The sequence below is a fragment of the Melopsittacus undulatus genome, chromosome 4, assembly GCF_012275295.1.
Source record: "Melopsittacus undulatus isolate bMelUnd1 chromosome 4, bMelUnd1.mat.Z, whole genome shotgun sequence".
In the NCBI taxonomy this organism is placed as follows: Eukaryota; Metazoa; Chordata; class Aves; order Psittaciformes; family Psittaculidae; genus Melopsittacus; species Melopsittacus undulatus.
In genome coordinates, this window is record NC_047530.1 from 91,591,980 (window position 1) to 91,835,772 (window position 243,793).

Genomic DNA, 243,793 nt, shown 5'->3' on the forward strand with positions numbered 1-243,793 from the left:
TCTCCTATGAAGACAGGACAGCTGGGCTTGTTCAGCCTGTAGAGAAGATTCCAGGGAGACCTTAGAACAACCTTTCAGTACCTAAGGGGGGCCTACAAGAAATCTGGAGAGGGACTTTCTACAAGGGCATGTAGTGATAGGGCAAGTGAGAATGGTTTTAAAGTGAAAGAGGGTGGATTTAGATTAGGCATTAGGAAGAAATTCTTTACTGTGGGGATGGTTAAGCACTGGCACAGGTTGCCCAGAGAAGCCATGGCTGCTCCATCGCTGGCAGTGTTCAAGGTCAGGTTGGATGGGGCTTTGAGCAACCTGATCTAGTAGAAGGTGTCCCTGCCCGTGGCAGGGGGTTCAACCAGATGAGCTTTAAAGTCATTTCTGACCCAAACCATTCTGTGATTCTATGATTTTGTGAGGTGAGATGAAATACAGCACACCAGGTGATGAGTTCTCTTGGGCATACTCAGAGGATTGTATAATAATCTGGGTTGGAAGAGGCCTCACAAGATATCTAATTCAACTTCCCTCTTAAAGCAAGTACAATTAGATCAGATTGCTCAAGGTCTTGGTCAGTTAAGTTAATATTTCTAAGGTTGGAAACACCACAGCGTCTCTGGGCAAACAAAGTTAATGATAAAAGCAACAGTGAGAACCCACTGCTGCATGTTCCCAGACTCCTCTTTCCATGGTCTGATCTCATAAGGAAAGAAGGGAAGGCCGACAGCATTGTGTTCTGCTAACTGCTCATGGCTTGGGTGGGGGGAAAGACACCAATTTTGTCACAGCAGCACTATGTGATTCAAAGTCCTGAGTGCACACAACAGGTAGGACCCTTACAGATCTCACTGGGACTGTTGATGATTTAAAATAGGCTTTCCCCACTAACTGTATTGGTTGGATTTCATTTCTGAAGATCTTATACATTTCTCTTTGAAAACTCCCAGGCCTGAGGTAAACTCTTTAAGACCTCTGCTGTGTTCCCTTCAATGTTACCACTGATCACTGGATATAAAATGTCCACTGACAGACAGTTTTCTGCTGTTAAAAAAATGTCCCATCACTGACCAAACACAAGGAAGCAACCATAACTACTCCACACTGGAGAAGAGGCACTGAAGCCATTAGTGGTCACTAGCCTGGAAGCCCAAAGACAGTTCAGACCCTCAACACATGAGCACAGGCCTGCAGAAAACAAGACAGATCAGTGAGTCCAGCTACCAAGAATGGCCACCACTGTTCCAGCAAGTGCTTGCTTCCTCTTGTTCAACAACACTGCTTAGCACCATCAGCACAGAATCAATATTCCCTTGAAAGAAATGCTAGTTTGGAGGAACTCAGCAGTGACCTTGGCAGAGGTCACTCTCAAGACATAGGGCAGCATGACATGACAGCTCCCTCTGTCAGAAGGAGCACACTGCCTTTTCATCTGCTAGAAAGTCCCTGTTAGCTCCTTTTTTCTTTGAGTATTCCTACCTTCCAGAGTCTGATGCAGTTGCACACAAGGGGCAAAGATGTTTATTCCAGATACCCTCCCTTTTGACTTAGGAGCTGCATCAGCCTTTAGGTCTGCACCTGAAGGGCAACCTTTTCACAAGGAGAAAACAAGCAAATGGGAAGTGTAGGAGAGAGGTCGTTCTTCCCTAGCATCTTCACTGAACCCATTCAAGCCTGCTGCTAAAACCGACTCTTGCGCCTTTCATGCAGGGAAAGAACTTGAGCTCATGTGGTGAATAGTGAGCAGTGATGTTTCATAACAAGGTGTGAGCTTCTCAGAGTCAGTTAGGGGCTATCACCTGCCTGGCTGCTACTCCCAGAGGCATAGCTGCATTGAGATAGGGGGTTTGGCCTTGGGCTGCTGCTTCGTCCCATCTCAAGAGGTGGTGAATTTGAAGCACAGACACCTCATTCCATCTGCCCTGCTTTTTGGTCTACTTGAAGAGCTGTGAAGTCTCTAGGGCCTTTTTCCTGGATGAGTCTGTTCACTGTCTTCCAGACTCAACTCAGGGCTTATTTACCTGTTTAATACCGACACAAGACTAGAGAGGATCCTTTGGGTCACCAAATCCAGTCTCCTGCCTGAGAATACCTGACCACTTTATGCAAGATCTTTACATCACATTCCAACTGAATTCTAGTGCATCTTCAACAACTTCTTTTCCTTCACTACCTCCTCCACTCCTGTAAATGTTAGTTGCAACCCACTGGTCTGTACAAACAGTTTCTAGACAACCCCAGAGGTCATATGGTTATCCCTGGGCCTCTCCTTCCCACTGTGGAGGATATCTGCTTTCACAGTACAATGAAAAAGAGTAACTCTAGAAGTAAGGCATTCCTTGGTTCCATGCTGAGGGGACAGAGGATGCTGTAAAGCCTGATTAGAGTAGTTAAAAAGTCCTTTTTGGAACATCATGCACCCTGATCTACCCAATTGTCATTCTAGTTAGGTGGCAGAGCCTTTGCAATAGCATGTACCATGGCCCAAGAGCTTCCTTGGTGGAGGTGAGTGGAAGGCATCCTCAAAACAACATAATGAGTCCATGTGAACCATGACAGAGACTCAAAGGCAACTTCCTTCCTGTACAAGACAAAGGGGATTTTAAGATGAAGGCTTCCACATCCATGTGAAAAATCATCCCCATTCTTTTTCCCCTGATGATCCTAGACTGCTCTTCCTTCTCCTGCGACAGCTTTTCCCTCAAGCCACTCTGTTGGAGGCTGATATTTTTCTGAGCAGCCTGATTTCTTCCCAACTGCCTTTGCACTGAAACCAAGATTTGAAGGGGAGCCTGGGGAGAGGGAAGGAGCGAAGTATGACACATACAAGCTATAGTGAAATGACATATTCATCACAGCTAATGGGGTCCCACATGGCACCCCAACTGGATGCTGCCCCACTGCCCATTTCCCAGCTGGCTCTGCTGGAGTTTCCCCCCTGCTCCCCTCCCCACATTTCTGGTGGTGTCACTCCAAGCGAAGTGGCTGATCTGATTGGTGAGAGAACACGAGGGGTGTCAGAGAAGGTGCTCACAGACATTTCTTGGCCGCCTCAAGGAAATAAAGGCCATCGCTGAGCCTGTCAAAATGATTAATCGCTTACAGGGAATGAGGGGGAGGAGGAAGAGGGAGGGAAAAGGAAGGGGAGTAAGGAGGAGAGAAAGACAGATGGGATGGGGAGAGCTATAAACAAACAGCAAAAGCAGGAGACACAGGATTGCCTCTCTGCTGGGGAGGAGGTAGAGGCCAGGGGCCAGTGAACCGGTGGCAGATGAGTGGGTCCTTCCTAGCCCCAGGCTCTACTTGGAGATTCCCATCACTGCTCACATCCCAGGTTTGCACCACCCCCAAATACAGGCTCAAAGAGCACTAAGGTCTGCCCTGCCAGAGCCGTGTCAGACCTGACAGCACAAGTAACATGACCCTGCGACTCGCCAGCTCTACAAATCCCTGCAGTTCACGTGAGCTGACAGACCAGAACCTTATTACCTCAAATGCCAAGCAAGGCCTTACTGCCCCTTACCTTCCAGCTCCAGTGTCTGGCATGTGACCTCAATACCCACTAGCACCAGTAATTCTTTGCTGCCAGAAGCATTTTATCCCAGTGAAACACAGATGGATAGGAGCAGCTTCTGAGAGACTGGCAGAGGTTCTGGCAGAGGAACTTGGAGCAGAATCAGTCCATCGCTTGCAGTACTAAGCTCTCCCACAGAAAGTGCCTCCTTGGCTGCTATTATAACACAATGTGCCCTCTCCATGGGCACAGGGACTGTCCTTTTATAGAAGCAAATGGTTTGACCTCACCCCTTTAGCTGCTTTCAGCTCAGCCAGAGCCCTCACACAGTTCACTGCATGAGGCCAGCAGTATTTAAGCAGCTCAGGGAGCGCAGAGCGTGCAGCAGATCTCATAACACAGATTACCTACATACACTCTCCCCCCTTCCTGCCTCCCCAAGGGATTTCAAGTCACATCCAAAGGTCCTCCCTGTCAAGGTGTTCAGTGGTGAATCCTGACTATTCAAGAAAAAAGCACAACTGAAAATCTGAGATGGAAGGAACACCTGTGGCTCCTGCCATCCAGCACAGTGACATTTCCTGCAGCAACAGCAATACCCTGTTGTGTCCAAGTCTGGGCTTTCTCAGTGTTTACTGCAAGTTTGTGAGGTGAATTCTGACAGCAAGTCCACAACATCACAAGTTGACTTTCACAAAATACATGAGCTACACTCCTCCAAATGTAAATGTGCTTCAAATGTTGCTGTGAAAGAAGAGCATCCCTCTCCTCACATGTTTAAGAGGGAAAAAAGTCACTACCTAAGACATCTCCCCACCCTGAGCAATGTGATCAGTGATGCTCCTAACTTCTCTCATGATGAGCACTGGATGAAAAGCCTTGCTAGATCCTGTCCTGAGATCCACTGTTTTCTCTTTCATTTTGAGTTCCTATGGTGAGCAACACTAGCCATGGGAAGAGGCTGAAAATCCAAGCTGCTATCATTTGTCTGAGGTCAGAGACATCTGGGAACAAGACAACATGGCTTCAGCCCTCCCCTTTGGAGGCACCCACTTTGATTTCCAGTCACAGAAAGAATAATCACCCTGATGGAGACCTCTGCCTCAAGTGAATGACGCAGCCTTACAAAGACAGGAATTGGCATCGAAATCAATGAATCCAGTAAGCTTAAGTCTTGAGATGAACCAACTAGCATTACATGCCCCACAAGTCATCTTCTCTCCCAAGCTATAGCTGTTGATCTAACCAGAGGCAGTGCTTCTTCATGTAAGCGATACACAAATGTTTAATCTGTCAAGACTTTGAATGACAGCTGTAGGAACAACAGGTAACAAATTTCATGTGCATTGATAATTTGATCAAAACCCACAAAAACCAAATAAATGCATATAATGGATTGTACATGGCTGGATGAGGAGCTAAGCGAGCAAATGACAGACACAGAAAATTCACAACTGCCTTCTTTTTTTTACCTGTTGTGCAGCCTATCAGGTGCTTCCTTGCTCTTGCAGGAAATGACATTATCAGGGAAAGAGCGTGGAATTGCTTTCGCACTGCTCATCCTAATCTTTCTGCATGCCAGTCAATGCCCACAGCTGCCCTCGTTTGCACCAGAAACTGCAAGGCTGCATGCTAGGTGTGAGAAAAGGAGACCAAACCAATTTAAGAAGTTGTTTCTACGCTTTTTGCTGGCAGTTTGTGGCCAGGCACTGAGAAGGAAACTCAATGTGCTGATGGGACAGATAGATGTGATCACTGAAGAGCATGGGACGGATTTTGCCTAGCTGCCTTCCTCCGCAAGCTTTCTAACACAGCCAAGACCCTTGCTGCTGCTCCGTACCTAGGCAGTGGGGGCTCTGTAGAGCAACAGTAGTACTCAGAGTTACACATCTCATGGACTTCGCTGTGGCTCTAGTGCCTGCCTCCATTGTTTGTGGGATATTCTCCCCCCGCTTCCCTGCTTCTAACAAAGATTCTGATTAATGATCGCTCATTCCTAATTGTCAAATTTCTTTTCCTTCATCCTGTGTCTAATCACCAGTGACAGAAGCCATTACGCAAATGAGAGCAGACGACTTCCCACAACTGTTCTCGTTGGTAAAAGCCTTGTAATTTAAAGCTCTGATTTGTAGAGGAAAGCTGCGTTTCCCCAAGGCGTCCGGGCATCTGTTCCACTTACACTCCAAGAGCCTCCACTTCCGTTCCCTCCCCCCACAATTAGTTCTCTGCTTGCAACAAATATTTGACTTTGCAAGGCAGTAATTAGAACTTACTTTGCGTGTGTTTGTCACAGTAGCAGCATCTTTTTCCCTTCTCTTCTAGGCAGCATCAATGAAGAAAAGCGCTCAGATGGTGACTTTAGGACTTCCCAGGACAACAGTGACAGAGGTGCCGTCTCCAAAACAGGAACTGAAGACTGTAAACCAGAGCGCAAAGAGCTCTTCACACACAGAGAGGCTTAGGGAAAAGCACTTTGAAAAAACTACACACACAAAGGCAGTACCCCCTGCGGCAGTTGCTGCTCTGCTTCCAGGGCTGGGGTGGCAGCATGGGTTGCACATGTATCAGTCTAAGGGCCTGCCAAAAGACTGTCATGACCATGAGTGCACCATCCCCATCCTAGAATTTTAAAGAGCAGTTGGCTGTGTTCAAGTTTGGCTAATTCATTGATAAGAGTTACTGCAAAAAAAGAAGCAGCAGTCTTGGCCCAGGCCTGTCTCTCTATCCCTCAAGAGCTGCTCTGATGCTGAGGGTCTCCCCCCTTACCTGCACCTGTTGGGTTGCCTCAGCAGTGCACTGTGTCTCATACCTCCTCAACCCTGGCCTGCTGGCTTCATCCTGAATCTGTTTTATCACTCCAAATTTCCTGGGTGATCACTGCACTGCACTTGGTCACCAAGTGCATCAGCCTAAATACTGAGGCTCTTCTCTTTCCAAGGGATCATGACTCTTCAACAGCCATGATCTAAAAGGATTAAGAGAAAGATTATTTATCCTTAGAAAAAAATACCACTTCTCAAGGAATAGAGAAATGGGGGGAACAAGAGAGGAAAGGTATTCTAGGACCTAAGGTAATAAAACCAAACAAGAGTGAAAGAGAAAAATCTTGGAGTCTGATCTGGTTTTCAAATGACAGTTCTCATTCATGTTTCTTGTTTCTCAGCACAGACTGAGACACTTCTGGGCTCTGTGGCGCTAGCCATGCATATTACCCAAGAGGCATGTGCGCAACAGAAAGACTACAGGATCAGACTAATAACCACTAAGGTCAGTGGAACAGAAGCAAGTGTGCATTCAGAGACAATGATCCCAGCAGCTACAGCAGGGAAGGGTGAATACCCATGGTTACAGAAGACTCTATCCACCTGTCTTTCCTACTACTTCCACAAGTCCCTGTCCCCCAAGAGTGTGAGGGGACAATGCCAGTTGGGGTAGCCCAGGTTCAGACAGTTGTCTCTCCCCCACACCACACCAACATCCCTAATCTCTATTCAGGTCTTCTCCACTTTACTATATGTTAGAAATTTGTTCAGATTTAGCCAACATTTCACTGATGGTGAGATGTCAAGATTGCTGTAGAGTTAATATTACTGTAAGATAATGTGTGCTTTTATTAGGTAGAGAGGACTCCACCACCCAAGGCTGCTAACATACAGCAGAGGTACACAAAGCTTCCTGCCCAAAATCTCCTTGACCAATGTCTGAATTGGATAAAGGACAACATGGAGAACAAGGTAACCAAAAGCATAAGCAACTGACAGAATACATTAGACAGGATTGTGTAGTTTGCTCCATCATTCTGTCAATGACCAGAGCATGGTCACTCCATTCAGGTCAGCAGGGAGGGAAATGTGTTCCCTCCTCACACACACTTTTTGGTGACAGCGGTCAAGGATACCATCTTATTCCCAGCTTTCGTTTCAGGCTTAGAGAAGTAGTATGGGGAAAGTTGTGAAGACCTATGATAATGCAATTGGTATTGCTGTTTTGAAGGCATAGCTGGAGACCAGCAGCTTTCACCAGTGAAGAACATCAGTGGAGTTACTAGAAACTACTGAAAGGCTTTCACCAGTGAAGAACATCAGTGGAGTTACTAGAAACTACTGAAAGGTAGCTTTATACACACATCTCTTATATAGTTCTCGTATACAGCCACTCACAAAATAAAAGCCACACAATTTGTTGTTCAACATTGGTTGTATTTAAGAACTACACTTCAGAAGGTACCGTGTGTTTGTCACACCCCACCCCCTGCACACACACCCCCAGCAGAGAACACACAGCTTCCGAATACCATGGCAAGGGGCATTGAAAGCACAAGGTGAAAAGGGAAGGGGCAGGGAGTCAGTCCATCAGTGCATTGTAAATGAGCTTTCACAAAGTCAAGCGCAGCAAAACCTGCTCAGACACTTTAAGAGTTAGACCTTTGGCAAATAAAGAAAAAAAATGCATCCTGAAGTACCATTCTCTCTCCACATGGGATATGAACTCCCACCCTGAACTTCAAGAGCTGATGGTGTCTAACAAGTAGTACTGGTGACTACTGTGTGTTAACAGCACAGAGATGGGATTTCATTTGAGCATCTTTCAGCCAAGGGCACGTGCCCAGGATTCCTGGGAAGATCTGGCTTTTGGCAAGAGTCAGCAGCTTAGCCTTCTTTCTCACCTGCCCAAAGGCTGAACACTGATAAGCATCCAGCTGAGTGACCTTCATCTGGGTCTAACCACAGCTCTGGAGAGTCTGCAACAAATAACATGGCAGTCAGACTACTCAGTGACATAGATATATTTCTTAAACAAGAACCCTGCACATGCCAATTACACTTCATTTGTTCTGACCTGTAAAGCAGCCAGAAAACTAGCCCTTGGGACCTCCTGCTTAAGAAGCCTTTCACCTTTGTGCAAGACAAGCTCACTGCAAGTGGTGCATGAGCTGTCGCACCAAAGGATGGAACATGAGGCCAAAGACAGAACACTTCTTGAGTGCCATGTTCTCAATGCTTTTATCAGAATAATGTCAGAACAAACCCCAAAGAACAACAGGAAAAATGCTGGGATATCTCAACAGAATGAATTCCCCACTGTTCCCTGGGATGAGATATATGGGCTATGAAAGTTTCTTTCACCTCTGGTTCTTGGGACCCATTACAACCACATCAAACATACAAGACCTTTGCACCATCCCCTAAACCAGGGACAGCAGCACAGCACACCTCAGGGAATAAAAAGCCAGTCTCCGTAAGAGTCTAAGGCTTTTGTCTGCAAGAGGAGGAAGAAAGCAAAATAATTTTTGAGGGTCATTGCTAAGGATTCTTAAACAGAGGCTTGTCTGGTTCTCTTGTCACTTCCCAGTCTGCCATGTCAAGTCCCAGAACCCAAAAAGGATCAAGATAAACTTAACCACATTTAAACAGAAAGCCCTGACTTCTTCCACATGACTGTACAAGAGAACCACACACTGGCATGGAATAACTGATGGACAGGAGCCACACATCATCACATAAGCACGCACACCTGTGCGCAGCCACACATTTTGAGTTCTTGCAGTTTCAGTAAAAAGGGCACTTTCCCATGTTACTCCAAGGAGCCAGCACCCCTGGTGAGGAGAGAAGAGAGGCTCTGTACCTATATGACGCTGCGTTTTGACTGTCTAGCTCAGCACCCCTGGGGAATTTCATTTGAAAATGTGGCTTAACCATTCAAGACTTGGAGAGTGCCCCAGCATTAATGCATCCCTCTTCACAATGTATATCCCCCTTCAACCACACTGCAGCTTCAGAAGAATGGGAAAGAAGCCTTCACTCCCCAGAAAAAGCTGTTGGAAAGGAGGTTTATCTAGACTCCTACAACACAGATGTTATTTGGAGAGCATTGGATTTGGTGCTCACACACTAGATGAATTCACTCTGATCTCTACCCTGTACTAAGTCCAAAGCATGGATGTCCTAAGTTGAAGAAATCAAATCATTTGTCCAGTTGACCATCACACACAGGCTATGTTTGTTTCCGTTTACAAAAAGGTGCCAAGAGTTGAGCATGGACAGGTCCTCTAACAACAGAGGACTTTTAAACCTATCACTTCCCATCTTACATTCATCCCAGGCACCAATCCATAAACCCAGCCAGGAGGTCCAAACCCTGTGAGGCTGAGGAAACAAGATCACACCTGGTTCCCCTCCAAGCTCTTCTTCAAATGCCTGAAAATCCTGAAGCAACGCATCCAAATGCCAGAAATCATGCTCCTTGTTGTGGCAAACAGGGCAGAGGGAGAAAAAACAAGTTAGTGAGCATGAATCCAGCTTCCAGCAAGTGCAGACGCTTTCTTGGGAGGTTCGGTTAAATGAGAATGGAGGATGAATGGGGTACTAACAGTTCTGCAGTTCCAGTAGCCCCCTTTATTGTACTGGGGCAGGGACAGGTCAGGAAACCCATCAGTCTGTTAAGTGCTGCGTGCAATACTAGCGCTCAGTATCTTCCATTGCTTGTGAACAAAGCAGCTCCAACATCAGTCACCCAGCAGCCAGGCATTAGTCATATCGTCCCTTAATCATCATGTTCAACAAGGGACCCACCTGTTCAAAGCAAAACCAAATCGTTAGCTGGGACAGATACACTGCAATGGCAGCTGCAGAGCCTGCTCCCTCTGCAACCTTATGAGCTGAGCAGCCCAGGACAGAGGATATTAATGCACAAACTGAACCTAAGATACACCAAATCAATTTTGAAATATCTTCCGCATAAAACACTGGGGCACCCCTGAGCACATCCACAAATACCCTACCAAAATTGCAGGGTTCTCTGCCAACACCCAACTTTTTCCACCAAAATACTGCATCACCAGTATTTGTTTGAAACTTTTTCACTTCCCACCCTAGATTTGCAATTTCTCAGTAGATGCTATTTAAAGGAGTCAGTAGTCATCAGGGTTTGCTTTTTGCAGGGCAGAGAAGGAACATTCTTACTCACTGAATCCTCTCTGGTCCTTGGGGTCACTTGGAAGGAAGGCTAGGACTGACGATTTTGCTAAGGTTTTGTTTTCAGTCACTCCCATTTCTCAGCACTGCCTGATCACTGAGGGAAGTTCAGCATGCTATGGCAGTAAGATAATCTCAGGGGAGAGGCACGATGAGTGCGCCAAAGAGGAGTTCCTGAACAGTGGTAAGGGTTACAGACCGTGAAAACATTTCTATTCACATCCAGAATTTCCACTTTCAGGTGAGCAGGACATCTTCAAAAGCATACTCATACAACTTCAATCTGTTTTTCTGAAATACCAGTTGGTTAAAATTGCAAAGAATTCACAGATGACTGAAGCACATGGCTTAACAGAAGAGACTTCTCTTAGTCAAAGAGACTTGGATTCAACAGGTAAAACAGTTTTGATAAACATGGGGCATTGTTGCTGCACATAAGGCTAAGCAGCGTTTGGGAGCAACACTTTCCTGGCAGGACTCAAAGCCAAAGTACACCTTCCCCCACATATACAAGAACAATTACACCATTGTAGAGGTCCTCTCCAGAATTATAATTTAAAGAGCTTGCCTTTTTGCAGCCAAAGGACCTTCTGAAGACAGCAGGAAGAACCATTCACAGCAACAGAGCAACCCTGCTTTCTCCTACCCTCACTGTGTCACCTGCAGAGCCAAATAGTTGGCATCTCGAGTTCTGCAATAAGCCATAATGATTTCAACAGCAGTAACTGTATGTTGGTTTTTTTTTGTACCTCTTGTGGATTTCCTAAGGCTTCTCCCAACATCTTCTCAATGTTCCTCATTATCGCCACTTTCTGATGAGCCTTTAACGGATACTCAATTCTCTTTGGGGTTGGTGCACCCTGAAATATCAAAAATAGCTCACTGCATCTTTCTGAATTGGCAGATTACTCCACCTTCTCCCAGCCACCTAGTTCTTCACATGAAACTCAAAAGGGAGAAAGCAGCTTTCAGCTTTAAAGCAAAGGATTTGGTGCAACTAAGTTCTCATACTGACAACACATGCCAATAAATCTCTACCTGAAAAAAATCCCCTGGGACAGAGCTATCCAGGCTGCGCAGGAAGGTGCTTGTACTCACCTTGTACCAGAAGTTCACAGTGATGGTAATCCCCCCATTCAGGAGAGACTCAATGTGGTGCCACCTGCATGGAAACCACACAGAAAGGAAAAGAAACTATTGCTGTAACTTATAGTGAAATACCTTGGATGGATGAGTTCAGACAGCACTAGACAAGCCTTGCCCTATCAAGACCTTGGAACTTCTGGAAAGCTCTCTTTATTTAAATACAGATCCTTTTCTTGTACATGTCAGTGGGAGTATTCGCACAATAACGTGGTGTCAGGAAGAAAATACCACTCCCATTTGACAGATAGGAAGCAGAAACACATTGGCCCAAGATATCACGGAAAATATCATACTTACTGAAGAAGTCAAATCAAAATTATCTAAGAGCAACCCCAACACTTTAAGCAGAAGGCATTTTAAACCTGTTTGCTGGTCACCGCATTCCACTAGCCTTCTTACCAGTACATAGGTATGTATAGCACATCCCCTGGACCAACCACCGTCTCATAACCAACCACACTCCGGAAATTCGGGAACTTCTCATAGTCAGGATTGTCAAAGTCCACCTAATAGAAGAAAACATTAAGAAACTCAGAACAACTTCCTGCAGTGACAGTCCTCATCATTGGCTTTCAGCATCAAACCATCCTGATCTTCCCTATATAGCTTTTACGTTCCCACTGATGTCTGAACTCCACTCCTCAAAATACCATCAACTTAGACAGGAGTCATGCAATTTGTCTGAGCAAAACTGTATTTGACCAAGTGACTGGTGAAACAGAAGAAAGTAGTAACTGCAGTCCAGTTGGACTATCAGTAAGGAGATGTTTACAGCCCTAGCACTTGCAAGTCAGGACCAGACACATACAGAAACAGCACTAGTTCTTCCAATTATCCTCAGTGTATTCACCCGTTAACAGATCTGTACACAGGTTTTGCAAAAGCTCAGCCAGTGGTGTGTGGCTTTAATTTCAGTGCAGTTTCCTCCCATCCAACATCTTCACAAATGCCCTTTTTTGGCATAGAGAACAGATCTGCTACTCTCACCTGGCTCTGTCTGTCGCAGGGATGGTGCACAGGATAAGGGTAGAGGCATTCAAACTGATCAGGAGGGAACAGGATACACCTCTTATAACCCTTAATCTGAGCAAAGAAGTTCTGCTGCTCATCATAGTGAGCTGGTGTCACATTCCCTATAGAGAAAAGATGATAAACAAGACACTCAATGTACAGGTATGAAAGATAGAAGCAAATTATATTCCTTGCTAAAGACAGCAAATACACTCCCACATATTCTGAAAACTAAACAAGGAAAATGACCACAGGAACATAGCAAACTGATAACTGTATCAGTCAGCCTTTATTGAGCAGTTGCTATACCACTTAATTTCCATTCTAAATCCATATTCAGCAACTTCTGCTCTACCATATTAGAATTTCCAGCTTGTTACCATGAACAGCAGATGCTGAATCTTGACTGGAAACTTTTTCAGAAAACACTGTTTAGATAACAAGTTGTAGAACAGACTCCCAAAAATTATTAGTTTAGAGAAAAGGAGTCCAGCAGCCTGATTTTAGAAAAAGTCACAGTAGTTTTGCAAGAAAACAAGTAAACAAATTTCTTTGTCACTGAGCTCCCAATAGCAGCACCTCCTCAGTATGATTAACAGTTCTGAAGCTGTCACTACCAGATCTTGAATTTAATCAAACCTTTAAATAGTGGTGGATTTTGTTCCCATCACAACTACATTTTTCAGCGTGTCTGCCAATTCAAATATTATTCTTTGAGCTTGCTCTTCATATGTACTTTCACTAAAGAGAATTAAGATAACATTTAACTCCGTAACTTCCCTAAAGAGATCACACAATTGCATGCTCATGTAAAGACACCCCTTTTTCTAGCACACACTGGTTCAAGATTCCTTTGCTCTTGTGCATAAGCTGTTGATAACAGGACTTTAGTGATCATGTTATAACCTTTGAGGAAGTGCTGGTGCAGCACTTTCATAGAATCATAGAATAGTTAGGGTTGGAAAGGACTTCAAGATCATCTAGTTCCAACCCCCCTGCCAAGGGCAGAGACACCTCACACTAAACCATGTCACCCAAGGCTCTGTCCAACCTGGCCTTGAACAGTGCCAGCGATGGAGCATTCACACCTTCCCTGGGCAACCCATTCCAGTACCTCACCACCCTTACAGTAAAGAACTCTTTCCTTATAACCAATCTAAACTTCCCCTGTTTAAGTTTTAACTTGTTACCCCTTGTCCTATCAGTACAGTCCCTAATGAAGAGTCCCTCCCCAGCATCCTTATAAGCCTCCTTCAGATACTGGAAGACTGCTGTGCTAACTTCTTTTCTCTCAGCTAGTAAAAGAAGTGGCAAAGAAAGTACCATAAGATGAAAATGACTTGTTGCAAAGGGAAAAAACATCTGCTTTAAGAACTGAACAGTCAAGAACGGCTAAGTAATTACAACTGGAAAATTGTAACTGGATGTGACCGCCATGTGATTATAGGCCATCCCACTTCACAAAACTGTGTATACTCCTTACCCAGGTACTGCGATTACTTTCTACTGGAATGCTCTCCTTGACAACAGTGTAGTGGTACCTCTGAATTCTAATATGCCTATGAGTCAGTCTTCACATGGATTTAGAACTCCACTCTATCCAACCATTTTTAGGATTTACCCATCTTCAAGCTCCTCAGTGCCTTCTAACCTTCTTAGAAGAAACTCAGCTCTTAACTGACAGAATTCCTTCCCACAGTGTACCAGCTCAAATAAGAACAAATGCTTCACAGAATAATCAATACTTCCTCCTGGGTAGACAATGGACACACTAATAAGAAACCCAGGATAAATTACCAAAACCACAGCTTTACCAGCATCACACGGAACTTTTCCATATGCAGACAATCCATGCATTCACAGTACATCCCTAGGGAAACATGGCCTATTTCTTTGGTTATTTCCTCTCTGTAATCCAAGTTTAGTTGTGACAGCCCAAAGCTTTAAATCATCTGCTCTGAAGGAACATCTCTGAACTAATGAAAATTCCATCTGAAAGACCTTCTGGAACAGAAATATGTAACTGCTGACCAACTCTGCGCCCCTTTCTCCTCAGCCTAGAGGAAAATGCTTACCTTCCATGCCAATAAGAAGCAAGTTGGAAGTCAGTTGACCCCAACCACGTTTCCCTTGCTGCTTGTTAATCCAATTCCAGTTGAAACCAAGGAAATCCACCACAATCTTCCTTCCAACTGTGTCATTGAGGGTTTGCTGCAGATATAGCCTGTGTTTTCCCAGATAAGCAGAAATCAAGTATTAAGTTTTGTAATGAATATAAAGACCTATCTCTGCATCTCTTTAGACAGATCTCCAAGCAAAGGGACATAATTCTCAAGATTCTGTTCTATCACCACATATCATAAACACCTGTGGAAGGAAAGAGCTTCAAAAAGTCAGCAAACTTTGCTGAAAGACTATTTGGTACAGAAGGGAACAGAACTCGGTTCTGCTTGAACAGTAACAAGGGGAAAAGGTCATTTTAGAGCAAGAGCCACTCCTTTGCAGTGCAAGAGCTGGAAACTATAAATGGACTGGCCACCCTCAAATATCAAACACACTCATGAATAACCCCCAGATAAATGCTACCACTTTAACTCACCAGTAATAACAGTTACCTCTTCTGCTAGGAGTGTGAAAGCAAAATAGGGCTCAGGAAACTCAGCACATTTCAATATTGAGTTACTTTAAAACCATGTTTATGTTTAGACATAGAGAATCAGCGGAATCAAACATCTGTATCAGCAACTGCACTGTTACAGACTCTTGAAGAGAAATGCATTTTTAAGCACACCCAAAGCTAAGAAAGAAGAGAAAAGCACAGGTAACAAGTGGACATAGGCATTGAGCTGCTTCCAATTAAGTGTCACCAAGTCCTTTTAAAGGTCTGATAAAGTTAACTGAAGATTTAAGTACAGTTGTCAGTAGTTATATTCTGTGTAAATGTGAAGGTCCTCTCGTTATCTTACAGCTCTGTTGGTAGCGCAGGCCATCACCATCACCACCACCACCAAACAGAGAGCACATACGCAACCTTTCTCATGTTTCTGAAAAAGGCTTGGCACCAGCTGCCTTGGTATTCTGTAAAACAGGCTGAGTGCCATAGCCTGTATCTTTTATCAGATACTATACTCTGTCAAAAGCAAGTGAAGCTCAAGCCTTTCTCTAGGCAAACCCTGTCTTGGACAAAAAGGAAAGAGAAGGAAAAAAAATAATGTCTGCAGGTAATGTGAAGAGTTTACTTCATTAGAGGAATGACTTTTTTAATCAGGTAACAAGGTTGCTGCCAACTAGCAGCCCTGCAGGATCAACACTCACTAAAGAGAAACTTAACCGCTACTCAAGCCTGCAGAAACAAAGAAACCTCCAGACATCACCTACCTCTCAGCACTCCCTTTCTGTTGAATTTCTTTGAGTCTGTCCACAAACTCAGCAAACTTCATCTCTTCCCTGCTTGATTTGGGCTTGAAGTTCTTAAAATTGGCCATCTTCTTCTCATCGTAGTACAAGAACTTGTGTGTGCTGGCACTATACACTGAGAAGTCCCCATTGCCAATGTTTTCCTGGAGGTAGTCCAGGTCCCATTTCAGAGCAGGATAAACCAGATTCGTATCTGTCAACACCACCGGCTCCTGGAGAGGAACAGGAAGTTTATTGATTCAAGTACCTCTTGAACTTGAGAATGATCACATTCATTACTGCAATCACATAAATGCTCTTTGAAAACAAGGAATGGGAAAAGGTGTTTAGAATAATTAGATACCTTGGTCTGGGGAGTAAAATCAAGCAAAACATGACTGGAAGCTTTAAGGAAATGGTAGCCTGCTCCCACAGAAAACTCCTGGTAGCAATGGGACAGATTCCACTATCTACTTAGTTAATCTCTGACACATGGGGTTAGACAAACACTAGCTGGGAACAGTTTCTGCTCTTGCCACGTAGCAAGAATATGCGGTATATTCTGTCTGTTTGTTTCCAGCCTCAGTTATGAAGGTGTAAATATTGACAGAAAAGCATCTCTGAATCCAAAATCAGCACAAATTTCTTTTTTTCTCCGTGGATCACAGCCAACCTTTGGCCACCAAAACCCTGAAATTACTCCATCTCTTCTACACCAAAAAAAAAAAAAAATCAGAAACAAACCAAACCCCACAATGCTACAAAAGGAAGAGAAAGAACATCACCTATCTCCTCACCTATACACAGTTAACAACCTAATGCAGAAGACAGCTGCTGTGTTTCCAAGGCGTGTGTGCACAGCTTGTTTTCTTGCAGGCTTTCTTTAAAAACAAAATCATACACCAACGTTACCAGAATGAGACTGAGCTTATCCAGAACCAATGCAAGACCTACTATTGCCAGGCAACCCTCACACCTGTGTCCACTCGCACAGAACATAACAAACATGTGCCCACTCGCATAAAACATAACAAATATGTGCCCATACACAACATTTCCAGAGTTTCCAACCCGACAACTAAGCACTTAAAGCAAACGTTTCCTGTAAATTTCAGAACTCAACTCTGCAACACCACGAAGAAACGTCCACTAAGAGGACCGTGCCAGCGGCAACAACCAAGCCGCGACAGTGCATCAACCCAGAACGACCGGGCCGGGCCGGGAAGGTACCTCCGGGACGGCATCCAGAGCCAGGAGCCTTGACCGGCAGGGATAGCAGCCCCCACGCCGCCAAGCACAAGCCGCTGGCCCAAAGCCGGGCCGGGCACCGCTGCTCACCGCACCTCGTTCTCGATGAGCTCCTCGGCGCGGGGATCACTGTGGCTGAGCCGCGGGATGGGCCGCGTCTCGAAGGAGTAACGACGGAACTGGGAGTCGCTCCAGCCAGGCCCTGCCGCTACCGCCGGGCCCTCCCGGCAGCTCGGGGCCGCCGCCGAGGAGGAGGAGGCCGCCGCCATCGCCGCCTCCACCGGAGAACCCGGAACTAGAAAGCCGGAAACGGAAGTTGGCCGACAATAGCAACTCCGGAAACGAGAGGAGAGGGCGGGAGGCTGTGGGGCACCATAGAGAGGGGAGGAGGGAGCGGCTTCTGCGGCGAGCAGCGCCCCCGTGAGGGTAGAGATTGGTGGCGGCCTCTGCTCCCGTCCTCCAGTTGGACCGTCCCGGGTTTTTTGGGCATCCGTGGATCTGGGAGCACAAGCGGGAAAAACCCGCTGTAGGAATCAGACCGGATCGCTGTGGTCCTCGTATCCTGTGGCTCTGCCGCCCTGCACGCCTTCAGCTGGCAGCCCCGGCCTCGCGACGGGCACTAGTGCAGCTCCTTGAAGCTGCTCCACCACCCCATCCCTAGGGAAAAAGGCAAGTGTTGTATGAGTACATCAGTTTAGTAAAATTTCATGAGCCGTGTGCCCAGCGCAGGAGCTATTGAATTTGTGTGCGTTTATTATGTGAGGCAAAGTCTACATTTTGCTTGTAAGCTGCAAGCAGCAAGAACAATGATAGCTCTTTCCCAAGAACGAGTGCCATGTTGGCCATCAGGTCTTGAGAACATTTCAGGCATTCAATGGTTTTCCTCTTACAGTAAGTAAGTGGATTTGGTGTTCTGGCTGTGTAGAACTTTACTTTCATGAGAATAATGCGATCTATTTTCTTCTACCCTTCCAAAATTAGTGTTAGTTTGCTTAGTTTATATGAAAATGCATGCCCTTTGCTCTTTAAATCTACATGACTGCTCCTGTACAGATGAAGAAAAATCTTTACAACACATTTGCAAATATATTTGGGCGCTTAAGAAGCTTGAGCCACACCTGTGAAAGACTCAGACATAAGCTATAAAGCAAAACCCAGAGGTGAAGAGCCAGTGCAAGGAGCAGATGACCACGATCCAAACCTGCAGCAAGCTATTGAGCCCAGATTGACAGTGCAGCTGGGAACCGAGAGTCCTCACTTCCAGCACGACACTACTGTCCCCAGTATGTTGCATGCTGCAGAGGTGGGACAAGCATGGAAATTGCCAGCAGCCTCTGCAATGGAGGGTTGGGCTCCAGTTATTAGGTAACTAACTGACATACTAACTTCACTGCAAACTCGATTGCAAGAGAGTTGGCTGAATTAAGATACCATCCCTAAAACAATGTGATGAGGCCTTTCTTTGGGATAAGTGGAAGAATCCTGTTCTAGCCTGTGACAATGCCCCCACCTCAGGCACACCGCATCTCAGATATATTATTGTGGTTCATCGTTCTCTTCATTCAATTAGTAGGTGTACAATTAATGTTGTTATTAGAAGGAATGGCTTTAGTGACAAATTGTCACTGATAGTTTTTGAGCTGCAAAAGTTTATAATGTAGATCATTATAGAGACATTACCCATTATGGCTGATGTGAATAACTGAAGGAAAATGAGTTCAACTACCACAGAGTTTACATAATGAAGTAAACTGCAAAAGCCTTTAATGCTTGTATCGATTTTATCTGCAATAATGTATTACTTGTTTGAAGAATAGCATCACTAAATTAACGCACCATTTCAGCTGTTCTCATTTCCCTGGCTGCACAGGGATAAGACGATTACATTTGGGTATTAACTTTAATAATATTGATACTGATACAAAGCAGGCAATTTGCATAACGCCGCCAGCCACATCATCGATCCGGCTGAGCATCGACCTGGCTCTCCGCAGGAGGCTGTCCTGCATCTGCAAAGTAATACCTGACATAAATTCCCATTATCCCGCTCCAGACGATGACAGAGCGAAATATCGCACCGATGCCCTTTCCGTCCATTAGCTATTATGTCGATATTATAACAGCAGCGGCTGATTAATTAATTAATGCCCTGAACTGGAGGTGGGGGTGTTCTACATAGCGCTAGCCCCGCCTCCCTCTGGCTAGCCCCGCCCATCGCCGAGCTCCTATGTCCCTACCGGCCGTCATCGGTCGCGCGTGCGCGGTGTTGGCGATGGCGGCTGCCGGGCTCCGGGGTGTCCTCTGGCAGCGGGCAGCCGCCCGGCTGCAGTCGGCGCGGGCTGCCGTGGAGGTGCCCCCGGGGGTGCGTGCGGGTGAGTGAGCGAGCGGGGAAAAGGCAGCGGAGCACCTTGACAGGTGGTGGGACGAGTGTCCTTGAGCCGGTGGGCTGGTGGCGCAGGGTTGTGGTGCGACCTCCAGCCCGGGCCCGCGTCCATCCGGCCTTGTTGCTCTCCCGGCAGCCTCGCAGATGACCCAGGACATGTTGCCCGGGCCGTATCCTCGCACGCCGGAGGAGCGGGCAGCCGCCGCGAAGAAGTACAACATGCGGGTGGAGGATTATGAGCCCTACCCTGACGACGGCTTCGGGTGAGCTGGGGTGGTCCGGTGCCCCGTAGCACCTCTGGCTCTGTGCGGAGGGGCTGTGGGCTTGTGGCTTCTGCTGAGCACCCGCAGGTGCTGTGATCTTAGAGCTTGAAGGCACTTTTAATACAGGAACAAGTGGAATGAGTTAGAGATCCGCATGAATAAAATGCTGTATGATGGGCTTTGTATGCTGATGTGATGCAGGGCTAACAGGGATAAACTAAAAGCCATCTCTAGAATAAAAATTTCAGGAAGCGTTTAAATGTTAGGGAATGCTGTGGCATGGGCAAGCCAACTGCAGTCCTGTTCTTCACTGTAGCTTGCATTTTCTTCCAGCTAGCATAGCCCAAAAGGCCACATTGGGGGAATGCTATTTGCTACAGTGACATCAATATGATAATGGTTGTGCTAGTTGCATGTATGCATTTAAAAATTCATATTCATGGACGCTATAAATCAAAGAAATGCTTCCATTTTTATTAGCCTATCCTATAGTGTCTCCTATAAAATATGTCTAAATTAATACAAATTTTTTATATGTTTGCATTTTTTTGTCTGTTTCTCACAGTTATGGTGATTATCCCAAGCTCCCTGATAAGTCTCAGCATGAGAGAGACCCCTGGTACAAGTGGGACCAGCCAGACATGAGGCATAACTGGGGAGAGCCGGTAGGAATGCTAGTAACACTTTTCAAGCTGCTAATCCATTAAATGCTAGCATGCACATCTTTGTTAGTGCTTTCTGTTTAATTCTTTGTGTAATTGCATTGCCAAGTTCAGATGTGTGTTCCCTATGCAAGCATGGACAATTGGTCATTTGGAGGGAGGCTATAGCCCTCAGGGTAGATATTTTGAAAGCACTGAGGACTCTTAATGTCTTATTACATATGAGGAGGGAGACTAAAAAAGTTTATCCATAGGAAAATTCTCATCCATTTTCTGTGCCTGATCTGACTCAGTATGAGAGTTGAGTTCAAAATCATTTAGCAAAGAAGCCATTGTTTAAGTCCTTTTAGTACAATGATAGTAGCTATTGCTGCTTTATTACCCCAGGGTTTGTTTGGTGGGGTTTTCTTCTGTTTTTTTGTGGGATAGAATACAAATAAGATGACTTTCTCTGAAGCAATTTTGCAAGATACCGTTTAGACTTTGAAAGTTAACATAGGTACTCTATTAGTTTCTCTTAAGTTCTTGAAACTCCTTGTCAGGACTAACTTTTCAGTTGGTGCTGGATCTTTCTGTGAATGACTGCCATCTGTGATTACTGAACTTTGTGATTGACTTGACCTCTTCATACTAACAGTAGAGTTTATGTGAACTTGTGTATGCAATATATCATAGTATATATATGCCAGAGCATTGTAGCATGTGTGCCACAGTAAATTGCCCGTTATAGAACCACATGAAAAAAAAAACATGGCAATTCTGAGTTGTGGTGGTGTTGGTGCAGAGAGGTAAGTACAGGTACCCTTTCACATGGGGTTGTCAGTAAGGGACCAAGTGGAATATACTGGTGCATTCCAGCTGTCAGCACATGCCTCTGTTTAGGAAACAGAGTTCTGTTTAGACTGGCTATCTGAGCTTGATAGCAAATGGCTCTGTGTGCATAGGGGAAAGCTGGGGAGCTAGAGACAGTGCTTAAGCTGCAAATTAAGGAGTTCTTTGCTTTTAGTAATGTGAAAGGAGACTATAAGCAGAACATGCTTGGGACTTCCCTGTGTGTACTTAAAGGCAGAAGCTTAAATGCCCATCTACTTAAATCAGAAGGGCATTAGCTTACTACCAGTCCTGCTGTGGTCATGGGGTAACAGCAGCAGCAGGTATCCTACTTGTTTTGAGGAACCAGCCTCCAAGTGACAGGTAGTTGCTTCATTGTTTGAAATTACACTGCTACTTCTGTTTGTGTATGTTCCATAAGTGAGGGTACGAGTTTATACCATGCCTTTTCAACGGTGTTGGGAAACAAATATTATACAGTGATTATGTATGCAAATAAAAGCTGCTGCTACCCTGTGATTAAGCATATTACCTGGTGTTAAGTATAGGATGGAATTTAAAGTCTTGAGTTTTACTGTAACTGCCAGCTTGCTATGACTGTAGGTAAATTGCTTGCTTCGGTGGCTTTAACTCCATTTTCAAGGGGGAGATGAAACAGCTTCTGTCAGTTTTGTGAATGCTGTAAAACACTTCTTACCTTGATAAAAGCAGCTTGAGCATGGTTGGTAAATGTCTGGTGGTTTTCTTCTGTTCTTTAGATGCATTGGGACTTTGACATGTATATTCGGAACCGTGTTGATACATCCCCCACTGTAGTACCCTGGCACATCATGCGCAGACACTTCTTTATCTTTGTGGGTACCATGCTGGTCATGTTTGTTATTGGAGGGGTGTATCCATCTTACATGCCTGTGGTGAGTGATGTCTTTGGGTAAAGGGAGGAAAAGTAGATGTGTTTCTCGTCACTGCTGGTACCCAGAAGAGTGGTTTTGCTGAAGCAGAATGATTGGATGCAAAATGCTGTTGCTGACAGGAGCTGGGCCAAAGGGTGTCCTGTAGCCTTGTCCAGCCTGAGTTATTTTGACTGGCTTGGCTCAGTTCACAGGCTCTCTTTCGTAGTCAGCAGTTTCTGTTCCCAGGGAACTTATTTTAAGCTATGTTTCTTACAGTACCCCTTCTTTGATCTAGATATTCTGCTTTACTGTGCTCATCTGCTGGAGGGTGATGCTTTATTTCTTCTTTTGCCCTCTTTTTAGTTGTATCTCATGACCTGTATCAGTTGGAATGTACTTCTGAAAAATACATCTGAATAATGCACAAATAGCTTTTGCTATATATTATCCTCCTGCTGTGGGATGAACTTTTGGTTAAGTTTAAATGCAAGACCACTTTGATGTTTCTGTTAAAAGTTCTGTTTATACAAAGAACTCTGTCACTGAATTTACTTCCCTTATACTCTAATATTCCTACTGAAGCACTTAAGAAATGGAAATTTATATTGGAAATAACAAGCCTTGATTTGGGTGGTGGTGTGATGGGATACCCCTTTGTTTGCTTGGTGAATTAATTTGCGTCTTTCTTGTAGGGACCGAAGCAATATCCCTTCAATGACCTGTATCTGGAGAGAGGAGGAGACCCGAATAAAGAGCCACCAGTGGTGACACACTATGAAATCTGAAAGTTGTTGGAGTGCTATGCTTTTCTCTGACACTGATGCTGGGGTTGGCATCTTCTCTAGCATTCACTGTGTTAACACTTGTCCTTCAAGGTTCAACCACTAACTGCAGTGAAATAAACCAATGACATCTGCTATCCTAGTTGTCTGCTGTTGGTTTGAGAGAGCTGAACAGTGGCCAGTGAAATTGAATGACCTTTGCCATTTTTTCTAGATGGCATTGTATTGTTGGGCGAACTTCTGAGAGCAGTCATAGAACTGCTGCTAGTTTATGTACCTTGTGCACAAACATTCCTCAACTAAGCCTGTCTGTGAAGGAGATACTGCCTGTTACCCAGTGGCTTACAGCAGGTGCTGCTTGATGTTGAATTCAAATGTCATAATTTAATGTGAAATGATAGGCAGAACCAGAGGGGCAAGTGGTGGTGCTTGGGAGTTTCATACTGTGTGAATAACTTCATCCTTACTGCCATTGTTCTCTTCCTGGTTTAGATGCCCTCTTGAGTGAAGCTTTACACAACCAGTAGGGAGCACCAGTGAGGCACAGAGCCTTGCTTGTGTATAGCTTGAAGTGTGCTGCCCAGCTGTGGGTAGCAGTGGTATGGAAAGGCTAATGAGCAAGTCCAGTTCTGGCTAGGCCTCTTCTGCTCTGCCTGGGCTTTGGTCCAAGAACACAGATGCTCAAGTTGCTCCTGTGTGGCCCGAGGTCATCCACCATTGTTGGTATTACATCTGACCCATGAAGTGTGCCTGTCTTGCTGCAGACCACTGGTCTAGGGCCTCCTAATGCATTCATTGATAGTTTGCTTGGAAAGGTTATATATGCAAATTGATTAAGGTCCTAGATGTGTTCAGCTCCATTCTTTCTTACCATAATTTTTTCCTCTTGCTACTGAAGGAGGCAGTACTCTCAGTACTGATTTACAGTGAAAGTTCTCTCAAATCCCTCGTGCTGTAGGCCCTGCTGTTTGGCTGCAGGAGTGAATAATCACAGAAGGCTTGTACTATTCTGGATGCCTTCGATAAACTGTGTGCTCTGCTCTCCTCCCAACACCCTGTCATGACTCACAGTTCCTTGCTTTAAGAGGCATGTATTTGGGGACAGTGATTCATGATTTTTTGATCTATAAAGATTTTTAACCCCAGATTGTAAAGGACAGTTAGCTTGATCTTTGTGGAGGGGTTTCTGTAAGCCTGTAAGTTCAAGGGGATTGCATGATAAAATGCTAGGACATACAAATATTTATGCATAATTAAAACTAACCTTTTTTGAAGGTGCTGAACAATCATCATTCACCCTGGTGTCTGTAAACTGTCACCTTCTTTTCTAGTTACAGAAATGCTTTATTCTGAATCATGGACAATGCCGTTTTAACCCCGTAAGGGTTTTTAAAGTATTTTTTTGAGCTGTGGGGACCTTGAAACTGAACTATTTGGAAACAAAGTATTTATGCAGGGTAAAAACAGTTTTTAGGAGTACTTTAGTAAGAATTATCATTCCATAGCAGTTATGTGACAGCACTATATACAATGTGAGAGTTGTAAAGAGTCTTCTAGTAAAATGGAAATGATCAGAGCAGTAATGGTATGGGAGCTTCATCTTGCTGTATGCAAAATGATAATGCACCAGTGGCACAGGGGCAGGTTGAGGCCTGTCTGCCTTATTTCATAGCATACCACAAGGCTGCCCTGCCCCAGTACTGTGTGCTGCCTCCTCTTTTGGAGTTTCACACCCAGTCTGTATGTGTTTTCTTGTTTTTATGGGTAAGGCATGTGGATAGGGCAAAGTATGGCTCAGAAATCCTTAAAAATTGGGTTTATGGTGTGGGCAAATTTTCTCAAAACAGGAGGGTGGTGGAGGAAGGAGGACTGGCTCCTTCTGGCTTTTATGTTTTATTTTTCTCCCTGGCAACTAGAATGCTTTCAAGAAACCCGATTTCTAAGACTTTATTTCTAAACCTTTCCCTTCTGCATTCCTTCTCGAGAAGGCTTGAATCTGTATTGAGGCAACATTCTGAGAGATTGGCTTCAGAGGCAGCAGACATATGCTCCAGTTTTGGTGTTCCTTGGCCTACAGCGTGAATCATTTTGGACTCGTGGATGGAGCATATTTTAGGTATCGTTACAAAGGTGTTTGGGAGCCCTTTGCTGAGCTCGGCTGATGCTGAGGTCCCCAGTTGTGGTGCCATGGCAGAGGAAGGGACACCCCGAACCTGGGCAGGACAGACCGAGTCAGCCCCCGTCACACATACACTTTCATGTCACACCGAAGAGCAGCAGTAGCCCAAGCAGGGCGCGACTCCCGCGCCCTTGCCGGGGTTGCAGTGTCAGCTCCCTCCCTGAGCAGCGATGCCGGTCATACCACAGCTGCCGGCGCTCGCCTTGGCGCCTGCGCGGGCGCTCCGGGGGCGGGGTGTCGGGCGATGCTTCGCGGACGGCGGCTTTTGGGCTCCCGGCGGCCACCGTTGGCAGAGCCGTTGGGTGTGGGAGCCGCTCGGTCTTGGGTCGGTGGCGCGGCAGGGACGGCCAGCGAGCCGGTAAGCGCCGCCGCCCGTCTCCCTCCCTTCTTCCCTGGCGCCTCCGCTCAGCTCGGTCTGATGCGAGCGGCTGCTCCTGCTCTCGCACCCTTCAGCCCTGCCACCAGGGGTAAGGGCCCGGGAACGTTCACCGGCCGGGCCAGCTCCGCCTGCGGCGCCCCTGCCGACCCCTTCGCCTCTGTGTACCCCCAGCCCTGGCCTGCTTTGCCACCTGCCGCCCCTGGTGTCGGTGTGCCGGCTCTGTCCCCAGGTTCTGTGGTTCTGTTCCTAGCGCTCTGTCCCCTGAGCCCCGGCAGATTGTTTTCCCTCTGCCGCAGGGCCGGCTCCTGGGCAGCGTCGGGCGAGGAGCGCCCTTGGGGGGAGCTGACATGGGCCGCGGAGGGGCCTCTGGCGTAGCCGGGAGCCTGTTTGTGACACCCGGTGTTTTCCATCAATGTTTTCTTCCTGGACTTTCCCTCTTTTTCACTATCACACAGTGCAGTGTTGTTGAGCAGAGCAGGCTGACTCGGTAGGTGTATATGCGCTGCCATCTGTACAGCGCTGTGGCGCTTTAGCAATAGCTTTTCAAAGTGCTCAGAGCAGAAGAAGTTTTTTTATGTACCATGGGAGCTGTCATGGAGGAATGTGCTGAGCCCTGCCCTGCAAGAGCCTTGCCTTGCAAACACCGATTAGCTGAGATTAGTGTCTCTCTGCCTTCTGTGATCAGGGTTTATAATAAGCAGTTATGACAGCAGCCTGGTTTTAGGGTACTGGGGAGCTGCAAAAGGAGAGTGTCAGCACAATGCAAAGGGAAGGGGCAGTACACAGATTTCATATTGATGCTGGGATGTGGAGACAGTAGGGTGGTTTGTGTTTTAACCATTCTGTCGCGGCTGAGAGGCCTTTTGCAATTCTTAGGGTGGCTGTTTGTCACCTGGGTGACCTTGGACAAACCTTTTCTGTTCTGCCCAAGTTCCTCCTTTAGCTAAGTGGGTTCAGGCTGTCAGCTCCTTTGGGTGCCGCATGGGAAGTCCAGTGTCAGCAGGACTGTTCAAAGAGAAATGATTGGGTGCTCGGTGGCAGGAGGAAGATTAGGAAAGTCGGTAGGAGTGGATTTCTGATTGACAGTGTTTGGGTGGAGTCACTAGAGTGATACCAGTGATGGTTATCATGGCAACTTCGAGGGTCAATTAGCTGGTACAACACCCACATAGTCCTTTAGAATATACTCTAAAGCTGCAAGTATTTCAAGTCAACATACATTAACTTAAGAAGAATTTTTGCCCCTGTCAGCCCTGTTTGCATGGTCCACCATGGTCTGAGAACATGTGCTTTTACTTTTCACTGTTTATCTGCATTCACTCTTGTTTCCCACTGGTGGGAGTGCTCTGATCTGCTGGGTTTTGCTGTGCAGACACTGTTGCCTTTTGAGGACCCTGTATAGGGGAGGGTGCAGGGAAATAATATCGTTCCCTTTGGGGCTCAGATTTGTTAATACGTTAGAGCTGTAATCGGATGTCTGTAGAAGGAGGGATAGTCGTGATTAATTAATCAGAGGTCCACGAGCTTTCTCAGAAGTCTTACATGCTGGTTTGGGCGGTATCAGCAGGTGGCAACATCTCCCTAACAATTCTCATGTGGAGGAGTTGAATGCTTCTGAATTTTTCGCAGGCAGCCGCAAGAGGTTGCTAAAGAGGGGCTTTTTCGTGCTTTTAAGTTTTGCGAGTCCTGCGCTGGATACATGGATACAGACATGAACAGTGTGTAGGATCACTTACCTGAGAGTTAAATCAGGATTTTTATATTTTTTCTTTTTCCTTCCAAACTGATGCTTGTAGCCCTGCATCTGAACAAAGGGCCATGTGATTCAGACCATGGTTTAGCTGTCAGCACAGCTAATAAAAACAGTGTCAGGTAACCAAGGAGAAATTAATCACAGCAAGCTGGCAAGATGCAGAGTGTTGTGCTGTGCTCCCTGCTGACAGCTTGAATTTATTCAGCATGATACCATGATTGGATAGTTAGCAGCTCTGTTTAGCTAGAGTTATGAGACCACACTGCAGCCAAGCTCAAAAGGTTTTGAAACTGCACATGAGAATGACCCTGCTAGTCTGTGAATGACTACAGACGTGCATCATTTATGTTGCTGACATGCCCAGAAGGCCTGGGCACAGTCTGGGATGGAGAGATGCTGGATGCTTTCTCCTCAGCAAGAATTAGATCCTGCGTGGAACAATAATTTGCATTTATTCTCAGTTTTACAGCCCCCTGGCTGCCTGCTGTTGATGTTTGAATTCCAGTTATCCTGCTACATTATTGCCCAACTAATCTCTCTCTAGTGACATGGGGAAATTGTGCTCCCCTTTTACAGGTGTCAGTTGATCCATTCAGAGTAAATAAAAAGAATTGTTTTCAGAGCTGAGATTGAAACCCAGCAGTTACTCCTGGATAGTTTCTTCTCGCCTCCTACCATTTACAAACTCAAGCAGAAGGTCAAATGATTTTTTTCCATTTGCTTCTCAGAGGAGTGAGAACAAAGTACATTAACTGAATTGGCACATGCTAGTATTGCACTTTGTTTTCTGTTGCCACGTCACTTTTCTGCTTGGAATTTAGCCTTCCCTGAAATTCCTTTTGCTCTCCTTTGCATATGTATATACTGACATCAGCTTGTTCAGTGAGATCAACTAGTGCTTTGCAGATACATTTGTTTAAATTAGTTTCTGCAGCTCATTTAAACCAGCCTAGATTGAAGACCTGAGTATGTTGTTTAGTTTAGATCCCATTCCTCTTCCTGAAACTCTTCTGTAATTGGAGTATATGAAAGAGAGAGCTATATATGAAACAAAATCTGGGGTCAGACAGCTGGGATTGTTTTGTGGTGGGTTTTTGTGGGTTTTTTTAATTAATTCCAAAAATACCCTAATTCACTCCTGTAAAACTTTATTCACTACCTCAGGAAGTAGCAAGTAACTTCTTTCTAATAAGAGCAAATTGTTCTCACGTTATCCTGGTAAGGGGGCTATTTTGTTACTGGTGGGATTATTTTTGTGTTGATTTTATCTGCCTGTTCTAACCACTGTGTGAATTTTTTTCTAGAGCCTAGAAGATGAAGTTAAAGGAAATTGAGCGAACAGCTGTCCAAGCATGGAGTCCAGCAAACCACCACCCCATTTACCTAGCAACAGGTAAAGTTCTTCACAGTTCATGACTATTAAAATGTGAGTCACAGAGAGATTGTATGTACAGTTTGTTTGAACTCTCAGCAGCTCCCACTTTAACAATCTCTGGAAAACCTACTAGCAATATACTGAGAATATTACAGCCTTATGTTTTTTAAAGTGCCTGGTAAAGGATTACTTCTATGCCAAACTTTGACATCTTAAAGGCAAGTGATTTTTCAAGGAGTGAATACATGGGGGTTTTTATATAACTTCCAGTTAAGTCTGCATGAGCTCCATCACCTGCTTGCCTTGAAAAATACTTGGTATGTCCGTGGGGGGAAAAAAAGTTCATTCTGGTCATGTTCGTTCAAGCTCACTTTTACTTTTTCATCTGCAGTCATTATCACTGGCTTGACAATCAAATAATAGAAACATCTTCTCCCTAAAGTTGCCTGTTTTGGTTAACATTCAATTTTCAATACTTCTGTAAAACCTTACATTTGGATTTTGTTGATATTATTCATCAGTGTTAATTTTATTTCCTGAAGCGCAAAGTCAGTCTCTTTACTGAGTTGGCAACAGGTGAGTTTAGTATCTGTGTGGAACTGACAGTTTACATTGTTGTACTGGGTTTGCATGGCAAGGTTTTGGTAGTGGGGGCCTACAGGGGTATAGCTTCAGTGAGAAGCTGCTAGAAGCTTCCCCTGTGTCCGATAGAGCAAATACCAGCCATTTCCAAGACAGACCTGCTATTGGCCAAGCCCATCAGTGATGGTGGTAGTGCCTCTGGGATAATGTGTTTAAGAAGGGGAAAAGTTACTGTGTAGGAACAAATGCAGCTGGAGAGAAGTGTGGGAAGAAGCCATTCTGCAGACACCATGGTCAGTGAAGAAGCAGGGGGAGGAGGTGCTCCAGGCACCAGAGCAGAGATTCCCCTGCAGCCCATAATGCAGACCATGGTGAGGCAGGCTGTGCCCTGCAGCCCATGGAAGTTCCTGGTGGAGCAGATCACCTGCAGCCCCTGGAGGACCCCACGCTGGCATAGAGGGATGCCCAAAGGAGGCTGTGACCCTGTGGGAAGCCTGCTGGAGAGAAGAGTGTGTGCTGGGACAGGTTTGCTGCAGGACTTGTGACCCTATGGGGGACCCAAGCTGGAGCAGTCTGTCCCTGAAGGACTGCACCCTCTGGAAGGGACCCACACTGGAGCAGTTCATGAAGAACTGTAGCCCATGGGAAGGACTTATCTTGGAGAAGTTTGTTGAGGACTGTCTCCTGTGGGAGAGACCCCAGGCTGGAGCAGAGGAAGAGTGTGAGGGGTCCTCTTTCTGAGCAGAAAGGAGCAGCAGAGGCAACATATGCTGAACTGACCATGACCCCCATTCCCCCTCTCCCTGTGCTGCTGGGGAAGGAGGAGGTAAAAAATTTGGGAGTAAAGCTGAGCCCAAGAAGAAGAGAAGGTGGGGAGAAGGTATTTTAAGATTTAGTTTTTATTTTCTCATTTAGTTTTTATTTACTCTGATTTTGGTTATAAATAATAAATTCTAAACTGATTTCCCCAAGTCAAGTCTGTTTTGCCCATGACAGTGGTTGGTGAATGATCTCTCCCTGTTCTCATCTAGACCCATGGCATTAATTATATTCTCATGGGTCTTTCATTATATTCTCTCTCCCCTGTCCAGCTGAAGAGGGCAGTAATAGAGCAGCTTTAGTGGGCACATGGTGTTCAGCCAGGGTCAACCCACCACAGTTGTGTGCCCAGCACTGCTATTTTGGTCTGATTTTTTTTTCTGGGGGAGGAATGTCAAAAGAATGTGACGAAATTTCAACTGTTGCCTTAAAATCAACAGCACCATTTTGGGGGTAGGTGGTCTATTTTGTGTTTCTGTAATGAGGCCAGAGGTTTGATTGGACCAACAGTCTCACCTTTCATCTGCTTTAGGTCAGAAACTGCATAGTTTCATAATTTGTGCTGCTTTTTAATAGTCTCTTGGGCACTTTCTGTGCCGTAGACAGTTACAAAGCATCCCTGTGGTAACTGAGTGACTGTTTGCCTGGTAGCATCCTATTACACAATGACAATTCAATTTTTAGCTTTTATTCTGTAAGCTGGGAGAAGGGAGGAAGCCACCACTGGGTGACTGCTCTCTGTGGGTCTTTGGGGTATGTTTAGCTGGCTAAGGTCGAAGAACTTTAGCTGTAGACTAGGTTTAAAAGTTCTGATTAAGACTTCATGGTCATAGTTGAGGAGCAATATACAGAAATATTTAGGATCATATTTGTATCTGGCTTTCATAATGTGACTGTACTTATCAGTTAGATAAGGACTTAATATCAGAAGCTTGGAAAAGGGTATATGAACTTTATCTATCCCAAGAGAGAAAGCTATTCATGCAACAGTGACCCTCGTGCCCAAAATTTATTGAAGAAGTTCTAATTTCTTTCAAAGTCTTTGCTATAATTACTGGTCTCTCTTTGTGAGGTGTTCAGACATGTTCTGTCTTTGAACAGGTACACCAAAGTTGTGTTGATTATGAAGAAATAAGTTTCCAGTGCCTTGCTCTTTCTGTAGCCTGTGCTCTTGAAAAAAGTGCCCACTTGTGTTGTCCTTGTACTTCTACTAGGAACATCTGCCCAGCAACTGGATGCATCCTTCAGTACAAATGCCACATTGGAGATATTTGAGGTTGACTTCAGGGATCCCTCCCTGGACATGAAGCGGAGAGGAACACTTCCTGCCTCAAACAGGTACTAGAGGCTCATACTGATACATCAATCAATGGAACTGAAAAGGGCTTTTCTGGTACAAGGAAGGAGGGGAGGAGAAAACATGTTGAACATGTTTTCAGGGTATAAAATGATCTTTTGGATCAGTTGATCTCAGTCCTCAAAAACGGAACATTTTTGTTGACACAGATTGTGTTGGGTTTAAAAGTAGAGCAGTTGGACCATTGGAGAAACCTCAAAGGACTTACACATGGTAGTCAGTCAGTAGAGTGTTTCTGTATTATGTCAGTTTGCTAATGATTTCCAGTAAAGACACCAGAGGCAGATTGAACTTACTTTCCAGATTTTTTAGACAAGGTGGTTTCTTAGGCTCATCATTGTGGGTGATGCTTACACTCAGCATAGAAAACAAGTCTTGATTTCTGACTAGCATATTCGTAAAAGGGGTAAACACAATTTTCAGACAATAGCTCTGGAAAGAAAGGCACATAGTCCTTTTGTCTAATTTTCTATATAGTGTAGGTTAGAGGATATCACCCATCATATGAGGGCCTAAACATTTTAAAAAAACAAAACTAGCTCCTTCTCTGTAAGTTCTCTTTAAAGTCTCTGGAAGGAAGCTCATTTCTCTTCTTGCATGTAAAAGCCACAGATCTCTTAAAAAGGGAAATGGTTACTTAAGGTGCAAACTGATGTTTATGTTTGATGGGTTGGAACATGGATGTGTTTTTTGGTAATGCAGAGGACATCTTGATTTCCACCAAATACTGTGGCCTATGCCAGCTTTTTTTTCTTATTTTTTAGATTCCATAAGCTGATCTGGGGTAACTTTGGAAATGGGTCTCCAGAGTCCTCCGGAGTGATCATTGGTGGAGGGGATAATGGTGTACTGACAATGTACAGTGTGCACCACATCTTAGCTTCAAAGGGTGAGCCTGTAATTGGGCAGACAGAAAAACATTCAGGTCCTGTTCGAGCTCTTGACTTCAACCCTTTCCAGGTAGGCAACATTAACATAACCAAGGGAAGGTTAACCTCCATGTTAAGAAATATGTTTTTCCCTTGAGTATAGTGATTTATAAACCGAAGAAACAGTTCTTAACTTGAAAAGGGCATGGTAGTTGTGCCACAAGGCTGGTTTGGGACTCAGATTTGGGTTCTGTTCACAGCTTTGCCACTGAATTCCCCAGTGACCTTGATTAAGTCTCTTACATCCCTGTAAAATCGTGTCTTGTAATACTGTAACATGTTAGACAATTACACATTTGAAATCAGAACTTCTTTTTTTAAATTTGTTCAGTTGGTGTTTAATTCAGTGGGGCTCTGATCACACTTGAAAGGACTGCAACATGAGCAAGTAGTGAACAGAACACGATTCTTGTGGTAACACAAAGGCAGATTGAAAGCTGTCTGCAGACCCTTGTGGAAAGCCTGCATCTTCTCAGAAGAAATACCCTTGGTGCTGGGATGCAGGGAAAAGGCTCAGCTGGCCAGAGGCTTCCACCCCTGTGCCAGAGTTTCATGATCACTAGCAGCAGCTATAAAATGCAGTTCTTATCTGACACTTATTTGTAAGAAATCTGTCCTTTTTCCTTGTGAGCAGAAACTCAGCTTTGTTTTCTTTCTTCTACAGAGTAACCTCTTGGCTTCTGGAGCCAGTGATTCTGAAATTTTCATCTGGGACTTGAATAACTTCAGTGTGCCTATGACTCCAGGGGCTAAATCACAGGTAAATAAGTTTTCCTCTGGATAGTTTTACTGCTGCAGTTTTAAATCTTACTAGGCAAGGCAAAAAGATGTGAGTGCGTGGAGTCATCCTGATGTACTCAGGCTGTGAAGGGAGAATGACCTTGGTGTCTGTCAGGAGAAAGATGAATCAGAAGTGACTGATTAGCTTCATTCTGGGGAGGTGGAAAGAGTGTTGTGAAGGGAGGGGGGAGGTAGGCTGACAAGTGCTGGAGTGATGCACTTTGCATGGATGGGTAAGCTCTTTGTGGATTTGAATCAAGTAACTGACCAGTTTATCTTGTGATCCAGCTGGGGCATGTGTGATGGATTAAGAAGGTTTATTGGACCTTCTCTGAGGGATGAATTTATTTCAGGCTTCAGCTGAAGCTTTTCATATCTTATGAAAGTAATATCTATAGCAGAGTCATTGAGCCATTTAATGCATCTTGGCTATTACTCCCAGATAACATTTCCCAAGTTTGAAGAGGAAGAACCTTCTGATATTCTGGTGCTGACAGTGCTATTCAGGGCAATTGACTCCTGAAAGCAGAAAAAAATCATAGTAAACTTGCCTAAAAACAGGCCATGTTTTGCCTCCAGTAAGCCTCTTGTTTGTTTCCTTGCCTGTCTCCTTGCACTGCACTAGATACTGTAACAACAATTAGCCTTGAATGTTTCATCATTTTCCATCTCACTGCACTCCTGAAATGTTGCACACATTAAGTTCATCCCAGGAGTCAGGGTAGAAGCATCTATGTTCTCTCAGCTACAGTTCTCTATGGACTGATTTGTAACAGGTATGGTCAAGTGTGGAATCCAGCACCTGCCCCCCAAATGCAAAGCTGCTTTTCCAGGTGATGTTTCCCCATAGAATTTGACTGTCCACTGTACTTTCTGAGTAAAGGACTTCCTGTGCTTCCAAGTCTTTCTAGTCAGTGCTGCTGATACTTGAGTTGATCAGTGATTGAAGAGAGAAGTCTATATATATCAAATCTCTTAGGCTAGTGACAGAATCCTGTGATTAGTGTTCCCTCAACATGGGGGATAATGGATGTGTGGCCTTTCCTGTCTTGGCAGCCTCATGAAGACATTAGTGTGGTGTCCTGGAATCGGCAGGTGCAGCATATCCTGTCCTCTGCTCACCCAAGTGGCAAGGCTGTGGTTTGGGACCTCAGGAAGAATGAGCCTATCATCAAAGTCAGTGACCACAGTAACAGAGTGAGTGGAGGAGAGGCTGTGATTCTAACCAGCTTACAACATGCTGCATGTGACTATGAAACAGTGGCACAGGCTCTTGGGATCAAGTATTTTTACTGTGGGAGCTGTAGGTTTCCGTAATATACGTCTTTTTTCCCCTAATGAAATGGCGAAACAAGACCTCTCACTGTTCTTAAAATTAGGGCACCCTTGCATTCAGTTTCTGTGTTCACAGTTCATTTATGAGAAGCCTCCTGTGATTTAATTCCAGCTGTCTTCCTAGGTCAACTTTCAACTTCAACTTCTGTGTGGTTAGTGGGTTGGTTTTTTTTTTTGCTGTGTAGTGAAGGTAGAAATACTTCCCACAGCAAGGTATTTCTCAGTTTGCTTTGTCTTAAGCATTCTAGTCAAGTGCAGAATGATATGGCTCTGGGCTATTTGTGCTGTTGCCAGCTTGTTTTGCTGAATTTTCAGCCTATGCTATTTTTGTCCCTAGATGCACTGCTCAGGAATGGCCTGGCATCCAGAAGTTGCAACCCAGTTAGTCCTTTCTTCTGAGGATGACCGCTTGCCAGTGATCCAAATATGGGACTTACGTTTTGCTACCTCTCCTTTGAGCCAGCTGGAAGGGCATACAAGGTGAGGGTTTGCTTGTTGTGTGCCTCTTCAAGAATCTCCATCTTTAAAAGGTAGACAACTGGGAGACTGGACTGAGGAGACCTATGATTTTTTACTAGGTCTGCTTTGTTTCACAGATGAATGCTTAATGGTAGAGATGAGAACTAGTATTTCTGAGCTTAAGTACTGGTGCATGCTATTTTCTTGGTAACAGGGTGGGAGAGTGGACTGTGTACGAAATATAACTGTTTTCTTTCTGCTCTATTTCAGGGGAGTTCTCTCTGTCTCTTGGTGCCAGGCTGACCCTGAACTGCTGCTGAGTAGCGCCAAAGACAACCGGATCTTGTGCTGGAACCCAAGTGTGGGGGAGGTACATAACCACAGCTCTAAGTACACGTGGTTTGCTTTATAGAGTTGTGTGCTGTTCTATGTGTGTGTCTTTTCTCTGTATCCTTATGGAGTGCCAATGAATTTCTTCTAGTATGTCTTCTACATTCTTCCTGTCTGATGTGAATGTGAGAGCGTTGTCCTTATCCAAACAGAAAACAACAGAGACAGGCAGAGATTTTCTTTGCTATGTCTGTGTCAGAGATCACAGAGGGAAGAAAGCTTTAGTTAAGACTTGGTTTCAGCTAATTATGATTACTCTGGTTATGTTCACACTGGAGTGTTCTGTGTGTCCTTTGATTCTTCTTCTTACCTCTCCCTTAGGAGTAAGTTTTTGGGGAGAAAGTTGAATGAGAACCAGGAGCATTTGTTAGGGTCATTGAGAGGGGAACAACGTAATCAAATGTGTGAACTTTATTCATAGTGCAGTGGTTTCACGTGTATGTGCTTAACTAGTCATATATCTCAAAATTACTCTCTTTGAAATGTTTATGTATCACCTGAATTAAAATAGGACTGTGTAAAAATTTTTTTGCACACCTTCTCTTTCAATGCAGAGTTTCTGGATACAACTGAATTTTGAACTTTGAACAAAATTCACTCAGTTGGTCTTGATGATAGCATAGGGAAAGTACTCTCACGGTACCAGAAAAGTTCAGCAGGAGCCCCAGGCTCGATTTGTTTTGCACACAATTTCACTTAGCCTTGGAGGCATGGAAAAAAAATAACAAACCCATTTTCATAAAATGCATGAAATGCTGCTCTTGTGGTTTGATGGGATTTGATGTCTGTTCTGCACACTTTCAGTGGTTAGAAGAGGCTCAGACTCTGAAGCATTCCTGATGTCTAATTTTACAAAAGTCTTTTTGCTGTGTTATAGCAGAAAAATCTAAAAAAAGAAAAACAGTTTTAGTGCAGCTGGCTTATCTTTATGCATGCTGCTGTACATTTGCACTCCAAATTCAAGTTAGACATATATGCATGAACTATTGTTAAGAGACTCCTCCTGATTTGGTACTAATGAACAGAAGATTTTCAGTTGATACAAAAATTGGGAAGGTTTTCAGTAGTAAGGACAGTGCAGTTATAGAATGGCTGATCTGGTAAGTTTGGGGAAGGGTTGATTTCTTTGTGTATTGGTGATTTGTGGTTTTGTTTGTTGTTTGTGTTTGCTTGGCTTATAGGGTTTTTTGTGTAACTTTTTTTCTTGTTAAATAGCAATCTGGATTTTAATATAAGCAAATGCAAAGTTTTATACCTGGAACAGACAACACTGATCATGTTCCTACAGAAAAAGAAGCTGCGATTCTCTGTGCTTTGTGCATGTGAGGCATAAAGAAAATCTCTTCATTTTGCAGACTGGAGGTTCAAAGTCAAGGTTGTGTTAGTGGGTTGCCCAACATCAGGCAGGAAGTCTGTTACTGAGTCACAAATTGAACTTTGGTTTTTTGAGTACTAGACCAGAAACTTATTGGCTGCAATGCCCTTCATAGTTCATCTGCAGCTGTTACAGTCCTCTTTTGTTGTTCTACTTTTTTTCTATAGACTTATGTTTTCCTTGTAAATTTTTATTCCAGACTATTCTTTCGGTTTATATGTTCTTGCTGATGACACCTTTTCCCCTTCTGGCTTCTGTTTTTCTTGTGTTTTTTTTTATGTGTGTATCCCTTGGTTAACAGCAGGTGTGACAGTATTATACCACTCTGATACTGTGGTACCTAGGAAGCAGAGCAAAACTGACTTGTTGCTTTTGGATTTTGTTATATATACAACAATCAGAATCCTGTTGTATATCAGCTTTCTGTGTCTTTCTGCTTTTTGGGCTGAATGTGCTATAACTCTGTTGCAGATGTGTCCTTCAAGAGCAAAAGTAAAAGATTCATATACAGTGGTGATATGTAAATAAGGTGTGACACACTTGCTGTGTCACACTAATTTGGGAAAAGTGCAGGCCTAATGTTGTGCATCTGCCTTTTCTCTTTCTGTGATAGCTGGTTTACGAGTTGCCTGTTCGGAGTCAGTGGTGCTTTGATGTCCAGTGGTGTCCTAGGAATCCTTCAGTCTTCTCTGCTGCCACTTTTGATGGGTGGATCAACATTTATTCTGTTATGGGTGGGAACTTAGAAGCTCAGCAGAAGACGCAGGCTGACAAGGTAAAGTCCTGTGAACATGTTACGGCTTGACAGATTGGCAGTTATTCACCTGACTTCTGAGAGCACTAGAAGCACACACGTAACAGTCTGAATTTTATGTGATGCAGTCTGTTACATCCACCAGGTTGGATAGTTGCGTGGTGTGGGAACCACTGTGGGGTTCTTAATATCCACCAAGTCCCAAAGGGACTACAGTGCTCTGGACAAAGGTGTTTCAGTATTTCTTTTAAAATTCATTAGTGTGTAAAGACAACCAAGGCCAAGTCTAGTTTTACTGTTACATATATTTTATGGTTATTGCTACTAGACTAAAAATAAACAGCACACCTGTTAGCAACAAGTTTGTTTTGTCATTGTGTTAAATGCATTGATATTAGTTGATACAATATGTGATTCTTTATTAGTTTAGAAGATAATTTTAAGAAGTAGCTTATAAGCCACTATTAGCAATTTTTCTCAAGTCAATTTACTATAATTTGAAGTATATTAATATTTTGATACCAAAACCCATTACTTGGCCAATGAATAGATGGGCAACCTCTGAACAGATTAAATATGAGTACTGTCTAAAATTTTAGTTTTAATCTGCTGTCTAGTCTTTTAATTCCCTTCCTTTCTCCCAGCCAACAATTCAGGTTTTAAGTGAATACATATGAGCTGGCTTAAGTATTATTTATATAGTAGTTTACAGCTGACTGAGTTCAGTTTCATAGGATTTGCAAGAGATAGAAAATACTTTATCAAGCAACAGCTGTAGGAGATTAAGGATTTACTTAACCCATGGAGAATTTCTTTTCTGTCCATTATTCATTATCATGTACCACACTTCCGCTGTTCTAAATTTGAAAACAGGATTGTCGAATAGCTCCTAGATAAATAGAATAACAAGTAAGAACACAAATAGGAGAGGTCTTTTCTCCAGATTTCGTGGTATCAGAACAGAAAGTCTGTTGAAGGCCTGGTGATTGATGTTACTGCTGTCCTGGTAGTGTGTATTTTATTCTTCGAAGATTTAGGCTGATTAATCTGTTAGGTATAGCTGTTCCTTCAGGAAATGGTCTTTCTTTGAAACTGGTTTCCCCTCAAGAAAGACTTGAAAGGCAAAATATGTAGGGCTTGTCTGTGATTCTTTGGCAGCCTTAGCTTGATCAGCCTTCCTTTCATGTATGGTGCTTGGCTCTATTTTGGAGCTATGCCCTGTGGTCCAGTCAAACTTGAAGAGAGATATCTTTAGCAAACAACAAATCTTGAACAGGATTATCTTTAGCAAACAACAAATCGATACCAACAATGTTAAAAATTAAGAATGCTTTTGAACAGCACTGTATGTATGCTCCCTGACTTCCTAAGTGTCAGAAAACCAGATCAGGTTCCACTTTTGACATTCTTTTGTGTAGACAAGAAAGTCTGGAGAGATTATTTCACTAGCTTCATCTAAGCTATAAAAGCTTGAGATGATCCTTAAAACTAACCCATTTGAAAGACCCCAGCAACAGAAAGGGAAACGGCATTCCTGTCTGAGCAAAAAGAAATAAATTGGACAAATTTTGATCGTGTGTTGTCACTATTTTGCATGAAACAGTAATTTTGTAACTCCTGTGTTTTAGCTGGATGCTAGGCCTAGCAGCGTTTGTTAGGGAATTTGCATCTTGCAAGGGAAGAATTACTTAAAACTCTCTGAAGGTGAAGGTCTCTTGAGAAATTATGTCTGGAACTGTTTGGAAATAGAATTCACCTCACAGAGGGGCTTGGTGGTACTCCAGTAAGAGATGCTGTAATAGCCTAATAGCCTCTTTCTTTATCAGCAGGGAAAGCAACTAATTACTAAGCAATAGGTTTTTTTTAGTGCTTACTCTGTGCTGAGAGAAATTGAATTATATCTTATTTCTTTCTCCATCTGATTGTAGATTTCTTCCTCCTTCAACAATTTGGATCCCTTTGGGACAGGACAGATCCTCCCTCCTCTGCAGGTGCCAGAGCAAGTAGCTCAGACCACCTTGATTCCACCATTAAAAAAGCCACCCAAGTGGATTCGCAGACCTGTGGGGGTTTCATTTGCAGTAAGTGAATGGAGCATCCTTTACTTAAAATGCAGTAGATGTGTCGTCTTGCAACACAGTCCTTTTCTTTCCCTAGGGAAACTTTTATCTTCCCATTACTAGTTGTTTTAATGCCTGTTTAAGGTGCAGTATGGGGTCCCACACAGCTCAACATTCAGCCTTCAGATGTATTTCCAGCAAGAGAGTCCTGTAGCAGAGAATGGGATGTTATAAGTAGAATTTAACAAAGCTAAGGAAGATTCATAAAAACTGTTCTTGTAGGCTATGACGTGCATTTCTATTCTTCTCTGTCTTTCTCCTTCCTATCCAGGTATTTAATTTTCTTCACTTCTTTGTTCCTAAATCAAAAGGCTGAATTGTTCTTTTGGCTTGTGGCTTGACTTGTCTCCTCTATCGGTTTAGTATGTGACATTTGCATGATAGTTTTTATCACTGCAGCCTTCCTCTCCATGTCAGAAAATAAAAAACAGTTCCAAAGGTTACATTTCCGCTATGCCTCTCACACATTTGCCGTTGGCTGGGCCTGATAGCACATACACAAGTGTCATGATTTTCAGTTTTTAGCTGAAGGGCTTGTGATGAGAGCTCTCCCTGTGTCCCTACCATCCATAAACATTAAACTGTTTGGGTTCCTTGTGATCACAGCTTGAGCTTGAGTCTGCCTTGCTAAATGAAAAGCTGAGTGAATTGTGTTTACCTTCATTTGTAAGACTGCTTACTGTGTCTGCCTCTTGTCTTTCTCAGTTTGGAGGAAAATTAGTTACCTTTGGTCTTACCAAAGCTCCTGGACAGCAAATGCAGCAGACTTACCCACACCAGGTATTCATCAGTCAAGTCACTACTGAAACTGAATTCCTGCTCCGATCCAGAGAACTGCAGATGGCCTTGCAGTCAGGAAACCTTCTTGATTACTGCCAGGGCAAGATCCAGACAGCCAAGTTTCCATTTGATGAGAATCTTTGGAATTTTTTGAAGGTAGGATGACTGTGGTGAAACACAGAGATCAGTTCTTCTACAGTCCTGAGTTGGAATGTGTTCATTATGGTCCTTTATAGCCCTTTATATTCCTGTTCTCTAAGACATAAAATGGAACTGAATAGGCTGGTTACTTACTCATCCAAAGAAAAGTGTTTGCTTTTGAGGATGTCTTATTTTTCAGTAGGAATGGGCTTTTCAGTGGACTCATCTGAGCTTCTTGTCAAGGTACTAAACTAGATTTTCTCATCTCAGTCCACTACCAAGCTATATCTGCTTGCTGCCTGTGGAGCTCTTATTTCTCAAGGCGAAGTTCAAATAGGCAATGACATTCCCCAGTAATAAGGAAGAGAGCTGTGGTGCCATGAGGACTGACTGTAGCCCTACATAGGACGATGGTTTCATTGACAATTTGGTAATATGAAAGAGTTTGGTAATGAGGAGTGGCCACTTTTCTGGAAAGGCAGGGCTTAGCCTTGGAAGAGCCTTACAGACATTTATTGGCAGACTGTGTGTTTGGCACAATATTGGTATCTTTTACACAGTGTTACATTTGCATGGGGAATCACATCTCTTGCATAGGGTGGCCAGGTGTTACCTAGGTGGTGACAGTAGTCTTCATTGCAAGGGTCATTGCAACAATGTTTTCAGCTGCTTTGGATGAGATAGTTGAGCAGTCGTTCTAGTGAACTTTTATAATCCAGCTGGCTTATGGTCCTGTGAGTCCACTCTAGAACATACAAGATTTATTACTATTTATTGTCTTAAACAACAAACCAAGCTTCTGTACAAAAGACTGCCTGGCATGACCATTTTTATATCTTCAAGAACAGTTTATCAGTTCTGTAGTAGGAACAGCCTGGGACTTAACTGAGACAAATTCTCCTTGCCGAATGTTAGCCATGCATTAAAGCATACAAATAGAACATATCAATTAGGCTGCGTGCAGCATGTGGGGATCTCTAGGACTGTCTGAAGTCCCCACCCAGGGAGCTTCTGTGCAGTTAACTAATTTTTGTGAGGCTGTCTAGGAGTTCAGGCAAGCACCTTGTCTCAGTTTCATCCAGACTCAAATCAGTCCACTGTTTCTATGCAGAGATTAGCTTGGTAATTCCTAGACCATCCAAGGAATTAATGTCTAACTACACTAGGTATGCATACAGTTATAGCCCTGATTTGCAGTTTAAAGTATGTGACAAATTTGAATTTCATCCTTTTCTCATGATTATAACTTAAATTACATAGATTTTCCCAAACTAATCGTTAGGTGGACTTGTCATAATTGAGTTCCTTATGTATGAACTAAGCTCTAAACTTTGATGCTGACAAATATTGGCAGTGAGCAGATGTCTAAGATTTCACATATTTTCTTGTCTTTTTGATATCCTTTGGGACTCAGGTGAATCTGGAGCAGGAATCCAGGACTAAACTCCTCAAGCTGCTGGGCTACAGTAAAGAGGATCTGGAAAAAAAGGTATGGGATCTTTACAATAGAAGGAAATCTTTACAGGACTGAAGCTGCTGCAGGAGAGTTGTAGGGTTCATACTGGAAATGCGTGAGTGATCTTACAGCACACAAAAGAAATTTCAGATACTTGAGATACCTCAGGTATCTCTTAATTAAAAAGGAAATGTGGGCACTTACAAGGGTGTAACTGTATCTGTACTGGATCAAATCAAAGGGGTCTTGAGCCCAGGTATCTTGGTTCCAGTTGCTGGAGCTCTGGGAAGTGTATAACAATAGTGGAGTTGACAGCTGTGTCTAGCATCCAGCTCTCTGTGTCTTAGGGGAATCCTTAGGCAGGAAGAAGGTGGCAGGTGAGGACAGTCTGGCATAGCACTGATGAAACTGCAGGAGAGGAAACTCCCTTGTGTGAACAGTGCTCTGAAAAGGATAAATAACCTCTGATAGGCAGCCAGCCAAGAACAGAGAGAGGTAGAGCTTTTCAGACAGCTTCAGGAATTGTGTCTGGGGCTTTCCAGTCACTTTATGGCTTTGTCACCCGGGTGTGTAACTTAAGATAGGGGCTTCAATCTGTGCATGTCTGTTACTTTTCTAGATCACCTCGTGTTTGAGTAATGGAATCCCAGATACACAATCCCTTCCTGAGGCAGATGTGAGAAATGCTGCACAGCCAGATCAGGTATGTCCTGTACATCTTGCCAGCCTGGGAGAGCAGTGGAGGGCAGAATGAATGGGAAAGTTTAATTCCAATCAAAAATCGTTTGGTTCAGTGAGAGCATTGCAGAAGGCAGTTCATAGGCCCTCACAGGGTCAGACTAAACAATCGTAGTGGTCCCTGCTGGCTTGAAAATAAATCAGTGAATGATGAAGACGGACTCCTGGCTTTTAGCACTGCAAGAAGGCTTGCTTGACCAGTGTTGATTTCTTCAGTGATAGAATTAACCTCACTCCAGCTTAATTTCATGCTTCAACTCTGGATTTCCTCTGTGAAGCTTCTGCTGTGGTATTCCTTTTGCATTCCTTTCTTTTTACCTCTGTCCTTTAAATGTATTCTCACATGATTTTGGGATGTCCATCTTCAGATGCCTTCCAAGGCCTGGTTCACCATGCACTGTAAATTTTGCTCCTCTAAGGTACCTAAAACTGCTGTCCTCAAATTAGTAATCTTCACAAGCCTTAAACACTGGCTGAGATATTCTAGGGGTAGCAATTGTGTCCTGCATTTCAATGGAGCATGAAGCATGGCTGTAATCGTACCTGTGAGTTACAGGTATCACTCGCTTGGCTTGTTCCTGTTCTGTCCAAAATTGTTTAGCTTGTTGAGGAGCTGGAAGTTGAGTTGAATGCTGGCCAGCAATACTGTTGGCACTGCATGTCTTATAACTGCTCTTTGTTGCTTCCCTGGTGAAACTGTGTAGGTTGATAGAGCAGTGACAGGAGGCATGATGGGTTTCCAAGTTGAAATCAGATTTATATGAGCATGCTCAACCAAATGGAGAGCAGCCCCACCCCACTCCGTAATCCACAAAACTGTTTTGGACAAGATCTGTGTGTTTAATAAATTAATTAACCTCTTGTGCTCTTTGCACAGCTTTTGATAAATACCAGTGATGATGTAGCTGCTGTTTCCTCCTCTTCAGCCTTTTTTGACAACCTCATCCCACAGAATATGAGCACATTGGAGATTCCTGTCACAGAAGGTATATAAAGTGTGTTTCTTCCCTTAAAAGAAAAGAGGAGAGGAATTAAAACCAGAAAAATAGAGACCCAAAGAACCTGGTCCTCTCCAGCAGATGGGTACTTTTAAAACACATGATCCTTCCCAGTGTCACACAGTATCTCAGCATTGTGCAGGGAAATGCCCTTTCTAGATAAGGGACCCATTTAAAATATAGGAGAATCTTCTAGATTATGGACTAGCAGTCAAGTCAGTGTTTTTTTTTTTTTTTTTGAAGTGCAAGGTCTGGTTTGGGCTTCCAAATCATTATTTTACTTTATTTTTAGCTGGGCTTCTCTATGTTACTTTTTTTTTTACTGCTGGCTCCTTAAAGCAAGCATCCTCAGCACATCTGGTTGACACTTCTGTGGGTTGACTCTGCTTCACACCTCTGTAGATACAGATGGACTCATCAGCCAGGCCCTTTTGTTGGGAAATTTTGAGAGTGCAGTGGAGCTGTGCATGCGAGCAGAGCGCTTTGCTGATGCCATCATCTTAGCGATTGCTGGTGGGGAGAACCTCCTGAAGGAGACCCAGAAACGCTACTTTGCCAAGCAGAAGACAAAACTCTCCCTGGTAAGTGGTGGTTTTGTGCACCCACTGAGCTGGGGAAGGTGTGTGATATCTTGGCAGATGTTTGTCTGAATGGATGTGGAAATACTTTGGCAGGAAGTAGAATGTCAGCAGAGTCTGTGCATCTCCTCTTGACTCAACATTTACTTTTGGTAGTTTTATGACAATTTCGTGTTGCCCACATAGAATATCTCTATTCTCTGATCCTTTTTTTATTTAATGGTTTGTGCCTCAGCTCCCCATGCTTGTAACCTGTGGAGCATACTGCCCATCTACAGTTCAGCTGGGAAGGTCCTAGCTTATTAATTTACAAATTGGGAAGTGCAACAGGGGTTGGGATATCCTAGCACTATATTCCCCATCATTGATACTAGCTGCTCTGAAACAAGACTTGTTAAACAGATCTTTAGTCTTGCCTAGTGAAGCTATTTCTGTATTCTCATAATTTCTTTGTCTTTTTTTACTTTCTTTAGAGACGTTGGGTTTTGTATGCTGTTAAGATTGGGATGCTGGGATTGGTGGAACTTGATGGAATGGTGAACTAGTTGCTCGCTGTAATAGTGTGAGAAGTGTGTCTGAAAGTAAGCTGTCACTGTAGGTCTTAAGCAGTCAGTTTATCTTTGTCTTCAGAGATTGACAGGCCTTCTGCTTCCCTTACAGCTGCTTTCCTCCATTGTGCAACAGAACTGGCAAGATATTGTTTGTACATGTGATCTGCAGAGCTGGAAGGAGGCACTGGCCATCTTGTTAACATACTCAAAGCATGAAGACTATACCCAGCTCTGTGGTATGTAGTGTACTGTTTTGATATGGTTTCCCTAGGTGAGGGCACCTCTGAATACTTACAGAAAGAACTGGATACAGTTGAGGAAGGAAAGCACTCCTTACTTATTACAGCTACCTGGAACTTAAGTGTGGACTGTTGTGTTAGGAGAAAAATAAATGCACCCTGTAGCTGAGAATCGTGGTATGAAGTTATATATGCTGATATATCCTGTCACCTCTACCAACAGCATGTTTAAAAACAGCATGGGCACTAGGCTGAAACACTAAAAGGGTGATATTTATGATTTCATTCTAAGGAGAAATGGATTCTCTGACAGCAAATGGTCAGGTAGCTTCACTCCATCTGAAAGAGATTTACCCTTCTAGCACATTCCCCTTCCTTTTAAGCTCAGAAATAGGGGTTAATGAACATTTGATGACTTCAGTGGTTTTGTCAGTTCTGTTAATAGTTCAGCATGCTCAGCAACTGGTTGTTCTGAGAGTCAGAGTTAGGGGGCAGTCTAGTGACTGCATCTGATGAAGTTACTCATGTTGCTTAGCTGGGAACTTGCTCCTGGCTGATGGAAATAGCTAAGTGCTGTTGCAGAAATGCCAGCAGTTTATACAAGTAAGATGACACAACTTGAAATGCAAGAAAACATGACATTTCTTACAGACCAAATTGTAGGAGTGGACCATGGCTGTTGTGGTGATAGTGAGATAGCTCCAGTTCATCTTTATCTCCTGGCATTTGCTAAACACTGACAACTGCCAGATTGCCAGTTGTCCCTGGTACTGGACACTAGTGATGGAGATTCTCACCCCTCTTTGGGAAAAAAAATGTGTTGGATTCTTTTTCACTGAATTAGTCTCTCATTTTCCCCTGTTTAAGTTTTAACCTGTTACCCCTTGTCCTGTCCCTACAGACCCTAATGAAGAGTCCCTCCCCAGCATCCTTACATGCCCCCTTCAGATACTAGAAGGCTGCTATGAGGTCTCCATGCAGCCTTCTATTCTCCAGGCTGAACAGCCCCAACTTTCTCAGCCTGTCTTCATACGGGAGGTGCTCCAGTCCCCTGATCATCCTCATGGCCCTCCTCTGGACTTGTTCCAGCAGTTCCATGTCCTTTTGATGTTGAGGACACGAGAACTGCACACAATACTCCAAGTGAGGTCTCATGAGAGCAGAGTAGAGGGGCAGGATCACCTCCTTTGACGTGCTGGTCACGCTGCTTTTGATGCAACCCAGGATGCAGTTGGCTTTCTGGGCTGTGAGTGCAGATTGAAGCCAGCTCATGTTCATTTTCTCATCAAACAAGACCCCCAGGTCCTCCGCAGGGCTACTCTGAATCTCTTCTCTGCCTAACCTGTAGCTGTGCCTGGGATTGCTCCGTCCCAGCTGTAGGACCTTGCACTTGGCATAATTAAACTTCATGAGGCTGGCATCAGCACAGGTCCAGGTAGATGACATCAACTGCTCTACCCCTGTCCATCAGTTCCGTAGCCCCATCATAGAAGGCCACCAAATTGGTCAGGCAGGATTTTCCCCTAGTAAAGCCATGCTGGCTGTCACCAAGCACCTTGTTGTTTTTCATGTGCCCTAGCATGCCTTCCAGGAGAATCTGCTCCAAAATATTTCCAGGCACAGAGGTGAGACTGACTGGTCTGTAATTCCCCAGGTCATCCATTTTCCCCTTCTTGAAAATGGGGGTTATATTTCCCTTTTTCCAGTCATTGGGAACTTCACCTGACTGCCGTGATTTTTCAAATATGATGGACAGTGGCTTAGCAACTTCATTTGCCAGCTCCTTCAGGACCCACGGATGGATTTCATCGGGTCCCATGGACTTGTGCACGTTCAGGTTCTTAAGATGGTCTCGAACCAGATCCTCATGTACAGTGGGCCCAAGGTCTTCATTCTCACAGTCCCTGCGTCTGCCTTCCAAGACTTGGGTGGTGTGGTCAGAGCCTTTGCCAGTGAAGACTGAGACAAAGAAATCACTAAGAACCTCAGCCTTCTCCAAATCCAGGGTAGCCTGTTCTCCTGATAGCTTCCGGAGGGGGCCCACATTGTCCTTATTGTGTCTTTTATCCGCAGTGTACCTATAGAATCCCTTCTTGTTCTCTTTAACATCCCTAGCCAAGTTTAATTCTAACTGGACCTTATCTTTCCTAACCTGGTCCCTGGCTTTCTGGCCAACATCCTTGTGTTCTTCCCAGGCCACCTGTCCTTGCTTCCACCTTTTATAAGCCTCTTTTGTCCTTCCAATTTTCCTCAGCAGCTCCTTATCCCTCTAAGGAGGCTTCCTGGCCCTTCTGCTGCACTTCCTTCTGGTCGGGATGCAACACTCCTGAGCTTGTAGCAGGTGATCTTTGAATATCAACCAAGAGTCTTGGGCCCCCCTGCCCTCTAGGACTATATCCCATGGAACCTTGCTAAGCAGGTTCCTGAAGAGTCTGCTCTCTTGAAGTCCAGGGCAGTGAACGTTCTGCGTGCCCTTCTCACTATCCTGAGGATCTCAAACTTGACCATCTCATGATCGCTGCACCCAAGGCTGCCCTGGAGTTTTACATTTCCAAAGAGCCCTTCCCTGCTGGTGAGCACAAGGTCAAGCAGGGCACCTCTCCTCGTCAGCTCCTCTGTTACTTGCAGAAGAAAGTTGTCTTCCACACAATTGAGGAACCTCCTGGATTACTTGTGCCGGACTGTACTGTCGCTCCAACAGGTGTCAGGGTGGTTGAAGTCTCCCATGAGAAAAAGGGCCTGTGAGCGTGAGGCTGTTCCTATATGTCTGTAGAGTGCTTCATCCAGAGTCCTCTTGATCAGGTGGTCTGTAACAGATCCCCACAATAATGGCTCCCATGTGGAAAGACCCATAAAAATTGGCAGAAAAAAAAAATACTTTTTTTCAACCAAGTTGGCTTTGGGATTCCTTAATGATGTCCGTTTTTCCGTGTTATCCAAGAATTATACAGCAATTATATATTATATAAAATACAGAATTATACAGCTGAAGGGTCTAGAACATAAGTCTTATGAGGAGCAGCTGAGGGAATTAGGGTTGTTTAGTCTGTAAAAAACGAGGCTGAGGGAAGACCTTATCACTCTACAACTGCCTGAAAGGAGGTTCTGGTGAGGTGTGGGTCAGTCTGTTCTCCTAAGTAACAAGCAATAGGACAAGAGGAAATGGCCTCAAGGTGCATCAGAGGAGGTTTAGACTGGATATTAGGAATTTTTTCCCCTAAAAAGGGTTATCAAGTATTGGAACAGGCTGCCCAGAGAAGTGATTGAGTAACCATCCCTGGAAGTATTTAAAAGACATGTAGATGTGGCACTTAAAGACATGGTTTAGTGGGACTTGGCAGTGTTAGGTTTTTGGCTAGGCTCAATCTTCAAGGTCTTTTCCAACCTAAATGATTTTATGATTTTAATTAGGTGCAGATCCAAAACTGTCAACACCTTTTCATGTCAAGCCACAGTAAGATAGTTAAGATATGAGCACTGGGGTTAAGGAGCTCTTCAGAAGGAGTGTGTTAAATGTTGGCTGTATTTCTTCCCCTCTAGACATGCTGGGTTCCCGCCTAGAGTCAGAGGGAGATGCAGCCCTGTCCAATGATGCCTGTCTCTGCTATATCTCGTCAGGCAATGTGGAGAGGTTGGTGGAATGCTGGGTAAAAAACCATGAGACTTCGTCACCCCTTGCCCTGCAGGTACAGGTGCTATAATGTTGATTTGACTCCTCCTTAGGCTAGTCTGGTAGCCTTGATCTGTTTGCATTACCCCATCAAACAGTATCTGGCTTCCAGCAGACAGTGAAGACCTGTTCGTAGTCACCAAGGTATCTCATTCTAGCTTGGGTTACGGGCTTACATCTAAAGGAGGCTTTCACTTTCAAACATTAACAGTTTGTATGTTTAGGGAGTAGTGATTAGATTGCACATAAATCCAGCCACGGACGGGATTTACAGTTCACCTTCCTGTCTTTCTATGCTGATGTAATCTCTGAGCTTCCTTTTAGTAAGTGAAGTTTAGACAGTGCCTGTTTTCTTACTGTAAGTTGCCTGAGATTGCAGTTGCAGTGCTTGTCATGTCTAACTGTAATGATCCAGTTACCTGACTGTACCTTCAGAACAGCCTCTGGCAAAATAAAGTCTAGACTGCATTACTCCTGCAAGTAGAACGATCATGTATGGGAAATCACAGCTTGCAGATGAATCAGGGCTTCAGTCAGTGTTGTTACTTACCTATTACACTTAAACCAGTCCTGACTAAGTCACTAACCCAGGTTGTGTCCATCAGTTCCTAGAATGGTCTAGAAAAGTCTTCCACTCAGGTATCTGCAGATAATGCCCTCTGATACAGAGTTTCTTGGGTTTGCAACCTGGCTAGTAAGTAACAGCACAAAAAGGCATCTCCAGCATTCCTAGTTATGTCTGAAACTGGCCTCCTCCCAGTTACCAGCCAGTGACCTTTGTCAACAATAGTAGTTTTTCATAGTGAATTTCTTCTGGTATGGTTTTAATCCTTCCTGTTCCAAGCTCATAGCTTGTAACTTCTGGAGCTACAGTAGTAACCTCCTATTGAAAAGGTTACAGTTGATTTGAATGTCCTTGTGGCTTCTGATTATCTTTTTTCTCCCCTACCATAGAAGTAGTAGTGTCAGGGTTTGTTTACTGATTCCTGTTTTTCTCCGCAAAGCGCACCTCAAGAAATGGTGATCAATGATAGTATCTGGGGTAACTTCTAGTCACATTGGACCTGATGTCAGCTGAAAATAGAGAGAGCCATCTGGTATTGTCTCAGCATAAGATGGACCAGTAAAGCAAATCAGACTGAGTGGTCTATCTTTTCTCTCCTCCTGACTTATTCAGGATCTCATAGAGAAAGTGATGGTGCTGACCAGGTCCATTGAGATGCTCCGAGGCACAGCAGTACCAGCACCAGGCCCTGTCTTGGCAGAACAAATGACCCGATATGCCAGTCTTCTGGCATCGCAAGGATGTGTGGCAGCTGCAATGAATTACCTGCCCAGCAGCTCTAAAGAGGTGAGTGAGAAACAGGTTGTTGTGGGAAGAAGTAGTATAGGGACGAAAATGATACTTTGTATGAGAGATCTTCAGTTTTGACATGCGTCAGGACTTAAGGTTTCACCTTAGTTATGGTAACTTGAGAGTAGAGTTGTTTTTGGGTTTGGATTTTTTCTAGCTTTTGTCTTCACTTGCGTTTTCTTTGTAGTGCCTTTGATCCAGGGAAAAGGAAGGGAGCCGTAGAATTGTAAAACGTTTCCTGTAGAACGGTGCGGGGAAGCAGCTCTCCAGAGAAGCTGCATGTATTCCTGAAACTAGCTGGTAGAAGAAAGGAATGGGAGAAGGTCACTTTTTAGTTTGAAACAAATCTGTCTAGTGCCCAAATGTAGGTAGGAGTTGGGGAGGGAATGCTCTAAAGACTCGGGGAAGGATTGGTGAGTCTTCATCTGCCTGGGAATATGGCAGGTGATGTCCCAGAGTGTTTGGCCTTTTGTTTTGGTTGGTTTGTTTTTATTTTTGTTTCTTGGGGGTTTTTACCTCTTTGTTTGTTGGGGAGGGGTTCTGTTGGTTTGCTTTTGGGTTTGATTTTTGTTTTTTTTTTTTAAATTCCCTGGTGGCTGCTGGAGAAATGGTTAGTTTTTCAGGTTGATGCTCAGTACTTTGGGCCAGGGTCTGCTTTGAATGCCTCCCCAGCACCTTCCATTTGAGGCTTTCAAGGCACTTCTAAAGCATAGTTTGTTTCAGATCCTGATTGAACAGCTCCGAGACCGGCTTTTCCATGCTCAAGGAGAGAATGTGGGTGATCAGCAGCCACCCCCTTTTCCCTACACTCGTGTCAATGTAGGTGTCATTAAACACACATCTCCAGCAGCCAAAGGTGATTCCATTGCTGACAGAGCAGCCCACAAAACAAGCTCCAGACATCCAGAGAAGGTAGGCATTAAACTCAGGTGTTCATGGCTTGGGGAGAGGGATGAAGGTTACTGAGTTGTGGAAGGTATATGAGGTAATATGAGATGACACAGACTGCAGGCATGGAGTTCATCGTTGTACCCTTCACTGGAGCAGACATGAGCTCTCTGATAATGCAAAAACAGGCTGTCTGGCAGCTTTTCACAAAGCTCTGCCCCACATGCAGTCACTGAAGGAGACTGTTACATGTGTAGTGGTCTGCTGAGATCTCACATACTGAGGAAGAATGGGGCTGTGGTTTACACTCCTACACCCATCTCACTCACATGTCAGTAAAATTAGTCTCAGTTCTTGCGAAGAAGACTGTTTGGGAAGTTTTGTTTCAGCCTCTATTACTTCATTATTGTTCCTTTGTTATTTCCTCTGGTTGTGCTTCCACAGAAAATCACTGTATGGGAACTGGCTAACCCAAAAGGACTAACCCTTTTGGGAGCTGGAGAATGTGTTGCCTAGCTTGTTAAGCAAGTTGTGGTGGGAAAGGCCTTTGATGCAGTCCATCCAGGGCAGCAGCAGTACCTTCTCATGCCTCAGAAGTGACAGGGATATAAAGTGTGTCTGCTTCTGTGTGTATGTGTGTGACTGTTTCATCCATTTACAAGTTCTTTGTTTTTTAATTGCAGCCCAACTATCAGTCATCGTTTGCCCCTTCAGCACCTTCTCAGCCTTCAGTGCCTTCCCTCTTCACACCTCAGCCAGTGCCAGCAATGTCTGTGACACCTCACCATGTTGCACATCCCCAGGTCAGCACAGGTCCACAGACAAATGTCTATTCCAGAGGGCCACCATACCCACAGTACAACTTGGGCTTCATTCCAGCAACTGCTTCAGGGCCAGGTAAGCATTGTCTCATGTTCACATCTGTTCTCCAGCTTTTCTTAGACTAAAGCCTTCAACATGGATGGCTCTGCTTTCTTCCTCACAGGCCTATTGTACTTGTGAAGAAGTCAGCTGTCTGAGAGGCTTCTCAGTGCTTCTGACACATCTTGTTTTAGCAACGGTTGCTGCACTTTCACTGATATTAAGCATATATGGGGTGGAAAAGCCACAGCTAAGTTTGTGACTGAATTTGACTGATGCAGCATTGGTTATGGGGGATACGCCTGAGGTGGATATTCTAGGGTATGGCTTGGAGAAGGGAAGACTTCATAGCATGAAGGAGAGCATCAGGAGTAGTTAATATATTAAATAAGTGATGCTGATACCCTCTCTTTCTCATTTGTAGCTGTATCACAGTCTCAATCATTTGGACCAGCAGGAGTCAGACCTGTTGGTCCAGCTTCCTTCCCCAGCGAGCCTTCTCTGACAGGGCAGCCCATGCCCATGACATCTCCTGGTGTTCCACCACCTGGACCTACCCTCCTCACTCCAGCCTCAGTCCCATCATCTCAGCTTCCTGCAGCTTGTCCTCTCCCTGTGGCAAGCCAGCCTCCTCTAGGTTTCTCTTCAGCACCTTTTAACTGCCCCATGAATATGGGTTACCCTCAGGGAGGTCCTGGAGCTCCATCTACTAAGCCCCTGCCAGCAGCCAGCATTCCTCCTCCTCCTACAGGTAAGTACTACTTGTGTGATTTGTGTGATCAGGATACTCCTGGATGGAATTTGGAGTACGTAATGGACGTGGGCCTTCTGAGGTCTGATCTGTCACCATAAAGGCTGGATGTGATGCTGAGGATAACCTCACAGATACACTGTGCTGAGTCTTGCCGTGGTGGTGGTAAAACACAGCAGTGATGAGAGTTTCATTCAAGACTGGTCAGCTGCTCTGACCCCCAGGTGGTTACAAGATGCTGTCTTTTCAGGTCCTCAGTGCACCATGAGTAGTCATCAACTCCAGAGGTACCTGTTCTGACTGAAAGGGTGGTGGTTCCCGGGGAACGACTGCTGATCTAGCCCCTGCTTATGTAACTGGAATCCCTTGCTGAGCTGTGTTTAACCAAGGATAGGAAATCCCACAGTGTGAAACCTGTGGGGACTATGCGCAAAGGCTCTGAGCTACAGCTGGACAAGTTCCTTCTGGAAATCTGTTAGGGATAGTAGTCCAGCGACATTACTTGCTGAGTAAAAGCTATTGATGATGATGACTCTTCCACCCTGCCTTGATTTTCAGGTTTCTTCCCTTGGCTAGATCCTCATGTGGATCATGCAGGTAGTACCTAGAGAAGCCTCCAGACCTGTTGGGGAGATGATGTTGCTTCCAATGAAATGTGGAGGGGTGTGCACGTTTTACTGTGTGTGCATGCGTGCATGCTTATTGTGGTTTGTTGTATCCTTGCATGCCTGGGGAGTTATACAGCTGGGGCAGTGGACCTAATTGTCTTGAGGACTAGTAAGTGACAGCTGGAAGCGAGAATGAAAGCACTGTGCTCTTACAGAGGTTCTAGCTCCTTCCTTCTTTCCCCCAGTCCTGAAGAAATTAGAATATTCTCAGTGTCTGTGCCCATTCAGGCAGTTGCTGGGCCAACAGTTTAGAGAAGCAGCCTCTTTTCCTTTTTTGATTCTCTAGGAAAAGAACAGGCCAGTGGCTGTAACTCATTTCTTGTTTTCTCCCTGTTGCACTCCCAGCTTTATGCATGGCTTTACTTGAGCTCATGCTTTCCCCAGGTAGTTTGAAAAAAGTGGGTCCCAGCATGGACAGTGGTGGAATAGAGCTTCCCAAGCAGAATCTGGGGACTTTTCCAAGGGGATAAAAGGCCCTTTTAACTTTAGTTACAGGGCAAGGTTTGGCTTTGAATCAGTCCATCTGTGAGGAAGAATCTGGTCTGCAGAACTTTTCTGACTGATACTTTGTACTGATTTCTCTCCTTTGACTCATTGATGATGGAGAGTAGGTATGTTACAGTCTATGTTGTCAGTGGGGTAAGGCTCTTAGTGGGCTCTCTCTGCACAGTGACTGCTGCTTGTGCCAAAGACCATCTGCCAGGCACAAAAGATTATTTAGAGAGTCTCAGCTTTACTGAGGAAATCTGAGTAGCCACTTACACCACCAAGCAAGCCTTGCTGAATGGAGTGGGACACTAGAAAGGGAGTTTCCCTTCAGCAGAGAAACTAAAGACCCCAATGTTTCCCTGTTAAAGGAAAGATGATTCCATGGGTTGTGGTTTAAACCCAGTCAGCCACACAGTTTCTAGTCCATCCGTCCCGTCCTGTCCCCCCCCCCGCCTCTTTCTTTCCTTCCCGGAGGGATGGGGAGGAGAATTGAAAGAATGTAACTCCCACAGGTTGAGATAAAAACAGTCCAGTAACTAAGGTATGACACAAAACCACTACTGTTACCACCAATAATAATAATAATAATGATAAGAGAAATAACAAGGGAAGAGAATACGATACCACCTGCTGAAACAAGCCCAGTCGAGAAGAGAGTGCCCTTGCGGGTAACTCCCAGTACCTCCCCAGGCATGATGTGCTGTGGTATGGAATACCTCTTTGGTTGGTTTGGGTCAGGTGTCCTGTCTCTGCTTCTTCCTGGCTTCCCCTCCTCCCTGGCAGAGCATGAGACTCATGGAGTCCTATGGCCAGTCTAAACATTTGAGCAGTAACTGAAAACATCAGTGTTATCAGCTCTGTTCCCAGGCTGAAAGTCAAAACCACAGCACTGCACCAGCTACTAAGAAGGAGAAAAAATGACTGCTACTGCTAAACCCAGGACACCATGCCAGGGATTTCAAGCAGTTGCTCAGGTTGAAGATGCCCTGTGGGAATGCACTGCTGGGAAGCTCCCTTCTGGCAGCATTTACCCCTAGTTTTAATGGCAGCATATGGCATGCCTAGATCAGCAGTGCAAAGTGCCTTCCGTCAGAGTGCTTTCTTGCCTGCTATTATTGTTATGGTTTTGATGGGTACTTTAGCCTGGAAAGAGACTGTAAGATCACTCAGCCTGACTGGCCAAACTTGCTTGCTTAGGAAATTCCTGAACATGATCTGAACAGCTCACAAGCACATTCTCACTAGTGCAATGAAGAGAGATCTCCACCTTTAGAAATCCCACGCTCCTGGGAAGCATCAGAGAAAGGGTGAAGGGCAGCAACATGTTGGCTTTTCTCCTTTCTGGCCAGGGTAATCCCTGACTCAAGTCTGTGACAGTCTTGGTCTTTCTAGGACCAGCATTTCTGGGGACTGCTGCCATGGGGCATTCCTTTCAGGGTTGGTGAGAAATCCTTTTTCACAAGTAGTATAGGCAAGATAGAGTTTCATCCCAGCAAAATGAAGCAGGGTCCTCTTGTCTTGTGTCTGATGATTAAGTTCCTGGCTTAAAGACTAAAATTTAAATAGCTGTTTCCTGTGAGGATTCAAAGTGTCACTGGGTTGGAATAGTGCCAAGGATTGCTAGACCACAGGCTCAGTGGGGGCCAGCAGAGTTCTAGGGCACAGAATCCCCAAGCTAGAAATAAGTGCCAACTTAATTAAACTACTGATCCAAACCCATCAGAGAGAGAGTCTTGAAATCATGGGAAAAGGGAGGGCAAAAAGAGGCTGCCAGAATTTTAATAATAAAGGTAATTAAAGTAATGAAGCACCTCTTGCGTCTTTCCCCTGTGATTTTTAAAGCTCAGTTCAGGATCACTGGCTCATTAAGTGTGCCACTGAGCTCCAGCAATTTTGATATTGCCCCTTAGAATTGTGCCACTTTCTCACAGATGTGCTTATCATTACTAATACTGGGGTTTTGTCCAGAGGTGCAGATACCCTTACAGGACAGCAGCAGACAAGGTAGCTGGAATTTGACCTTTGCACAATGAAGCGTGGTCACAATTCTTTTGATGTCATGTTGTCTGATGGATTCTTAATTCCCTAGAGTAAGGTTAGAGGCTAGGTACCACAGAGGGGTCTGCCCCAAAGCATTTACTCGTGAAGTCTGTTTTATTCTAGTTGGGAAGCCAGCAAATTTTGCTAAACTTTATTCTGAACATGATTTTGGAAGAGGAAAATTTTAACCCACCCTAACTTTTAGCCCCTCACAGCAATTTGCATTGCTGTAGGCTGCTACCGTGAGGCACTCCTTTCAGTGTTGGTGAAAAGCCCTCTCTCACCCATAACACTGTGGTACTATAGTCCCAGATTCTCTGTCTTCCGCAGCTTGTGCAGGATGCAGAAAGCATCAGATAGTTGTGAAACAGCTTTCTGTGTGGCAGTGGCTATGTGCCTGTTCAGTATGATCAGACATCACCTCATGATACCTCTGCACATACTGTAATGCCAAGAATATAATTAAAAAAGAGAAAGGGAAGCAAGAGCAGGTCTTATGCCCATGAGCTGGGCCTCAGTTGAAATGATCCAAAGGCCAATGATGGGGGAATTGGAACCATGGGCCTTTTTCTGAGGGAAGTTCCAAACCATGCAAGCAACTATGAATTGTTGCTGTGGCCACATCCTCTAAGTCTGACATTGGTGTCTTGTTCTGTTTCCTGGCAGCTCAGGAATCTTGGACTGATCCTACTGCTGGAAAAGGAGGCCTTCAAAAGAAAAAGGTGAGCTTTTTCTGGTTGTCTTTTAGCGATGGAGCTCCATGCAACAGGCACACTCCTATAAATGTTCCCTGTTACACTCAGCAGGTCTCATTCTACACGGGTCTGTCTACTTCTGCATTACATGGGTAGCCAGGACTGGAGTCTTTATGTCATCTTGATACTTGCCATCCAAACCTGCATGCTCTTCTCTATCATGGCTATTTTGTAACATGGTTATCATCTGTGATGCTGCATCATCTGTCAGTTCTTCCCGGGCTGACTATTTCCCAGTAATTTCTTTCTAGAGATACGGATTTAATCTTGTCCCCTTGCCCACACATTTTTGATCATGGCTGGGGAGATCACACTTACTTCACACCTGACAGCTGGGGGCAGTATTTCTTCTCGGCACAGTGAGAGCCATAGTGATATTCCTCAGATGTTGATGCTGACTGATAAGGCACTTCTGCTGGAAGAAGCTGGGACAGATGTAGCTGTGAGCTGCCTGCCATGTTGTTCCTGCTGCTCTCTGCCTCGTAGTGTTTGCACTGGAGGACCTGTGAGCTGAGCGTTTTGCCGCAATGCTCTCAGTAACCCATTTCGATCGCTGCTGGCAGGTGTGATAAGAAGCTTCTTTGGCACCATTCCCACCCCCCACTCCTCTTCTTTATCTAGGAACAGACTTCTCGCCCTTTTTCTGGCAGCATAGCTGGGAACCTGCTTCAGGCTGTGCTCACTACAACAGGATTAGCCTCTTGTTAAAGCCATCTCCTTTTGATCTAGCCCTGTCAGAGTGAATCTATCCTGACTCTGGCTTAGCGGGGGCATGATGAAGTGTTTGCAAGAGGATTCTCCCCCCATGTTGTGGGATTTTCCCCAACACTTGCTCTGCTGGACACTTTACTGCTGCTAATCTCTACATTCAGGACTCGTGCCGTCGCAGAGCCAAGGCGGCTTTCTGAGGACCAGTGCTTTCAGGGGCAACGGATCTGTTTGATTGAACAATTCCAGAAGAGTTTTCTTGCTGTCGCTTTGACTGTTCATCTAGGATGCAAGAGGAAGGGCCCCACACTCTCAGGGGACTAAAAGAACAGGGATGTGTTACACATCATCTTGAGAACTGGGCACTCTGCAAATTAGAAAGGAAGTTGGATTTGACTGTGGAGAGTGTAACCGACCCTCCTGCATGGACTTGGTTTTCTTGATCTTTTCTTTTTTATTTTCTTTCTTTCTGCTGGCAGTTGCCTGAGAAATTTACTCCTCCAGCCCCCATCACAGCTCCAGTAATGAGCCTGCCAGCCGAGCCCCAAGGGATCCATCCTCAGCTGTCCAGGTTGCAAGAATCTGGCCAGTCACCCCCAGGAGCACCAAAGGAAGGCAGCCTGCAGGTACCCAGGGGAAGTGGCGCAATCCCCAGCCACCAGCTCCCTGTCAAGTGCAAAGCAACTCAGCTTTTGAGATTCTTATTACTTGGCAGCTGCAGGGCTTATTTTGCTCCCCAGCCCTTACAAGACACCTCTGCCTGTGTGTTAGATGAATTGCCAGGGTGGAAAATGACACCTGGGTATAGTTGGGAGAGAGGGAGGGAGTCCTGGTTGGCTGTCAGCCTGCTGAGTGTTGGGAATCCAGAAGCCTGAAGCTATAACCAGTCTGAAGATGATAATTTAACTCCGTGCTTCCAGGTATTCTCTGGATTTGCGAAGGGGTGAGATTATTTCTGTCCATAGTTGCAGGAGGGGAATCAACCTGCTCCAGCCTTTCATGCTCCTGTTGCATTTATTCAGCTGCTTCTCTCTCTGTCAGTATCACCAGCTACCCGTGGAGAGGGTTGAGAGGAAGGAGGTGCCCCCTGAGCACAAGGTTCTGAAGACCACATTTGAAGGGTTGGTGCAGCGCTGCTCTGCTGTCGCCACTGATCCAGTAAGTCCTCCCTTCTCTGATCTCTAACTTTTTTGCCCTCGCAGATGTTTCAGTTTTGTCTGGGGCACGAGAGGAAGAGTCTTATCCTTATGACCAAGTTAATCTCCATCTTTCTCCTTTCTTTAGGCTGTAAGCTTGTCCATCTCTTGGGAACTGAGATGCATTCTCTAGCATTTATCCACTGCTTCTCATTGCCTCACTGGAGCAATGATTCTGTTCTCTCTCTTCTTTGAGGAAAGATGAAGAAACAGCCCAGCTATTCAGCTTCCTTTTTCACTAGTTTGATCTAGAGATAGTTCCTGCAGAGCTGATATTGCCAGTCATCCTCAGAGCTTAGAGGGAAAAGCTGAGATATCCTGACTGGAATAGAAAGCCAGATGATCTTTGTGTCCAAGTCACTGTAATTTCTCCACTCTGGTTCCTGGAAGGCTGTTGGCATACACATCATGTTGCATGAATGTATCAAGCCAGGCTGTCTGGAAACAGAGAAGCGGTGTTGACAGCATGGTGTTAGGTTCCTAGGTGTTCCCACAGTTTGGGGGCACCTTGAAGCCTTCCAGAATACCTCTGCTTAGTGGATGCTGGGATGAGCACCAAGCCCAAACTGCTGTCCCAGAGTCAGACAATATATATCTAGCAGCAGCTTCATCATGTTTGCTCTGTGCTTTGGAGTATAGTGTAGCAACTTCTGAGAAATAACCTAAAGGTTCCCTTTATGGACAGAAATGCCTGTTGGTTTGGGCTTAAGCACTTGGCTTATATGAAGGTTGAATAGCTGGGTTAGTACAGCAGTGCAATGCACCTGAGCTCCTAAGGCTGCCCAGAGCCAGACTGAGATGCAGTGAATTGTAAAGTGCTGTGGGAAGAATAGGGGAGGGGGAGGGACTGAATGAGAAAAACTTGGCTCTGGGAGAGATGGCTTTGAAGCTGTGGTGGGACTAGCAATACCTGTTTCACTTCAGAAAACCCGGCGGAAGCTGGAGGATGCATTGCAGCGGCTGGAGTGTTTGTATGAGAAGCTCCGCAACCAGGCAGTGAGTAGATGCCACTATTCCCTGTGGTCCAGTTGGGTTCCTGATCCCACCTTTGCACTGGGTAGTGGGCCTTGGTGTCTGTCCTACTGTTACCAGCTAGGGGAGTGCCAAACCTTACAACACACCTTGAATCCAGCCAAGCCTTATCTCTTCTTCCTTAACCTTGGCCCAGACATAGCATAAGGAAAAGCTGGAAAGGCATTTATAGGATGCTTTTACCCCCAGGAAGCACATAGGCATAGAGACAAGTTCTAGATGGAAAGAGGCAGCTGGGGGTAGATGTTAAGTGTGAACCTCTAGCTTGAAAATCTCTGAAGCTGCTGATGGCAATTGCTGGAGGGATAGCTGTCAGGGGAAGAATCCTTTTAACATACAGCCTTTCTCTGAGTTGTCCATATTAGGCCTGAACAGAGACAGGATTCCATACTATATAGACCTTTGACTTCTTTGGGTACATCAGATATTCAATTAATGCCTAAATGTCATTACTTAGGACCTGCATGCATTGTAACCCAACCTGGGTATTAGATTAATGTTTAGTTTATGAAACCAAGGAAGGAAGCAGGCTATCCTTCCTTGACTGTGTAGGTGCTGTTTGGTGAGGATGAGGTGGAGAACAGGAGGGAATGGTATGGAGAGGGGGGGGCCCTGTGTTACATGCTGAGCATGCTGATTCATTTCTGCTCTCTCCCTACAGCTTTCTCCAACCATCCTCATGGGTCTCCATGAAATTGCCCACTGCATTGAGGCTAGGAACTACCAACAGGGTCTCCTGGTTCACACCCAAGTGGTGAGCAGCAGCAGTTTCAGTGAGGTCTCTGGTTTCATGCCCATCCTGAAAGTCCTCATGACCATTGCTGGCAAGCTGAATGTGTAAAGTGTGGAGCATCTGGAACATTGCAGACTGAGAGCTGGTGGACTGCCTCACCTGTTGATATGCTGCAGGTTGTGGATTCTCCTGACTCTGGAGAATTAAGTCTGTGCTAGTGCCTGGAACCGTGCTGGGCCAGCATGCCTGGCCACATCCTCTCTCTGGACAGCCCACTGGTGCCTGGGACTCCTGGAGACTGTTCTTTCTTTCTTACTAGTCTGAGGCTGCTTCCCAGCTGAGGAATTTCAATTTCAGGCTGTCCAGGTTGCACAGAGATCCTCCCTCTTCCCTGTATCCCCAGCACAAAGAAGAAACACCTTCCCTTCCAGGCTGATGTGGCACCTTTAGGAAACAAACAGGGCTGGCACCAGCAGCACCACCAGAGAGAAGAGCCTCAGGCTGTATTCCCTGCTGCAGTGTAAACTGCCTGAGTGATAGCTGGGTGCCCTTGGGACCTAAGCTGGGGTGCCCCTGCTCTGTTGGGCTGCAGCAAGGATCTCTCCTCTAGTTCTTCTTTTCTCTTCATGCTTATCCTTGACTCACCCTCTCACCCCTCTGCAACAATACCCTGCAACATCTGGGGCTAACTACCAGCCTGCGCTGGGCTAGCTTTGGTGTACTCTTTATTCTTTACCCAGTCCTCTCTTTTCACAGTCGAGTCTCCTGTTTACCCCTGTATAATCTCTATCCCCCCTCCTTTGTATCTTTTCCCCCATAGGGAAGTGGCACCCCTGCCATCTCAAGCTGCAGGCTTGAGCCCTTATGTTTCAGGCCCAGGGTTGATTCCCCCTTCCAGCTCTTGCAACTCTCCCATTCAGGAATGCTAGCAGATTGGGCTGCTCTGTGCGCTCCTCCCCAGAGCCAGTCACATCCTGTTGTTGGGCTAAAAGCCATCCCCTCTGGCTCTTGGCCTTTTTCACTTCCTTTATGTTAGCACAGTTGTCATTTTGCCAACTGGTGTTATCTAAAGGCTTCCTACACTGGGCTTTTCAGGTAGTTTAGGGGCTTTAAAAGCAGCAGGGATTCTTCAGATCCCATAAGAATCCCCTCAAGTTACTCTGACTAGCCCAGACTTGAGCAGGAGACAGCTCATTGCTCCAAGAGTGGTTCATTCATTCTGCCTACAAGTAACAGATGCATGTAAAGGTGGTTCTCAACGGTGGTAGGAATATGCTGCAGGAGGTGGTGCTGTCAGGTCTCAAGGATATGGCTGTGCTGAAGCTTTTCATCACTGTGGCTTTTCCTTTTGGGGTAAAATAGATGAATGAAGCATATCAGTTGTGGGGAAGAAGTCTGGAAAGGCAGATGGGATTTTAGCGTGTATCTGTGTGTGTCTTTCCCTCTCTTCCTCTCTCCTTGTCTTCCTCTCTCTGACCCTCTTTCATGCTTACCAGGCAGCATAATCATTGGGCTTTAGCTGGGAGCAAGGCTTCTTCCCAACTTTTGGCTGCAGCCAGCTCCTGCTTCCTCTGCTTGCTGCTTGAGTGATAATGCCATCGTGGGCCTGTGGTTCAGTGACTTACACGAATCAGTCTGCTCTACCATGAGACTTAGGATGGAGGAGAATCAGAGAAGGGAGGGAGAGGACACACTCACTCTGTCCTTTCCAGGTCAAAGTGCCTCTTTGTTGCTGCTGTGTTGTTTCTATTGCTGTGGTTTGATGCACTGAGATTACAGAACAGTGAAATAAAAGCTGTGTTTTGTGATGCTGCTAGCTTTTTTTTTTTTTCACCTCTGGCTACAGGGCACTTCCCTCAGTGTACAGGGCCACCCACTGAGAGCTGAGTTCTCAGGTTTGGTGAGGCAGGCAGTTGAGAATGGTGTGGGGTGAGCCAGATTCTGGGCTCTGCTGAGGTGGGCAGCAACCATCCTGGTGTGGTGAGACCTCAGGCCTTACCTGCTCTTTGAGGCTGCAGGGTCAGAGAAATGATCTTCTCCAGATAACCTGCCTCAGCTGTGACTGTTTATCTCATTAGAAACAACAAGGTCCCTTTGATGGCTGAGGTTCCCTTGGGGAATTACAGCAGTGTTGGGGATTTTACACTTGATATTGGGAGTTAGAAGTATGTCAGTAAGTAAACAGCCCTGATGAGATCCTTTCCTGTTGCAAATCAGTGCTACACCACTGAAGCCATGCCACTTAAGCTAGGACAAGGATTTGACCTATGTGGAAATCAGGTTTATACCATTGAATTGTCCATTCTTATCATTAGTTAATAACTCCTGAATCTGTTGGTTGATTTTATGTATGCTTTCAAGCAGGTATGAAGGCTGAAGTTGATAGAACATCAGTACTAAGTTAGTTGGGGGGATCCAACTAGCTCTGCAAAAAGACTAATCTCAAAAAAAATTGTTTCCTTTTTGCTGTCAGCCAGCACTCATGAAACTGAAGTAAGCACAACTGTATTACTTGGCTTGTGGTTGGGGGATATAGGAGGAAGTAAAGGTTGAGGAAGCCTGTTTGGATGGGGAAGATTTGAAGGGCCATTGCTGGGAAGGAAGCAGAGTTCTGTGGTGTTATGGACCCAGCACATACGTTCAGGGAAAACCAGCCTTTGTTAGGTCTGCAGCTGGCAGAGGCAAACTCCAAATATAAGGAAGAGCTTTTGCAGCCTGGTCTGGGAGTAGTTAGCAACTGGTTCAGCTTCCTGGCTGTCCCCCACCAGGGAGATGGAAGCTGATTTTTCAAAGGCAGCACTTGCACAGCATCAGAAGGGGTCATAACACAAGTGAGCTGGTAGCCCTAGAGGTAACATTTGCTTAACAAGTATATAAGGGAAGTCCTAGCTTTCTGAGATCATTTAACAAGCCTGGTATTTCTTAGATTGTGCCTTTCTGGATCCACTTACAGTACCCTGTGCAGTCCAGCCCCTCCCTTTAACTCGGGCCACTTGTACTCTTGAGAAATAAGCCTGTGTTTTCCATGTATTTCTTAGATGCATTTGACTCTAGTTCCTTCCGGCACACACAGCTCCTGCTACCCATGGACTCATGCAGAGACTGGCTATTTATCCTGCCTTTGCTATGAGTCCTTCCTGCTTGCCCCTTTGTCCTACTGTTGCTCAGTTCTGCTTCAGGTTTACCCCAGCGAGCACTGTCCCTAAAACTCTTGGCAGGGGGAAGCAAGGTGACCCATTCGAGGACCTTTGAAATCCTTGTAGTGGAAGCTTGGTGGCCATGGTGAAGTATATGTCCTTGCAAACCCCACTGTAAAATGCTTCTCTGTTTATAGCACTATCTCAGTTGGCTGGTAACAGTGTCTGGTCTATGGACAGCATCTCCTCAGCATTGCCTCCTCCCATGTGGGCATATGCTACCACAGCATCCCCTTGCAGCTCGACAGAGAAACTATTTCTGTTGGGAGAGAAGGCCTTTGGGTCGACAAAGAACTGGGGGGGAAGGCAATAGGAAAGATCCCTGGGTGCAGAGAACAGAGCTCTAATCCTGTTGCTGATAACATCATGTCTGCGGGCTAGGCTTGTGTGTGTTTGGGGGAGCTGGAGGGGCAGAGATTGTTAGGCGGTATTTGTTTGTAAAGCCACTTGCTCTGAAGATAATGCTTGCACTAACTTCTATTGAGGGAGCAGTGTGAGTCCCCACAAAGTCCTTTCCCAAAGTGTCTTTGAAGCCAAGAACCCATTGAAAAGAAGAAAGGCCAAGAGAGGGGATTAGTTTGTTCAGCAGCTGTGAATTTCAGTGGGAGGCTGATGAACTCCAAAGTCTTTGTTGAGATGTTTTTTGTAAGGAGCCCTGCTGGAGGGAGAGACCCACACGGGGGCCGCGGCCTTAGACAAGAAGGAATCCGAAAGCGGCAGGGAGCTGTAAACGGGCCACAAGGACTTTTCCCAAACACTTTTCGGAAAAGGTGTTGTGAAGAGAGCGGAGGGGGATTAGCATGTGAAATGACACTTTCCATTGACTCCACAGAGGGGAGGGGAAAAGGGCTGGCTGGCTGATTTATTAGCATTTTGTTCCCTTCTCTATTCTGCTTCCCCCCAGCAGCCCCCCTCCCCTCCTCCCCGAGCCCTCTAAAGAGGTTTGGATTGGAAAAGGGAGCGGGGGGCTGCCTGTTTGTGTGTCATCTGGGCGAAGGTGACCACCTGGGAAGCTGAATGTAAATATTTCTCCTCTGAGGAATGCGCCTTCATTAAACCGAAATGAATACATGGAAGCATCCAATCCTGCCGCACAATGGCAGCAGGGCTTTTACCGCTCGGGGCTCCTTGCGCCGGGGAGGGGGGACCCTGCGGCCCCGACCTGCTGCTGAGGTCAGCACATTTTGCAGCTGCGGTGTCGCTGTGCTCGCCCAGGGAAAGGAGCGTGTGGCCGTGGGGCTTGTGTTTGCAGCGCTCCCCGCGCCGCCCCTGCGCCGACAGGAGGCACTGCGCCCAGCGGGCACGTCCTGGGCTCTGCCATGGCCTTCACAGGCAATCGTGTGGGGCAGTACTGTTGGCAGGGGAGGGATAGGGTGGCACTGTCCCTATGATGTGCTGAATGAGGAGGAAATGGGAAACGGCTTCCACATCTTCTCCTTTTCTTACCTTTCCAGCTGGCCATGGAATGGTGGGCACAGAGGGACATGGTATAAGCTGTCCTCTGCCTTGCAGTGGTCCTCAAGCCAGCCCATGCTGGAGCTTTCCCTGCTAAGTGACAGGCTCTCGCCATAGCTTTGCTTTCCTGTCCAAGGACGCATTCGCACCACAGGGACATAGAATCACAGAATCAAATAGGTTGGAAAAGACCTTTAAGACCATAAAGTCCAACTGTTACCCTAGGACTGCCAAGACCACCACTAAACCATGTCAATGGGTGAAGTAACTGCTGACAGAAATGCAAAAGAGACCAAGGGTGAAGTCACTGTATTAATAAGAACCTGTATTCAAACAGCTGATGATTTGTGTGTGAAGGGGAAGGCCCTGAGAATGGGCCAAGATTGTTTACTGCAATTTTTGAAGGGCCAGATTGACATGAATGCTCTTGCTCTGGTGAGACCCCAGCTTGCCTAGGTGCAAACTGCCACTCCCAATGAAGTAGTCCTATGATCAAGGGAGTATCTGGTAACTAAAAGAGACATACAGACTGCTAAGTGTCTTCAATGTAGCATCCCTGAAGTGGGCAACTGGGCCCCTGCCTGGCCACCTACCCACCCTCCTGGCAACTGCATTGCAGTTGGATGTAACCTCAAACGAGTTCAAGGAGAGAGCAGACCTGTTCTCCTCCTGGTGGGGCCTGAGGTTGTGCTGCGTGGAGAGAACTGGTCAGCTCTTCTGATGCTCAACAGATGAGTAAGCAGCTGGGTTTTACTCTCCAGCACTATAACTATGTACATCCATACACATACATCCACACAACTAGATGACAAGACACCCAACTACTTAGACACAATAACTTTTTGCAAGCACTTGGCTACTGATTTATTGCATTGGCTATTGGTTTACAAATACTGGCTACAAGACAGGTCTAATGGCGAGTAACTTAGCTCTGCTGGCTTCTCATCTGGCTAAAGGACACTTCAAACAGCAAAGCAGATGATGACCTCATAGGCCAGGGGAGATTGCTGTGATGGTGCAGTGAGCCTCCCCAGGTCCTGCAGCTGACAGCTTCTTCCCTCCCTACCCCAACCAAGGCAAGGGAACAGAGATGCTTCAACCAAATCTTCCTGCTTCTTGCTTAGCCTATAGAATATATACAATAAATGGTAGAGGAAAAACTGTTATGTATACATCACAGTAACTGTGCAATAAATTAAACTTCAAAGTGCTTCACTTTCCTATTTACACCATTAAATAGTAACTGACATTATTTTCTCAGACTAGGAGGAAGTATTTAGTTAGTTAGCTGATAGGGTAAGAGTGCTCGGCAAGTACACCAGGAGGTGGGGAATGGGTTCAGCTGGCAGCTCTTCTCTGGGAGAGATATGGGAGGAAAGAGGGACTGGAGAACTGTGAGGACATCTTTATGGCATCAGCCAAGGGCTTTGGCAGGGATGCTGGGGTGAAAAGGGAGACCAGACCCGGATGCTCCTAAGATATAGAGAAAACATTTTAAAAGCCCATGATGGGACTTCTCTTTAGGACGGCTGTTTAGTAGGCAGATCAAGCAGAAGTTTCAGTCTCGCTGCTGCCATCTCAAATTCAAAGTAAAGCACTGGAGAGCTTAGCAAAGCTGTCAAAGGATGGGAAGTGATGCTATGGGACTTGTGGAGGCTGGCGTACTGCAGGAACGAGTTGCACACCTTTTCTATTCCCTCATAATGTAGTATGTAATAAAAGGCAGTAACAACTTTATTTTAGTTCCTCTATTTTTTTAGGGTACTAAAAATATCTTCTGGTGTAGAGATTACCACTCTATGTTTCTCAACTCTGGTGGCGCCATCTCGCTTCCTTGAGCTTTCCTAAGTGTTGATCTCACTTAAAAGCCCAGAGTAGTTGGTTGTTGGGGAACAGACAAACTCAAAAGAGCAGGAGCCATTGAGGTTGCCTGTGTTTCCAACAAGAAAACCATAGTCATTGGATAGAGTGACTCTGAGTTGAATGGACCAAATCTCACCTTGCTTTGCTAGCACGTAAGGGTCTTCCCAGAAGTCATTCACCCACTACACTAATGGGAAATGCTGTGTATGGCTAAGGCCTGGGGTCTCATATAAGCTCTTTACCCAGCCCCTTGTGTGGCAGCACTGGGGATGAGACACAACTAAGCCAAAGGAAATGGTGCTGGGAGCTGATGGGGAGGGCAGGAGAGGAGAGGGGCAGACGGGACCACGGAGGAGCAGAAACAAGTTAGAGCTTTCTCTTGAGCTTGCGCCCGGCCCCGCCGCTGCTGCGCTCCCGCTTCTCCTTGCGGACACAGAAGTACTTGGTGACGCGCTTGCGGCACTGCTCGCACCGCACGGCGCAGCACCAGTGGAACTTGCAGTTGCAGCTGGACACCATCTCAGCTCGCCTCTCCTCCACTGCCAGCCCACAGTCCCCACACAGCCGCCGGCAGCTCCGCTTCTCCCACTTGCTGAGCGCTTTGCCCCGCTTCAGGCACTCCCTGCCCTCTGTGCCCAGCAGCCCCAGCGTCTTGTTCTCCAGGCAGTAGTCAGGAGAGTCTTCTAAATGGACCAACTCCTTCTTGGAAATGGAGCTGAAGGTCTCGGCGATGGCACCCCGGCTGGCAGCACTGTTCCCTGCGCCCTGCAGCAAGTCCACCTTCAGGGCTTTGTGGTACCTCTCCTTGAGGTAAGTGCCCACCTCCCGAAACTCAGGCAGCTGCAGCCAGCAGGTCTGGGTGGTGCAGCTCCCCGACACACCATGACACTTGCAAGTCCTCTTCATGGTCCCTTTCACAGCCTACAGGGTGAGGAGAGAGAGGGGATTCAGGAAAAAGCCTAGAGGGGTCATTTCATGCAGCGGTACGTGGAGAAACATGGCTCCAGGCCCTTCAGGAGAGGTTTGCCATTGACCCTCCCTGCACAGTGGTCCTGCCCAGGGGTTGTTGGCTTAAAGCTCACACATTTGTTTCTCCATGGTACACCTCTACTTGAACAAGGAGAAAGAGGGCAGCAAGAAGCCACTAACAGTGTAATCATGGAAGGTTTGCTACCTTACAACAAACACCACCCATCACGTCAGCACTGCTATCATTTCCTTCTCCTTGACAGGGTGGTTGTTTTTAATAGACATGTGCTTTCAGCCACAGCAAGTTGTGACTGTGCACAATGAACGGCCAGAGCCAATCTGGTATGCACTCTCAGGTCTGGGGGGAGAATGGGGCTCACCTTTCTACCTGCCTCATTGTTATGCAGGTTCATAGCAGCTCTGGCATCTTGTCCAGTTTCCAGGGCATCCACAAACTGCTTGGAAATGGCTTCCCCAAAGCCCACGTTATCGCTGCAGCCTCCCCACAGCCAGCCTTGCCCACCTGGGAAAGATGAGATGTGTGATGTTAGGGAGCCAGCCCCTCACCTACCTGGATTGTGGCTCTGGGAATGAGAAAGGGTCTCAGAAGTGAGGGGAGGGAATGGAGGCTGTGGGCAAATCCAGCCTTTTGCCTCTTGTACTCCCCAGTTCCCTCCCCTTCAGCGCATACATTTCTATTGAGGCCTGGATAGTAGGACAGGACATTGCCTCATGCAGGCAATGCCCTGTGTGACAAACTCAGGAATTTCTGGGCTTTCTATGGAGCAGGATTCAGAAGCTGTTCATTATCATGCATTAGCAGCTATATTGATAAAGCTTTGGGTCTTCATCAACTTCCCTCAAACCCTGACTTGAGCTGGTTCAGTCTGACTTGCAGGAACACCGTCTTGCTAACATGGATTAGCAAACTGGTGGAGGCATCCTGGTCAGAGACAACAGATTCCCCTCTGCTGGCAAACAACCCCTGCCTGGCACACACATATCGAGGAGGCCCTCTTTTTGGTACACCCAGAATCCTGATGATCAGGCCCCAGAAGGGTCTGTCTGATTTTCCAAATACCATAAAGAAACAAAGGAATCAACACAGAACTGGGAAACTGCATAGCAAGATGCGGAGGGTACTTTTCCTGAGTGGGAGCTTGGTAACAGCTTGGCTGACTGGAAACATGTCATGCGGTTTGCTTCTTTTCCTCCTAGAGAAGAAAGCCACATCCTTTATGAAGATTTGAGGTCTGGAACATTCTGACCCTAACACACCTTGGAAGTACATCTTGGGAGTTGTGGTTTAATGGCCTTGAGCCTCTCTTGAGAGGCCTGGGGCTTCACCAGAGCATGGCAGTCCCCTCTCTCAGGGAAAGGCAGGGGTGTCTCATGGGAGGCGGGTAATTACAGTGGATAATGAAGTCCAAATAAAGTGCTTGGGACCAAAGGGAGAATGCAAACCTTTCACCAGGTTGGATTCAGCACAATGGCATTTAGAATTGAATCACACTGTTTCAGACAAACCCAAGTGTTTTGCTTCCCAAGGTTTTCAGTTTATAGTGGAAAATTTTCATAAAAACAGCTGTTTTGGAGCAAGGAAGTGTAGCATGACTAACTCAGTTTTCCAGAAGAGATAGAATTTGGTGTGTCATTGCTGTGCTAGAGATGGGCTATCTCACATCTCAGACACCTAAGCACAGTGCCTGTTTTAAAACTATTCGCCAATAAAGCAACTTGTTAAATACTGGATATTCCAGGGGAGTTTGTCATAAATTGACACATATCAACTCTGGCGCTGCTGGGTGAGGCAAGGTTTTAAAAGATTTGGTAATTTGACATTAGACATCTTTCATTTCAAAACAAAAGACTTGAAATGTCAATGTTTTCCTTGAAAGCTGAGCCAAGAGCTGGAGCAGTGCAGCTGGGGGTTCTCTACACAGGATTCCTTAGTGGCTGCAGGCCTGGGTACCACTGTGATGGGAACGGGATGAAGGCTGTGTGCTACCACAGTGGCTCTCCTGGCTGTGCTGTCGTGTGCCTGCCATGCTGGCAAACACTGGAGGGCTTTATGAGTGCCACCCTGCTTTCCCTCCTGGTAAGTCTGCTCTGGGGCCACCCTGGTCTTGCTGACCCTGGGACTCCTGAGGTACCTGGTCAGCACTGCTCTAACCAGACCTGCCATTTAGATGCACGACATCAGATCCTCTCCTCTGCCTTATGGTACAGTCATTCCCTCCAGCAGCTTAAACAGAGTTTTTCTTAATTTGAGCCAGAAAAACTGCCACCCCATTCTGCTTTCATGCTCATTTAGAAAGTAATGGAAAACATCAAGGGCTTGGCCTCAGCTGGCGTAAACTGGAGGTGGCCCCATTATCTTCCACAGAGCTACTTTGGTTTGAGCCAGGCAAAGCTCTGCTCTGGGCACTACTTCTGGGTGCAGGGACCAGGAAGAGGAGCTGTTTGTTTCTGAAGGCCTCAGCAGAGGAGAGAAGAGCTGTCTCTGCTGCCAGGGATGTGAAGAGGGATGGCCGCTGGCCTCTCCTTACCCAGCTGTCCATTGCGGGAGTCGTCACAGCCACAGTTGTCAAAGTCCCCCAGGCTGCAGTTCCGGGTCAGTGTGTACATGACGCCTGCGGAGCTGATGGCATGGACAAAAGCGGTCTCCCGGTTTGCTGCCAAGTGGGAGTACAAGGAGAATGGATTCCACAGTGAGACCAGTGTTGGAAATGACTCCTGCCATGCAGGAGACAGTGTAGAAAGTGACCTGCAATGGGCAGGGCTTTGTGGAGTGGAGAGGAAGCCCTACGTGTCAGATCAGCTTTGTTTTGGCTTGAACTGCGCAAAGACAGAAATTCCCAAATCCAAATCAGACTGACTCGTGCCATTTCCAGGAGCGCAGATAAACTTAACACTTGGCTGTCCCTGTGGGTGGTGGGCAGTGGCAATAGAGCCAAATGTCCCCCTCTCTCACTAACACACCCCAGAGGGAAACCGGCCCTCTTCAAGGATCAAACAGCTCCTTCCCCACAGCCCTCTTGAGTCTTCCTTTCTGCTGGACACCGTGCAGGGCTCAGAGCAGTGACCATACACCTACCCACCAGATCAGTGTAGCAGTCATCTGACTTCACTGAGCCTTTGGCTCTCATTTAATACCTGCAAGGCCTGCATCTGAGCAGATAACTTTGATGGGACCTGATCCCAGTCCCTGAGCATTACCTTGTGCTGTAATTGCCTCCACGAGACCCCACTCTAAAACCTCTGTCCACCTCTGCCTGGGGCCCTGGTCCCCTTGTCTGCTGCCAGTCCCTCCACACGCAGGCCTGTCTCCTGTAAAGAACCCCTGGGCATTCCTGGGAGAGGCATACCCCAGGTGGGGACGGGGAAGAAAAGAGGAGGCACTTGAGAAGAGAGGGGTCCCCCCGGCCCTAACCTGCAGGGGGGGGGGGTGCCGGTAGTGGTATCCAATGCTTTCCTTACCGCTGCGCAGCCCGCCGTGGCTGGAGAGCTGCAGTGCCCTCTCGGGGCAGTTCCAGCGGTCCCAGGCGAACTGGAACTTGCACTCCTCGATGCCGCTCTGCGCCCCCGCCGCCACACTGCTGGAGTAGATGAGGTAGGCCTAGGAGCACAGCAGCAGGTCAGGAGGGGAATGGTGTGTGCCCTGCTCAGCCCCACTAACAATGGGGCAAACCCTCAGGTGTCTGGGTGGCAACATAGTCTGGGTGCAATGGCTAGCATGCAGAGACAAGCCCCGTGGGTGACAGGATGGGAATGTCCCCAGGCTCCTCCTAGGAGAGTCACTCAGCAGCTCTAGTTTCCATTACACACAGTGCAAAGCTGGTGTAGCACCAGCCCCAACAGCGGGGCTTATGCAGGAGTAGCTTTCCTGTCCTGTGCTGCATACTGTGGGCCCTGCTGCTTTGGGGTTTAGATGGATGGTGAAGCACAGTGTGAAACAACAGGCAGAACATGGCCCCAGGCTCCCCAGGAGGCTCGCTTTCAATCCAGAATGACTTGCATGCCATCTTGCCGAGATGAGATATTCAGAGCTGAGGTCTCCAGGCTTGGCTCCCTGGGGAGCACTAACAGCAGCCAATGTATTTTGTGTTATGCTGGGTCAGAGGCTCAGCCTCCCAGGGGAGAAGGCTGAGCTGCTGGCTGTTAGCCACCTTAGGAGGTGTGCCAGCCCTGCCATGGGGAACCCTTTATCTCCCCAGTGTGAGAGGAGGCAGAGCCTTCTCAGAGACCACTTAGCCCCAGGCCAGCAGCTGCCCCAGCCTGCCCTCTCCTTCACTGCAGACCCAGGGGGGCAGGAGTGCTCTGGGGCAGGGTCATTCTACCATAGCATTAAGACCTGTAGAAAGAATCAGACGGGCTTGGAGGTGTTCCTGGAGAACAGCCAGGACAAAAATGGGGTGAATTTTACAGTGTGTCCTGGCTAGGAAAAAAAGCCTCTGAAAGAGGGGTGCAAGGAGGCATGGGGTCAGAAATACTGAACAAGGTCCTGGCCATTCCAGTTGTGTTCCCCGGGGAGGTGTGTTCTGCAAGGGCTATGGAAAGTACCTTTCCAGCTTGATGAATGATGGTAACCTGATCATCAGGAGGCAATAGATGGCAAGTGACACCCTCAGCTGGTGCCAGCAGACAAATTCCAAAATCTGGCCCCAACCAGCTTAAAAGAACCTTTGGTTGGGGAGCCCAAGGAATTGCAGCTCATAGCAGGTCACTCCTGATGCTCCTGTCTTGCTGCTGGAAACACGGGGGTGAGGGGAGCTCTGGCTAAGGCTGGGTGGAGAGAAGTGGGAAGGAGCAGCCCCTCCCTCCTGGGTTTAGTGGAATCAGCGACAGAGATCAAAGGGATTTCTCTTACCTTGGGGCCCGTCATCAGGAAATTATTCACTGACCTGGAAGACAGAGACGGTGTCAGAGGGAGGGGGTGATGGTGGAGGGGCCTGGGGAATGCCTGGCATCCCAGGGCTTTCCTCTCGCCCCCACAGCCTGCCTGTCTCCTGGCTGCAGGCACCTTTTGGTCTCTCCCCTTGCTGCTCCCTTCGAGCCAGGATGCTGCTTTCTCCTTTCCGCACACCCTGCTTCTCCAACCAGGCTGCAACCCCCCGCTGCTCCCTCCTTTTGCTTTTCCCTGCACATTCACCCTTCATGCCAATCCCTCCATTTTTCTAGTGTTTTTCTATTCCACCAGCCTTGCTTTTTACCATACCATGCTCCTGCTTGGCTTAACTCAGGGTAATGTTGCCCCCAGTGCCAGGAGCTGGACTATGCCAGGGGAAGGAGGAGGTCACACCACTGTTCCTTCACAGTGTGTTTCCTGGCAGCATCCCTTCAGCTCACGGTCCCTTGTTTTCCTGTGGTGCCAACACTGGCTGCCCGCACTCTCCTCTTGGAGTGGTAGCTGAGGACAAATAGGCTTATCCTCCCCATCCTGCTGGGCACTGCATGGGGGCAGTGAAGGGTACAAGGGGAAGGTGTGAGGTTCTAGCCAGAACAACTTCCTGGAGTTCCCACTGAAGGTGTGAAGGGATCATCTCCAAGGGCAGCAAGGCTGGTCTTCATCACTCTCCTCAGGGTCCTGCAGAGCAGAGCCAGTGCTGGTCTGAGTCTCTTCCTCCAGCAAGAAAGCCTATTTCAGTGCAAATGTCAGTCAGCATTAGGACTCTATGGGGTTCAGTGACCACCACTGGGAATCCAGTACTCACCTTGTAGGGAGTGAGCGAGTGGGGAAAAAGCTAGAGCAGGCACTGAGAGGAACTGGGCTTCTTGAGATTATGGTCTGCTCCAAATGCTGAATGTCTCCCAGTGAAGGATGCCACTCCTTTTCAGCTAGCCCTTACAGAGCCTTAATCTACATCTGCCCCTTGAGTGGAGCAGCAAGTGCCAAGCTGCAGTTGGGGCTACCTGGTGTGTGGTGATGTTTGCTGCTTTTTCTAACTCCTCTCTATTCCCTGAAAATCCCAGTAGCTGGGTGACCATGGCTCGGTGTAGAGGAGAAAGGTGCAGGTTAGGGTAAGGCTTTTCTCCCTGTGTGTTTTCAAGTGATGCTATCTGGAGCCACAGGTACCCCTGGTAAAGGAGAGAAAGGCACTGTCCTGTTCTGCTACAAATCCAGCATGGAGAATGTGGATGCATCCCAGCGAGGGAAGGCAGGAGCAGGCGCTGCCATCTCTGACCAGGGGACAAAGTGTAGCCATGTTGCAGCCGTGCCATGCACATGGGGGCAAACAGGGTGGCAGGATTGGTGCTCAGACATCAGATGCATTAGAGACTTAGAGAGGGCGTTTCCCTGCCCTGGAAAACCACTCCTGTGGTTGGCGAGCCTGTTCACCTGCACTAGAACTGCCCTCAGAGGTCCTCTCTGAAGTACACCACGAAAAGGTGATATTATTTTAGCTTGGTAAAAATCACAAGAAACCCACCCTTTGCTATTGCTCAGTTTAGTCAGAACTGAGAGAACTGCTTTGCAAAGTTTTACTCTAGCAAGTCTACTTTTTTTTTGTGGAAATTCATCCGTATTGATGCAGTTTGCATTGGGAAAGATTCCCCTGCGCCAGAACAGGAGGGAGAGGGCTGTGCCAGAGCACTGCGAGAGCAGGAGATCCTTTCCCTTTGTTCCAGGCCTGGGATTCAGACCCAGCTGTGCTCCAGCTCCCGTGGATACTTTAGCACGAAGTCGATGGCTGTTTTGCAGAGGAATTTTCCTTTGGGAGCTGCTTCTGCATTGTACAGCTAATTAAATATTTCCTGGGACTTGGAGAGACGGCATCTGTAGCCGGGTGATTAGAGCATTGGGTGACCTGAATCACACAGGGCCATGAACCTGGGGCTATTCAGACTGTGTAAGCTCCATGGGTCCCCATCCTAACGCAACTGGAGAGCAGCATGAACAAGTCATTTTTCCATCTGGTTTCCCTCACGTCTTTTGCCTTGACCTTAAGCGCTTTGCTATGGGGACCACACTCAGGATGGTGTCAGTGTGAATCTGAGCCCCTGGTAGCAGCTGTGAGAATGCCCCAGCAAAATGCTTCTGTATAGGCGAGATCTAGAGAACTGCAAGTCCTTTCTTATCTTGCTGTTGTGGCCAAAACAAGAGATACATCCCATCTGCTTTGTTTCCTACCTGGGTAGGAAAAGCTGAATTCGCAGTGTGCAAGAAGGACTTGCTTCAAACCCTTGCTGGCCTCATCTTGGATTAGGAACATCTGAGCAGTTGGAAGGGTAGCTTTAGGAGGAGGACAGTAATCCACAAGTTCAGGGTTTACAGCAAACCAGCCTGTTAGCAGGTGTCAATTGACATAACTGCATTGAAGCAGAGGATTTGTTCCTCACAGGATAAACCTCAAGGTTCACAAAAAGGCCAAGTTCAGGATATGCTGGTTCATCACCTGCAGCTGAATAAATGGTACAGTAGCAATTTCCCAGCAGGATATTCTATTTTTATTAAGTCAGAGAGACAGAAGGCATTTTCCCTGAGCTCTCTGATCAACAGGCAAGCACACTGCTGGGTGGGTTTGTAGGACTTAGACAAGTAAAGGATTCATTTAGATTGGTACACTTGACCCCCCACATTTAACTCCTGCAGCTGCAAGTGGGTTTGGGAGAAGGGGAGACAGGACTGTTGTATGGCTGGAGGCTAGCTGAAATTCTTCATTTTTACACTGAGAGGGAAGGAAAGATAACAACAGAGACAAAGTCTGTGCTCTTTGTCTTTGCTCATATGATCTAGCTAAGCAAAATGCATCTCTCTTTTGAATACAGTCTCCAGCAAGGGCAGAGAGTAATTAAGCCACGAATGTGGTGCAAAACTGCTAATGCTACTAGAGTCATCCCTGTGCTATGAATAGGAGTCACTATGAAAATTAATCTCTCTTCATTTTTGTCTCTGTAGTGTGATTTTTATTTAGTTTATTTCTACTAATTTTCCATACCACTGTAAAGGAAAATGGAATGTAAAGCTAAAAACTAACCAGCTAGGTGCATCCACAGCAGGTGTAAACCAGCCCCCACGACTTCAGTGTCACCACACTGATTTAAAACTTTCTGAAATCACACACTCAAAGGAACCACTTGAAATCATTTCCCTTATCTAAGAAAGCTCACAGGGTTTTAGATATCTGAACCTCTTTCCCTCTACCTTCAAACTCCAGCACAGTGCTACAGGACTGAAGTGGAGCAGAGACAGACATCAGAAGGTAGAGAAAGGAGTCCCACCAAGTTCTTCAGCCCTATTCCCAGCCCATGCAGAACCCTGGGAAGGGCACGCTGCTTCCCTCACAGCAACTCCACACATCCTAATAAAAGACAAATCTAGTGCAAGTGTTCTTCTTTGCACCTGTTATTAGGAAATTGTCTCAAAGCTAATTAATATTTATAGCAGGAGTTCTCTATTGCAATCTTATTGAACCCGAAAAGAAATAACCTTGCCAAGCAGCCGTCCCATTATATTTTACACATATCAAATGCTAATAAGCCTCTGATCATTTCTGCTCAGTTGCAACTTTAAGCAATAACACCACCTCCCTCCTCAGTTTAATATGCCCCAAGAGCCTTACGAAACCTCCTGTTAAAGTATTTGATAACTTATCAGCTGCTCATGCCACTGTGCTACTGGCTCAGCTCTTCAGAAAATTATAAAGCTGTATTTACACTAATGACATTACTGCAAATACAGAAAATGGATACAATTTCGCTTTGGATCTGGGTTTCATTCTCAAGTACCGCTCCTCTAAGTTGTTAGAAAACCAGTGACACCAAAAACTAAAGGCAATGGCACAGATGAAATGTAAAGAACATTCAGAAATGAGCTGCTGTGTTAGAGACTGATACATTATTCCCACAGGACAGAAGAACAGGCAGCAACTCAGCAACATTTGGAACCTTACTTTTTTATCCTATTTCATCTCTCCTATTCTATTTCTTTGTAGGTTCCTAAATGCAACCCTGACATTTTGCTCATCTAGGAACACACTGACCATTCAACCTAGCTAATACGGCAGAATCTAATCCATGCTCACAGATGGGAAGTGGCCACATGTATACATATAAACCATTATTGTTGAACTATATTTGCTCCCACTCCCAATTCTCGCAATTGAATCATAGGAAGAAACTGTCTTCTTGTGTTTTAAGCTTTTGGATCAGATAAAGAAGACCAGCAAAAATTGCAAGCAGATGATTGTATTATTCCCACGAACCTTGCTTTTTTTTTCCTCAAGATTTAAGGGGCAGGATCTGTAATATGATAGTTTTGAATAAAGTTTGCAATTTCACTTTCTCTTAGGAAATCATGACCGATGAGCCCCATGCAGAGAGAAACAGCGCTTTCTTGATAGATATAAACTTTCCTCTTAGATAAAAACTTCTGAAAGGCAGACTGAATTTAGACATCAGATTTCCATTGAAAATGCCTGGGATTTCTGTATTTAAGTCTCCTTTGTGCTCTGAAATTTCTCCCCTTTGAACTGTTTCTTTAAAATGTTGATTTAAAAAAAAATAATGTATTCTAAACCTGTTTATATTGAGGAAAGCAAGATACAGACAGCAGAAAGATAAAATCAGAATGAGTTCTCACCTATCTCTGCATAAAGTACATATTCCTCTTTTTCCAGAAGGGAGATTTATCTGGAGTTTGGTGCTGTATAATATTTAGACATATACAAATTGACACATATTCTTTTAATGAAGGGAGTAGAAAATCTCTGCAAGAATATAAATTTCACTCCCAGCCTAACAGGAGCGAGTTCCCATTTACTCCTGAGTTTCTCTCTCTGTAAGTTTGGTTTCTCCATCCATGGTAATAACCCTGGAGATCTGCTATGGGGGAGGCAGGGGATTTTGGTAATTGAATGGGAGAAGACTTTCCCTGCTGTTAGTGATGACTCCGTTACCTGCGAAGCAGATTCCCCAGGGCATTACAGAAATGGAGAATAAATTCAGTAAAATTTACTACTTCTCAGTAAAAACACCAAAGGAAAAAACACCTGCAGAGGCAGATCACGTTAGTCCATCTGGGTATGGTATAAACACATCTTGTAAGGAATGAGATGAGATTTGATGAAGCTGTAATGCCTTTCTGCTTACCCTTATAAAACAAATCTAAAACCATCTTTGGGACAGAGCAGGATGCCCACAGGAGATGACTGCAGGTTTGCACACAGGGGAGCTGGTCTGGCGGGACTCAGGTGGATGGGAACCAAGCTATAGCAATCTCTACAGCAAAAGCTTCTCCCCAGGGAATCCTAATACGTGCATTTCAGACATGTGTAATCCTGACCCTGTGCCTGCCAAGGAGCCCGGGTCTCGGGCTGCTCATCCGGAGTGATGCTCCTGCAGATCTAACTCACCCCCGCTGGCGCTGAGCTCTTAATCAGGGACTGTCCTATTTGGGGAGCACAGGAGAAGCCCCACTTGATTTGATTAAGACCAGAGACAAGCTGTCGGTGAGTCTTTGGAGAAACAGAAATCCCTGGCTTTCCTGTTGGGTTATCTTCCCAGTTGGAAGTGAGGGACTAGATCCTCTGCTTCCACTCTCCCCTACTCTGTTCTACCCTGGCTCAGGATTTGGCCCATATAGTTACTGTTGGGAGGTGCAGGGGAAAACTAGATCTAACCTCTCTGCCAACGAGTGTGTTGGGACTTAGTTAAATATATGGTCCCATTAAAGGCTAGAACAGAGCTAAGTGGGAAAGGGGACATTTAGGAAGGTGAAGAAGAATTTTCTTAGGGTGTCCAGGAAGAGCACCTGCCTGTGACACAGACTGAGGTGCTCTCAATACTCACCAGGTACAGCAGGATTGGAAGAAGAGGGTGAGGAAGAAGATGCCCAGATAAGGGTCCATGTGAAATATAAAATCCAAATAACAAGAGAGAAAGATCCTAAAAAAAACTTGGGTACCACCAGAGGAAAAAGAAAATAAAAAAAAAGGAAACACAACAGAATTAGGGGAGGGATGGAGCTATTTTCCACCCGGCGGTCCTAGTGTGATGAAGAGGCGTATGCCTCCTGAATCCCAACTTCTGCGAAGGGTAACCAATCCTAAAGTAAGAGCTAAAGGGGGTTGGTGAAATGGAGCCGCAGAACTTCCTAAGAAGAGATTATCTACTTAATTAAAGATTTTTTTTTCCCTAAGTCCTTCAGCCAATCAGGACTCAAGTGCCAGAGAGAGATTGAACTGATGAAAAGAACACCCCAGGTTCCTCGAAGACAAATGCACCACGAAAGGGATAAGAGGGAGGGAAAAGGGGAAAACAAAAAAAATAAAGAAAGAAAGGGAAAAACAGAGAGAGAAGGATAACGAAAGAGACAGCAAATCCCTTAAATAATCACTAGATTCAATCTCCACCACACTGCCCTGCCTCTCCATCCCCTGCAATGGCAACTGGAAGGGCTGCTTTCAGCGTGCCCTCGCCTCCTCTTGAATTGGAGACATCGCTGAGTGTGCTGGGTGCTCTGGGGTGGTGGGCTTGGGTTTGGGCTGCCTATGCCCACTGCTTGGAGGCCATGCAGTGTCCCTCAGGGAGATGTCTGGGAAACAGATAAGTGAGCATCATCTCTGCCTCAGTCTCCCCAAGGAATTTAGGCAAAATCAGGACCAGTTCCTAGCTCCATCCGCTCCTCCTTCATGATGGTGACCTACTCTTTGTTCTCCACCTCCTGTTTGCAACATGTCACTCTCATTCCAGGTGAAAGACCTCTGATTAAACCTTCCCATTCCTCCTTATTTTTTGACTTTTGGGATTTCCTATGAAGTCCATGGGAGGTGGTCCTTGGTTTGGGACAGTCAGCAGTTTCTCAGTGACACCATATTCCAGGCCAATAGCTGCCGGAGCTACTTAGAAGTGCATCCAGCCTGTGCCCTTGGCCACATAGGACATCCTAGTTACTGTCACACTGCCCACCAAAGCCACTCTGACCAGCCCCAGCTCAAGAGAATCCCCTGTGCCACACTGTCCCAGTGTCATAGGAGCAACTTCTCCACACTACAGAGCTCATTTTTGTGCTATGAACATAATCAGCTAAACCATGGGCTAAGACCAGTCAAACTCATTTCAGCTGGGGTGCAGGTGCTGGGCAGAAGAGCTGGACCAGGGCAGGATTTGAAGGGGAATGAGGGTCTGCAGTGGAGTCATCAGGCAGGGCTGGTTGGAGCTCTTGGGGCCATCTCAGGTGGATGGAAATCCCTCCTGGATTGTGCAGCTTCAGGGAGGGAAACCTGCCCTGCTCTCAGCTAGACTTTGGCCATCCCCTGCCAGAGACCAGCTCTGCTCAAGCCATGGTGATCCAGCTGGGTACAAGCAGGGTACAGCACATAGAGCACTGCTGGCAAGATGCTACCTTTGCTCAGGGTGCTGACCCAGAGCTCTCACCCTAGGGGTGGCTGACCAGTTTTCAAGGACCTAGGTGAGGAGAAAATGTAATTACTGATCCCAGGGCCAGCTGTGCTTCCCAGCAAGGCTGAGGGTATTTGCAGTAAGTAAAGCTCTAGGTTGAGGAGCTGTGAGCACTTTAAAGACTAAGGTATTATGTACAATGAGAAAAAGCTTGAAGATTTATCTAGTAGAAAGTAAACCACCAGAAACTGGAAGGTGAAGGAAATAAGCTTTTTATTATTTATTTATTATATGGAAATAGAATTTCAATGCTGTGATGTTCAGCAGGGCTTAGTGATTTTGGTGGGTTAATTCAATGGTTTTAATGGCTGTGCTCTCCCTCCCACAAGAGACTGACCCTGACCCAGTGTAGAGAGCAACTGCAGAGGCTGATGCTGCCTCAGAGGAGCTGAAGGGCTGCTGAGGCTGCCTGCCCTGCAGGGGCTCAGCCCCACCAGGGCAGTGCTGGTGAGGTGCAGGGGATGCTGCCATCCTGCACTTGGCATTTATTTCCCAGGGCAGGGAGAAGAATTCTAGTTATTTCTTGTATGTCCCCAAATGCCTGCTTCAGGACTCCTGAACCAGAGTTCTTTAATTCCTCAGGTCCAGCAGCGATAGCATTTTGAAACATGCAACACTTGAGACATGTCTCAACCAACTGGAAAGGAAGAACACTATTAGGCTTATGGGGTGAGCTATTTTTGTTATGCCAAGACAAATTAAGTAACAGGATTGCAAAAATGAGGAAATAAATATTTGTAAGTGGGTCTAAATAAAGAGGAGGAATTTACTTTCTCTTATTAGCTGTTACCAGAGGCAACCAGGCCTTTCTCCAAGCTCAGAGCAGCCTCAGCAGCACCAGGGTGTTTCACAGCCAGCGGCCCCTCCAGTCAACTTCTAATTTCAGTTAAATGCAACAGCCATCTTCCTGGAAACAAGCACGTGTTTTCAAGTCAAAGGGGCTGGAGGCAAAGCCTGATACAAAACTGTCCCAGACGTATTTCAAAGGTTTAATTACAGCTCTCAAAGGCTGTTTAATAGGCTCTATGAGGTACTCTCTAAAGATGCAAAATTGTTTTATAGTGTTCCTCAAATTTTGTTATTGTTCCTGACAAGCTCTGTAAAGTTTCTAAAATGGCCCCAAAGAGCATTAAAATACACTTTATGGCCAGAAGGACTGGTATATTGTCACATCTGACCTCCTGGCCAATACAGATCTCTACTGACCTTTGCACTGAGTGCTGTAATGCAGTTTTGACTATTTGCTCAATCTCGCAGAACGCCAGACAGGGTTTAAGGACAACAGGAGGTAAAGAACCTGCTGCCATCTATGGTAATTTGTTAAAAAACCCAACCCAAAACATTAATATAAGATGTCCAAGTTTAATTTCCAGAGAACAGGGATATCTGAACTGTCCTTAAGGAGCTAGTACAAAGTAATCACAGAAAGAGTAACGCTCCTGCTGTCTTCCACGCTGGTACCAATGCTATTGATGGATATGAAAAATGTGGTTAAGGACTGGGGGTAAAAATTCCAAGTCTGGCTCACAGATAGCTCAAAAGTTTCCTGGTGTGCCCAAATGACAGATTTTTGGTAAGAAAAAGACAATTAGAAAGATTGAGAAAGAATTCAAAGTCTCTTATGTTAAAAGATATGTGAAAGGTATGTGATCAAATTATAGAAATGTATGTTGTCTAGGGCACACAGAATTCAACCCTGCAAGAGCTGAAAAAGACTCAGGAAGGTCTGGCTTCCCATTGCAGTAAGCAGATTTCCACTGACTTGACTGCAGCTTTGCCTTTAGCAAAAGCTAAGTACAGCTTCAATGGTGTCTAATGCCTGTCAAAACATCCCCAAAGTGTGTTGTTTGCAATCCTGTACTGAACATGCCCCGTGCTATTCTGGTCCTTCAGTCAAGCGGTTCCAGAAACAAAGGCAGACAAAGGCTGGGAAAGGTAATAGCTTTTATTAGATCAACTGATATACAGTGGAAGAAGCAAACATGTTTTTGAAGCATTTTGGCTCTGAAAGGACAGGAAAGGTGCCGGTGTGCCCAGAAGCTTGTCTGTTTATATTTTTTTTAGCTATATCAATCTGAGATTGTGCCACTAACGACAGCATAGACACACCCCGACACATAAACCTCTCCATGGCCTCTTTGCTGCAAACTTGACTTTGTAACCTTTATGTTTCCTAACGCTGCTCTCTGCATGGGTGACATATGCTGAGCAGCTTCCCTTGAGGTTTGCTGTGCTTTACCAGTATTGAATGTATTCCCACACTTGCAGGTTCCCCTTACAGTTCATGCAGAAACAGCTCAGTGGATCCTTGCCTCCTGCAGTGAACTGTATGACTGGACACGTCCACCACATATCCCATAGGAAGTGCCTTCCACCAGACTGTGGGGAAAGACTCAGATGTTTGGGCTGTTCTTCACTTGCTGCAGAAAGGCTTAAGGTATGCACAAGAAAATTATTTACATCAGCTTCAAAGGGAAAGTCAAAGGTGTCTAGAGAAACATCCTCTTTAGCCATGGTATGTAGAAGATGGCTGTGCTTTCGCGCAGGTGACCTTAAAGCACTTCAAAAGTTCCTGTTTGTCCTTAGCCTGGGCTACAACAATTCCTTTATCACATATTCTCAGTTACAGTACTAGAGGATATTCCTTCTGAACAGTCTTGACTTACCATGGTGGTGACTTGCATAGGCTCAAGCTGTGTTGGCCATAAGAGTATTTCTTTTGACAGTCCAGAAAGCAAGTATGAGCCCAGGACATCTTTTTCTAGCACTCACCAACCCGGCAGCTGAGGGCTGCAAGGGGGAAAGGGACACAAGTGCTGAGAGGTGGAATAGCTGGGGATGAGAATCAAAGGAAAAAGGTGTGCCATTAAAGGGCAAGCATGATCAGCTTGGAGAAGACCTGTGAGGGTGGGTGGGGATTTATGTCTAGCTCTCCAGGAAGGTATAATTAGGATGAGCAGGACTGAGCGAGTCAAAGCACATTCCTGGCTGGCTGGCAGGGGGTGAGATAACCCTGAAGGCAAGCAGGACCATACTGAGCTCCCAAGTCTAGCAACATATCCTGGCCGCTCGCCAGCCACACCTTGCTCCTGTCACTGTGCACCTCGAAGGAAAAACACACTCCCAATGGGAATAGCAGCTATAGCACTCCCCAGCACAGCCCAGGCCACACACTACTGCTCATCCTGGGCACTGCCACCATCCTTCAGAGAGCTCAGGACACCACAGACAAGCGCAGGGTCTTGGGAAGTGAATGTCACAGTCATCAGTGCAGGCAACTCTGCAAGAAGAGCCTCTCCTCAGTACCCCTGAGGGCTCTGCTTCTCAATGGGGGAACATGCTTGGCCCCTGCATATAAAGATTTGGGGCATGGAAAAAAGATAAAAATAAAACCAGGCAGAGATAGCCTTCTATACTGGCCAGAAGCATTAGTAGCTGGAGGAGTAAAAGGCTGTGGGTCTGAGGTGTGTGGAGCCCAGTGAACCAAAGGATGAGGCAGGTAAAGCAGGAAGATGTCTCAGCAGTGTGATGTAAATAATTGCTAGCTTGGGTCTTTGGCAGACCTGAGGAACCCAAGAAAAATCTATGTGGGAACTGCTTAAAATGGCCCACTGTTGCACCAGAGACATACATTTTTTTTTCCTTTCAGGCTCTCTGTGCTCTCCTAAATATTACTGTTATTAGGTATATTTGGAAACAAACCCACATTTCAAATTGAAGAAAATAAATCCTTTTTATTAAGAAAACTGCCCAGTGATATGCTTCGACCCTTTTCAGCTTAAACTGCCCACAAACTCTGCAGGAGCTGTAAATAGCTCCAGCTGACTTACAACTGGATATCCTTTACCCAAGCAATTTACCTCGGCTCTAGTGCAGAGAGACTGATTGGTTTGGAGTGCTTTTTGTAACACGGACAAGAAAAGGTTTAGCTCAGGGTTTTATGCAATCATGTGATCTTTCTCATCTCCAATTTGCTATGCGGTCTAATGACCGTGCAGCGGCATACGTAGCTCTGAATTACCCTGTAATTTGTCCTGTGGTGAGCCAGCTCGCTTTTTTGAAGCCGGCAGATGGTGCTCCCGGCTCAGCCTGCAGCCAGGCTGGGGCTCAGCGCTGCTGCTGCTGAAGAGCATCCTTGGATCACAGAGATGCAGGCAAATGCTCCTGTGCTGGGCATTGCCATGTACAGTGCAGACAACAGGTTCTGCAGGGAATCCGGGCTTATAATAGCTCCTTTCCTCCTTCCTGCTTCTCCAGACTGAGCATCCTGAGGCTTCTCCATGGGTTAAGTCAAAATATGATCATGAACAGTTCAGCATTCACAGCAGTGGTACAGAGCTGCTGGCGGCTCTAGCTGTGGCGGAGGGCAGCAGTGCCCTGATGTGAGCTGTCCTGGTGGACCTGGTTGTCCAGTGTGCCACAGTGCCACTGCTGTGCTGTGGCACGCTTACCCATGGGCCAGCTGCTGTGGCAGTCCATCAGTCTTCTGCTGACACCTGGCCTTAGCCTGGGAAGGATAAAGTGCTCATCAGCTCTCAGGAGGGAGATGGTTATGTAAAGCCATCAGCACTATGCACAGAACTGGATCCACACCTTTTCACTGGTGTGTCCTCTAGCACATCCTAGGACAAATCCCAGGGTCAGGGACCTGAAAATCTGGCTCAGTTCTGTGCCCTAAAACAGCAGTAAAAGTTGTGCTGGTGTAAGTCCAGTAAGGTCTTTCCTCTTTGCCTACAGATGACTAGTGTGAGTAACCTTCGGCATTTACCCGGAATGAGTCAGGCCTGCAAAATCATGAGACTGGCTTGAAAATAATACACAGTGGGAGCTATTTGTGTCCAAGCCTTTAAGGTACTCTTGGGGCTTGTTTCCTCTGGAATTGGCAGGGCTGGGAACATGCTGTTCTCTGGCATGAAAGGCAAGCTGAGACTCTTGGGCTCTGGGCAACCGGGCTTTCCAATGAACACCAAATGTCAAAAGGCTTGCCATAAATCATGGGAGGCTGAGAATGCATGTAGGAGCTCTCTACATTGCCCAAGCTTGTTGAGTGTGAGTCCTAGCTGTCTCCCTGAGAGATCTCACACATTCAGTGTTCATACATTAAAATACCAGATCTTTTCTGCTCTGTCTTTGGCCAACAACCTCTCTTGGCCTTCATTCAGTGTGTTGTTGCTCTTCACCTTGGGAGTGGTTGCATTTCAGTGGTGAGCAACAGATCACCCCACAAGGTGCTGTGGCCCCCAGCGAGCTGTAAGGAAAGCTGAACTGTTTCCCAATTAAAAACTGGGCTCAGGATTTGGCTCCAGCTCCAGCTTTTCCAGTGTCATCCATACTGACTGGGACCATCTCCTCTGCCAAAATAGTCAGTCCCAATAAATGGTGATGATGAGAAATGTGGAGGCTGAATCAGACAGCCAAGATGAAGAAACAGGTCCAAGATGGTCCGGATAAACTGGCACCACAAAATCTATCACCAATCCCTTGCAAATGTCACTGCTGACAGAGCCAGAATCCAGCTTCCTGTCAAAATCTCATGAGGCACTTTTACTGATGGCTGTTGGGAAAATGTTGCAGATACACTGTTGATGGACAACCTTGACCTCTTTTTTAAGTGCCCCAAGAAACAGGCCGCTGCATAAATAATATAGCAGCACTTTTGTTGACCTGTTGGGGAGCAGCCCCTTGGCTTTCATACTGTCAGACTGGATGAGATTTCACCACTGATGAAGGCCAACACAAAAGAGTGCTTTATTGAAACATAACACTCTTTTAAGAAGGTGTTTCTTTTCCTGTCTAAAGGGACCAGACATTTTGGTTTCAGGCTAAGAGCATGGCCTATGTCCTCTGACGACTTTCCACTAAGGTCTAAAAAAATAGAGACCAGAAAGTGAAGGAAAGAGAACTGTGGCTAGAAATAATAACTCTTTTCTGAGTGCCACTGCTGAAGCACAGCTGGGAAAGTGCTTCATGTTGGTCAGGTGGTGCTGGGGGAAGTCAGTGCCTGATGGCAAACTTTTTTCTGGCCAGTTCATTTGTCACAAGCGATGGCAAGCAAGCTTGCTTTGTATGAATGTTGTACGAGGTCATCCTTACCTGGCTTTCATCACTGCAGCACCCCAGGACCCAGTCTCTACTGCAACCTTGCAGTACACTTAGGAGCTGTTGGCTAGGGGCTGGTAACTGTGGGATGGCATAGATAGTGCCTTGCCCAGACCTAGGCAGTGGGATGGTGTATTGCATAATATATCTGAGCTGGAAACAGACCAGAGCATAGCCTGCTACTAGGGAGAGGAAGAGAAGGATGGGGGTACCCCTACAACATTATCAATGATGAGAAGGGGATACCCTACCAAAGAATGCAAGAACACCCTGTCTTCTGGACAGAGAATGCTGTGGGCAGAGAGCCCAGTACACTGGGATGGCACCATCTCAGGAGCAAAAGAGGGTGCTGTATAAAGTCAGCTCCTCCCAGACATCAGAGTTTATATGGGGACCTGTATCTGTTCTCAGAATGAAAACAAACTGCAACATTTGCACTGGTTTTACATTAACACATGCAAAGCAGGAATGAGCCCTATGTTTAGAGGACAAAGTGTTCATTACCCCATCAAAAGAGAAGAAGGAAAAAAAACCCCAACCATCACCACATTAGAAGAAAATAATGTTCATATGAATTCATCACTGCGTGTTATTTTCTGGAATGATATACTTTAGGCAGTTTTGCCCTTGCCCATTGACACTGCGAAAGAAAGAAGAATTCTGCTGTCAGATTTCATCCCAGTACCAGTTTGGAGGCAGAATCCCACCCTTCCTCTCCTCATTTTCAGAGACACAGCAACATGATTCAGACCTCATGGCATCGGGGTGAGCAATAAAGAATATGTTACCCACAGTGGCACTGAAGGCACCAACTTCCGGCACATTTTCCCTGTAGTTCCCTCTCCGACTCAGGGATGGCGATGCTGCCTCAGCTCTCAGTTCAGCTAAGAATGCACACTGCGCTCTGTGAAGGGGTTTCATCAGCACCACAGCGTGTGCTGATAGATGATCGCATATGACAGGAGTCATACGTACAGCCACGGTTCACGTGCTGTTGCTGTGTCCGAAGTCTTGCACACTGCTGCTGAGCAGCCCTTACCCGCCCATGGCTTGTAACCAGAGAAAGAACAAAATGTCCTCAGGAATTAAGCATGGCTTGTTTCTGGGAGGCTTTTCATCATGAGTGTTTACAGACTCTATCGGCCTTTGGTAGGTGGTGATGCTAAGAGGAGATAGCACATCCTGACCAGAACACAGGGGCTCCTCATTCCAGCTCAGCCTTTGACCATGCATAAATTAATCCTCTTTGACATGCCTCTGTCTCCCTCCCTATTCAAGCATCTACTCAGACTGTAAACTTCTGGAGACAGTGGGTATGTCCCAGCGTGTGTTTGTACAGCACTCAGCACAATGAGACCTTGATCTTGATGTCAGCCATCACTCATTATCTTAATAGAAGCATCAAAGTCTTTATATGAATTAATTTACCTGAACAATCTTTTGGTCATAGTTACTCTAGATCGCATGTATGGTAACAAGTGACAGCAGAGGAAAGTGTGTGTATGTAAATCCACTTTCCGGGTTTGGAGTGACTGAAGATGTAACATCTGGGTTGTGAGCGGAGGTGACTGCCCTCCAAGTGGCAGCACTGCACCTCAGACACGATGCGTACACTGTCTACACTGCCTACACTGCCTGAAGCTTTCTTCTGTGGGGGAAAAAGAAGTCAACTCCTGATCTTGGTCTTGGATTCCAAAGAGCGATTCTGTAGCAATTGTGCTGTTCTCTGCAGAAATCAGCTCCTTAGGGAGCAGGGCTCATAGCACACTGGCACCTTCATTACAAAGGTAACCTTGACTTTCCTTGAAGAAGAACTGAAAACCCAAAGGTTTAAGGAGACTGGACCCTCTGATCCCTTTTCCATCTATAGCCATTTTGTATGGTAGTTTTTTCCCTTTTTCCATAAATAATGTGAGGACCACCAATACTACTACACCTGTCATTAAGAGAGTGAACTTCCTGTCTTGCATGGCAGAAGAGTGGACCCCACTTTGCAACTCACCTCCAACAGCATGTCTTCCAGCTTTGCAGTGATACAAATCTTTGCTATGCTACTAATCTGTGTTCACTCTCTAACAAAGAGAGCCTATTTCATTGGCTTACAACCTCTCTTGATCAAGGCATTAGTCAGTCATCCAAAAGACCTGGTTTTGTTTTTCACTGTGCTTCCTCAGGCCAGTCTTGTGTTTTCTGTATCTCCTCTGCCCCAGCTCAGCAGACCCACATCAACACTGTGCAGGATCCTTCTGGCAACACCAGGCATCTTAAAGCAACAATGAACCTCTGTTCCTCATCTGCCAGCCAGTTTCTAATCCAAGACTTGCTATTTTTATCCAGTTAGTATTTCTTCACTCCCTTAATAAATATATAATGTGGCACTCTATCAAATGCCTGCCCAAAGGCAAAGCAGTTTGCAATCATTTCTGGCCATACTGACCCAGAAAACAGCTGACTAATCAAATAGCATCTTGTTTGCTAAGTTGAACCAGATAAGCTAAGTCCCCTCTTGGAGGAAGGGTCTGAACATCAAGACTCTGTCTCTATCTCCCCCTTCTCCCAAAGCAACTGTGTTAATGATGTAGTAGAGGAGAATTCAGCAGTGTCCTACAATGTCCACCATCTTGCCCATGCACTGAAGAAGCAAGTCATGTCACAGGGAAAGCTGTAGGACCTCCAATAAAACTCCTCAGTCCTCAGATTTCTGCACTCAATGTGCCAACAGCCGAGGACAGTGCCCACTGCCATGTCCACTGTTGACCTCAGCCCCACTGTGTCCTACAGGTGATACCGCTCTTGGAGAGCTGAGTGACCCTTCTCGCTTGGACCACCAGCAGACACTGCAGGAGCTTCATCTCAGCTGAGTCAAAGCACACACACTCAAAATGTGTTAAGCTCTATAAAACCAGGGTGAAGGTGGCCCCAGATATGTTCCTTTTATCATTAGCTAAATGGCAACTCATAGAATCATAGAATCATAGAATAGTTAGGGTTGGAAAGGATCAAAGATCATCCAGCTCCAACTCCCCTGCTATGGGCAGGGACACCTCACACTAAACTGTGTCACCCAAGGCTCTGTCCAACCTGGCCTTGAACACCGCCAGGGATGGAGCATTCACAACCTCCCTGGGCAACCCATTCCAGTGCCTCACCACCCTAACAGTAAAGAAATTTTTCCTTATATCCAATCTAAACTTCCCCTGTTTAAGTTTCAACCCATTACCCCTTGTCCTATCACTACAGTCACTAATGAAGACTCCCTCCCCACCATCCTTATAGGCCCTCTTCAGATACTGGAAGGCTGCTACAAGGTCTCCACACAGCCTTCTCTTCTCCAGGCTGAACAGCTCCAACTTTCTCAGTCTGTCTTCATACGGGAGGTGCTCCAGTCCCCTGATCATCCTCGTGGCCTCCTCTGGACTTGTTCCAACAGTTCCATGTCCTTTTTATGTTGACGACACCAGAACTGCACACAATACTCCAAGTGGGGTCTCACAACAGCAGAGCAGAGGGGCAGGATCACCTCCTTCAAACTGCTTTTGATGCAGCCCAGGATACAGTTGGCTTTCTGGACTGTGAGCACACACTGAAGCCGGCTCATGTTCATTTTCTCATTGACCAGCACCCCAAGTCCTACTCAGCAGGGCTGCTCTGAATCTCTTCTCTGCCCAACCTGTAGCTGTGCCTGTGATTTCCTGTAGGATTTCCTGTGAGATTTCGTGTACCTGTAGAATTGCCTGTGAATCTCTGGATTCAGAGCTGTTCCTTCCATCACCTTTCCTGGCCAAACAACTAGTGATTGCCAGCAAGTTCTCAAGAGCAGAGCTCAGAAAGATCTAAGAGAAAAAAACCCCAACCAACAGGCATAAAATCATCTCTGATCCTTATTTCCAGAAAAAAATAGAGACCATCCCCTCTGAGAGCTGGGTGCTTCACAGTACCTTTGGCAGGATTTCCAAAACCAGCTTCTGCTGGATTCTCTATGCAAGGCTACAGTGGTGGATCATTCTCTTAGGCTCACTCAAACATGTTAACAAACTTCTTTCAGGCATAGTTACAGGCTCAGCCTGGGCATTTTGGGGAGTTTGTACTGAAACCAGCACAAGCTTGTCATTTCTCTGCTGAGGAAACATAGACTGAGGCTGAGCCCCAGCCCCTTCCAGATAGGGATACGTAGGAGATAGAGGGCAGCTGGGCAGTGGGGCTCTCCTATAAAGGAGCCTACTGGGAGAGGAGCTTCTGGGAAGTTTTTTTTGGGGATGAGATTACACAGGGTGTTGCTGATATTATGTGCTAGGGAAATAATGGGCTGCAGCAAAACTCTAGTGTAGGTTTAGAGATTAAGCCTCAGAAATTCTGCTTGTGTCTTTGGCAGTTGTTTAAGGCTGGTAAAGCATCTGCTAGAGAAAAGGGGAAGCAGATATATTTGGAAACTAACTATTACAGCTGGTACTGTGTAGGGGAAGGGGAGCAAAGCAATGCATGGCCTGCTCTCAGGAAAGTAAGCATGCTTTTTGAGTAGGGAGTTATCTTTTTTTTTCTCCCTCGTTTCCATCTCTTTTCTGGGAATAGATGTGCGGGTAGTGAGAAAGAGGAACCTGAAGCAATCCTGAGGCTCCAGAGGTTGCAAGTGGTTTTGGCAGATGAAAAGTCCCCTGTCCTTGGGGAAAATGGTGCCCTTCTCCCTGGCCTTAAGTGCAATGAGGGCTCGTGAAAGTCTCTCTTCTGATGATGGTGTGGCAGTCTGACCTCCTATGTATCATTTCTCTGCTTGTTTATGAATTAGTTCTGGATACATAGGTGTTATTTGAAGTGCCTTTGTGCCCTCTTCTAGGGGCATAGGAGAGTTTACTTTCTTAGGTCTCTGAAGAACTTAATCAATCTGTAGGCTCTTCCCTAACGCCAGAGCAGGTCTGCTGTGGGGTCTTTTTGGCCAAGCCAGGAGTATCAGCTGATGACCTTGCAGATACTGCGATGGAGGGGCAGAGCTCAAGAAGTGTCTTCTGGGGAGCTGGGGGTTGAGTCCACTCTTGGATGATGTCTGTCCCTGAGCTGCTGTCTTGGTTGGGTGATTTCAGCCTTAGCAGTTGTTTGTGTGCTGGCAGTGCCTGCTCAGGACATGTCACTTAAGTAACCCCTTGCTCCTCCCATGTCAGAGATCATGGGGTGTGCATCAATCATCTGGTTTCCTCGTTGCCTGGCATCAGTCTTATCACCCATGAAGTTTACTGTTCTCCTGTTTCTGCCATCAGCCAAAGAGGCAGCAACTCTGTGGTGTTTGAAGGCAAACAGAGAATCTGGCACTTTTTTCAGCATGACTATGTCCCTGCAGTGGCTGGCAGGATGTCCTATCTGAGGGAAAATTGCAGATGTTTGATCTTTAAGCTTCTGGCCATCTAGGGAAGATCCATTTATTCCTTTAATTTGTGCATAAATATCACATAAGCTGCAGCAAGGGTATGTTGTATAAGGCTCAATGAGGTGGGGAGAAGGAACCAAAGGGCATGGCTGAGGTTGCTCAGGTGGGCAGTGGCAGACTGGAAATGAGCATCCAAACTTCTTGCTCCCCAGTCCAGTTCATGCTTCATGCACGAGGTGAAAAAAATAATGAACATTTTTATCCTCATGGGACTGACAGAGGGGAAGGGGAGCTGGGAATTTCTACCCTGCTGGTGGAGGACTTGGTACTTTCACCTTGTTGAAAATAGGCCCAGACTGGAGACACTTCTCTGAGGGGCGGGAGTCGATGTCACTTTGGTTTTAACTTAAGTAGGCGTATTGTTAATTACTTCATACATGTTCCCTCACCCACTCCATCTGCACCGTAATTAACTCCCAAAGTAATGGGATTTAATCTTAAGGTTCTTGCTGGCTCTTCTCTGGCAAGTCTGGTGATAGAGCCTTGGAGACCTCTTACTTCATACCCTATGGCTTTCTCCATGCCACCAGAGGTGGCATCTGCTTGGGTCACTGGCAGCAGTGGTTTGGAAAATTTAGAGGGCATGTGAGCCATGCCATCAGCTACCTTGCTTGCTGATGTGCAGGGGAGGTAGAGGGAAAGGTATGTTGCTTTCTCAAATAGGAACACTTCTGCTTGAAGTGTAGGGATTTGATACTGTTTTGACACTGGCAGAGAGGCTTGGAAAGGAGTCCCTTTAGCTTTTCAGGTGCTGACATCCCACAGGTTTTCCTTGAAGTCTGAGGTAGAGGCAAAAGTATCAAAGCTCAATGCAGTTTCTAGGATTGTCTCAGCAGAATAGACATCGCCTGTGTTTCACACAGATAAAAGATATAAGAGAGGAAAAAAAGGAAAGTAAGCTTTGAAGACTCTGAGTAAAATTCATGACTAATACAATTAAAGCAGTGCTGAGCCAGCTCACTTGCCCCCTGGTCTTTGATCTCACCCAATTTGGCTTCTTTTACTTGGGCATTAAATAAATCCAACAACTGTAGGCAATGCATGGGCTCAGGAGGTCCCACAGGCTGGAGGGCCTTCTTTTGCCCTCAGAGCCAGGTGCTAGGCACAAAAGCAAAGCACTTCATTGTCTGCCCCCAGCGGACAGATGACAGTGGGAAGTCAGCTGCTGATTGCAAATGTCTGCTGACCACAGCTCATTGGAGGTGCCTGCTCTTGCTGCCTGAACCCAGAAAGCTCTCAAAGCCAGGACCTCATCAGTGATAACAATGGAGCACGGTGGAACACTGGAAGAACTCTACTCCATGTCTTACTAAATCATGGTGTTGCTGATATTGCTGTGCTGGGACTGAAGGAGTTACTGGAGACAACAGGAAACATGCTCACCAAGCAGAAAGTTGTGCTTGAATGGCATTTCAGCTAGGCGTGTGTTGGCACTATGCTCGCAGAGGTCGGATGTGCATGTGAAGTTTCAGTGATCAAGGCTGGAACACCACCAGAAAATCTGGAAGGAAGTTTCACCTGTCAAAGCCTTTGTTGGTTTAGTTTAATCGTTTCCAGCAAGTTTTGGACAGATGGTTTTGAAAATATATAGTGTCAAGAGACTGCATCTGATTCTCAGCTCTGCCACAAATGCTTTGGGCTGCCTCTTGCAAGTCAGCTCTGTGCCTGCACCTGTATGTGGGGGTTTTGCCTCTTGGGTTATAAACTCTCTCTTGGGTAGGAGCTGCAAGATTCTGTGGTCTAGCTCGAGCCTTTCAGCACTTACATGCAAGGAGTGTTTCACAGTGGATGAAACTGTTGGTAGTTATTAAAAATAAAGGTCCAGATATAATCTGACTGTACTTCTAAAGGCCTCTAAGAGTGTGCTGCTGGCTGTGGTTAGTTAGAGGATGCTTTTGGTCTGACTCAAGAAAGCTAGTTTTGCTGCAATAGTTATTTAAGCAACCTCATATTCTTTTTCTAGATGGAGAAATCTGACTGTTCCTTAAGTGGAAGTACAAACAGAAATGCAGGTTACCTGGAGGCAGACTGAGCGGGAGGCTTACAAGATAAAACCTTGTGGGCCTTTTTTTTTATTCAGCAGTGTAACCTGCAACACCTGTTGGGTTTCTGCATTAGAAGTGCTGAGTCTGCATAATTTCTCTGGACATCAGTGGCAGGCACGAGGCATCACCTGTGGAGGTGCTTCACAAAAATAAGCAGGCTCAAGAATGACCCACGCCTGTAGAGTGACTAAGAGGCACAGTTGGGTCTGGCAGTTCATGGTCCCCAGCCAAGCATTGAAGCATGCAGGGAAAACAATGTATGGGTGATGGAGCAGACAGTTAGCTGGTTTTTACATGGGACCTTCTCCCTTTGAACAGATCTCGCCCTTACAAACATGCACATGGTTCCTGTCAAGTCCCTCCTCAGGTCTGGATTTAGCTGAATTTCGTACAGCACTTTTCAGGAGAAGGAATGTGTTCCCCACAGTCACCAACTGCCTCTGACAAGCAATGGCAAGGATTTCACTGGGAATTAAACAAATCATTTAACGGCTAGTGGCTTGTTTGGACAAAGAAGCTGTGCTGTGTTAACACCGTCTGTCCTAGCTGCAGGTCTTACCATGAAGAGTTATGAGTGTCACACTGTCTTTAGCATGTTTCTTCCAAATAGGTGGCACAAATTCCTTTTTCCTTGAGAAGGGATAGTATTAGGGGAAAACACAGACTTCAAACTGCTATTTTTTAAAATAGATTTTATACATTAGCTCTTGTTGTTAATAGAATCAACATGTTGTTAGTAATAGCAGGTAACTATTTACATATACTGCTCATTCACATTCACTTATTAGCTGGAGCAGTTATTTGGAGGACAACCTCAATGGGCACACTCAGAAGCAGAGGTCATCCTCATGCACCACTGCCTTCTAGGTATGCCTTTAGAAATTCCTTCAGAGGGCACTTTCTTTCACCAGGTGTATACATAACTCTGTATTCTTTATCTGTGTATAGCAGCCACTGCCCTACTGGGTGTGATCCAAGTTATACAACCTGTTGTAGATGCTGTTTGCTGGCAGCGTTGTATAGTATTAGTTCTCATAGTCTTATCAGTTCTTGCAAGTTCATTAGGATTAGTTGTTTCCAAAGCTTATCACTCCTTGGGAAACTTTCACATTAGTATCTTCTTGGGCAACTTCCACAAACTATCTTCTTAGCATCTATCTTTCTTGTCTTTGGCCTGTGATGTCTTCTGGTAACTATTTCTCCATCCAATCTATAGAAACATATAGTTTAAACACACAAACTTTCACAAAGCTGGTGTTTATGATACCAAGGGGAGCACTTTCCTGGGGTGGTGGAAGATATGTGTCCTTGGAAGAATATGTGATCCTGTGGCATGAGGTGGGCTCAGATTCACAGGGACTAAGCTGGGTGGATCAGTACTTGAGCACACTGTCACCATCATATTTACAGGGATGGAGTCAACATTTATCTACTCCAACTGGTCTAACAGCCTATGTGTGACACAAAGAAAGCCTCCCTGCCACAGCTCCCCTTTGTGTTTTGCAGGCTGTTAGAGACACCCCATCTGTTGCTGTTCCCTGGATCTCTCCATCCATGGAGATGTAATTTGCTTCAAATTTTAAAGCATGTACTTGGGCCTGTGACCAACTGTATGACCACTATTCCTATCTCCCCTTTTGACCAAAACTATTCAATTATAGACTTTAGAGATACATAAGCATGCAATAAATTCAGGTAGACAAACTGGTTCCTGATTTTTAATAGGATCCATGGAAGGCTGACCAATTCTTGTTCTTGGTCTTTAATGGTATCCATGGACTTTTGTCCTGTCCCAGTATTTCTGTCTTCAGGACATTCCTTCTAACACTCTTACACTACAGAACTGAATCTAGACATGCAGAGGTTTTTCCTGGTGGTCCAGCTGTCTCATATGTGAAGACATCCTCCAAAAGCTGTGTGGTAATGCCCGGCCTGCCTGCTGGTGAAGAAGAGTTTCTTGCAGACTCTAGAAGGATTGAAAGGAGCACCATAACTGAATGGCATCCAGCAGCTAACAAATTACATCTCTGCCATATACGGAACACAGCAGAGTGGGATGGCCCAAACTTTCAAACCAGGAGAGAGTTTTCTGGGATCTTAGCCATGTGGCATGCTGCACAGGTTGCTGATGAAAAGGTTTGCTTGGGGCTTTCCTATACATGTGGTTAATGAGATACTCTACTCCTTCAGCAGGTCTCAATTAGTCTGGCTCCTTTGGGAGCAGCACTGGCTCAGTCTGGCAGCTTTGCCAGTGGTCTTGGTTGGCTTTCCCTGGTTTCGCCCATATGAGTCTTGGTCTCCTGCTGCTGAAAGAGGAAACGCTTTTGCTGGCTGCACAGCTAGGGTCTCCAGAGAAGTCTGAGCTGTAGCTGGTGTGCAGCTGGCAAGCCTGAATTTAACGCCAGCTAGCAAGCCTGGAGAAAGGAGTGTTTATCATCTTGGGTGTCCACAATGGAGGAAAGGGGTGAGTGCTCTGAAACTTATTAATTCCAACCCTGCTGTCTTCCCTTCATGGAGTCTGACCTTCTAAAGAGGCTTCTGCCAAAGTGGCTGGGAATAAGGGTTGGGTAAGGGACACTGTAGTAGAGAAGTCTGTGGGCTCCTGATCACCATTATATGGACCCTCCTGTACTGCAGAATGCCCCAGGTCTTGTTCCCTGATTTACCAGGAGCGTTGGCTTTCAGTGCAACTAGAGAAGTCAGGAGGGACAAAGGACCCAGTCAGACTGATCTGCCAGTAGCCCGATGTACTTACCCACATGATGGTCAGATGCAGGGAAACCAGGAGACACAGGGGGGATCTGACTAGTATAAGCAAGAAAACAGGAAGAGCTGGCTTTTTAGAAGGAACCAAATGGAGAATAATTTCATTCACCACATAACATTGTGTGGAAAATTGAGAGGGTTGTGCCACTGTGCTTGACAACTGGCTGTGTAGCTATTATTACCTGTGATGGTGGAAGGGAGGTCGACAGGTGAGTAGCCTAGGATAGGTTAGATTTTAAAAATATTCAGAAGTCCCACACAGAACTTAAAACAGATGGTGGTTTGTGGTTCATATGATAAAGAATATATACCATCAGGAAAGCATCAAAAAGCCACGCTGACATGTTGATAAAGAAGGGTTAGTAGCTGTGGATTTAAATGCTAAGTGAAATGCTACAGGTTGTTTCACAAAGCCAAGTTTCTTATCCAGCTTATTAAAGAACTGCCATTTGGGAAATCAGAGGCACGTGCAGCTCTTATTGACTGATCATGCTCTGCATACACTTTGCTGGGGTTTTGCAGTGCCAAGTGCCTTCTCTCTTTATTTGTTTATGTCACTGTGATAGACAGCCTGCCAGCCATGGTAAGGGTGCCATTTGTTATCTGTTATGCCCTGTAAGTGGAATTAGCTCCCTGTTGCCTCAGTCAAACAGCTCTTCAGCAACCAAGTGATTTCTCAGCCTCTGCTGCCTGTTTCTCAGACATGATACCCTCATAATCCCTATTGTGCAGTCTGAACATTTTTGTATTGGTATCCCCACCTACTCCAAAAGGAAAAACTGCCTCACCCCATTCTCTCAACCATGGAAAAGCTATTTCCAAACACAAGAGGAAGGAAGCACTTTTTCAGGAGTTATAAACCTGAGCTTTTACTGGGAGACACTACCTATGCCAGCTAATCTAGAGTGTCTCTGTATTTTTAACTGAGAATGTGGGGAATCATCTCTAAGGGGGTGGATTATCTTTTAAGTAACTCACTTACAACAACTGCTCTCTTTTACTGCTGTACTGGCCCACCTCATGAGCAGAAATGGATTCTTTTCTCTCCAGTAGCCTTTTACAGAAGAGAAGTGAGTGCATTATTAAATAAAGAAGGCTAATGTGCTCTGAAGTGGAGTTTGCATGAAAGATGCAATGCCTGATCCCAGACTGACTTTATAAATATTTATATTTTATATGCCTTAAGCAGCCCTATGCATTTAAGCATGACAGTAAACAGCAAGCATGTTTGTAAGTTTGTGTGTGGTCTCACCCTTTGTGCTAGAGCTGATGCCAGGAGGCCAGGAAAGCTATCTGCTCTACCTCTTGGAGACCAGATAAGGTCAGAGGCCACTGGCATTGACACCACACACTATGACCAGACAAACATTTGGGTTATAGATATCTGTATGTGCTCCCTGTACAGAGGGGAGGTGTATTTTATTGTGCAACTGAAGGGCAAAGAGACTGTCTCTAGCATTCGCTGAGCTTAGAGTTCACCTGTGCCCCCAGGTCAGTAACTGTGCTGCTGGGTGGCAGAGGAGGGCTGGGCAATAGACAGAAAAAGGTTTTTCCAACTGAATGGACATCACAGCACAACATGATACTGGGGTTGAACAAAAGTAACTCAGGCAGACAGGAAAAATTCAGCTGAGCTGGTTACTGACAAAGACATGTCAGGGAATTAGTGATCCTTGCAGTATGTCTTGTACCTGTTCAGGTAGAAGAAGGAGCTGACAGTAACATGTTGCTAAGGAATTAAATGTGTCCAGTTCCCATGGCAAAAGCATTTATTATTAGTCTGTGCTGTTCTGTTAGCTCAAGACATCCAGATGATGCATAGAACAAACAAAATATGAAGAGAGCTGTACCTCAACCCATCAATCATTCAAAAGCATTAAGTATTTAAATGTACAGTTAGAACTGATTGAAGTCTCTTGAGAGAAAAAACCTGTGCGTGCATCTTCTAGGAGAGGGTCGTTTAGTTTTAGTGCTTCAATGACTCTCATTGTGTGTTTGGTTCTGCAAGGGTGCTGCAGCAGTAACAGATGGGATACTATTCTGCTCTGGTTCCCCACAAAAGACTGAGGGATGGCCTGAGGATCGGCCTTGTGAACCTCACAGGAATAAGAATGGCTGAACTCTTAACAATACAGGTAATATAGTATGTTTCTACTGCAACCATTTGGGTTATACCATTCCTAACCACACTCTGGCTCCTCTGTGCTGGATGTGGAATGTGAAGTCTCTCCTCCATACAGCACAGCAGAAAAGCAGGGAAGGAGGAAAGCAGCATCTGCACCAATTTCTGGAGGATTAGGAGACCTGCACAATACCATGTAAGAAGCCAATCACAGAGTTGTAACCAAACAAATGCATTAGTAGTGACTCAGACTCCAGGCTGGTCCAGCCAAAGAGGTATAAAAGTGCATCATCCTTCTGCCCAGCTAAATTCCACTGAGGGGACCTCTTGCCAGCAGAAAATGTGGTCATCATAATTGAAATGTTGCCTGAAACCAGAAATGTCATCTTAAGAGGGTAAAAAAAAATAAATAAATGTTCTGGCCATTTTGCAATGTTCTGGTTTGGGTATTTTCAAAATGAAATGCTTCTAGCTGTAGCTTAGAAAAGACATTTCAGCTGTATTTGTGTGCAGAAGTGCTGATTATAATGGAAGGAGTCAAAGAGAAAAGGAAGGAAAACACTGCCAAGTCTGAAAGAGAAAACTGCTTCACAAACAAGCAACCAGACAAGACAGCTGGGAGATCACAGCTTTTTGTCTGTCTTCAGATAAATACGAAAGGACTAGGAAGTTATTCCTCTTATTTTTCACCTTTCTGAATCCAAATAAAAGCTAGTAGTGATACTGATAATTTCTGTGAAACAAAAAAATCCATTTTTGATTCTCCTCTAGTACAACCCCTTTTGCTCTCCCCCTCCATATGACTCAGCTTAATTGGAATTGGAGAGATTAGAGACAAAGAAAAATCTCATAAACACAGAAAATAAATCCCACACGGATATTAAACCAAAGCTATTGCATTGTCAGTAGCGGTTCTAAAGAGCCTTGATACTTCCTGAAATCTCCCATGTGTCTGCAATATCTTCCACAACATCTATCCCAGCATGTTATGTGGTCATTAGTCCAAAGAACATATTCATTTATAAGTTTGAGATGGGCTCGTTAGCCAAGAGTAGCAAACTGAGTTATGAGCTTCATTCCCAAAGATTCAGTATTTATTGTGTGCCATCAGACATCTCTATAATTTGATGGCTTGACTTCTCAGAAGCTTGGAGTATTAAAAACAAAAGAGTGGGGGAAGTGAACTGGAATATCTGGGAGGAATGACACAGAGGAATAGGAGTGCTGCTTCCAAAGCCAGGTATGATCCTGGGGCTGTGATTGCAGCCCACTGTGTTGCAGTGCTGCGGCAGGGGCCCCTGTCACAAGAGCGGAATTTAAAGTAGGGTAACTATTGGCAACTACTCCTCACCTTGCTGTACCTGCCTGAGAATGGTGTGAAGGTCTCATACCAATGATCCACCCTGCCCCACTTCACGTTCTCCGTCAGTGGCAAACGGAGAGGCTTTTTAGGGAGAGCCTGCAAGCCTGGGGGCTGTTTGAGGTCTGCTCCTCTCAGACCTGTGTCCACAAACCTTCTGTGTTAGTGTGTGTCAGAAGGCACACCTCTGTTTTTACCAGATGGTTATGGACCATGTTTACTGTGAGTCTCTCTAAACCCCCTGTGAACCCATTGATGCTGTCTGCTGTCACAACATCCTATGGCAATAATTTCCAGAAGTTTATCATCCCCTGCATAAAAAAACAAAAGTTCTCTTATCTGTTAAGCACATCTAAAATTTTCCAGTTCCAAGTTTCCAGTAATTCCTGGGGCATTTTGCACCTCCTTAGCTCAGAACAAGGAAGCTGAGTCACAGCCCAAAGCCACCAAGAAGCCTCAGATGACATGTTTCTTGCTCTGAGCACTCCAAGCCTGCACTTTTGTGGGTTGCTGCTGGAGAGCTGAGGGCTCTCCTTATTAAAATCCAGGTGTGGAACTCATTGCACCAAACTCATAATCTAAAAGGCAGGCATCCAACAACTAATACAGGTATCTGTATATAGAAGTTATAGATGTAGCACCAGCAGATGATTCACCCTTTTCTAAAACAGGTATCTCAGATTGCTGTTGTGAGTCACTGTGCGAACACCTCCCTGTCTCTCTTGACTCTAGAGGAGCCTTATTTAACTGGAGTGGGTTTCATACTGAAGTTTAAAATTGCTGAAGTTAGCTGAAAGTGGCCCCCACCATCTTTGCCCTGTGAAAAGAGACACCAGAACTCTAAGTCGTCTCGGAAGAATTCTGGCTGCAGTGGCATATGGGGAGAGTGAGTGCAGAGTAGCCTGATACTGTCACCTGCTTGAGGTAGGAAAACATCCTGACTTCAGTCCCAGCTGCAGTATTGCAGGGCTTTTAAATTAATTTTCTTGGTTTTCTAATGATGCACTTCCCAGTGGTCACCCAAGAACCATGTATCTAAGCATAGTTTCTTTGGGATTCAGGGTCAGGCCAAATCTATTTTAGGTGATAAAATAACAGTCAAGTGCATGATATCTGGATCACCAGTTGGCAGCTCAAAAGGGCAAGGAAAAAGAGCAATATTATGACTGTGTAAGTCTCCTCCTGTTTCTGAACATTAAAAATCACATGGCAGAAATCTCTCCTTTAATCACACCCCAGAATGGGGTGATTAGCTTAGAAAACATTAATTTTAATGTGAAACATCTCTGGAAGCAAATGGACAAGTATTTACGATCAGTTTGTCAAAATGTCAGTTTTGCTCCGTCAGTTTATAGAGTCACTGAAGGTCACAGACATTTCAAAATGGGTAGGCATTTCTTCAGACTCAGTGCTGAAGACCAGGGGTTTTGTAAAAAGCTATTTTAGGAAAACTGAAAAAAAAGTAAAGCAAGCAGATGCGTGTTTGTTACAGAGCCAAACTGGCATGTAACAGCTGTCGTCACAATTGTCTCCATTATGAAATACTGTTTGTTCTGCAAAGCACTGTACCTTTCCATGCAGTTTAACAAGAAATGAAAAGCATAGCTTTACAGGTTGCTTTTTGTGTTAAGACTTCTGAGTAAGCAAGAATTTGATTGTTTTCATGTAATGCCAACTTTCAGTATAGACACAAAGTAACCAGATTGTAACACAACTAACATTTAATATTTTAAGCTTTTCTCCTAAATCTAAGTTATCCTACTTATAACTGATACTTGTGTTTATTTAAGTGTATTTGACTTATTGGTGTATTTGATTTATTGATATATTTGACTGAGGTTATGTCCGCCCACGTGTGTATTGGACTATGATCTTTTGTCCCCTCATTTTTTATACCATCTTTTTAATGCTAAAAACCAGAGATCTTTTATAAATGAAAACTGAAATGCCTGCACTTCCCACAACTCCAGGAACTGATGCTTTATGAGGAAGTGCTAACACAGGCAGCGTCTGGGAGCGATTGTGCTGAATTAAGAATGGGTGATGCTCACCAAGGGTGGCAGGAGAGCTGCTGCCCCGTTGGAAAAGTCATCTCACAGAATTACTAGGACTGGAAGGGATCTCTGGAGATCATCTAGTCCAATCCTTAGCCAAGGCAGGGGTACCCACAGCAGGTTACACAGGCACATAATCCGGATGGATTTTGAACATCTCCAAAGGGAGGATCCACAACCCCCCCGGGCAGTCTGTTCAACACTCTGCCACCTCCAATGTAAAGAAGTTCTTCCTCATGTTGAGGTGAAACTTGTGTTTTAGTTTATGGCCACTGCTCCTCATCCTGACACTGGGCACCACTTAAAAGTCTGGCACCATCCTCCTGGCACCCGCCCCTTTGGTATTTACATGCAGTATGAGATCCCCTCTCAGTCTCCTCGTCTCTCAGCTCTCACACGAGGGAGATGCTCCAGAGCACTGCCCTGCCTGCTCTGCTGCCTCCCTGCCTCCTCTTCCCCGCTGCGGCACGCGAGGACGGGGCGAGCCAGCACGCACCGCGCCTCAGGCAAACCCTGCGGGCCCACACACACCCCGCTGCTGCGCATGCGCCGTGTCCCGACTCGGGTGAGGCAGGCTGAGAGCGGGCGGCGCGCGCGGATTGGCCGGCGCAGGTCAGGCGCTGTGGGCGGTGGTAAACACGGGCGGGTGACCGGCAGTAACCCCGGGCCGCGGCCGCTGGCCTGTGCTGCCTCGGGCGCTTGCGGCAGGTTCTGCCGGCACCCGGGCAAGGGGCACCGCAAAATGCGGCCTCTCGGGCCAGAAGTGCTTGTGAGCACACCCTGGGGAACGGGCTGGCACCCACAGTCCTGCAGCCGGCCATGGCAGCCATGCATCAGAGCGCTGCCCACCAGGGCAAAGTGGCTGCTGAGCTCCCCAGGAGAGGAGGTCCGACTGCGGCAGGGCTCAGGCTACTTGGCTAGTTCTTAAACAGATGTCACCCATCCCATCCCTCTGGCACACAGGGTTGCTGTGGTGCCAACTCTGCACTCTCCTGGGGCTTTGTTCCTCCCCCTCAGCCTCGGGCCACTTTTGCCCCTGCTCCCCAGGAGGTCCCACAGCCTTCCTGGTGCCCTGTTCCTTCTTGGAGGGTCAGCAGCAGTTGTTCCCTCACAGTGGTGGGAATGCATGGCTAGGTGCAGAGCCGGCACCTAGCCTTACTGCTGGGCAGCTCCCTGTGGGACCACTGCCCTCCCTGGGGCACCCTTTTGTGTCCTGTTCCCAGGGTCCTGGGCTGGGTATGCAGGGCTCCACACAGCTGTGCTCACTGCATCCTGGCTTTGGGGAGGGGGTTGGAGCTAGAACCTGGTGTTCCCCCCAGACACCACACTAGCATCTCCTGTGTGCTATGCCTGGATTGAGAAGATGGAGCAAACCCTCGGCTTCACTGTTGACAGCCAGCAACCAAGGCCTGCAACCCTCCTTGAGCTCCCTCAGCTGGGTCTGAACAAGCAGGCACTTGTTTGCTTGTTCTCTCCTACCCAGCAGAGCTGGCTGGTGTGTTAACCCTTCCCTCCCCTTCCCTGGTGGGTGGGACATCTTCAGAGAACTAAAGTTGGGGTACATTGGAATTGCAACCCAAATTCATGGATTACATAGGCAACTGGGAGTAATACTCATGTGCAAAGCACTCAGGCAGCGAGCTCAAAATGCTGAGCTGGTACTGCTGAAGGGCTTGATAGTATAGGAGAACATATTTTGGGCAGGGGATTTAATAACAGTGTTTAACGAAGAGGGAGAGGCTGAGATCAGAGTTCCACTCTCATGAAGTCCAGACAGAGGGATCATTAGCTTTTATTTTTAGACTTGGCTGAATAATCAGGAGGTTTAAAGATTTGCCTTCTGTGTTTCACTTGTTTTAGGAGCCGCTGTGCCGGCGTAGCTGGGATCAAAAGTGCACTGGATTATCCGAAGCAGCAGCTCTCTGTCACTTCCATGGATGTACCTCTATGCCTCAGTGATGAGCCACAGCATTTCATTTGACTTTTTTCCAGAGCCCAGGGCAGTCACACATAACATTGCTTGGGCTGGTCACACACCTCCACCTGAGAGAACGTGGCTGCTGAGAGAGCCAACGTCTTCCTCCTCAAGATTTCTTCTCCTTCCCTTACTCCCTCCTTTCCTCCCTCCCTCCCTCCTTCCTTTGCTGTCCTTCGTGCTCTGTTTTGCAGCACGCTGCTCTGGCCTTCCCATCCAAAGGACTTTCCAGCAGCTGCAACTGGAAACAAAACCATGGACAAGTTTTGCTGAGGAATTCAGCATGCCAGCTGCAAGGATCGGGCAGCACCAGCAAACACAAGCTGCAGAAGGGGTCTCCAGCTGCTGCAGGTGGTACTATTGCTGCAGACAAGGCTGTCCCCTCTGCATGCTCCTTCATGGAGTGGGCTGGTGCCATGCAGCGATGGCCTTATTCTCCACTATGATCGGATGTTCATTAGGCAGTCAGGTGGGGGAAACGGGGAAGCTAACATCGATAACATGAGATTTGGTCCAGGGATTTCCCCTTTCTCCTTCTCCTTCCCTCCAGCTGAGCTCACTCCGGCAGGAGGAAAATTCCCCCTCATTGAGATTAATGAACCCGCCTTGCTGGCTGGGAGACAGGCTGCCGGTATTACGTGTTATGCTGCATGTATATCCATCAGCCACAAGGCTCTGGCAAGAGGCACTGGCTGGAATTAACCTGCAGTAACCCTGCTGTGCAGGGGCAGCCTTGGCGGGGTGTGCCTGCCCCGGCTGTGCTGGAGTATGAAAGCCATTATAATCCACTCATTCATGGCGCTTAAAGAGCCAGAGGAGTTTTTTCCTTGTTCTCCTAGAAGGGAGGATGGGTTGGAAACAATAATGCATAGCATTACCCATCCTGATGGGGCATTGTGTGCTTTACCCAGCCCAGCTCGCCATGGCATGAGCACAACAAGTTTTAAAGTAACATTTTTATTATGAACAAATAAAATTTCAGATCAGCACAACCAGATATCTGTTTCCATATTAGTAGAAATTATTTCAAAAAGTTGTTTTTCTTTTCCAGTACACAAAACAGAGATACTACTATGCAGAAATCCCTATGCTGTGAAAAACCGTATCCTACTCACATTTCAACAGTGACAGAGCTTAGACAATGTGCAGATTCAACTTTCCAATCCTTCCCTGAACACCCAACACTTGGACATCTGCGCTTTACAATACCAGCGGGGCTGGGAATGGTTTTGGAAAACAAACCAGTCCATGCTTCTGCCAGCAGCAGTGTGCGTGTGGTACATATGCCTCCCTCCTCTGCGCTCGGCCTCACTGCACTGCTGGGAGGTAGGGTGTAACCCTCTGCGACAGATAGGGAAACTGAGGCACCGAGAGCTTTCAAGTGACTTTGTCCCAAGTCATGCAGTGAGTGGGCAGCTAAACTGGAAACAAGTCCCAGGAGAACGGCTGCTCTAGCTACACTGCTGTCTTCTCTGCTTCCACCTCTTACAGACTCATTTAAGCTAAACATACAGACAACACATCCAGGATACAAACATGCCACCAAAAATATATATATATATTTATAGGTGTATATATATATATATCTCAAAGTTCTACTTAAAGTGTTGTATCTGTTTCTTAATCTAACAAAAACTCTAACTCAAATACATTCAAAATCACCTGCACCCACAGTTCAATGTAGGCAATTAAATAATCAAGAAACCCCTCGAATGTTCGTAATTCAGCAAAAAGAAAAAAAAAATTATGGCAAATAGCTGTCAATACTCCTATGTATATTAAAGAAAGATTTAAGGCACCCAGAGATATTTGCCAGTCTACTGTTAAAGTGACTGCGCAAACACCAGGACTGTTTGGTTATACTCCTCGGTGTCCACCCTAATTCCAGATTATGGACCCAAATCAGCACTTGAAATTTCAAAGGAACTCTTGATGTCAAGCCCTGCTTCTCTGCTGAGAGAATGTGAAATACTGCAGCATGTCACAGCATGCTTCCCTACCGTGGGGTATGTCACACAACACCTTAAGGGCACCAGGAGCAAGGCAGTCATTCTCCTCACCTTCTCCCCTCCCCATACCCATTTCAGATTACTGGCAGAAGCAAACTCATCCTCTCTGGAGACTTCTGTGAGTTCAGAGAGTTGTAGACTATGGCCAAGCCAGCCTGCAATTACAGAGCTAACAGTGTTTCTTCTTTTTTAGAGGGCATTTTATTCTTTTTCTGTGGTGAGATACAATATTAGCCACAACTCTCTTCGCTTCAGCTAGTCTCCAGGCAGTCACGAGCCCCAGACCAGTGACGATGCTATCTCCTAACTCTGGGAACTGAAGGGCTCCCTGCTCTGTTCCTCCCTGGTGTACCCTTGGCTGAACACCACATTGCTGCTAATGTCTCAAAACCTTGACAGGTCCCATTGCTGAGCAACAGCAAGGCCATGGTGGTAGTGGGGGGAGAAAAGGAGAGGAGAAGGACTTCTTTTCTGAGTAACAAGCGTGCTTTTGTTAAGGAGAACATCATAGGCTGTCCTAGCTCCTGCTGATCTTCACTGAAGCAAGAGAAAGCAAAGGTGCAGAGTTCTTGCTCCTGTGAAGCGTGCTTGGGTGGTACGTGTCAGAGCTGGGGTGAGGAAGTTGGCATCTGCTCTGTCTCTGCCCTCCCTGGCCTGCCTGAATAAGGGAGATGCTGCAAACCCCAGTCCAGTATCACCTCATTCCAGCCACCTCTTTTACTTTCCTCCAGATCCATTTGATGCATTTAAGCAACAAAACCAATACTATTACTACAACTAATAATAATAATAAAAATTAATAGTAATGGGGAGAGTTAAGGGGAAAAAAAAGAAGCACATTCAGCCAAGTCATGGGCTTAGGGGCCACAAGCCCAAAACCTAACCCACTGCCTGAACTCAGCTTGTGGTCTCTGCAACTTACAGGAAACAACACCCACAAGGATTTTTTTCCCAGCACCCTCCAGCTTCGTGCCCACATCATCTCAGTGATATAACTGACCTTTCTGCAGCCACCCTCGCTGCCTGTCTCGCCAGTGAAGGAGCGAGGTGGTGAGATGGCTCGCTGAGAGGGCTGGGAGGCAAGATAAAGGACTTAGGGGGGAACAGGGAATGGCAAACGACCCCAGTGGACCCTGGGCAGGAAATCCCGGAGTTGGCAGACACTGGCAGCAGTGTCTCACCTTGGAGGTCCTGACTCCCTTGAGCCCCTGTGCTGCCTTGCTCCATGTTGGTGCTTCTGAGGCACTTGTTTATTGACTGAGCGGAGCCCCTGATGATGGAGGGATGCTCTTGCAGATACTCTCAACTCCTCCCTATGCCTGCATGTGCTCCCTTACCCTGTCCCTGCACTCAGCATGGGATGTGGATGTGCAGGGCAGGCATGGACATCAGGACATCTGCCTGCCACCCAGCGGGGACCCTGTTTCTCCAGCACATAAAGCAGCTTAACTCAGCGATGGAGCTTTGGTTTACATCCTTCTCCCCTTATGTATTTTGGCAAAGTCCTGTTCGCCAGCAAAATTCTCAGTGGCGATGGTGAACAAAACACCCCAGGCTGATGCCATCCTATGGTACCAGTGGCACACCCCTCCAACTATTCCCCTCATCACCGTGGCTCTGCCTTCAGTCCCTGGTGGCACAGGGTACAGCAGGCAGTGCAGGAGGGAGGCTGTGACGCCAGGGGTAGAAGGTAATAAGGTCACCAAAGCTCCCCCTCCAGTGTATGCTGTGGCCACCACACATCGTGGCTACTGATGGACCTGGATGGAGCTCTGAGAGATTCTGGGGGCTCTCCCCTCCCCATTCAGACATGCTGTGCATAGGGATGTGTGGGAGAACACTTTGCAAGAGACATCTCTTTCCAACGGCAAGAGACGTGAATGGGGCTACTTTTCCCAGGTAGAGCAGTTTAGCCATGCCACATCTGTCAGCAGCCCCTGAGAAAGGAGGAGGGACAGAGGAAAGAATTTTGGGGGGAAGTTGGTGGGGAGGGGGCCACTGACTATGGCTCAACTCTTCAGCTGGCTGGTACAGGCTTCCTTTAACTCCATAGTATATAGCCAGCTGCAGTGGGCCTCCCCCAGGCTGCTTCCTACCAGCTCCTATGCCAGGGAGAGACCAGGATGACATAAAACAGTGGAAATTGGGGTAGAGGGGTTGGAGAGAAAGAACAGAAAGAAGAAGGAGGGAAAGGGGTGGCCTTGTGTTATAAAAGGCAGAGTCCTAGATCTTAAGTACATCATGTAAAATACAGCATGGAAGGGGGGTTAAAACTCATTATCGTAAGCAAACTGGTAGCATTATTCAGTAGTCAGTAAACAGAACATAAAATCTTTGTCCAGCCTGTTCAGAAGGGTCAGGAAGGGAGAAAGGGAGAAAAAAGGAGGAAGGAGAGGTGTGAATGTGTGTGTGAAGGGAGCAGGAACTCAGCCACTCTTGTGACTCCCATCTCCAGTCCGCGTTTTCCGAGCCAGGATGACCTCCTTGGAGACCTTCTTGCGATCGCTGGCCAGCCCCAGGAGGCACATGAGGTCGATGAAGGCTGTGGTTAAGTTCAAGCGCCAGCCAAACTCACTAGTGGAGTAGTCATAGGGGAAGGTGTGGTGGTAGTTGTGGAAGCCTTCTCCTGCAAAACACGACCAGGGAGAGGATGTTGCAGAGCTCTAGACTGATGGCCCCTTTACCTTGGCCCAAAGCACCACATTCCTGAAATGGTCTGGATTGAGTCCAGGCTCCTCTCAGCCCAATTTCACCTCTGCAATCTACCCCACCTCATTTGGGTGTGCTCCAGCATGCCCAGGCAAGCCCAAATGAGGCAGTGACAGTCACAGAGGACCTGTGGTGCTTTATTGAAAAATGAATGTGTGGCAAGGAACTGAGAAAGGCCCTGGCTCACCGACTGCACCAGAACACCAGGGGAATCATAACAGTTTTTCCTCTGCCACCATGAGAAACCTAGTCAGCTACCAGCTAGACCTGCAGCAAGTCCCCAGCAAGCAAGGCTAATAAATACTTCTGCAAAACTTGGCAGTCATAATGCCAAATCCAAAGGACATTTCCAAATGGGAATAATGCAGACAGACTTCTATTAAGCGATCTACTCATCAGCAGCCATCTGCTCCAGATGCACAACACTATACTCAGTGCTCCCTCACCCCTTCAGTGACATCATATGGACTCCTGCACCTACCCTCCTGAGTCTCTGGAGCTCAAACCTCTCCCTGCTAAAAATCCAGGAGCAGATCCTTCAGAGGGGGAAATCAGTGCAGCCCCAGTGATAAACAGTGATGCAAACCAACTCGGGATTTGGGCCTGGGAGAACAGATCAGGGCAAGTTCTGAGCCTGGGGTATACTTTCCTAGGCCCCAAAATTTCAAGAAAACACATGAGATGATCTGACTTGTGTTATCCTCAAGTACCTCCAAAATCATCAGCTGCCCTGAGGATGTGTCCAAATGTGCATCTGCTGGTTTTCAAATTGACAAATCTAAGACAGATAAGCAGAGACTGCAACATGGGTTTTTCAGTCTGGTGAATGTGGCAGAGAGACCTTCAAGTAGGGTAAATAAAATACTACTGAGATAAGGAGGTGCTAAGTGTAGCAGAGTCATTTCCAGCCTGGAAAGAGGTTGGTGGGAGCTGATAACCCCACTGCCTTTATGTCTCACTGGCCAGCCTGGGAAACACCCCCGAATACAAAGGCTGGAGGGGAATAGTGCAGGGGAAAATAGGGACCCCTACATTCATAGAACTTCCCAGAAGCAGCTGCAGTCCCAAGGGGCAGTCCACACTCTATAATATACCCACAGCAAAAGATCACAGATGCTGAACATACCTAGAGCCCCCAGGCTGACCAGGGGGTTCTCCCGTGGGTTGATGTACTGATCATACGGCCGGTTGCCAAACATGTGGGCAGCACTGTTCACTAGCCAGGTGGCATTGAGCCCTATGGCGTAGCGCAGGATGGCTGGAATGAAGAAGCTGATGATGATGGATTCATCCCAGAAGTACCAGGGCACTAAGGTGGGCAACATGAAGCACAGCAACACCACCGAGGGCTTGTAGTATCTGGAAAGGAAGGGACCAGGAGGAAAGCGCTCAGTGGCAGCAGCAGGACAGCAAGGACTGGTTCAGTCCTCCCTTTGGAGGATTTACACTCAGCTATACAGGGAAAAATGAGTGCAGAAATACCTCACTCCTAAGACCTGTATCTTTTGTCCTGGATGTGCAGAAGCCATGCCTGCAGACTCCCAGGTTTTATCACCAGGCAGGAAACTCAAAGTCAAGTCCTGCTCTCCCTGTCTCAATCTCACATGTGCACAAAGCAATATCCCACTCACCATGAGTCCAGACACCAGCTGCTGCTTTTGGCCTCCTCTGCCATCAAACAGATAGCATGTGGGGTCTCTCACATTAAAGGCATGGGAGCAGAGAAAGCTGAACCACTCTGATCACCCATGAGAGAAATCACAGGCACAAAAAGGAGTGAAGCCATAAACTTTGTGTGATGCATGTGGGATTGAACTAGGGACCTCCCAAGAGTGATTACTATATGGATTCAGCTCCCCATCCCTGCAGCCCTACTGGCAGGCTCGCCTTCTCTGGGGATCAGCTCCACTATAGCCCCAGACAGTTAAGAGATACCCCATCCAAGAGGCACCAGCAAAACAAGACTGTCCTTCCCAGTTACTGCCTCTTTCATGTCCTCACTTTCAACCCCTCTTTCATGACTCTGTTACCAGAAGACTGGTGGGAGAGGGGCCAGAGTCATTTCCCAGAAGGCACACCACATCATCTCCAAAGATGGCCCTCAGACACCTGCAGGTGGGCTGTGGGCCAGCCAACAGCTGCTGGGCTGTGTGCGGGAAGGCATGGAGGTGCTTTGCTTAATCAGCCTGCTGCTGGCAAGATGCTAAAGGATAGGTGGGCAAGAGAGGCGTGTGGGATGGCTGAAGGCATCACTAGCTACCAAATACTTCTTATAGGAGTGGCACCGCTTACTTCTCACAGTTCATCCCGCTGCAAAGCCTTGGGCAGACTGAAGACTCATATTTCTCATGATGCCCTTAATCCCCTCATGCCCCATCAAAAGTGCTTGTGGGGTCCCTGCTCCATCCCACAATGGCTCTGTGCTGAGGCTGAACCCACCACTCACCTCCGCTGGAACATGACCACTTTGTCAGCCTTTATGTCACTCAGATCCAGCTTCTGGCCCTTCTCTATGACATCTGGGTGCTTGCGCACCAGCAGCCAGCCGATGTGGGAGAAGAAGAAGCCCCGCATGGCATTGTGTGGGTCTGCATCTGTCTCGGAGAACTTGTGATGGACACGGTGGTCCCGGACCCACTCATAGATGTCATTCTGCAAGGCAACAGAAGTGGAGACTAAGGGCCAGGGCAGGAGATGTTTCTTTCAAATTGATAAAAGGGCCTAAAACATTTAGACACCCAAATCCCATTGACCTGAACTTGTATCAGTCATTTTATCTTTCATTAGCAGTTGGAGTTTTTGGCTTTTAAAACAAAGTTTGGGTACTCCTTGCTCAAACTCTCCAGTTTTCTCTGAACTCTCCTTCTTTTTTGGGCTGCCTTTTCATCTTTTCAATTGGCTAACCTAGGGCTTTGGTTTGCACATCCTCTGCAGCATCACAGACTCTGATTGGTCAGCCTGTTCCTCCGCCCCTGCAATAGCCAGCCCTCAGTGGCCAGTCAGTGCCTCCTCCCTCGCACATTCTTGTTGGTCACTTGTCCCCATCCCTACACAGTGCCAGCTGGGATTGATCAACCTGCCCCTTCCCTTCACCCTGACATTTTCTGTGGGTCAACCTGCCTTGCTTTTCATGGGATTGCCAAATCAGACCTGTTAAACTTGGGGCAAGGGTTTTGTTATTTTTTCATTCAATTGGAAATCAAAACAGTCTTAAAATTAAGATCCCTCTTCAGAAATAAAATAAATACACCATTTCAATGACAGTTGTCAAAAACATCCCCCTTCAGCCCCGTAACCACTGTGTTGAGCTGGAAAATCAATAGCTTGGAAAATGTCAAAGCTTCCATCATTTCTATTACGAAATGATTGCTTTGGCCAGTTTTAAGAGGAGATATTAATGAGCCTATGCTCATTCCTTTATACCAAGGTTTTGGTGAAACAGAGATCCAAGCCCAGCTCTATTGCTTGTATTACATAAAAAGCTCCTTAATCTACTAAGTACATAGGACTTTTCCTCAAAACACTTTGAAGGTAGGGAAGTGGCATAATCAACCCTTATTTCTTGCCTGTAAAGACCAAGAGACTTATCCACACAGGGAGCCTGTATCAAAGAAGCAACTCTTCAAGTCTCTCTCAAGTGCTGTAACCATTCCTCGTTAACCTGAGATAACATTATTTACCTGCAGGCCATGCAATAAGCCAGTGATAGACATGGGCCAGGATTCAACTATCATTTGTTTCCAAATACTGGGAACAGCTGCCTTCCTTCCAGCCAAATCCTGAACACCTCAGAGTATCTGATCTATTCACTGCTGTTAGCTAGAGTACGGCCACTCAGAATTCCCCCAGAAGAGGGTAGCTCAGCAGCCTTCTCTATCTAGTAAGAAGAGAAATACCACCAGTACCCATGTAGGAAATGTTTCACCTGTGCCCCAGGTTTCCCTTTCATGTTCCAGACCTTACACAGCGTCATGTAACATGAGAAAGCCCAGCCTTTTATCTTTCTACAGATCTTACTTTGGGACCACCTCTCACTGCAACCCTGTCTGAACATCACAGCTTTCCTGGCGCAGAAAGCAAAATCTAGGAGAATGCCTCCTTCCTTGGGAGTTACCAGCTACAGGCTATGACCAGAAGAGGTTCTGCTGTGCTGCAGCTGCCTGTCTTGCAGGTGGAAGAGGTGACTATGTGCACATTTCCCAAATTCTCTGAAATCAGAAGCCTCAGATCCCTGAACAGCCAACAGGCATTTTCTGGAGGACCTCAGATAAGGTAATCTTCTCTGGCCTTAAAAGTTACTGGTCTGGTCTCAGAGCTGCTGCCACAAACAGGAAGGAGATAAATTGAAAATAAACTTCCTCTGGATCTCATTGAAAGTAACTGTTTAGGGAAAAAAATACACAGGGAACAGTATTGAATTTTCAGTAAAACTTTGGATTAGTTCCTATTGAAGCTGAAATATTTGTCTGTCTCTCATCTTTGTCTGCTCCTGTCCACTACAGCAATAGCTCAGCAAATTCTTTCCCCCTCTGCCCTATAGCCAATGAAAAAAAGATGGTCTTTGTACAGGACTAGCCAATGCAACCCATCCTGTTCTCTTGCTGAGTGCTGGACCAGGTGCTGGAATCAGCAGCTTGGTTGTTCCTCATGAAAGACTGGTTTGGTACTAACGGAGAATAGGAAAGTCAGAAGTGTTTTAGAAAGTTTTCAAGGCTAAGAAAAAACCCAGACTCCATCCCAAGCCTGTTTTGATTACATGCCTATGAAGTGATATCCTCTGTGGCTACACAGCAGGGAGAAACAAGATAATGTCTCTAAAATACTTGGTTCACTTGGGCTTTACCCTTCCCCCATACCTCAGCTGGAGAATTACTGAAGGGCACAGCACTGATGCTTTTCTCTTCCCCTTTTTCTAGCAGAAAGTGCTGCACCCTGCCACCCTCCTGAGTACTTCCTACAGACGAGCAAGCCTGTATGAAGTCCCTTCAATCACAGCTGGAGGACAACGTGCCTTTACAGTTGCCTCCCAGCAGCAAACCCAAGAGGCCACCAGGATTTTTCTTTTCAGTGCCAATTTGGGTTTTCACTCTGACTTCTGAAAGGCCATCTCTTTTACAGTCCCAGTTTGTTTGCTGTGTGGACTGTGAAGTACCCTCTGAGTGGTTAGGCAATATCCTGAGGTGTTTATCAGCTGCCCACAGTCACTTGGGCCACTCTGAATAGGCCCAACCCTTCTCTCCTTAAAACATCACTGACCTGGGGTGACTTTCTGGAAGCCAGTGCTGTGACTTATAACAGGGTTATTCATAACTATCACTCTTCTGAACCAGAGACGTGTGCCCCTAACTGCATAATCTCAGTAAGTCCTTGGTCTTTCCAGAACAGCAGATTCCAGATGACTGCCTGGGCTGTGCAGATGCTTCCCCCCTTATCAGCTATGCAGCAAGAGGAGAATGAGGTAACACTAGAAGAGCACTTAGCACTTTTATGCCTTTCATGGGAACAGGAGCAAGCATAGGGAGACCACACCTGGAGGGAAGGGTACATTCCTGCTTTGGAGAGCTTTCCTAGCCCTGGTCTTGGCCAACAATTTCTCTCAGAGTCACCCTCTGATGGGACAAATTGGAGTCTCTAGCACATATTAGATGGAAAGGACAGGTTGCTTCCTAACAAGAGGTAGTAGGAGGGAGGAATCTCTCCATCACCTTGTGCCACATATCTGAGACAGGGGCTCAGGGGAGCAACTCCTTCTGAGGAACAGAGGCACATTGAGGAGGTGCTTACCTGGAAGGCCATGGAATTTGCAATAGTCAGGAATATCCTCAGGGGCAGCGTGGCTTTGTAGGACCGATGGCTCCAGAGGCGGTGAGATCCAGCTGTTATCCCAAGAGCACTCAGCAGGAAACACAGAAGAGCTGGAGAGGAAAAAAAAGTGGTACAACAGTTAGAGCAAGTCAGCCTGCAGCAGAGTTTCAGGCAGAGCAACACGAAGGCCTTGTCCCAAAGCTGTATAAGCAATAGAGGAACCCATGGAGAGCAGAGATCAGGGCAGTGAAAATCAATGTGAGAATGCACAAGCTACAACAGGCTTCATAAGCAACATGGAGCAAATCACTTCAGTTCTTCAGCTCTGACAAAGGAGGAGGCTCTCCTCCACAAGACTTGTCACAAGGGTTGGTTCTTCAGCATAGTGCCATCATGGTGCAGGATCATCAAAATTGTATAAAGTGACTGCTTCCATGTAGCCCTGTGGTAACAGCTCTGCAGTCCACCTCAGAACAGCTTCTCCCTTCCCTCCCACCCTGAATAATAATCTATCTCACCACTCCTCACTAAATCTCATTTGCATTCTTTTCACCTTGTGGTGGTAGATGATCTTACAGTTCTTTGGGGGGATAGCTCAAGCCCAGGGGTAGGCTTCTCTTCTGCTCTCTTTCTAAGCAGAAGGTGGTTAGAAGATCTAACCTACCATCCCACTGAAGCCTGGGCTTCACCTCCAGCTACACCACCCACTTAAAATCTGCCTAAAGGCTCCCATTCCAGGGTCTTTTTGACCCCCCCATCTGCTCAGCTCCAGCACCATGTATGTAAGACTAACAATTCATTGTGAGAGCGGACATGGGCATTGCAAGTCATGCCCATTGCAGAAGCAGATGTGGCTGGGCTTCAAGGCTGCTCCTTCACCACGCAGGTCAGAAGGCATGCCTTCTGGCAGCTAGTAAAAAGCCACATCCCTTTCCCTCTGGATCATGTGTTTCTGTCTGCCCTGGGCTGTGTGTTCCCACATGTCCTTCTGAGACCTCTGGAATATAACCTGGGTCCCAGCATCCTGTCCTAGAGCTAAAATGGAGAAAAGACACTTACAATGTCATAGTAGCATTGCACTAGGATACTGGGAATAAGAAGAAAATTGTATCTGAAAATTAACTCTTTCTCTAAGAAGCTTCTAGGTCAGGAAGTCTGGTGGAATGATGGAGGGCATTCAACAGTTGTTTTGCCCTGCAAGCTCAGACACTGAGAGGGACACCTGTGCATAGGTCAACTGATCCACCTTCAGTTCCTGGGGTACAGGATGCCTTCTTATCAGTCCCTTAAGGAAAAACTCTTCCCTTCGTGTAAAATTTTCAGATTTCAGCCAATTGTGTCAATCATGAAAACAGCTCCTTATTCTTACACATAAACCCATGGAGAGGAATTGCTGGAATGCTTTACAATACTATTAAGTCCAGCCAAATGGCTCTAATCGAGCTTATCTTGAACCCAGAAAAATGGATACTCTGCCAGAAACTTGTCCAAAATCGGAGATCTGAGATATGCACAAGGCGCTGTTGCCCTGTTCTTTCATTCAAAATAATCCAGGCTTTATTTCTATCATCCTCTGCTCTCTCTTCCTCCTGTCACCTCCTTTTAATTCCAAACCTCACCTCTTATCTGCTAAGAGCCTGTCTCGGCTGATTTAACATCCTGTTCTGGCCTCTTAAACTTCCATGAACCCTCCTCACTCCTATCCCCCAGTGATGTTCTCTCTCTGCTGGTCTGACTGTGATTTCCCTTCTTCATCTTCTCCCGTGGCTCTCTCACCTGCTGCCAAATGCAGCGCAAGCCTCAGACCAGTGTACCTCTGCCTCATGTCTCCCAGCACCTCTGTGGTCTCTTGGAGGGGCCAAGCAGTCACTGGTCATAGCTGATTTATAAGGACATGAAGAGGGGTGAAAATGCATGCAAATGAAGCGGGATCTGGCCTTTGCAAGAAACAACAGAGCTGAGCAAAGCTCAAAAAGCTGTCCAAGCCTATAAGAGGTGAAGACAGAGATGCTGAAGCAGGTCCCCCTTTGGCCTTAATGACAGGAAAGTACTTAATGCTGAACCCCTTGAAACTCCATGATGTGGACTTCAGAGTTATGAACTAGCTCATGACTAGCTCCCTGTTTGTCTTAGATTTTAAACCCCATTTCAAACCAGTCACTATTTCCACAGATTCAACAGAAAAGCAAACCTTGAAAAAGCACCTAACGTATGACTCCAATTTGCAGAACTTCTCTCCTCTAAGACACTCCAATAACAATGAAACCCACTCCTGGATGTTTCAGGCTCTTCCTACTAGTGACAGAAGTGTGACTCACCACCATTCTCCCTTGATCATAAACAGCTGTACCCTGCAAACCACATTTCATAGCACCTCTGGGCAACTTTATACCTACTGTGCACACCTCAGTAGCTGAGGTAGATTTCCAAGGGTGACAAGCAGTTTACGGCAGAGCTGAGAGCGGAAGCCAGAAGTCTGGATTTAAACTCCAACCTATACAGACTCTATGAAAAACACCATACAGGGAGTCCAGGATAAACAACAGCAGCTTGCATTGGATGTGTGGTGCAGCTTGCTAGGGAAAGAGCCCAGATTTCCAGTGTGGGGCAAGTAGGCATGTGTTAATGGGGACAGAAATGAACTATGCAATCTTTCACGGTCTTCAATACCACAAGAATGTAAATGCCAAGTTGGGTGAGTAGAGGCCCTATGTATAGCCCTGAGTTCAGGCTTCCCTCTCTGGTGAATCATCACATGCTGACTGGGAATTTTTTGGTGAAAGAGGCCTCCAGGAAGATGCCTCTGGCTAAGAACTGTGGTATTTAAGCTTTTCAAGAAGGAAACTCATCTGTATCTCCCTTATACAGGTAATTTGCTGTAGATACCCCCTTCAGGAGAAGATGATACCAGCAACAAAGACATATCAGCAAGCACAAGGAATGACAAAAGAGTTGTGGTGGGGACACCGACAGACCCAGAAACCAGCAGAACCAGTACTTGCTTTTGGGTAGCCTTACCTGAAAGCCTTTGTTAAAATTTGGGAAAGTACCCCCTGCTTTTAGGTGCCCTGGCATAGAACAGTAATATTCTTCATCCAAAGCCCATGAGCCTCAGCAGCTTGTTGACTTCTCTTGGAGCTGCATTGCAGGCCACTGCAATGGTCACAACTCTCCAGTTATAATCCTGTGCTGCCTTGCCTCTTTGCCCATATACAGCAGTTGTAGTTTATCTAAGGACCAGACACTTTCTGTGTGAAAGGAGCTGATTCTCAGTCTATGCATACATGGCACCCAGCCCCATAGAAACCTAAAGCCTACTTGAGGACTATTAGCTCCATCAGCCATGCCTAAGTATTGTGACAGTATATCTGATGGAAAACAGATGAATACAGCTCCCTAATGATTCAGAGTGGTCATCTCTGCAAACAGGTACAATAATGATCATTGCATAGCCAGGGAATCAGCATCTCTCACAGGGAAGAAGAAAAAGTCATTTAAGATCATCCATTAAAAATGAAATTGGAAAGAGAGTAGAGAAGGTGAAATAAAGTAGCACAGATTCTCACAGCTGCCCTGTGATGCTGCTCCAAACTGAAGGACTTAGGGACTCCCATCAGCTGATGCTTCAAAGTCATCTTCCACACCATGTTTTGAAGTATCCAAGATCCAAAAGATTGTCAACTCACCGGTGATGTTTCCAATGACACATTTAACTGGGATACAAAGAATTATGACCACTGGCAGAAATATGCACTCAGTGTTTCAAAAATTACACCCAAAATATTCCGAATTCAGTCATGTTTGTATGACTCACTATCATTTACTTATTTAGAGCCCAGGTTCAGACCTCAGGCTATGACGGGAAGCCAGGAATGTGCTAAAGGTATTGTCACCTACAGTTAACACCATGGATGTTTACATGAAGAGGTATCCCTGCTCCAGCAGGTGTCCTTGGGCTTCTTGCTCAGTGCAAGGGAAAATACAGCTTTAGAATGTTCCCTCCATGCCTCTTAGTCACTACTAGGCAGGTGAGTCCTGCTAATCTCAGAAGAAAGATACCAAGACCAAGGAAACGTGCAGGCAGCATAAGCGGAACAGTATTTAGAGGAAGCAATAGGAGCTGCTGTTGCTAAAACCTAACTTCCCCTGCACGCTTGAGGAGAATCACACCATCTGCTACTTAAGCCTGGAGAGGACACTAAGTGGGGAGGTGTTGCCAGCACTGTCTTGATGAGAATGTAACGAAAACCTTCTGTAAATGCTTTGCTGGACACATCCTGGGTGGTGAGATTTTCAGGCTGTCAGATTTGCCTACATTATCCAGCAAGATTCTCCTGGGTCCAAAGATGATGCAGCAACAAAAAATGTTATCAACTCATGCTTCTGGCACCGCTGACACTACAGGGGGATGAAGTGTTGTCATTCACACATGAGCGCTATGTCAGGAGGAACTGTCACTGTTTTATAGACACTGTTGGCCAGGCCAACAGGGGTTAGGACAAATATTGTCAGTCTGGTGCACCAGAGGGCCAGGAAGACAATCTAGGTCAAAGCAGTTAGAGAAGAAACTGTCTATCCCCTTTGCATCCTGTCCTAGACTCAGTCTGTGTGCTGTTTGGCAAATGATGTGAAACCTGCCTGTGATCCCTGAAAAGACTGAGCAAGTTTTCGTCAAGTGCAGTGGAGAAGACACTAAATAGAAAGGGAGCTGAATAAAAAGCCAGTGATGGAAGGGTTTGGAGAGCTGTCATTATGGCAAGCTCTCACCTGATCCACAACCCCAGCTCGTTCTGGGAAGCTCTGTACCAGAAAGAGATCAGGGGATACAATGCACACAGCAGTGCTGAACAGCAAACAATGATGAAGGCAGGGCTGGAGAGCTTGAAAGACAAAGAGGAATTAGCACACAGAGAAATGAAAACAAAAGAGGACACAGTCACCAATATAACTGGTTTCAGAGGGTCAGGAACATCAAGGAGACAGTGGCCTGGTTGAAGAGGGTATAACCAGGGGACTGCTCCTTATAATAAGATATAGAAGGCAGATAATCAGCTACGAGGCACCACAGCTGCCTGCAGCATCACAGCAGAGAACATCTGGGGCCATGTTAATTTTATATGTACATAGCATAAGGAAGAAATTATCTGAAAAACACACAAAGAAACAAGCAAAAACTCCAGCAGCTCCAGAACTACCACTGAGAGAGCTGCTCTGCCTTAAACCCAAGCTGTATTGCCAGGAGCAATGTAAGTCTTTGCTGCTCTATCCTTGTATGGAAAATGGGAACCAAAGTCTCCTCCTTGCTACCAGTCAGTGCTGGGGAAACACAGCAAGTCACTGCAATGAGAGCCACAGCTGCCTTGTATATGCTAAAGAAAAGTATGAACAGGGAAAAGGGCAGTGCATGAAGGAGCAGGAAGTCTTGCTGAGGCGCCAGACCTGTGGAGGATCAGAGTGTCTGAGCTCTCACCTGGAGGAGAATGAAGGAGCACTGAAGAGAAGAATGGAGTTGGGGAAAGTTCTGTTTTGGCTGCATGGAAGATAGTAATTTTCTAGAACAGGTGCCAGCGGTGCATAACAGGGAGCTCTACAGTGCAACTCCAGCTTTGGTAAGGTAGGGTGGATCTTTGGCCAGTCCAGAACAGTGCGGTCCCCCCAAATTCCATGTCCATCTACCATTCCCAGAGCATCTCTGACTCCAGAAGCCACCAAGGAATCTTGTAGTGCCTCACAGTGGCAGGAGAGCATCAGAATAGCTTGGGTGGGAAAGGGCCTTAAAGATCGTCTAGTTCCAACCCCCCTGGCATACGCAGGGACACCTTCCACTACACCAGGTTGCTCAAAGCCTCATCCAACCTGGCACATCAGAGTTGACTGAAGGAGGAGAGCAGGAAGGACTGGCGTCAGGTAAAAAGCAAGGCAGATTCCCACATAATGCCATGGGATGCCATATAGACATCCTGAACAAGCACATGGTTGTAAAGACTGCCTCAGAGACCATTTTGGGGTGAGTGGGGCTTACTAGAATGCGAAGCAGCACTAACCTTTTGAATCAAGATACTCGAGCCCACTCAAGTATCTGAGGAGAGCTCAAGGAAAAGGGCTGGATGGATTAGGAAATCACAGAGCATCTCAGCAGCTTGAAATGAAACCAGTAAACCCAACTCACCTTGCCCCAGTGCCCTGAAGGTATTTAAATGGGGTTGGAGGACCCAGGCTATCAGCTCAGTGAGTGAGAGAAGACAGCAGCTCCTGCCTAGCCTCTAGCTGCGATTCCAGGGATGGGACTCACAGCAGGACCGACAGCCCTGGAATGCTCCTCCAAGGTCATGCTGAGGCTGCATGTTCTGCCCAGCGCTATCACGCTGAGGAAAAGTGCAGCCTGTCAGGTTTTCACACGGGAAAGGCCCAGCAAAGTCTCCTTTCCTAATGTCCTCCCTGAAAGGCCATGCTGAGGGAACACACCGGTGCCTCTGCTTTTGCCTCTGATCAAGTCCAGGGGCCTCCAGTGATGCTCATCCCCTCTGCCTGTGAGAGCCTCAAATGGGCCATCTCTTTCCCAGTCCCACTGTGATGCTTGTTGCTCACAGCCATCAGGAGGACACACTGACAGTGTGGTAGACCCTGTGGATTGCTCCAGGGCCTGTGCACAGCTGGCCTGACCAGGATGCTGCTCCCAGCTGAGTACTCTTGCAGGAGCACCACTGACAGCAAAAGTCGTGCCAGCAGGTCTCAAATTAAACTGTCGCTATTTATTTCAGGATGTTCTGTTTCATAGGAAGGCAGGGGCTGGACACAGTCTCGACCTCCCCACTGGGAGCTGTTTGGCTTCTTGACTCCTCCAGAGGTCCACACAAAGGCTGGTGGAAAGTGAAGCTCCCCTGCAGCTTGGGACTCGCGCCCAGCTGCCTTTCAAACAGTCAAAGAGCAGATTTGGTTCCTGCCCAGGGCAAGGTCTCTGAGAAGGGAGAGCTTTGCCTAGCTACCTTCTGCTGGGTTGTGCTTTCACTGGAATTCGCTGCCTGGAGAGCTGCTTATTTATATTTTGAAAGTTGTCAGGCTTAGTTCTGAGATGATGGGGGCTAATCTGTGCTTTTTGTAGGAATGACAAAAGACCTGAGCTTCACACTTAATTCTTGACTTTTATCTCCAGCACAACTGTATTTTGTTTCTCCTCATACACAGGTGGAGGCTCTGTGGGATCTACCTTCTCTCAGTAAGGGCAGGAATGGCTCTTATCTTTGGGCAGCAGCCTTGTGCCAAATCATGCTCTGTACCTCACCTCCCCAGTCACCCCTTAAAGTGCTGTTGCTAGCATCTTTCTTCCTAACTTTCTGGGACTGTCACAGTACTCCATCAAACATTTCTGTGCTTCCTCCCACAAGTGGCTACTTCTAAGCCTAATGCCTGTGAATCAAGTTTGTTCTTTAAGCAGCCAAGCAGTCCCCTGCCAAATCCTCTCCTCTCATGCATGACCTTACGAGAGACATTATCAAGCCCTCCCACAGGCTGGCTGAGCAGCTTCTTCTAAGAGACCTCCACTTCCTCCTTTTTTCTGCCCGAGTCTGTGGGCCTGGAGGAGAAACCAAAATACCACCCAACAGATTTGGGGTTTGCAGATGGCAATAAACAAATGGAGGAATGTGCTTACCCCATGCCAGTGTTTGGATCTTTGCAGAAGGTATCAGTGTCAATGCGAATAGGGCCCCTAAATGGAGAAGGCTCATGAGGATGATATTCCTCCAGACGTATCGCATGGGAGGCTTGGGGCCCTCTTTCTCCCGGTAGGTCTCATCAAAGATATCGTCTACCATGCCCCGGTCTCCTGCCAAGTCCTCATGATTGAGTACATTCTTCTCCATGATGGCATCCCCATTCTTGGTCACCCGGGAAGTGACGGTGCCTACAGTGGTGGTGCTGGAACCGGAGGAGAACTCCTTGGAGAGGCAGCAATGAACATTTTCAAGAAAGAAAAGAAACAAAACAAGAAGTTTGTGGTTACTTATGTAGGATATAGAAACATGAGCCTGTAGGCTTGGCAGTTCCAAAACTTGCAGCCTGCAGTTTACCTGTCAGGCTCCATTCTTTCAGCTGAGCCCCAGGAAGAGCCTACTCTACTCCCATCGAGTCATGGCCTGAAAGGGAGCCTGGTCTTTCCAGAGACAGGAGGTGAACGGTGGTCAGGGTGCAGAAAGTAAAGAAAAAGACTCGAAAGCCAGGTTTTTTTCCACCAGTGGCTTTGATGAGAACATTTGCAAGCCTCACCTTCCAGGCTGGGATGTGGCAAGACCAACATGCTTGGAAATCAATGGATGGAAGCAGTCAATCGATGTGCTTCCAGTTAGATCTACAGCTTCTATCCCACGCCTACTGCTAAACCCCTTATCCCTGTCCCGCTTTCCACCCACAGGCAAACTGAGGCAAGGGAAGACAATCCTCTGAGCCAAGGCATGCAGAGAGAAATTTTTAAGCAGTAAGTTGGCTCAGCCTGGCTCCTGGCTCTGTCCAGTAACTATGACACAACATTCCCTCCACACATGCTGGTTTGCCCTGACGGAGGGACAGCCTGCCCGATCAGGAACGCATGACAAAAGGAGCAGGCAGGACTGACCCTAATGAGACAGGTCACTGAACCCTGAATCACGGATTTCCATCTCCATCATGACAGCCACGTGCTTACTGGTGCTCACGGCCCTTTTTAAGGCCTGAGCCCAAGGGCTGGATGGAGCTCAACCCCAGGGGTACCAACCATGTAAGATGCAAGCAGTGGGAGGGTATGCTGCCCCCATCCTATGACCTCTCAGGAACCTGTAAAGGACACATCCCTCTGGCCTGCACTGCTGCCTCCACATGCAAAGGGGCAGTAAAGGTCAGCCAGCAAGAATGGGAGAGCCGGGGCCACAGGAGGGAGCATGGCCAAGCGGGAAAGCTCCTTTCCCAATAGAAACAACTCCTGAACTAACAGTAGATTGCCTTGCAGGCACCCAGGAGTCACAAGAGACCACCGACCTGCCATGGCCTAGTTTCTTGAGGGAGGCATTAAAATCAGGCCAGGCAGCTTACGTGGCCACCCAAACTCCTCCCTTTCCCAAGGGTAGAAACTAGAAGGCTACAGACATACCTTCCTACAGGGAGGAGCTGGCAAAGCTGACAGATTCCCCAGGCTTTGGAAGTAAAATGATCTCTACAGAGGGAGCTCTCTTAAGTTTTTCCTTCTGGAATCAAAGGTTAGAAAGGAAAAAAACCTGGACACAAAGTATCCTGCTGCTTTCACTGAACCCAGCAGCTGTTGAGCTCGGGCCGGCAACTCTGCATCCTGGCTACAGGCTGTCTCTGCCTGCTTCCCTACTTAATGTTTTGAGGATATGATACTCTGAGTTGGAGAATTTAGAGACAACACACCCTCCAACCCCCCATCAAAAGAGCCATGAGAAATTGCTTCTAATCCAGAGATTAGGCAAGGAAAAGTCCTGCCCATTCCAAAGTGTCAGATATTCTCATCTGGCATTTTGGCAGGAAGGCACTATTTTCTTCCTTGGCTGGAAGACAATCTACCAAAAAGACCTAAGACTTGTCTATGCAGGAAGAATTCCCAACAGAGATCTGGTGGTATAATTAGACGGGTAACACTCCCCATATGGACATGCTGTTTCCAGAGTAAGAATGTGGGGTTGGAGTTGCATTTTTGTCTTCTGCAATAGCTTATGTCACTGTCAAAGTTACACAGGGGCAGTAGAAGGAGGAGGGAGAGTGCAAAGAAAACAGCAGAGAGGAAAAAAGAGGCTTCTTCCAGAGTCGTAGTAGCCACATGAGGAATTTTACCAGCACACCCATGCTGCTGGAATACACTGAAGTGTAAACTGGTGAACTGGTCATTTCTCACATATATACCACTCTTAAATCAAACGGGCTATAAACACAGCTCCACCATTACAGACTTGGCAGGGGGGGAGAGAACAGGGGGAAGAGGGAGAGTGGGCAGCTATTTAGCTGGAGACCAATGAAGTGAGGGGGAATGAAAGAGGATTTTGACCCCTTTATGGCCGTGGTGGCTTCTGCATCTCCTACCAAAGAAAGTGGAATGGGGATTGATCTGGGGTCTAGAGCCGAGTGGGGGAGGAAGCCAGCTAAATCATTCTCATGAGCTCTCCCTCATTTCTGAGTGACTTCACAGCTCTCATCTGCAGAGCAGATGTGTTCCCCCACCTCCACCACCCCTCCCCAGCACTGAACACACCATAGGTGATCCTGGCACTTAGCCAGCTTATACAACCAACTGCAGCTCAAAGGCTCTGGTGCTGGGCTCAGTCCAGGGGCCCCAGGGCACTGAATCTCTGGTCCAGTATATTTGAATATGCTCAACATGACCCAGGGACAGGATTCTTTCCAGCCTCCAGGATATGCCCCAAAATACATGCCAAGACTATGAAACTTGGGTTGAGCACACTGCCTTTGGCATCCATTTTAGGTGGGGAGAGGAGTAAAATTATTCACATCACAGCATCCCTGAAAGGTCATACCACCTGCACAAAAGGGCCAGAGGAGATCCCACATGCTGGCTACAGGCAAGAGAGCAAGGTTGTGATTTACCTCCACTCTTTGGGATAGGCAGAAGGGGGAAGGATGAGAAGGTGAGCACAGGAATACCAGGAATCAAGCCCCTGCCTCCCCTTGGGCAAAGGGTGGCTGCCAGGAGGGGCAAAAATAAAAGCTCTGAAGATTAAACAGCTCTAGGTATCTTCCTGGTGCTGGCTTGTTATTCAGACCTTCTTATGCCAAAAATGGGCAGTCTCCCTATTGTATGTTTGCTTGGCTCAGGCAACGAAGACACAGTCATTCATTTCATCTGGGCAGCTGCCTGCTTTCACCTTGCGTCTGTCCTCGAGACGCTCCCTGCTGCAACATTTGGCTTAAAAACGCTGCAAGTTAAAGCCCTTTCGTATAAACTAAAATAAAATAAAATCAAGAAAATAAAATAAAAAAACCGGAGTATTACTGAACCTCCCCACTACCTCTGGGCAAAAAAGGCTTTCCTGAACAGCCCTTACCAGCACGCTTGGACGGATGTTTTCAGGATAAACCTGTATTTTATGCTCAGTCTCTCCGAGGGCACAGGCTCCGGGGAGCTAATCCCAGAGGCGGGTATCCCCGCTTCATTCACGACTCCCCATGAGGCTCGGGTGATGTCTGCAGCTATCACCGAATGACTTCACCTCATGACTGAGAAGCGGCACGGAGGGGACACACGCACACACATATGTGTGCATATGTGTGAGTGTACGCACACGCGTGGATGCCCAGACCTTTTTTCCCCAAGACAGCGGCAGCGCAGCACTGCCGGAGCCTGCGGAAATGGAGGAAGCGGAGAGGGGAAGACAAAGCCCCCGGTCCCGCCGGCAGCCCCCGCTTACCTCCTCCTGCAGCAAGTGCGCAGGCATGGGGTGGCTCTGTCCTTGCTCCTCGGCGGCGATAAGCGGGCGCGCAGGTCCCCGACGGCAGCAGCGAGAGGAGGAGGCTGCTTGTTGTCGGCCCCTCGCCCGGCGAGCTGTGCGGCGCGGGGAGGCGGGCGCGGAGGTATTTAAGCGGGGCTGCTCTCTTGGCGGCTGACGGGGCTGGACTCTCCTTGCCCCGGCCTCCCGGTGACCCGCTGCCCGAGGCTGGGATGCGTGGGGTCAGCTCGGCGGGCGGCGAGTCTCGGCGGGGGCCTGGCTCCTGGCGTGCCCGGGAGGAGAGGCGGGGCGGGCCGGGAGGCGGGAGGAAGGATGCTGAGGAAGAGGAGGATGGCGCGGGCCAGGCTCTCGCATGATGCCTGCTGCTTTTTTTTTTATGTTGCTTTTTTTTTTTCCTTTTTTTTTTCCTCCCTCTCTCCAGCCGATTGGCTGCGGGAAATTTGGTGCCACCTCAGCCTGCCCTCGCCATTGGCTGCCTGCAATCTGCTGTTCGCTCCCCGCGGCGCGCACCCTGCGCGCACCCTGTGAGCACGGCTGCGAGCACACCCCAGGGAGCGCGGCTGGGGGGCGGCTGCCGGCTCCCCGCAGTCTCCGATACCGCCTTGGGAGCTGCCCCTAAGGAAGTCGGAGGCGCCCGAGGGGTGAGGGGTGTCGGGGGGAGCCCTGTGCCCCTTCCCAGCCAGCTGCGGAGTGCAGAAGGGGCTTTGGCATCACACATCTACTTTGTATAGGCAGTCTGCTTGGATAACATTTTATATATATATACATGTATGTATGTGTATATATATACACATATATATATAAGTCATACATCAATGCAAAGAAAAGCACACCCACAGCTGTATCTGGATAAGCATGTGTATCTGTGTAGGTGTTTATCTCAACATGGAAAATGCTGGCTATAACCTTTTGGAAAGAATCCTGGCTGTTTTCCCCCAGAAAACAGTGCCTTTTGACAGAGAGCGGAAGGGAAAAGCAGCAGTTCAGTTTGCTATCAGCTGTTTTCCATAGCAGCCTCCTCGCTAGCCAGTAATGCCAGCAAGGGAAAAATCTAAGCTCTATCCCAAGGAGACCTTCACCATTAACAGTGAAAGAGGGCCCTCACAAATAAGACCTTGTGGGTGGCAGAGCCTGGAGTAGTTGTCCCAGTCTCACCATGTGGTCACCTTGCCACGCACCCTCAGCCATTTAGCATCAAGTGCCCTAGTGCCACTGCCTGAACCAGGACCTGTTTCAGGTCCTTCCCCCACTTATGGTGTGTCCCACGTTCAGGCTCTGTCCCCTGCTGACATGAGTCATGCTGGGAGTGGAACAGGAATGTCAAAAGCCATTTTAAACTGTGCTCGTATCCCTTCACACATATCCTGTCTGGACAGCTATCCTGCAGCGGAGCTGACCACATGAGGTGCAGATGGACAACCAAGATCTTGCAGAGTCTGTTCCTGGGCTGATCCTACTCAGACACAGCAGGGCTGATTCAATGGCAGCTGTCAAAAGTGAACTGCATTGCAATCACTGGGAGGGAAAAGTGACAATGAAAAATAGCAGTAGCCCAGTTGTTGATTTAGAGGTGTCCATCAAAGGGGGGAAATTATGTCTCCTTTTTCATTTCACTGTGATGGATGAAGAGGTCTGAGAGGAGTCTGTGTTTAGGTTTTACATTAAGAACTTGAGTCTTGCCTACCTTCTGAAACACACAGTACTGAAACGGAGAGCCCACATCAGAAGATGTTCCTGTATGGTGAAAGCTGACCTGAGTCAGTGAGGGACTTTTAACTGTTCCTTTTTAAGAGTTTCCATTAAATGTTTGGTTAACAGTACTGGGGGCTACTGAACACTGGGGAGAAACGATGCTTTAAATAAAGATTCTACCTAATTTCTATGACTGGATGGCCGTGAGGCTTCTGGGATTCAAGGTTTGCAGTTTTGGAGGTACTCAGAGCCACCAGAGCCCTTTACTTTTCCACCAGCTTCTTTCCTCAGACATGGGAAAGGGAACATACAGGGCAGCTAAACTTTGTCATCCTCTGAAATTAACACTGTGTCAGGCTGCTTCCACACAACAGGAGTAAGTTTTCTGAATATCCACCTCCCAGGTTACTGTGGGAGACGACCATCAGATTTTTTCTTGCACAGAGGGAGAGATGGATCTTGACCCTTGTTGGGACTTCACTCAGGTGGCAGGTTTCAAGTCTTACATGCTAAGGACAGCCCTGAGGAGGGCCATTCACAGCATGTCCAGCTTCTCCAGTTGGCATATTGATTACTTTTGAAACAAGGTTAAGCTCCTGCATGTGACTGTGAGGTTCAGGCATTGACATCTTGATGAGGTGCATGGCACAGCTTTCCCAATGTCTCGATTGCAGCAGCTCCAGCCTTGCCTGTCAAAAGGCTTTTTGGCTGTTTGCGGGCTGGAGGCTTGGCTGTGCTATGCCAGCCAGGCTCCCCCATGCAGCGAGCTGCTGGCTGGGGAGATGCTGGCACCCCCTGTGCACCCCTGAACCCCACCAGCGGACCCTGTCCATCTGAGTCCCTGAAGGCTCCTGCCTCAGCTCTGCTGCACAAGGCTTGGGGCTAAAGGGTGATACCTGGGCAGCCCCGGTGGGAAACCAGAAAAAGACACAGCAATACAGCTCCAGCTGGGCTTTTCATGCTCTAGTTTCTGACTCTCCAGACAGGGTTGTCCCTCCTTCCAGGGAGAGCTGCCCAGCTGAACCTTCATCAGAAGAACGTCACTGCTGGAGGTCACCAGCACTGCTTATCAAAGATTTGGCTTCAGCAGTTGTCCTCAGGGAACTGATTCAATTCTGCAGCTGGTGACTCCTGCCTGAGGTCGTGGTCTTTCATAAATGAGCTGATGCAATGCCAGGGCTGTATCGAAGGCCAGTGATGAGCAAAGCCATGCCAGGAGCAGCACAGGGCATGAATTCAGCACGAGGTTTCTTTAGAAATGCATGGTGTAATGTAGTGCTGTTTCCACCTTCCTGAGAACTCCTCCCAACAGGACTGATAACCCAGATGAGGCACTGTGCTAGTGAAAAGCTCTTGCAGAGTACTTTTTGTCAGAGGATCTCACTGTTTTTATCAAGATTGGGAAAAGAAAGGCACAAACCAGCAGTGGGCTTTATCACAAGACACTGTCTATGAGCAGAGCCCATGTGAGAAAGAACTGCTATATTCCTCTCCTGGAGTGCATTAGCAAGCCTGGTTCTGCTACCAGAGTGCCAGGGTGCAGATAAAAGCATCAAGGCTAAGCTAAAGATGTTTCACAAAACTGTTTTCCTTCCTTGGATGAAGCCTTGGGTGATATGGTTTAGTGTGAGGTGTCCCTGCCCATGGCAGGGGGGTTGGGACTAGATGATTAAGGGAGTGGAACATCTCCCTTATGAGGAGAGGCTGAGGGAGCTGGGTCTGTTTAGCTTAGAGAAGAGGAGACTGAGGGGTGACCTCATCAGTGTTTACAAATATGTAAAAGGTGGGTGTCAGGATGATGGAGCTAGGCTTTTTTCAGTGATATCCAGTGATAGGACAAGGGGCAATGGGTGTAAACTGGAGCATAGGAGGTTCCATGTGAACATCAGGAAGAATTTCTTTACTCTAAGAGTGACAGAGCACTGGAACAGGTTGCCCAGGGGGGCTGTGGAGTCTCCTACGTTGGAGATATTCAAGGCCCGCCTGGACAAGTTCCTGTGTGATGTACTCTAGGTTACCCTGCTCCTGCAGGGGGGTTGGACTAGATGATCTTTCGAGGTCCCTTCAAACCCTTGGGATTTTGGGATTCTGTGATCTTAAGGTCCTTTCCAATCCTAACTATTCTATGATTCTATGATTCCTACTCTCCCCTCAAAACATAAACAAAAAAAGAAGTGTTGCTTTTCCATTTAGCGATAGGTTTTGCAAGGAGATTTCATCTGGTGTCGACATAATGAAAATTTTAGTGCATCTCCTCAGTTACTGCCTCCAATAATGTTGAAAAAATCACACACAAAAAAGCTGATGGCAAGAGCTTTGCAAGGTTTGTTTTATGTTTGTTTCTCTTCTCTAACAGCATTCCCTGTAACCCCCTTTTTCTTCTATTTAGTAACTGAAAGTTAAAAAAAGGATTCTCAAATAAAGAGGGAATAAGCTGAATTCTGGGGAAAAGAGATGATCTCTACCTCTTCTCCTCTGCCAAAAATAAAGATTTTAAAAAATTCTCCTAGGATTATTTTCTGCATCTCTTGTATTTTTTTCCTGAAGAAGTATGAAGCAGTTTCAGCTTTAGAGCATTTTCTAGGGATAGGAGAATCATGCCATGGGCCTTTCATCCAAGGAGAAGTGCAGGGGTGGCATTTTGTTGTTTCACCAGTCATCCTTTCTTCCCCCTGCCTCTAAAGAACCTGCTCTTCAAAGGCATTGGGCCGTCTCTGCAGAGCAGATGATCACCAGTGTGGTCCACCATTGCTGCCAGCACTTTCAGAGGTTAATAATGGGTTTGACAGGTTGACTTCTGGGCACAGTTAATGCATTTCAGAGAAAGTAAGTGTGGGCCCATGCTGTGGAATGAGTTGGGACAAGACCTGGGTCAGATTATGGGAGTTCAGAGTTAATGCCTGCTTGAAATGTGTTGGCAACCACAAGTGTTTCAGGGTTGTCAGTCACAGGATTTCAGATCTCAGCTTATGGGGTCACCACCCTTGTTTAATGTTGCTTTCTCCCCCATGCTTTCTTTTGAAACCTGGTGACCTGCATTACATTTTCACACATGCTTCCTTGGCCAGACAGGTAGCAAATGTCTCTCCTTTTAGAAATGGAAAGCTGAGACTCTTGTGTAGTCACCTGGCTCTAGAAACTGTGACTCGATGAGTGTGATATCACAGCACTTATCAAAAGTGAGATTTGTGTTTACAAGACTGCTTGCTTTCTGTTATGTTTCCCACCCTCCTTACAACATTGTCTGCTGCTCCATGAGTTCAGTAGATCCCTCAGACTCCTGAAGATCCCATGCTCCATCCTCACCTTTAAAGCAATGCTAAATTAGATACAGGTTACCTGAGCTCTTCAGTTAGCAAGTTGGGCACTTCCATAAGAGCAGCAGAGGCCAAACCCCCAGCTGCTTTCCCACAGCTGCCTGGATAAGGGCCAGGGCTGAAGAAAGAAGCTGGTGGTGCTCACTTTGCCACCCCACTGCTGCCAAGTGGGAAATGGGGGTTAGAGGGAGGTGATAAGGTAGCAGAAATCACTGGTGTCTCATTGCCAGGGTCTAAGGGAAAGCAGATGTAACGGGCATGATAGACCATGCCTCCAGGCTGTGACCAGGATGGCTACATTCCCTGCCACTGGTGCAGTAATCTTATCAGCACCAAGAATTAGGCTGATAACACGTTGGTGACTAGGATAGGCTGCTTATCGCTGCACTTTGCCCCATCTCTTGCTGCCTGACTCAGTGCCAGACCCCCTGCCCATCCTCCTCCCCTCCCGTTCGTTACCCCAAACACGCTTTGCTCCCAGTCCTCGGGCTGCCAGCAGCAAGAACCCAGCCGGTATTGTCTAAACAGGGCCATACAATGGGCAGCATTGTTGACGGTGGATTTTTGCCCTCATTAAAGATGACCTCACAGCCCACCCCTTGGCCACTTCAGCCAGCCCCTCGGGGCTGTGAGGCTGTCTTTTGAACTCGGGTAAATAAATTGGGAGAGGAGGGGGTGAAAGGGATGGGGAGCAGGGGAACACAAAGATCTTTGTGTTGCCACCCTCTCTTTAGCACTGGTGCTCTCTGCTGTCTTTCTACCCCCATCAGATACGGCAGGCCAGGTGCCAAGGAGCCGGTATGCTGAGCGCCTTCCTCACCCTCCGCAGTCTGTCTTTGCTGGGCAGCGACACCTTCCGCGGTCCTGCAGCCTCCCGTTTTTGGGCTGCCGTTTACTCCAGTCCTCTCTCTGTCCTTTCTTCTCCTCCAGACCGCCTGTGTCTTCCTCCCCACACCTGCAGCCCCACCTCCTACCCTTTCTCTCCAGGCTGAGCCCATCCGCTCCAGCATCCCGTGCGAGCAGGGACCTGGGGAAATGCCACCTCCTAGTGGCACATCTTCTCATCCAGTTTAGGTGGCATGGGCAGTGACTCACTGTCACGGGCTCCGTGGTGTCACCCGCTTTACATGCAACTAAGATGCATCTCAGGGTGCGTCTCCATCTGTGTGAGGAGAGAGGTCATGTAGCAGAGAGGGCTGTAAGCGTGAGCACGGGGGCAAATTGCAGGACCAGGGAAATACGAGGGCACACCCAAGGTCAGTTTGCTGCTGCTCCTGTTGGGCAGAGTGCTGTGTCCCATGCCCCGTGTATCCTCTGTGTATGTGTGTGTGTTTTCTGCATCATTGCTTTCCATGTTTGCTTGCTGCAATAGCAGCCTGGGTGTTTGGGGGCTGCTCAACACTTAAAAGAATGAAATGATTTCCCAAAGTTAGAAATAACCTGGGGTCTAGAGACCAAGGAGACCTCTTCCTTCTGGGCTCCCAGATGAATCCCAGGTTTTTCTTCTCCTTCTGGAGAGGTTTCTCTTAGGGGAAGCAGGCATACGTGGTGGGAGAAGCTGTTGGGGCTGCCCTTATAACACGTGTGCTGCTGGTATGAGAAACAGGAAGGACAAAGTGGAAACTTGCTGCACCCTCATCCCAATCTTCCCTACTCCAGGCTTAGTAGTGGCACACAAAAGAAAACCTCAAAGATGTGGTGTGCCTCTCTGTGTCTGCCGCCCCCAACTTTGCCTACATCCATACCTCAGCCTCCTTTAAAGTGAATGTTTGCCTTCTTCTTGGGCAATGGGACTAGAGCAGAGAGCTGTCTTTGTATTCCTCCAGAAGCCAGGCTTGCTTTTTCTCCTTTCCCTCTTTGCTTATCCCAGTGAAGAGCTGTATCCTGTGAGCAACATTTTTTGTCTATAAAATAGGGATGGTACTTGTGTCCTTTGAGTTCATTTGCAACAGAAAACCCTCCAGAATTCCCACCTGAGCAGAGCGCTTCCCCACAGTGATGTGTGACAGGCTGTGGCAGTGTGTGCATGGCTGGCCAAGGAAAGGACATTCAGTGTCCTGAAGGAGAGAGGTGTTACAATCTGTTACATTTCTGGCCAGGAACATTTTTAGGTTTCCTTGCTGGTATTGAAGCCCCTATCTGCTTGCCTGGTTTTCCTGCCTTTCCAGGTCTTGAAAGAGCCTGTCTACCCTGTCTCCTTTAAAGAACGGAGCTGAAAACACACTTTTCCCTTTCCACAACTACTTCCCCACTTAAAGAGCTGCAGACCTCTGGGTTCATGTTCATTTTGGTGGGTAAAATGCCCTGTGTTAACCTGCTGTTTGTGTTTGGAGTGTTAATAGGGGGAAAGATCTGTTGTATTAAGAGGAATCCTAGGCAGGTAACACTGAAGGGACCCTGCAGCCCAATATCTACTCTTACCTGTTTCTGATTACCTTTTGAAAGTGTCCTTGTTTTGTCTCTTAAGCCTCTTGAGAGTGCTAACATAGAATTTGCATTCAAAAAGTCAGTCTACAAAGGTCTCTTACAAACCTGGTCCTCATGGCACTGGAGAGCTGTAGCAGATGATCGAACACCACATTCACTCATTCATACAGCAGGTGTTCATTGTGTTCTGAAGGGTACGTGTTTTGCTCTATCCAAGCTGTGTTTGGGGGGATCATTTTTGCAGGAAATTCAGGTAGTAACTTCAAGAACAGCCCACATTGGCACAGAAATTGCTGCAACCTTCCCTAGATAATAATGCCAGGCGGTTTTATCCCTGAGTCTTTGAGAGAAGAAAGTAGGGTAAGGATGAAGTAGCAGAATTTTATGGCTTTTGGTACAGTTGCATGCCATTATCACAACCATTCTTACCCTCCTGATTTTACCTAGATTAAAATGATGTGGAGGTTTTGGGAGACTGGGCTAAGAGCACTCCCTTTCAGTCTGAGGGTTTGCTGGAATGACTCTGGGATCCATACCTGCAATACAGCTACTCTGAATTTCCTGGTGATATATGTGATGGAAGACAGATCAAGCACCCTACTTCTGCAGACTGTACTAGAGTAAGAAGAGTGGGAAAAAGGGTTGGAGCTTACCCTGCTTATATTTCCAGTAAGATCTTGACAAATGGGAAACATGGACTGAAATAAATAGGATGCAATTCACTAGACTAATAGAAAATTGAAGGGAAGAGTTACACTGGGAAGGTAACTTGGTGAGATAGCAGTTTTGCAGATAAGGATCTGGGGGCAACAGGGGAGCATGTGCTCACAACATCATGATTCCGCAAGCAGAGCAAACTGTAGATGGAGAAATAGTAGCACTGGAAAGACACAGACAGTAACTGCCTGGTTTTGCTTGGCACTGGGAACACCTTAGCTCTGAGGTTTTGCTTTGTTTGCCCTTGTGCCATTCTGCTTTTTAAACAGTTTGCTGGCTCTCTGGTGTTACAAGCCGTTAAATTTCTGTGCCTTGGGAATAACAACTCTGCAAAGGGAATTATGTACAAAGATTAGCAATTCTAAAACCTGGAAAGCCTCACTGGACGTAAAATAACACACAGGGAGAATCCAGACAAACTCCCCCTGTCCTGGTATCATCATAAAAGCTTTGGTTGCATGTGTTACACTGGGCTGTGCATCTCTGGGAGATGCATGCCTGTCAGGATGATACATCTCAAACAGGGGACTGCAATGTCATCCCACCAAGGGTGCCCCCACCTGGTCACAGGTTCTGTAATATGCTGAGAGCAACCCACAGGGACCCCAGTATCCTAGCTAACGTGCCTGAATGCTGGAGTAGAATGAATCTGAAAAGTTCTGGAACAGAGGTAACAACTAGCAGGTGTGCAAACACACAACACTGCCAGTGACTGGTAGGGCCCTGACTTCTCCTTCACCTCCTCTTTCTCAATCAGTCACATTTATCCATAAAGAGCTAGGTCAAGTGGTTGGCTCACCTATGAATATCAAGCACATATATCATCTAATCCCAAAACTGATACCAGCTTCTGGCTTTTCATATGGCCACCTGAGGCTTTCTTATTTTCCTACCTATAAAATGGGACCTTCATGGATTATTTGGAATGACATGGTCAGGAGTGAGTAGAGAAGAACAATTGCTGTGCAGCATAGGAATGTGCAGGTTGAGCTGATATAACTGTACTGCAAACAAGTGATCTTCATCTAAAGAGTGGTTTGGTTAGAGAAAACCAATAGATAGACAAAGGTAGAAAGGTGGTGAACCATTTGCAGTTCCTGAGGAATCTGCCACTGTGCTCTCTATCCAGGACTTGGCCAGCAGCATCCCCTAAAAGATCAGTGGAGTGAGCTTAGGACATGCTGGAGTAGGACTATGGCAGCTTTTTGGTGCCCAGCGGGTCCTGCCTTGGTTTCCAAAGATGTCAGGACTCCTTATTCTGCATTTCCTCCCTTGGACTCATGGCTGGATCTCAGGAGGTATCAGGCCCCTAGGTGCAGGGTCCCACATCTTCCTCTGGTGCTGATGGGCCTACTGTGGCCATTTCTTTCACCTCTGGGAACAGGGTCTCTCCTCTTCAGCACATGGCTGCTAATATGAGCCTCAGCCATGGACTAGGGATAAAGCAACATCAAAATATCAGCAGTTGACACCTGCTGGGGGGGGGGGGGGGTACTCCTGCAGCAACTGTCAGAGATACTTGAGGTTTTGCTCTGAAGGTCCCTCATCTCAGCATGTCTCATTGCTAAAGTTTGCTCCAGGCATGACAGGAACAGGCAGGGTGAGTTTGCCTGGCCAGAAATGAGTTACATGACAGTTAACCAGTGCTGAGGATGGAAGCTTGAACTGCTAATCCAGTTTTATCCCCCCAGCCCCACCCCTTGTGCTTTCTGTAAATTATCTGCATGGGATATCTGCGCTGTCCGCCTCTGCCAGCAGGCCCTGAGAGGTGGGAGTGTTCTTCCCAAGGTCTCTCACCCAGTCCCTCTCAACATGCAACAACTGAACTGCAAAAAGCCTGGGAACTTTCAGTAAGTGGTTGCAGGTGGGGATGGTGGCATGTCCTCCATGGCACGTGTCTGCCACTCATGCTGCACTATGTTTATGATGTGCAAGGAGCAGCACCCTGTCAGAAAAAGCTTTCCCAGGTGGGATAAATTGCACTCCCTTCACCCCAAACTGATTGATAACAGGATTGATAGCTGAGTGCTCTGCACTGGAGATTTTCTGCCTGTCACATGCTTGGCAGATGCCTCTGCTGCTCTGTCGCAGCAGTGACAGGATGGGTCTTGTTTGGGCTGTGTTGGTTCTGCCCATATTGTCTTTACTAACCAGGGTGGCAGAGTAAGCAGTAATTGACTGAGTTTGGCAGAGGACACCAGCAATCTGGTATGGGATATGAGTGCTGGTGGGATTGGGATTCTCAGTGCTCATAGCTGCTGGGGGATGCAGTCCCAGGCAGTAGGAGCCGACTGAGGAGAGGGCCATGAGGGCAGGAACAACCAGCTCTACCAAGGGGCTGGGGCAGTGAGTGCCCAGGACGCTGTCATGTACTGCTTGGCCCAAAAGGCCTTGCACAGCTGCAGCCAAACCCAAGTCAGCAGTCCAAGAGGGTTGCTAAATAAGCTAACAAAGCTCATGCTGTTGCAGGAGGAGTAGCAAAAGCCACTTTTGAAGTCGCTCCAACACCAGGAAGGCACCAGCTGGAGAAAGGTGTTGAGCAGGGGGAACCATGCCCTTGGCAAGCAAGCAACTTTGTGGATAATTCATAAGGGAGTGAGAAAAGTAGGAAGGAATGCACCAGACTGAAGATGCTGGTTGGTGGCAGCCACAGCAGAAATGAAGGGAGGCAAGGATGAGGTTGCAAGGAGATGGTAATCTGCTTCCTCTGTGCACTGAACAAGAGGGAATGGGGTTATGTTTCAGTGAGATCTAGATCAGGCCTAACATTGGCTCACAAATCATGCTCAGCCTGCTGTGATGGTGGTTCAGACAGACCTCTGGTCTGACATAGGCAGGCATCTGGGGAAGTCAGTGGATGAGATGGTTTGCTACCTCCCCTTCCACTCATAACCTGCCCGGGACTGGGGTACCCTTGAGGGCAAGGCAGCAGCCCTAAAGCCATGTTACTGTGTGGCCCTGGGACAGCAGTATGGGTTTGTCCGCACACACAGGCTTTGCTGTGTGTGCACTGAGGTCTGGGACATCTCTGCTCCTGCAAAAGGACCACCTGAAGAGACGGTGGCGGTGGGAAAACGGTGTTACCCGCTGGGGGGAAGAGAAGAGCACACGAAAGAGCAAGAGCAGCCCCTTGACCCACGGTTCACAGGCGGGTGCTCTGCAGCCGGCCCCTCGGCTACAGGCTCTGGGGCTCTGCCGCCCGCGAGCGGCGACCGCGGGGCCGGGAGGACGGAGCGCGGCTGCCACCCGGTGGCCGGGGCCCGGCGGCACCTTGGGGGTGCCGGACGGGGAGCGCGGGGAGGGTGTGAGCCCGAGAAACAAACCTGCCTCCAGAGCGGGCACCGGCTCCCCGGGCTGGCGCGGTGGGAGAGGGCACGGGGCAGCTGCAGCCTCGCTTGAGCTCTGCCCGTGGTCTGCCCTTGTCCTGCTCAGCGCGGCCCTGTGCAGCCACACGGCCCACAGTTCAGGTGGTCCTGAAGAACACTGCGTTTGTGCTCTTCTCTTATGGGGCAAAGGAAGAAGTCGAGAACAAAAAAAGGTCCGTTGACTCCTGCAGGGTTGCCAAAAGCCAGCAAAAACTGGAAGTGTAGGATTGCAGCTCTTGAAGCATCCCACAGATCCCAGCTGCTGAACTGTATCCTGGTCAGGGGGCAAGTGTCTGAGGTTGGCTGCACCCAGATTTCTAACTGGTTTGAGCACCATCCTCGTGGGGTTCATCCAGAAAGTTAGAAAAGGTCAATGATGCTCCCAGTGACATTTCCAAACAGGGCAGACCTGTGCCAGGTTGTAGCCAATGTGCTATAAAATTCCTGGGGAATTTCACCCAGCAAGCCTAGGTGATCACAGCAGTGAGCTTAAGAGCTTTACTAAACTTGTAAGCATGTAATTGGTGAGTAGATGAAAATCACTGAAGAAAATAGCTAATGAAACCACACAATATTTCAATGCAAGATTTTCTGTGAATAAACTGAAAAGAGTATAGCCCTTACCTATGCTTCAGAGACCAAATGCTTAAAAAAGTGCTGGTGCATCTAAAGGTGGGAATGCCAGCAGAAGCACAAGTTCAGGAGGAGGGGAGCAACTTCACTACAGAAACCTTCTTTTATTAGTCTCCACTATATGAATCATGCCATTCTATAAGGAATCTGGATGTAATGATGCTCTTTACCATTTGCTTGCTTCTATTAACAATGTGTCTGATGGAAACTCCCATTTGCCTCAGCAAACTGAGACTGCCATGCTGAACATCCTGGGTGACACTAGGAGGAAAAATGCCTGCAAAGCCTCAAGTTTGGAGAGAGCACAGTGGCTGGAAGTGTGGGCTTTAATGCTTTTCAGCTGATGTGGAACTCAACAGAAAATTCTGTAGTAGGTGCGTGTGGTAGCATGCACACACACATGCACAGCTACATGTATTGCATGGAGGTTTAAGAAAATAACACCCTAAAGAGTGCTAGTCAAGGCTATTCATCATCAGAATCATAGTAATAGGTCAAGCATATTCAATGACTATATTCTGAGAAAGAAAAATGACCATTATCTTGTAAAGGACCTTGTAACTTTTTCCTATGCTCATTTCCTTCTGCTCAGCCAGAGTTGCACATGCCATTCCCTGAGAGTTTGCAGGCAGCCAGTGAAAACCACATTGAGGGCCATTCCACAGGTACATGAATGCAAGAGACCTCTCCTATGTGTTAGTAAATATCTATACATGTGCAAATGTTTAGGGAAACATATTGGTAAGTTGTACAACACAATAATGTTTCTGTTGCTCAATTTCAGTCTGTGCTTTACTAAAATGCACTTTGCTCCCTCTATACCTGTTCCTTCAGACAGATTTATCTCGGTGGGTTAGAGAAACATAGAGATGCTTACCAACCCAATTCATGCATCTTGGGCTGCAGATACCAGCTCTCACCTTTGTGTTGCTTCCTCAGTGAGTCTCTCATGAGACCATTTGATACCTTAGCCTCTTCACATTCTTAGAATAAGAATGGTGTGAACTAATTTGAGTGCAGAGAAAATTCACTGTTTTGACACAAAGGTGGAGATAGCCAGAGAAGACTTGGCTTAAATGAAAAATGATGAAAACACATCTATGTTAATATGTGATCCTGTGAAAAGTTTCAAAATGCAGCATAAACAGCTTACTCAGCACCAAGGTACTCTGCTTGGAAGTCTCATTTTTCTTCTGATGTTTAATGGTTAATTAGTACTGCCACCACCACTTTCCCCATCCTCTCACCCTAACGCAATCCCCAGATCAAGTTGCTGGGAAGTGGGAACCTACTGAAAATGTATTATCACTGAGAGAAGAAATATAGCACCATAAATAAGAAAATGGGAACTTGAATGTTGAATTTATTCATCTATGGCTGTGTCTTCCTTCATTTTAGTTGCAAAAAAGAGTGCCTATAGCATACTGTGTAGTGCTATAATGGTGTTGTACGAGGTTTCCCCAGGATGAGACATCTGGGAAACATTAAACCTCTGTGATGTTTACGAAACCCCTTGAAGAAAAATGAAAAGACTGTTCAAAATCCACACAGAAGCTGGTTATATTATAGAGTGGACACTTCAGTCCTAGTGCTCCAGTGATGGGTAGTGGCGGGGAGAAAGGACCTTCGGAGTTGAGCTTCCAGACCTGCTCAGCGCAGAGAGTCAGTCTGTAACTGGTGTCCCAGCATCATCTCCAACTGAGAAAAGAAGTTCCCTTCAGTACTTCAGTGGTGGCTGATGAGCTCATGAAGAGGCTGTCCTCTTGGCTATGGCAAGTAGATTTACCTCTGGTGTCCCAGCAAGTGTCTGCTCTTCATTAACAGATGGTGTTTTTTTCTAACCCTGAAATAAAAATGCTTCTTCATTCTAATTTGGTGATTGGTACTGTTGTTTTGGGACATTTATGAAGTCTTTGGTGCTGTCTTCTCCATACACTAAAGATTGGATTTTCACATGGGAAAAACACTCCCATAGGAAAACCTCATATGGGGAAAAAAGACTCAGGGGAAAAAGAGTATGTGTGGGGAAAAAAAAAAACTTGCATGGGAAAAAAACTTTCTTTGAAAACCTCACATGGAAAATAGAAAGGTGGGGGGGAAATGGTGTGGAAAAAAATCCACGTGGATAAAACTTGGACGGAAAAAAATTTACCTGGAAAAATTCACATGGAAAAAAGTCTCACGTGGAGAAAAATTCACGTGGGAAAAATTCACTTTGAAAAACTTCAGGGGGAATAAATACTCGCGTGGAAAAAAAAAACTGTGTGGGAAAAAGCTCATGTGGAAAAAAACTTGCATGGGAAAAACCTCTGATGAGGGAAAACTTGTGTGGAAAAAACTCACATAGAAAAAGAATAATATGAAAGTTTAAAAAATCATTATTGCTTCCAGTGTGGAAGTACAGTTTTTGTTCACAGATGTGTGCAAGCCACCTGACAGGGGAACTCTCCCATGGCTTTCTTCCTCTCACCTCCTCAATGGCTTCCCCAGTGTCTGAGTTAAATTTCCATCCCTGCAGTCACAATGAACAAATTGTTTCTTATTTACGGTGGCTTTTTATACAGCCGAACACTTACTGTGCTCTTTCCTGGTCCCTGCTTCTGCCCCAGGACAAATTTCCAGTCCCCCTTGGAGTATCAGAACTGGCTCTTAAAAACAAGCCAGCAACAAAAGGAGCAGCAAACCCCTCTACTTAAATGCAGTGAATGCATAGGATTTTGTTGTTGTTGTTTGCCTGTAACTGGGTGCGAGCAGTTCTGATGACAGACCTTCTGCTTGGGGAACCATTCTGTGCAGTGGGTGAGTGGTCACTACAGCAACTACCCTGACCCACACTGTAATTTAAGGAATTTATTGACAGTAAAACTCATGGGGCTGTGCTCCTTTGTCTCAATGTGCTGAATTCCACTGTGATAGTAGTTTTGGGTTTTAGAAACAGTCCTTCCTGGGTACCTCTAAAAGGATTCTTTTAGCCCTGCTGTGAAATGGACCTCAGCAAAGAAGGGGAAGAAAGAAAGGGGAATAGAAATCCTGTTGGCTGGTTTTTATAAGACTGAAAAGCAAATAAGGCCCAAGGCACTGGGAGGAATAAAGATGTGCGGTAAGTGCTGAAAGGTGCTATCATAAATGTGTCGCTCCTTAGCCAGCAAATACTGGTGCTCTGCAGGGTCTTACATCAAACATCATAGAGGGCAGGTGATTTGTGAGGTCCTAAAGTCTGGGTTGTATTCTTCCTAAGCTGACATGTCTTCCTGTGCTATCTAGTGTAAAATGAAGCAGTTTCCTATGTGAAATCATATTCTGCCCTCTAGCAAAGAAATGCTGGCACCATTTTGCAAGCCAGATAGACCCACCTAGGTTCCCCTCTGAAACTGAAGTGTTCACTAACAGCACAGCTCAAGTTTACAGGGGGAAAGGGGCCTTTACAGAACTGCATAAACTAGTGAGACACATCAGCCTGCCCACAGAGCACAGTGTGTTTCCTTAATTATAGTATGCTCTTTGTTCTGTCTGTGTTAGGCTGTACAGAATCAGGTGACAGACATGTCAGTCTGCTGGGCTAGGAGGGTGACTCAGTTTTTCAACTCAGTTTAAGGACCCCCTCTCACCACCTGCTTTGTGCCCCAGCCAGCCAGAAGGCACACCTGCAATGTACCTGGGTCCTGAAGGATGTGACGTTAACAAAAGTGGTGCTGTGCCACGGGCTCCTACAGAGAAGTAGCTCTGCACTGTAAGCCATGCTACCTGTGCACGGGCAGGGGTATCTGTTGTATGGTCCTAAAGGTGTGACTTGATGCCTGGCCCCAGGGATGTGGCTCTTCACTGAGGTCTCATCCCTCAGTATTCCAGCTCTGCAAATGCTTTCCATTCAATCACCCCATTGGAACCATTCCACTGCTCTCATTTTACTAGGGAGTAATAAAACACAGCAGGCTGTAATGACATCAAATTCAGTCAGCCTAGACCTCCAGTGACCAGCTGCTTCCCTTTTAGTACCCTGTGACAAACCAGGTCTTGCCTCACTGTTGTTCAAACAGTGCCATCGTCAGGTAGGGAACATCTCTGCATCTCCCAGGTGGCCTGGCAACATCATCTGTACAAACATTATAGTCCAGAGAAAACAGCCTTGTTTGTACCTTTGAGCCCTGTGCTCCTATGTATAGCAAGAGTCCTGTTGCTACCCTGGGTAATGTCGAAGGTACCTTCTGGAGTATCTTCTTCCAAATTATGTGTTCACACACAAGGGAGGACCATGCTCAGGCTATACATCAACTTTTTATCTCATCACCGAGACAGAAGCCTGTCATCCCAGGGTTAAGCCATCACCTCATCCTCCAGCACCTGCAGGGCCTGGGACTACTTGCTGCTGCTGGCCAGTGGGTGAATGCTGGCAGCCCCTTGCTGTTATTATTTCCAGTTTTGCCTGGTATAATGCTGTTTCTTCCTCAGGCTGTCCTTACGGCCAGCAGGCACTGCAGGGTGTGCAGAATTTCTGCAAAAGCCCAAAATGAGTTTCAAAATGAGTGTGAGAAGTTTACTCCCATTTTTTACTCCTGCTTTAACAGTGAGAGAGGAAAGAGAATGCTGCAGAAACGCTGACCAGGGTCACGTTCTGGGCCAAATCCCAGCTTCTTCCCAAAGTATCTGTGATCTTGACATAGGAGCCTGACAAGGGCTGGTGCTTGCCCAGGGAACACACAGCTGGTGCTGCCTGGTGCTGTGCCTGTACAGCTCAGTGTTGCCACAGCTCCCAGGGAGGGTTTCTGCTTCCTCTTTGGTGCCTAATGGAAGCTCAGGACTCCCCTGAACCCTAGAGCAAAGGCTGCCCATCCAGCAGTGCCTGCCTGAGCTTCACCTGGGGCTGATCAGGGCTGCCTGAGGGGCCAGAGTAAATCCCAGCCTACACGCCCCACAAATCAGGAGCTGTCTTCTAGCACCCTTCTCTTCTCATGGCAGCATCTGGGGCTGCTATCTCTATTGGGAAGCAGCAAAAGTCTCCTGGACGTGCCAGTGTTCCCAGGACTGCTGTGATAGTAGGGCTGATGGTGGTTCTTAACAACGGGTAGTGCCACCCCTCTGATAGGTGTCACCAGCTGAGCTAGTATAAAAGAGAGCGGGGATGTGTGCTATCTGTGGGAAGCTGTTGGTGTGCCAGCTTCTGGCTGCTAGGGCAGGCAAGCTGTTTGTCATTGACTGATTCTCTTTCTGGTAGCTTACAACTCCAGCCTGGGCAGGCAGTCTTCACAGTTCCAGTTCAAACATACTTCTGCTGGCAGTGGCTAGTCATGAGCTTATCTCACCGAAACAACAAAGCTGGGAGCCACTGCAGAGCCTCGGAGGAGCATGAACTGGAGGCAGTGGAGAAGAAAGCTTGGGACAATCCTGTTTACAATGGCTCTCCCTCTGCCTCCTTGAAAATTCAAGCCATCTACAATCCCAAGTCCATCCTGGAGAATCCCTATGAGAACTTTGAAGAGGTGGGGGATCCACTGCCCTACCAGGAAGAGCAGAGTAAAGCTGTGGATGGGAATGCAAGTCCTTTCCTCAGGTGCTGCTTGTACATCTTCAGAGGCATCCGAGGTAAAGATCTGACTTCTCACTAGAAAGGCTTTACTAGTCCTTGGGAAGAGTGATGCTTTAGTGGGGTGTGTGTGTGAGTGTGGGGATGAAGGCAGAAATCCTGTGTGGCCCAGGAACCTCCTCAACATAGACTAGTATTACTCTAGAGATCACCTTTGGCTGTCCGGAAAGGATCATCCTCATTCCGTGCGCCTTGCTGTAGTGCCAGGATCTGTCCTGTTATATTTAGTACAAGGCAGGAGATGCAGACAGACAGACTTTGTGATGTGCTCAGGTTCATGCAGTGAATCTGTTAGCAGAGCTTTGGACAGAACTGAATCCACAGGAGCCATCACTCTGATGAAACTATTCTACCTCTATGTGCATTTTCTAAATGGAGTGGTACTGGCCCCTGCGTTATAGTAACTTAAGAACTGATGTAAATATCCACCAGAGAAAATCTAGCCATGTCAGGGCTGAAATGCAGAGGAAAGCAGCTTTGTGTCAAACAAGACTTTGCTTGAAAGAAAGCTGATAGAAAGAGGTGCTAATTTCTATCTTAAAAGACAAAGGGGAGTGAGATATTCTGAAAGCTTAGTAAGAGGCAATTAAAAACCTGGGAGAAAATGAGGTCTTCTGGAAGGATACAGCCCTGGGCAAGAGCATTTGTTGAACAGATTCTTAGAAGCAGGGAAGCAGGGAAGACAAAGCAAGAAACTGTACTTCTTGCAGAAATTATTTTCTTGTCAGTATGTTTTTTCTTCCTGACTTGGAAGGCAAGAACCTTTCTCAGAGCTGTAACAGTACATGTGAGAGAATAGCAGTATAACTTGGTCCTGAATTTCACATACCCTCTATGATCAATTCTTTCTTACTTGTCATTGTCATTACATCTAACACTTAATTCTTACACAAACCACAGCTGAGGCTTCAGAGATTCCTCCTGATCGAGAAGCAGTGCTGTGCAGAGGTGGTAGGTAATTACAGATTGCTCAGAGGCAGTGTACCATTTACTTGTTTTATTCTGATATCCTTTCTTCTAGGCATTGTCTGAGTCTTAAAAAGAAAAAAAAAGAAAATCTGTAACATCGAAATATATAATATTTGTGACATGCAAGGGTTGAAACTGGAGCATGCAAATAAAAATACCTGTCAGGACATGGCAGCATAACCTTATTTTACAACTGTTTCAGCTGTGTGTCCTGCCAGCAGGGACACCTCCCACTAGATCATGTTGCTTAAGGCTCTGTCCAGCCTGGCCTAGACCACTGCCAGGGATGGAGCATTCACAACTTCTTCAGACAACCTGTTCAGTGCCTCACCACCCTTACAGTAAAGAACTTCCTCCTTATATCTAACCTGAACTTACCCTGTTTAAGTTTAAACCCATTGCCTCTTGTCCTGTCACTACAGTCCCTGACAAAGAGTCCCTCTGGTCCTCCAGGTATAATTTTAGGTAAGTCTCTGAACCAAGTTTTCAAGGATATTTAAGTGTCCCTGAATTTAGGTGTTCCTGAGTACACTTCTACTCCCCAAGCAAAGAAAGCCTGTGCTTCTGTTTCCAACATGAGGATAGTAAGGGTTCCCTGCCTCATGAAAAAAGCAAATAAAATCTGTTCAAAGACTGTGATGTAGTCACCTAGACATGAAGGAGTTAATTTAAATGTGACCTGAACAGATGGGTGGGTTGTTTCCCTTGTTTTTCTCTCTTGTGAAGATTCCTGTAGACAACATGATACTCCCTCCTGCACATCAGATAATCCTGATCTTCTCCAGGCTCTTATTTTTTTTTGCTGGTCTGGCATGTCCAGAACAGGCTGCTGGAGTAAGGGTGGATGCTGCAATAGCTGAAGGTGCAAAAAGCTGTGTAATCTGTTGAGATGCCAAAGAGCTATTGAAAGGATAGGTGTATGTATATGTGCATGGACCGCTATATCACTTTTCATTTCTCCAAAGAAAGAAGTGCTTTGTCCTCTGCCAGGGATGATTTCAAACACATGACCTTTCATCATCTTTGATCCTGGCTTGCAGGAAGATGACTCTTCCATACTACTGGGAATGGGCATAAGGGCTGAGCTCTCTAGGAGATGCAAAAATCAGCAAAACTATGGGTATTATTGACATGGCTTCCATCACTAGGCTTTTAAGTGGAAGTTGATTTGCTTTCAACTTCAGGAGCATTTCAGAAATCACAACAGAAACCCATTATGAAAAGAACAAACAAATGCACTAATGGTATTAGGCAGTTCATCAAACCCAAAACATCAAGGTTCCTTTTAAAGGAAGCATTTCTCTCTTTTTGATCAACCCTGGTGATGTTTGATGAGTTGCTTTGACTATGTGAAGAAATTAGACCACTAGCTGGTGCGAGTGGCAGACCTCTATTGGAGTCAGCAGAGTTCTATTGATAGACATCCTGCAAATAATTTGGCTCTAAATTTTATGCTGAAAATATTGAGTTGGGCTATTTGAGTCTTATGACCTACAAGAAATCTGCAAGAGTTTTTAGGTAAGCAAGGGCCAAATATTTGGGGCCTGATGATTCAGTATATGCCAAAGAGACTAACAGCTGTAAAGCTGACATTAGATGTAGTTCTTTGTTCAAGGCCAGGTTGGACAAAGCCTTGGGTGATATGATTTAGTGTGAGGTGTCCCTGCCCATGGCAGGGGGTTGGAACTAGATGATCTTAAGGTCCTTTCCAACCCTAACTATTCTATGATTCTATGATTCTCCTATAAAAGTCCTATCAGAAGGTCAGCTGTTGGCACATTGGTGACTGAGATGAAATTTCATGGTTCTGAGAATACTTCTGACAAAGACTGAATATCTGCAAAGAGTAAGCTGTAAAACAGGCAGGAAAAGATCAGCCCATAATAAACAGAAAATTGGAGAGGGATATAGCAAAATAAAAATAGCCGATATATTTCTGTTTGTCAGCCCCCAACCTTTGGTTCATGCTGGAATAGTTGTTTTTAGAGGTTAACACATTTTTACAGCTCTTAATCAAGGTTTGAAATTAAAAGTGTGTTTGCCTTGAAAAGTTACAAGAATCCAACTCCCAACAGTGTTATTTGGGAACAGGAATTCAGCTTCCCACATGGCCTTTATAAACGGCCATAAAACCTCTCAAATTTCTTCTTTACACCCAACAGGTCTGTGGGGTACTACGCTGACAGAGAACACAGCTGAAAACAGAGAGCTTTATGTGAAGACCACACTGCGAGAACTGCTGGTCTATATTGTGTTCTTGATGGACATCTGTCTATGTAAGTAGCTGTCATATCTCACAGGTGTCTTTCCTATGTGCAGCACGAGGTGAATAATGTGAGGCTTTACTGTTAGACTTCATCACTCTTCTGTAGGCATTAAATTTATTGTTCACGCACTCACTGCATCAAGCTGGTGTGTCATCAACCTACAGAATAGCCACACAGAAGTAAACCAACTGACTATTGCTCTAGACCTAATTGATACTGGTTAGGTTTAAGCAGTATTTCCTGATCCACATTATCAGTGCTAGCCATTGACTCCACAATCCTGGGAGAATCTGGGTCCAGGGTCTTGATTTCACAGCAAACATTCAAGACCCAGAGAGCAGCTCTAGAATCTTCCTGGGATCAAAGACTCAAGATTCATAGAGATTTTTCCTCTCTGAGACTGGAGGGGTTGCTGAGGTGATAAAACAGATGGCAGCTCACACTGTTGTTCTTGGGTGGATTTAATGCGTCCCTGTACTGAATGTTAATGGACTTTGTGTAGGTAGAATAATGGCTGTTTGCTTTGGGGGGAAGGTTAATTCATTATCACAAGTGAGCATCTGTAGAATGGGACAGTGAAGAGGGTTATATTTCGTGGACCCTATGGCAGGAGAGATAGACAGACAATACCAACAGAAGTTATTGTCACAGTTGCCCAGGGAGACAGTTTTTCAGTCATTCTCCCTAAAGAACCAAGAAACACACACAGACATATGTGTGGTCACACACACTGACTCATCCAGAAGTGGTGGTGGTGGTGGTGAGGGTCTTGAACGTCAGCTGCTTTAGTTTCATGTTGTGCTTATAAGAATGGACATATTCCCACATGATAGATGTTTTTCTGAAGGAAGGAGCACTGAGGAGTTGAAACAACATATTTGTGGAAGTTAGAATCTGTTCCTGTTTGAGGTTTCTTGGCAGATGAGAACCTACCTAGAGCTTTTCACTTGGGAAAATGGGGTGGTGTCTACACCTTCATGGATTCACAAAAGAAATTCAAAATACAGATCATGGATTTTGCTCTGAGAAAGAAAGTTTATCCTAGAAATTTTGTCGGAGGACAAAAATCATTACCCAGGATGCTGAGTTGCACCATCCAGTGATCCTCTCTTGCTTCTAAAGTCTTACAGTGTGTCAATCTGACAGTTTAAATTCTGGAACTTGCAACAGATAAGTTTGTAAATCCCTAAGAAAATATAAAGTAATATGATTAGAGTTCCCTAGATTTCTTCTTTTGTGCCTTGCACAGCTTATCTTTGTTGGTATATATTACACAGAAAGTGAACATATAGATATATTTACACCAGGCTCCAATACAGAGGTATAAGGGAAGACTCTCCTCTTGTCCTTCTCTAACAGTGACATATGGAATGACAAGTTCCAATGCCTATTACTACACCAAAGTGATGTCTGAGCTCTTCCTGCACACCTCTTCGGATGGCAGTGTCTCCTTCCACTCTATTGGCAGCATGGCTGATTTCTGGGTGGTGAGTACAAATCTATCTTCAATCTGGTGTCTTAATAACAGGCCTATGTCTGTTTCCATCGGCAATGGTGGGAACAGCATAGTTAACCTGCCTGTAGTTCATGCCTCAGCTGGTCTGATTTATAGATTCCTTATGAAAAAGCTGGATTGAAACTTGCACTCGCTTTTATTGAAGAGAATAAAGAGGTGAAAAGATATCTGGGATCTAACACATTTCTGTCAAAGAACTGTTGAAGGAATAATATGAGCAACAGTGAATGCTATTGAGATATTGCAACCACTTATCTCTGACAGTCAGACAGAAATAGTCACTTATCTTTGTCTTTTTCTGTTGCATTAAAAAAGTACAGAGAACTATGTCACTATTGTCTTACCCACACTGTTTCCAGGGCACTGACACATGCCCTTTTGATAATTCATACCTCATGCCAAAGCAGTACCTTGAGATGTGTGCTCACTGAAGTGGAAGTGACAAATAGGCTTGTAAGGGCTCTTGTCTCTTCATTAGCCCAACAAGGTGCAGCAGCCATATTATATAGGCTCTTCCCTCCTCCCCCTCCTTAGCACACATCCAGCACAAGCTTCCACTACTTTCTATCTTTGGAGGTGGAGAGGGATGAGTCAGATCTCACTATCTCAAGCCCAGGCTAAGAAAATTCCTCTGATGTATGGGCTATGAAGTTGATCTCCTCTCCCTCTCTTACAGTATGCACAAGGGCCCCTTCTGGATAACCTTTACTGGACAAAGTGGTACAACAATGAATCCCTAGCAGCCCACAGCACCCAGTCATACATCTATTACGAGAACCTGCTGCTGGGTGTCCCGCGCATGCGGCAGTTGAAGGTGAAGAACAATTCCTGTGTGGTCCATGATGATTTCAAGGATGAAATCTCAGGCTGTTATGATGTGTACTCAGAAGACAAGGAGGAAAGGTTCTCCTTTGGGCTCATCAATGGAACGGCGTAAGTACATCTTCTCTTTCTCAGGATTAGAAAATTCAAATTAGTCTCTTCTATTTCAGATAAAATCTGCTGAACTGCAGGATACTAGGGGTGAATTCCTGGCAGAAGGCTGGAATTTCCCATGCAGTCAGAGGCAGCAAGTCTTTTTTGTCTGTCACTAAGGCCAAGTGTCTGTCTGAGAAAAAGCACAGCAGAATGAGTAGTAGAGTGGAATCTGTTGCAAAAGACATGAAAAAATCCAGTGGAGAAATAGATAGAAGGTGTTGCCTGTTTTTGAGAGGATGAGAATAAATAGAGGCCTTTGGGACCAGATCTATCAAATGGATGATGCTATCTGATCCTCTCCTGGATTTCAGGACCCAGAAAGAAGGAAGTGCATCTCTTATCTTGAAAACCTATTTCTTTATAATCATGTGACATAGATGAAGTTTCATAACTCTTTGCTTGCTACATGAGTCTTGGATGTAAACGAGAATTATTCATAAGAAAATACCAGTGGAAGCATGTTCTAAGCAGAGGGTTGTGTGCAACATGGTAGAAGGTGATATAGCAGATCCTGGGAGTAACCTCCATGCAAACAAGACTGTGGCATAGCCAGCAAACCTGCAGTATCTTCCCTCTGTAGTATCACAGATCATATTTTGTCACTGCTGGGAAGCAGTAGATCAGAAATGTAACAATAATGAAGAACTGATGTAGGCTTAGAAAATACAACCAAATTACAGCCTGGAGTGGTGATGCCTTTCCTGACGGCTTGTCTGTTGCAGGTGGAGGTACCATTCTGAAGAGGAGCTGGGTGGCTCATCTCACTGGGGAAGACTAACCAGTTACAGTGGGGGAGGATACTACATAGACCTCAAGTTGACCAGAGAAGAGACTGCTGAAGCCCTGCAAGTCTTGAAGGAAAAATTGTGGCTGGATCGGGGAACACGAGTTGTCTTCATTGATTTCTCTGTGTATAATGCAAATATCAATCTGTTCTGTGTTCTGAGGTAAGCCGAGACCCACTGAAAATTCTTCTGCTTCTTGCTTCTTCCTCAGTGCCACAGTTTCTTAAAACACAAATATTTCAGTGTGGTCCAAAAGAGGGGTAGGACTGAGTGGTTTAAGTAGATATTATACTGATTAGTAGGACTTGGCCTTCCTGACATAACCAGGCACATTTCACCTTTCACCCTCTTCTGTCATGGACAGTGCATCATCAGAGTTAAGGCTACAGAAATACAGGCACAGCTCTTTCTTTCAAGGTTTGGTGCATGGCTCATGCTTGATGCCTCTCAAAATTATCTGAGAGCTTTCATTCCCCTGTTTGGAATCATAATTTTCTTGTCCCCTTCAAGGTTAGTGGTTGAGTTTCCAGCCACTGGTGGTGCCATTCCTTCCTGGCAAATCCGGACAGTCAAGCTTATACGATATGTCAGTGCATGGGACTTTTTCATTGTCGCCTGTGAAATTGTCTTCTGTGTCTTCATCTTCTATTATGTGGTGGAAGAGATTTTGGAGCTGCGTATCCACAAGCTCCAGTACTTCACCAGCATCTGGAACATCCTGGATGTGGTTGTCATTCTGGTGAGAATCCTTGCATGCTTTGTTGGGGGGAGCAATGGCAGTGAAGTATAAGAGCCAAAATAAGTGTAAGAATGGGAAAACTGGTCTAGATAAGACAAGAGCTGGCAAGTGTTTTGCTCTACAGCAAAATGAACTAGCAGAGTAAGTGAACACATGCTTTTCTATCAGCTGTTTGGAAAAAATCTTTCCATAGAGATGCCTGAGGGGCTGTGAAGTCAGGGCATCACCTGGCACAGTAGGAATTTATTTGTATTCCCCACCAGTAGACTGCAGCTGTGAAGTGTGATACCAACGAATTTTGTGACATTCTAATTTCTGTGAAAGGCATAGATACAGTTGTAACTGCAGACTCTTCCTCTTTGCAGCTCTCCATTGTCGCTATTGGGTTTCACATCTTTCGCACTATTGAGGTGAACAGACTGTTGGGAGAGCTGCTAAAACACCCCAACACCTATGCGGACTTTGAGTTCCTGGCATTCTGGCAGACACAGTACAACAATATGAATGCAGTCAACTTATTCTTTGCCTGGATCAAGGTATTGTGGGGTGTCTGCGAGGTGCTAGGCTTCCAGTGTCAGACCTCTTACTCTAGATACCTTAGGAGTTGAGTCTTCCATCCCTCTAAGAAAATGAGGGTAACAGCTATATAACAGAGGATTTTCCTCAAAGTCATATGCTCTGTTTTACGGTAATTCCAAACAACTTTTTACATTGCATTCTGAGCACTCTGGAGATGACAGACAGGGATATGAGTGCAGATGTTGTGATGTAAAAGTGGTTTTAGAAAATGCTGGGTACAATGTAACTTTGTCCATCCTGTATGATTTTAGTACTTTGGAGGATAATCTGGCACATTTTCCTTTCATGAGGGCCACCCAAAAATGGGAAATGACTGATCTGCTGCCATAGACTTTGCATTTCAACCAAAGATCTCAGCATAATGGAAAGCCGCACTGTACTTAGAGCTCCTTGTTAGCCTCAAAGCCTTTGTTTTTGTAGTATTCCCTCTTCATATGTTCCTTTGACACAGGGAACAAAGTCATATGTTTATGATCCCACAGGAAGATGGTGGCACGCCTGGGACAAACATCCTGAACACTAAGCCACCATTCCCCTAGCCTGGCTGTCATCTTGGTGCTTGGGTACTGTGGTGAATCTCTTGGCTTAGTAAGCATGCATCCATATGAAAGGCTGACCTAGCTCATGGTGTGGTCTAACTATCTCCCTCTTCTTTCTTCTTACAGATATTCAAGTATATTAGCTTTAACAAAACAATGACTCAGCTCTCCTCCACACTGGCACGTTGTGCCAAAGACATCCTGGGCTTTGCCATTATGTTCTTCATTGTCTTTTTTGCCTATGCCCAGCTGGGTTACCTTCTTTTTGGGACACAAGTGGAAAACTTCAGTACCTTTGTTAAATGCATGTAAGTGTACAAGTTAGAACCACATTTCCATCATTCGTGAAAAGAATTTTAGCTGCTTTCCAGCTTCTCTCCAAAGTAAAAATCTGCAAATCTGAATGTCAGAAACCTGTTGTATCTCACTTCAATAAAGCCACTATAGAGCATTATAGCTCAGTTTCTATTCTGTAGGACCTTCTGGTACCTTCTGATCTGCTGGGGTCAGTAGAATGGTGCTGTCTGCCTGTCAATGAGACCCTGGCAAATTTTTTATACACCAGCAGGTGGCTTTAGGCCTGGTTAGGTTAAACTTCTCTGTAATCCTGGTGGTAAGAACTAAATATCTCAAAGCAAGTGTTTTGAGGTAGTCTCAGAGTGTTAGTTTGTTTGTGTTTTGTTTTTGTTTTTTGTTTGTTTCTTTGGTTTTGGTTTTCTTTGGTTGGTTGGTTGGTTGATTGAGCTTTTTGTCTTATGAACTTGTAAAAGAAGGCTTCCATGAGTCATATGCCTTTATAAGGGAAAATTCAGGTTGTTTTTTTTTTTTGTTTTAGCCCCTGTTTAGAAAAAGAAACCCACGCTTTGGACAATCAAGGAAACCATGTTTTACTTTCCAGACACCTTTTGATCTACCCATATCAGCTCACTTGATCCCTGAAATACTATGAGTACATTTGACACACCAGTCAGACTGACTGACTTAGACCCTGCTCTGGCTTTTGTCTGTGACCATCTGGGCTGCATAGAGGTTCTGGGTTCACCTCAGGACTGTCTGAGGATGTAGGATAAAAGTATGTGCCTTTGGGTGACCTTGTGCTCTTTCTCTCCTCCAGTTTCACCCAGTTTCGGATCATTCTTGGTGATTTTGACTACAATTCCATTGACAATGCCAACAGGGTCCTTGGACCTATTTACTTCGTCACCTATGTGTTCTTTGTTTTCTTTGTGCTCCTGGTAAGCAAGAAAGCTCTTGCTGCCCCTGTATTGACAGCAGTGTTTGAGAGACCCCTCCTGACACCCCCTGAATTAGGCACAGGACAAATTCTTAGATAGAAAGGAAGTTTCTGTTGTGATACCTTTGCAGTGCAAATAGACCAAAGTAGACAAAAACCCCACCACTGCAATTGGGGATTTGATGATCAGGGTGATTAAGGGCCAAATTCACATCCTTTAAGGTGAGGACTAAAACTAACTGGAATACCAGTCAGTGGTATTCAAAGCTGTAGTTGAATTCAAGGGGCTCAGTACAGCTGCTCTGTAGCAAGCAGTGAACAAAGCATGAGGGACAGTTTCTGGCTTCCTAGGCAATGGATGCAGAGGGATGCTCATAATGACCAGGTTAAACTTCCAGTGCCAGGAATCCAAATGTAACCTAAGATGTTGCAGGAAAGGCTACCAAAGATGGTATTTAAACTGGGAACAAATGTACATCCAGCCACTGCTTTAACTGCAAGGACCTCCTCCCCAAGTGAGAAAGTACTGCGTGGCTGAAGTGGGCCTTCCCTTCACCCACTTTATCTTGTCCAAGGAATACCATCTGTGGAAACAACTCCTTGTTTAACTAAGTCCTGCATATCTCTTGCTGCTTCAGCTGCTTTAGCTGGCAAGATGCCTCACGGTTTTCATCTCTCTTCTTCCTCTTTTTCTAGAACATGTTTCTGGCCATCATCAATGACACCTACTCGGAAGTCAAAGAGGAGCTTTCGAGCCAGAAGGATGAGCTGCAGCTCTCAGACATTTTGAAGCAGGTGATGAATAGTGAAAGCTGTGCTACTTTCTAGCTAAATCCTGAAGTATTTTCTGGAAGTCCCTCACCTCCATGGAATTTACTAGAAACAGTGGTTTCCACTTCCAAATCCCCCTTTTCAGTGCACCCAGGAGTCACAGTTCCTTTCTGAGATAAATCAAGCTCTCAGATCCTTTGGTAATGGGCAGATGAGAAAGCACAGGTTTGGTGAATTCTGTTATTTGAGTATGCTGGCAATGTTTCTGAGAGACTTTTCTTCCCTATCTTGGGAAAAAATCCCTCTCTTGTTTAGAGACTATCTTCTCTCTAGACAAAGCTCTTTTGGTCCTTGATAGAGTGAATAAAATGGCAGGTCCTGTTTTGCTAAGCTGGGCATGTTACAGTGATGCAAATCTGGTGGGTTACATCTGGATTTCCCATGGGCAAATTCTAGAAAAGGTCCTGAAAGGTCACAACTCTCTGTGCTGCGGCACCAATATTCTATGAAGAATAGTATTTGAGACGTTATCTTAAACAGCTGGTGACAGGGAGATCAGATAAAGGGAGAATCAGGAGGAGGAAGGCAGAGAACAAGCTTTGTCATGGAGACTCTGGCTACCATGTTGGTGCCACGTTGAAAGTGTGATCCTAGTTTAGAGATGGAGCTCATTCGGCAGTGTTGTATTTTTGCTTCTGGAAAGCTCAGAAACTCCCTGTATCCCTCAGAATCTGCTCACCATGTTGGACTGTCTGCTCTGCCCTACTTTTTACTGTTCTGCCTGCATGATTCTGTGTCTGTTTGCACCTTTGGTAACAGAGCTACAACCGGACACTTAGGAGGTTGAAGCTGAAGAAGGAACGGATTTCTGATGTGCAGAAAGCACTGCAGAATGGAACGAAAGAACTAGACTTTGAAGACTTCAAGAACAGCTTGAAGGAGTAAGTAAATCAGCTTGAGGAATGTCTGCATAGTCCTTTCTTGTGCTAATACAGGCAATTTAATTTCTCTGGTTTTCAAGACCAGGACAGCTAAGATCTGAGTGATGTAGGACTCGAAAATATAGTTGTCTTCCCTCACATGTTTAATACCCTGTTCTAAATATGTTTGTGTTACTGTCTCTTTCCCATTTGGAAGGTTTAGGTTTGCCATTGGCAGGAGGAAACAACACATTGATTTCAAAAAGGGTGCTCCCATACCGTTAGAGCTTAACAATGTAATTCAGTGCTTTGAGCTTTCTCTATTTTTTTGCAGACTGGGCCATGCAGACCATGAGATCACAGCAGCCTTCTCCCGGTTCGACAAAGATGGCAACCTCATCCTTGATGAAGAAGAGCAGCAGCAGATGAAGCATGACCTAGAGGCAAAAAGGGTAAAAAAATGGACAAGGAAAGAAATGCTATTTGGTAGAGATCACTCCAAAGTGGCGTCAGAATCTTTGGGTTTGTGGTAGAAACTAAGCTGACAACTCAAATACCGCTCCAGCTCCACCTGGTAGCAGCTGAGTTTATCATTGCCTGTGAAGCTCTGTTATTCACAGTGAAGCTGGCACAGAGCTAGCATACAGCTTTTCAGGACTTTCTTTATCTTCTAGGTTGCTCTGAATACAGAGATTAAAAATTTGGGGAAATCCTATGGTGACAACAACCTGGATGAGAATCTGACCTGCATGGAAGCAAGGAATAACCACGTCAATAAGGCCAGCTGGGTCTCCAAGCAAGAGTTCCAAGTGTATGTTTGTGCTGGTGGTACTTTAATCCCTCTGCAATGAGGCTTCTGATTCGCTGCTGCTTCCTTCCCTGATGTAACTGTTTGCATTGGTGCTGAACAGTTTCAGTTTGATCTTGTCCTTTCTTATCTTGCACACGTGTAAATGAGCAGGTCAGGAAAGAACTGGGACAGTTCTGGCAATGTAATTTGCTTGTTCGCATAGAAGATTGAGTTAAGAAATTTTGCTTTTTGCCTCTTGAATAATCTCTGCAGCCACCAGCTGGCTGCAGGCAATATGCTGTCATGTTTCAGCTCAGAAGGTAGCCCAGGAAGCTGGGCCAGGGGAATTTGATACCTCTACAGAAGGTCCTGTGGGAATAAATATCCTTGATCCTAGTTGGCCTTCATCATTCAGGTCTTGAGAATAACACTTGGCTGTTCTTCCACAGGAGGCACATGGCATAAATACAGCACAGAGAATCAGGAGAAGCTGATTCTGCTACTGAGAAACACAGAGCAATACACACAAGGCCATATCAAAGAAGAGGCATGTGTAATATTTAATAATGGGGTTATTCTGGGCAGAGATCCAGGCTGGTTGGAATCCATTCTAAGCAGAACCACTAATTACAGATAAATGCACAGTGTAGAGGGAGTTACGTCTTCAGTGGGTATAAATAATCTGATGTAGAGCATTTGAGGTCTGATCCATTATCTGTGAAATGTATGCAGCAAATCCTACTATTCATTGCAATAAAAAACTTGCAAATGATCTTCATGTCTCCCCCAGACTCCTGCAACGTGTGCTATGGCTCGAACAGTCCATAAACAGCATTGGCTCCAAGATTGATGCAGTGGTGACCAAGCTTGAAGTTCTGGAGAGAAACAAGTTGATGAGAAAGGACCTGCTGGGCAGACCACTGGCTAATGTTACCAAGGTTGGTAGCCCTCCACCATGCACTCGAACCAGCTTCAGGACAGGTGAACAGTTCTGTTATGTGAAAGGGCCTGGTATCATCTTTGCTTTCCCAATCCCCATTAACATAAGAGAGAAAGGGCTGGGCAGGGTCAGCATTTTGCATGATCAAGCCTTTCCTGTTCAAGCAAAGTGACACAAAGCCTCTTGCTTTCATGTCCCCCCAGTTAGTCATGGAACCTTTCAATGCACTTTCTAGCTCCTTTGAGGCCAAGTTAATTTCTCTGGCAGTCAATGCAATTCACTTGTTTTCAGTTACTTTGTACCTGCTTATCCTCAGGCACAAAACAAGATAAATAACTATACTGTCCTTCCCAGACACAGCAGCTCATGACAGTGTTGTGGACTGTGATCTTAACATCTTGCCTGTGGATTATTTATCACACACGATGGAGGAGATTGTTAGCGGTGTACCGTAGCATCTCATTACAGACTTGTGACTTCTGCCAAAGACTGCCTAGTCCAGACAACCAGATACTTTGGGTCTTTGGCTCTAAAATCCAAGGCAGCAAGAGATGTGGGTGCCATGTCATCACTTCATGTTTTTATGGCTTCAATAATGAGAACACACAAACAGCACAAACTGACCTAGCTGAGTCAGAAAGCAGCCTCTCTTCTGCAAAGTAGTCTTGTGATCCCTTCCCATCTGAAAGTGTTTGTTTTCTTTTTTTTTTTTTGGGGGGGGGTCCTACTTCTCATGGGAACATTCCGGAAAGCTTATTTGAGTGCTTGCATATTTGCTTTACCACAGCATTTCTGTGGAGATTCTCATAGAGAGTGAAAAGGGATGAATATTTCCTTGTTTGTTTAATGCTTGAATGTGCATTCATCAGTGTATTGCAGCAAACAGTATATTGGATCTTTAATAGACAGGCAGGCTTGCACTAATTTCTGGAAGAATGTGGGAAGATATTTAAATATCATGTGCACTTTGTCTCTCTCCTGGAGTGCTGCTAGAGTTCTTGGTAGCTTACTGACGTTGCAGGTCACTCTTACTTCTGGTTCACAGGAGGAAGAACCCAGTCAGAAAGAGCTGCTCCCCCGGAGCCTAGATCAACTAGGGAAAGAAGCAGCGGAAGTCTGGGGGATGGAACACATGCGGGAAAATAACCAGAGTGGCGAATCTTACCAAAAGGGGATCTATTCCATCTTGCCCACGTCAAGTGTGCTGGAGTCTCAGGTGCCCAAGAACAGCCAGCCACAGTCAGCTGTGCTCTTCTAGCAAAATGGCCAGTGCTCTTAGTCTGGCTCACACAGTAGTAAGTCACTGTCAGTTGTTTCCCACTATTAGAATAATCCAGACAGCTGGACACAAGACAGCACTGTTGCCCAGAACTGGTGATGTAAAAAATCAGGGATGCTCTTTTTCCAGTGTAATGGTGTATAATGCCACAGAGCTAGAACTGCTGCCTCTCTCCAGCCTCTGTATCTCTGGAGTATGTGGAAATTTAGAACCAAGTGATGTATTAAGTTTCTGTCTCTGAACAAGCCAACACAAAGCCTTTTATCTATCCTTTCCTGAAAAGCAGAAACCCCAGAACTCTGAATACCCTGCAACTTGTTCCCAAAACACACACAATTGTCTGCAGGACAAAAATGTGGTTATCATGTAAACAAAGCAGAATATAGTTATTAATGTGGGATGGAAGGGGAAAGTTCAGTTGTTTGTCTACCTTGTTATCAACTGTTTTGTTCTGTTGCAGTTTGTTTCCAGATGCTTTGGTAATCCTCTCTGTACCTTAGATACAGATGTTGAGGAAAGAGGATACTAACACCTAAGTTTGGATAACTAAAATGAGAGTTGACTCCCAGGTGTCACTGGGAGGAGATCTGAATTGTTACTGATAGAGTCCTAGGTCCCTGGTTAGGGAACAGACTTCTGGTTATATGGTTTCCAACACAGCTGTTGACACTAAGAAATCTCTTTATGTTGTCTGTTTTCACACCCTCTAAATTGCATTTTGAAGTTGAGATGCTTCTGTTATTTGTCAAGGAATCAATCTGGTTTACAGTTGTGAGCGTGACACCATTTCAACCAAAGAATTTTGCGCAAATGAGCTGAACATCAGTTTTTCAACCACATCCAAAAATACTTCTTTCCCAGGCATTTTTCAGTTTGTTGAGACTTCCCTTGTAGTTGGCACAGACTATTGCTGCTATTACAGGTCTACTGTAAATGTGTTTTAAATATCTTAATTACTGGTATTCCACAATAGTTAACGTAAAATAGGCTCTGTAGGCTTAAAGCCAATAGAAAAGTGAGTTGTATTAGACCACCGCTTACAACTTTCATTAGTGCTACACTGTTTAGTGTGCTATGCTGTGCAGTGATAGGTTTAGTGGGGACCTTGTGCACTGGCATGTTGTACTGCCACCTTTCTAAGATGGATGCGTTGCTGTGCTCTGGGGAAAGTCTCCCTGGGAATGTCTGAAACACCTCGGGATTATCCCTGTCCCCAGAAACCCAATGCTCCAAGGCTGTCACAGCTACAGATATCATTGCTGTACTGAAGCAGAGGGTCATTCATCTATGAGAGCCTAGCAGTAGTTGTGAGACCTTGTTACCTAGCCTACAGGGAGCTTAGATTTCAGGAAGGAGCTGTGGGTGCAGGAACAGCACAGGATCTCACAGCTGCCTTCCCATCTGCTGGTCCTGCTGTCAGTGACAAGACTTAGCTATGAGACATTGACATGGTTCTTGACTTCCAGTTCTACTAAATTCAGAATTTACCAAGTTACCTTTGGCTTTTCTAGCTGAATTCAAAACAATGATGTTGCTTACTCCTACTCTCATCATTGAAGCTATAGTGTTACTCAGGAGAAAACAGTCTATGTCAGGAGAATTTCCTGAAATAGGCTTTTTTCTTCATTTTTTTTACAAATTTTAATTAAACAGAAAAACCATATGTTAAATTGCAATTGATCAAAGGAGCTACGTGCTTCGTAATGGGCTTGAAGAGTGCACACAGCCCCTTGTTGGGGCTTGTGTGTTGAAAGGCACAGAAGAAGGTTCTTCCTTAAATGTTTTCACATTCCTTAAATGTGTTTACAAATATGTAAAGGGTGGGTGTCAGGATGATGGAGCTAGGCTTTTTTCAGTGATATCCAGTGGTAGGACAAGGGGCAATGGGTGTAAACTGGAGCATAGGAGGTTCCACGTTAACATCAGGAAGAATTTCTTTACTGTGAGAGTGACAGAGCACTGGAATAGGTTGACCAGGGGGGTTGTGGAGTCTCCTACATTGGAGATATTCGAAGCCTGCCTGGACAAGTTCCTGTGTGATGTACTCTAGGTTACCCTGCTCTTGCAGGGGGGTTGGACTAGATGATCTTTCGAGGTCCCTTCCAACCCTTGGGATTCTGTGATTCTCTAAATTCACTTATAAGATCTTTGGATAGGTCCTGGCTCAGTAGTAGACTGTGGTTATCGAGGCCTAACCGCAAAATCAAAAATATAGGCTGCTGTTCTGGAATCTCTGGAGAAGCACCTGCCTTTTCCACGGACTCAGACTCTATCAGGTGAGGTCCTGGGTCAGTGTTACTTTGTGATATCAAATACTTGTGATATTGATCACTAAAGAACTAAGTCTGACATCATGGAAGAGATCTAAGCAGCAGCTCTCTGCTTCAGGAGGTTGATCCTGTGCTGGTAGCATCAGTGGAAGATACATTGCTGGCTGAGCCCCAGCTCCTTAATGTAGCAACAACTACTGTGAGGACAACAGGATCTTAAAATGGGTCCTGGCAAGAAAAAGAAGGTGAAAATGATTATCTGTAAGGCCTGGCTTTATAAAGCCTCAGATTTCTCACAGGGAGAGTGTTGCTTTGTTGTTCTTCTCAAAAGAAAGGTGGCACAAGACCTCCCTCTTTGCATTGCCCAGTGTTTCTGTTCCCCTCCTGAGCTATGCCAAAACCCCATGATACCAGCCCTATGGATAACTGGTATGTACCTGTGCCTGCATTAATATCTTCTCACTTGCTCGTACATACATCTCCATGCAACTGTTTCCTCTGTTTCTTTTCAACACACTGTCATGTTTGTGATATGTCCTAGAGTAGGGCAAAGAAAATACTTTTTACCAGCAAACGCTTGTGTATAATTGTCAATTGTGTCTTCAAGCTGATTGAGAAATAATATAAATACATTGAATGGTAAGTTCATACAGCTTCTATATTTAAATGTGTGTTGTCAGACCTCCCATCGGGAGCTGGTGTTTAGATATGTGTCTGATGGGAAAATTAAAGTATTCTTAACATGATAGCAGGTGCGTGACTGTGTTTTGTTCCAGTTTGCAGAGGGTAACCTTCCAAACTGCAGTGTCACTCCTCTGCCTTGAGGTGGTTAAAATTTTCAGGAGGAGGTTTGGAAAAGTATAAGATGCTCTGAAGAGGTATCACCATCATGGTTACTTGTGTCGTCAGTCACAGTAGCTGGTCTCTGAGACCCACTTTGATAGGTCTAAAGGAGAGGCTGCCTTAAAGCACTCTCAGATCCAGCCAACAGGGAAGAAGGCAGTGTCCTAACCACAGTGTCAAAGCACAAGTAAGGCACAGACAGATTCATTGGTTTGTGTGGGCAGCAGTGCGGCAGAGATGTCTGAAAGCAGGCCCAGGCATCAGCAAAGGGCAGCCCCAACCGGACACGGCTGTGAGCTGGAAAGCTCCCGGCCGTGTCTCCCTGTCTCTCCAAGTATGAGACACATTTGTCTCAAAAATGAGCAAGCCTAACTTTTCATGTTTAAAAGGAACATTTAAATCCCCAGACCTCTCACAAATATAGGCAAGCTTCTAGTTACCTCATCAACTGTGTTTAGTTTACCAGTAGATGTCAGTCAGCACTACTCACAACCCTTCACACCTACAGCCCCCCTTGTCTGTTCCATTTTCAAAGAGCTCAGTAGCAAGTATCCCATTTGTTTTACTGAGAGAAACCGAAACAAGTAGAATTACTTTCTCAGTGGCAAAAAGCAGAGTCCAAGGTTTCCAAAACACACTTTATGATACTAGATCCTCCCACCTGTGTATTTGTTGCAAACTTTGTCCATCTCTGTCAGGTCACAGTTCTTCCTTCTCCAACCTGTAAACAGGGTGAGTATTGTGTTCACTCATTTTTTTGCAGTCTTGTGAAAAAAGTCTTTAACAGGTCCTAGTATTAGCCTACAGCTGCTGCTGTCAGGTCAGCTTTTTAGCACAGCAGGTTGTTGGCTTGAGATGGCCCTGTCCCTGCCTCTTCTACAACCATATGATAGCAGGAGTCACCTATAAAAGACGCAGTATCAGGGAACAACTGTCAGTATTCACAGAGTTTATCAGTAACTAGGGAAAAGGGAGGGGAGAAGCCATCATTATCTGATAAGCCTACTGATTACAAACTAATAAAGTGCCATGCTGTCCTTTTGCTGGTCACGAAAACCTTAATTCAGGGCCTCCAAACCTGAAGGCAAGGAGCCTGGTTTTGGGAGAGCAGTTGCCAGATTCAGCCCTCCTCCTGAGCTCATGAGGCCAAGGGATGTGTTAAAATGAATATGCCAGGGTTTGGAGAGAGGTGGCCGAATTCAACACTTGAGGAACTAAGAAGTCCTGCTCATATCCTGGTTTCAGAGGTGGCAGATGCCAGGCATAGCCAATTGCCAGCCAGCCATGCTGCTCTCATGCCAGGTACTCAGGTGGCACAAGGGCGGCAGCCCTTTGGTGCAGTGAGCTAAGGGCCAGCTCGTGGAGTGCTGAAGGAGGAATGCAAAGGCTTAGCTGAGAAAACAATATGGCTGTTCGGGTGACAGGTCTCCAGCCTGAGGTCACGCCAGGCTTTGCTGAGGCATGCCACAGCAAGTTAACAAGTGAGCCTGTGTGCCTGGCACTGATAGGGCTCTTAAGCACAGGATCTCCCAAACAGCTCTGGATGGTGCTATATCCTGGCCACTGCTGTCCCCGGAAGATACCACTCATTTGTCTGCTGGGATGCTCATCTCTAGGTGCCAGGAGGCACAGCAGCCTAAGAAGCATCATGCAAGGCAGGATCTTGAAGTCAGCTGTGCTTGTTCTGCCTGAGAAAGGGCTGGGAAGCCATCTCAAGTGATCATTTTCATTAGCTGTGCAGATGTGCAACTTTATTTTAAACCAGAAATGACTGCACTCACTTCTGGTTTCTTACCTGCATACTAATGAATACTAAAATATGTAATTAAATGGACTGTTTAGCATTTGGGCACCAAGGCCTGTGTCTGGGTGCTGTGGTCAGGGGCCCTTGTGATGATGCAGATGCCAGTTTTTGAGTTCTCATGTCTCCTGCAGTCTGGTGACCATGGTTGGTTTTGCATATGCCTTTTCATATACCCTGCAGGAGATGGGTGTTCAGTTTCTTGTCCTAATCCTCCTCCATGAGTCATCAAGATTTGTTCATTGCCCTTTCTCTTCCAGTTTGAGTGCCTGTAGGAGCTACACCTAAATGTATTGATGCCCTAGTGAGCAACTAAGGTCAGTGCCATCAGCACCTGCCAGTCCTGGTGTTCCATACCTAGACACTCACCACCATTCAGACCTACCTTATCTTTTCTATTATGATACTCTACTCACCCTGCCTTTCCCAAATTACTGTCAACTGTCCTAGAATACCTAGCTGCCCTTCAGTGGTTTTTGGATAGATCTGGGCTCCCTTTGCCCTTTGCATGTACTAGTCGTCTCCGCTTACACAGCAGTTTACAAACTGGGAGAGAAAAAATTAGGTCTGGAGAGGAGCAGAACAGCACTGGCAAAGAAAAATTCAGATGCCCTGGCCAAGAAAAGCACCAGGCTTGGTGTTAGCTCTAGTGAAATAGCTTAATATTGAGATGCTCCTGGCACCTAGTGGAACACAACCAGTCAGGCCATCTGGAAGGTGAGTGCAAAGAGCTCCTTTGCTATGCAATCAGCTGCTTCCTTCTTTTCATTCTCCTCTTTGTCTATGTTACCACTTGTTGTCTTCAAGACTAGTCTGGCTAGGCTAGTCTGGCCTACTGCTTTGGGTTCTCTGATAACACTTTCTACTGGGTGATTCCCTGCCTTTCTGCTTCAGTTCCACTATTGGTGAATGTGATTTTCCCTCAGTCTGCATCAGAGTAGGGGATAGCTGAGATCTGTGACCTTTTTCACTTTTTCTTTCACCTGATGTGATGCTCTGCCCTGTGCTGGAAGGAAGTGGCATGGTGGCTGTCTGCCATGGTCATATAGCACTGTTAGGCATCTAGGGAGGCACAAGGGCAAGGGGAATTTATAGACAAGAGAGAGCTTTTTTGTTATCCCTCTTTCTCCAGAATACAAGCTATTTATGGTCACACTATCTCACATTCTGCTGTTGTGCATTATCCCCTTGGGGAGGGACACTGCAACTCTCGGTGTACAGCATCTACTGCAAAACAGTCTGAATCTTTTTGCATCTGCCACAACAAACAATAATGGCAGCAGCTCAGACCTTGGGAGTGGATAAAAGTTAAACAGGTTTTAGGAATGGCTGGTGGGGCAGCCTGGACTTTGTCCCTGAAGAAGGAGGTGAAATGTCTATTGGCATTATGCATCTGTTGGCATTATGCATGCCAACATTCATGTTGGAGGCAGCTAACCTCTGGAGAGCTGAGTTAGGACAGATAGCCCTAGGTTCTCTGTGACATCGCTAGCAATAGCAAGATGAAGCTGTAAATATCTGAGAACATTTATATTTTAGATTTTTAACTACTAAATCATAGAATGGTTCAGGTTGGAAAGACCTTAAGATCACCTGGTTCCAACCCCCCTGCCATGGGCAGGGGCACCTCACACTAAACCAAGTTGCTCAAGGTCCCGTGGAACCAGCCTTCAACACTGCCAGGGATGGAGCATTCACAACTTCCCTTGGCAATCTGTTCCAGTATCTCACCACCCTCACAGTAAGAAGAACTTCCTTACAACTAACCTAAATCTCCTCTGAGATTTAGAAGAACTGGAGCACTGGTGGTTTAGATATGCTAGATACTTTAGAGTACAATTATTATATCCTAGTCTGATCCCTTGTTTTGCCCAAATGACACCCCTGCCTAGTTTTATTGATCTTATAGTTTAGCTATTCATGATTTCTGTCAGTCAAGCACATGGTATCTCAGTGTATCACATGGGTTAAACATTGATATCATTTACTCTTAGAATTGCTTTAATCCTTTCTTATCTTTAACCAGTTACTGATTTAGTGCTACCTTGAATTCAGATAATGGACTAAATGATTAACAAAAACAAAGTCAGATTTCTTCTACATCATCGGTAAGTCTTGCAAAAGCAACACCCCCAAGGCAAGAAGCGCTTTAACCAAGTAAGGGAGTTCAGTCAGCATGAGCTTTGACACAGTGAGCAATCAGGGTGAAAAAGGCACGCTGAGATTTTTTTCTTGCACCTAGGGTGGTGAATTTGTAGATGCAGCAGATCAGCACCTGTACACAACTGTATAGGGTGTGTCTTTTAGAATGGTTTGCTGGAGCTTTTGCAAAAGTAGAGCTACAGAATATCTCTCACTCATGCACGGTGCCTGATATTGCTGTCTTCTGCATTGATCTCAGAGCTGCTTTTGTGCAGGGAGCTTTGGGATCTGCTTCTTGCTGCATTCAGTAGAAAAGGCAATAGTACTCATCAACATGCAGTTCCTCCTGCACATACTTCTCATGCATTCTCTTGCTGGCTCAAGCCCTGAAATATTTTACAAGTTTTATGAAATTCAGCACAAGGCAGAATTTAAAAACACCCTGGATCTTCAGGGCAATGAAAAAAGCATTCTGAAGAAAGCAGTGGAGAAACAGACCTGAAACTTTTGGTCTGGTGATTCTGCTAAACAAAGTCATGTCTGACTTGATCAATGGCAGCAAGTCTTGGCTCACGTGAAAAACTGGAGTGGAAGGAACCCTCAACACCCCCTTCAAACCCATGTTTTTGTGAAGCTGTGTTTCAGGCTGAAGGAAGATTGGAAGAAGGGACCAGAACCTTCAGTGGAGAGTGGAACTCATAGCCCTCAATAGCTCCTTATCTATCCTGTGTGCTGAGGCACACGCAGAACATGGCTAGTGTGACCAGAACCTGTTGGAAAGGGCCAATGGCAGTCACAGCAAATTGGCTGTAAGTCAGAATTATGCTTTTCAGCAAGACCCCTCAAAACCTCACTTTTAGCTAGGTCCCTTCCCTCATGCCCAGGACAGCATCATGGTCACTCCTGCTCTGGGAGCCTGTAAGTGGCAGCCAGGTGAGAGGCTCAAGGCAGCTGGAACTAAGGAGCAAGAGCAAAGACCCCAAACCTGTCCTAAAACTTGCATGAGACCTGCAACATGACCCAGGTTGCTCTTGCCTTGCTACCATAGTGTATCAAAGCAAGGCCTACAGCATTATTTGTTTAACATCACCCAACCATCACAAGCAAAACGGCTTTGTAATTTCCTGGTTGCTAGGGCTTTAGGGTGGGCTAATGGCTTTATTGTCTTTCTGTAAAGGCCACATTCTTTACTCAGAAGTAAAGGCTGACAGTTTACAAGGCAAATGCCCCTCTTTGTGGATGAGCAGCAAAAAGCAGTGAGGGCACCTACCAATCTACAGTGGTGCAGTGGAAAGAAAATTGGTCTCCTCAGGCTTGTTACAAGTATCCATTCCTCTTTAAAAAACACATCCCTGGCCACTGTTTTCTACTGCTGTAGTGGCAGAAACCTTCCTCAGCAATAGTATAAGCTAGATCAACTGGCTAAGTAAAATGGTACAATACTCCCAACCAGGGTGGGAGACAAACAGGCAGAGGATCAAAAAGCCCTTTAAGAAGCCCAGAAGACTGTTGCTTGAAGAATGGCTGGAGGAAAGCTGGAGACTCCAGCCAGATGCTATAGTTGACAGATCTGGCTCCTCCTCCTATCTTGGGTCCCTGTCTATTTCTTTGCCATCCAGATGTGCTCAGGCACAGGGGGAAGAGAAGTGTTTTTTCCATTCCATGAAGTGTGAGAGAAGCAGGGCTGTTTCCCAAAATGATCAGTGTGGAGGCATCCATCACCTCTGTCTGAGGAGCAGCTGTGCAATTGAAACTAACTGTCAAGAGTAATCTGAACCTTTAATTGTGTTTCGTTTAGTGCACTGTTCTTTTGCACCACTGTGCAGGCACTATGTGGAGCAGCAAGTTCATGAGTCAGAAAATGCTCACCTCTGTTCCCAGGCACACAGGCGCTTTTTCCTCACTGTCCCAGGCACATGACAACAGAACTGTCACTGCAGCACATTGAGGGGTAGTGAGTATTTAGAGTTGAGATATACTTAGAGACAGAGAGATGTACACGCTTGCTGAAATACTAGGGCAAAAGCTATCTGTGACTAGGGCAAAATTCTTCTGTGAAGGCAGATCTTCCTGGAAAGAGGAAGTTAAATCACGAATGAAATATGAACTCAAGTCCACTTCTGACCCAGAGTGACTGAAGATAACATTCTTATTCAGCAAGCCTGAGCCCTGGGTGTACCTATGGCATGACTTACTCTCCTGAGTATCTTTAGGGTATCTGGCCTTCATAATCTCTAGGGCTATTTTGTCCCACCTGTTGTGGACTCCTGTCAGCCCTGTAGAGCGATGCAGGTGCATGAGATGCGATTGTCTTCTGCCCAGTGCATCAATGGCATCCTGGAAGGAGGCAGGTGTTGGGAAGAGGATAGGTCAGCCTTTGTAGCGTTTATTATTGGTATTGATTGGGTAGCTAGAGACAGCTTAGCTGTGCCTTAAATTGATCTAGCAAGAGGTGTTAGAAAAAAAATAATGCTGCACAGGACTGCAGAGGGTAGTCAAAGCAGAGGCAATTATTATGGTGACTTGACAGCTCTGCTATAAATCATGTTTATAAACTATAAAAGAGGGGTTTTCCTGCATTCACAACACCAAGGAGTCTGAGGAGAGTCAGCTTATTTGTAAAGACAATAGTGCTTGAGAACAGGAGGTTGAGGAGAAGTCCTGACAACAAACTGAAGGAAATCTGACCTTCCTGCTTTCACACGTTTCCTAGCTGGGTACACATGGTGGCACAGAGAGGCAGCCAGATGGACCACAGGTAACCCTGGTGGGCTCTCATGGCCCCATGATCCAGCAGCGAACCACCTGTCAACGACACTGCCTCTGAAGGTGTGAGATCAGGGTAGTAGAAGCAATGTCACCCTTGGAGGGGACCCCATGACCAACTCCTGGGCTTGATGACCTTTCCAGAGGCTGGGAATGTGGGTGAGAGCAGGTGCTGCCTCCCACTCCCCGCTGTACCCCTCTTTGCCCCGTGTCTGATGCCCGTTCCCCCTTTCAGTGTGGGGGACAGAGTGAGGGAGAGAGATCAGAGTTGCTCCCCTCCACCTCCTTCACTGCCCGGCTGCTGGGCAGGGTAACGGCAGGGTAACAGCGCGGGCAGCCCTCGGCATCCCGGCGCACTGGGGCTCCGCCGCGCCGTCGGCCGGGGAAAGGGGATCCGGCGCACGCAGCGCGGCGCACGCAGCCGGGGGCGGCCCAGATCGGCGGCAGCACCGCCCCGGGGGTCGCGCAGCTGGGGCCAGGCCGCGCTGCTTGGAGGAGCGTGGCTCTATCGCTACCGCCTTTGACCGCGTCCCAGTGTGGTTTGCGTGACAACACCGGGCACTCCCCGCGCCCCGCGCCCCTTTATGTAACCCGCCTCCCAGACCCGGTTATAAAACACCGCCAAGGCAGTGCCGTGGCCAGAACCTCGATTAGACGGGAGGTAACGGCGCGGATCCCGCCCGGCGGAGAGCGGCGCGGTGGGGCCCTCCGGAGCCCTCCGTCAGGCAGCGCTCCCGGCCGGGGCGCGGGGCTGCCGCACTGCCGGGCGGGGGTTTGGGGAGGAAAGCGGAGCGCGGTCGGACGGGTCGGTTCGTGGCTCTGGCTGAGTAGCGGAGCCGTTCGGTAGGGCGAGGGTGGGTGATCGGGAGGCCGGGAGGGCACTGCTTGTGAGGCGCTGCTGCTGCCTGGTCCTACCTGCAGCCTCTGCTAAGCTTTTCTCAACTGTCATCCTTGCACATACCCCCGGCGGTGGTTTGGTTTGCCAGTACTAATCAGCAGCTTTGCAAAAACCCGCATGGAAGTTTACGGGTGTAGTAAACTCCAGAACCCATCCAGGACAGATGTGAGTTATACAAAACAGGGAAGTGTTCAAAAGTCTAACAGGTCTTTGCCCCTGGTGTCACTGTCATCCTGACTTTTTTTCTCCCCTCTGATCTGTTGTGCAACCTTTCATGCATATAAGCTTTCTCCTGCTGATGTAACCAGCATATCCTTTCTTATTTCCCATAAGCAAGGCTTTCCCAGGGGGAAGCAACTTTAGGGTTCAGGATGTATCCAAGCTAAACAACCCTTCCTTCTCGCCACCACTTTTATTTTACTTACACAGGAAAAAAATCCTACTGCAACTTCCTGAGCTTTAAGTGATAAAAGAGGCAGAGAGGAAAGGGCTATTCCTGTTCCTTTAAATGTGGCTCTTGTAGTTCCAGGTTCGTAAAAGGAAGACCATCTCTCTCACTGAGAACTGTAGCAATTCCTCTCTTCTTTGCTTTGTAGTTTACCGGAAAGGGGACAGGAAGACTTATGGCTGTGAGGGCACCTGTCTGAAAAGGCAGGGTATAGGTTCTGGCCAGACCTTACACAGGCAGTAGAATTTGGGGACTGTAGGTTTTCCAAGAGTTCTTCACATGCAGTGTCAAGACAAGAACTTGACTTTTCTTTCTTTTTATTTATTTTCATTTGCTTGTTTGTCTGTTTTTTTGGGGTTTTTTTGTTTTTTTTTGTTTTGATGGGTGAAAGGATCTAAACTTGGTCTCCATCAGTTACAGCAGCAGAAAGGGAAGCAGCCCCTTGACAAGAGAGCTCTGCTGCTGTGACTAATAAGTGACCAGTATTAATGTTTATACCCATATTGATACAGTTCCTACTATGTAGGCTCTGAAGCATGGCCAGGGAGAGCAGTTCCTTCTCTTTGCTGTTCACATGTCCTCCCTTTCAGGCGCTGAGCTCCAGAGGCAGCTTATCTGCTTGAACCAGAATACTTTATAACTTTGTGATTATAAATAGATAAGATACTTAATTCTCCTTAATGCACCAGTTTGTACCATGTTTCTCCTTACTGTGTCATGTCCAAGATCTCTTCCTGCTGAGGCTGGGGGGGAAGCTCCTACCTCCAGCATAAATGGTGCCTCCAGACAAATCCAAATTTCTCTTCCTATTTGTAGTTGTGAAGTATCTTGATACTGGTGTGACTGAAACATGATAAGCAGCATGTGTAACTGTTATTTTAGTCACATTGGTATCTTTGAAACAAACTTGTGCCAGCAAACAAGGTACAGGTGGCTGGCCTTCATAAGCACAACCATCTTCCTTCCCATGGTTCTTCATACAGGTTCATTAATAGGTTTTCTTTGCTGGCTCTGTGGCTGTCTGAGGAGCGTTAAGCATGTTGTGCCTGAGGGAGGAGAGCTAGAGTCCCTTTAGCTTAAGCAGTAGCAGCTTGAGTTTGTAGTCCCCATTATGTTGAGCAAGAAAGTGACAATCACAAATGAGCCTGTTTTTTACCTCATTATATACTCTTTGAGCTAGCATCACTCCAAAACCATACATGTCTTGTTCTTAAAGGCTATGTGTATTGTTCTAAATCTATGGGTTTCTGTGCTTTTGGGGACTACTGGATGTCTTCCAGTGCGGATATCCATCGTTTTGGAAACTTGGCACATGTGAGGATTGGTGTGGTGTGTGTTGAGCTTTCTTTTCCAAGACACTTTCTGCAGGAGTCTTTGCTTGCATGCCTCCTTCCCTGCATATTTTTGTGTTCCTTCTCTCAACAGATGGGAACTGCTCAAAACAACAGTAGCCTCAAAAAACTCCATGCAGCTGAGCTTGACCGACGTAACAGAGACATGATGGCAGACACATCTGATCACAGCATTATTTCTGTTGGAGGAGAGGAAGAAGTGGGCAACTTCCAACGTACTCTTCCCACACGAGAGTCCCTCCGATCCCCCCGAGGCTCTGTTGTGAGTTTCCATAACATCCAGTACTCCATTAAGCAGTCCAGTGGATTCCTTTGTAAACGGAAAACTGTGGAAAAGAAGATCCTTCATAATGTTTAGTAAGTTCTTGCTTAAATAAAATACCAGAGGGTAGGAATTAATCTGCTCCTGTGAATCAGTGAGCTCAATGTTACCTTCCAGATCCAGCTGTGCTGGTGAAGAAATTACTACCTTTTCGCCAGTCTGCAGTTCATGTGAGCACTTTCTAGTTTGCTTTTAGGCAGTTTCAGTGATTTATCTGAACAAATTAGGATCAAACTTGTGTGAACTCTTCTGCAAGAAGATCTCAGGGTTCCCTTAACTATGGTTCAAGCTGCAGTCAGAGGAAATGAGCAGCAGAGAACAATTGTTTCTTCTTTTCAAGACCCCACTCAGCAGGGAAGACACTTACTTTCTGTCTTTTGTAGATTGCTTTTTATGTCCAGCTCTGGTTCTGTTCTGTCAGTCTGAGACAAGAAAGGAAAAAATACTTATTGATTTCAAACTTAAAGAGAAGTCTTAAATAATCTCTAAGTTTTCCTTTTGACAGCATTTTGTTCACACATTTTCTACTGTGATCCGCATGTGAACAGTCCTCCATTTGGAAATAACTTTTTCCTTCTTCCAGTGGCATTATGAAGCCAGGCTTGAATGCTATCCTGGGGCCAACAGGCAGCGGTAAATCTTCGTGAGTACTTTCTTCTGCTTCTTCAAATGGACATTCACCTGTTTAAAGAGGATTTGGGGTTCTGAGGGTTGGGGGAGATATGAGGGATCTGCAGGCTCAGACCTTGCATGCCTGTGAGAAATCTGGTGATGCAGTTTGATGTCAAGTCCCTTTAGCTGCTCTGCTGCAGTTCTTGCCCTGCAGTGGTGTCACACTTCTTGTCTGCTCTGATCTGTGGTCCATTTTACCGCAGTTACCTGTGGTGTTGGCAGCCTAGGTTGTGATATCAGGCTGAATTGGGGTAAATGGGGCTCAGGTGTAGGCTCTGTCCTAGACCTGTAATGGGATGGCAGGGGGGCTTCCAGCTTCTTCAGGGCAGGAGAGATGTCATCCCCTGTGCAGTCACTGCAGCAAGACTTCCTTGAAGATACTAGGCTAAACCCCTCTCTGACAACTGAGAGGAATGTGGTGTAATGTTAATGTGTAGGATGCTCTGGATCCTCAGCCTCAACTTGGCTGTGGCCTGCTTGTGGGGTGTGCATGTGCTTGAGTTCTTTGGATGAAAGCACAGATAAATACCATGCAGACTATCTCCAGCTACTGCTGATGCTAGTTTCCATATAACTACAGTAAAAGAACTCTTTGTCACTCTGCCTTTCAGAATGTCAGAGACTGGGAAATATGGCCAGGGTTCACATAGGTGTGCCTTTGTGGTGACCCTTGATCTTCCTCTCTTACGAGACTGCTGGCTAATCAGGGTGTTTTCAAGCACTTTATCACAGTAGTGTTTACATAGCTAGCAGACAGGCTGGCCTCTGCATGGGCAGCAAGGAGAATCCAGTGATATGTTAAAACAAAATTATTTTCTAGAATTAATCTTAACTCAAGTTGTGTTTATACCTATTTGGATTAATATCCTTGAGATCAAAGTAGATAATTCTGAGCTCTGCTGGCTGGAGAGCAGACTGCAACTACTTGGCAGGATGGTTTTCTCTCTGTGCATTTGAGATTAGCTGTTAATATGAAGGATGAGTTTGTGTCTGTAGGGGGTTGACTGCTGTGAGTTGTGAGGATCTGTATACTACAGTACTGCTGTGGCACACCTTGTGCCTGAAAATCCTCACTTTCTGTACAAAGAGCTTCTCCAGAGTAGAGGAAGCCCCTTGATGTGCCCTTTGACTTGTAGCATGTCGTTAGCTGCCTGTAACTCCAGTTGCGACTGGTGGTACTTATCCACCCAAAGGTAAAAACCAGCTATTATGGCAAAAACTAATGCCTGGTGTTTGTTTGAAGTCTCTTAGATGTGCTGGCTGCCAGAAAGGACCCAGCAGGCCTGTCTGGAGAAGTGCTTATAGATGGCATCCCACAACCTCCAAATTTTAAGTGCATCTCAGGATATGTTGTGCAGGTGAGTGGAGGTTGTGCCTTCAGTGGAGGCCTGGAAACCCTTGGGATGGAAGACTGCACAAGATGAGCAAAGCATGACCATCTAGGTTAGGTAATTTTCAGTGATCCCTACAGAATCTGATTTGATAACTCAGATGTTACAGTATGTATTATTTTTCTGAGATATGGAAGACAAGACAAGACCATTACTTCAACCAAGTCAAGTATGCAGGTGTTTGTCTTCCCAAAGCCACATGGATGCCCAAACCACTGGACAACTGTGGCTTTGGGCTCTGCCCTGAAGTACTAGCAAGGGTTTAAAAATATAGAAAGGTGAGGGAAAACCCCACAATGCCCAAAATCTCTTGTTGCAAAACTCAGAAGGAATTCTAGCTGGCTGAAGTACCTTCAAGCTATCACACAATAATTCTAGGAAGTAAATAGATCCCTGCTGTTCTTCCTCTGATTCTGGCTGGCTGGGACAGAGCTTCTTTTCACTCAGAGACAGGAAAAGCTGGCTGAATCTGAGGAAGTGGGTGGAGGCCTGGACCAAGAATAGACCCTCAAAGCCCTGGGGGAGCTGAGGAGAAGGAGACTCTTGGCAACCACATGAGCAATCAAACCCAGAAACCATTCAGGCTTCTGACTGCAGACATGTGGAATAGGCAGCTTTCCTGAAAACTGCCAGCTGGGGGGGCTCTGGGAGCATGCATATGAGGAGACTGATGCTGGGTCTTGATTCTGCAGGTCAGATCTCCCCAAAAACTCAGGGTTTCATGAATGGTCAGGAAGTTTCTTGCAAGTGGTCCCAGTCCAAGACATTTTTCTCTCAGATGACCAAAGCAACCAAATTTAACTTTAAAATGATAGGCAGATAGGTGAGACATTAAATGGTCTCTCTTCCAACCCTAACTATTCTATGATTCCTTCCCACCCCTGTGCAGTACTACCTAGATCAATAAAGATGGCCCATAAACTACAAACAACACTTAATACCTAAATGCATAAATGCATACACACTTACAGGGTCAGTTTTATGCAAATGAGCATATAGACATGCTAAGTCATGTGTTATCCCTATAAATCTGCTGGTATTGCAGCACTTCTCCCATCATATGGTGACCTTGAATTTTGTGCCATGTAAATTTTGAAGCAGGGGTTGTCCCTCAGTCCAGTTTCCAGTGTTGCCCACAAACAGTTTATCCAACAACTGCAACTACAGGGACTCTGGTGCCCAGTCAGGTAGCTGAGAAGGAAGCTTTCCAACTGTCCATTTGTACTGCTTTCAGGATGATGTCGTCATGGGCACAATGACGGTGAGGGAGAACCTGCACTTCTCTGCTGCCTTGCGACTCCCCAGCTCCATCAGTGTTAAAGAGAAGGAAGAGCGAGTCACCCAGATTATCAGCGAGCTGGGATTAAGTAAAGTGGCTGATGCTAAGGTGAGCAGCGAGAACACCTTTCTCAGAAATTTTACTACCTCTGGGAACTGAACTACTTGACTCTGGGCAGTATTGCATATGTAGTGCAGCTACACTAAGCTAAGAAGGAACCTGGCTAAAGCATACTGAAAATGAGAAATCAGTCTCCAGCTCAGGAGGTAGCTTGGAAAGAGGTATGTGTATTTGCTACTAAAAAGGGAGGATTCTGGACTATGTCCAGAATGTTGTATAAGTTCAGAGGGGGAAAAGTCACTTAGTCATTGCACCTTCGAAAGCTGCACAGTCACTTCCTGGCTTTGTGGGACATGACAGGGAAACTGTTAATATAGTGCTGAAAATTGTGAGGGATGGAAAACTGGCCCATGATGGATATCTCTGCAGAGCTTGTTCCTCCCAGCTGCATCTTTACTCTCACTTTACTTTAACTTTTCTTACCCCACTTTTACTTGAGCAGCAGGCATCCGTGAACACCAATGCCACCTCTGACTGCTGTGGCCTCATTCTGGTGCTTCTTTGTCAGTGTCATGCTTTGTTCCCTGGAGTCACAAGGTGCCTGGTACCTCTGAAAGTCATGCTTTGCATACCGCTACAGTCCCTCATAGTGGGACTATCTGACATCATCTGCTGCTGGCGCTAGGGTTCACTAATGAGGCTGTTGGTTGTGGAAAACCCTGAACTCCACAGCATGTGCTGACCAGGTCTTGTTGTGAATGTTCAATTTCTTGTGCTTGTAGGTGGGAACTGAATTGATCCGAGGAGTGTCTGGAGGGGAACGGAAGAGAACCAACATTGGGATGGAGCTCATCACAGAGCCACCAGTCCTTTTTCTGGATGAGCCAACAACTGGCCTTGATGCCAGCACAGCCAATGCAGTCCTCATCCTCTTGAAGAAGTAAGAGTCAGTTCCTAAGGGCTCTACTGGAGTTTTGTTGTCAACTCAGTTAAAAAGGAATGTAGCTACAGTGCTCTTTTAAAATAAGAAAAAAAAGGTAAACAAATAGCTTCAGAAGTGGTAGTAAATTATTTATTTGGGTCTTGTCCAAAGCTTTCTGAAGCTGATGGGAATCCTTCCACAGCATGCATTGGACTGGAGCCCAAAAAGATGTAGCTTAGACAGCTGTCCTTTGCCACAGACAGTGGAGAGGTCAAGCCTTGTAATCATAATTTATTGGCCTTCCAACTGAGTCTATTGCAAAGTCTCTTCCTCCACTCTGGCAATAGCCTTGAACTCAGATCAGTCTTCACCTGTAGATTTACTGAGTGTTTACTTTCATCTCTAGATTTACTCTGGGTGTTTACCTTCATCTCCTATATTTTGGAGATGAACAGTCCTGGTACAAAGAGGACCAAACAAGGCTGATTTAATGAGAATGGGCTCCTAACCCTTGTCCTGGTTTGTAGCATGTTTGTAGCATTGTCTGGTTTTGCATGGGGGCCTTTTTCCTCTGCTGTTTGTGGACAGAGGTCTTTGATCAGCAAGGATACTTGTTAAAGAGCATCTGAAAAATCCAAAGGAAAACTAGTTTTGACTTGTTTTAGAGTAAATCTTCAGCAGAAGAGCTAAGAGAAATCTCAGCTGGCCAGACTTATGCAGGCTGCTATATAAAGCCTGGGACTGCTATTGAGTGCAGTAGGACCATTCCAGTTAGGTTGCAGCCTGGTATAGAAAACGTGAGGAGGGTTTATACACAATTGTGGTCTCAATCTTTGCTAGCTACAGACAACATCATACTTAGTCTACCTGGACTGAGATGATGGTCCCATGTAATGATAGATGCTGTCCTGAAGGTCTTGCAGGCAGCATCTGACATAGAGAAGGGTAAACTACAGCTTTTTTGGGTCATTACCCTGAGAAGCTGACAAGTACTTTTCTTGGATTTGGATACTTATTTTTTGTTCAAGTTGACATAACCTTCCTGAAATGTGAAGTGTGGTTTATTTGAGAGATGTTTTGTTTCTATTTCAGCCTCTCAAGAAGAGGGCGAACCATCATATTTTCCATCCATCAGCCCCGCTATTCCATATTCAAACTGTTTGACAGTCTGACATTACTAGCTTTGGGAAAGGTGCTGTACCATGGTCCTGCAAAGCAGGCCCTGGAGTATTTCAGTTCTATTGGTAAGTCTACTGTGCCAAGAGGGAAGGCAACTGGCTAATGAGTTTAATCTGTGGGTAGGTTCTGACCCTAGCACTGGATCAGTCCCATACTGTTTTATCACTGGGATACTGGAGGCTGTACACAAAATTTGTCCCACAAAAACCCAGAATCGCTTGGACATTTAGAAGCATCTTGCACAACAGACAAGATATTTATAGTTCTGCCAGGCCTAGATGCCAGATCCAGTGGGTTGTGAACAACAGCCTGATTTGCAGCAATCTGTATGGGCTAACCAAAGAATCTGGTCTAGTCTAAATGCAGGTGGGCAACCGAGAGGAAAAAATCATGTTGTGTCTTAACACAGTTTAATTGCACTGTTGGGTGGCTGCTTCCTTTCCAAGACTGAGGGCTTCTGACAATAATTGACAGACAATGCGGAGTGAGTTTCCAATCTAGTTTTAGGTGCAGCCATGGAGACACACTGGACTGTAAGCTTTCCCTGGCCTTAAGGAAAATGCTTTAACCAATCTCACTACTTTTGCTCCTCCTTTTGGTATCCCACCTCACTTAGTTTCTCACAGGGATGCTATAGTACAAGCATCCTTGCCTTTTTTTCTCTCCCACCCTTCACTCCTGTCCCCACCCATCCTGTAGCTAGAAACCATATTAGAAGAAGCTGCTCTTGGATAGCCCTTCCTCTTCCTTGTGACCAAGAAAACACAATCAAGAGCTGATCTTCTAGAGCAAGCATCTGAGGCTATAAACATCCAGCAACCTCTAGTGAGAGACTGTGTGTCTCTCAGTGTCCGATGTGGTTGAACAGCACTGGGAAGGGGGAAAGAGCTGTGTATGCTGAGCTAGCTGAGTAGAAGCAATTTACAGATTCCTTTTCACCTGAAATCAGTGGAGAATAAGCAACTTTGAAGCTCTGTATAGATACCTCAGATTTACTGTCTCCTAAGTCCTGTCCATTGAACTTCTGTAAACTAATGCTCATGGAAAGCGGTGAAGTTCTCTTGTAGGAGGGTTGCAGAAGGGTGATATACTATTAGACCTGATTTTCCAAGTGTGGTCTGTGCAATACGAACATGTTGTATATGTGGGTTTGTTTGTTTTGGTTTGTTTTTTTAAGGATATGAATGTGAACCCTTCAACAATCCAGCTGACTTCTTCCTTGATATCATAAATGGTGATTCAACTGCTGTAACAGCAAGCAAGGAACGTCACAGTCCTGAGGACACAGGAAAAGGTAGATTGTGAAGGTGAAATCCACTGTTGGCTGGTGTAGAGGTCAAGATGTATATATTGATGACAAGCTTTTATTCTCTGGGTTTCCTCCAGTCTAAGGGCACATTATCTTTTTATTTTTCCTACTCATAGATATACTTTGATTTGGACTTCTTTAAAGAGCTCAGATTTTTAAAGGGATTTTTTTTTTTATTTCCTTCAGTATCAGCAATTCACAAAACCTATGTGGGAAAGACTGAAAACCTAGAATTGCTTAGTCTCAAGAGACAGCTGACATAAGTTTTCAGTCACATAAGAGAGTGCTGCAGGGAAGACAGGGTAGATAGGCTAAGGAGTAATGGATTTACAGTCCGGTGAGAAAGTCTGAAACTAGATTAGAGAAAAACTGTAACAGTGAGTGAAATGTTAGGAAATGCTTCTTTGAGGATGCTGTAGCATATCCATGACTGAACATAAGGGAACAGTTTTCATAATGGTGCTTCCTGGGGATGGAGAAATGGATCAGAGCCAACACTGATTTCCCACAAATTAACAAAGGGTTTCTGTTCCCTCATTCCAAGAATAAGACCATTTTTTGTGCCACAAAGAACTGGCAGATTAGCTAGGTTTGGTTAAAACTGTAGGGAAACCCTCCCACTCAAGTTATCCTCATAAGATCAGAGCTAAGGCTTGAACAATTCAGATTCTCTGGGCATTCCTGCTTTATTTATTCATTCAGCTTCAGAAGTCTATGAGCTTGTTGATGAGCCATGTCTGAAGGTCATGTTCATGGGAATCAGAAGCCATATCTTATCTTTCTCACTCAGAGGTTAGCAGTGAAAATGGAGTGGCAGAAAGTAATGTGGAGAGCAGTGTGGTAGATGAGCTGCACCAGAAATATCTCAAATCCAGCCTGTATCAGAGCACAAAGGAAGCCCTGGGGAACGTGGAGCTTGGACGGGGAAGCAAGCAGAAAGCATCCAAGCAGGGGCATGAGATTACCTATGCAAATGGATTCCTCACCCAGCTGTACTGGGTGTCCAAGCGTTCCCTGAAGAACCTCATCAGGAACCCACAGGCCTCTGTTGCACAAGTAGGTAACAGTCGTCTCGGACTCCCATTGCTCTCAGTCACACAATCTGCAATTTGTAAGGTACATTTTTGTTTTGAAAGACAGCTAGGGAAACAGGAAAGTTCTGTGCTGCTGCCACAGAAGTGGAGTTAGATATCTAGCTACCTTTGTTACCTTTGAAAAAAGTCTCCATTTTAGCTTAGCACAGGACTACTGGCCAGAAAATTTGGAACTGGGGGAAATGCTCCATTCTTTGATTTACATGGGAAGCTTCTTGGGTGATGCTAATTTTGTGCTTCAAACTCTTGGAATTCTAAGCTAGGTTTTTCTGAGTATGCTTTTGCTAACCTTTTCCAGTCAAGATCAGAGAAAGGAGAAGAGTGAAGAGGATAAACTCAGAAAATTTGCCATAAAGCTTTCAATTGTGTGTGTGATTGGTATACATTGACTCACAGCAGCAAAGCTTTAGGCAGCTGTGAATCTTAAACTCTGCATATGCCTTAATAATAGCTTTGTCCCTGTTCACTTATCTGAAGGACTTCCTTTTCCCCTTTCTTCTTTCCACTTTCAGATTGCAGTGACCATAATTCTAGCCTTGGTTGTGGGTGCTATCTTTTTTGGTGTAAAACTGGATCGAAGTGGCATTCAGAATCGGTAAGTTGGAAAGCTACAGCTTTGCTCGTTTTTTATCTGTAGCAGAAAGGTTTCACTGATGGGGAAGGCCTTGGGATCCACCTGGGCCACAAAGGAGGGTAGAGTTCACAACCCTCAATGCACTGCAGCATGGTATTGCTGGAGCTCCTAAGAGGACTGCAGTTCTGTCGGGCTCACACATATGTGCAAAGGAGATGTGAAAGAGAAGATAAAGGAATAAATCTGGTTTTGCAGCAAAGATTTATGGTAGCACAATTAAATATCTCTGTTCTGTGGACAGAAGTAATAAAGCACTGACTTGATGGTATGCTGATATCTGAGGATCCCAGTGTTGATCTAGGCGCTTTCCTCACTTTTTGACTGTTCTGTCTTGTAGGGTTGGATCCTTGTTTTTTGTCACCACCAACCAGTGTTTTTCCAGTGTCTCTGCAATTGAGCTGTTCATCAGAGACAAGAAACTATTTGTGTAAGTAGTGAGGCACTTGGAGCATTTCATACCTTGGAGTGAGGCACGGGGAATATCTTACGGGCTAAAAAAAAATTATTTCCACCAAAAGCTTGATTGTTCCCTTGCCACATCAGATTGTAATAGTAATGCTAATTGGTCTGTAGAGCAGGGAGATGAAATACTAAGAGGTGGGGGAAGGAGGGGAGAAATAAAGTGCTTTTATTTGCATACTGTGTCACAGTTTACCAAGAAGTGCTTTTCCTGCTCACTTTCCACTTTTGGTAACAGCTATTTTTGAAGTCTGCATGTGAATCCTGACTATGAACCCTGCGAACCCTGCCTGCCCTCTTGCTGATGTGGTTGAAACGCTGTCTTGCAGTGGTCCTAAAGTGCAAATATGAAGGGAGAGTTCTTGGAAAAGCTTTGCAAGGGATGCTTAGATGAAGAGGGCTGCTGGCTGGCTCTCAAGAGCTACCTGATCATCAAACACATCTCTCTGTTTATACATATACATATATATGTATGTATGCATATGTATGTGAATGCATGTATATATTATATACACATATGTAAATATTCATGCATGTTGAAAATGGAGTTTGGAATAGCCTCCAGCTGATGGGATGAAAAGTCAAGAGCAGATCCTTTGCAGTAAAGAAGAAATTGGAGAGTTGTGCCTGGAATGCCACAGGTTGCTCAGAGCAGTTTAATATTGCCCCTAACAGCTGCTCAGGAGTAAGTATTTCTCACAAGGACATTTCTTGCCAGTCTGTCCTGCTTACCAGCTTCGCTTATCAGCTGTGATTTTGGGACCTCACCAATTAAAGGATCTTTTTGTGAGCTGCATTAAGCAGCAAAACAATCATAGTGACATTTAACTGGCCTGTGAACTGGAGGTGAGTGGGTCTCTTTAAGGGTGTTTTCCCATTGTTGGGCATCATTCCTTCTTGCCTGGAAGCAGCTGTATGAGTTAGCTGTGGACTAAGCCCTCCTCCAGTTAGTAGCAGTCTACTACTTTCCCATGCACTTGTGTTAAGGATCATTCTCTTTGAAAAGAGATTCAGGAGCTTTTTCCCAATATATCTTAGCAGTCACATAGCTTTTAATTCATTTTCCTCAGAGGCTCTCAATATGACTGCATGGCTGTGAGATAGATCAGCCTTTACTTTACAGAGAAAGAAGTGACAGCACAGAGAGGATAAGCAACTTGCATATAGAGGAATCAGTGATAGAGAAAACAGAACCACATCAGGATAAACCAGACACACATACTGAGCCTGCTTCCTAGGTAACCTCTAAACCTGTACAACTCCCTTCCTGTCCTTGTAGCCATCAGTACACGAGTGGATATTACCGTGTGTCTGCCTACTTCCTGGCCTTGATGTTAGGAGATCTGCTGCCCATGAGAACTGCACCAGCCATCATATTCTCATGCATCACTTACTGGATGATTGGTAAAGAATTGATTCTTTTGTTGAACCTGTCATCTTCCAACACATTTGATTTCTGTCTTAGCCAGAGTTTAGTTCCTGTATCTATAACACGAAACTATTTGAAACTTCAACTGATTTAAGTGCTTGGCATCATGACTTCAAGAGACTCTGGGGCAGGGGCAGAGACACCTGCAATCTAAGACAGGAACCTGCTTTACCATATCTTTTGGTAATGCTCTTTGGGCCTTCAGAGCATGCATAGTTCCTGCCACCTCCAAACTGGTCTTTCTTCATGCTTTCCCTGTCTAGTACAGGAGTCTGAGGATCCTCTCTGGGATTCATAATGTGGTTGTTTACTGGATTCTTTCCTTTCTGTTTTTTGACAGGATACCAAGCTGTTGCAGGCCGGTTCTTCTTCTTCACGCTGAGCCTGATGCTGGTGTCTTACACTGCCACAGCCATGTCTCTGGCTATCAGTGCTGGGATGGATGTGGTGGCTGTGGCCAACCTGTTCATCACTATTTGTTTTGTTCTCATGCTTGTAAGTATATAAGGAGGTGTGTGCTCCTTTGGTGGAGGTGAAGAAGTAACTCAGACAGGTTGAGAGGATTGGGTGGAGCCAGCCCTAAGCAGGCTGAGAATCCACAGGCCAGTAGCATCTAGGTCCCATGCCTGCGATAGTCAAAAGATGTATTTCTGCCAACTTGTAATCTAAGAGTCAAATCATTGCTCAGGTGCAATTCAGTAGACATGATGCCACCAGAGCTTTGCAGTATGCCCCCAGCATTGTTGTTTATTGTATTTTTAAAATTTTTCCCTACAAAAATTGAAAAAAAATTCTTGCATTTCCAGTATTAGAAATTTAAGTGATCAATTAGATAATTTAAAAGGAAAAAAAATCTTGAAATAAATTTTAGATTGATTCATTTTATTGAATTAATTTCTGTTACCCAATGGGATTAGCAGGAGCATACTCTTGCTTTATTTTAATTGAGTATTGTCTCTAGGTTCCAGAAATTACTTCAATACTCTTCTTCAAGGACTTCTAAGGAAGAGCGCAAATGAGAAAGGAATTTTGACTGCTTACAGATGAGGCATGTGAATTCTCTTTCAAAGAGATGATGATGTTAGTAATAAAACTTCTTGACTGTGAGGCCTATCAAGTTAGAGTAAAAAGTACCTCCTGTCAGGTGATTCCTGGTAGTTGTCTGCATACATATCCTGAGCCCAAAGCACATCCCTTATTTTTCGATCTGCAACTTAACTTGCTTTTGTCATAAGCTAAGTGATAGCGTATCGCTTCAAACGCATGCTGTGAGTGAGAAATGTGCATGCATAGTGAAGGGCAGCTAATGTACATTGAGTTACATCACAGTGTGTAAGGAATGGCACGTGCAGTCTGAAAGATAGCAGGGTAAGCACAAAAACACTTGTGCTGAAGCATAGCCTGAAGCATCATGTTTGGCTATGAAATCCAATCCAAACTAAGAAGTGAAAGAGTAAATCTTGTTTCAGACAGGAGAGAGTACACACTAAAGATGTAGGTCAGAGGAGGAAGCTGAACAGTAAGATCCCTTAAGGATCCCCACAGTTTCCTTCTTGTTTCTCCACTTGCTCATTTTCCAGTCATCCTTCTTTATCCTCTGTCTAGCCTACTATAGGACACTCCTACAGAGTAAAAAGTTGTTAGCATACATGCTTCTTAGCTCACGTGAATATAGAAAACCTTTCTGACCTCTTTGCAAGCGTATGAACTTGGAGTGCTGTTGGGCCAGCTAGCTGGGACCACTTCAAGGTTTGACCCTCATACCTGTAGGCATGGGCATAATAGCAGCAGGAGGTCCATCAGTCCCAGTGCACTTCTGCTGGGCAACTGCCTTATCCATGTGAGAATAGTACTGTTTGCAGTAAACAGAATTTGTGACTCATTAGTCTCTTCTGTTCTGTTTCAGATCTTCTCAGGCCTCCTAGTAAACCTCCCTTCTGTAATGGACTGGCTGAACTGGCTCAAGTACTTCAGCATTCCCCGATATGGACTCACTGTGAGTAGAAAGCAGCACTAGTCTCCTGTGAGTAATGTAGCTACCCTGCTGCTTCCTTGAGAGGTTCTGAGTATAAATGAAGTTCTTTTAAAAGCCAGATTTGGTTTCTTCCCGTGAGCATGGTAAAAGAACAACAAACCAGAGAACCCCCAAAAGGAAGCTGAAGTTAATCTTTGTGTGAGAGGTGGAAGTCTCAGAGACTGAACAAATCTTTTGTGTTGTTTGGACAGCAGCAGAGTGAGCTGTCCAGTGAGGCACTAATTCCTGATCTGAATAGTTGATCCCTATGGTTTATAATAAAGTTAAATATTGTATGGCCTCTCCAGACTGCTGTTTGGGTAGCAAGTTTTATATTAATGACTGTCTAGCTGGTTAAAGAATTTAGCACAATGCCAGTGTTGTTTTGTGTGGCTCCATTTGAAGTGAAATATGACTTACTGCCATTTGTAAATAATAAGGAGCTGGGGTACCAGAAAGCTAAGGGTGCAGCTGCTTGAAACAAAGTAACTCACAATCCCAGGTACAACTACATGTTGTGCAGAGAAGAGATTCAGAGCAGCCCTGTGCAGAAGGACTTGGGGGTGTTGGTCAATGAGAAAATGAACATGAGCAGGCTTCATTGTGTGGTCGCAGCCCAGAAAGCCAACCGTATCCTGGACTGCATAAAAAGAAGCATGACCAGCAGGTCGAAGGAGGTGATCCTGCCTCTCTGCTCTGCTCCCTACCCCTCAGTAGACTGACTCAGATGAAAATGGATAAACTGGAACTCATTGCTGGCAAGTGACCCATGATTATATCATTGAAATGTAACTTAGAATCCAAAGACTTAGACACCAAACCATCCTGCATGTGAAATTTGGACCAGTTCCTCAGAAAGGTAGTGATTAAGAGCTTCAAAACAAAAAGGAACATAAACATACAATTCCAAGAATGGTGATAAGTGTCTTCTAATAATCAAATCAGTTTAAGGTGTTTCAGTTTTAGCATCCCAAATCACTAACTGTAAAAATGCAATGTCTGCCTCTTTCCCTAGGCTCTTCAAGTGAATGAGTTCAGAAATCTCTACTTCTGTGGGGAGAAGAATCCAAATGTTACCGTGCCTGCAGGCAGTTGTCCCCCTGATATCTCAGGAGAAATGTAAGTGTCTGACTCACGGTGGCCTGAATGGTGATGACTTGCTTAAAGAGAAGTCTGATGGTTTGAAGTATTTATAATATTCACAGAATAACCACTCACAGGCCAGTCTCAATAAAAAAACCCCAAGATAATGCATTTTAGAATTATGTAGTAAAACTTTATAAATGCCCAACAGTGAAGTAACGATGAAACTTGTCCTAAAACTAGGCAGATGAGCAAAATTAAATTCTGGGGGTTTTAACCTAGCCCTACCTTGTCAGTTTTCTTAAACAAACACAGGGTCACTTAGCAAAGGAAATGCACTGTGTTGACAGCTACAGAGTTGTTGGGAAGCACTAGACCTGTGATCACAAACATGCCTGCCCATCAGAGTTTGTTTGTAAATCCTAACCTCCCTCCAGATACAGGAGAGTACCATAAGTATCTATCTCCCAGTGCTACTGCCCCATTTAGAATACTCTTTGACTATTGATACCTTAAGCTGCAGCAATACAAGTATTTTGTGACCCTAGCTATTCTATGATGGAGAGCTGGCAAACTGAGGTTATTGCAGAGAATAGTGCTGGAGCAGTGTTTCCAGAGCTTTTGGACGGCAAACTGGTGATATGGATCTCCACTGTTTGCTCTGTGAAATTAATGCTTTTGTACTTACCATGGTTAAATGTGGTGCTGAGGTTTACCCATAAGTTGCCAGCTATCTATAAACAGCAATTAGGATACTAGTGAAAAAAAATTACGAGAAACAGAGAACTAGATTTGTCCCTTAAGCTTATTTTTGCAATGATAGGTTATGAAGTTAAGAAACCTAACATGAGCCTGCAGTATGAGCTCACAGCCCAGAGAGCCAACCGTGTCCTGGGCTGCATCAAAAGGAGAGTGGCCAGCAGGTCAAAGGAGGTGATCCTGCCCCTCTACTCTGCTCTTGTGAGACCTCACTTGGAGTATTGTGTGCAGTTCTGGTGTCCTCAACATAAAAAGGACATGGAACTGTTGGAACAAGTCCAGAGGAGGCCACGAGGATGATCAGGGGACTGGAGCACCTCCCGAATGAAGACAGGCTGAGAAAGTTGGGGCTGTTCAGCCTGGAGAAGAGAAGGCTGCATGGAGACCTCTTAGCAGCCTTCCAGTATCTGAAGGGGGCATGTAAGGATGCTGGGGAAGGAGTCTTCATTAGAGACTGTAGTGGTAGGACAAGGGGTAACGGGTTAAAACTTAAACAGGGGAAGTTTAGATTGGATATAAGGAGGAAGTTATTTACTGTAAGGGTGGTGAGGCACTGGAATGGGTTGGCCAAGGAAGTTGTGAATGCTCCATCCCTGGCAGTGTTCAAGGCCAGGTTGCACAGAGCCTTCGGTGACATGTTTTAGTGTGAGGTGTCCCTGCCCATGGCAGGGGAGTTGGAACTAGATGATCTTAAGGTCCTTTCCAACCCTAACTATTCTGTGAATCTATGAGGTTACTCTATTTCTGTCCTGTTTTGCAGAGTTGAGGGTAAAAGAATCTTTGTGGGACAGGAATAAAAATAACTGCCTGAAGACTTGCACCACATAGTATTACTAACTTCCGGCCCATGCTCTTCTGCAGGTGTTCTGGTGAAGCATACCTGTGCAGCCAAGGAATTGTACCTACAAACTGGGCAATGTGGGAAAACCTAGTGGCTCTCTTCTGTATGACTGTTATCTTCCTTATCATTGCCTATGCAAAACTCCGTTTTATGAGAAAGTTCACATAGACTCCTGTGTTGCCTTCCTTGCAGCTTCTTTTGTCCTAAAACTGCAAAGCTTATTAGAGCCTACTGGAAGTTGCCAAAAGATTTCAACTGACTTTACTGAACTTCAGACAGCAACCCTGTCTCCTTGTCTCTGGAGCATGATCTCCATTTGACTATGTGATTCTGGTTTTTAAAAAGAAATGCATTGATGTACATCACATAAATGACTTTTTGTAAGAGAATATGATTCTTATAATTCCTTATGTACATATCAAACTATATATTGTTAAGCATTATTCTTCTGTGGCCAGCTTAAACAGGAAATGTTCAAAGGGAAGTGTGAGCTTCTTCATCACCATATATAGGTGGTATAAGGTGGTGATGTTGTTTAAGTATTGATATGCTGCCCCTTGATAGTGCCCATCACACCTAAAAGCCACAGACCATTCACAGCATGCTGGAAATGCATCTGAGTTTGAAGTCAGTACAGGGAACGAGCACTCCTTACCAAGCAAGAACAGTTATACTTCTAGTAGCTTCTCACTGGAAGCTACTTGCAGAAGCAACTTTTGCTTGGCTAAAAGCTAAACTGTAGTGGTGTATGACATTTCACCTAAGAAGAGGGAGTTTTGTTGTAAACAACAAACCAACTTCCACCACCCCCCAAAACAACCAAACAGCCCTCCCCGAAAACCCAACAACAAAAAAATGTTCATCTTCTACTTAAAAGGAGAAGAGGGAATTAATTTCCATTTTTTTTGTTTTTCTTCCAATAAAAATGTATATACTTGGCAATAGCACATCTTAATGATTAACGGCACTGTCTATATATAGTACTACTTACACCATGGACTGAAAAAGCCCATGTAGACACTACTGTGGCAATCCACAGCAACACTTAAACTGCAGTCACCATGAACTGATTGTAGCATGCCAGCAGTTGTCTCCTCACCATATCATTAGCATCACAGCTCCTAAGCTGCAGTAAGACCCCCAGATACAAGTAGATCAGCTAAGCTGAAAGAAAACATCCTCAAACACAAGGCTAAAGGGTTTGCTTGTGAGGGCTGCACTAGTGTGCAGCGGTGAAAGTGCTTCTGTTACTCTTGCAATACGTGGTTCAGTCGTGGTGTTACGAAGTGTTATGAAGAGAGAAATGTACTGACAGCACAGCCACGTCGAGCACAAGCCGTTCTCCTGCTGAGCTGCTTCAACTGCCTCGTGCACCCTCCAAACACTTGCTGTACGCGGCAGTGGAGCCCACCCCGTACGACGCGGCCGGGCGGTGGGACGGGCACGCCAGAACCTACCCGAGCAGCATTCACCCCGCGACAACTCCACCGCCGTGTACGGAGCGGTGCGCTACCACCCCCGACCGACGGGGCCGAGCATGCGTCGCGGGGCCCAGGGGTGGGGCCGCGGCCTGTGTGAGGTCCAAGCCGGAAGCGGGCTCTGCGTGAGGGGGTCTGTTCCCATGGCGACCGCTGCGGAAGGGCTGTCGGAGGCCGGCGCGCAGCCCGCCAAGCGTAAGGGTCTGGGGGGGCCGTCTCCGGGTTCGCCCCTCAGCCGCATGGCGGTGGCCGGGCCCTGCCAGGCCGCGGCTCTGGCCCGGTGGAGCAGCAGCCGCCCCGCGGAGGGAAGGGTGCGGAAAACGGCTCCGGGGTGGGCCCGCTGTTCGTGATTCTCGGCCCTGGAGCCCGGCGGCTGCATCCCCCCAGGGGTCACCGCGTGTGTCTGCCGCTCCCCCGCGCCGCTGCTTCTGCCGGCGGACACTGCGGGGCTCGGGGTAGCCTTCATTTTCAAATCGGTAAAAGCAGCCGGCAAAAGAAAGAGCAACCTGTCGGGTTGAGGAGGAGGTGCAGAGCTGTGCCCACGAGGAGCAGAGCAGGGGCAGGTTGTGTAGTAATGGGTTTGGAAAAGCAGTGATCGTTGTTTTCTGTAGGTGGGGATCTGTTGAAGCTCTTCGTGAAACCGACGGGGGGGGGGGGAGGGGGTGTGTGTTTCTGATTCAGTGACTAGAAATAAACATCAGTAAAATTGTGCACAAAGTCAGTCAGAAGTTATCCTCAAATTCCTTTTCTGTCCTATAAGCACACGAGGGGGCTGCTGCTTGCAAGTTCAGTCAGGCCGGGTGCCTGTCCCTTAAATGCTTCTCAAAGTATTTTGTTGAAATTATCTTGCTGCTACCTCAGGGAAACTGCCTAGGTTTGTTACCCTTTAGTATGATGTACACAACTTATACGGCAAGTTGGTGTAGTCAGTTTGAAGGGGGAAAAAAAGATAAGTGGGACCATTAATCTGTATAGTGTGTTTCTTTACCTGCTACCTTTCCCCTAATCTTGTACCCGTCTACTCTGATCAGAAGAGCCTGCTGTTGAAACAGCAGAAGAAGCTAAGGAACCAGCAGAGGCAGACATCAATGAACTCTGTAAAGACATGTTCAACAAAATGGCCACTTATTTAACAGGTGAACTGACAGGTAAGGCACAGCAGTATTGACCTACAAGTAAGTTTTTGTTTCTTTTCATTTTCTTCTAAAGATCTATTGTGTAGTTTGTTTGAAATGTACCTATTTAGATCATATCTTGCAAGACTGACAGTTTAAGTCTGGCATGTTGCTAGAGTACTGACAACACTAAGATCAGTTATATTAATGAAGTCCCAGAATAACAAAAATGTTTTTCAAAAGAATTTAGTAAGATATCAGCAACTTAAAAAAAAGAATATCTTTTTAGTCTTGGAGAAGATAGTACATGGAAAACCAACCAAACAAAAGGGGTCTGGGTTAAGAAGGACTAGGAGAAGAGGACAACTGAGAGTGGAATGCATGCATCTATTTTGTTTTGAAGTGAGAGCAAGGGTCATACATGCTTTCCAACATTCATGCTTTATTCTGAGGTGCTGTGCAACATTAACTGGACAAAGTAAACTGCTCAACAAGTCAGTGTGTTCTATAGGCTCTAATTTTGAAAGCAGGCCACAGAACTAATTTGCCTGAACTTGAAGAGTATATGGTACAGATTACCAGTCTGGATTTGTGTTATCAATTTTGTGAATGTAAATTTAACTGACAGAATAAAATTAGAAATATGATGAATTAGTTAATTTTTCTCTTTAAAAAAAATTTGCAAGTGAATAGGTATTTGTCAGTCCAGTTGATTTTTGCAATTAAAAAATATAATCTCTCTTTCTCTAGCGCATTATCCTAATACCCATATTATCATCTAAACTATTATTTGTACATTTGGCTATTGGTTTGAAATCTCTTGGCCTGTTGAAGAGTCTGCACCCAATTCACACTGCATCAACTTTTAATCAGAATGAACTTTGTTTTTTTTTAAGCCACCAGTGAAGACTATAAACTCTTGGAAAACATGAATAAGCTGACTAGCTTGAAGTACCTAGAAATGAAAGATATCGCTATAAACATCAGTAGAAATCTGAAGGATTTAAATAAAAAATGTAAGTAAACCAAATAAGGTAAGGGTATAATAAATAGTACATTCACTTAGGAAGTGAAGCATTTAAGAGTCAGTTCACACTCCATTAGGTGCTGAAGCAAAGAAAACACTGAAATAGACATACTGCTATACAGTGGCAATCTTGTATATTTTTTTACAGCTATAGACTACGTAGACTAGTATAAGAGAAATTATATCTGATTTTATGTCCTGTTTTATTCTAAGTTTTGGATATGATAGGAAATACTGCTTCTCTGATTCATGTTGTATTGTTACTTGTGTTGAGTCTAGCCAGTACTCTTAAACTTTCCATACTTTCCTGGAAGAAGGCTGTCAGTATCACTGCTTGATTTTGGGGCAGGGGAAGGAAGAAGCTTTTAAATTGTTCTATCAGAATAATGTAATAAAAAATTACTGTGTTTCAAATGTCAGCTGTTTCATGAAAGTGAATTGCTTGAGAAATGACAGAAATTATTTTTCTCCTTTTTCAAGATGCTGCTCTTCAGCCATATCTGGAACAGATCAACCTAATTGAGGAACAGGTTGCAGCTCTGGAGCAGGCAGCTTATAAATTGGATGCATATTCCAAAAAACTTGGTAACTATTGTCCTCTACTGTTACTGTGTAGCAGCATAATCCCTTGCAAGGGGACTTAAAAAGACAAAGTAAACTCCTCCTCTGTTTAATAAATCTGAGCTGCAGAGTTGACTGTGCTGCTTCTGGGCAACGAACATTGTATGTGAAGTAGTAAGCCTTGGGAAAAAATTAATATAACAAGTTCTCTGGAGGTGGACTAGTTATAGGTATTATAGAGCTACAGATTATTAGTGAGGCTTGATTTCTCTTTTACACTATGCACTGACTAAAATTTTAAAGACAGATGTTTAATCCTGCAAATAGAGGGATTCATGAAGTTCCACCAAGCACCCAAGTCCTCTTGGTTTAAATCAGTATTAGTTGTCTGACTTAAGAACCTTAAACATTTTGTTGCATAATTATACTTGCCTAAATGCTTTAAAAAATCATCCTGAGTGATACTGTAAATTAACTTAAATTTTAAGATGTTTAACAGCTTACAGGATTCGAAGCTTTTGCTTATCCAGACCTAAATAATTGTTCTTTTCTTCTGCAGAAGCCAAGTACAAAAAACTGGAGAAACGGTGAAATTGCAACAGTTTTTAAGTTGGAGTTGGGCTATGAGTCAGACTGATTTCTATCTAAGTTGCACAATAGCAATTCTGTATGTTGACAAGGATCTGGTTACAGCTAACATCAAAGCTGATAACTTTTTTTGTCTATTGACTACAGTAGGCTGTATTCAGGCTTAAGGCTGAATAATATTTTCCTCTTCTCAAGAGGTTCTCTTGCCTTAGTTGTTCTGCAGTGAAAAGTAGAAGCCTGTTCCTAACCCCTATGTTGATACTGGCTGTGTGTTAGTCCTATGTCCCACATGAAACAATCTTATCTAGGAAAAGCCCTTCAGAACCTAGAAAGACCTTATCCCTTAGTAACAGCTAGACCTAAACTTCATTTTTATGTTCACTAAGCTCTGTGTTGAGAAGATACCTGGGCCTTTGGAGTTATGAGCATGGTATTGAGAACACTTCATTTTGGTATCCACCTTTATCGGTTTAAAATAGAGAGATTAATTATTATAAATTTACAATAAAATAACTTGCTACATTTGTCTCATGAATTACAAATTCCTGTTGGAAAGATTATGTAATGTGTCTTTTTTTTTTTTTTTTTTCCAAAGGATCTGTTAATAAAGACAAACTCCTTCCAGCTACTGGAGATAATAGAAAATAATATGTTTTAAACTCTGTGTCAAGCATTCCTGCAATTATACTATTTTATTGTCGGGACCTCAGGTGCAGTGGCAAGGAGTATCACATGCTCAGCTTACTTAAGAGATCTTTACCAGTGAATTCTGATCCTAATAGTTTTTGAAGAGGCACAGAAAGCTTCTGAACCAGGTTAGCAGTGCTCCAAATTGCTAATTTAGCAGAGCCCTTCTTACTGAACAGTTATTTCAAGTGGACCTTTTTATCCATACCTACTACTTCAAGCTGTCTTTTGAGTGAGTTGCAGTGTAGGATAGTACTGATATAGGAAAGAAGTAGTTCAGACTTCTACAGGATGTTGAGAAGAATGTCTGTTCAGGTGCCAGTGTGCAGATCATAATGCCGTCAGCCAGTATACAGCCACTGTAAATAGGCCAGATGGACACTTCCCTAGTGCTGTTTAAAAGCAGTGAAGCAAAGATGACCTTTGAGAGACATCACCATCACTTCTAAAATATTTAAAATAGAAAGTACTGTTCTGTATGACCTTGATGTAGGAATTGAGAGAAGGTTGAGTTCACTTTGAAGAAAGGCCTTTTTGGAATGGGCATCTTTAAAGAACAGGGTTGTCTCCCAAAGTTATCTACCTATTTGCATCTGTATTGCTTTTATCCATAGTTAACTTGCAGATAATTTTTCTACCTGTGGAAACAAATTAGCCGTATTGGTATTGTGACCAAAGCAACATCCTCCAACCCAACAGGAAAGGGTACCAATAGATGAGTTGTCATTTCTGTGTTGGAGGCAATGATACCATGTAGAATGGCAGCTTGTTTTAAAAACTGAGAGATCATCATCTTCTGAGGATTCATTCTGTGTTTGCAGTTCTACTTGGGCAGGAGGATCTAGCTAGCCAGATCTGAAATCTTGCTGCCTAGAAACTGGCATTTGAATGACAGCCTGAACAGTAGCCTGCTTGATAATCTCTGATGCTGGAAAGTGGTACCACAAGGTGGTAGATAATGTAGAAGTCCTGTTTTTCTAGTGTTTCGTGCATCTGTAGATAATACAAGAGCTAAATGTGACTAAGCCAAAGCACACAAGAGCTAAATGTGACTAAGCCAAACTCACCAGTGTTTTTGATAGTGTCATCCTTTCTCTTTATGATTGTGGAGGAGAATCACAGATGTTTGATTGCTGATACAAAAGCTTGAGGGTGCTGCTCAGAGCTCTTCTGTTCCCTGAAAGAATGAGGGTTTTCATTATAGTATGTAGCACCTGCTTGTGGCTAGGAGCTTAGTTCCTGAATCCCTGTAAGTCCCTTTCTGGCCCCTACCTGCCTTTAAGACAGAAAAGTTGCTGACTTGCATTAGGTTGGAAATGGTTCTGGAGCTGACTGGCTATTGGTTCTAGGACAAGGCACTGATCTTGAAATCAGAAAGCCTAGGTAATCTTTTGATTCCCAGCTGCTTCTGGGAAGATAGTGCTAGATACACATAACGGATGCTGGCATACAAAGGAATTGTTCTGCACTACAGGGATGCATCTGGCCCTGCACTCTGGCTACATACAGAGGCCCAGATGAAGGGGTGGCATAGTTGTGTCCCAAGGAATTGCAATGGAGAGCTGGCCATCTGCTGTCTAGAGAACTGATAATCTCCATGTGATGAAAATACGAAGCCCTAAGTGCCAGTGTCTTGTCCCATCACATAGCAGCAGGCCAGTTAAGTTTGAATCATGGCAGATAACCTGCAAATCAAATATTGAACACAGAGTGGAATGTGGCCTGGACATCTCCATGCTCTAGTGGCAGTATACTGCCACTGTAGTTGAAAGTGCACTTCCTCATTGGGTGTGTGCTGTATGCTCAGACTCTCAACGAGACACAGACTTTACAGATCCAAGTTGGGTATGGAACTGGGTGCGTGGTAGCCCTGCTGTGTCTTTAGGCAAGTCCCAGTCAGCTTCCCTTAACACCTACTATCCACATTCTAGTTGGGATGCCCAAACTCAGTTCCATAGTAAGAAGGATTCACTGTCACTGGGATCATAACAGCAGCCTTGCTGTGTAAATTCCTGAAGTGGCCCAGAACAACAGTGTGGCTCTCCCCTGTGTTAACAACTTCTGGCACTTCCAACTGACTTGGACCCAGTAGGACACCTTTTCATGTTGTGGCCATGGGGAGGTGTTTCAGGGCTGCTCATCTTTCTTAAAAAGAGGAAACGGTTATGTGCTTCACCCTTTTCAAACATGGTTTAATATACCAAGCTCATCCTGTGGCAGCAAGACTTCCATAATGTGTGCCTGGAGCATGCTAGGTTGCCAAAGGCAGTTACGGGCATCACAGCAGCCCTGGAGGAAGCTTTCCTAACACAAAATTTAGATACAAGAATTGTAAGAGTTTGGGCAGACAGGCAAAAGATGGGCTGGTGCTAGCTAAGCAAGAACATGTTCTCAGAAGCACTAGGGCTAGAGTTTTTTCTTCTGCTCAGAAATGAACTGGAAGTTTGTGATTAAGCAGATTGTGACTGTACAGAACACCACTGGAGAACATGCATACTAGCTGTAAGCCCTAATTACCACTTGTCAGGTCTGAAGGCAGAGCATCCTGTCAGTGTAACGACTAAAATTGGACTGGTGCCCTCTAAGACAGCATCAATGCAGCTGTTGTTAACGGGTATTGTTCTTCACCCCTCAAAGCCAAGGGGATTCAGGAGACTTGAGTGACTAAGTGGGTAGGTAAATATGATCACATGAAAGTAAACCCATTATCTCTGTACTTGCCTCACCTGAAGGATGCTCAGTCTGCATGGAGCTCCCTGGCCTGCCCCATCCCACCTCTTCATAGTCAGAGGTACGATGTCTGGTTTGTATGTTTATAACAAGGCAAAGAGCAGGCTCAAGAATAGGTGACAATCCTCTTTGGATCTGGTTTTGTAGAACTGCTGGCTTAGACATATGTTGTTTTAATCATCTGCTTTGAGGAAGAGGTCCACTCACCACATACCACACAACATGCTGTTGGAAGGTCTAAGAACCTGCGTGATCAGGGCACAGAAAACGTCAAGGAACTTGCTATTTGCTCGTTGTCTTTCTTTGCTAGGATTGCAGGAAGGCCACAGGGGGGCGATGTGTCAGCAGAGAAAACTGTTACAAGAGAAAGCCGTAAAGGCGGAGTAAAGACAAAATCCTGCTCCTGTTCAAAAAGTTACTTTTGTGTGTGTAAGAAATACAGCGCTATTTCAAAACTACAAAGATGAAAACCTCCAGGAGCTCTGAAGATGGGAATCCATCTAGCCATTGCCATCAAGTGCTTCTTGTTTACAGGTAAGAGAGCTAAGAAATAGCAAATTCCTTCATAAACTTTTGAGTATCCAACCTCCACGAAGCAGAAATGGGAATGAGAGCTTGTTTCACCAGTGACTATATTGGGAGGAAATTTTAGGTACTGAGTACCTGGCTGGTTGGAGGATTGTGAGACAAGGGCATCCCAATCAGGCTAAGGGCTTTCAGCTGTGTTCCCAGTTTTTTCCTCTGAGTAAGTATTTCCCTCTCTGCCTGACAGCCCTCTGTGTGACTGGTAGAATACAAATCACAGCAAGGATGGCACGTCCTTTGGAGAGCAGTACCACAGAAGAGACATAGGTAGGTGTGTGTGAACAGCATTATATTGAGGAAATATGTAGTCCAAAAGCAGAAGCACAACGTGGTTACTGCTTAGACATTTCACCCGGAAAATCCATGAGAAGTTTCAGAGGAGGTAGAGAGGTATAGGGGGAGGCTAAATCTCTATAATTTCTCTTCTGCAGCATTTTCTGGTGGAAAATATAATAAGAAAGTAGCATGTGCTTGAAGGGAAGAGCAAGGGAAAGAACAGAGGGAGGGCTGACAGATGAGAATTAAGGGGCAAAGTATCTCAAGTGATCTATGCAACTGCTTTTGAGCTGAAACAGTTCTTGAGGACTTGGCCTGCAGCTGCAAACCAGGGGTAAGAATCTTGTGGTTCAATTCCAGAAGAGGATTTTCCCCCCAGTACCTCAGGACAGTTCTGCCCAGCAGCTTTAACAGGTTATTCTGAAGTCATCCAACTTTTAGAACAGTACTCTGTGGAGATGCCCACAGTCTTCAGAAGGGGCTTTTAAGTCACTAGTGGAAACTACAACATGTCCAACAGCTGAAAAACAGCTCTTCTAGAATGGAGTATACTTTTTAACCTGGAACTCTCGTGTTCAATAGAAATGTTAAAAGATACCCAATGGGATGATAATCACAAGTGTATATAATGGCCTGAAGATAAATACATTGTTGTATGTGTAGCATGCCATCAGAGGACAAACATACAAACAAAATGTAAGTAATAAGTGGAAGACAAGCATAAATGCAAGGTTTATTAAAGATTAATGTTTGTCCTTGTTTTCTGATATTGCGGTAGACAATGTTGACCTTAGAAAAGATCACAAAGAATTAAAAATGGAGCAGTTCATCCAAGTTTGTTGGCAGCAAGTGTTTTTTTTCTAACCAGTATGTTTTTACTGTAGGCTTCATAAAGTAAGACTTCCAGGATGCAACTTTAGCCCTTCCTGATCCCACATCCCTATTCTGTATTGCAATGAAACCCCTGGGAGCCACAGTCATTTTCTTGCTGGTTTGCTTTGTCCGCCTCCTTGTCTGTTCAGGGATGTCTGAAACAGGGAAGCTACCTCCTGGGCCATTTCCTTTGCCCCTCATAGGAAACATGCTGCAGCACGAAGCAAGTAGATGTAACTTAAAAGCTGTGTTCTTTTTTGGTAGACTGTTTCACCTCAGTAAGAAGTATGGTTCTGTGTTCACAATATGTTCGGACTTGGTGTGTCCAATGGTGTTGTATGAACCTTATGCTGTGAAATAAGCTCTGACTGATTGACAAAGGCGTAGAATTCAGTGGAAAAGGATTTATACCAGTCTTCCAAAAGTTCTCCAGAGGAACGAGTACTTTTCTGTGAGATTTTTCCTAGGTAGAGGTGTTCTTTGGGAAGGGTGTAACTGAGAAGTCAGAAGCGGAAAAAGCTGATGTTTCATTTAGCATAGGAGCAAAGCCTGGAAGAATTTGAAATTAAATAGTCCTAATCTCAGCTGTTGTAGATCATAGTTGTTTTATCTTTTAAGATCTGGGTTATGACCTAGAGAGCAGATGGTTGTGGGCAAATTCTCACACAGCTTTCCACCCTTCTGTGGGTATGTCACCCCAGCGGGACAAGTACATCCTAAGATAGCCAGGATTACTTTTCACTGGGGGCCATTGCACTCCCTCTTTCTTCCTCCTTTCCTGAAAAAAAGAAAATTTGGGCAAACTGCCATAAAGAAAGCAGGCGTCTCTCTGATATGATAGCAGGTTAAAGAATTTAACATAGAGGCATTGCATCAGGAGTAGTTAAATAGAGCAATGCATGAACTGCTTGCAATTTGAAATATAATAAAAAATGAAAATGAGAATCAATATGAGAAGAGTGAATAAATTCAAATTTAAAGTTGCTTTGAAAGATGCTAAAAAGCATTTAACCTGGGAATTATGGCAAGAAATATTTTCTACCTTACAGAGGTGAAATTTCATCTGAAGGGCAAAAGGCAGTGGAAAGACCAGTTACTTCTGCCTTCTGAAATTTCTTACAATTACTGTTCGCTGGACTGTATAAGTGTTGAAGCTTAAACGTTGGTTACTCATGCTTCTAATCTGCAGCATATGCAGTAATTTTCATCTATTACCTAGGGGTTATCATATGCAGTTTTTAGCCTATGAAGGATTCAGATTAACCTGAATGGCTCTCGGAGCTTAGTGTTTCTTGCAGTATGTGAGCATAGAACAGGAAGCTCTAAAGGTCATAATTTCTAGGGAATTAATCCCCTTGTGCAGGGTTTTGGGGTTTTCCCCTTACTTTTCAAGTAGTATTTCAGACAGCTGCAAATGAAACACATCAGGAAGATGGGACAGAGTCAGCTGGAACAGAAATTAGATGACACAACCTATGCAGTAAAATGTGTTACCTGTCATTTAACACCAGTTCTTGATCTGGAAAATGAGTAACCAAAGTGTCCCCATGTGTGTGAGAAGCTGTTAAGAGAGCCACACATTGCAGTGGAAAAGCTATGCTCCTTGGGCTGACAGTTTTCAGTGAAAGCAAGAAGCCAAATGAAGCAGACTCCATATTAGAGTTTGAAAAACTGGAAGCACAAGTGTTAAAACTCTCCCTGAGTACCTTGGCTACAAGAAAGCTTGAACCTTTGTTCTGTGTTTCTCTATTGGGGGTATATGAGTGTGTATCCAACAGCACACAAATATTGAGAATTATAGTTATGACCTGTGTGAAAAACATATCTGGTGCATTTTTGTGCCAAACAGAAGTGTTTAGAAACATTAGTACCAAAGCAAAAGCTTTTCCGTGTTAATGAGTAATCCAAAAGAGAACTTCATCCTGAGTGTCCTGCAGCTCTGGTGAGCCTCAGTGCATTCTGTGTGATACAAAGTCACTTAGGTCTCTTGACAGTAACATACATAGCTTAACATGCTACCACTGAGCACTGACATTACAAGAGGTCAAAATAGAGTCCCTCCTCTAATCTCAAAGCTCACTGCATGTCATGGTGGAGTCCCTGGGAGCTTAAGGTGTTTCCTTGCTGATTTGCAGTGCTTGCCTCCTTTTCAGCATGGAACAGAAAGGCTGTCCCTGGGCCCATTTCCTTTGCCTATTTTACTCATGGCACAGCTGAAGAGGAAGTATGGAGTGCCTTGAAGACTTGGAAAGCTGCAGGTAACGTGATTAAGTAGGAAATGTCAGTCCTACATCTGTATCCGGTATGCTTGGCAATTTGTGTAAACTCTTTTATTTTGCCTGTGTGTAACATGGCAGGGGGGTTGGAACTAGATGATCTTAAGGTCCTTTCCAATCCTAACTATTCTATGATTCTATGATTCTATGATAAGATTGTTGTAGTGATCTTTACATACTTCATAAAGCAATAGGAAGATGCAAGCTGCTGTTCATCTAGGAAATGGCACTTGGAGGATCCATGTATTTGATTTGCCCTCTCTTGCCACAAAGGAGAGCTCCGTAAGCACAGCTGGGGTTCTGGTAGGTGTTGTAGGGTCAGTCCAGCCTTCGCCCACATTGTTACTGACTGTGGAAGTTTCATAGGTTGTGTTGGCCAGCTCAGTCTTCAAGCCATAATATGTTTCATATAAATGAGTGAAATAAAACAGATATATATAAGACATTTGGGATTATAAGGTTTGTAGAAGCGGTTTTTTCACTAAATGGTGTTCTTCTGTGTTGTAGATTAAGCCCAGCCATCAGCCCAGAAACCATGCAGCCACTCGCTCACTCCTCCCGCTTCCTCCCCCCGCTCCTGGAGGGATGGAGAGGAGAATCGAAAAAATACAGCTCCCACGGGTTGAGATAAGAACAGTCCAGTAACTAAGGTATGACACAAGCCACTACTGCTACCACCAATAAGAGTAATGATAAGGGGAATAACAAGGGAAGAGAATATAACCACTCACCACCTGCTGAGACCCAGCCTGACCCGAGGAGTGATATAGCCCTTCTGGGTAACTGACCCCAGTTTATATAGTGGGCATGACGTGCTGTGGTATGGAATACCTCTTTGGTTAGTTTGGGTCAGGTGTCCTGTCTCTGCTACCTCTCTGGCAGAGCATGAGACTCAGAAAGTCCTTGGTCAGAGCAAACATTACTGAGCAACAACTAAAAACATTGGTGTTATCAGTGTTGTTTCCAGGCTGAAAATCAAAACCACAGCACTGCACCAGCTACTAAGAAGGAGAAAAATGACAGCTACTGCTGAACCCAGGACACTGCCACATGACTGTACTGGTAAAACTTTCAGGTCTATTTGCTCTGCCTGTGTTTGTAGTTGATACAACATTACCTGTGTCTAAGAACTCATTTATGAGAACACAAATGCCTAAATTAGATAATTCTATCTCATCATGGGTTTGACTGCACAGGCACCACCTTAGATATTTTGAAGCAAAGCAATCTGTCAAAATACTGAATTGATGCACTTCTATAACAAACTGTTGGCCCAGCTTGCACCCTGGGTAGACTGATGGAGGAAGCCTGGGTTGATGAAGATAATCTGGCAGAAACTTGCACCAGTGTTGTTGATCAATAGTTAATGTCCCATACTTGAAACTACCTCTGTCCAAAACTATTACTCTCCTTTTCCAGGGCCAAATAAACTTCAAATGAAATTAATCCCATACCCGAACATGACAAGATCTATAATCTTGTCCTTGTCTATTCCCTGTGATACTATTTGTTTCCTTTTGCTCAATGGAATGGGTTTTCTATGATGATCTGTGGTTTTCTTCATCCAGGGCAAAAGTTGTGGGTTGTTGACTTCTACTGAGAAGCAATATTGCCATAGATACAACAAAGTAAAGTAATATCAAACAAAAGCAGTACAATTCTCCTCAGCTTATCTGCAGTTACAAGCATGTCTAAAAGAGTTTTTTGTTTTTACTATTTCCCAGCTTCCTGGGTGTAGTGGTTTAAACCCAGCCACACAGCTTGTTCACTCCCTCTCTCCCTTGCTCCTCCAACTCCCAGAGAGTTGGGGAGGAGAATCAAAAGAATGTAGCTCCCATGGGTTGAGATAAGAACAGTTTAATAACTAAGGTATAACACAAATCACTACTGCTACCACCAATAATAATAATAATGATAAAGGAAATAACAAGTGAAGAGAATACAACACCTCACTATCCGCTGACCGATAACTCACCCCACCCTGCCCGACTGAGCACCGACCAATACCTCCTCCAACCCCGCAAGAGCACTAGCCCTTTCGCGTAACTCTGAGTTACATCCTGGGCATGACGTGCTGTGGTATGGAATACCTCTTTGGCTAGCTTGGGTCAGGTGTCCTGTCTCTGCTTCCTTCTGGCCTCCCCTCCTCCCTGGCAGAGCATGAGACTCACAAAGTCCTTGGCCAAAGGAAACATTTGAGCAGTAACTAAAAACATACGTGCTATCAGCACTATTCCCAGGCTGAAAGTCAAAACACAGCGCTGCACCAGCTACCAAGAAGGAGAAAAAATGGCTGCTATTGCTGAACCCAGGACACTGGCTTAATGGCCTCCTTCTTTCCTCCATGAGCTACAGGGGAAGCTTGAGGCCCCTGCACAGTTTGGGCCTGGAGCAAGCACTACTGCTTCCTCTCAGCTTCCTTGACATCTTGCAGGCTATCAATAGCATCTCGCAGCTCAGCCACCTGCTGCAGGAGAACCTCCACCAGGGAGCACTGAGTGCAGCCCTGCCCATTGTGCAACCTTCCCTCACAAGACCAGTGCAGGCACTCTCTACACTTGGAGCTCTGCACCACAGCCTCCCCTCTCATCTGCTCTGTTTGGATGCCTATGCTGGCCATAGCTGGGGCAGCCAGAGCAGAGCTCCCAGACCGGGCTCTGGTCATAGGGGGAGTGCTCACCATCCCGCTTGCCTGCCCTCACAAATTACCTTGACCTGCCCTGTTTGTCTGCCCTGTTCCCCGTGCTCCCTGGGAATTTTTTTTACCCACTCAGGGCTGGTGCCGCCCCTCCTGGCTCTGCCTGCTGTGAGTCCCTGCTCCCATCAGCTGAGCTGCCGGCTCCTGGGCAAGGCCTGCCGAGGACTTGAGGCTCCCTCGGTGGCTCGTGCTGCTCTGAATTGAGGCTCCTGGATGCTGATCTTCCCCTCGCTCCGGTGTTGAAGGCGTCCTCTCTCGAGATACTCACCTCGGCAATTCAGCCTGATCTTTTGAACCAATATGTTTCTTTATTACCTCAAACACAGTTCGCTAAGGAGCAAGCAAGGTCAATGCTATGTTATCTCCTGTGATTGCCTAGTTCCAGAGTTTAGCAGCTGCTTCATCCCATTTTTTTAGGATCATAAATGATTATCTTGTCTACACCAGAAACTTCCTGGGAGACCCATCTTAATAATTTTTGCTGTTTAAATTCTTCTATTGTTGCATTATGCTTAATCATCATGGCCTCCATATGCTTGCACACATTTTTCTCTTCTCTAGACATTTCAGAACCCATTTGACCTATCTCGTTATTCACCTCCATCTTGCAGAGATGACTGAATATGGCCGTAATCCTGCCTCCTTTCAGCAGCGTTAAGTTCAACGGGAGATTGTCACTAGTGTAGCACTACGGCTAACATCTAGCCCTCAAGTCCCTGTTCGGGTGCCTCCTCTTGCACAGGAAGCTGTCTCCTTCCCTATGTAGTTGGTTACTCTGTGTCTTGTTTAGAGCTAGCCATGATGATTATAAAAGTGTGGCAACTGAGGCATGGACTCCAGTTGTGATGCAAACAAAATCATTTATTGAGAGAGCTTACAGGCTTTTTATAGACTCTTGCCTAGCAGTTAGTAATTGTTAGTATCTGTTTGTTTCTTTTTAGTACCTTTTGCAACATTATACCCTTTTCTCAACCCATCACATTGTTCACATGCCTTTGCTTGAACAACTTGTTTGTTCTCAGATGTATAAGCACATGTTTCTGTTACCACTTTATGCTACATCATTACTTTCCATTTTCATTGAACATTCTTGTGTCCCCTCAGTCCACATTGAAGAGTGTCATTAGCTCCTGGGAAAGGCCCGGGTACAACATTACATCTTTGTCTTCAGTAACTTCTTTGTTTCAGTATCTACAGTTCTTGGAGATTATCTCGGTGTTCTAGCTTCAACTACTCCTGACTCCCATGTTTGCAGCTGGTGAGGGTCAGGATGTTTGTGCTCTTGTTCAGGTCTGCTGGCACAGGTTCTTCTGCAGCATTCCCTACATAAAAGCACCATACAATTTTCTTGATTAAACGTATTTCTCTCTATAAAGTATCTAGGAATGATCTGAGTGTCTCAGTCTCTCAGCAGATTAAGAAATAACTGTCATTCAACCAGAGCTTTCATGAGTGTGGTACGTGACAACACTCTTCACTTGGTTAGCGTGGAACAAAAGAGACCTCATAAGGTCGAGGCATATTATTAGCTGCAGAGGTAATTAATGGGGCAATGTCAATGTCCTTGTGATCCACAACAGGTTTCAAAGTAAAGTTCTGGAGGATGGATGTTAGAAATATGAATAGCTCCATCCGGGCCAGACCTTCTCCTGCACAGATGCGTTTTCCTGCAAGTGGAAAATAATAAAATGTGAGGAAGAGTGAGGTATTTTTAACCATTGTTCCATGAAAGGCATCTCAGAATGGACATGCAGTATTTGGGGTAAACAAGTTAAACTAGAAGCTAAGTGTCAAGAACACTGAAAGTGCACAAGTGGGCAAAGGCAGTTTGAAGGGTTTGGTTTCTCATTTTCTGCTTGGAGAGAGAGGTGCATGGATGAATCCTACTTTGTACATCTTGTCTTGTAGAATGCATTGGAGGAATTTCAGTGATTGCTAAAACATAAAGTCAATGGAAACTCTAGTGTAGGGATCAGAGCTGCCCAGAAGTGACTCTAATGGATCACCATACATAACTGTACAGGCCATGGTGACAGAGCCACTAAAGAGGTCTTAGGAGAGAATAGCCTAGGATGTGAAATAGAAAGAGATCTTACCTGCAGAGAATGGCATGAAGAAGTCACTCTTTTTAAATGTACCATTTTCATTCAGGAAATGTCCTGGGTCAAATTTTTCCGGATTTGGAAATTCTCTGCTATCGTGTAGGAGAGGAGTCAGAAGAGGAAATATCATTGTGTCCTGAATTAACAAGGAGAGGGGAAAAATATTAAACTGGAGACATTTTAAAGCAAAGCAGCATTGAGAATTTCCCAGAGCTTAGTAGAAGGGTAGTCAAAGTTTAACCAATTTAAGCATTTAATGACTCAAAATGCATGCCATTAGTATGTCAAAAGTGCGCTTTTTTTGTGAATCAGAGTACTTAATTTGTGATTAGAGTGTTGAATATTTCTTCCAAATAAATTAGAATTTTGCTTATATCTACATGAAAATTAAAAACAAATAGAAAGCCATCTCCCTCTTCACACACAGGATAAAATGTTCCTTTTATTTTTTTCCAATTTTTTCAGGTACAAGGCTTTGGACTCAACAACATCCAGAATCTCTTCGCAAACAACATTATTCGAATTCTGGATTGAATTTCAGTGTCTTTGAAAATAAAATAAAACAGAGTGAATAGAACACATCATTGTTTTCAAAAGATTACAAACTCTTTCAGACCTTTGGAATAAAATAGTTTCTGAACTTGGTGTCTTTGATCACAGCATGTGGGGCATTAAGTGGAAGGAAATCAATGAATCTCTGGACTTCATGGATCACAGCATCTGTGTAGGGCATCTGGCTCCGATCTGCCATGCAGGGGCTTCGGTCTCGACCAATCACATGGTCAATCTCCTTCTGAACTTTCTCTGTTAGGAAATAAGTGAGTGTTAAATGGTCAAGTCCCACATCTCTTTGCCTAAACCTCCATATTTACAGCAAAACTTGCTTTTAGCGCATCATCAATATAGGAATGCACTTAGTATCTCTTTTCTGTGAATAGAACTTAGACTAATTATAGAATCATAGGATAGTTAGGATTGGAAAGGACCTCAATATCATCTAGTTACAACCCCCCTGCCATGGGCAGGGGCACCTCACACTAAACCGTATCACCCAAGGCTTCATCCAACCTGGTCTTGAACACTGCCAGGGATGGAGTATTCACAACCTCCCTGGGCAACCCATTCCAGTACCTCACCACCCTAACAGTAAAGAATTTCTTCCTTATATCCAGTCTAAACCTCTGCTGTTTAAGTTTCAACCCATTACCCCTTGTCCTATCACTACAGTCCCTAATGAATAGTCCCTCATCAGCATCCCTGTAGGCCCCCTTCAGATACTGGAAGGCTGCTATGAGGTCTCCACGCAGCCTTCTCTTCTCCAGGCTGAACAGCCCCAACTTTCTCAGCCTGTCTTCATATGGGAGGTGCTCCAGTCCCCTGATCATCCTCGTGGCCCTCCTCTGGACTTGTTTTAACAGTTCCATGTACTTTTTATGTTGAGGACACCAGAACTGTACACAATACTCCAAGTGAGGTCTCATGAGAGCAGAGTAGAGGGGCAGGATCACCTCCTTTGACCTGCTGGTCACGCTCCTCTTGATGCAGCCCAGGATACGGTTGGCTTTCTGGGCTGTGAGTGCACACTGCTGGCTCATGTTCATTTTCTCATTGACCAACACCCCCAAGTCCTTCTCTGCAGAGCAGCTCTGAATCTCTTCTCTGCCCAACCTGTAGCTGTGACTGGGATTGCTCCCACCCAGGTGTAGGACCTTGCACTTGGCATGGTTAAACTTCATGAGGTTGGCATCAGCCCACCTCACAAGCATGTCAAGGTCCCTCTGGATGGCATTCCTTCCCTCTAGCGTATCAACCGAACCACACAGCTTGGTGTCATCGGCAAACTTGCTGAGGGCACGCTCAATTTCATTGTCCATGTCAGCGACAAAAATATTAAACAAGACCGGTCCCAACAGTGATCCCTGAAGGACACCACTCGTTACTGGTCTCCAACTGGACACTGAGCCGTTGACCACAACTCTGAGTGTGACCATCCAGCCAGTTCTTTATCCACCGAGTGGTCCACGTATCAAATTGATGACACTCCAATTTAGAGACAAGGATGTCATGTGGGACAGTGTCGAATGCTTTGCACAGGTCCAGGTAGATGACGTCAACTGCTCCACCCCTGTCCATCACTTCTGTAGCCCCGTCATAGAAGGCCACCAAATTGGTCAGGCAGGATTTTCCCCTAGTAAAGCCATGCTGGCTTTCACCAAGCACATTTCTCTTTTTCATGTGCCCTAGCATGCCTTCCAAAAGAATCTGCTCCCAGATTTTGCCAGGCACAGAGGTGAGACTGGCTGGTCTGTAATTCCCCGGGTCATCCATTTTCCCCTTCTTGAAAATGGGGGTTATATTTCCCTTTTTCCAGTCATCAGGAACTTCACCTGACTGCCATGATTTTTCAAATATGGCTTTGCAACTTCATTCGCCAGCTCCTTCAGGAACCATGGATGGATTTCATCAGGTCCCATGGACTTGTGTACATTCAGGTTCTTAAGATGATCTCGAACCAGATCCTCTCCTACAGTGGGCCCAAGGTCTAGGTTTTCACAGTCTCTGCGTCCGCCTTCCAAGACTCCGGTACTGCGGTCAGAGCCTTTGCCAGTGAAGACCGAGGCAAAGAAGCCATTCAGAACCTCAGCCTTCTCCAAGTCCTGTGTAGCCAGTTCTCCTGAAAGTTTCCGGAGGGGGCCTACATTGTCCTTAGTCTGTTTTTTAGCCGCTACATACCTATAAAATCCCTTCCTATTATTTTTAACATCCCTTGCCAAGTTTAGCTCCAATTGGGCCTTAGCTTTCTTAACTTGGTCCCTAACTACACTGACAACATCCCTGTATTCATCCCAGGCCACCTGTCCTTGCTTCCACCTTTTATAAGCCTCTTTTTTCCTGTGAATTTTTCTCAGCAGCTCCTTATCCATCCAAGGAGGTCTCCTGGCCCTCCTGCTGCACTTCCTTCTGGTCGGGATGCAACACTCTGAGCCTGTAGCAGGTGATCCTTGAATATTAACCAAGAGTCTTGGGCCCCCTTGCCCTCTAGGGCTATATCCCATGGAACCTTGTACTCATGTCTACACTGCAAATGAAAGAGGTTCCTTAGGCAGGCATCCATTGCCACATGTGGTAGTGACAGAACTTGTCCAAACTGATCCCATGACCCGCTAAAGTTTTTATTTATTTCCTTTTCTATTACCTTGTATCTTTGGGTATTTGTGGAGAATCAGAAGTGCATGTCTCAGGGTGGTGCTGGTGGTCCCTGTTCCCGCAAGGAACAAGTCGACTGTGGATCTGGTCAGGGACTCAATGGTGAATACTGAGTGGCCATTCCCTTCCTCCTGGAGGAAGATTTGACAGAATGTTTTCAGAATGACAAATCTAAGCAGCTTGTGTAAAAAGGAAAGTTCTCTACCCATAATGTATATTTTTAAACACATCTTGTGCCCTTTTACAAATATGACCCTCACTTTTCATAACACCAGCAGTGATGGTACTTTTAGTAGATAATAACATAAACCTTTTCTAATATGGGAGGAGCATGGAATTCCATCAACTTTACATGGCTACAGTTAATTCTGTGTTTAAAAGTCCAAGATAAGAAAGCGGAGAGGATAGTTTCCCTTTGTATTTGCAAAAGCCCAGTGCCCTGCCAGAGCTGGCAAGAAGGTTGGATTCAAGCAATGGGTTTCTTATAAGCCTATAAATCTCTAGCTGTTACATTACCTGGTGCATTTTGTTAAGAAAAGCATCGATGAAATCTCGAGGACAGCCAGGATCCCAGGTTTCCTGATGTTTTGCTATGATTTCTAAAATAAATTTGTCAATTTCATCAATATTTTTAAAAATGTTTTTATGAGGCCCAGGTAAAAAGTCCATGAGAGTTGGGAAGAAATTGTATAGCTGTAAAAATAAAATGATGGAAAAGCACATTCTGATTAATGTTGATAGAATAAAATCTTCCCTAACTGTTAACTATGAAAATGAGGCAATTCACCTGTTTTGGAAAGAATTATTATTCAACTGGATTTTACCTTACTTTTACTTTATGGTTTCACTATAGTCAAGGATAGATTTCAGTTGAGCAAATTGGGCAATTACACCCTTCTTTGGATATACAATGGCAGTTCCATAAGATACAAAGAAACAACAGGAATTGATTATTTAACTGCCTTTTCTGCTTTCAGCAAATTTATCCGAATTTAGGAAAGTTCACTCCAGTTAATAATAATAACATGAATAATTATCTATTAATGAAATTTTATCAGCATTAACAAATGTATGCAATGTAACTGTACACACCTGTGTTTGTATAGCACCCTGGTACTTATTGTTTTCTTCTAGCATATTAATTAAAGTTAAAAATTTCTTGTCCTCATAGTCAAACCGATCCCCAAAGACAATGGAGCAGATAATGTTGGAGACAGCATGGGTCAGGAATCTGCCAGGGTTAAAGGGTTTCTCTGCAACAACAACAACAAAAAAAAAAGGTACAGAATCATTGAATAGTTAGGGTTGGAAAGGACCTTAAGATCATCAAGTTTCAACTCCCATGCCATGGACAGGGACACCTCACACTAAACCATGTTACCCAATGCTCTGTCCAACCAGGCCTTGAACACCGCCAGGGATGGAGCATTCACAACTTCCCTGTGCAACCCATTCCAGTGCCTCACCTCCCTTACAGTAAAGAATTTCTTCCTTATATCCAGTCTAAACTTCCCCTGTTTAATATTTAACCCGTTACCTCTTTTCCTATCACTACAGTCCCTAATGAAGACTTCCTCCCCAGCATCCTTACATGCCCACTTTAGATACTGGACAGCTGCTATGAAGTCTCCACGCAGCCTTCTCTTCTCCAGGCTGAACAGCCCCAACTTTCTCAGCCTATCTTCATATGGGAGGTGCTCCAGTCCCCTTATCATCCTTGTCTTGTTTTCAGTATTTCAGGCATCTTCCTCTCCTCTGACACTACAGGGAGCTTTGCATCCTCTCCCAACACAGAGTTTTGTGGTCCTTTGAAAGGATGGTGAAAGGCTTGCTCAATTTTTTCTTCTTTACTGGAAGTGAACTAATTTCCCTCTATGAGTTGTTTAAGTTGTTTAAGTATCTCTTTTGAGCTGTTCTCAGGAGAACATTTGTCTGGGGGACTTGGTCTTTCCCGATGACGCAAGTCTGTCTTGTGTCGTATGAACTTACAGTTTATTTGAAATGGCCTAAGGATTAACACCAAAACCTAGTGAAACCAAAAGGACTTTGAGCCATGTCTTTAGGTTATTGTAACCTGTTTATGAACTCTATTAGTGTAACACCTATTGTATAACCCTAACCTAGGGATTCAAATGCCTATGATTAAAGTCTAGTTTTGATAGCACAGCTATCCAGATGGAGTGTACCCAGACAAAAATATCTGTAAATGAGGACTTTGATCACCCTTTTCTTCAAGATCCACATAGAGATTCAGGAGACAAGGCAAAGAAGTGCATGACGCATGGCTATGTGGCATTCCCAGCCTTGTCTGCATGGCTGAATTTCACCAAACTCTTGGCTTTGGGGCCAAGCCATTCCCTTAGATACTTCCAGTCTTGTTCTTCAAGAATTGGTTAAAGGATGCTGTCTAACACCAGTCTCCCATGTTTATCCCTCCATAGTGTCACAGTGTCTTTGACTGACCCTTTCCCAGCAGTGGTAACATTGGCTTTTGGAGCAGGGAGCAGAAATTGCAGCAATATATCCACTTCTTGGGCCATAGATTTGGTGAGGCAGCATTATACGCTCGTTGTCTTACTGCAGATATACAGGGTGTCCCAGTAACCGCAAAGCCCAGTCCTACCATGTGTGTTCCTGATCCTCTCCACCAGAAAATGAGCTTCTTCCTGGATCCGCTCCTCAATGCTCCTCTTCCCCATCCCAAAATCCCTCAGGGTGGTCAGTGCAAATCGTCGGAGCTGCTTCCAGATCTCCCCATTGCTGGTCAGAATGCCTGATGAAGGAAAAATAGACCTCCATGAGGAAACAGATACATTAGGATGGAAATAAGAAAGTAATACTGGTACTGACTATTTCTTTGCCACAAGCACTGAAAATCAGCACAAAACGTACTCAGAACTGCCCTAGTGAGCAAATACATGGCCTAATCTTGAATGTGGTCCTGATTGGCACAGCTTATCTTCTCTCATCTTTGTTGTCTGTGGACTTCCCAAGTTTGCCGATGACACCCAGCTATGTGGTTCAGTTGATACGCTGGAGGGAAGGAATGCCATCCAGAGGGACCTAGACAACTTGTAAGGTCTCCTGATGCCAACCTTATGAAGTTTAACCATTCCAGGTGCAAGGTCCTACACCTGGGTCGGAGCAATCCCAGGCACAGCTGCAGGTTGGGCAAAAAGGAAATTCATGGCAGTCCTGTGGAGAAGGACTTGGGGGTGTTGGTTGTTGAGAAAATGAACATGAGCCAGCTTCAGTCTGTGCTTGCAGCCCAGAAAGCCAACCGTATCCTGGGCTGCATCAAAAGAAGCATGACCAGCAGGTCAAAGGAGGTGATCCTGCCCCTCTACTTCACTCTTGTGAGACCTCACTTGGAGTATTGTGTACAGCTCTGATGTCCTCAACATAAAAAGGACATTGTTGGAACAAGTCCAGAGGAGGGCCACGAGGATGATCAGGGGACTGGAGCACCTCCCATATGAAGACAGGCTGAGAAAGTTGGGGCTGTTCAGCCTGGAGAAGAGAAGGCTGCGTGGAGACCTCATAGCAGCCTTCCAGTATCTGAAGAGGGCCTACAGGGATGCTGGTGAGGGAGTCTTCATTAGGGACTGTAGTGACAGGACAAGGGGTAACGGGTTAAAACTTAAGCAGGGGAAGTTTGGATTGTATATAAAGAAGAATTTCTTTACTGTTAGGGTGGTGAGGAACTTGAATGGGTTGTGCATGTAGGTTGTGAATGCTCCATCCCTGGCGGCGGTCAAGGCCAGGTTGGACAAAGCCTTGGGTTGCATAGTTTAGTGTGAAGTGTCCCTGCCCATGGAAGAGGGTTTGGAACTACATGATCTTAAGGTCCTTTCCAACCCTAACTATTCTATGATTCTATGATTTTCAGAAATGGGGGAACGAACCTATGTTCTTAGAGGCACATTTGATGAGCAAATTTTAGCCAGAATTTGAAGCATGCTGAAAACAGAAACTGGCCTGGGACCTTAGAGAGTTCCCCAGGGGACCACTTTACTCAAGAGTCCAAGTGATGAGTTGGGCTTTTATTCTTCTATTGCTAAAAGTAGTAAATGAAATCCACCATTCCCTCCTCCACTGCCCTCTCAGCTGAATCACTGAAAAGCCTTAGCTTTGTGTGCTAACACGACTGGGGACATACCTGTGCTTTTGAGGATTCTTTTAACGAATGGTAGGCTGCCTCTTCCGCTGAAGTCATCTGCCTGATCAATCAGAGCTTCTTTCACAACATCATAGCCATACAGTACCACAATCTTTTGTGGGCCTAAATGTACTGTGAAGACAGGACCATACTTCTCACTAAGCTGTAGGAAAGAGCAACACAAAGAACAGTATACCAAAGTTGTTCCTAAAATCTCCTGAGCCCCAGACCTCTGGAAAGTGGATGAGTAAATCAGTGGAGAGTCACTGCAGACTTGTACTGATCAGAAGGAACTGGGCCCAGGAGGAACATAGTGAATACAGCAAGAGCATCAGCGCCTTGATTGCAAATACACTGTAAATTGCAGTACTGCCATGATGTCAGCATAGGACTCATATGATTATTCTAAATATATAGTCTTTCACTTGCACTCCATAGACTTAGATATCATATTATTAGAAGACTTAGATTACAGAAGCATGCATTTCTGGAAAAAAAAGGACATGGTACTGTTAGAACAAGTCCAGAGGAGGGCCACGAGGATGATCAGGAGACTGGAGCACCTCCCATATGAAGACAGGCTGAGAAAGTTGGGGCTGTTCAGCCTGGAGAAAATAAGGCTGCGTGGAGACCTCATAGCAGCCTTCCAGTATCTGAAGGGGGCCTACAGGGATGCTGGGGAGAGACTATTCATTAGGGACTGTAGTGATAGGACAAGGGATAATGGGTTGAAACTTAAACATGGGTAGTTTAGATTGGATCTAAGGAAGAAATTCTTTACTGTGAGGGTGGTGAGGTACTGGAATGGGTTGTCCATGTAGGTTGTGAATGCTCCATCCCTGGCAGTGTTCAAGACCAGGTTGGATGAAGCCTTGGGTGATATGGTTTAGTGTGGGGTGCCCCTGCCCATGGCAGGGGGGTTGTAACTAGATGATCTTGAGGTCCTTTCCAATCCTAACTATTATTCTATGATTCTATGAAAACGTTTTACTTCTGTTTGAGTCTGACATTTGATCAATGTAAATTAACCGTGTGAATTAAATTGCCACAGTGTAGACTTGACTTTGTTTTATAAGCAATGGAGACAACATAGGGAAAAAGGATACAGTCCCTTACCTTTCTGAAGCTCTCAGGCAAGTTCTTTGGGTTCAGCTGGAGTATGTTTCCAGCAATGGGGAGTGCAAAAGGACCAGGAGGCTGCTTCCCATTTTGTGAAATGTTTCTCCATGTGGCAATGAGAAGAAGGCATGAGATGCAGATCAGCAAGAAGATAGTGGTCATTCCCAGGAGCTCCATGGTTGGCTGAGGAAGAGAAGTCAAGTGTCAGAAGAGCCTGATGTCGGACCTGTAAATCCATTCTCATTTATATGCTGTGAATTCGAAGCACATGGATTAAACTAGCCAATAGTGTTTTCCTGTTCCTTCTGAGGTATGAGATTACTTATTAATCCACTCAAGATAAGCATGAACAAACTAGGGATGAAGTCCCTGTTTACATAATGTTTTTTTTGCCTCTCCACCTTTGGTTAATCATTCATGCAGAACTAAAGAATTTATGTTCTAATGGTGTCCAACAAACTCCAAATGCTTAGCTGCTATTCATGTGCTTAAACTCTATTTGCCCTCATGCCTAGATTGACATCTGCCAGCCCCTCTAGTATCTGAGCACAGTGGAGGGAGGTGTTGTGATTGAAAAAGGGCGTCACTCCAAGTTCTTCCTAGGCATTCCGCCTCCATTTCTATAATGAAATTCTGCAATTGTACCCAAGTCACACATGCAGATTTTGAGGGGTAGATTCGGTGTGTCCTAATCCCATATTTCAACCAGACAAACCATATTATCTACAGCATTTGTAGGTATCTACAGATTGGGTCAGTGTGAAAAAAGACACCTTCTTATCCTCAAACAGCTCCAGCACAATCCAAAACATAGACTCATACCAGCTGCTATGAAGAAAATCAACTCTACCCAAGGCAAAACCAGCACAGCAGGTTAGCAGAATAACCTGTGGAAATCATCTTGCCTGTTCTGCTGTGAATAGCAACCTCTCAGCTACGAAACTCATACCACTTTCAAAGAGGAATTTCCTTTGGGCCTTAAGAAAAATCAACCTCTGCCTTACTTCTAGCAGCAATTTGACAAAGGGTCTGATGTGATCATCAGGAATTAAGGTTCAGTGCTAAGTTCAGCATTCAAGAATTTATGTAACAACACCCATGTTTGTAACATGCTACACAGCTAGTACAAGAGATAAGATGCAAATCACATCATTAGTTTTTAGATCACAGAAATGACATTTGATCAGCTAGCTTAAAAATCTTGGTTAAATATTACTGTATGAACTTACAGGACTCAAGACATAATTAAGCTGAAAAAAGATGAAATCACTGAAGTTCTTTAGCCATTTGCAAGGTGTGGTTAATTGCTTGTTTAGTCTCCAAAAGGTCAAGGAAGTTAACCTGACAGCAGCCTTCCTCTGACCTGAACTGTGACTTCATCAGCAGTAAATCACTGTGTTGCTGGCATACCTTATCACCCCTGAAAAAAACCAAGATACTTAGCTCTAGACTATGGTCATCATTAAGAAAGAACAGGTGCTCCCTGAAGCCAGGCAGAAAATGTCAGGAAATGGGAAAAGTCAGTCCCAGTGCTATACATGGTGATGGGAGGCACCAAAGTGAATGCTGCCAAAATTCAAAGGTGTCTCTGCTTAGCTGAGCTCATGGGATTACTGAGGGCAATGCTGATTGCCTTCATGGGCAAGGGGGCCCATCTGGAACCAAGCTGCAGACTCACCCTGGTGTACAGCAGGTCACCCAAAAGGTCCATGTCCTGGGAGACAAAAGAATTGAAAAGGCAACTTTATCATCTGTCCCTAACTATACCACCATAATGGGCAGAGTCCCCACTGTGATATCTGCAGGAGAGCATGCTATTGGCTGTTCCTCTCATCAGGCTAGTCTTCCAGACAAGTTCCCACAGATGGATTTACACATTTTCTTACCATTTTGGAGACTGCTTTTTGAATGAAGAGCATTTCAAAAACCATCAGCATTTTAACTTCAAGTTGCCAGGCAACCCACGTGCATCCCATGAGGAACAAGAACTTGCATGAACTCACAAGCAGTATGGGATAGCATATGAACAGCCAGTGCTTTTCCTGCAGGACACAATCAGCAATAGCTTGGAAGGTGACATAAAAGATGAACTTGTCAATGCACCAAAACCAGAGTTCACTTGATCAGAGCAAAATAGCTGTGTACTTCTGGCTGAAGTGATTTTTTCTAAGCTAATCATAGTATTTGTTTTTCATATAATGTTTAAAAGTGATTGGCATAGAGCCCACAGGGACCATTATCTTCTGTGTCAGCTGTCCAGATTCACATCTTGATTCTCTCACCCCATCCCACAGCCAAAGCATGCAACAAGCTCTTCCAGTCCTTTCCCACTACAGGTTTAATGTGTGGGACCACTGAGTGAACAGGGCCCATGTAAAACCTCTTCTGCTTCAGCTCTCACACCTGATTCCCTTGGCTATGAAGGTGGCTCATCTCTTCCTCCCAGCCACCATCTTCTCCTGCACATATCACCTCCTCTGGAAATTACGATGCCTAATGCAGTCTCTCCCATAAACAGGAAATATGTCCCCTGTCCTTTGGCTTAAACTGATTTGGAATAGTGGAAACAGAGAAAATGAACTGTGAATTACTTTCCCTACTTAAGAGGTGTGAAATATATGACATTTCAATGAAAATCTGTCAATTAAAAAAAAATAAAATCTGCATATGTACTTCTGCCTTCTTGCTATGCGACTTTCAAATAGAGATATTAACTGAAGTAAATTGCCCACTAGTGGTAAGGCAAAAGATGCACAGGAATCTGTGTGTGGTACAGTACAATTCATTCTGTTAGTATTTGATAGTTCTGATGATTACAGCCATTGGAAGCAAAGCAATGTATGTGTAAGAACTAGCCAGACACGTTGCACAGCCTATTTGATATTTTACAAGGACTTGGTGAGAACTTTATTTGGTTTATCATCAGTGTTGATGAGCTGGCTAAATGTTTATATAAGAAGGGCAAGAAGGAGGACCTGGGTAATTATAGACCAGTCAGCCTTACCTCCATCCCTGGAAAGGTGATGGAACAACTTATTCTTGACTCCATCTCTAGACATATCAAGGATGAGGGGGTTATTAAGAACAGCCAATATGGTTTTACCAGGAGGAAGGCACATTTGACCAACCTTATAGCCTTCTATGAGGAAGTAACTAGGTGGAGGGATGATGGTAGAGCGGTAGATGTAGTTTTTCTTGATTTCAGTAAGGCATTTGATACTGTCTTCCACAGCATCCTCATAGATAAGCTAAGGAAGTGTGGGCTTGATGATCAGGTAGTGAGGTGGATCAAGAACTGGCTGAAAGGAAGAAGGCAGAGAGTTGTGGTCAATGGCACAGAATCTAGCTGGAGGTCTGTACTAGTGGAGTCCCTCAGGGGTCGGTGCTGGGACCAGTGCTGTTTAATATTTTCATCAACTACCTGGATGAGAGAACTGAGTGTACCCTCAGGAAGTTCGCTGATGACAGTAAACTGGGAGGAGTGGCTGACACACCAGAAGGCTGTGTTGCCATTCAGCGAGATATGGACAGGCTGGAGAGTTGGGCGGGGAGAAATATAAGGGGAGGACTGTAGGCAAAATATGAGCCCAGAAGAGCAGCTCCAAGCTGCACAGGTCCATCATCATTCCCAAAAGAGAGGTCTTGGAGTGCTGCTAGCAGGAAACCTCAGCACAGAACCTTGTCAGAAAGCAAGAGCTATGTGAGAATAGCAGGCAAACTGGGTTAAAATATGTAGCAGAATGAGGACAAAATGAGGGTGCTGCCTGTAAGCACCCTCAGAGGAGGGTGGGGGCTCCACTTCTGAGAGCCTTCATGGGACTATGGAAGAGGAGAGGAGAAGTAGTGAGGAGAAAGAAGAAGGAAGAGATGCGTCATCTGTAAAGAAAGAAGCTAAACAGAGACACACACCTCCTCCCATGCTTCCACAACCAGTTCAGTTCTGTTCTTCTTTATTCACTATTTCATGGTAATATATAGCATACAGATACAGGTGTTAGCTATGGAGTCAGACAGAGACCACATGAATCACAGTGACTGTCTTCAGTCACTATAAATTCCATTCTATAAACAATCCCTCCACAGCCTGTTTCCCAGCCTGTACTTGCATCCATGCACACAAACACTCCCTGGTCTGCTCAAGACCCAGGTGCACTATCAGCAATTCTTCTTCTTCCATTATCCGCATAGAGGGAACAGAATGGCTTGCAGTTCCCACAGAGAGATACTGCTCGGTACCCAGTCATGGGGTCCCATTGCAGTCACACTGATGCTGAAAAGCAAGGTATTTCCAAAGGAGGTACTTCTGAGGTGTGTCACCTTCTGCCACAAAGGGAATCTTGGACAATACAAAGAGTAATTGAAAGTGACAAACAAACATAGAGGTGATAAAGCATGCGCTTATAAAAACAAATACAGCTATCTGGATAATTTATAACCATGGCATGCAAATTTTAAAAGGACTTTAAACTCCTCACGCCTCAACCATTTGGCTTCTTTTTTAATTGAATTTTCCTTGTTTAATGATGCATCCTGCTACACTGTGGGAAAGCATTGGAGATGGAATGCAGCTGTATAGAGTCCCCAAAGACAAGTTGCAGAAACTGCTGAAGGAGAGGGTGAATCGAGTCAATTTGCTGAGGTGAAAGCCATCCAGCTGGCCTTGGACATTGCTGAATGAAAAAAGTGGCCAGTACTTTATCTCCATACTGACTCATTGATGGTGTCAAATGCCCTGTGGGGTGCTCTGAAAGACTGTTACAAGAGATGGAACCCGACATCATGGAGTGGATAAATTCAGCAGCTTTATAGGGATTGGTCCATGGACTAAGGAATGATCTCTCTCTCTCTCTTTGTTTTGGAGGTGTTTATATATATATATATATATATATATATATATATATGTATGAGACAAAAGAGATGGTATACTGAAAAATCTGGGATCTGAGCATGATGCAAATGGTATGGAATAAGGGGTGGATACTGTCCTGGATTCAGCAGTAGCTGTCATTTTTTGCCTTCTTAGTAGCTGTGCAGTGCTGTGGTTTTGATTTTCAGCCTGGAAACAACACTGATAACACTGATGTTTTTAGTTGTTTCTCAGTAATGTTTGCTCTGACCAAGGACTTTCTGAGTCTCATGCTCTGCCAGAAAGGAGGGGAAGCCAGGAGGAAGTAGAGACAGGACACCTGACCCAAACTAACCAAAGGGGTATTCTATACCACAGCACATCATGCCCACTATATAAACTGTGTCAGTTACCCAGAAGGGCTAGATCACTCCTCAGGTCAGGCTGGGTATTGGTTGGTGGGTGGTGAGCGGTTGTATTCTCTTTCCTTTGTTATTTCCCTTATCATTATTATTATTGGTGGCAGCAGCAGTGGTTTGTGTTATACCTTAGTTACTGGACTGCTTTTATCTCAACCCATGGGTGTTACATTCTTTTGATTCTCCTTCCCATCCCTCTGGGAGCAGGAGGAGGAAGAAGAGTGGGGAGTGTGCAAGCAGCTGTGTGGGTCTGCTTTACCAGCTGGGCTTAAACCATGACACATGATAACAGCCGTTATCATCCTTCTCCAGGACTTTCACAACCTTCTCATTAAAGAATGCTGTTATAATAAATCTTTCAACAGCTATCTGCTCCTTGTTCTTTGGTGCAGGGGAAGATGGGATGCACAGGTCTTAGCAATACAGTTAATGACAAATTCCTTCACCTACTCCAGATGCATTTGGACAATGTATGAACAGGTATTAGAATGTGAGTGAAATTGTATACTTTGAATTAAATAAAAAGATCATGGAATCATAGAACAGGCCAGAATGGAAGAGATCTTGAAAGATCACCTAATCCAACCTTTGTGGGAAAGGGAGCCTACTCACTGCCTTCAATGGACATTCAGCCAAGAGGCACTGATGTAATGCCAATCTGAGCAGTGACAATGTCCGCTAAAGCAGCCCCTAGCAAAAGTTCAGGTTCTGCACACACTCCAATGTTGGAAGAAAACAGGTATTTCAGGGTCAGGTGTTACTCAGTGAAGTCATCCGTGCATTTAGTTCTTGTTAAAAATCAGAGTTGGCACATTTGAAAATATTTCAATCGAAGCTTTGATATTGAAACAAGGAAACACAAAATCACAAAATGAAATATAAACCTTTGTATATAAGTAGAGTCAGTTTCAAGTAATATTAAGTTTGATGGCTTTGTAACAGTAGCAATGTAGCAAAAGTAGCAAAAAAATAACTGATGTGCATGATTCACAGAAAAAAAAATAGAGTGCAGCTAGAGAACATACTGAGAATTTTTGTGTAAGATGAACTGTTGTAGTTGATGTACTTTTAGGTCCTTATGACCTCAGTACAAAATAAGTGTAAGAAGAGCAGGATAGAAAAACAGGACATAAGGATAAGGAGTATCTGGGAATGGCAGGTGTCCAGGATGGGCTGCAGTTAAACTAACTGATAAGTAGAAGGACAGGGTGATTGGTATGTTTGTAGTGTTAATGAATCAATTAAGCTGATGTAAGCATTATCTACTGTGCGTGCTTCAAAGGCTGCCAGAAGTGATGAAGATTGTTGAAAGAAGTAAACGATCCCCAAAGACCACCACCACATTTTTGTACGCACGCAGGGAAACTTTCTAGAAGAATGATGCAATACGTAAGTAGCCTCATGAATATGAATGTATGCACGTAATGAATATGTATGCTTAGTGACTATATAAGGATGGCTTGTTTAGCAATTCGGGGAGACATGCTAGGAGGAGCTATACCCTGTGTCTCCTGGCACTGCAATAAAGAATACCTGCTTGTCAACTTAAACTTTGTCGGCGAGTTCCTGGTGATTTCTCAGAATCAATATTTGAGTGATCAGTGTTTGCCCTAAAGTTCCCAGCTACTGATTTTAGAGAGAATGATCACTTCCAGAGCTATCTTATTCCCTACCTCCTCTGATTTACCCCACACACCTTGGACAATAGTGACCTCTTAGAGGGCTTGAGGGATGTCCCCAGTTCAGAGAACAATGCTCTGAGCCTGAAGACCAGCTACGGGTTGCTGCCTGGATAGACTGGCTCTGGAGATGCTTACCACTTTTCTTTTCTCCATCCTCCTGGCAGGTTTTTGTCTCTCTGGTGATATTCACCCTTCCCAGGACATTTGACTTTCTCACAGACTTTTTCCATTCCCTCCCCATAGGCTGTTCTCTCCAAACTCTCCAGACAGCTCTCTCAAACTGTGGACAAAACCACCACAAACTCTTCCTCTAGAGCAGCTGATTTGCCACGCGTTGTTGTAACACATGCCATTAATCCAGTTTTTCTGTGCCAGACAGCACCGCACAGCTTCTGGGTAGAGAAGAGGACTAATTACAGGAGCAACTCAACTGAAGACTCATTTAAAAGGCCAATACTTGTCTAGGATGTTCAACTACTCAGTAGAAGAGTATCATCATCATAGAATATCATCAATCACTGTAGGGCTTAACACTCTTTGGCAGATGAAACATCCCTGTTCTCCCAGTAGAGGAATAAAAAGTTCTGCTCAGGAGGCGACACCACATGGATCATTTCTAATAGCATTTAGAGACCCCACCACAGGACTTGAGAAAATCTAGGGGACATAAAACACGGGTTCCAAGCTTCCAAGAAAGACACATTTTGTGGTGCATTTTGTGAATGTGGGCAATGCATTGCATCAATGTGCTCCACACAAATTGTGGAGCAATCACATACATCTAATTATCACTGAGTTTTGGAGAATATCTTGCCAGACATGGTCTAACCACCTCATAGAACCCTGGCCTAAGAAATCAGTTGTTAGTTCCAGTCCTCACGCAAGTGCTCTGACTTGTCAGTGTAACAAGATCGGGCAGAGATCTTAGTCTGCCACAGAACATTCTAGATACCACATTAGTTTCTAAAAAGAGGTCTAGCAGTAGGTAAATCCAAGGAGGAGAATACAACATTAGCAACAACTAATAATCCATCTGCAGTTAGGAGGTTTAAAAACAAAGAGCACAGCCTGTACCAAAATGTGCCCGTATAATTACAACGGGATCCCTGGCTGAACCTGCCAATCAGTATCGCCTGGTGACATTCTTCCAGCAGTTCATTCCCCAGCAGTTTTGTCTTACAGTTACCAAATGAATGCAACAACAGCTTGGAATTGGAGAACTGAGCCAAAATATGTGGTTCATCCTGCAGGGTTCATGTCAGGAAGGAGCAGGAAAACAATGGCAAAGCCAGAGACAAATTCCAGAAAATCACTAGGGAGTTCAGTGGTTAGGACAGAGGTAGATGCTTCACTGCCATTGCAAGAAATAAAGGTAACATTGCTTACCCCATGGTGTGAGGTCCTGGCAAGTGCATGAGGATGCCTGCTTCTTCTCTTTCTTATGTCTTCAGTATGTATCTTTCAGACAGAATAAAATATAATCCCTGGTTTCTCCCATTGCCAGTTCCTTTCCTTTCCTTCTTCCCTGTACAAACCTGGATCTCACTTATGTCAATAGCTGCCCAGGAAAGCAGTAGCAAATAAATGCTGGTGTCTGCTAACAAATCCACGAGAGGCTTAGAGCTTGGGATGTATCGCTCTCCTGCCTCAAGTAGAAATGAACCTGCCATGCAAAACCACAAGTGCTGAGTATATCAAGGTAACAGCTGTGTCTAAGATCACCAGATAGATGGCACAGCCCAGTTCTGTTATTCTTGCTCAATATCAGTAAGAACTGTTCTCTAACAGTGCTGCTGGAGAGCTCAATGTGCCAGGAGGTGGCCAGCAGGAACAACGAGAAAGCCTCAGGCAAGCAGGACTAGAACACAGACTTGTGCAGAGAGGGAGCTTCTTTGTGCCCTTCCACCTAAGCATGTATTTAAACCAAGAGGTGACATAATGCAAAGGCAGAAGTACTGAGCACAAGCCAGCACACCATACCCAAGTGGCAGAGTTTGCATGTCTGGGGTCTGCTTTTATGCAGACAAGGATGAATGAGGACTCATTAAAACAAACAAGCAAAAAGAAAATTAAAACATTAGTGACATGGAGTTGTTCCCAGCAGCCAGAACTGTGATTGATCACGCTTACCAGCTCTGTTGGAGAAGAGGACCTGGTAGGAGAAAGGAGGGCTCATCTTGCTGGTGCTGGTATTGTCCAAGTCTGGAAACAGATAGATTTTAATGTCATATTGCTGCCCTCTAGTGCTTTGGAAAAGAATTTACTCACAATTACTAGCCCTAAACAGACCCTGGGTAAGGGAAGCATGCGTTTTCCAGGAGTGGACAGAAAGCAACAAAATTATCACCAAGATCTATAAAGGCAAAGGCTAAAGACAGATCTGAGTGGGTATAAATTCATAAAGGGTATAATTCAGGAGGGTATACATTCATAAAGACATCAATTATTTCAAATCAACTACATCAGTTTAGAGCACCCCTAGAATCTTGCCCACTTGTGTTTCCAGTATCAACAGAATATCAGCAAATAGATCTTCTGCCTTCCCTTTACAGCATCTTGAGGCAAAGGCTGGTAGTCACTGAAAATAAGGTGGCAATGGCTGACCATCCGCAACACCCAAACCTGCTCTTGACACTGAAACTGACAGATGGTACAGGGACACTCAGCATACTATAGATACTAGATTATCTTCTGACCCCAATGATAACTTCAGGTCAGCGGTCAGAACATCTCTTATGGTCTCTCAAATACACTTCACATACCTCTGCATTGCATTGCTGCACCTCTCCTGTGGCTAAAGAAAGATCATTAAAATAAACTATGTGCAAAATAATCTCTACTCACATCTGCTTAAAAAGACAAACCGAACCAAACCCAAATGAGCAAACACTTCAAACACTCTGTTGCTTCTGATTTTACAAATGATAGCACAGGCCTGTGAGAAGCAGCAGAAAATAATCACTTCAGCTCCCTTTCCCCCCTAACCTTCCAAAGCAAGTTATTGCATATCTGTTCAATTAAAAACAATTATTGTGTTAGAAATCACTTCACAAAACTTTAAATTGTACATCTCCAGTCTCTGGGGACATTGGACAGAAGCAGCAACACTTTCTTAGTGTCCCCATGTCACTGTATAGAAGAATTAACCTTCCTAGTGTTCATCAGGCAAAGGCATACTCAAATATTCAGGATTTAATTCTTCAGCAGGCAAAGTTCTTCTCTCCTACCACTGCTGAAGACAATCGCATCTTGTCCCCCTTTTGTCCATTTGTCTGGACATCTGCAACATCAGCTTTTACTTTGCAAGAAAACCCCAGCAGAAAGGGAAGGAAATTCAGGTCTTGTTGTCAGATCACAGAATGGACACACTTGTCTGAGTTTTGCCTCTAGTTTTCTGAGTCATTATGAACAAATCTCTATAGATTATATTATATGTATGTAGTATGGGTTGCCTTCTTCTTTCGCTCCAGAGAGAAGACTTGTAATAGTTGTTCTTCTTTGGCATATGATGAAGAACCAGATAATGTTTTCATACATTGTTCTTTCATTTATATTTCCTTGATTCTATGACATCCTTGGCTTTTGCCTTTGCAATGCCATTCTACCATCTCATGATATATCTAGCATATTAATACTTTGAAAGGAAAGAAGTGTTTTTTTAACATGAGCAGTTCATGCCGTAAACAGTTCACTAGCAATTGTAATATTGCCAATATTACAGATGCTGTCTCGTTTCAGATCACACAGATTCAATTCTCTGTCTTCACTGTGATCACTATAAATTATACATCACAGGGAATGTGATTAAGTAGGAAATGCCAGTCCTATGTCTGTACCTGCACACTTGGCAACTCATGTAAATTCTTTTTCTATTTTTTTGCCTGTGTGTAAGATTGCTGTAGTTATCTTTACATACTTCATAAAACAATAGGAAGATGCAAGCTGCTGTTCATCTAGGAAATGGCTCTGGGAGAATCCAAGTATTTATTTTGCCCCCTCTTGCCACAACAGAGAGCTCTGTAAGCACAGCTGGGGTTCTGGTAGGTGTTGTAGGATCAGTCGAACCTTCACCCACATTGTTACTGACTGTGGAAGTTTCATTGGTCGCTGGTTGGCTCTGTCTTAAACCATAATATGTTTCATATAAATGAGTGAAATAAAACAGATATGTACAAGACATTTGGGATTATAAGGTTTGTAGAAGCAGGTTTTTCATTAAATGGTGTTCTTCTGGGATCATAGAAAAACAACATTTCAGCATTCTACTTCTTTATTTTGCAATATATATTGTAATTTCATGAAACTTCATTATAATCACACAGGAGAGGACCCATCTGCCCAGTCATTGTTAAAGTCCATCCCCAGCATAGGAGACAATATGGACTGTGTGCCAGAATCCAGGAGACAATCATCTTCTAACAGAAAAATTCCCACTGATATACTCTTTGCAGTACAAACAGGTCACGAACAAACTGAGAATACAGAAGAGAGATATACCTGAAGTAGGGTCTGCGGAAACCGTGGAGTACAAGTGTCTGGTCCTGCTGTGCTGAGAGGATCAAGTAACAGGGACAGCAGCAGCAGTGCTCTCAGAGCACTAGTCCACATACCCTGACTTTCAGGATGTCAGAAAGCTCACCTGGGAGAGGTAGGCACAGAGGAGAGCCTGTCTCCTCTTGCACACGGAGCTGTCTCCTTCCCTATGTAGATGCCTACTCTGTCTCTTGTTTAGAGCTAGCCATGATGATTATAAAAGCACCATACCATTTTTCTTGATTAAACATGTTTCCCTCCATAAAGTATCTAGGAATGATCTGAGTGTCACAGTCTCAGCAGATTAAGAAATAACTGCCATTCAACCAGAGCTTTCATGAGTGTGGTACGTGACAACACTCTTCACTTGGTTAGCGTGGAACAAAAGAGACCTCATAAGGTCGAGGCATATTAACTGCAGAGGTAATTAATGGGGTAATGTCAATGTCCTTGTGATCCACAACAGGTTTCAAAGTAAAGTTCTGGAGGATGGATGTTAGAAATATGAATAGCTCCATCCGGGCCAGACCTTCTCCTGCACAGATGCGTTTTCCTGCAAGTGGAAAATAATAAAATGTGAGGAAGAGTGAGGTATTTTTAACCATTGTTCCATGAAAGGCATCTCAGAATGGACATGCAGTATTTGGGGTAAACAAGTTAAACTAGAAGCTAAGTGTCAAGAACACTGAAAGTGCACAAGTGGGCAAAGGCAGTTTGAAGGGTTTGGTTTCTCATTTTCTGCTTGGAGAGAGAGGCGCATGGATGAATCCTACTTTGTACGTCTTGTCTCGTAGAATGCGTTGGAGGATTGTGATTGCTAAAACGTAAAGTCAATGGAAACTCTAGTGTAGGGATCAGAGCTGCCCAGAAGTGACTCTAATGGATCACCATACATAACTGTACAGGCCATGGTGACAGAGCCACTAAAGAGGTCTTAGGAGAGAATAGCCTAGGATGTGAAATAGAAAGAGATCTTACCTGCAGAGAATGGCATGAAGAAGTCACTCTTTTTAAATGTACCATTTTCATTCAGGAAATGTCCTGGGTCAAATTTTTCCGGATTTGGAAATTCTCTGCTATCGTGTAGGAGAGGAGTCAACATAGGAAGTATTGTAGTGTCCTGAATTAACAAGGAGAGGGAAATAAAGTTACACTGGAGAAATGCTAAAGCAAAGCAGCATTGAGAATTTCCCAGAGCTTAGTAGAAGGGTAGTCAAAGGTTAACCACTTTAAAATTAGCATTTAATAAATCAAAATGCATGCCAAGAGTATGGCAAAGATATGATTTTTTGTGTATAGTAATGGTGAGTATGATTAGTGTGTTGAATATTTCTTCCAAATAAATTAGATTTTTGCTTATATCTACATGAAATATAAAATTAAATAGAAAGAGGATGAAATGTTCCTTTTATTTTTTTCCAATTTTTTCAGGTACAAGGCTTTGGACTCAACAACATCCAGAATCTCTTCGCAAACAACATTATTCGAATTCTGGATTGAATTTCAGTGTCTTTGAAAATAAAATAAAACAGAGTGAATAGAACACATCATTGTTTTCAAAAGATTACAAACTCTTTCAGACCTTTGGAATAAAATAGTTTCTGAACTTGGTGTCTTTGATCACAGTATGTGGGACATTAAGTGGAACTAAATCAATGAATCTCTGGACTTCATGGATCACAGCATCTGTGTAGGGCATCTGGCTCCGATCTGCCATGCAGGGGCTTCGGTCTCGACCAATCACATGGTCAATCTCCTTCTGAACTTTCTCTGTTAGGAAATAAGTGAGTGTTAAATGGTCAAGTCCCACATCTCTTTGCCTAAACCTCTCTCCATATTTACAGCAAAACTTGCTTTTAGCGCATCATCAATATAGGAATGTAATTAGTGTATTTAGTATCTTTTTTCTGTGAAACTTAGACTAATACACATGTCTACTCTGCAAATGAAAGAAGTTCCTTAGGCAGGGATCCATTACCACATGTGGTAGTGACAGGACTTGTCCAAACTGTTCCCATGACCCGCTAAAGTTTTTATTTATTTCCTTTTCTATTACCTTGTATCTTTGGGTATTTGTGGAGAATCAGAAGTGCATGTCTCAGGGTGGTGCTGGTGGTCCCTGTTCCCGCAAGGAACAAGTCGAGTGTAGATCTGGTCAGGGACTCAATGGTGAATACTGAGTGGCCATTCCCTTCCTCCTGGAGGAAGATTTGACAGAATGTTTTCAGAATGACAAGTCTAAGCAGCTTGTGTAAAAAGGAAAGTCCTGCACCCATTTGTCCTTTCACAAATATGACCCTCACTTTTCATAACACCAGCAGTGATGGTACTTTTAGTAGATAATAACATAAACCTTTTCTAAAATGGGAGGAGCATGGAATTCCATCAACTTTACATGGCTACAGTTAATTCTGTGTTTAAAAGTCCAAGATAAGAAAGTGGAGAGGATAGATTGAAGTTGGTGTGCCAAGAAAAGCAAGTTTCCCTTTGTATTTGCAAAAGCCCAGTGCCCTGCCAGAGCTGGCAAGAAGGTGGGATTCAAGAAATGGGTTTCTTATAAGCCTATAAATCTCTAGCTGTTACATTACCTGGTGCATTTTGTTAAGAAAAGCATCGATGAAATCTCGAGGACAGCCAGAATCCCAGGTTTCCTGATGTTTTGCTACGATTTCTAAAATAAATTTATCAACTTCATGAACATTTTTCAACATTTTTTGATGAGGCCCAGGTAAAAAGTCCATGAGAGTTGGGAAGAAATTGTATAGCTGTAAAAATAAAATGATGGAAAAGCATATTCCAATTAATGTGGATAGAATAAAATCTTCCCTAACTGTTAACTATGAAAATGAGGCAATTCAGCTGTTTTGGAAGAGTTATTATTCAACTGCATTTTACCTTACTTTTACTTTATGGTTTCACTATAGTCAAGGATAGATTTCAGTTGAGCAAATTGGACAATTATACCCTTCTTTGGATATACAATGGCAGTTCGATAAGGTAAGAAGAAACAACAGGAATTGGTTAATTACTGCTCTTTTGGCTTTCAGCAAATTTATCCGAATTTAGGAAAGTTCACTCCAGTTAATAATAATAACATGAATAATTATCCATTAATGAAATATTATCAGCATTAACAAATATATGCAATGTAACTGTACACACCTGTGTTTGTATAGCACTCTGGTACTTAGTGTTTTCTTCTAGCAAATTAATTAAAGTTAAAAATTTCTTGTCCTCATAGTCAAACCGATCCCCAAAGACAATGGAGCAGATAATGTTGGAGACAGCATGGGTCAGGAATTCGCCAGGGTTGAAGGGTTTCTCTGCAACAACAAAAAAAAGAGGTGTCTTGCTTTCAGTATTTCAGGCATCCTCCTAACACTATAGGGAGCTTTGCATCCTCTTGAGACTGAGAGTTTTGCAGTCCTTTGAAATGATGGTCAAGGGCTTACTCATTTTTTTCTTCTCTACTTGGAGTGAAGTAATTTCCTTGTAGGAGTTGTTTAAGTATCTATTTTGAGCTGCTATAAGGCGAACATTCTGGGGGGCTTGGTTTCTTTTCCGATGACACAAGTCTGTTTTGTGACATCTGAACTTACAGACTGTTTACTAGAAATAGCCTAAAGTTTCCCACCAAAACCTAGTGAAACCAAAAGGACTTTGCCTGAGCCGTGCCTTCAGGCTACTGCACCCTGTTTGTGAGCTCTATTAGTGTAGTCTCAATAGTATAACCCTCTCCCAAGGGTTCGAATGCCTGTGATCAGCATCTAGTTTTGATAGAACAGCTTCATATGCTTCTAAGAGTACCCTAACAGTGTGAGAAAAAAGCAAGACTAGATCCAGGAAAGAAAGTTACAATTTCAGACAGTGATAGGGTGCGTTTCAAGGTTTCAAGATGAGAAACAACAACATGAAAAGGTATCAAATCCCCCCAAAAAGACAATGAATCAGAAAATGGCAACTTGGCGGTACTGAGGATCAAGCTACTCCAAGGAACAATGGCAGTAACTCTTCTGCCTGTCTAATGACTCCCTAGCCACTGAACACTCAGCAGATGTCTCCTCGGAGGTGGTGACTATATTAATGCTGAGCCTAGTAGATAACTAATCCTAGCAGTTTATTTTTTGTATTGAGTGTAAATAATGGCCTTTTACTTTTAAATTTTATATATCTTGCTTGCAAAGCCTTTTAGTACAGAGTAAAAGATGTCATAACAATGTGAGCCAGAGTTGGAGGCTTGCAGTGGTGCCTAGGATACACAGCACTGCTGTGCTAGAAAAGGATAAGAGCAATTCAGGTGAGAGTATTTTCCCTGATTTGTTCCGGGAATGTTTATCTGTGAAGCCTGATGGAATTTTCTAGTGGCTCATGGAAATCAGTGATGTTTCAGCATCCTTTTAGATCAATTTTCTTAGTCCCCCTCACCACCCTCCGCAGAATAAGCACCCATTGAAGACTGGCTGTGGGAAGGAAACCTGTGGTCCAGCCTGCTACTGTGCCACTGTCAGGAGAGTTACTAAGAAGAAACATTGTTTTATACAGTACCAGAAAATGCATTTATAGGTTAAACCCAAGGTTTAACCAAACCTTATGTCTTGCCCTCAAATGCAGCTTAGAGCCCCTGTTCCCATTGCCCAGTCCCACCAATACTGTGAGATATTGTGTAATGTTCAGATGGACTGGATCCAGACCAAAATATCTGTAAATGACTTCTCTGGTTACCCATTTCTTCAAGATGCAACTACAGATTCAGGAGACAAGGCAAAGAAGTGCAAGATACTTGGCTATGTGGCAGTCCCCAGCCTTGTCTCCATGGCTGAATTCCACCAAACTGTTGGGTTTGGAACCAAGCCCTTTCCTTTGCCTCTTCTGGTCTAGTTCCTCAAGCTGAACAGATTAAGGGGTGAAAATCAGAAAAGCAAAGTGCGAGATCCTACACCTTGGTCACCGCAATCCCAAGCACAGCTACAGGTTGGGCAGTGCAGAGATTCAGGGCAGTCCTGTGGAGAAGGACATGGGGGTGTGCGTTCATGAGAAACTCAATATGAGCTGGCTTGAGTGTGCACTCACAACACAGAATGTCAGATGTATCCTGGGCTGCATAAAAAGAAACGTGACAAGCAGGTCAAAGGAGGTGATCCTGCCCCTCTACTCTGCCCTCGTGAGACCTCACTTGGAGTACTGTGTGCAGTTCTGGTGTCCAGTTCCGCCGTTCAACTAGCAGAGTGCCAGAAGCTGAATTGGAGGGCAGGTTCCTTTTGAACATGGTTAGGCAAGCCTACCACTTGTTGGAAATGTGACGCTCCAGGGCAGCTTTGTTGTAGTGATCACGAGATGGTCAAGTTAGAGATCCTCAGGATACTGAGAAGGGCACGCAGAACGTTCACTGCCCTGGACTTCAAGAGAGCAGATTTTGGCCTCTTCAGGAACCTGCTTAGGAAGGTTCCATGGGATATAGCCCTAGAGGGCAGGAGGGCCCAAGACTCTTGGTTGATATTCAAAGATCACCTGCTACAAGCTCAGGAGTGTTGCATCCCATCTAGAAGGAAGTGCAGCAGGAGGGCCAGGAGACCTCCTTCGGTGGGTAAGGAGCTGCTGAGGAAACTCTGAAGGAAAAAAGAGGCTCATAAAAGGTGGAAGCAAGGACAGGTGGCCTGGGGAGAATACAGGGTTTTATCCTGGAAGCTAGGAACCAGGTTAAGAAAGCTAAGGCCCAGTAAAAATTAAATTTTGCATGTGATGTGGAAGATAACAGAAAGGGATTCTATAGGTACGTAGTGAATAAAAGATAGACTTGGGACAATGTGGTCCTGTCTGGGAGCTATAAGGAGAACTGGCTACTCTGGATTTGCAGAAGGCTGAGGTTCTTAAGGACTTCTTTGCCTCGGTCTTCACTGGCAAATGTCCTGACCACACCACCCAAGTCTTGGAAGGCAGATGCAGGGACTGTGAGAATCACAGAATCCCAAGGATTGGAAGGGACCTCGAAAGATCATCTCATCCAAACTCCCTGCAAGAGCAGGGTAACCTAGAGTACATCACACAAGAACTTGTCCAGGCGGGCCTTGAATATCTCCAACGTAGGAGACTCCACAACCTCCCTGGGCAACCTGTTCCAGTGCTCTGTCACTCTCACAGTAAAGAAGTTCTTCCTGATGTTAACATGGAACCTCCTATGCTCCAGTTTACACCCACTGCCCCTTGTCCTGTCACTGTATATCATGGAAAAAAGCCTAGCTCCATCATCCTGACACCCACCCTTTACGTATTTGTAAACACTGATGAGGTCACCCCTCAGTGTTCTCTTCTCCAAGCTAAACAGACCCAGCTCCCTCAGCCTCTCCTCATAAGGGAGGTGTTCCACTCCCTTAATCATCTTTGTGGCTCTGCACTGGACTCTTTCAAGCAATTCCCTGTCCTTCTTGAACTGAGGGGCCCAGAACTGGACGCAATATTCCAGATGCGGCCTCACCAAGGCAGAGTAGAGGGGGAGGAGAACCTCTCTTGTACTACTAACCACACCCTTTCTAATGCACCCTAGGATGCCATCGGCCTTCTTGGCCACAAGGGCACATTGCTGGCTCATGGTCATCCTCCTATCCACCAGGACCCCCAGGTCCTTTCCCCTTCACTGCTTTCCAGCAGGTCAACCCCCAACCTGTACAGGTACATGGGGTTGTTCTTCCCCAGATGCAAGACTCTACATTTGCCCTTGTTGAATTTCATCAAGTTTCTCCCTGCCCAACTCTCCAGCCTGTCCACGTCTCGCTGAATGGCAACACAGCCTTCTGGTGTGTCAGCCACTCCTCCCAGTTTACTGTCATCAGCGAACTTCCTGAGGGCACACTCAGTTCCCTCATCCAGGTCGTTGATGAAAATATTAAACAGCACTGGTCCCAGCACCGACCCCTGAGGGACTCCACTAGTCACAGACCTCCAGCTAGATTCTGCCCCATTGACCACAACTCTCTGCCTTCTTCCTTTCAGCCAGTTCTTGATCCACCTCACTACCTGATCGTCAAGCCCACACTTCCTTAGCTTACCTATGAGAATGCTGTGGGAGACAGTATCAAATGCCTTACTGAAATCAAGAGAAAACACATCTACCGCTCTACCATCATCCCTTCCACCTAGCCACTTCCTCATAGAAGGCTATAAGGTTGGTCAAACATGCCTTCCTCCTGGTAAAACCATGTTGGCTGTTCTTAATAACCCCCTCATCCTTGATATGTCTAGAGATGGAGTCAAGAATAAGTTGTTCCATCACCTTTCCAGGGATGGAGGTAAGGCTGACCGGTCTATAATTACCCAGGTCCTCCTTCTTGCCTGTCTTATAGACTGGTGTGACATTTGCCATCTTCCAATCCTCAGGCACCTCTCCCGTTTGCCACGATTTACCAAAGATGATGGAGAGTGGCCTAGCAATGACCTCCTCCAGCTCCCTCAGCACCCGTGGGTGTATTCCATCCGGACCCATCAATTCATAGATGTCCAGATTGCATAGCTGATCCCTAACCCAATCCTTATCTACCAAAGCAAACTCCTCCTTTGTCCTGACTCCTTCTGGGGCTATAGGAATCTGGGACCCCCGGGGAGAGTCTGCAGGAGTAAAGATAGAGGCAAAGAAGGCATTCAGCACCTCTGCCTTCTTTATATCCTCTGTCTCCAGGGCACCCACCTTGTTCAGCAGTGGGCCTATATTGCCTCTTGTGTTAGTTTTATTTGCTATGTATTTGAAGAAGCCCTTTCTATTGTCCTTAATCCGACTTGCAAGATTAATTTCCAAGGAGGCCTTAGCTGTCCTAATTGCCTCCCTACATCCTCTAACAACTGTCCTATATTCCTCCCAGGTGGCCAGCCCCTCCTTCCATAATCTATAGATTCTCTTTTTCCACATGATTTTGCCCAGCAGCTCCTTGTTTAACCACGCTGGTCTCCTAGATCCCTTACTTGATTTCCTACCCATTGGAATGCTCTGATCCTGAGCTTGGAAGAAGTGGTCCTTGAATGCTGACCAACTATCATGAGCCCCTTTACTGCCTAGTACCCTTTCCCATGGGACTTTCCTTAGCAGTTCATTGAACAGGCCAAAGTCGGCCCTTAGGAAAGCCAGAACTGTGGCCTTGCTTGGTATTCTATTCCTCCCACACAGGATCCTAAACTCCACCATCTCATGGTCACTGCAGCCAAGGCTGCCATTGACCATCGTCACTTCAACTAAACCCTCCTTGTTGGTGAGTACTAAATCTAGCAGCGCTCCTCTCCTAGTTGGTTTGTCCACCATTTGCAGTAAGAAGTTATCAACAATGCACTGGAGGAACCCCCTAGACTGTGAATGATTGGCTGTGTGAGTCTTCCAGCAAATATCAGGGTAGTTAAAACCCCCATGAGGACTAAGGCATGTGATCGTGAGACTACTTTCAGTTGCCTGTAGAAAGCCTCATCAACTCCTTCATCCTGATCAGGAGGTCTATAATAGACCCCCACAACTGTATCACCCGTACCAGTCTGTCCCTTAATTTGTACCCACAGACATTCCACTTTCTCCTCATCTGCCCCTGGACAGAACTCAATACATTCTAGTCGCTCTCTCACATAAAGAGCAACTCCACCACCTCACTTTGCTGACCTGTCTTTCCTAAAAAGGACATAGCCATCCATGAGCACATTCCAGTCATGTGACCTGTCCCATCATGTCTCTGTAATTGCCACTAGGTCATAACCTTTAGACCGCACACAGACTTCTAACTCCTCCTGTTTATTCCCCATGCTGCGTGCATTGGTGTACAGGTATTTCAGGGAGCGAGCAGAGCACGCTGATGGCACTCTTGGGAGGCGGGAGGCCTTCTGGTCTTCATTAATAGTAGAACAATGCCTCACTAGTTCAGCTACGACCCCCTCGCACTTTGAATCTAACCTGAAGCTCTGTGAGTTAGCTCTGCTAACTCTTGTCCTAGTAACCTTTTTCCCCTGTGGGACAGGATCTAAACTATCCTTTCCCACAAATGAAACAATAGATTGATAGTCCTCCCTAGTCCGCCATTCTTCAAGCCCTAGCATGTTTCTCTTGGGCTTGTCCTTAACAGGCCCAGTTAAATCCCCTCCCCCTTCATATCTAATTTAAAGCCCTGTCAATACGCCCTGCTAACCCCTGGTGGGTGTATCTCACCTGCCACCAGCAAACCAGGTGTCTCATACAGCAGCCCATGACTGAAAAACCCAAACCCCTGCCTTTGGCACCAGTCACGTAGCCATATATTAATCTGCAGACTCTTCCTATTTATCTCTTCACCCTTGCTTGTAACAGGTATGGAGGCAAACAACACTTGCGCTCCAGACCCTTTAACCAGCTGTCCAGGGCCCTGAAGTCTCTCTTCATTGCCCTTGCCCTCCTTGTAATAACTTCATCACTGCCAACCTGAAAAACCAGCAGTGGATAGTAGTCAGAGGGCTGCACCAGATCAGAGAGTTTCTTTTTAACATCTCTAATCCGAGCCCTAGATAGGCAGCAGACTTCCCTGTGGGATGGATCCGGTCCATAGGCCCACTATAGGAAAGGGTCAGGTTTGAGATTATCTTAAGAACCTGAACATGCACAAGTCCATGGGACCCGATAAAATCCATCCACGGGTCCTGAAGCAGCTGGTAAATGGAGTTGCTAAGCCACTGACCATCGTATTTGAAAAATCATGCAGTCAGGTGAAGCTCACAACAACTGGAAAAAGAGTAATATAACCCCCATTTCCAAAAAGGGGAAAATGGATGATCCAGGGAACTACAAAGCAGTCAGTCTCACCTCTGTGCCTGGCAAAATATTGGAGCAGATTTTCCTGGAAGGCATGCTAAGGCACATGAAAAGCAACAAGGTGGTTAGTGACAGACAGTGTGGCTTCACTAAGGGGAAACCCTGCCTGACCAATTTGGTGGCCTTCTAGATTGGGGCTACAAACTGATGGACAGGTGCAAAGCAGTTGATGTCATCTCAATGGACTTGTGTAAAGTATTCGACACTGTCCCACACAACATCCTTGTCTCCAAATTGGAGAGACATCAGTTTGATAGGTGGACCACTCAGTGGATGGCCGCATGCAGAGTTGTGGTCAATGGTTCAATGTCCAGCTGGAGACCAGTAACGAGTGGTGTCCCTCAGGGACTGGTGTTGGGACCGGTCTTGTTTAACATCTTTGTCAGTGACATGAAGAGTGGGATTGAATGTGCCCGCAGCAAGTTTGCTGATGACACCAAGCTGTGTGGTTCAGTTGATATGCTGGAGGGAAGGAATGCCATCCAGAGGGACCTTGACACGCTTGTGAGTTGGGCTGCTGCCAACCTTATGAAGTTTAACCATGATAAGTGCAAGGTCCTACAACTGGGTTGGAGCAACCCCAGGCACGGCTACAGGTTGGGCAGAGAAGAGATTCAGAGCAGCCCTGCAGAGAAAGACTTGGGGGTGTTGGTTGATGAGAAAATGAACATGAGCTGGCTTCAGTGTGCGCTCACAGCCCAGAAAGCCAACCGTATCCTGGGCTGCATCAAAAGGAGTGTGACCAGCAGGCCGAAGGAGGTGATCCTGCCCCTCTACTCTGCTCTCGTGAGACCTCACTTGGAGTATTGCGTGCAGTTCTGGTGTCCTTAACATAAAAAGGACATGGAACTGTTGGAACAAGTCCAGAGGAGGCCAAGAGGATGATCAGGGGACTGGAGCACCTCCCGAATGAAGACAGGCTGATGATTTTAAGTCCTTTCTAACCCTAACAATTCTGTGATTCCGTAAATTTATTATTTCTAACACCAGTCTCCCATGTTTATCCCTCCATAGTGTCACAGTGTCTTTGACTGACCCTTTCCCAGCAGTGGTAACATTGGCTTTTGGAGCAGGGAGCAGAAACTGCAGCCATATACCCACTTATTGGGCCATAGATTTGGTGAGGCACCACTGCACGCTCATTGTCGTACGGCAGATATTCAGGGTGTCCCAGTAACCACAAAGCCCATCCTACCGTGTGTGTTCCTGATCCTCTCCACCAGAAAATTAGTTTCCTCCTGGATCCGCTCCTCAATGCTCCTCTTCCCCATCCCAAAATCCCTCAGGGTGGTCAGTGCAAATCGTCGGAGCTGCTTCCAGGTCTCCCCATTGCTGGTCAGAATGCCTGATGAAGGAAAAATAGACCTCCATGAGGAAACAGATACTTTAGGATGGAAATAAGAAAGTAATACTGGTACTGACTATTTCTTTGCCACAAGCACTGAAAATCAGCACAAAACGTACTCAGAACTTCCCTAGTGAATAAATGCAAGGCCTAATCTTGAAGGTGGTCCTGGTTTGCACAGCCTGTATTATCTCATCTTTTTGTCTGTGGACTTACCTTCGGTTGGTTACTTTAGCTCTGTGTATATTGTCCATATTTTCAGAAACTGAAGAATGCACCTAAGCTCTTAGAGACACATTTGAATAACATAATTTTAGCCAGAATTTAAAGCATACTGAAAATGAAAAGGCACTCAGTGAAAACAGCCTGGGACCTTAGAAGGTTCTCCAGGGGACCATTTACTGAAGGGTCCAAGTAATGAGTTGGGATTTTAGTCTCTTATTGCTAAAAGTTATAAATGAATTCCCCCATTCCCTTTAAACTGCCCTCTCAGCTGTTCCTCTTCAGTGTTGCTGAGGCACTGAAAGCCTTAGCTTTGTGTGCTAACATTACTGGGGACACACCTGTGCCTTTGAAGAGTCTTCTAAAGAGTGGTAGGATGCCTCTCCCACTGAAGTCATCCGCCTGATCAATCAGAGCTTCTTTCACAACATCGTAGCCATACAGCACCACCATCTTTTGTGGGCCTAAATGTATTGTGAAGACAGGACCATAATTCTCACTAAGCTGTAGAAAGATGAACACAAAAAACAGCCTAGTATGATTATTGCAAATATATAGCCTTTGACTTGCACTCCATAGACTTAGATGTTATATTATTGGAATAAATAGACTTCAGAATCATGCATTTCTGGGAAACCTTTTTTTCCGGTTTCAGTCTGACATTTGATCAATGTAAATTAACCTTGTGAATTAAATTGCCACAGTGTAGACTTGACTTTGTTTTATAAGCAATGAAGACAACATAGGAAAGAAGGAGACAGTCCCTTACCTTTCTCAAGCTCTCAGGCAAGTTCTTTGGGTTCAGCTGGAGTATGTTTCCAGCAATGGGGAGTGCAAAAGGACCAGGAGGCTGCTTCCCATTTTGTGAAATGTTTCTCCATGTGGCAATGAGAAGAAGGCATGAGATGCAGATCAGCAAGAAGATAGTGGTCATTCCCAGGAGCTCCATGGTTGGCTGAGGAAGAGAAGTCAAGTGTCAGAAGAGCCTGATGTCGGACCTGTAAATCCATTCTCATTTATATGCTGTGAATTCAAAGCACATGGATTAAACTAGCCAATAGTGTTTTCCTGTTCCTTCTGAGGTATGAGATTACTTATTAATCCACTCAAGATAAGCATGAACAAACTAGGGATGAAGTCCCTGTTCACATAATGTTTTTTTTACCTCTCCACCTTTGGTTAATCATTCATGCATGACTAAAGAAGTTATGCTCTAATGTTGTCCAACAAACTCCAAATGCTTAGCTGCTATTCATGTGCTTAAACTCTATTTGCCCTCATGCCTAGATTGACATCTGCCAGCCCCTCTAGTATCTGAGCACAGTGGAGGGAGGTGTTGTGATTGAAAAAGGGCGTCACTCCAAGTTCTTCCTAGGCATTCTGCCTCCATTTCTAGAATGAAGTTCTGCAGATTTTGAGGAGTACACTCAGCTTGTCCTAATCCAATATTTCAACCAGAGAAACCGTACAGCAAGGGGGAGCATTTGTATGTTTACAGATTGTGTAAACATACACAGAATGTGTACAGCATTTGTATGTTTACAGATTCTCCCCAAATCACAGATTCCTGCAGCAACCTGCAGTCTCCTTTCTGATGCTTCTAGAAACCAGTTGAAGATCCATAGAAGTTGTGAAGATCCATGAAATATAAAGGCACCCTGAACAAAGCTTTAAAGAACGATTGATTTAATTAATATTATTTAATAGAATGTAGAATCTTAAATAAATACTATGCTTCCCACTTCTTCTCCAACAGGAATCCAACACCCTACAAGCAGAGTGAGAACTGTGTATGTTTTCTGGTAGAGAAGTAAAGCAGATTGAGTCACTTGAGACCAAAGAGCTGATCCCAGGGCTCAGTTGCCAAATGTTGTCTGTGCATCATATATGGTGTCTGTAAAGTGCCAGTGATCTACTGTAAACACTGTACGTGGACTTGTACAGTCCCCACCATTCTCCCACTTTATTCTCAGTCCCACTGAAAAGGCATGGCATTAGGCTGTATGTTATCTTTTTCTGTGACTTTATGTAGAGAGATACTGGTCCTCTCTTAGAGCACATTTGAACATAGTAGTTATGGCAAGATGACTAGAGGAAGTCAGGGGAGCTTCTACATCATTGTACAAAAGGATGTGAAAGGCGCTGTGTGATTATCAGGCACTCAGGTATGATGCTGGCCAGGCCTAGGTGGATGATGTCTTGTTAAAACTAAGTAAGTATGGGAAGGAGTCTGAGTAACAGGTAAACCTTTCCTAAACTAGACACATAATTACTAAGTAGCACAGCTCAGGCTTCAGGAAACCTGTAGTGAAGTAAACCAATGGAGTAGTTATGAAGTGAGGACATAGAATTTAGTAGGTGCAGTTATACTTATTTTATGACACTGCTTAAGTGTCAAGAATATGGCTTGCTCTTTGGCTGGTAAGGTTAATGAATGTTATTAAAATTAACTTCTGTGGGCCTTGCAATAGTCCTAAAGCAATGTTAATTCAGACTAAGTAAAGCCCCAGTAGGGAAACAAGTAAACAAGGGAAGAGGACATGGAGTGTACAGAATGGAAGCTGGTAATGACTGAATCTTAAGGAAGAGAATAGGAACGTTACTGAAATAAACAAAACCAAACAATTAGTTTCATCGCTGAAGAAAATCTCTGTGTAATGAGAAAAAGACATGAAATTACTCTTAAACTCACTTTGATTGGGAATGACTGCCAAGCAATATTATTTCCATGTTTATCTCTGATTAACAAAGGACGCGTGTTTCCTGTCTATGAAACTGGTGTTCAAAGACAATGCAGTGGATAACGCTGTCAAGGAAAAGGGCGTGGGTCAGAGTTGTTCTGTAGGAAAATCTGGCTGGACAGCTCATCTGAAACAACTTGGTTTTATTTTGGTTTCATTTCCCTGTGTTCTCCCACCCCTCCGCTCCTCCAGCTGAGAAGTCAATATCCCCAGCAGGGGTGAGAAGTCCCCATTCCTATGCTTCCTGTGTAGTTCTTGCTCCACTGAAGTCCCCTTCCTCATGTCCCCATAGGCTTTGATCAGACTGACCACTCTCCTGCTCTTCACCTCAAGACACCTGGGTCTCTGTCCATCACCTGTTGGTAGTGGGTGAGCATTAAATGGGTGTCAGTGTCCTCTGGACTATTTCTCTCCACACACTAGAGAGGAAGCTCATCCAGACCCTCAGACAAGTGAGATGATGATATCCACTTCAGGGACCATTTCAGTTCTTCTGAGCCAGCAAAACAGGCCCTGCCACCTCCTAACACTCAGCCCATCCCACTACATCTTTTATGATACATACCTGAAATTATAATCCCCCCTTTGGTGGTATGACACTGGAAAGAAGTCTTAAACTTACAAAAAGCTATATATATATATATATATATATATATATTCTTATATATCATATTGTATAAATATATCTACCTATCCATCTATATCTTTTTTCTCTCCCAGATAACGAAAGACATTTTCTTTCCTGCATTTGTATTTCCTTTTCCTTTACTTTTACAGAGAAGGAGCCTTGCATTCCTCTATTGGTAGCCCTGAATCTTCTGTGAAGCCCAATGCTTGGATGTTTCTTGCAGCATCACTCCCACATCAGGACACAGCTTTTTTATTGCTCATCTACTTACTCGCATAATCCCTGAAGGGTTGAAAGCTGGTGTTGAGATAAAGGCAGATCTCCGTAGAGGGATCTGTGAGTTTCACTGAATAGAGATTTAACTTGCAAAGGTCTTGGGTCACCTCTGTTGGCAGAAACATAAGAATTATTTGAGTATGAAAATCTATTTGAGTATGAAAGGCTCATTTGAGTATAAAAGACCCATCCTGATATAGTTCACATTCACAAGAAGCATTTGAAAGACTCTGCTTGCTTCTCATCGAGGTAGAGAAGCAGATGCTGGGGCCTCTGCTCTTGTTATGAAATGGCATCATTCTCTGGGTCCACCTGCTAGTTTGAGCTCAGATTGACAGGGTGGAATGCCACTGCATGAACTGATCTTTCAAAATCCAGGTCTTCCTCTGAATGTCTTCTGGAGGCTGCTGTTTTACTGGGCCTGTCTAGAGGCTTCTTTGTCCAAGCTCCTGGGGTCCCATCCTGTGTTATATGTAGCACTTTAAATGGGACCTGTACTTGCTGTTTAATTCGCCTGCTTCTGTTCTCCTGCAGATTGGGTCAGCGTGAAAAAAGACACCTTCTTATCCTCAAACAGCTCCAGCACAATCCAAAACATAGACTCATACCAGCTGCTATAAAGAAAATCAACTCTACCCAAGGCAAAACCAGCACAGCAGGTTAGCAGAGTAACCTGTGGAAATCATCTTGCCTGTTCTGCTGTGAATAGCAACCTCTCAGCTATGAAACTCATACCACTTTCAAAGAGGAATTTCCTTTGGGCCTTAAGAAAAATCAACTTCTGCCTTACTTCTAGCAGCAATTTGACAAAGGATCTGCTGTGATCATCAGGAATTAAGGTTCAGTGCTAAGTTCAGCATTCAAGAATTTATGTAACAACACCCATGTTTGTAACATGCTACACAGCTAGTACAAGAGATAAGATGCAAATCACATCATTAGTTTTTAGATCACAGAAATGACATTTGACCAGCTAGCTCAAAAAGCTTGGTTAAATATTACTGTATGAACTTACAGGACTCAAGACATAATTCAGCTGAAAAAAAAGATGAAATCACTGAAGTTCTTTAGCCATTTGCAAGGTGTGGTTAATTGCTTGTTTAGACTCCAAAAGGTCAAGGAAGTTAACCTGACAGGAGCTTTATTTTTATAATGTATTTTATTATTAGAATTACTTATAATAGTTACTTATATTATGATGAAACCTGCTTTAGATGACCCTGCTTGAGCAGGGGATTTGGACTTGATCATTTCTCCTGTCAACCACAGACTTCTTGGCCTGTCCTTCCCTCCTGGATGGCCCTTTTACACCAAAGGAGGCCATCCCTCACATCAAGGTCTGGTATGGCATGTGTCCCCACCACTCAATGCCTGCTGGGTAGCAGCCAACAGCAGAACTAAAGTTTCTTCTTGGTGGCAAACATGGAAGCCACCCCAGTCTTGGCCTCGACTATGATAGGAGGCATTTGGCCAACCTCAGTCCTTGCTCCTTGTTGTCAATGCAGTTTCACCTTCCTCATCCAGTAACAAGTTGCTACTATGGCAAGGCACACACAGATTTACATTGGCAGTATAACTACTACAGGGTGCCGCAACAATTTGAAGATGCTGGTGGCAGTGGTGGACCAGCCAAAGAAAATTTTCCACCAGTGGGGTTCTCCCATCCTCTTAATTTGTTCCATTACTGCTTTATAACATTGTCATCGTATTAGAATGTTTCTAGCTTCTGCCTTAGCATATTCAAGCAGCTTCTGTAAATTTGCATGCTCTAACATCTCTTTCACAAATGACAAATTTATATGATACAAGGTGTAGTTTCTTATTAGCAACTGGCTAGTAAATACAGGTGGTTTATACACAAAATCACAGCCTCTAATAATAGCTATGTTGCAAGCACACATATTCAAGTCGTTACTTTTCAGTTGCCCCCCAAGTGATATTTTGCAAATCTCGTTCCTCTTTCTCTGTCTCATTCTGCTCAGGGTCTTCAAGGTCAGCTCCTGCAGCTGACGTATTGGGTTCCTCAACTTGTCTGTCCAGCTCATGGTATGGCTTGACAAGCTCTGCAGGCAGTGACCACAGACCTGTAAATAGGAGGACACAAACATACCCCCTCCCCCAGTTTATCAGTTCCACTGGACCTTCCAATTTCTGCAAGCCCAAAGGATCACAATACCACACTCACCTTTAAGCCACAAGGATTTACACCTATCCTGGGCTCAGCTGTAGCAATCATTTTTTCTCCTTCTTAGTAGCTGGTGCAGTGCTGTGGTTTTGACTTTCAGCCTGGGAACAGCGCTGATAACACTGATGTTTTTAGTTACTGCTAAGTAATGTTTACTCTGACCAAGGACTTTGTGAGTCTCATACTCTGCCAGGGAGGAGGGGAAGCCAGGAGTAAGTAGAGACAGGACACCTGACCGAAACTAACCAAAGGGATATTCCATACCACAGCATATCATGCCCAGTATATAAACTGGGTGGAGCTACCTGGAAGGGCTAGATCATTCCTCGGGTTGGGCTGGGTATCAATCGATGGGTGGTGAGTGGTTGCATCCTCTTCCCTTGTTATTTTCCTTATCATAGAATTATAGAATCATATTATTATTATTGGTGGTAGCAGTAGTGGTTTTGTGTTATACCTTAGTTACTGGACTGTTCTTGTCTCAACCTGTGGGAGTTATATTCTTTTGATTCTCCTCCCCATCCCTGTGGGAGCAGGGGGAGGAAGAAGAGGGGAGTGAGCAAGTGGCTGCATGATTCTCAGTTACTGGCTGGGCTTAAAACACAACAGTTCTTTGTGGTGCACAACGTGGGGCCTGAAGGGTTGAGGTAACGACAGATCTGACCAGAGGTTGTCAAATTGTATTTGTGTTAAACATTTATTGTTTCAGATTAATAGTCACTTGTCACAATGCTGATTTATTGCCTCTCAAAGTTGTTGCTCTTGATCTCAGAGTTTCAGCATGTTGTACCTTACTTACAGCCAGTATTTACTGTTTTCGTCGTTATTGTCTGCAGGGCTTGAGCTAAGGTTCTTGTTTTGCTGTTCTTTATGGTAGTGGCTTGTAATACAACACACTCATTGATTATGAAACTGACCTGGCTTGCATTCAAAATATGGTCACCACCTCTATACTTTGGGAGGTACATAATGGAAGTGTATAGCAATTACACAACTTTTGTTCCCTCCTCGGGTGGTCAACGTATGAAGGAGATATTTCCTTACACCCCCAGCTCCCCCACCAGACTATTTGCAGCATCATTTCAGAGTTCTGAAGGTTATGAATGGCCTTTGGGTACCCTTGAGACCTGCCTGCTAATTGTGATGGGGATCACCATGCTGGCATGCATACAGAGTGTGTTTTACTCACGACCATTTTGTCTGATCTTGAGAGTTAAGCAGAGTTGTGTTTGGGTCTTGTTTAGGGTTAGACTATGATACAGGAAGACCAAGAGATATTCCCCGAGGCTGGACATTCATGAGTGGCAGGGTGTGCTATAGTATGGGCAAGTAGCAAGCCTAGCAGGCCCTTACAGTGCTTTGGAACTTCACCACTGAAGAAATGCAAAATCCAGAAAAACTAGTAAAACACTTAAATGAGGTGTGCTGTCATCCTGGTTGTACCATAGAGGGACAAATCACGGCAACATTCCGGGGACTTGGCCTATGCTTACAGAGCCCTGTTCAACACTATTCAATACCTTCAAAGATCCTTCTCTGGACCTAATTGCAAAGCAACAGACAATGAAGCTACTCCAACTATGACAGCTTCTCAGTCTCTGACTACAACAGACAGCACAGCTACTCTAAATCCAAGCACAGCAACTACATGAACCCCAGCAACAAGTACAGCAGCTACTCAAACCCTGACAGCAACATACAACTCAGCTGCTGGTGCTACTCAGTCCCCAAGCACAGCAGCTGTACCAGCCCCCACAGAAGATACTTTAGCCACTCCAACCACATTGATAATCACTGCAGCTAAACCAAAGGAACAACTTGTGCCAATATTGATTGCCCCTGTACGCAAGGGGAAAAGCAAACAAGAGGCACAAAAAGCAACCTATACAGTGAAGAAAGATGAAGAACCAATGTACTTCCTACATGGGATAGCATCTGACCAAGAGGTATTATTATGTAGATCAGAGGAAGAGGTGACTTCTCCACCCCCGACCTCAACCAAGCTATGAAATATGCAAGAAGATTTTACCCATCATCCAGGGGAGCACATCATCACCTGGTTGCTCCGATGCTGGGACAATGGGGCCAACAGTCACAAACTAGAAGGTGGGGAAGCCAAGCAGCTGGGATCACTTGCTAGGGAAGGGGGAATTGACATTGCAGTTGCAAAAGGGAAATAGTCCCTCAGCCTTTGGAGGTGGCTTTTGGCAGCTGTGAAAGAAAGGTTTCCATACTAGGATGATGTTATGAGTCATACAGCCAACTGGACCAAGATAGAGGAAGGCATCCAGTCTCTGAGGGAATTAGCCATTGCAGAGATGACCAGTCACAGGCCGGATGCTGGGAATGCGTCCCTAGATCCAGATGAAGTTGAGTGAATTAGCCATTGCAGAGATGATCAGTCGCAGGCCGGATGCTGGGAATGCATCGTAGATCCAGATGAAGTTGAATGTACATTATCCATGTGGCAGAAATTTACACAGAGTGCACCAGCATCATATGCCCACTGTTTGGCAGCAATAAACTGGAATGACATAGCACCACCAACAGTGGATGAACTGATCCATCAACTCTGAGAGTTTGAAGACAATATCACCCCTTCCATCATTTCAGCTGTGGAAAAACTGTCTCAGGAATTCAAACAATTGAGAGATGATCTATCTGATCTGTCCAGCTCCCCACGTGTACCAACTCACATCTCAGCTATTAACAAAAGGTGTGCTGCTGCTCGGGAGAGAAGATATAGGAGGTACACACCACGGGTCACCCTATGGTTTTAGCTGCAGGATCACGGAGAAGACATGAGAAAGTGGGGTGGAAAACGTATGTCGTGCGTGAATTGAAGAGGAGAGCAAAGGTCAAGGATGATCATCCCATGAAAGCTGTGGCTTCAGTCTCTGGTGAGCAGGTTCCCAGATGGAGTGGGGGAGCTGATTTTACTCCATCTCCTGCGATAAAGAAAACTCTTCCCTTTCTACAAGATGTAGAAATTATAACAAAATAAATTTGCCATGGCAAATGAGGATTGAGCTGTTGACTGACAGTCAGGGAAGACCTGACAGTTTGCTTTGCTTGAGAAGAAGAAAGGTTAAAGTGTTTCTTTAAAACAGAGTCATTCTGATGAAAAAGAGGAATGTGAAGCACTACAGAAGTAAACTGCATAGAGTTAACAGTCAAGGAGTCAGCCATGTCATTACCCACTGTTAAAGTGCCAGGCAGGTTGGAATATGACCAAATATGAGCAACAAAACCAGTGTAATTAATGCAGCAGCCAATACAGGAGCCCTGTGAGCCTCTGCTCTTACATCTCAACATGCCTCAACAAGCTCGCCACCGCCTGCAAACTTTTTGCTCTGACTTGGGCTAACACAGCTCCGCAATCTCCCACCTGCACCCTCATATGCTAGCTCAAATAAACGTGCATGAGCAGCCCCGTGACCATCAGTCTGCCTTTTTATAGCATAGTCCAATTGGTTTATAAAAGACATATAGGGTTCCTGAGACCCCTCGTTGATACCCGCAAAAGAAGCAGTCTTCCTCGGCCCAATTCAAGCATGCGCCTCCAGGCCCAAATAGCCACATGGGCAGCCCACTGGAACCCAGAGGGTTTAGATCTGAGCTAT

At 45.4% G+C, this 243,793-nt stretch overlaps 10 protein-coding genes and 3 long non-coding RNA genes across 26 annotated transcripts; 8 read left to right on the forward strand and 5 right to left on the reverse strand.

The window, feature by feature from the left end:
- Nucleotides 1–7,683: 7,683 nt before the first annotated feature.
- Nucleotides 7,684–17,576, reverse strand: HIF1AN (hypoxia inducible factor 1 subunit alpha inhibitor). 5 transcript variants are annotated; one of them, XR_004549563.1, is made up of 8 exons: nt 17,376–17,576; nt 16,015–16,265; nt 14,712–14,860; nt 12,613–12,758; nt 12,025–12,131; nt 11,578–11,641; nt 10,472–11,339; nt 7,684–10,077 (listed from the first exon to the last, which is right to left on the reverse strand). XR_004549563.1 is itself a non-coding variant. In XM_005153885.4 (8 exons), exons 1-8 carry the CDS (start codon nt 17,547–17,549, stop codon nt 10,033–10,035), a joined length of 1,047 nt encoding a protein of 348 aa, XP_005153942.1. In that variant the 5' UTR covers nt 17,550–17,576; the 3' UTR covers nt 7,684–10,032. The 5 variants fall into 5 exon arrangements, 4 of the variants coding, with proteins under 4 accessions (XP_005153942.1, XP_030909095.1, XP_030909096.1 ...); XM_005153885.4 differs by having other exon boundaries at nt 11,229–11,339; XM_031053235.2 differs by having other exon boundaries at nt 7,684–10,653; nt 11,229–11,339.
- Nucleotides 17,577–19,522: 1,946 nt separating this feature from the next.
- NDUFB8 (NADH:ubiquinone oxidoreductase subunit B8) lies at nt 19,523–23,231 on the forward strand. Its single transcript, XM_005153886.3, has 5 exons — nt 19,523–19,652; nt 19,800–19,926; nt 20,492–20,591; nt 22,178–22,333; nt 23,005–23,231. The coding sequence occupies exons 1-5, from the start codon at nt 19,553–19,555 to the stop codon at nt 23,095–23,097; spliced, it is 576 nt and encodes a 191-aa protein (XP_005153943.1). The 5' UTR covers nt 19,523–19,552; the 3' UTR covers nt 23,098–23,231.
- Nucleotides 23,232–25,191: 1,960 nt separating this feature from the next.
- SEC31B (SEC31 homolog B, COPII coat complex component) lies at nt 25,192–62,115 on the forward strand. 4 transcript variants are annotated; one of them, XM_031053405.2, is made up of 27 exons: nt 25,192–25,210; nt 28,710–28,798; nt 31,396–31,519; nt 32,303–32,498; nt 33,132–33,227; nt 34,304–34,444; nt 34,920–35,062; nt 35,312–35,411; nt 37,420–37,581; nt 39,489–39,641; nt 40,386–40,616; nt 42,016–42,090; nt 42,677–42,760; nt 43,673–43,781; nt 44,196–44,374; nt 45,032–45,158; nt 48,702–48,847; nt 50,009–50,182; nt 50,909–51,097; nt 51,757–51,970; nt 52,359–52,685; nt 53,244–53,282; nt 56,549–56,604; nt 57,825–57,971; nt 58,387–58,503; nt 59,466–59,537; nt 60,235–62,115. In XM_031053405.2, exons 2-27 carry the CDS (start codon nt 28,720–28,722, stop codon nt 60,412–60,414), a joined length of 3,660 nt encoding a protein of 1,219 aa, XP_030909265.1. In that variant the 5' UTR covers nt 25,192–25,210; nt 28,710–28,719; the 3' UTR covers nt 60,415–62,115. The 4 variants fall into 4 exon arrangements, with proteins under 4 accessions (XP_030909265.1, XP_030909263.1, XP_030909267.1 ...); XM_031053403.2 differs by lacking the exon at nt 25,192–25,210 and adding an exon at nt 25,525–25,631; XM_031053404.2 differs by lacking the exon at nt 25,192–25,210 and adding an exon at nt 25,637–25,740.
- A 5,072-nt stretch (nt 62,116–67,187) lies between these two features.
- On the reverse strand, nt 67,188–79,479 carry WNT8B (Wnt family member 8B). Its single transcript, XM_034061341.1, has 7 exons — nt 79,439–79,479; nt 78,582–78,677; nt 72,661–72,694; nt 71,271–71,409; nt 70,340–70,465; nt 68,171–68,313; nt 67,188–67,742 (listed from the first exon to the last, which is right to left on the reverse strand). Exons 1-7 carry the CDS (start codon nt 79,477–79,479, stop codon nt 67,188–67,190), a joined length of 1,134 nt encoding a protein of 377 aa, XP_033917232.1.
- Nucleotides 79,480–95,948: 16,469 nt separating this feature from the next.
- Nucleotides 95,949–105,015, forward strand: LOC115947278 (uncharacterized). Its single transcript, XR_004081220.2, has 3 exons — nt 95,949–96,216; nt 98,527–98,653; nt 103,915–105,015. It is a non-coding gene; the product is annotated as an uncharacterized lncRNA (long non-coding RNA).
- A 748-nt stretch (nt 105,016–105,763) lies between these two features.
- Nucleotides 105,764–126,356, reverse strand: SCD (stearoyl-CoA desaturase). Its single transcript, XM_034061642.1, has 6 exons — nt 125,964–126,356; nt 122,204–122,489; nt 114,532–114,662; nt 111,194–111,399; nt 109,874–110,106; nt 105,764–108,664 (listed from the first exon to the last, which is right to left on the reverse strand). Exons 1-6 carry the CDS (start codon nt 125,988–125,990, stop codon nt 108,465–108,467), a joined length of 1,083 nt encoding a protein of 360 aa, XP_033917533.1. The 5' UTR covers nt 125,991–126,356; the 3' UTR covers nt 105,764–108,464.
- Nucleotides 126,357–143,438: 17,082 nt separating this feature from the next.
- Nucleotides 143,439–158,019, forward strand: PKD2L1 (polycystin 2 like 1, transient receptor potential cation channel). Its single transcript, XM_005153975.1, has 15 exons — nt 143,439–143,733; nt 146,866–146,979; nt 148,330–148,457; nt 149,163–149,419; nt 150,187–150,411; nt 150,760–150,988; nt 151,354–151,524; nt 152,233–152,414; nt 153,221–153,341; nt 154,037–154,135; nt 154,931–155,052; nt 155,366–155,483; nt 155,706–155,842; nt 156,612–156,759; nt 157,807–158,019. The coding sequence occupies exons 1-15, from the start codon at nt 143,439–143,441 to the stop codon at nt 158,017–158,019; spliced, it is 2,559 nt and encodes an 852-aa protein (XP_005154032.1).
- Nucleotides 158,020–168,352: 10,333 nt separating this feature from the next.
- Nucleotides 168,353–186,396, forward strand: LOC101881834 (broad substrate specificity ATP-binding cassette transporter ABCG2-like). 5 transcript variants are annotated; one of them, XM_031053370.2, is made up of 16 exons: nt 168,353–168,523; nt 170,634–170,917; nt 171,466–171,525; nt 172,798–172,912; nt 174,180–174,332; nt 175,067–175,224; nt 176,299–176,450; nt 177,563–177,679; nt 178,485–178,750; nt 179,301–179,383; nt 179,760–179,849; nt 181,161–181,285; nt 181,651–181,805; nt 183,217–183,306; nt 184,340–184,443; nt 186,028–186,396. In XM_031053370.2, the coding sequence occupies exons 2-16, from the start codon at nt 170,634–170,636 to the stop codon at nt 186,173–186,175; spliced, it is 2,100 nt and encodes a 699-aa protein (XP_030909230.1). In that variant the 5' UTR covers nt 168,353–168,523; the 3' UTR covers nt 186,176–186,396. The 5 variants fall into 5 exon arrangements, with proteins under 5 accessions (XP_030909230.1, XP_030909227.1, XP_030909229.1 ...); XM_031053367.2 differs by lacking the exon at nt 168,353–168,523 and adding an exon at nt 168,530–168,667; XM_031053369.2 differs by lacking the exon at nt 168,353–168,523 and adding an exon at nt 168,536–168,705.
- Nucleotides 186,397–187,533: 1,137 nt separating this feature from the next.
- On the forward strand, nt 187,534–191,336 carry BLOC1S2 (biogenesis of lysosomal organelles complex 1 subunit 2). Of its 3 annotated transcripts, none has more exons than XM_034061409.1 (5): nt 187,534–187,680; nt 188,517–188,633; nt 189,497–189,616; nt 190,108–190,212; nt 190,748–191,336. In XM_034061409.1, exons 1-5 carry the CDS (start codon nt 187,545–187,547, stop codon nt 190,777–190,779), a joined length of 510 nt encoding a protein of 169 aa, XP_033917300.1. In that variant the 5' UTR covers nt 187,534–187,544; the 3' UTR covers nt 190,780–191,336. The 3 variants fall into 3 exon arrangements, with proteins under 3 accessions (XP_033917300.1, XP_033917301.1, XP_012985638.1); XM_034061410.1 differs by having other exon boundaries at nt 187,535–187,680; nt 188,520–188,633; XM_013130184.3 differs by lacking the exon at nt 187,534–187,680 and adding an exon at nt 187,717–187,961.
- A 3,173-nt stretch (nt 191,337–194,509) lies between these two features.
- On the forward strand, nt 194,510–198,833 carry LOC115947279 (uncharacterized). The gene is made up of 3 exons (XR_004081221.1): nt 194,510–194,727; nt 198,081–198,185; nt 198,711–198,833. It is a non-coding gene; the product is annotated as an uncharacterized lncRNA (long non-coding RNA).
- Nucleotides 198,834–199,156: 323 nt separating this feature from the next.
- LOC115947280 (uncharacterized) lies at nt 199,157–203,643 on the forward strand. The gene is made up of 2 exons (XR_004549532.1): nt 199,157–199,265; nt 203,469–203,643. It is a non-coding gene; the product is annotated as an uncharacterized lncRNA (long non-coding RNA).
- LOC101876970 (cytochrome P450 2H1-like) lies at nt 201,777–213,508 on the reverse strand. The gene is made up of 10 exons (XM_034061408.1): nt 213,375–213,508; nt 211,486–211,671; nt 210,370–210,532; nt 208,834–208,983; nt 207,303–207,463; nt 206,727–206,903; nt 206,200–206,341; nt 203,620–203,807; nt 202,998–203,139; nt 201,777–202,568 (listed from the first exon to the last, which is right to left on the reverse strand). The coding sequence occupies exons 1-10, from the start codon at nt 213,462–213,464 to the stop codon at nt 202,384–202,386; spliced, it is 1,584 nt and encodes a 527-aa protein (XP_033917299.1). The 5' UTR covers nt 213,465–213,508; the 3' UTR covers nt 201,777–202,383.
- A 9,249-nt stretch (nt 213,509–222,757) lies between these two features.
- Nucleotides 222,758–240,230, reverse strand: LOC101867839 (cytochrome P450 2H1-like). The gene is made up of 11 exons (XM_005153891.3): nt 240,171–240,230; nt 237,981–238,094; nt 235,110–235,295; nt 234,682–234,844; nt 233,969–234,118; nt 226,131–226,291; nt 225,557–225,733; nt 225,025–225,166; nt 224,551–224,738; nt 223,947–224,088; nt 222,758–223,521 (listed from the first exon to the last, which is right to left on the reverse strand). Exons 2-11 carry the CDS (start codon nt 237,984–237,986, stop codon nt 223,340–223,342), a joined length of 1,497 nt encoding a protein of 498 aa, XP_005153948.3. The 5' UTR covers nt 237,987–238,094; nt 240,171–240,230; the 3' UTR covers nt 222,758–223,339.
- Between the last annotated feature and the right edge of the window lie 3,563 nt (nt 240,231–243,793).

What these genes read in the sequence shown, in the direction of transcription:
- SEC31B (XM_031053405.2), top strand. Translation starts at nt 28,720, where the DNA reads ATGAAGTTAAAGGAAATTGAGCGAACAGCTGTCCAAGCATGGAGTCCA. An exon ending in TTGACTTCAACCCTTTCCAG is followed by an intron (nt 32,499 to 33,131) that starts GTAGGCAACATT and finishes TTTCTTCTACAG; the next exon opens with AGTAACCTCTTGGCTTCTGG. An exon ending in AAGAGGATCTGGAAAAAAAG is followed by an intron (nt 42,091 to 42,676) that starts GTATGGGATCTT and finishes TTACTTTTCTAG; the next exon opens with ATCACCTCGTGTTTGAGTAA.
- PKD2L1 (XM_005153975.1), top strand. Translation starts at nt 143,439, where the DNA reads ATGAGCTTATCTCACCGAAACAACAAAGCTGGGAGCCACTGCAGAGCC. An exon ending in TGGATGTGGTTGTCATTCTG is followed by an intron (nt 150,989 to 151,353) that starts GTGAGAATCCTT and finishes TCCTCTTTGCAG; the next exon opens with CTCTCCATTGTCGCTATTGG. An exon ending in TCTCAGACATTTTGAAGCAG is followed by an intron (nt 154,136 to 154,930) that starts GTGATGAATAGT and finishes CTTTGGTAACAG; the next exon opens with AGCTACAACCGGACACTTAG.
- BLOC1S2 (XM_034061409.1), top strand. Translation starts at nt 187,545, where the DNA reads ATGCGTCGCGGGGCCCAGGGGTGGGGCCGCGGCCTGTGTGAGGTCCAA. An exon ending in TTTAACAGGTGAACTGACAG is followed by an intron (nt 188,634 to 189,496) that starts GTAAGGCACAGC and finishes TTTTTTTTTAAG; the next exon opens with CCACCAGTGAAGACTATAAA. An exon ending in GAAGGATTTAAATAAAAAAT is followed by an intron (nt 189,617 to 190,107) that starts GTAAGTAAACCA and finishes TCCTTTTTCAAG; the next exon opens with ATGCTGCTCTTCAGCCATAT.
- HIF1AN (XM_034062035.1), bottom strand. Translation starts at nt 17,549, where the DNA reads ATGGCGGCGGCCTCCTCCTCCTCGGCGGCGGCCCCGAGCTGCCGGGAG. An exon ending in CAGAAAGGGAGTGCTGAGAG is followed by an intron (nt 14,861 to 16,014) that starts GTAGGTGATGTC and finishes GGGAAAACACAG; the next exon opens with GCTATATCTGCAGCAAACCC. An exon ending in CTGTGAACTTCTGGTACAAG is followed by an intron (nt 11,340 to 11,577) that starts GTGAGTACAAGC and finishes TTGATATTTCAG; the next exon opens with GGTGCACCAACCCCAAAGAG.
- LOC101867839 (XM_005153891.3), bottom strand. An exon ending in TGCCTGAGAGCTTGAGAAAG is followed by an intron (nt 234,845 to 235,109) that starts GTAAGGGACTGT and finishes ATCTTTCTACAG; the next exon opens with CTTAGTGAGAATTATGGTCC. An exon ending in GAAACTATTTTATTCCAAAG is followed by an intron (nt 224,089 to 224,550) that starts GTCTGAAAGAGT and finishes TTGTTAATTCAG; the next exon opens with GACACTACAATACTTCCTAT.
- LOC101876970 (XM_034061408.1), bottom strand. Translation starts at nt 213,464, where the DNA reads ATGGGATGCACGTGGGTTGCCTGGCAACTTGAAGTTAAAATGCTGATG. An exon ending in TGCCTGAGAGCTTCAGAAAG is followed by an intron (nt 210,533 to 211,485) that starts GTAAGGGACTGT and finishes TCTTTCCTACAG; the next exon opens with CTTAGTGAGAAGTATGGTCC. An exon ending in GAAACTATTTTATTCCAAAG is followed by an intron (nt 203,140 to 203,619) that starts GTCTGAAAGAGT and finishes TTGTTAATTCAG; the next exon opens with GACACAATGATATTTCCTCT.
- WNT8B (XM_034061341.1), bottom strand. Translation starts at nt 79,479, where the DNA reads ATGAGAGTGACATGTTGCAAACAGGAGGTGGAGAACAAAGA. An exon ending in TTCCAATCCTGCTGTACCTG is followed by an intron (nt 72,695 to 78,581) that starts GTGAGTATTGAG and finishes TCTGTCTTCCAG; the next exon opens with GTCAGTGAATAATTTCCTGA. An exon ending in CCACGGCGGGCTGCGCAGCG is followed by an intron (nt 70,466 to 71,270) that starts GTAAGGAAAGCA and finishes CCCACTTGGCAG; the next exon opens with CAAACCGGGAGACCGCTTTT.
- SCD (XM_034061642.1), bottom strand. Translation starts at nt 125,990, where the DNA reads ATGCCTGCGCACTTGCTGCAGGAGGAG. An exon ending in GTGGTCATGTTCCAGCGGAG is followed by an intron (nt 110,107 to 111,193) that starts GTGAGTGGTGGG and finishes CTTCCTTTCCAG; the next exon opens with ATACTACAAGCCCTCGGTGG. An exon ending in GGTCAGCCTGGGGGCTCTAG is followed by an intron (nt 108,665 to 109,873) that starts GTATGTTCAGCA and finishes CGTGTTTTGCAG; the next exon opens with GAGAAGGCTTCCACAACTAC.
- LOC101881834 (XM_005153889.3), top strand. Translation starts at nt 170,448, where the DNA reads ATGGGTTTCTGTGCTTTTGGGGACTACTGGATGTCTTCCAGTGCGGAT. An exon ending in TCTCAGGATATGTTGTGCAG is followed by an intron (nt 172,913 to 174,179) that starts GTGAGTGGAGGT and finishes TACTGCTTTCAG; the next exon opens with GATGATGTCGTCATGGGCAC. An exon ending in TTCCCCGATATGGACTCACT is followed by an intron (nt 183,307 to 184,339) that starts GTGAGTAGAAAG and finishes CTCTTTCCCTAG; the next exon opens with GCTCTTCAAGTGAATGAGTT.
- NDUFB8 (XM_005153886.3), top strand. Translation starts at nt 19,553, where the DNA reads ATGGCGGCTGCCGGGCTCCGGGGTGTCCTCTGGCAGCGGGCAGCCGCC. An exon ending in GGCATAACTGGGGAGAGCCG is followed by an intron (nt 20,592 to 22,177) that starts GTAGGAATGCTA and finishes TCTGTTCTTTAG; the next exon opens with ATGCATTGGGACTTTGACAT. An exon ending in ATCCATCTTACATGCCTGTG is followed by an intron (nt 22,334 to 23,004) that starts GTGAGTGATGTC and finishes TCTTTCTTGTAG; the next exon opens with GGACCGAAGCAATATCCCTT.